This window comes from Gorilla gorilla, chromosome 22 (genome assembly GCF_029281585.2).
Source record: "Gorilla gorilla gorilla isolate KB3781 chromosome 22, NHGRI_mGorGor1-v2.1_pri, whole genome shotgun sequence".
NCBI lineage: Eukaryota > Metazoa > Chordata > Mammalia > Primates > Hominidae > Gorilla > Gorilla gorilla.
The window spans coordinates 20,155,889-20,444,246 of NC_073246.2; the positions used below are offsets into that span (position 1 = coordinate 20,155,889).

At 35.2% G+C, this 288,358-nt stretch overlaps 2 protein-coding genes across 4 annotated transcripts; one reads left to right on the forward strand and one right to left on the reverse strand.

Moving 5' to 3' along the window:
- The first annotated feature begins 38,811 nt into the window (after positions 1 to 38,811).
- On the forward strand, positions 38,812 to 97,320 carry CHODL (chondrolectin). Of its 3 annotated transcripts, none has more exons than XM_055374034.2 (6): positions 38,812 to 39,017; positions 86,662 to 86,971; positions 87,123 to 87,280; positions 90,349 to 90,435; positions 92,868 to 92,970; positions 95,895 to 97,320. In XM_055374034.2, the coding sequence occupies exons 1-6, from the start codon at positions 38,843 to 38,845 to the stop codon at positions 95,977 to 95,979; spliced, it is 918 nt and encodes a 305-aa protein (XP_055230009.1). In that variant the 5' UTR covers positions 38,812 to 38,842; the 3' UTR covers positions 95,980 to 97,320. The 3 variants fall into 3 exon arrangements, with proteins under 3 accessions (XP_055230009.1, XP_004062659.3, XP_055230010.1); XM_004062611.5 differs by lacking the exon at positions 38,812 to 39,017 and adding an exon at positions 74,335 to 74,950; XM_055374035.2 differs by lacking the exons at positions 38,812 to 39,017; positions 92,868 to 92,970 and adding an exon at positions 74,360 to 74,950.
- Positions 97,321 to 99,032: 1,712 nt separating this feature from the next.
- TMPRSS15 (transmembrane serine protease 15) lies at positions 99,033 to 235,364 on the reverse strand. The gene is made up of 26 exons (XM_055373826.2): positions 235,224 to 235,364; positions 232,636 to 232,811; positions 227,346 to 227,476; positions 227,026 to 227,093; positions 212,758 to 212,909; positions 208,551 to 208,586; positions 201,787 to 201,918; positions 194,819 to 194,927; positions 189,414 to 189,520; positions 183,379 to 183,519; positions 182,557 to 182,706; positions 173,559 to 173,664; positions 173,109 to 173,259; positions 171,012 to 171,147; positions 161,675 to 161,764; positions 158,762 to 158,887; positions 156,023 to 156,163; positions 145,116 to 145,226; positions 142,914 to 143,046; positions 127,675 to 127,770; positions 124,540 to 124,589; positions 124,210 to 124,384; positions 111,001 to 111,182; positions 108,942 to 109,037; positions 105,155 to 105,294; positions 99,033 to 100,038 (listed from the first exon to the last, which is right to left on the reverse strand). Exons 2-26 carry the CDS (start codon positions 232,778 to 232,780, stop codon positions 99,883 to 99,885), a joined length of 3,060 nt encoding a protein of 1,019 aa, XP_055229801.1. The 5' UTR covers positions 232,781 to 232,811; positions 235,224 to 235,364; the 3' UTR covers positions 99,033 to 99,882.
- Between the last annotated feature and the right edge of the window lie 52,994 nt (positions 235,365 to 288,358).

Below are 288,358 nucleotides of genomic sequence, written 5' to 3' on the forward strand. Positions count from 1 at the left end.
CGTGAGCCACCGTGCCCGGCCTTTATTAAGATTTTTGAAGGATCAGCTCTTTGATTTATTTCTACCATTTTAAAATTCACCACTTTATCTTTGTATCTGTTTATTTTTTTCTTTTATTTTTGTTATTTAACATTAAAACAAGCCTATGATGTAAGTAGGCTATTTGTACCCTTTTGCAAATGAGAAACCTGAGACCTGGTGTGATGGTTGATATTGAGTGTCAACTTGATCGGATTGAAAAATGCAAAGTATTGTTCCTGGGTTTGTCTGTGTGGGTGTTTCCAAAAGAGATTAATATTTGAGTCAGTGGACTGGGAGAGGCAGACTCACCCTCAATCTGGACAGGCACCATCTAATCAGCTGCCAGTGTGGCTAGGATAAAAGCAGGCAGAGGAACATGAAAAGACTAGACTGGCTGAGTCTTCTGGCCTCCATCTTTCTCCTGTGCTGAATTCTTCCTGCCCTCAAATATCGGACTCCAAGTTCTTCAACTTTCGGACTCCTGGACCTATACCAGTGGTTTGCCAGGGTCTCTCAGACCTTCCCACCGCAAACTGAAGGCTGCGCTGTTGGCTTCCCTACTTTTGAGGTTTTGGGACTCAGATTGGCTTCCTTGCTCCTCAGCTTGCAGATGGTGGGACTTCACCTTGTGATCGTGTGAGTCAATATGCCTTAATAAAGTCTCTTTTATGTGTACAACTATCCTATTAGGTCTGTCCCTCTAGAAAACCCTGACTAATACATCTGGGGAGGCTGACTAACGTGTCTATGGTCATAGTCAGTGGGTGGCAGAGCTTAAATTTAAATCCAAGCGTTTTTGCTCCAGAACTTGAGTTGTCAACACTAATGTCTATCTTTATTATTTTAGCCATTCTAGTGCCTGTGAAGTGGAATCTCATTGTGGTTTTGATATGCATTTCCCTAATGATTAATGATATTAGACATCTTATCTTGTGCCTATTGGCCATTTGTATGTCTTCTATGGAGAAATATCTATATTCAAATAATTTGCGTATTTTAAAATGTGGTTGTCTTTTTATTGTTGAATTGTAAGAGTTCTTTATATATTCTGGATACCAGTTCCTTATCAAATGTATGCTTTGCAAATATTTTTTTCCATTACATGGGTTGTCTTTTGACTTTCTTGATGTCTTTTGAATCTATGCTTTAATATTGATGAAGTAAATGTTTTGCTTTTTTCTTTTGTTATTTGCACTTTTATGTAATGTCTAAGAAACATTGACTAATATAAGACCACAAGTATTTATGTATGTATATTTTTCTAAGAATTCTATAGGTTTAGCTCTTACATGTAAATCTATGGTTTATTTTGAACCACTTCTTTTATATGATGTAAGATTGGGGTTCAACTTCTTTCTTTTACTTGTGGATATCTAGTTGTTCTAGTCTTTGGTGTTGGAATTCTGGTAATACAGGCCTTAGAGAGTAAGTTGGGAAGTGTTTCCTCTTCATCTTTTTTTGCAAGAGTTTGTGAAGAATTGGTCTTACTTCTTTAAATGTTTGACAGAATTCACCAGTAGAACCATCAAAGGCTGTGCTTTTCTTTGTAAAAAATTTTTTGATTACTAATTTAATCCTTACTTGTTGGAGGTTGATTAAGATGTTTTATTTTTTCTTGAGTCAGTTTTGGTACATTTTTGTGTCTTTCTAGAATATTGTCCATTTCATTTAATTCATTAATATATAATTGTGAATTATATTCTTTAATTCTCCTTATTTTTGTAAGGTAACTAGTAATGTTCCGTCTTTCATTACTGGTTTAGTAATTTGAGTCTTCTCTTTCTTGATTAATCTAGCTAAAGTTTTGCCATTTTCTTGATCTTTTTTTTTATCTTGATCTATTTATCTATCTTTATGCCAAGACCACAGTATCTTGAGCACTGTAACTTTGCAGTAAGTTTTGAAGTCAGGAAATGTCAGTCTTTGGAACCACATGATTCAAAATACAACTTCTTCTTTTTTAAAATTGTTTCTATTGTTTTTCTATTCTTCATTTATTTCTGCTGTAATCTTTACTTTCTTTTGCTTATTTTTGTTTATTTCCACTGATTTATCTATTTTTTTAAAGGGATAAGTTTAGTTTTTTGATTTTAGGTTTTCTTTTAAAATAGGATTAAAATATGATCATTTTTCAGATATCAGTTTCTCTCTAAGCACCACATTAGCTGTATTCCATAAATTTTGCTAGATTAGTTTTTATTTTCACCCATCTCAAAGTTTTTCTGAATTTTCTTGTGATTGATTCTTTGGCTGGTTTGTTATTTGGGAGTGTGTTAATTTTCGCATAAATGTAAATTTTCCAAATTTCCTTCTGTTATTGATCTCTAGCTATTAAATCCAGTTATTTTATAGTGTTGTTCGATTCTCGCATTTCAGTTTTGAATTTTGTACTAGTTGTGCCCATTATTGAAAATGAGGCATTGGATTTTGCATTTTCTTTAATTGTCTATGTCTCTCTTCAATCCTATCAGTTTTAATTTCTTGCATTTTGGGGCTGTTTTGGTGCATGTATATTTTCATTTTTTTATGTCTTTCTGATGGAATGACTCCTTTACTGTCATAAAATATCTTTTTTTCTAGAAATAAGTTTTTGTTTTAAAGCCTATTTCGATATAAGTATACCCACTGCTGTTCTCCTTTGGTTGCTCTTTGTATAGTGTATATTTTTTCATCTTTTATTTTCAATTAGTTTGTGTCTTTCAAACTAGACTTGTGGACAGAATATAGTTAGATGTCACTTTTTTCCTTCTGCTAGTCTGTGTGTTGATTGGCATATTTCAAGCATTTACATTTAATATAATTGCTGATTAAACAGAATCTACATCTGCCACTTTAATTTTTATTTTCTATAAGTTTTATGTCTCTTTTGTACTTCTCTATTACTGGCTTATTTGGGGTTAAACAGGTATTTTCTGTGTACTGTCTTAATTCCTTGTAATTTCCTTATTATTTTATCTTTTTATTGGTTGTCCTGGGGATTACAATTAACGTCTTAATTTATAACACTCTATTTCAGTTAATACCAACTTAATTTCAATTGTATATCAAAATTTCACTCTTACATAACCTCATTTTCTCTCTATCCTCTGAACTATTGTCATTCATGTGAGACTTTATACATTATAAATCCACCAAAATAGTTATCTATGATGTTTTATGCAGTTGTCTTTTAAATTAGTTAGAAGAAAATAATTACAAACAACAAATACATTTATATTGTCTTTAACTGAGACAGTTAACTTTACTCGTACACTTTATTTTCTTCATTTGGATTTGAGTTATTGTTTAGCATCCTTTTATTTTAGCTTGACACTCTTTCTTTAGTATTTGTCGTAGGGCAGTTGTGCTAGTGTTAATTCTGTTAATTTATGTTTACCTGGAGATATATAAATTTCTCCTTTGTTTTTGAAGGATAATTTTGCTGAGTGTGGTATTTTTCTTTGGCAGTCTTATTTTAGGATTATTATTTCAATTATTTTGGTAATTTATAACTCCAGAATTTCTGTTTTTTTTTAATTGATAGTCTGTTTTATGAGACATTGTTCTCATACTTTTTTTTTGTTCTTCAGACATGGTTTTCTTTAGTTCTTTCAACATGTTTATAGGAGCCAATTTAAAATCTTTGTTTAGCAACTTCAATGTTTGGATATCATTAGGGACAGTTTCTACTGATTCATTCTTTTTCCTGGTATTGGGCCATTCATCCTATTTCTTTGCATGTCTTACAATTCTTTGGTGGAAAATTGGACATATTAGATAATAATGGTATCTCCGAAAATTAGATACTTCTCCCCCATAATCTCTTCAGTTTTTGTTTTCTTTTTTTTGCTCTTGTAGTTGCTGCTACTGTTGCTGGTCTGTATTCTTTGTTATATGTGTCCACTAGGTCTCTTCTCAGTTAGCTTACTGGCCAGCTAATGATTGAATTGGACAGAGTTTTCCTTAAAAGCTTTGAAAATATGTCTCCTTCCTTATTCCAAGGGACTCTTTAAGAGTGTTGGTGCATACCTTCAGTGCTCCAGCAATTTACAACTGTGCCTTAATCTTCACTTTCTACCTGTACAGATCCTCAAGATTAGCCACATGTGAGAAGATAGGGACTTTCCATGTCTTTCCTAAGCAGGGGCACAGCCTTACATATTTTCATGACCATTTAAATTCCTAAGAATATGTCAGAGTTTTTCAAATTCCCCTATGAGCATCTCATCCCACAGCTTTTCCTTTTATTTTTTTTTCTTTTGAGCCTCTTGTTTGCTCCAGTTATTATCCCTGCTTTAAGCAGGTGTTGTGTTAGACAATTGCCACTGTTTTACTTTTCTGACAAACCTTAGGAAAATGTTATTCACACTGAGTGAGCTCTGAACCAGGTTAAATAAAGACAAGTCCTGTGAGTGGAGGTTTCCGGAGAGCAGCCAGACAGGTCCAATAATGATATTTCTCTGGGAATAGGACTTTTGGGTTTAAAACAGTTCTAAACCTCTTTTGCCCCAATCAGTGGCTGCTAGGCTAGAGTTCTTATATCTAACTTTATTGTACACCTATTTATTTTTTCACGGTCACTTCAGAGGTAGAGAGATAGTTATGGGATTAATTCACATTAAAATACAACAAAGACAGCTTTCCTTACCCAGATTCAGCCATTTTTTTTTAATGGAATAAACATTCTTCAAATTGGTACTATTTTGGTTACTTACAGAGTTTTGAAAAAGTTGATTCTGACAATTTTTACTAGTGTTCTTATCATTTTTACAGAAGAGTGGATCTTCAGAAGTCCTTGTTCCCTCATTGCAGAAGTCCCATCTTCTATTTGGTTTTCTATGCTGTGTAACAACCAAAAATTTTGACTTCAAACAACACCCATTTATTGCCTCTCAGTTAATAAAGGTCAGAAATGTGAGTACTGCTCAGGAGGGTTCTTTGCTCAGAGTTTCTGAAAAGCTGAAATCAGGGTGTCATCTTGGGGTAGGTTCTCATCTGGAGCTGTGGTCCTCTCCCAAGCCCATTCAGTTTACTGGCAGAATTCAGTTTACTGGTGGAATTCAGTTCCTTGCAGTTTTAGATCTAAGGCTGTCAGCTCCTAGAGGCCGCTCCACGCTATAGGCAGTTAAGAACATGGCTGCTTGCTTCTTTAAAACCAGAAATATAATATCCCTCTCACTTCTTACATCTCTGACCTCTGTACCCTTTGTTAAAAAGCTTATCTGCTTATGCAGCTTCATCCAGGATAATATCTCCATTAGTTAACCTAAATTCAATTGATTAGAGACTTTAATTACACCTTCTGAATCTCTTCATCTTTGTCACATAACACGATATGATCACAGGAGGAATGTTTCATCACCTTTGTCATATTCATTTTTCAGGAGCAAGTTATAGGTCCCGTACATACTCATGAAGAAGGCATTATTCAAGGTCATGGGTCATTGAGATTGTCATAGCATCCTGTCTACCTCCTACAGTAAATTATAAGAAGTTTTTATTTTGTTAATCAGTTCAGTCATTTTAATTTATATTTTTGTATCTTCATAATGTAATAATCACATCAAGCATTACTATAGAGTAATAGCATACTGACTATATTCCAAATGACAAATGTAGTCACAATCTAATGCTCAGTGTGACAAGAGCAAGTTCTTGTAAAGTGTGGTCTTTTCAGGGCTTGCTTAGGTTGGGGATTTACTATTGATTACACAAATATATTTTGCTGCTTTAATTCTGCTCTCAAGGCCTTAGTCAATAATCAAAAGTCTATGCTATCTACATTGGTCTTCTTCCAATGTAAATATATTTTCTTGCTACGGGATGAGAAAATATTTATATTGTTAATACCAAGTTTCCCATGAATGGGTTATTTTCTCAGAGTGTTTTATATGAGGAGCAATGTTGAGCTTCACAGGATAAAGGTATCCCTTTTAGATGTAAGTAAAGGCTAAATTAAAAAAAAATTATGCAACCAAATGAAAATTATAATGTACATGTTTGACCCAATCTTGACTTGTCTGTAAGGTACTTATAACACTACTATTTATCCCTGATAAAAATTTTAAAAACTAGTTTCTAAAATGAAATGCCAAAATACCTTCATACAGAAAAAAATCTAAATAACCATCCATACTGTTCATAAATAGTTTTTTGGCAGGGAGGTAGAAGGGGAAACAAATACAGGAGATATATATATATATATATATATATATATGTATATATCTTGATATATATGTATATATCTTGGTATATGTATCTTGATATATATGTATATATCTTGATATATGTATCTTGATATATATGTATATATCTTGATATATGTATCTTGATATATATATCTTGATATATATGTATATATCTTGATATATATATCTTGGTATATATCTTGATATATATATCTTGATATATATATCTTGATATATATATCTTGATATATATATCTTGATATATATATCTTGATATATATATCTTGATATATATGTGTATATCTCGATATATATATCTCTTGATTATATATATCTTGATATATATATATAATCAAGTCTCTCAGAGTAGTGGTGTTTCAGTTATTTTCATTTACATTATCAAAGGAAATCCTGTGTTCAAAAACAAAGAATAAAAAATAATGCAACACTAGATATGGAGATTGTATTTGAAAATCATATATACACAGCACACAAAATAATTTTTTCTTGCAATTTTTTTATACTAGGTAAAGTGCTATTCCAAGAATTGGATTCAATATCTACTAGTTTTCTTTGAAATTTAATGCTAAAGTTTGAATTAAATGAAATTTTTATGACATCAATAATTCTAAAATTCTTTAAGGACTACATTGGTTTATAAAACACAGTCACTCTTAGCCATTAACTTTCATACTTAAGGCCAAGTTTATAAGCTTTTCTTAATTTGTCATTTTTTTGAAGATACAATTATTGCTGACAGGGCTTTTGGAGATAACTAATGGATGAATGTATGAGTGTGCAAAAAATATGTTAAAATGATTAAATTGATTTTTTTTAATCAGAAAGAACTGGACCAGAAAGTTCCACTTGAATCAATGAGGGAAACATACACTCACTTTCTAACCTGGCAGAGCTTGTTTGTCAGGCCTGGACAAGGATAAAATTGTACCTTATTTTGTGCCACAGATGTAGTTCTCAGGGTTTACTTGTGCTTTGTGGTTTTGCAGATCAAACCAAATTTAAAATAGTAAGATAGATGCCTAGATATAAAGGCATTTTAGCAAATTCTTAGAGTAAATCATTGTGGTTTAGCATGCAGACTCTGAAAAAGTATCTGTGCTCAAATCCTTGATTTTCCACTTTCAGCTATGTTTCTTTTAGCAAGACAAACTTCCCCCTTGTTTCTTTATTTGTGAAATGCATATAATATTAGTTGATATCCCATACATTTGTAGACAGGATTGAGTTAATTCTGTGAAGCACTTAGACTAATGTGAATATTGTATGAACTGGTTATTATCTTCTGTTAAAACATTTACTTTATAGTGTGATTTTTCGGCTTTTATGTATTGAGGCTCTCTAAATTGCAGTACAGATGCATTAATGATAGCCAGTAAAGGAATCCTCATTTACCATGGTATCTTACATACCCATCCAGTGTCTTTTTGTCTTTTTCTTCTATTCATTCATTTGGCAAATATTTTCAGAGATGCCACTGTGTACCAGGTAGTGGTGGCTCATGCCTGTAATCTCAGCACTTTGGGAGACCAAGGTGGATGGATAACGAGGTCAGGAGTTTGAGACCAGCCTGGACAACATAGTGAAATCCCATATCTACTAAAAATACAAAAAATTAGCTGGGCGTGGTGGTGTGTGCCTATAATCTCAGCTACTCAGGAGGCTGAGGCAGGAGAATTGCGTGAACCTGGGAGGCGGAGGTTGCAGTCCCAGATGGCGCCATTGCACTCCAGCCCGGGCAACAGTGCGAGACTGTCTGGAGAAAAAAAAAAAAAAAAAGAAAGATATTGTTCCTTCCCTCCTGGAATTTATAATCAGATAAAGGAGACAGATGAAAAAGTAACCAATAAATGGAATACAGCTTGTAACAAATTATATGGAACAAGCAAACAGTACTGAGATAGAGAGTATCGAAAGAGAGGCTGTTACTGGATAATCTGGAAAGTCCTCTTTGAGGAGATGACATTCAAACTAACCTTGAATTTTAAGAGCCAGAGAGTGGCTGACAAAGGATTCTAGACATGTGAAAGAAAGGCATGAAAGACCCTGGCTTGTGAAAAGAACTAAAGACAACATCATTGTGGCAATGGAGAAAACAAACCTTTTCTTTTGGTGAAGGGATTAGAAGTTCAGTTTTACAAATACTAATTTTGTTAAGTGTTTTAGACATCCAAAGAGATGTATAGTAGTAATTAAATATATAGATCTAAAACTCAAAAGAGTCTGAGGATGGAGAAATAATTGGAAAATAAAGACATGTCGGTTATATTTAAATCCATATGACTGAATAAGATCACCTAAGGAACAAGTTTATAAAAAGAAGATCAAGGACTGAAAAAACAGGAACAAAAGCATTTAGAGATAGGTTAGAAGAATTAGCAAAGAAATATGTGAAAAAGAAGCTTAGTGAGATTAAGAAAATCTGGAGAGTGTGAGGTCAGCTACTCTAGGTCCATTATTAGGGATACAGTTAAGACCGTCATGTAGTCTGTTAGTTATATCTGTTTCATAAAATCAAAGGCTAGAGCCTCTTAAAACAGTATGGTAAGATTTCATGTTCATTGTGCATATCTATATACTATAGCTAAAGACATCAGTAGTTACTATAAACAACAGATAAAAACGAACACATATAAATGAACTTCATGATTTACCGTTGTTCTAAGATATGCATAACAAAATGTACCATTGCCTTCCTTGTGTTGGCAAATACAGTTAATTCCTTCAGAGTAGCTAAGTTTTGTTTGAGTTTTTTGAAGCTTGTTTATCTAATGCTATCTATTGTCCTTGAGTTCAAGCAAAATTAGTATTTTTTCCAAAGATTAAAAACTATTGCAGAAAAGTATGCTTGAACTAAATGTATTTTCAGCCCAAGGATAAGTAGATTCAACTTTAGTGGCAATTTGAAACCAAAAAGGGTTTATTGAAATGGAGGAATGTTATGATCAAAGATGTAATTTAGGAAAATTATTTTATAGATAGGATGAAGGAGGGATAGGAGAAGAGAAATTGGAGGCAAGAGTACAAGGATGATCAAGAGGGGATGAAGATGTGGCCCATGAGACAGGCAACATAAGGAAGACAAAAAGATGAAAATAAACACAACATTCGTTGCAGAAAGAAGATAAAACTTAATTATAGGTTGTTGGGGTAAGGGATTAGAAGGAATCCATTATTTGCAGAGAGTCTTGAGCTATGAGGTTAATAACAAAATGTTATTGAAATTATATTAAGAGATAAATAATTTAAATCAAGAATACACCACAATTTCTGATTTCTTCATCAAAAGAGTCCAAAGTGTGATAATAATTATACAAATAATAACACTAACAAGGGCAGAAATTCCTATAGCATTCAGTATATACTAAGTACCACATTAAGGGAATTAAATATATTATGGTAAATCCTGCAAATGCAAGGCAGGCATTAGTAAACCTATTTTGTGGTTTAGTAAACAGGTTGAAAAAGGTTATGTAAATTGTTTAACATTCTTAAACAGCAAATAAACTGAAGAACTGAGATTTAAATAATCCAGTTTCTTCTTACTCTAGAGTCTAGCTCTTTCCTTTATATAGATATTTATTGTTTGCTTCTTTTATATTTTTCTGTGTATGTAGCTTCAGCATAATTCATGGCACACAAAATTTACAAAATTATATTTTGACTTTATCTCAATGGAATCCATGATGATCTGCCACATTGGGCAATTTAGTATTAATCTACTTGGTAAATTATCTTTTGACCCAAAATTGAAATGCACAGATACTTCATAGACAGAGGGATAACGCCAGAAAACATGCCAACATTTGTGAACAAAATGGTGCCAGTGTAGTCAATGAGTTAGGTTTTTTTAGGTTAAACTAATTATCAAAATTTTGTTTACTTTAAGATTTACTTAATGTTATATTAATTATCTACTTGACAACATTAATGAATTATTTAAGATACACTTTGAAGAAAAATTAACTGAGTTTATTCCATTGGTTTAGAGTGGCACATCACTGGTAAATCATTTATAATACATTTTCAGGAATAAACTTGAGTTTATTCAACTGTTTTAGAATAAACAAATTTGTTAATCTTTGAGAAAGCTATTTACTTGGTCCAAATAAAAATATCTATTTTCATTGAGAGCACTGCAGTGATGTTTCTCAGTAGTTTCATTTCCTCTCCAATTTCCAGAATAGATCTAACCTTGAGAAATTCACTTGGGATAAGTATTAGGCACCAGTCTCGTGGTTGCTAATAATTAGCCTGGAGGTCTCCTAGTTGATTAAGTGTAAAGCCAACATTTTTACAATACAATTTTCTAATATAGTTCAAATTATACTTTGTGATATAAATTTCCTAACTATATACTAGACACAAGTTAATTATTTTCACGAGGGTGTTTGAAAAGTCTGTATTCTACGGTATTTTCTTAGATTATATGAGTTTTAGTGACATGAGGTGATAATGGTAACTACAGGTACTGTTTTCTGCTTTGCAGTAGTTTGCTTTATCTGTTTCCTTTCCATGTCCAAAAGTAAGTTTTTATTTCAGATTATCACAATTCAAATCACACTCACAACTACAGTTGACCACTGAACAATGTGGTATTCATTGCTGGCCCCCCTTCCAGTTAAAAATGTATGTATAACTTTTGACTACCCAAAAACTTAACTAATGAAAGTCTACTGTTGACTGGAAACCTTACTGATAACATAAACTATTGATTAACACATATTTTATCTGTTACATGTATTATATACTGTATTCTTGCAATAAACTACACTAGAGAAAAGAAAATGTTAAGAAAATCATAAGGAAGAGGAAATATATTTACTATTCATTAAGTGGAAATGAGTCATCATACAGGTCTTCATGCCCATCCTCTTCACGCTGAGTAGGCTGAGGAGGAAGAAGAGGAGAAGGGGTTGGTCTTGCTCTCTCAGGGGTGGCAGAGGTGGAAGAAAATCTGTATATAAATGGCCTGTGCAGTTCAAATCTGTGTTGTTTAAACATCAACCATAGAGTTTAGTAATGTATGTTAGAAAGTGTTGTGGTTATCAATTATTTTTGTTACTGTTGAGTTTCAGCTTTGATACACATACCCTATTTGTTTACTATGGGATCGTATCAGAGTATGGAGCCAATAGAGTAATGTCTTCTGAAAGTTTATCTTGTGTCTTGCCAGTTTCCCAAAACCCTGTCTTCTGTTGATAGGAATTAAATATTATTAAAAAGAAAGCTAACCACCCCCAAGCACATAAACTTATCCTTGATATTGCTTTCAAACCTTTGAAACCTCAAGAAACTTGAGGCCTCAAGTTGAAAACCGCCATTTGTGGAGTTTTGAGGTGGTGCAGGACTTACCCATTTGCTTTGGAAAAAATCTCGGTCAGGTTTCTCCTTTGGTCTCTATTTGTTCCACTTGCCCTTTGACCCACTTGACCCATTTCTGTCTTTAGTCCAAACACTTGGGAGTCAGCCTCTGTTCGTAGATTCCTGTCTTAATTACTTTGTTTTTCAGAATACCACCTTGAAATCATTTCTGTCATTCTACTCACCATTTCGAATTGATTCTATGTGGTTTCTGGTTTCAGATTTGCGAGCACCAACCTAAGCCAGTTACGGCTCTTGCTTTAGTATTTCTCATCAGCCTACTCTTGATTGGTAGAAACTTTTGCAAGTCCTCTTATTTCTACCACTTTAGAGTTGTGGCAGTTTTACTCTTTAGTCAAAGAACAGCTTTTGGGGATAAGTAAATCAAGAGGCCTTCACTTTATCTTGATTCTCCTGTTCTTGTAGGGACCAATTATGTCTGATAATGACCTTTCTTTTTCCTCCACTCTCCTTTTCCTCGTACTTCACAGAGGACTCATGAGACTTCTAAATGTAAACTCTTTACACAAGCAACATCAGGAATGTTTAGATATATATTTATGAATAAATTAAAATGTCTAAAATATTTCCATTTTTTGTCAACATACCTGTCTTAACACTGTAGTTTTTAATTTTTGTTGACAACATATGACCTTCTTATTTATGTATTTTAATTGTGACATTGTTTAATAATTTTTATTAACTGAAACAAATTTGAAGCATTTGGAGTGACTATAGGGTAGATATTAAGGGTACGGGCTCTAGTGATACCATAGCTCTGCTACTTTATTCTGCTTCATATTTCACATCTATAAGAAGATAATAATAGTACCTAGTTTATAGTATTGTTGTAGGGATTAAATGAGCTGACTCATGTAAAGCACCAATGCCTAGGTTATAGTTAGCATTTTGATGAATGTTAACTTCTATTATTAGTATTGGTAACATCCTTTTTGTTTGTTTGTTTTTGAGATGGGCTCTTGCTGTGTCACCAAGGCCGGAGTACAGTGGCATAATTACGGATCACTGCAGCCTTGACCTCCCAAGCTCAAGTGACCCTCTCACCTCAGCCTCCCAAGTAGCTGGGACCACAGGCACGCACCACAACATCCAACTAATTTTTATGTAGAGATGGGGTCCATCCACTATGTTGCCCAGGATGGACTCAAACACCTGGGCTCAAGCAATCCTCCTGCTGGGCCTCCCAAAGTGCTGGGATTATAGGCATGAGTCACTGCTTCTGGTCAATTATTGGTAACATCTTAAGACAAAGCTGTACTTTGAGAAACTGCATCTTTCCTGTTACAGAAATTTTTTAAAATCCACAGCTCAAAGTAGAAGTAACCTTGTATCTTCTTACGGTACATTAATACGTAATTATTAATTTGCCTGCACAATATTGTCTCAGAAGGACTCCTGCCAATGTGGATGAGGCATTATGTGTTGCTCAAGATCCCAGTGTTCACCCAGTTGGTGCAAATAAATACTGGAGCAAATTCTAAACGTGTGATCAAACAGGGTGTTTTAAAACTAGTTACACATATTTATCAGGCTACTGCAGGGGAGGCCAAATATTGTTTAGGAGTTTCGCATGTGGAATCAGCTAGAATTAGCTTCATCTTTTCTGCTCTTTACTAGGCTTATAAATTGGGGCAATTAATCAAAACTTTTTGAACTTCAATTTCTCCATGTGTAAACGATTAATAACACTTATTTGTCAGAGGATTGTTAGGAGTATTAAATTAATTTGAATACAAAATGCTAAGCCTAGAACATAGTAAATGCTAAATAAATTATAATCAATAGCAACAGATTTTTATTAGTAGTGTTATTACTAGTCAATGTTACTAATATTATTTAGGCATTTAAATAGTACTTAGAGTACTTGTTATTATTTCTTTTATTCCTATTTCTATTTATTCTCAGGTAGGATGAAGTGTTATGAATAGGACTGTGAAGGGAAGGGTGATATGTAATTTAACCTGGCACAAATGAATTGTGAACTGTTATGTATATGTTCATACATTATCACATTGTGAAAGCGTTGCACTGGAATATAACTCACATATAAAAATCACCCATTTGAAGTATATAATTTAATGGTTTTTAGTAGAGTTGTGCAACCATCACCACAATGTAATTTTAGAGCATTACAGTGCATACAAAAGAAGCCCTGTAACTATTAATCCCTTTTTTTGTTTGTTTGTTTTTGTTTTTGTTTGAGACGGAGTCTCGCTCTGTCGCCCAGGCTGGAGTGCACTGGTGCAATCTCGGCTCACTGCAAGCTCCGCCTCCTGGGTTCCCGCCATTCTCCTGCCTCAGCCTCCCGAGTAGCTGGAACTACAGGCGCCCGCCACCCCGCCCGGCTAATTTTTTGTAGTTTTAGTAGAGACGGGGTTTCACCGTGGTCTCGATATCCTGACCTCGCGATCCGACCGCCTCGGCTTCCCAAAGTGCTAGGATTACAGGCGTGAGCCACCGCGCCCAGCCAAGAATCACTTCTTATTCTCCCTCCTCCTAGGCAACCACTAATCTTCATTCTGCCTCTACACATTGACTATTCTGGACATTTTATATGAATGGAATCATATAGTAGATGGTCTTTTGTGACTGACTTCTTTCACTTAGGCTAATTCATTCCAAGGCTCCTCCATGTTGTAACATATATCAATACTTTATTTCAACACTTCATTTGTTTTTATTGCTGAATAATATTCCATTAATATTCCATCATGCATATGTCACATTTTGTTTATCCATTCTTCAGCTGATGGGAATATGAGTTATTTTCACTTTTTGAATATTATTAGTAATGCTGCTATGAATATTTGTGTATACATTTTTGTGTGGAAATATGTTTTCAATCCTTTTGAGCCTATACCCTAGGAACAGAATTGCTGGGTAATATGTTCATGCTGTTTATTTAACCTTTTGAGGAAGTGCTGATGGGAGAGTACTACTTTACCTTCCCATCAGCAACATACGGTATCAATTTGAATTGATATCAGCATTACTTTGAAGACTACTCTTGAAATTTAATACGAATAAAAAATTTGAGGTTCAGACAATTTAAGATGATCATCCATGGCTGTATCAAAAGAATAAAGTGAAGGCAGAACTCAGGGTTTGAGCCTGGGTCTAGCTGGGTCTAAGGCATGTGCTCTTTCTCCACTGACATAAAAAGTCTTCAAGAAACATTAGCCGGTAACTATGTCAGGTGATGAATGTGTTAACTGACTTGATTGTGGTAATCATTTCAGAATGCATGAGTGTGTAAAATCATCACACTATACATCTTAAATATGTACAATTTGGTCAGTTCTATCTCAATAAAGCTGGAAAAAAAGGATCTGTTGGTCCTTAATTTTCTGTTTAAAACACACTTTGCTTTTTATGATTTTATGTACCATAGTTTAATAAAGCCTAATAAAAATACACTTATGGAAAGATGTAAAAATTCTATTTTAATAAATCCCGTATCTCAGTGGGAAAAAAATTTATGCCCAATCAATTTTATGTAAACTGACTCCAAAGTAAAAGTAAGTGCATTAGTCCTTCCTAGAACTACTTTATTCTTATTTTTTAAAAAAATACAAGGTGAAAAAAAAATCCCTGTTTATTCTGTCATTCTGTGGAACTTAGTCACAATGAAGTATTCTGGGTGCTGCTGCCTGCCACCCACTCTCTCCACATTTGTGCTACAAGAGTTAGTACAACCCAAAGTATATGGAGGTAGGCCAAGAGGGTAGCTTCCTGCCACTGTAATTCTGAGGTCATAAAGCCTATATCATACAAGGCTTATCATGCAGAAAAGAAGGAAATTCTCCCTTATTGATTAAATACAAAAGCCACTTTGAAAAGAGGACAACCACTAAAAACCTCATTCCTTTTAAAATACACTTTAAAAATGTATTTAGAATAGGTGCATTTGGGGATCCCTTTCTCCAAGAACACACTTCACTCTCCCCCACATCTGTCATCAGGTTTTTTGGGGGGTGACCCCTAAAATACGTGTTTATATTATATGCCTATGTTTATATGATGCTATTATCTTCTAATAGGAGATTGAACCAGGGCTTGGCTCAACCTATGCCAAACCGTCCTGCTTTCCGGAAATTTAAAATCAGGTTTAAGGGATTCTAGCTGCCATTTGGGATAAATTGTGCAAATTAGGAATTGTGGCAAACTGTCTTCTACCATGTCATCTAAGTGCCTCTGCACCTTGTACATGAAGATGTACAAAGTAGAGGATTTGAAGAGATTCCAGTCCTCCTTGAGAAGCCGAATCTCAAAGCTGCCTTTGATGTTTGTGAGATGTCCTTGATTTTTCTTAATAATTTTCTCTTTTTTTCCCTGGGATACCTTGAATTTCTGTTACTTATAAGCAAAAAACATTGATTCAAGTTGCCTAGATCCAGAAAAAGAAGGAAGCAAGGCTTTTCCCCATTTTTTTTGTGGATTTGCAGATAGATTTGTGCCACAAAATGTCATAATTTTATACACACTAATGTAACAAAGAGAAATCTTGACGAGATCGAGTGTTTTTCATGGTTCACTTAAGTAACTGGGGGAAGTGGCCACAGAGTAAGGTTGGAACTCTGTGTTCAATATTAGGAATCTGAAGAAAAAGAAACGATCAGTTGAATGTTGTCGTGATCTGTATCATTTGAATGTGAACTTTCTTTTGCAACAGCAAAGTTCTAGCTTTTTGAAAGTCTGATTGTTTTTTAGCCTGAAAACACATTCCCCATGACTTTTTTCTTTTTTTAAAAAAACCTCATTAAAAGTGTAGTATTAAAGGTTTACTTTTCAAATGGTTATTTTTACTTTGGACTCAAAATGAGATTTAATTACATGAATTATGATTTGAAATTAGTTTACTCTTTCTAATAACAGACTCTTACAGTTTCACGTACTTTTCTAATTTTGTATTGCTAAAAATAGCATACAAAGCATCCTAAGAAAATCAGTAATTTGATTATTTGGGGAAGAAAAGCAATTTTGAGTAAAGTAGGTAACTGGAAATGATATTTCTGCAGAGGTGACTAATTTCAGTGTTTGAAAGTTTCTTTTATATAAATACATATCTGTAATTTTGAAAATGTTTGAAAAATATTGACCTTATGTTTTTGAAACACAGAATGTATGTAAATTCTTTCAGTATAATACTAAGTGAAATTTAGACTGATGAGGAATTTGAGAAAAATCAAGTTAAAATGCTTATATTATTATCATATTTTTGAAGAATTAAATGATGATAGGAATAAGCACATTTGGTTTCAGTTTTACAGAGTCTGAAATAGGCATTGGTTTAAAAATATGTGTTTGATATAAAATTTCTACATAATCCCCAAGTATATAAAACAATAAAACAATGTGGTATTCTAAGTTGAAAGAAGTCTGACTCCTCAGTTCTAAGTCATCAGGGCTGGACAATGCCCAGTATTGAACACCATGGAGGGAGAAACTTCTGTAAAGTTTGCAAGTCCCCAGATTTGAAGGAATTTTTGGTTTTTAGTACATCAGGGGCAGAGGTGGGCCAACCTTCTTCTATGTCAACTGGAGACAGGGATTTTCACCAAGATTTCTAAAGCCCAGTAACTGGTATACAGATTCCCTAGGCACAGCTTGAAAACCATTCCTATCTGGAGAGCTGCAAACAAATGGGACCTAGTTCTTTGTTATTTATAGAAACTTTCAAACCTTTTTTTATCAACCCAAGTTGCAAATACTACTCACAGCCTCTTTTCTTGGTTGAGTCACTTTTCCATTGTTCAGGGAACTGCCAGCAACAGCTTCTCTCTCTCTTTTTTTGTTTTATTTTTATTTTTATTTTCTTTTTATACTTTAAGTTCTGGGATACATGTGCAGAACGTGCAGGTTTGTTACATAGGTATACACGTGCCATGGTGGTTTGCTGCACCCATCAACCCGTCGTCTACATTAGGTATTTCTCCTAATGCTATCCCTCCTCTAGCCCCCTACCCCTGGCAGGCACCAGTGTGTGATGTTCCCCTCCCTGTGTCTATGTGTTCTCATTGTTCAACTCCCACTTATGAGTGACAACATGCAGTGTTTGCTTTTCTGTTCCTGTGTTAGTTTGCTGAGAATGATGGTTTCCAGCTTCGTTCATGTCCCTGAAAAGGACATGAACTCATTCTTTTTTATGGCTGCATAGTATCCCTTGGTGTATATGTGCCACATTTTCTTTATCCAGTCTATCATTGATGAGCATCTGGGGTGGGTCCAAGTCTCTGCTACCTGTGAACACTGCTGCAATAAACATACGGGTGCTTGTGTCTTTATAGTAGAATGACTTACAATCCTTTGGGATCCCTCTTTTGTCAGTAGATCTCCACCTTCCAAATAATCCTGGTGGTGGCTTGTGTGAGTCAGGCTCCTTCAGTTGCACAGTACAAGATCAAAACTCGAATTCATTTAGGCACATAAAGGGAGTTTAGGTGTTTCGTCTGTTTGGGATCCTGTAATAAAATATCACAGACTGGATACCTTGTAAATAGCAATTTATTTCTCACAGTTTTGAAGGCTGGAAAGTCCAAGATCAAGGCACCAACAGATTTGGTGTCTGGTGAGGGCTTGCTTCTTGGTTTGTAGATGGCTGTCTTTTCACTAACCTTACATGGTAGAAAAAGACTAGCTAGCTGTCTAGGGTCTCTCATAAAATTACTAATCCCATTCATGAGTGTGTAACCCTAATGACTTAATCATCTCCCAAAGGCCCCACCTTCTAATACCAACACCTTAGTGATTAGGTTTTAACATATGAATTTTGAGGGTGAGGAGGACAAACACATTCAGACCATAGCAATTGCCTTAATAAAATAGGAGCTCCCTAAGTACCCCTGGCTTTAGGCATGTTTGTAACTAAAGGTTGACACAACATCCATTTCTTTCTGCTCTTTGACCTCATTTTCTCTATGTGGGCTTTTTTCTCAAGCAGAATGACCCTACCGACTGCAGAGGTGGCTCTAGCAGCACTTAGCTCACTTTACTTTTAGTTTTTGCAAAAGTCTCAGAAAATGTTCTGATTGGTCTAGAATATAAGCTCATTCCTGAAGTGACCGCTGAGACCAGGGAGAAAAACGTTTGTATTGGCCAGGCCAGGAGACACGGCATAGGACAAATTCCATCAGAATGATCTGAATAAGGAAAGAAGTTGCTCCTTAGGGAAGAAAAGTTAAAAAAAATAAAAAAAAAAAAGTCATGTTCACTGCTGCAGGGCTTTCTTTAGCAGGGTCCCAGAAATATAAATCATCTGCTTATGTCCCTTTGCTTAGACCAAGGCCTTAAATTTAGAGCACAAGTGTTTTTGGCTATTTGCGTAGGATATGGAGGGGCAAAATACCATTGATTCTTTGTCTCTTTTAGTAGTAAAATCAAAACACATATCTACATTTCACTTGGTTACCTTGTTGTTTTAAAGTGAAGTGCATACTTTAGGAGTCTCAATAATACCAAACATTGAAAGCATTCGATTTGTTATCATTTTGCTTACAGTCATATTAAATCCACACAATAATATTACTAGGTTAGGTTAGAATCTTAATCTCCCCAAGACTTATGAAATCACCTTCTACCTGGTGGATATTTTTCTAGTAACTCATTTTTCAAATTGTGTTTGAATGGTTGCTGCTATTTTAGATAAGTCCTAATAATGTCCAGCTTTAATTGTGAATAAAATAAAATTTATCTTGCATTTATTATATTTCAAAAACATTCAATGCTCTAGGGCTATTGGTAGATGGCACAATGCTTTTGAAAAGTTTTCAATCTGTTGAAAACAATAGATTTATGATCATTTAACTAACAGTAAAAGTTACTGTACTATAATACAGCAAAAGTTAGCAAGTACTGTAATCAAGGTAAAAATGCAAAGTTTGGGCAAAATACAGTGGGGGATTATCTGAGGGTTCTCATTTTCAATTAAATAGTATTCAGAATTTTTAAATGACATTTCTGGGCTTCATTCAAATCTTCATTTTGAGTTTGCCACTCCTTTGTATATACCCAGTGTTCTAGCCAGATAAGATAGCTGGCATTGAACTACCATCCTAAGCTGTACTCCTCGTTGTTCATTCTTCTCTTCATTCTGTTCCTTCATCCTGGACTGTATGTCCCACATCAAGCCCACTCTGATACCTTCCTTTAATATTCAGCTCAAGCACTTTCTCCTCCTTTAAGGTTTCCATTTTACATTTTGGATTTGATTTCTCTCTCTGATGATACTGTGGCATTTTCTGCTATTTCCCACGGCATTTTTCCTGTCATTTTTGTGTTATAATTGTTGTGATATTATAGTTTACTGTTTCCTTCTTCTTCCATCCACTTAGACCTCTTACATGGTTCCTTCTTTAATAATAGCTCTCAAGGTTGCCTCTTTTCATTGAGAAAATAGAAGTTGATGGATGTTTTCTTATATTCCCAGAAGAAAAATGGCCATCTATACTCCACCTTTCTTTCTATTACCTGAGATGAAATTATCTCTGTTCTACTGCAAATCTCATTCCTCTATGACTTAAGTGCTCTGATTATAAAATCATCTCTGCTGCCCTTTTACCATTGGTTGCTTCCTCTGTATTGTTTTATTTCCATTAGCATATCAACATTTTTGTTATTCTTATCTTGAATAAAAGATGCCTCCTTGACTTGAAGTCTCATTAAAACTATTATCTTTTTTCTTTGTTTACCTTCAGGCAAAACTTCTTGAAAGAGTTCACCATAATCTTTTTCTGTACTTCCTCATTACCAAACTCAGATTAGTGAGTTTGGAATGACCCCAGCACTACACCGAGATTATGCTTGTCTTGGTTGCCTATGGTTCTAAATCCAACATACTTTTCCCTTTCCTTTTCTTGATATTTTAGCAGCCTTTATTAAAATTGATCATTTTTTTTCCTTTTGGAAGCATACTTTTCTCTTGGATTTCATCACAATACCCTAAACTGTCTTTCTTATTGGCCATCCCATGTAAGTCTACTTTGATTGTTTCTTGCCCTCATTTCATCCCAAAAAATATTGCAATCCCTTGAGCTTAATTCTTAAACATTTTTTTACCCTGTTTTATTTAATTCATTTTTATACTCATCTATATTCATCTCTGACTTACACTAGAACTCCCGGCTTGCAAATGCATATACCTATTTGATATTTCTACATGGATGTTCAATAGGCATTTCAAACTTAACAAGACCAAAATAAAACATTTAATTTCCCCCAGAATTACCACAAGTGACCAAATTATATTTGAGAGGAAAATAGATGTTTTATAATCTATATGATTAAAATAAAATAGAAATCTTTATTGATGATTAACGAAAGATAAAAGAAGGAAGTAGTGTTACATGCCACATTGCTATCTGGGATGTTTCCCACCATCAGAAGCAACTTCCTGAATAGTGTTTTCAAGTTGGGATATTTTGACGTTTTGGTCTTGGATCCCCAAAGAACACAATCTGAATGATTTACAAGTCACTGGGAAAAGCCATTGTGTTATGGACACCCAACTTTCATATTTGTTATTGTGTGTCAACCTAAATAATAGACAGAGAGAGGCTCTCTAAGAAAATGACATTTGTTTAGGAATGGGGCATTGCAAGGAATGGGGAATAGGCATGCCGTAGTAAACAATGTGCGTGTTCAGAGAGATAAAGAAAAGTAAGGAGGATTACATAATTGTTTTGAGATAATTATGCTTGGCTACCAAGACCAATAATGAGGGTGATGCCAGTTCAAGATTGGACAGACATTGCTGCGCAGATGTCCTTGCAGTACTATTTTTTTGTGTAAGGTTGCAATGGCCCTTGTGCACAATAATGGTTTTTGCAAAGTCATATTTTATAGTTTGTTGTCAGGCATACAAGTGTGAGGACTTTCTCTTTATGGCTTTTCCTGGCTCTATTTGTCAGAATTCTCTCTCTCTTTTTTGTTTAATTTAACACAAGTGACTCCATTTTGAGTTACACAATTTTCACACATGACTAACTTTCATTTCTCAGTGTAGCGGAATCCCTTAAATCCAGAAATTTTACATTTATAAAGTTTTTTTCAAAATGATAATCAATTTATATTTTAGCTTCTTAGCCAGGGTCTCCAAGAAACTTAGAATTATACAAGCAAGTGAGATTTAAAAAATCATTTTTTGAATTGTGTATGCCATGTGTTGTTTGTGCTCAAATTGCTGGACATGACAATTTCACTGGTGGCCTTTCAGTCCCATATCACAGCATGAAGACCTTTTTCATTTAACTTAGTCTAGTCTCAACCTTTGATATAAGATTGGGGAGGACATTGATAATTGTTAAGAGCTGAATGGCATGGGAGGGAGTTTTATGAGATAATGTCAGCCTGTCACTCATTAATTACTTTGCACAACCTACCCTATGCACTTCAGATCAACTAATAGAAGTGGGCAATTTTTTTTTTTTTTTTTTTGAGATGGAGTCTCGCTGTGTCACCTCGGCTGGAGTGCAGTGGTAAGATCTCAGCTCACTGCAACCTCCGCCTCCCTGGTTCAAGCGATTCTCCTGTCTCAGCCTCCTGAATAGCTGGGATTACAGGTGCATGCCACCATGTCTGGCTAATTTTTGTATTTTTAGTAGAGACGGGGTTTCACTATGTTGGCCAGGCTGGTCTTGAACTTGTGACCTCAGAAGATCTGCCCACCTTGGCCTCCCAAAGTGCTGGGATTACAGGCATGAGCCACCACTCCTGGCTGAAGTGGACAAATTTTAAAGTGCAATAGAAAATAAGAAGGATATTTTCATTCCAATAAGAATTTTTTCTTCCTGACTGAGCTGCTCCCATACCACTGTTGTCAAAAACATTGCAAAATATGAATAAGTTAGAAATTATTTATGTCATGAAATTTTCATATAATTGGCATTTTTCTCATTTGTGTATTTATTATGCCCTTCTATCTTACATTTTGTTAACTTCTGTATTTTATGTGTCTGGTGGTCCAAGGCAATGATTTTTAAAAATATGTGAGACGAGAGAGGAAGATTCTAGGCCTAGGTGTACACACAATCTTAGGAATAATTTTGCTGCACCAGTGCAACAAGGGAAACAACACAAATCCTTTTGAATGAAAGCTACTTATAAGTAGATTTTTTATTGTCTAGAAATCCAATTCCATTGAACTCCATTCCTATTCCATCATGCTCTGTTTGTGGGAAAAAAATTGATGAGCGTAGCAGTGGCTTCTGCACAGTTAAAAAAGACACTTCACGGCAAATCCTAATTATCTGAAAGTAAAAGTGCTGATTATTTCAAGTCATTGGATTCTCAAGAGAGAGTAAAGATTTAGCTGAAAATGTCTTACTCAGTAAAAAGGCTCAGGAAGCACATTATTTAGTAGCAGAAGCAGAATTTATTTCTTAGAAAACTTTATGTTGGTGAGAACCCACTAATGGTAGTGTGTACAATTATGGGGAGTGAAATTCTAGGGAAAGTTGAGACATTTCCTCTCTGCAGTGGTTTGATATCTCAAGTCATCATATCACGTAAGGCTGAAGAGATTTTGTATAGCAATCTGATAAAAACAATAAGAAGTTTTCTATTTAGGTTGTTGTGTCAACAGATTTCACCAATAATTGTCATATTGTAGTATTTGTAAGATTTGTAATATGATGGTGAAATACAAGAAAAATATTTTGCTGAAAAGAGTTACTTGATACTAGTGAAGTCCAAGATAGATTTAATTTTCTTTCGTGTCTGGAAATAAAAGGCCTGTTTTGGAGGTTCCTTGCTTACATCAGTACAAATAGGTAGGTCATCAATACTGGCTCCATGAGATATTTTTGTCAACCCAGTAATAACCCCCTGATTTCTTCAGAGAGGAGTTTGTATAAAAACTCTTAGAGATAAAAGTTTTTAAAAATTTTAGATGAATATACAAAATTATCAACTTCATCAACCATCAAATGGTTGGCTTTATTAATTTGTATTAATTAATTTTATTATCATTCAAGGGTGATTTAAAAACTCTAGAAACCTGAACTCAGAGCACATAAATGTCCTCCTGGTGCTGTAGCAATTTGTTATCTTAGCAGAGGCAGAGGTCTGAAAAGTAAGTGTAGGAGTGCTTTCAAGAAAAGCGTAGGCCAAATTTTGCTGAGTCAGTTGAAGATAAAAAAAATGGTTATAGAACATAACCTACTCAGCTAACACACTTTTCCTCATATGAAACAGTTGCCAGGGCTCTGCAAGGTCCTGGGGAAAATGTTTTGACCTCAAGTAGCAAGAATCTTGCACTTAAAGCTGATAATAGCCATCCTCATAGATGTGAGGTAATATGTCATTGTGATTTTAACTTGTCTTTCTCTGATGATTAATGTTGCTGGGTATCTTTTTGTAGAACCTATTGGTCATTTGTATGTCATTTTTTGAAAAATGTTTACTACAGTGTTTAGCCCAGGTTTTCATCACGTTGTTAGATTTTCGTGATTGAGGTGTAGAAGTACTTAAGTCAAAGAAGTCAGAGTCACAGAAGTATGAATGCTGCATGATTTCACTTATATATGAGGTATCTAAAATAGTCACACTCACAAAATCAGAGAGTAGCATTGTGATTTCCAGGAGGTTGGGGGTAGGGAGAAATAGGGAGTTGTTTTTCAAAAGGTATGAAGTTTCATTTGTGCTACGTTAGTAAGTTCTAGAGATCTGCTGTGTAACACTCTCCCTATAGTTAACAATATTGTATTGTACACTTAAAATTTTGTTGAATGTTTAAAAAAGGAAACTTGTGAAAATCATGTTGCAAATGAAAGTCTTTAGATGTTTCCTTGGCTGCTTGGGTTTGAGAAAGAGGAAGGCAAGTATTGGGAGAAGGCATGTGTCGTGTGTAAGGTGTCATTGAAACCCTCTGGAAGAACTACATAACATTGAATACCCCTGTCCCTCCTTCTCAACACAAGCTTATGGCAAGGGAGGATCCTTTCTCTGCTTCTCCCACTCAGTCTTGGAACTTGACTTTAAGAGAAGGACGGCAATCTGATCATACAGTCAGTATGAGATATACTGATCTGACTCTAGACAAGTTCTGGATTTTTATGAAGGGTATCCAGACATTCACAGGACAGTAATGAACTTTTTTTTTTGCTGCAGTTTCCAACTTCTTAGTTGCATGAGCAAGAGTTTTCTTCTTTTTTTTTTTTTTTTGAGACGGAGTCTCGCTCTGTCGCCCAGGCTGGAGTGCAGTGGTGCGATCTCCACTCACTGCAAGCTCTGCCTCCCAGGTTCACGCCATTCTCCTGCCTCAGCCTCCCGAGTAGCTGGGACTACAGGTGCCCGCCACCACACCTGGCTAATTTTTTGTATTTTTAGTAGAGATAGGGTTTCACCGTGTTAGCCAGGATGGTCTCGATCTCCTGACCTCGTGATCTGCCTGCCTCAGCCTCCCAAAGTGCTGGGATTACAGGCGTGAGCCACCGCACCCAGCCCAATGCATTATTATTAACTATAGTCACCATGCTATATAGTAGATCTCCTGAACTTATTTCTCCTTTCTAATTGAAACTTTGTACCCTTTGAACAACATCTCCTCATTTCCTCACCATCACCCCCAGTCCTCAGCAACCGCCATTCTACTCCCTGCTTCTGTGAGTTCAGCTTTTTCTGATTTCACATGTAATTGGGATCATGTGGTATTTGTCTTTCTGTGCCTGGCTTATTCCACTTAGCATAATGTCCTCCACGTTTATCCATGTTTCATATGACAGAATTTCTGTATTATATCTGTTTCAATTATCTGCAGGGCACTTGGCATTTTTGCAGGTTTCTGATTTATGTATAATTTATTTACTTGTTTTGGGTTTCTTCCCAATTGAAAGCAAACTTAATGAAAGCAGGGAGGTTATATATTATCTGTATTGTTCACCACTGTATCCCCAGCCAATAATACTACCTGGCACAGAAAAGTATTTAAATAATAAATAAATCAGTCTTTTTTTATGGCCACACTAATGAAAATACAGATTGTTAGTGACTGGCATATTATCTCCCTTCCAAGTGGGTTATGAGGAGAAGGTCAGAGGCATGTGACAACCCTTCTGACCATGGTGAACATCATATGACATACACAAGTTATATGGATATCCTCATCACCTTAGTTTCCTCGTGTGTAATATAAGAGTGCTGGATCAGAATTATGTCCAAGGTGCTTTCCAGCTCTACATATGTACATTTCATAAATAAACGTGAACTGTACCTTAAGATTCCAGTAGCTGTAATTACTAAGTATCTGTATCAATCTCTACTTTGAACTGTAACAGCAAGAATATCATGCATATTAACACAGAGATCCTTCATGTGCCTGAGATATTCTAATCAGCTCTTATAACATGGTATGTTATACACTATATCTCAAACAACTCTTGCTATTGCTATAAAATTTTCAACATGGAACTTTGATTAAGATAAAGTGAAGAGATAATAATGTTTCTAAATCTTAGGAAATTTTTTCCTGTTACTGAGGTGGGGGACTTTTCAAAAATGTATTTCTGTCTTTTGCTGGAAATATTTATTTCAGTTTCCTACAGCATTGCTATAGCATTGCTGTAGGAAATTAACAGTAATTGGTGACTGGCAGTTCAACTGACAGAAACACATTATTTTGCGGGGAGGCGGAGGAAAAGCATTCGCAAAATCAATATGAATCCATTTGGGAAAGTAGAGTTGTTTAGAGAAATACAAATATCTTCACTCAGTTTTTGCCCACTTACTGAAAACACAGTGTGAAACTAAAACTGAAAAAGCAATGTTCTTCTGAACATCTTTCCATTAAATATTGCATCATATAAAAATAGGATTTTATAGTTATTATTACACATATTTTCTTCCCTTTCATATGCAGAATCTAAAAAAGTCAAAGTTATAGAAGCAGAGACTAGAATGGTGGTTGCTGGGGGTGGGAGCAATGGGGTGATGTTAGTGAAAGGTTACAAAGTTTCAGTTATGCCAATGAATTGTTCTGGAGACCTAATGTACAGCGTAGTGATTGCAGTTAATAATAATGTATACTTGACATTTGCTAAGAAAATAGATCCTATATGTTCTCACGACACACACACACGTGCGTGCACACAAGCACACACACAAATAGTAACAATGTGAGGTAATTAATATGTTAAGTAGCTTGATCATAGTAATAATTTCACAATGTATATGTACATCAAAATATTACATTTGACCCATGAATTATGTATAGTTTTATTTGTCAATTGCACTTCAATAAAGCTGAAAATATAAATGTGTGTGCTTTTATAAATATAACTAATATACTGAAGTAAATATAAATTTAAGTATATACTTTAATAAAATTTGAGAATGATGTGTTAAATAGCTGTAATATGAAGGATAATGTATGAAACCATTATTCTCAATTTAACATAGTGCCAATTAGCTTAAAAAATTTATCATGGCTGAGCGCAGTGGCTCATGCCTGTAATCCCAGCACTTTGGGAGGCCAAGGTGGACAAATCACTTGAGGTCAGGAGTTCGAGACCAACCTAGCCAACACGGTGAAACCCTGTCTCTACCAAAAAATACAAAAGATTAGCCAGTCATGGTGGCGGTGCATGCCTGTAATCCCAACTAATCTGGAGGCTGCAGTGGGAGAATTGCTTGAACCCGGGAGGCGGAGGTTGCGGTGAGCCAGGATTGCACCACTGCACTCAACCTGCGCGATAGAGCTAGACTCCATCTCAAAAAACAAAACAAAACAAAAATTTATTGTAACCCTTTAAGAAACTGTGAAGAGATGAAACAGACAGATGAGGTTTGAAGAGTAAACCCGAGGGAGAAAATAGCCAATTTGATAGCACACTGGGTGCCATTTTGAATTCCAAAATTGGGGTCCCAAGAAAGCCCGGGAAATGATATAGAGGCAAAAGTCACCTGGTCAAAGGACCATCAAATGGGAGGAAGAAGAAGAAACTGTAAAAGCCAAGCGGAAAGCTTTGTCAACCTTACGATTACTCACATGAGCGTATAATTTGCAAATGCAACCAAATAAATATTTCACGATAGTTTAAACTTACCTAAGCATTTCAAGTCATCATTAAAGAGAGAGACATACAGTTGAGTTGGCCATCACAAAGCATTTAGTTAATGAAAAGCCATTGTTATTAGTAGCTTTATTATTTATTTGAAAATAGCAAGCTGAAAGTTATCTACAGGTCAGCAAATAGCATAGACAATTGAAAGCACATAGATTCCTTTAGCATCTACAGTTTTACCTAATTAGATTTTTCAATTAGATGCTATACAGTGCATTATACAAAGAACTTCCATATTCCCTAGGTAGATATAACAGTTTATGGATGCCTTACATTCTGTTAATCTTGATAAAATGGGAAATCAACAGCAAGATTATACTCTTCATTCCCAAAGATCATGTAAATATTTTCAACCATATTAAAACAGACTGTATTTCCATCAACTATTTGTACTTTTTCCTCCTTTGTGTCTCAAATGGTAACATATAATTTATAAAGTTTTATTGTAATACAATGATTTTTTTAACTAAAAATAGAAGGCAGCATTATAGTTATTCAAAACAAAGAATAATATAACATCCTATGATACCATAATAAATTTAACCCATATGATTTGACATTGTTATTTGGGATAATTTGTCTCTATACAAAACAAAATATAATCTCCAAACTCCCAAAGAGCAGAATTTCTCAATGTTTTGCAACTTTTAGATTTCTGGTGGTGTTTTGTGGTAGAATAGTAGAAGGGTAAAAGACATTCCTGAGATAAAATTAATTTTTCTCTGTGACTCCAGGATGTGCCCATTATATTAATATGTCATATTTTTACTACATAAACATGGAAAACTTTGAATAAAGGAAGTAATTACATCATTAAAAGGAAAAGTTACATTCTGTGACTCTGGACAGCCATGTTGTATGACCACCCAAAGTGAGAGAGTGGAAATCAAAAATTAAGCATATATTAGAATTTTGATATTGTCATTTAACACAAACAATTGTTCTTAAATATGCAATATTATAAAATTACTAGGAAACAGCATTTTGGTTTAAAAGTAAACTTTTCAGTCCCTGCCTACTACCATTTTAAATATATTGAAAGAGATCCTACAGGCCAAGGAATTAAAATAAGTTGATTAAGTAATTTCCTGCTGGATAGAAAACTTAAAATGCTAATAAGTTTACATTCAGAGATTTAGTTCTCAAATAACAGATCTGATTTATTTGTCAGCTTTTAGATATCATAGTAACAGAACTCCAGAAAATATGCAAAAGAGGAAAATAAAGTGACTGCTCATAAACCAGGCAGCATGGTCTCAGGAGGATAATCCACAGTAACTTTTAAGGGTGGTATTGTTTCAATCAAACTTGATTTAGGATAAAAGAAACAAAACTTATTACTTTTTAATAGACTTATATTTTAGAACAGTTTTAGATTTATGGAAAATTGAGCAGATAGCACAGAGAGAGTTTCCTTCCCATATACTCCCTCTGCCCAGTTTCCTCTATTGTTAACATCTTGATTAGTGTGATAATTTTTTACAATTGACATATCAATTCTGATACATTACTATGAACTAAAATCCATAGCTGATGTTAGGATTCACTCTGTATTTTGTAGTTTGTAGTTTTTGATGAATGTATAGTGTCATATATATCATATTTCCACCATTACCTAAAAAATCCCCTTTGTTCCACCTGTTTATCCATCCTCTCCTATCCTAAATCTCTGCCAATCACTGAACTTTTTCCTATATCTATGGTTTTGTCTATTACATAATGTCATATAGTTGGAATCCTACAATATGTAGTCTTTTCAGGCTGGCTTCTTTATCCATTTAAGTTTCTCCTACATCTTTTCATGGCTTAAGAGCTTGTTTCTTTTTATTACTGAATAATATTCCATCCTATGGATATACCAGTTTGTTTGTCCATTCACTGTTTGAAAGACATCTTGGTTGTTTCCAGATTGGGGCAGTCATGAACAAAGCCGCTGTAATCAATCATTCATACACAGATTTCTATGCAGATGTAAACCTTCAACTCATTTAGGTAAGTATACAGGAAGGAGATCTCTTGATCTTCTGGAAAGACTATGTTTAGCTTTGTAAGAAACTTTCAAACTCTTGAAAAGTGGCTGTACCATTTTTCATCCCCATCAGCAATGAATGATAGTTCTATTTGTTCTGCATTCTTGCAGCATTTGATATTGTAATTTTTTTTTATTTCAGCCATTAGAGATTTGGGCTTAGTGTTGATTTGGGTATTTTTAAAAATCTGTTTTAATTTGCATAGTTATAATATCATGAAGGCAGTGAAATCTATTGACTCAAATACAAAAAGTAAAAATTGTAGACATAGTTATATCTAAAGAATTATACTGACAAAATGTATAAAATGTGCAATATAAATTCAATAATCTATTAAATTGAGCTTTCAAGTAAGTTGTTTACCTCAAGATAGTAACCTTAAAGCTGAATATTTCCAGCAGTTTTTTTGTTTCTTTCACAAGGAAAGTACTTTTATCTGTGGAAGTCTTTCTCTTTTTATCCCGTTAGAAATATAATTTATTTCAGAGAAAGTAATGTGAACATGAGAAGTAATTATAAACAAAGATAACTGGTTTTCCGCTTAATATCTCCTATCTCATTTCTCACAGATTGCATACATTTGATACATTTCACAAAACCTTAACAATTCTTAGAATGGAAAAAAAGGTTGAAGCAGCTCAATTTTTTATTCCAATTACTTAATTGGAACCGGTAGTGAGTTGAATTGTGCATTCAAGTCCTAACCCCTGGAAACTATGAATGTGATCTTCATTGGAAATAGTGTCTTTGAAATTTAATTAGTTAAGCATCTTGAGATGGCCTTAAATCCAATGACTTGTGTACTTATAAGAGGAGGACAGGACAATCAAAAAGAGAGAGAGAAGGTCATGTGAAGACAGAGGGAGAGATTGGAGTGATGCAGATACAAGTTAGGGAACTGGAAGGATTGCTGGGAGTCACCAAAAGCTAGGAAGAAACAGGGAGGAATTATTCCCCAGAGCCCTCAGAAGGAACAGAGCCCTGCCAACTCCTTGATTGCAGACTTCTGGCCTTCAGAATTGTGAATAAATAAATTTCTATTGTCTTAAGCCACCCAGTTTGTGGCAATATGTTACGCAGTCGTACTAAAAAAAATAGGGAATATTTAATATCTGAATAATATCTGGTTAACATCTTATTCTCAGGAACACAAAGATATGAACCAGGCTATCGAATTAATGAAGCTGAGTTTATTCCTTAACTATAAATGTTACTTATTTTTTGTTATTGGTAATTATTTTTTATTTCACTACTGTAAGCATGTTATTGCCTAAAAATTTTAGGGCTTAGATTTTATAAATGGGGAATTGTTAAAATGTTCATATAAATTTTTATTTTAATAAACTCTTATATGGTACAAAATCACTTACTTGCTTCAGAATAGGTAATCAAAATGTAGCCTTATTATATTTAAACTCAGTTCCCATAGGGTACTTTGCTTATTAACTTGGTGTTAATTTAATAACAAAAAAAAGACTTCTAGTTTGAAGGCCAGAAGATAAGTGAATTTCCTTGGCTAGGGAAAAGTACAACCAAACATTTCATAGAGACTTATTTTGAAGGTTTTTTTCTTTCCTTGGTATATTAAACTAGGACAGGAAACATTTCTAATAAAACAGTGAACAACTGACATAATGAATTGTTTGACTTAATCTGTAATCTAAAAGTAGACTTCTTTAAAAGCAGAAAATATTTTGGATTTTAGAATTTGTGTCCTGAAAGAATTTGAGTTATGTGTTGTGACTTACAGACCAGCAAAAGACAAAAGCACATTTGAATAAAGTTCATATTTTTAAAAACTTTTTTTTTTTTTTTTTTTTTTTTGAGAGGGAGTCTCACTCTGTCGCCCAGGCTGGAGTGCAGTGGCGCGATCTCGGCTCACTGGAAGCTCCGCCTCTCGGGTTCCCGCCATTCTCCTGCCTCACACTCCCGAGTAGCTGGGACTACAGGCGCCCGCCACCACGCTCTACTAATTTTTTGTATTTTTTAGTAGAGACGGGGCTTCACCATGTTAGCCAGGATGATCTCGATCTCCTGACCTCGTGATCTGCCTGCCTCGGTCTCCCATAGTGTGGGGATTACAGGCGTCAGCCACTGCGCCCGGCCTACAGACATTTTTTATTAAAGTCCACAAGGTTACCATGAAAGCTTCTTTCAATTGGTATAAAAAGAAAATTGTATTCAAATAATTTCTGAGAAAATGAAATGGATAGTTTCTGAAATTAATCATTTAATACATTTTAAGTTAGAATGTTTTATTGATAATGTGGATGAAAAAAGGAGAGCATATATTATGGACTGAATGCATGTGTTCCCCAAAATTGACTTCTAGTGTGCTGTATTTGGAGTAAGGAAATCACTAACATTAAATAAGTTAACAGGGTAGAACCCTAACTCAATAGAATTAGTCTCCTTATGAAAAGAGACACCAGGAAGCTCTCACCCCTTCTCCACCCTTGGCACATGCATCAAGGAAAGGTCATGCCTTTCTTCATACATACGTCTTCAGGCATAGAAAGAAGGTGGCTGTTTACAAGCAAGGAAGAGAGCCCTCACCAAAAATCAAATTAGTCTGCCCTTTTGTCATGGGCTCCTAGCCTCTAGAACTGTGAGAAAATAAATTTCTGTTGTTTAAGCCATCCAGTCTGTGGTGTCTTGTTACAGCAGCCCAAACAGACTAAAACAGCATGTAACCACAAAATTAGTCCTTAACTGATCATGTTTCTTAGTGATTTTATATAAACTTCACTTTTAACCAAATGAACTGAAGACAATGGAAAAACCATTTGGTTTTTAATACAGTGACATCAAATTTTCATATTGGTGCATCTTTGACCTTAAAAGTGTAATATTCTGCACAGTTTAACATAGACAGTAAATATGCTGGCTACGTCTACATCTACCAAAGCCAGCTTATCGTTCAATGTCAGTTCTTAGCGTGAATAATTTAAAAGGAAGATCCATCTCGAAAAATCTTTGTTAGAGAATGCTGTCTGATATAAATAAAAAATAGTAGTTTAGATGGTAAAGAATGATCCAATTATTAAATGAAACTTTGTTTAAAATTCAGTGTTTTTTTGTATTTGCAAACCAAACTAATTTTAAAATTGTCAAAATTATTCACTTACATTATTTAGTGTTTCTGGGTTTACAAGAACTTTGTTTTGCTTAAATCTGAGAGGATTCTGGCTCAGATAAAGTTTTCATGATAAGGGAAATAGCTAAGAGACAAGCAAAGATCTATAGGAACCATTTGAGTATTTACTAGCTTTTGACATATAAGGAAGATGTCAGCTTAGAGGGCTAATATATAACTTTTAAAATCAACTTTTGAAAGAATTTCTGCAGTATTCATAAGTGATTAATAAAAAGCTTACATGTAAAAATGTGTGCATAAATAGGCATGCAGTTCGTTCTAAAACTTCAAACACTGTTTCTTCTAAGTTGCATTTAAATCTCCATCAAAACATTATTAATTTATAATTTTAAGTTTTGTTTCTAGCTACACATTCCATTTTCTTATTATAATTGAAAGTATAAAGAAGCTTTCAGTTATATTAATTTGGGTCTGTAATTATACTTACAACACTGTCATTCCCAAGTTTTTCACCACAAGAGTATTTTTTTACTACTTTCTCTCATTTACCTCACACTTGGTAAGATTTTGTTCACCGAATATATAGTATTTAGAAAATAAAGCCTAACTAATTTGACATTAATCAAAGGAACATATTAATGTGCTTCTGATCAACATAAGATATTCAGTCTGGCCACTGGGCTGATATAATTTCAGTTAAAAGAAAAGCAGTCTGGTATTTTAGATAACCTGGGAAGTTTGAACCAAAGCAAAGGTAAGCAAATACATGGCTGTGATTGATCATTATGAAATATTAATCTGTGGACTCCATTCTTATCTTAAGTGATTCCCTCAAGGAAAAATGCCGCCTTGAAAACAACTGATACAAATCTTCAAATTCTATTTCTGTTCTTTATGTGCTAAAATAACCTAACATAGTGTCCTTTGTTACCTAACATCTCATTTTTACTCAAAAGCTGTTATAACATTTGGTATCTTGGAAATGAAGTAAAACACATTTCTATTAAAAGTAACAAATTAATTAAAGTCTATTGTTATACATTTTTAATACTGCTTAACGTGATAGCTAAGAGAACATATTTTGAAATGAAAGAACTCATAGCAATACTTTGAGCAAGGCATAATTATTTAGCGAGTCTGTGACTAAAAAAATCTTAAATACATCAGCTTATTGAAAATATCTTTTAAAAAACCTGCATCTTCTTTTTTGTGTTTTATCGACAATTAATTTTTAAAACTTTAGGATAATATCTCGAAGCATCTCTGCAGCTTACCAATTAATATGCTGTATATTTTAAGAAACTAGTATAACTATTGAAATGGAACAGAAACCCTTACTGGCAACTATTTAAGATGCCATGATGGATGCTTATCTCTAGGTCATACCATAGGTCATACCATAGACCTATAACCTTGTTTTCAAATGAGTACTGCAGTTATCCGGGAAATAGGTAAATAAATGTCAGTAATGATACTAATACTTCCACAAATGGATTGCAACTACATTAAATGTCAGATTCTGTCATTCTATGATACTTAGCATATTTTTGATATGAAACATAGCTCATGTTACCCACTGTAGTTTCTTACTTCCGTCTGAGTTTCTGTATCTGGAAAATCACTTAATACCCCTGAGTATAACCCTGGAGTGAATTTCAAATGATGAAACACTAGAGTTTGGCCTACTTAATGTAATAACATAGATATTCAATTTTTCAAAATATATACCATATTAAATATTTTTCTTATTCGTTTATGGGTACAAACAAAGGAACCCCTGAAAACTATTTTTCTGGGATCATAATGAGCCTGTAATTTTTAGAAAGAAAACTCTATTGTCACATATATTTTATACCTTCACAAAAGAATCCTGGCTAGAAGTCCATTGAGAAAACCACATTGCTTAATTCTAGTGAGACTGAAACTTTGTAGAAAGGGTGTAGTTTACCTAACAGGTGCCACTAGGATGCCCTTTCTTTCTCTTGTGTGATTGCTCTAGCTAGGACTTCCAGTACTATGTTGAATAATAGCAATGAAAGTGGGCCTCCTTGTGGTGTTCCAGATATTGGAAAAATACCTGGATATTTTTCCAGATATGGGAAAAAGCTGAAAGCCTTTTCCCCATTCAGTATGATACTAGCTGTGGATCTGTTGTACATGGTTTGTATTATGATGAGGTATGTTCTTTCTATACCCAGTTTTTCAGTTTTTATCATGAAGGGATGTTGAATTTTATCAAATGCTTTTTCAGCATGAATTGAAATGGTCATATGGTTTTTTGACCTTCATTCTGTTGATATGATGTATGACATTGATTTGTATATGTTGAACCATCCTTGTATCCCTGGGATAATTCTCACTAGATCGTGATAATGATTTATTTATTTCTGCTCTGATCTTTATTATTTCTTTTCTTCTACTAATTTTGCATTTGGCTTGCTCTTCTTTTTCTAATTCTTTAAGATGCATTGTTAGGTTGTTTATTTGAAGTTTTTCTACTCTTTTGATGTAGATGCTTATAGCTAAAAACTTTCCTCTAAGTACTGATTTTACTATATCCCATCATTTTTGGTCCATTGTTTCCTTCATCATTTGTTTTAAGAATTTTTAAAATTTCTCTCTTAATTTCTTCATTGACCTACTAATCATTAAGGAGTATACTTTTTTTTTTTTTGAGATAGAGTCTCACTCTGTTGCCCAGGCTGGAGTGCAGTGGTGCGATCTCAGCTCACTGCAACCTCAGCCTCCTGCGTTCAAGTGATTCTTCTGCCTCAACCTGCCATGTAGCTTGTATTACAGGAATGTGCCACCACGCCTGGCTAATTTAGGAGCATACTTTTAATTTCCATGTGTTTGTATAGTTTTCAAAATTCCTCTTGTTACTGATTTTTAGTTTTATTCCACTCTGGTCAGATAAGATACTTGATATAATTTCAATTTTAAAAAGTTAAACACTTGTTTTGTGGCCTAACATGTAGTCTATCCTTGATAATAATACATGCGCTGAAGAGAAAAATGTGTAACCTGGAATCACTGGATAAAATGTTCCGTAAATATCTGCTTGGTCTATTTTGGTCTGTAGTGTAGATTAAGTCCAATGTTTCTTTGTTGACTTTCTGTCTGGATGACTTGTTCAATGCTAAAAGTAGGGTGTTGAAATCTCCAACTATTATGGTATTGAAGTTGATCTCTCTCCTTAGCTTTAATAATATTTGCTTTGTATATCAGAATACTGCAGTAGTAGGTACATATATATTTACAATTCTTGTGTCCTCTTGCTGAATTGACCCCTTTATCATTTTATAGTAACCTTTCTTGTCTCTTTTTATAGTTTTTATCTTGAAATCTATTTTGTCTGATTTAAGTATATCTACTTCTGCTCTTTTTTGGTTTCCACTTGTGTGAAATACCTTTTTCCATTTCTTTATTTTTAGTCTCTGTGTGTCTTCATAGGTGTTGTGTGTTTCTTTTAGGGAACAGATTGTTGGCTCTTGTGTTTTTTTCTTTGTATTTTTTTTAATTCAGTCACTCTCTGTGCTTTGCTTGAGGAATCTAGTCCATTTACATTCAATGTTATTATTGATAAGTAAGAACTTACTCCTGCCATTTTGTTGTTTGTTTTCTGGTTGTTTTGTGGTCTCCTCTTCCTTCTTTACTTCTTTATAGTAAAGGTGTTTTTCTCTGGTGGTGTTCTACTTTCTTACTTTTAATTTTTTGTCTATACATTATATGTTTTTTGATTTGAGGTTGTCATGAGGCTTGCAAATAATATCTTATAACCCATTATTATTATTATTATTATTATTATTATGTTATTATACTTTGAGTTCTAGGGTACATGTGCACAAGGTGCAGGTTTGTTACATAGGTATACATGTGCCATGTTGGTTTGCTGCACCCATCAACTCGTCATTTACATTAGGTATTTCTCCTAACGCTATCCCTCCTCCAGCCCCCCACCCGTGACAGGCCCTGGTGTGTGATGTTCCCCGCCCTGTGTCCAAGTGCTCTCATTGTTCAATTCCCACCTATGCGTGAGAACATGCCGTGTTTGGTTTTCTGTCCTTGTGATACTTTGCTGAGAATGATGGTTTCCAGCTTCATCTATGTCCCTGCAAAGGACATGAACTCATCCTTTTTTGTGGCTGCATAGTATTTCACGGTGTATATGTGCCACATTTTCTTAATCCAGTCTATCATATAACCCATTATTTTAAATTGATGACAACACTGATTGCATAAACAAAGATAAAACGAATAAAAACTCGACATTTTAATTTTATCTACCCACTTTTTAACCTTTTGCTGTTTGTGTCTTATTATACTGTCTATGTTTCAAAAAGTGGTCATACTTCTTATTTTTGATTGGTTCAACTTTTAGTGTTTCTACTCAAGATATGATTAGTTTACATATAACAATTACAGTGCTATAATATTCTGTGTTTTCCTGTGTACTTACTGGTGAGTTTGATGCCTTCAGATAATTTTTTATTGCTCATTAATGTCATTTTCTCTTGGACTGAAGATCTCCCTTCAGTATTGTAGGACAGGTCTGGTGGTGGTGATGAAATCTCTCAGCTTTTTTTTTTTTTTTTTTTTTTTTTGCGGGGAAAGTCTTTATTTATCTTTCATGTTTAAAGGATATTACCATGGGATATAGTATTATAGAATAAAATTTTTTTCCTCTAATACTTTAAATACCTCATGCCACTCTCTCCTGGCCTGTAAGGAAAAGTCTACTGCCAGATGTATTGCAGATATATTTTATTTTATTTGTTTCTTTTATCTTGCTGCTTTTAGGATTCTTTCTTGATCTTTAACTTTTAGAAGTTTGACTATTAAAACTTTGTTTATTGAGGTAGTCTTCTTCGGGTTATATCTGCTTAGTGTTCTATAACCTTCTTGTACTTGAACATTATCTTTCTCTAGGTTTGGGAAGTTCTGTTTATTATCCTTTTGAATAAACTTTCTATCCCTATCTGTTTCTCTATCTCCTCTTTAAGGTGTATAACTTAAATTAGATTAAGATTTCCTGTTTTGAGTTTATTTCTAGATTTTGCAGGTGTGTTTCATTCTTTTCAATTCTTCTTCTTCTTCTTTTTTTTTTGGTCTGCTTTGACTGTGCAATTTCAAATAGCCTGTCTTCAAGCTTACCAATTCTTTCTTCTGCTTGATCAATTCTATTAAGAATTGATCTGAAACATTCTTCAGTATGTCAATTGTATTTTTCGACTCCAGAACTTAGGCTTGAATCTTTTTGATTATTTTAATCTCTTTGTTAAAGTAATGTGATAGGATTCTGAATTCCTTCTCTGTGTTATCTTTAATTTCATTGAGTTTCCTTAAAAACAGCTACTTTGAATTCTGTATCTGAAAGATCACATATCTCTGTCTTTTCAGGATTGGTCCCTTATGTCTTATTTAGTTTGTTTGGTGAGGTCATGTTTTCATGGATGATCTTGATGCTTGTGAATGTTTGTCGGTGTCTTTCTGGGCATTGAATAGCTAAGGATTTATTGCAGTCTTCATACTCTGGGCTTGTGTGTATCCATTCATCTTGTGAAGGCTTTCCAGGCATTCAAAGGGACTTGGGTATTATAATCTATCTTTTTGGTCACTGCAGCCATATCTGCATTAGGAGACACCCCAAGCCCAGTAATGACATGGCTCTTGCAGACTCAGAGGTACAAATTTGGTTGTCTTTGGTAAGATACAGAAGAATTCTCTGAGACTCTTGTTCTCTTCCCTTACTTTCTCCCAAACAGAGTCATTCTCTCTCTCTCTCTCTCTCCCCCCCCCCACCCCTGCCCCTCTGTGCTGAGCTGCCTGGAGCTGTGAAGGGGTTACACTAGCAGCTCTGTGGCCTCCACCACCGGGACTGTGCTGGATCATACCTGAAGCCAGTACAGTACTGGCTGTCATGTGAGGCCCATGGTAACAATTGCCTGTCTATTGCCTATGTTTGCTCAAGGCCCTAGGGCTCTACAATCAGCAGGTGTGAAAGTCAGCCAGGCTTGTGTTCTTTTCTTCAGGGTGGCAAGATCCCCCTGGCCCTGGGCAGATCCAGAGATGCTGTCCAGGAGCCAGGGCCAAGAGTTGGAAACCTTAGAAATCTGTGTGGTGCTCTATTCTACTGTGGCTCAGCTGGCACTCAAGCCACAAGACAAAGTTCTTCCTGCTCATCCCTCCCTTTTCTACAAGCAGAGGAGTCTCTTCTCGTGGCTGCCACTGATCCAGGCCCACAGTGAGTACTTCCTGGCTACAGCTGATGTTCACTCAAGGTTCAAGGGCTCTTCAGCCAGCTTATGGTAAATTTTACCAGGCCTCTGACTCTCTCTTTGGGACAGTGGGCTGCCCTCTGGCCCAGGAGAGGTCCAGAAATGCTATCCCAGAGCCAAGGCCTAGAATTGGCAACCTCAAGAGGCTGCTTTGTGCTTTACCCCACGTGGCTGAGCTTGTACCTAAGTTGTAAGACAAAGTTTCCTTTACTCTTTCCACTCCTTTTCTCAAGCTGAAGGACACTCTCCCCATAGCCATGACAGCTGGGACTGTGCTGGGACACATCTGAAGCCAGCACAGCTCTGAGTCTCACTCAAGGCTGACAAGTACAACCTGGGTATTGCTGCTCATTATTCAGGGACCAAGGGCTCTTTAGACAGCAGATGAGGAATCTTTCCAGGACTGGGTTCTTCCCTTCAAGGCAGTAGGTTCCCTTCTGGCCCAGTGTGTGTCTAGAAATGTTGTCCAGGAGCTAGGACCTGGAATGGGAGGACTTAGGACTCTGCCTGGTGCCCTATTCTACTGTGGCTGAGATAGTATCCAAGTTCCAAGTCCTCTTTATTCTTCTTTCTCCTTTTCTCAAGTGGAAGATAGAATTTTCTCCTGGAGCTGCAAGCTGCAAGCTGAACTGCCTTGGGTTGGGGTATAAGTGGTGCAAGGACTCCTAAGTCCACTGGCTCTGAGCCCCACACAACACCAGGACTTGCCAGGAATTACAGTCCTTGTGAACTATACTGCCTTTCAAGTTTATTTAGCATCCCAGAGTACTTTATCCCAGGATGGTGAAGCTTGCCAGAACTCGGGTTCTGACTGCTGGAATGGGTCATTCTCCTCTGGCTAGGGCTGGGCTAAACACTCCCTTTGTGGTCTCTAGCTGAGTTATGCTCCATGTTGCTTTCTGCTGTGACAGAGCGGCACTGAGTTCCAATGCAATGTCCCACAATCATGGCACTTCCCCTCCCTGATGTGCACAGATTCTCTCTCTGTGCCACATGGCCACTGCCTGGGGGATGGGATGCAGGTGGTGTTGGCAATTTAAGACTCTTTCCTACTCTCTTCAGTGACTCCTTCAGTGATATGAGGTCAAAACCAGGTATGTGATTGCTCACCTAGCTTGGTTCTTATGAAGGTGCTTTTTTGTGTGGATAGTTGTTCAATGTGATGTTCTTGTGGGGAGGACAACTGGTGAAGTCTTGTATTCAATTATCTTGCTCTGCCTGCTCAGGTTAAAGACCTTGACTCCTCTTTTCACATCTCCAGTAGACCCATCCAGTCTGTCCAATCCATTTGTTGTACCTAAAAACACCTAGAAATTTTTTCCTCCTTATCACTTCCACAGCTACTACCTTGGTTAGGCTGCTGTCATTTCTTACGTGGTCTACTGCAAAGTCTCCTAATCATGAACTACTAAACAGAAGCAAAAGCAACTTTTGCTCTTGACCCCTCACAGTCTTATTTCAACACAGTAGCAAGAATGTCAGAGTAACTCTATCAAAACTCACATTACTCCTCCAAAGTTGTTCCATCACATTCAGAATAAAAGTTAAAGTCCTTAAAATGGCCTTCAAAGTTTACACTGTTTGGCACTTGTTACCTCTCTGAACCACCTCCTACTATCATCCCTGATTGAATTTTGTTCCAGCTACACATTACTTTTGACTTGCCTCAAAATAACCAGGCATGCCTCTGCCTCAAAGACTCCCACCCAAGCCTCACCACTCCTGTTCATACACCTGCCTCTTTTCCTTTAAATATTTATATATTTTATTCCCTTGCATCCTACACATGGACACACACACACACACTCACACTCACACCCTGGCCACATTCCTGCTGTATTTTGTTCCATAGCACTTGTCATTCAGTAGCATAAAATGTGTTTTAATTACATAGTCTCTTCATTTACTGTATATTCCCCCTCTCTGGTTTTGAGCTCTAGAAGGCACGGATTTTCTGTTTTGTTCAGATCTGTACCTGTATTTAGGACACTGAACAGCATATAGGTGATACTCAATAACTATTGAATGAATGAGTTACTTAAGCTAGAGGAAAGCATGTCAAATTAAAAACAATCAATGGCCCAGCAATGAGTCCAAAAGGAAAAAGTTAGCATCAGAATCTCAACAGGTCAGGAAGAGGTTTGGTGGTCTTGGGACATTGTGAGTTAGACTAGGACATTCTGGAAATTCTATGCCTGAGACCCACAGGTTTCAAGATGGATTGATAAGTCACTGCTTTTCAGTTGCCAACCATATTGGCCATTACTATCTTTCACATTTACTTTACTTTTTTCCCCCCACTTCTGGGGCTTACTAATTAATCATGATGGCAAAAGTCATCAATTTTGAAGAATTCATGTATCAAGTGTGCAATAGTCACATATGGTTAGTGGTTCCTGTATTAGACAGAACCGACCTGGAACTTTTCAATCATTGCACAAAGTTTTATTGATCGTGCCTCTCTAGGCTTGTTTCTGCTAGTTGCATTTTTTTATTTATTTGTCCACCATAAATTTATTCATTTGAAAACAGTTATTGCATGATGAATATATGAGCGTCTATCTATTGAGAGTGGTAGTGAAATTTGAAGAACTTAGAATCCATGCAGAAAAATAAATCATAATTGTTACACAATAAATGTTCCATTAGAAGCATATGCAGAGTACTAAATGGACAAAAATAAAGCAGTAATTAATTTTGCTTTGGGAATGGGAATGGTCATTTAATACATGCTTTGAATCTTTCTTTTTGCTATGGTTATAACTGTCAGAAAGAAATAGCTGAACACTGATGTCTAATATGTTTATATTTATTGTTGAAAAAAATCCAATCGATATCAGTCTGAATGTTAACGAATAGCATGACTTTGCCACTGCCCAAACAATATCATAGTTAATAGCAATTTTGATGTCTGAAGCCACCATAATTGCTCTCAGAAATCAATAGATCAATAAGAGACTCTTTTTGGTTTTAGATACAAGTATTGAACCACACATCATAGTTTGAAAAGGTTACTTTTGATCATGACAACCCGGACAAATTTAGAATTAGTTTGAAAAACAAATAGAAACAAGTGAATTCTTATTTTTAAAGCCTATACCTTTAGACTTAAAGCAGTACAAACATGCATTTACAATTTTGTTATATATTATTTAAATTTCATGAGGCTTTGGGTGTTTTCATTGGATGTACAAATTTATTAAACTACAATAATTAATAAATAAAGGCACAGCTAAACAATTTTCTAAACACACTCAGACTTTATCTACATTATAGTTTGAAAAGTAAATTATAAAAAATTAACTGGGACAATATGTAATACCTGAAATTTAATCAGGAAAAGTTTTATAGAAAGCTTTCTGTAAATATTCACTTGAATTGAGAATTTCTAAATTCATCTCTTTCTTTGATTCTTTCTTCATCTATATAAAAATTGTGTGTTGATATTCTTCTATGACAATGTCATATTTGAAACATTTCTCTCCAAGGGAAATAATCCCGCAATGAGATGTGTAAATACCATGCTTATCTTAGCTGGAACTACAAACAAAGATGAAAGCAAAAAGCCTATGTCCATCATGTTATTTGGAGGAAGTGATGGCATTATCATTTAAAGAGCAATTGCTTGTATTGATTGCATTCAGCATTTAGGAAACACTAATAGAGATGGAGATGTGATGGTTTGTTTGTTTTCGAAGTAGTTAGGTAATGTCAAACAAATGATCTGGGTCCAAATCTGACATATGAACAATTCTTCTTTCAGCATATGTTACTGGAATTGCAAGTAATGATCTGATCGAAGATACATCTTTTGAGACACTCTTATAATTTAGTCAGCTTTACTGGTTTAGATTGTTATTTGGACATTTTCAACCTTTAATAACCATAAGGCTTGTACCAGTACAGATTACTTATTGCTTATGAAATGATTATTATCAATGTTAAAATGCCCACATTTTCTAAGGAGGTAGAAAGAAATCTTTCCTGACCTAGAATCCAAACAAAATGTCCCAAAGGTACTGCGCATTTTCTCTTATTTAGTATACACCAACTAAACAACCGAATGCTATTATTGCCCAGTTCTGTTTTGCCTGTGTTGGGACACAAAAAACACTTTTCAGTTATTGCAACTAACAGGGTTTGAGTACAGTAGCATGCTTCTAGTCATTCACTGGGAATGAAATTAGGGGTGGATGAAATTAATGGAAAGATAGAAGAAAAGAAAATACTCTGAGGTAGACTTGGGTGTAAAGGATGCCCAGCTGAGATTGGAGTATAAACTTGAACAAGGATGGAGAAAATAAGACTAGATACTAAGAACTTGGGGTCATCTGATTGAATTATGGCTGGGTATCTTCAAAGCCACCTAGCATAGTCAATAGAGATTTCAATTAGGACTGTATACCAGTATAGGGGTTTTTATCTATAAAATTGAGGCAGCAGGAAAAAGAGCTGAGACCAGCAAATAGGAAATGAGTCAAGTCAAAATGAGTTTATTTATCAAATGTTAGAGTTCAGGCAGTCACTATCCCCACCAGTTTTTTCCAGTGATCTGGATTGACAAGTGGGAAGGAGGGAAAGACCCTTAATAACTTTTTCATCTTAATAACTATTTCTTCTATACTGGGAAGGTGCAAGCCAGAAATTCTAAAATATGTGGGGAACAATGCCAAGTCTTTTCTCAAGAAGTTCAATGAGTCTAAAGTCACTTTTTTTCTATCCGTAGACTCTAATAAATTTGCAATGCCAACTTTGTCATCCACCTATTTCTTCCCTGTATCCAATTTCCTTATTACTGGTTTAAATTTTGACTTGTATTATTACATTAGCCTGATATTCTCCCCTCTTGACCTTCAAAAGTCTTATTTATCCATTAAGAAATGTTGAAAGTCACCTTAGTTCTAAAGCTTTATCATGTCTGTTCATTATATTGGATCACACCTTCCTCTGACCTTTCTCGTTACTTTAAGTAGTAATTGTTTTATAATATGGTTCAGTTTGTTCCATATTTTTCCTACTAGATTGCATGTTTAGAATGGATAAGACTAGTGTTTTAATTATCTTTCAATCTCTCTAGCACCTAGCGAAATTCTTCCCCACGCCAATAAATGTCTATTCAATCAGATTATAACCTATCTACACATATTATAAGCCTGATTCAATCACTTATTGTCTTCAGAGAGATTTTTTGCCTATCTTGCCATTAGCTCTTCATTTGCAAATTGAGGAAGCAATCTACTTTCACTGAATATGTAAAATAATTTTAGACTTAAGGAATGCATATATGGAAGAACCAGGAACAGCAGTTATAGACTCATCACGTACGTCTCGAACATCTAAAATTTGCCAAGTACTCTTCTAGGTATTGTTAATTACTAGAAGAGTCTTATCAGGGCCAACTTAGTACAGAGAACATTTGAACTGAGCCAGAATCACTTAGGCGATAGTCACCTTATGTCCCTAACTTACAGCGTAGACCAATCTCACACACAGCTGCATTGTTTGAAAGATTCTTTAAAAAATAGTATAGAAATAATAAGAGTGTAAAATTAACAACATACATACATACAGTTAGAGGAAAACATAGTATCCAAAAGGATAAAAATGGTAAACCAAAATGATATTTAACAAGAAAATATAAGCAAAGACATTCATGATAAAACAACTGTAATAAATCTAAGAAAAATTAAATAAATAATTTTCACAAAGAAGTTACTTTGTTCTGTGACTGTCCATGATTGGCAGCCGTCTTGCCTCATAATTGTCTCCCAGTTTGAACTCACTTTAGGTAATCCATAAAAGGAAGAGAGAACTCAGGCTTATTTCCTTTCTCAAACATGAAAAAAAAAAAAAAGGTTTTATCAGAATCTCCTGCTTTGGGAACTCCTCTTCTTTCATTCTATGATAATCTTGTGCAGTCCAGGTAGGGCTAGTCCTCCTACCTACAAACTTCCACCTCAGGAGATAGGCAATTGATCTTCTCCAGCATGAAAGCAGGAGCAATCAGGTTTGCAGGAATTTATTTTATGTGGAAGGAATACGTCTAATAATAAGATGAAACATAGCAGAGAGATATATAAAGAGGCATGGTCTTGACGATATCTTTTAAATCCCTTCATTCAGCCTTCTTCAAATTTAGTTCAATTCCTTGACTCCCAGGTATTTTGGGCTACTGTATTGTCTTTGGCGTTAAGTTAGTTTGAGTTGAAATATATACTTACATCTGAACAGCAATCCAGATTAATGCTTTTTCTTTCAGTCTTATATTTAGCATATTTAGCTTGTCCTTAAGTCATCGATGATTCAGGGACCAAGTTAATTCTTGAATTTGCCATTTGATTTGGGTTTCCTCCTAATGGTTATTCTGAAGGATTTGGTTGGTTCTGGAATTTGGAGCCCTAACTATTATCAAACACTGGTTAATCCTGAAGAGGCATACATCTGGAGAACTCGCTACTTCTATCTATGAGTTTACTCTCAAACTTCTTGGGAAATCTTAACTAAATTGGTCTCTCTGCATGGGGAGGATACAGTGACATTTTTATCTGGGTGAAATTATCATTAAACTCCATTTAAGCAATTAACAAAGAGGTTTTTAATATTGTTTAGCTTTGGAGCCAAATAATTTTTTTCCTTTGGTATTATTTATCTTTTTCCTTTTTTTGCAATGCTAAGATATGCAAAATATACATTTACATTATTTCTTCTCTTATATGTTAATTTCTTACTTTATGTTCCCTTTTCTTATTTCCTTCCTTTCTTTCTTGTTTTTTTATGGTTTGTTGGATTGATTGATACATAACAATTGTACATATTTATGGGGTACGTGTAATATTTTGATATATGCATATGAAGTATAATGATTAAATCAGGGTGATGGAATATCCATTACTTCAAATATTTATCATTTCTTTGTGATGAGAACATACCAAATCTTTTCTTCTAGCTATTTTAAAATAGACAATAAATTTTTGATAACTATAGTCCTCCCATTATGCTATAAACCACTACAACACATTTCTTCTATCTAACTGTTTTTGTACCCATTAACAAGCCTCTCTTCATTTATTCCTCCCCATTACACTTCCCACTCATAGGTAACAACAATTCTACTCTCTACTTCTAGGAGATTCATTTTTTTAGCTTCCAAATGTGAGTGAGAACATGCTGTATTTGTGTTTTTGTGCCTGGCTTGTTTCATTCACATAATGTCCTCCAAGCTCATTCATGTTGTTGCAAATGACAAGCGTATTAGTCAGTTTTCGCACTGCTATAAAAAAATACCTGAGACTGGGTAATTTATAAAGGAAAGAGGTTTAACTGACTCACAGTTCCACATGGCTGGGGAGGAATCAGGAAACTTACAATTATGGTGGAAGGCAAAAAGGAAGCAAGCACCTTCTTCATGAGGTGGCAGGTGAGAGAAAAAGAGAAGCGGGGAAGTCCCAGACACTTATCACACAACCAGATCTCGTGAGAACTCCCTTACTATCATAAGAACAGCATGGGGGAAACCACCCCCATGATCCCATCACCTCCCAACAGGTTCCTCCCATGACACGTGGAGATTACAATTCAAGATGAGATTTGAGTGGGGACACAGATCCAAACCATATCAACAGGATTTCATTCTTTTTTTATTGCTGAATAATATTACAATATATACCACATTTTTTTTATTCATTAGTCTGTTTATAGACAAGTAGTTTAGTTCCATATCTTGGCTATTGTTAACAGTGCTGGCATAAATGTGGAAGTGCATATATCTTTTTGATATACCGATTTTCTTTCTTTTGCATATATACTCAGCAGTGGGGGTGCTGGATCACATGGTAGTATTATTTTTAGTTTTCTAAGGAATCTTTGTGTTAGTCCATTCTCATGCTGCTATAAAGAACTGGCTGAGACTGAGTAATTCATATGGGAAAGAGGTTTAATTGGCTTACAGTTTTGCAGGGCTGGGGAGGCCTCAGGAAACTTACAATCATGTCAGAAGTGGAACCAAACAGATCCTTATCCACATGATGGCAGGAAGGAGAAGTGCCAAGCAAAAGGGGGAAAAGCCCCTTACAAAACCATCAGATCTCATGAGAACTCACTTATTATGAGAACAGCAGCATGAGGGTAACTGCCCCCCCCCCCCGACTCAATAACCTCCCATTGGGTCCTTCCCAACAGAGGTGGGGATTATAGGAACTACGATTCAAGATGAGATTTGGGTGGGGACACAGCCAAACCATATCATGTCACCCTGGCCCCTCTCAAATATCATATCCTTACATTTCAAAACCAATTATGCCTTCCCAACAGTCCCCCAAAGTCTTAACTTATTCCAGGATTAACCCAAAAGTCCAAGTCCAAAGTCTCATCTGAGACAAGTCAAGTCCCTTTCACCTATGAGCCTGCAAGTTAGTTACTTCCTAGATACAATGGGGTACAGGCATTGGGTAAATACACCCATTTAAAATGGGGAAATATTGGCCAAAACAAAGGGGCTACAGGCCCCATATAAGTACAAAATTCAGTGGGGCAGTCACATCATAAAGCTCCAAAATTATCTCCTTTGACTCCATGTCCCACATCCAAGTCACACTGATGCAAGAGGTGGGCTCCCAGGGCCTTGGGCAGCTTCACACATGTAGCTTTACCATGTACAGTCCCACTCTGGGCTGCTTACACGGGCTGGCATTGAGTGTGGCTTTTCCAGGTACACTGTGCAAGCTGTCAGTGGATCTACCATTTGAGGTCTGGAGGATGGTGGCCCTCTTCTCACAGCTCCACCAGGCAGCGCCCCAGTGGGGACTCTGTATGGGGGCTGTGATTCTACATTTCCCTTCCACACTGCCCTAGCAGAGGTTCCCCATGAGGGTTCTACCCTGCAGCAGACTTCTGTCTGGACATCCTCTGAAATCTAGGCAGAAGTTCCCAAACCTCAGTTCTTGACTTCTGTGTACCTTACCTGCAGGCTCAACAGCATGTGGAAGCTGCTAAGGCTTGGGGCTTGCACCCTCTGAAGCCATGGCCTGAACTGTACCTTGTCCACTTTCAGCCACAGCTTGAGTGGCTGGGATGTAGGACACCAAGTCCCTAGGCTGCACACAGTAGGGGGGATTTGGGCCTGGCCCACAAAACCATTTTTTCATCCTGGACCTCTAGGTTCATGATGAGAGAGGCTGCCACAAAGGTCCCTGACATACCCTGGAGACATCCCCATTGTCTTGGTGATTAACATTGGGCTCCTCATTACTTACACAAATTTCTGCAGTCAGCTTGAATTTCTCCCCAGAGAATGGGATTTTCTTTCCTATTTCGTTGCCAGGCTGCAAAAATTCCAAACTTTTGTGCTCTGTTTCCTCTTGAACACTTCACTGCTTAGAAATTTCTTCCACTGGTCAAGTTCAAAATTCCACAGATCTCTGGGGCAGGGACAAAATGCCACCAGTCTCTTTGCATAGCAAGAGTAACCTTTACTTCAGTTCCCGGCAAGTTTCTCATCTCCATCTGAGACCACCTCAGCCTGGACTTCATTGTCCATATTAGTATCAGCATTTTGGTCAAAGCTATATAACAAGTCTCTAGGAAGTTTCAAACTTTCTCACATCTTCCTGTCTTCCTAGCCCTCAAAGTCTCTTAGAAGTTCCAAACTTTCCCACATTTTTGTCTTCTGAGCCCTCTAAACTGTTCCAACCTCTGCCTGTTACCCAGTTCCAAAGTTGCTTCCACATTTTTGGGTATCTTTATAGCAACACCCCACTCTGCAGTATCAATTTACCGTATTAGTCCAATCTCATGCTACTGTAAAGAACTGCCTGAGACTTGGTAATTTATAAGGGAAAGAGGTTTTATTGACTTACAGTTCCACAGGGCTGGGGAGTCCTCAGGAAACTTAGAGTCATGGCAGAACTGAAAGTAAACATGTCTTTCACATGATGGCAGGAAGGAGAAGTGCCAAACAAAAGGGAAAGTGCCCCTTGTAAAACCATCAGATCTCAAGAGAGCTCACTCACTATCAGGAGAACAGCAACATGGGGGTAATTGCCCCCATGATTTAATTACCTCCCACAGGGTCCCTCCCAAGACACATGGATATTGTGGGAACTACAATTCAAGGTGAGATTTGGGTGGGGACACAGCCAAACCATATCAACCTTCATACTGTTTTATATAGTGGCTATACAAATTTACATTCTCACCAACAGAGTATGAGAGTTCCCCTTTCTCCACATCCTCCCAAACTCTGTTATTTTTTGTCTTTTTGATAATAGACATTTTAATTGGGATAAGTTTATGTCTTATTGTGGTGTTGATTTGTATTTCCATGATTATTAGGGATATCCAGCATTTTTTATATACCTGTTGGCCATTTGTATGTCTTCTTTTGAGATATTTCTATTCAGTTCATTTGCCCATTTTTAATTGGTTAGTTGTATTTTTTTTTGCTGATGCATTATTTGAGTTCCTTATATATTAAAATTATTAGTCCCCTGTCAAATAGATAGTTTGCAAATATTTTCTCCCATTCTGTAAGTTGTCTCTTCACTCTGTTGATTGTTGCTTTACTGTGCTGAAGCATTTTAGCTTGATGTAATCCCATTTGTCTATTTTTACTTTTGTATCCTGTGTTTTTGACATCTTAGCCCCCAAAATATTTGTCCAGACTAATGTCCTGAAGTGCTGTCCCAATATTTTCATTTAGTAGTTACAGAGCTTCAGGTCTTACATTTAAGTTATTAATAATTTAAATTTGATTTTTGTATATGATAGTCCATTTCCTCTTATGTAAGCATAACTACTCTTGCTTGCTTTTGGTTTCCACTTGCATGGAATATCTTTTTTTCATCCCTTCACTTGCAGTCTATGTGTGTCTTTACAAGTGAAGTGAGATTTTCGTAGGTAGCATATAGTTCAGTCACTTTTAAGTCCATTCAGCCAGTGTATATCTTCTAATTGAGGAATTTAAACTATTTACATTCAGACTTATTATTGATAGGTAAGGACTTACTCTTGTCATTTAAAAATTGTTTTCTTCTTGTTTTATATATTTTTGTTTGTTTCTTTCTTTCTCTCTTATTTCTTATCTTAGTGATTTGGTGGCTTTCTGTACTAACAATGTTTGATTTCTTTTTCATTTATTTATCTGATCTTCCAGTGATTTTTATACTTACATGTATTTTACAATGGTAGATATTGTTCTTTCATTTCCAGATATAGGACTCCCTTAAGCATTTCTTGTAGGCCTGATCTAGTCATGAATTCTCATAATTTTTGTTTGTTCATGGAAAACTTTATTTCTCTTTCATTTTTGAATAATAGCTTTGATGGATATAGTATTCTTGGCTCGCAGTTTTTTTCTTTCAGCGCTTTGACTATATCATCCCATTATCTTTCTGCTGAGATATCTGTGATTAGTCTGATGATAATCCTTTTGTATGTGATTTGATGCTTTTCTTTTGCTGTTTTTAGAATTATCTTTGTCTTTGGTTTTTGACAGTTTGACTATAATGTGCCTTGGAGAGGATCTTTTTGGGTTCAATTCATTTGTGGTTCTTTGAGCTTCCTGTATCTGGATGTCAATATCTCTTGCAAGACTTATGAAGTTTTCAGCCATTATTTTGTTAAATAGGTTTTCTTTGCTTTTTTCCATCATTTCTCCTTCTGGAACTACCAAAATTGAAAATATTTGTTCACTTGAGGGTGTCCCATGTGTCACATAGGTTTTCTTCATGCTTTTTAATTCTTTTTTTTTTTAGTCGAATTGGATTATTCCAAAATGCTTGTCTTCAAGTTTAGAAATTCTTTCTTCTGCTTAATCTAGTCTTTTGTTGAAGCTCTCAATTGTATTTTTAAATTTTGTTTGTTGAATTCTACAGTTCTGCGATTTATGTTTGGTCCCTTTTTATATCTCTTTATTGAATTTCTCATTGAGATCATTGTTTTCCTGATTTTTAAATATTATTTATCTGCATTCTCTTATATGTTGCTGCATTTCTTTAACATCATGATTTTGAATTCCTTCTCAGGCATTTTATGGATTTTCTTTTCTTTAGGATTTCTTACTGAAAAACTATTGTACTCTCTTGGAGATATCATGTTTCCTTAATTTTTGATGTTTCTTACTTCCTTATGTTGATATGGGCACATCTTGTGTAATTGTCACTTCTTTTAGTTTTATGGAGTGGGTTCTGTAGAGACTTCTCTCTTTCAGTCTTCTCAATTAGATAGAGTGCTTTCATTTTCTTCCTGGTTAGGTACCATAGTATAGTCTTAGTATGATTTATTTGGCTATAAGCAACACAGGTTATGTCTGTGAATTCTTTAGTGTCTTAGGCTGTGGTTGTTTGGATACTCTGGTAAGGCTTTGCTGTCAATGGGTGTGCCAAATGAGCTGGTCCTCAGGACCCTAGATGGCACTTACAGGTATCAGCATTAGTGGTGGCAGGCCCCTGTTGGTCTCATATTTGAGGCTCTGAGCAGGGTGCACAGACACCATTAGGGGCAGCAGGACAGTTGTGCCAGTCCTCAGGATCCAGAGTGATGTGCATGGGCACTGGTAGTGTCAATGGTGGGTCTATCCTTGGGCTTATGAGTGGTACCCATAAGCACTGGTAGTATTGGCAGTGGGGAAGTGGGGTTGCTCCATCAGCCTCTGTGTAGGGTGCATCAGCACCAATGGGATGGGTGGCAAGGTGGACAGACTGCTCCTCAAGACCCCAAGTGGGATGCATAAGCCTGCAGTGACTCCAGTGCTGGAGGGAGGTAGGTTTGCTTTTGGTGGTAGTGGCCTCAGGTAGGTGGCTTTCAGGCTTTGAGGAGCTCAGTTTAGTTATCTATGTTCTCAGGAGAGCCTCCCTGATGTGCTTGGACTGTCTCTATCCTGGGTTATAGGGTACTGCATGGGCTCAGGTCCTGGTGGTGTGGTTGCAATCCTGAAGCTCTCTGCACTAATGTGGGGGGATCTTGGTGGGTCCCTGAGGATTTGGAAATGCAAGAGCTATTTGGCTTCAGGGCAGGATGTAGTCTAGTATGGGCTTTACTCAGAAAATAGTGGTGTGCTACAGCAACTTGGATACTGAAAGGTGGGAACCTGCACTAATTCCTTCTCTGAAACAATGCAGTTGTGTGATGTCCTGGCAGCTCCTTATACTATCCTCAGGGCCTGTGAGAGCTGAGGGGCTTTTTTTGTGGCTTGGGCTGCAGCTGTCTGTGGTGGGAATGTAGACTGCTGAAGACCTCTTACTTACCTAATTCCTGCAAGGGGGAGTCTCTCCTGGCTTTGAGTTGATCTGGCCAGCTGCCTTGCTTCCCTCACTGTGCTGCAATCTTAAGCTTCTGAACTTCAGAGGGTCTCTGTTGCTACCCTGCTGGATTCTAGAATTTTCCCATAGAGGCTCTGTTTGACATTTAGTTATGTACTTGATGTTTAGGTCTTTTTTTGTGGAGGAGGCAAGTCTGCTGTGTGTCTCAAGTCAGTCATCTTGATGATATCTCTCCCCAAATAATGAATTTTGAATGCAATAAGGCAAGATAAAATTTCTAAAACTACTATAAACACAAGGATGCAAGGAGATTCTCTGCCAGTACAGTCCCATATTAGAGATATGAAACTATTATAAATTTCACTTGAGGAATTAAGTAGAAAAAATATTAAAAAGTAAAAAGAGCCAATGACTGAAAGGTATATAATCACCTAAGTGGGAAAAACTGATCAGAAAATATTAAAAAGTAAAATGATCCAGTGACTAGGAGGTATGTAATAACATAAGTGGGAAAAACTGATCAGAAATTATGGAGTGGTAATCAGTAAAAGTCATGGAAATTTAGAACCAAAGCATTTTGTTGGAAGAATTCAATCAGTGTATTTTCCAGGCTACTGTATCTCCAACAGCTATAATATTTTATCACTGGCATCAGAAGAAAATGATAGAAAAGATGTTCCCCGCTCTCCAAATTATAAAATTAAATTAATTTAAATTACATTAAAGTGTAGCTTTTTTTGCAGAAGGTCATGTCCATAGCATTCCCTACAAGAAATACAACTTGTATAAGAGCTCAGAGGCCTCCTAGGAGAAATGGTCCATGAAATTTGAGACTTACGATTTACCAACCAGAATGCTAAGATCAATACTCCAGAATAAGTAAGGGTAACAGGAATTTCCTTATCTTTTGAAGGGTCAGACTGCATGTGGTAGGCAGATACGATTTACTGAATATATGCCTCTATATTTCTCAGCTTAAACTGCAGTTAGGACTTAGAGCACAAGGTGATTTGCAGTAGGCGTGTTTCTCCCTTCGTTCTCTCATTCTTTCATGGTGACCTCAAACCCACCAGCACCAAATGGCATAATGAAAAAAAGGAGAAAGGCTACTTTACCCACATCTGATTCTATGATAATAAAATAAACTTCTGTTGTCTAAAGCCATTGAAATATAAGGGTTTGTTACTCGAACCAACGTTGACTAATACAAGAAGGCAGGGAATGATCTCCTTCAATAGGAAAGGGTATATTCATTAGTCAATTTAGAATAATACTTCAGTAGCAAGAATTATGAAAATAAATGGAGCCGATTATTACCAAGAGCCCAGTGTTAGCGATAGAGTAAGAGAATACTAGTTGCTGGAGGGAAATAGCTTCAATCAGGGAGACTCTCTGTAGCTAAAACTACTTTAGAGGGAAATCACAATGGAATAAATGAGGAAGAGCCCAATACGGCCCTTGCTGAATCTTCTTGGGACTCTGAATACTGATTTGCACTCCAGTTCCCTGAACCCTTCAGTCTGGAGCTCTGTCATAAGCTGCTACCAAATTGACTGAGGTCTCTCATATATTCCACCACTTTTTGTAAGGCTGATTCTTGGAATTTTTAGACCCCCTTGACAGACACTTTCTGAGCCACTGATCTGCTAGAATAAGACTGATTGGTTTTGAATCCTGGCTTTTCCAAGCTGGATGACCCACTTTTAATTGTTTTATATAACTAGCTCCTCTCTGCTTTACTTTCTTGTCTTTAAAATTTGAATAATAATTATTCTTACCTCAAAGAGTTGACACAAAGATTAAATAAGATTATCATGTAAAGTGCTTAAAACAGTTTGCATAAAACTACAATGTTCAGTGTGGTTAACTTCCCTCATTATTATTGTTATTTTTGCACAGGTGTCCAAAAGATGCTGAGGGATGGTACCCACCAGAAGCCTTGACACTATTCCTGGATCTCTATTTAGGGTATAATCTCTGGGATTTAAATTCTGAGCACAAATTAGTATAGAGCTTATTCCTCTTGGGAATGGGAATATGGATTTATGTGTTCTTCCCATATATATTCCATTGTTGAAAATTGCAATTTCGTTGGTTTTAAACATAAATTGTTTTTATAACATTTAGTATGAAAGCTGAGAAGGTAGTAGGGTATAGCCAGAGAATGAAGTATTAGAGTTAATATTTCAGGATTATAGTAGTTTTTTTTCCTTCAACTTCTTATAAGAAATATTTGTTCTGTTTTCAGTGAGTATAATACCACTGCTTGTTCTTTTCATCAGGGCGGCTTTAGGGAGGCTGGTATTATTCATTAATTTCTTTATTAGAATGCTGGTTATACAGGTGTGTTCACTTTGTGATGGTAAATTTATAGACTAGACATTTATAGAGAAGGTGATTTTTCAATAGGTGTGTTTCCTGTGTGTACAGTATATTATAATTCATAAGAAAGCTTGAATGGAAGTGCAGGCTGGTGTTCCTTACATTGTAGTGCTGACTTTTCTTCTAGATTGGAAACTTTAAGCACATCTACACATTATTTTACAACTTGTGTTATTACATAAAATAGCTGTTATCATGAATGTAGTAACCATAAGGATGCAATTGTTAAGAGGTGATGTGTTTAACTTGAATAAAACTTAGATTATCTTAGCTGAAAATGTAACCATTCTCAAAAAATAGCCATTATCTTTTGTTTACTTCTGAGTGTGTAACAAAAGTGTTTGGTGTTGCATTTAAGGACAATTGCTTTTCACTTATAGTTGTCACCTTATAGACTCAAATTTGCTCACCATTAGAAAAAAATCTGATAAAACTGTGTAACTTAATTATGTATTATTATTCTATTTGACATTTAAACTAATTTGGAGACATATCCACCTTTTATATTGTTAACATAAATAAAGTAAATATGTAGCAATTTAAAAGAAAAATCTATTATGTAGTTCATTGTAAAATATCCAAAGCATGTTGTGAACTTTTAAGAAAGACAACATAAAAAACTTTATATATGGTACTCTATTATTTTAGTAAAAAATAATGGGTAAGGAGAGAGAATACATATTTATTTTTTCTTACATATGCTTATAATATATCTAAAAGGAAAGAGAGTAATAAAAATGAGCTTTTTTTGGTGGGATGGATGGGAACAGGAGAAATTGGGAACAAGGTAGAAACCAGACACATAACAGTAAATATCTTTATGATTCCCAGTTATTGAAAAATATAAATAGACTGCCTACTCCAAATTAGATAAAAAACATACAAGTCTATAATAAACCTCTTAAAATATGAATTCTCTAGGTCTGGGGGGCCTTTATGCTCAAGACCCATATCAAATCATAGACATACAGAGATAATATACACCTCCTGGAGGAATGACCCTGCAAGCAAAGGAATCTAGCCCGTTGGGGAGAAAAATTGAGGGGAGGAAGGAGGAATCTAAAAAAGATGTCAGACAGGAGCCAAAAGAGAATCTTGTTGCCTTGTAAGGTAGCTCTTGTTACAATAGCTGTGATGGCTACCAACTTTGAGAAAAAACTGAAGTGTATAATTTTCACAGACTTTTCCTTCACACTTGGGAGGATATATTACATATTTCTCCCGGAGTTCCAAGGAATAGATTTATGATTTTAGGTTATAGATAAAATGAGTCATGATTGAGAAGGAAATGTTTTATTATTATTTTTTCTTTTGAGACAGAGTCTCGCTTGCTCTCTCAGGCTGGAGTGTAGTGGCATGATCTCAGCTCACTGCAACCTTTACCTCCCAGGTTCAAGGTATTCTCCTGCCTCAACCTCCCAAGTAGCTGGCATTATAGGTGCATGCCACCATGTCCAGCTAATTTTTCTGTTTAGTAGAGACAGCGTTTCTTCATGTTGGCCAGGCTGGTCTTGAACTTGTGACCTCAATTGGTCTGCCCACCTCGGCTTCCCAAAGTACTGGGATTACAGCTATGAGCCACCACGTTTGGCCATGCTTTACATTTTATATACTAAGTAGAAAATACTCTTCCTATCTCTTAGCTATACTCATTGAAGTATTATTATATTATCTTTTATTTTTATATAAATTGATCTTTTATAATCACAGCCCTCTAGAACATCATGTTTTCTGTCATTTTGAATAAAGTAAATATATGGATTAATATATTTAAACCAGTTGATTAAAGTAGTAGTAATTTTTTTCTCTGGAAGAGAGAGAGATAAATGATGGTTACGCAGAAAAAGCTTACATTTTCTGAAACATTGCTAAGCTATTCTGTTTTATTTATCTGCATCTTTCTGCCAAACAAATTTTAAGTGAAATAGCTGTCTTAGTCCATTCCGGCTGCGATAACAAAATATCATAAACTGAGTAGAAATAGAAATTTCTCACAGTTTTGGAGGCTAGAAAGTCCATGACCAAGGCTCCTGCAGATTTGGTGTCTGGTTAGGGCCCATATTCTCACAGATGGCACCTTTTTACTGTGTCCTCACATAGTGGAAGGGGCAAGGCAACTTTTTGGGGCTTGTTTTATAAGGACATTGATTCTATTCATGAGGGCTTTGGCCTCATGACCTAATCACCTCCAAAAAGGCCTCACCTCCTAATACCAAGATCTTGGGGGTTAGGATTTCAACATATGAATTTTGGGGAGACACAGACATTCAGACTGTAGCAATAATTGTCTTAAATACTATAGAATTTTCTAATTGCAATAAGTTTTAACATAAATAGCTCTGCTATGAAACCAAGATTCTAAACATAAAAACTGTCAAGATTTCTTTTGTCTGATATTTACATTTTAAAACATTGTTTAAACACCTCGTTTAAAACTTTACAACATATATGTTGTGTGTAGTGGGTATTTAATTTTGCCTTGTCTATGTAATACTCATATGAAGAAGACAAACATGATCATTAAACTAGTAAATAAAATCTTCTCTTCACATAGTGGAAAGTCAATTTGATTAGCCTCTTCCAGTTACCATCTATGCAATGACATGGGAGGACAGGGAAATTGATATGTCCAGGTCTTGGGTGCCTCATGGTTAAATGCAGATGATATTATCTAATACACACAGGGTAGTTAATGGAATTAAATAATAAAATTGTATAAAACATTTAATAAATTGTAATAATTTATAAAACATTCACTTGCTTATGGTATAGATAAAATAAATCTCTGCAATACTTTGTTGGGAATATTTTTCTGCAGCAAAAAATTATAGCCACAATATCTAAATGAAAATATTGCTTTGCAATAAATACAAATAAAATTCTAACTTTCTAGAAGAACAAGACTTTTGAAGTCACTATTATGAGTATCACTATTATATAACTGACAACTAACAATAATAAGTTGGCTATGGTTGGACCACACTAATTTTTCAGTTTTGTATCTTTTGACTGGATGGGAACCAACCTAGCCATTTGTGTGATACTGCCATTTGTCCACTGTTTTTAAAAACTATTGACATTAATCTAAGATTGACGTTTCTGAAGTCCTCTTATGTACTGCATCAATATTTCACATTAAAAATTAATTAATTTGATAGCTTACTCATTGCTGCCAATGGTTTAATTTTTTAAGCTACTGGGGTCACACACACAAGAGTGTGGATGTTGCAACATGAGACAGCAGAGTGACAGAGAGTTTCAAATTTCTGGACAAGTAGTCATCAGGCCATGTCTACGTACTAATAAACTTCTCGTGTAAATCGCTTTCTCTGTCATATTTTTTTCTTAATGTACATCTATAAGTGACAAAATGGTGAATAAATAAACCCACAGATGGTTTTATCTTAATGGCTGCATCATGGGATGCATCGTTAGTTTCATGTCTGTGCTACGCAAGGAACACTGGCTTTACTGCAGGCATCTGGCTGTCAGTTCCTCGGGGGTTTGTCACACACATAATCCAAGCATCCCAGCTGTGTTTTCAGTTCTCTGCTGTATAATTTGGCATGGAAAGATGCTCTTGGGCCAGCCTGATCCTTTAGGCAATTCTGTGAGCAGCTAGAAGAGAACTTGTACATCCCAAAACTCTATTATCTGCCCTGACTCCCTTCTTTCATTTAGATTGATTGATTTATCAACAATTTTCTCTTTTTAGTTTTGATTAGTGATATTTAGAATTATTGTAAAACAGAAGATGCTTCATCTTAACTAAAAGTGTTGACATAATGAGATAAAATATATAGTGGAATAATAATTAAATAACGAGAGCCCTACTAAATTCAATTACAAGTATTGTTGTTTTGTATTTTAGCTCACCAACTTAAAATAGCAGCTAGTGTGCAGTTTTTACCAATGCCTTCCTAATTTACCATACAAAGACAAATCCTCTCAGATTAAATGTCTATAAAGTATGTCTGGGAGAATTTCTAGGTTGAACTCATGAGGTCAATAATTTATTTATGAATCTTCTGTAGCTTCTTGGATGTTGTAGGGACATATAGTAAAAACAACAGACAATAGCAAAAGTATGCCTTTGCAATATATGATGGAGCATATAAAATATATAAAAATGGAAGAAAGTATAAAGAGGGCAGTATCAGATGAAATCAGGTGAAATATGACTTTTGCCTTCTTATATGTGCAGATTGCTGATTTGATGCTCATGAACTTGTGTATTCGTAAGATTTTCTGTGATAATTTTGAATAGCAAACAACCCACAATACTTCAATGGCTTACATCACAAAGTTTTTATTGCTTATTCACAGGTCTGTGGGATGGCAGAGGCATCTCTTCTCCAGGCCCTGAGTGCATTAGGTGTGTTCGATATATCTGGCATTCTGAGATCCAGGCTGAAGAAACACTGGTTAACAGGGTCATATTTTTCTCATGGTAGAAGGGAATAAATAAGAGGCCAAACCAAAATGTGTAAGCATGTTTAAAGCTGCTGTGTGAAAAAAAGTGTATGCCATGTCCTATCTCATTTCCTTGGTCAAAACAAATCACATAATCAAGCCAGTATCAATGGGATGGACGCTCATAATTCTTCAGTGTTAGGGTGGGGGAGAATGGATATTTGTGGAATAATAATACAAACTACCCACAATTTGTTTTCTGGGCAACAAATATTAACTTCTTTTTCTTCTGCCCACAGAATGTATTCACCCCTACTCCAAACAACACGTCTATCCCCTCAAAGTTGTACACTTTTACAGCATCAGACTTAAGTCTTAAATCTTGTGATAATCGCTACATCATGTTTTCTCTTCAGTCCCAGAATTCAATCATGGAACACAAAAGGATAATCTTCGCAAAGAAGAAGTTTCCTGGTCACCTACATTTGGCCCCAAAGCCAATACCATGAATTTTAGATTTTCTTTCAAGCAGTGACTTGACTGTCAAATCAATTAATTGGGGAATTATACTCCTCCCAAAGAAGGTGTGAGGAAAAAGTAAATTTTTTTGCGCAGTCATACAATGTACCTCAAATGATTAAGTAGGTTGTAGTTGTGGAACTCAGGGGAAAAAAGTTTCTGTACTTACCCTGAGAAAACTGTTACCATTAAAATGGTCTCGTTTCCTTTGATAATTTTCTCAATGCCATTCAGGGTCCTCTTAGTCCTGGCTCCACATGAAGTTTGCTTTGCTAAAAAATTCCTTGCTGAAAAGAGCTGGGAAGACCTGGAACCACATGATATAAATCATTCAAATTTTAGGCCACAGATAGTTATTCTTTTATTACATAGAAGACATAGAAGAGATGATTTTCAATGAAGCAATCATGCAAGATTCAGGATTACATTCAGAATCACAAAATTAGCATTATTAGTTACTTGTTGTGAAATTGTGATTTTTAAATTAAATATTCTTACATTTCTGTGATTATTAAGAAGGGGAAAGAGGAATAAAAACTAAAAAGAATGTCAGCTATTGAGAGTTGTGATTACTTGGATTTTGTTATTTGAGATGCTTGTTGATACCATATAATATGGTTTCATAATTTTTTATGGAATATTAGAAACAAAGTGAAGGAAATACGAATGCAAAGGAGAACTTAACAGAAAATTTATGTCTAGTGGCATTTCATAAATATAAAGCTTGTTTAAAGAGGATTGTCTGGAGTCAAAAGGTGGGCTAATATGTCTCTTAATAGCAGCATTATGTGTTAAAATACCAATCAAAAGGTAAAATGTATGACTAAGAATCACTAAGCAATCATAGTTATAATGCTTTTGGCGTAATTTTTGTCATTATAGACTAAAATTATTTTTATGCTAATGACTTTCTCAAAAGATGATTATAAAAGAAGTAAATATAAACTGCTAGAAATACAAATGCTTTTCTATTTTATGATTTTTTTCTTTCATTCGTACTTAGATGATTTTCATTTATCCCTGCACAGGTGTTTCAACCTTTATAATGAATTTGATTCAATTCAACCAATGTTTATGTAGCCCCGACCATGGGCGGAACACCTTAAGGACAAAAGTGGCCTTTTAATTTAGTGATACTATAGTCCATTGGGGAGAATATGGGCATTGTAGCTTGCTTTTGAAGAAACCATCTTACTCAGCTTTTAAGTTGAAGAAAGAACTAGTCAATGTTATAATAAAGTAGCAGTATCCCAATAAACATTTTGACAAGGTAAATTTCAGCTCCTTTCCCTGCCAGCCCACTAAAATGCTCAGGGTTTTGGATCCAACGTCATGAAATGACACTGCTCAGAGAGTGTCCTGCAGTCGCCTATTTATTTTATAACCTATTCAGCAGAAATTGTTTCCATGATTGCCAGCCGCTGTGCGTGTGCTATCTCTGTGACTTGGCACAGCAGTGCTTCCATCTGACTTAATTTAAACATGCCTCTTTTCCAACTATAACTTCCATTAAAGCCTGAAGCCTTTCCAAAAATGGGGCTAGACAGAGCATCGAACTGGCCATTCAAATATCCAGGTTGTAGTTCAGGGTTCATGACTATGTGGCTTGCCTTGCATTGTTTTTTAACCTATTGAAAAGCGTATCTGTTACATACCTTTTCAAGGTTCTTTCACCCTTTTTTCATCCACTCTGTATCACTTCCCTTCTTCAGTATCTACTGTAAAGTGCAAAAGTCATCCAGCTTCAGAGTCTTTTCATCTGTCCTTTCTTTTCCGTCTGTTTGCTCCTTAGGCCTTAACCAAAGGGCCTGGTTAGGTGTTCTGAGGATGGCAGAGACTAGTCCTACTGTGCTTTGTATGGGGTTATGGATAATGGCTTCCCAAGCCACGGCACAGTAATGGGGATAACTGTCTTGGTGGTCCTGGGTAGTTACCATTGGAGAAACTTGTATATAGTTTTATATAATAAAATGATGGGGAGGGCCAGCCATACTATAACACAGATCTAGTGATCCTGCCCCAGTTTCGCTGGAACACTCCAGGCCTGGTCTGTGCAGAAATTTAGCTCAGAGAGAAGAGCACTGTTGAACTTGATGTTTGGCAAACTTCCATCAGACACATGCTGTCTTCCAGATTTCTACCATTAATTCTTAACTTAGCATTTGTTCAATTTGTTTACCATTAGTTCTATTATTTACTTAATAGTTTTTCTTTAAAATGATATAAATTATTCACTGTTTTATTGTCTTATTCAAGCAGTAATATTTATAAAATCATTGTTTTCGATGTGCTAATTATACTGATTTCTTAATACATATAAAATAAATATGTAACTATTTGTCTTATTCCATTTGGCTGTTATAACAAAAATATCATAACCTGGGTCACTGAACGACAGAAATTTATTTCTCACAGTTCTGGAGGCAGGGAAGTCCAAGATCAAGAGGCTGAAAGATTTAGTGTCTAGTGAGGGCCTCTTCCTCATACATGGCACCTTCTGACTGTGTCTCCACATGGTGGAAGGAATGAACAAATGCCTCTTTAACAAGGGCACTAATCCTATTCATGAGAGGGGAGCCCCCTGACCTAATCATCTTCCAAAGTCCCCACCTCTTAATATCTACAATATTGTGGATTCGGTTTCAACATGTAAGTTTTGTGGGGAGCAAACATTCAGACGATAGCAGTATTAAATTTTAAAAAATCTATATCTAACCTTAAACCATCTCAGTCACCTTTGGGAAACATCGATTTAGTCTTGGTGATATTTGGCTGTGTGATGGCTGAAGAATTAGGTGTCTGAAGGAGGAAATAAATAATGGTTAGTGGAGTCTCCAGTCTTACTAGTTCTGTAGCACAGCAGGATATATTATGTTTTTATGCTTTACATTATTTTTAAAATGTTTTTGACAAATTATATAGTCAAAATAATTATGGGGTCCATATAATTATAATGGTCCATATAATTATGGGGTCCACATGATGTTATGAGATATATATATATGACCTATCTATCCATATATATATATACACACACACAGTATGGAATGATTGAATCAAGCTAATTAACATATCGATAACCATAAATACTTATAATTTATTCCTCCTGTCTAAGTGCAACTTTGTACCCTTTGACCAACATCTTCCCATTGCTCCCACTCTCCAGCCTCTGATAACCACTGTTCTACTTTCTGCTTCTATGAGATGGATTGCTTTAGATTCCACATAGAAGTGAGAACATATGGTTTTTGTCTTTCCGTGCCTGGCTTATTTCATTCATCATAAAGAAAGACACATTCTTAAGAGGTGGTTTGACATTGTCTTTAAGAACACAGATGCTAGAGCCAGACTGCCTGGGTTGAAATACCAGCTGTCCACCCTTTTGCTGTGTGTATGACCTTGGGCAAGGTACTTAACATCCTTTTGCTGCAATTTCCTTATCTTTAAAACTGGGGACAGCTATAGTATCATAAGACATTCATGAGGATGAAACGAGTTAATATATTAAATCTTTCAAAACAGTGCCAGATACATGGTAACTATTAATTGTTGTTATTATTGTTATAGTTACTCTCCTAAGAGCAGGAAGGCCAAATTAAGTCCCAGAGTTTTCGATAACATTATCCAGTGTGAAGATCTAAGTTTAGCTTTAACAGTTCAGCTTTCATTTTGCTAAAACACCGGAGCCAATATTTGGGGCCTTTTTAAAAAAAAAATTAGATAATTTGGCCTTATTTCATAATGGTTAGGCTGCTGCCGGTAAGACTTTATGCATTCCCTTTTCTTCTCCTCTAAAGAGCCAATTAAAAGATTTCATATTTGAAATTTTCTCATTTATTACTTTACAGTGTGACTTACAACAATAAATATAATCAAGGTTTAAAAGTTTAAGCCAATAAAATACTGTCTATATTCCAACCGTAACTTCTTAAAACATATAATGCCGAATGCATAATATTTTAATTTTTTGATGACATACTGAAGAATGATATTCCAGATTATATTGATTATTAATCAATAGAGCATTAACTTCTTAAAATGCTGGAATAAAGAAAGAAATTTACCATGTCCAAGGCTTTTTGGTTAATTGTGCACATTAATATAAGTGCAATAAAACAAATCATACCTTATTATTTTAACCTTAAAGACAATAAATACTACTCGGCGTGAAAACAAATATGTTCTCTCGTTCGAATGCGCTACTTTTACTCTATGAGCGCCATCAGAGTCCCCTCTGTGAGCGGAAGTGATGTTTGCCGGATGACTGTAGCCTATTCCCTACAGAGCGTTACTTGCTGAGGTCGGCACTCTTTTGGAAGGTTATCAGGTGACTTCCTTAGGTGTGCAGGAAATGGAAGCAGAGTGTGGACTATTTTCTTGCCCTCTACTGGTCGTGAAGCCTCAAAATGGCACAGCTGGCGTTTAAGCCAGAAAGAAACACCTGTTTCTCTCTGGTACATGTTTTATTCCTACCTTTTCAGTCCTCTTCAAAGCTTTCATTATGCATATTTTGAGTGTATGCTAAGGTCTCTTATGGGTAACTCGTGAAAGAAATGGTTCTTTGTAACATTTACGCAATATCTGGGGTAAAAGAGGATAATGCAACTAAAAGGGGAGGCAGGGAACAATCCACCCCTTTACCTTTGATTACCAGAAGTGGTCCCACGTGGCTGCTGATGTATGGGCACAAAGTGGGTTGTCTACACATGTCACTGGAACATAAGAAGGGGATAGAACAAAACTTCTGCACTGAAGGCTCTGCGAAGAAACTTTATTAAATAAAATAGACATCTTTGGCGTTGAGTCGGAAAATGATGTACCAGACATGGTTCTGGTTCTGGGTTAACTTACCTTCTTGTTGAGAAGGTAAAATAAGTACCTGTAAGCAGCTAAGTAATTTGAAAAATTAAATAGTATGAAAAGTTCCAGAAGGTAGATTTTCTTCAAGTACTAAATGAGTAAGTTTTATCCATCTGGAAAAGGAAAGAAATAAAGTGGCCTGATGTGGCTTATTTGAGAAAAGAAGAGACAATTTTAGGAGAATAATAACATAAGAGCCAGGCATTGCAAAGGTAGAGAAAATTATGGAGGTGCCCAGTGTGGTAAGATAACATAAGACAGTCACTTGGTTGTGCTGGCTGGTTTGTGAAAGCAGAATGTGGACATGAAGTACAAAAGATAAAGAGGGTCAGAATTTGAAGGGCCACAAATGAGGGACAAAGAAGCCCAAAATTTGTTCTGTAGTCCAGAGTGTAATTAAAAGCTTTAGAGCAGATGAATATGTAAAAGCCTGTGCATGTTTTTTTAATAGGACCTTCTGATGGTAGCGTTATGCATTTTTTTCTAATTTTGTACTAGATTTTCTGCAAGTATATTCATATTCACATTGGAAGAAAATTTAAAAAATTAAAATACTGAATATATGATTAATCTATATTTTAGACACAACAATGTGTTGATTATTAAGATTGTCTGTACTGGGCTGGAGGAGACTAAACCTAAACCCCAGTTAACTCTTTGGATTGGCTACCGGCATATCTGCAGTGAAGTAATTCCTGTTATTGTCTATAAAATTTAAGGGTTATTTTTGTTATAAAAGAGTTAAGAAGTAGTAGTCACCAAGGATAATATGATCAAATAATTTCTTATAAAATAGAAGAATCTGTCACACATGCAGCCAACTGAATGCATTCCACTTATAATAAATTACGTGTTCCAAACGGATTTTCTACTAAAACTTATTGAAAATAGCATTTGGTTGCTATGACAACCTGGAACAGCAATTGGAAACCAGAACATTAAAGGTGAGACAGAAAAGACAGACAAATAGTTCATATTTAGCTAAATTGTATTCCTTTTTAATTCTTATAAATCCAGGGAGGAATGGAAATTCTTATGTTCAGAAATGAATAGTTTTCTACCTTAGCATCATATAGATTTAGAAGGTCCAGTGTATTTACATCATCTGTTGGTTATTAAGTAAGATGAATCAATTGTCCTCCTTTTTTTTCTGAATCTCAGAAGTCTTTTCATCTATGAGCTTTGTATTAGTAGATTATCACGCTGCTGTAAAGAACTGCCCAGGACTGGGTAATTTACAAGCGAAAGAGGTTTAATTGATTCACAGTTCCACGTGGCTGGGAAGGCCTCAGGAAACTTACAATCATGGCAAAAGGAGAAGCAAACACATCCTTTTTCACAGGGCGACAGAAAGAGAAGAATGAAAGCCAAGTGAAGTGGGAAGCCCCTTATAAAACCATTAGAGCTTGTGAGAACTTACTTACACCATGAGACTAGCATAAGGGAAAACCGCCTCCATGATTCAATTACGTCCTATAGGGTCCTTTCCACAGCACATGGGGATTATGGGAACTACAATTCAAGATGAGACTTCGGTGGGGACACAGCCAAACCATATTAAGCTTTGATTACTTTTTGTAGCTTTTGAGCATTTAGACCCTTATCTCAGGATATTATAGCTATTTATTGATTGAAATTCTGACTTTCAAAGTGTGTTTTATGAATCCTAAGAGTTTCACAAATTATCTCTAAGGTTTCTTTGGAAGGAAGTATGGTCATATGGTCACTTGACTCCAGTATTTTCCGTGTCTTTTAGGTTTTACCTCAACACCACACTAGAAATTATAATGATGCAGCTCAGAAAGTGAGCAGGCAGTTTCATAATTCAAAAAATTTTGCAAAATTTGATTAAAAATCTGTAAAATATTTTAAATCTCAATAATTTTGACATGAATTTCAGATAACCACTTGAACAATACATGACAAGTTTTCTACTTATATTTATAAGATATCCTCAATGAAAATGTGCTTATATTAACAGATAGATAAAATTTTATTTTGTGTTGTAATTTGTAGTCTTTTTAAAAATCTTAAAAATCAAAAAGTTACTTATTGACTTCCTAGTGTGCAAGACACTGTTAGGCATGGAGGATACAGAATATGTTATAGTATAGTATTTTTCCTATAGGAGACTGGTGTGTCCACATAAAAAGGCATAATTTATACAGCTAACTATTGGAGAAGTAATATGCTGTGATTTTAAAAAATCAAAGCAAGAAAATTATTTTTGTGGAAATTAAAAAGTAAGCTTCATGTAGGATGTGAAAATCAACCACATGTTAAATATCAGGGTATGAACTGCACTGTTCTGGGCAAATTAGTACTTTGTCAGGCAACACAAGATGTGTGGTTACCATATTCTTGGAAGATGTTACTGGTGGGAGCATATAGCAGTGTGGAAGTAGAAAAGCAAAATTTAGACTATCTATCTAGGAATATACATCTGAATTTTGCATTTATCTCCACTCTCTCTCAGAAAAAATTACATATAGCTAAAGTAAGGGCTACTCAGTGACTTCTGCAGAATAGGAAGCAAACATTAACCTAAGATTCTAGAATGCAGGTTACATGGATTACTCTTGAAAACCTCCCCCTTTGCAAGCCTGACATCCTTGAGTGTTAGCAAAGGAAAGGAAGGTACTGGGGGGCTTTTCAGAATTGCCAAAGCCTTCTTTCATCTCCTTTACAGGAGTAAGGAAGTGTGGAAGAAAGGAGAATATCCTTCCTGTGTTGTTTGCAGTTCTTATTATACATCCCTCTTCTCTCCCACCCTTGTCACTCTAGAGAGTAGACAGGGGAAAAATCTTTAAAACCTGGATGCAGGTGAAGATTAAAAAACATTAATTCAGAGATTCAGTTTTGGATAAATATTTACCAAATACATAGCAAGTATTCTCCACCTACTGTTTGTTAATTAAAGTTAACCCAAATTTCCCTCCTACTGTTTATTTATTGAATAAACATAAAAATTTCCCATCTACTGTTTATTTACAGTAGGTGAAGAATAAAACCACCTACTGGTGGAGAATAAACTAGCTCCGAGCTTACAACCTAGTAGAGATGGACAAACATTAAATAAATACGCCCACAATTTTAACAGAATAAGCGCAATATGTGCTCAATAAATGTTTGTTAAATTATAGATGCAGTGATAGAAAAAACTGGGGGAGGATAAGCAGAGGTGGACTTAGATCATTAGTCAGGGAAAGGCTTTCTGTAGATGGAGGCAAGGACAGAAAGACAGTATCTTTACTTCCTTTATGATTGTCCTAAAGCTTCTCAGCACTCTGAACTATTAACTTGGGTTAGAGAAAACCAATATAGAGTCTGGGAAGAGACACCAGAGTTCTAGTGGTCCTTAACATGTTAGAATAAGCCATGTAAACTGATTCGCATATTAGTCCATTTTCATGCTGCTGATAAAGACATACCCGAGACTGGGAAGAAAAAGAGGTTTCATTGGACTTACAGTTTCACAAGGCTGGGGATGCCTCAGAATCATGGTGGGAGGCAAAAGGCACTTCTTACATGGTGGTGGCAAGAGAAAATGAGAAAGATGCAAAACAGGAAACCCCAGATAAAACCATCAGATCCTGTGAGACTCATTCACTACCTTGAGGACAATATGGGGAAAGTGCTCCCATGATTCAAGTTATCTCCCAGTGGGTCCCTCCCACAACATGCGGGAATTATGGGAGTACAATTCAAGATGAGATTTGGATGGGGACACAGAGCCAAACCATACCAATGTGGTTATGTGAAAGTTCAGGGAGGGGTTGCTGTGGATGGGTGGTGGAATTGATTAGAGTGTTAAGATTGTGAGGTCTAGCTTTATGCTCCATTTTATTCCCAGTAAGTAATATTTTTTCCAGAAGTCTTTACAGTCACAAGTAAATGAGTCTCAGCACAGATGGGCCTGAGTCTACTATGATTATCCTAGTCTTGTATGAAGAACTTTATATACATATGTTTGTAATTGTTGTATTATTCAACATCATAAATATTTAAACATCAAAAACATTATTTCTGATTTTTTAGTGCCAGATTAAATGACTCTTACCTATTAGAGAAGACAGGAAGTACATGACTAAGACATTCATGATAATTTTGTAGCTCTCTGATGTTCTTTAACACTCCAGAAAATTAAGGCTACCTTATGAATTTTTGTGTCCATTCTTTGGAGAGAAATATTATAGCACAAATTTCTTACTGTAACATGCTCCGTTAAATTTTTCTGGTGTAAAGGATCAAGCAATAGAAATACACTTACTTTTGTTGTTTTTCCCTTTCTGTTCAGGTTTATTTTATAGGAGTTTCTTTGGAATGTAGAATATGTATACCTTATTGCAGATAAATAATAACTTTTCCTTTTTAAAAGGTAACCTAGAGGATAAAGAAACGTTTACGGGTGCTGATATCTGTGGCTTATCTGGCAGAGTATTCCTTATTATTTCCAAAATTTCTATATTGCTGTCCTGCATTATACACATGCATTTGGCATGTGAGCTACTTACGCTTAGAAACAATGTATGAAAGAGCAGCAGAGTGACAGATGTACCTCCAGAAGGATATTTAAATTGATATTTTTCTTAATACCTTTGGTTTTTTTCCCTTAAATTCCCTCTAACTTTATATGTCGGCTCACATAATACAGTTTATTGCTATTATGGCTGGCTTTGGCACCATTGTTTCTTAGTCATTTGATATATTTGGAGAAACATTTAATATTTATGAATGCCACAAAGGAATATTTTACATTTTTTTAGGTCTTTAGCTATTCCTTTTCTTTACACCCTTTCCCTTTTAGTAAAATACAACACTTTTATAGAAAATATCTTGCTTTATCAAAAATTCATTTACAGTTTTATGGCCTCTTAGTTGGATTATCTTTTACTCAACTTGGCCCTCAATTTTATTTTGCTTTATTTGGATTTTTCATTTTTTGTGGCATCTGTGATATGTTGATTTATTAGTCAAAGGACCATAGAAAATTTTCAGAACTCCCATGTTCTGAATAATTTTGAAATTAAATGAGGATATAGCCATTTATTATAGATCAAACCATTGTCATTTTTATAGGAAAAAATAGAAGAGAAAGAAAGAGAGAGGGAGGGAGGAAGGGAAGAAAATAAAAAGAGACGGAAGATGTTAAGCTTTTTTTTCTTTAGTGAAATAAATTGTAAAGCTGAAAAGGACTCTAGAAATGCCTAGCATAGCGATTTCCAACTTCTTTGAATATGAAGCCCTATTTTTAACATACGTATTGTTTTTCAGACCTCGCATAATAGCAATTGTTATTTTGGTAAATATTGATCAGAATATATGGGAAAAGATTTATAAATTAAGTGACATTTTACAATTAAATTTACATTTCATTAGAACCATAGCATCTATATATATTTGGAAAATTAGTGCATATATGCAAATAACATGACATTCTGGCTGGGGAGAATAAAGATGAACATTAGGAAAGTTTATGAAATAACAGTATTTCTGCAGTAGAATCTCATTCAGTCAGGAAACACAGAACTTCTCCAATTCATTCTTTTTATATTTATAAAGTGAAAACCAAACAGATGAGGAAAGTTGACCAAGATCAGATTAATGATTTAGATTAATGTTTCTGCTAGCCAAATAATCTTACCATAGTACAATATCACCCCCAATAAGGAGTTAGTCAATTATGTATCTAATAACTCAGATCAGACCCTTGAGGCAAAGATGACTTTAGATTACACATTTTTTGTTTGATTATCTCAATTTTCTTTGGTTGTATTAATGTATATTAAGACAAGATTTAGTAATTAAGCTGTGATTAGAATAAAAAGTATTGGTTTATACCAGATTACCAGCAATAGAAACAGATTTCATTACTTTAAATTAATAAAGAAGCATTAAAAAGAAATTTTAATTGAGTTGATAGTTAAACATGCACATATATTTATATGATTCTTTAGATCTGATAGGATATATTACTAGTAATGGAGTTCTATAAATATTTTTAACTGATCACCTGAATGATCAGAGCATGCAACAGACTGAACAGTTATGAAATTTTAACTTCAAGTTATAGAAAATCATGTGTATTAATGTGCATAATTCTTCATTATATTTCTGATATCGTTATGAACAATGAAGTTCCCCTAGATAGCCCTGCAAAAACTGACTTATGGGATTATGAGGGAGGTGGAACTGGCTCCTGAATGAGGTAGGTCATGTATTCTACAGCATAGACATGTTTTGAAAAGAGCAAGTAAATCTCAGGTGAATCTGGCCAACTGCTTATCCTTACATTTAAGCCAGTTGCACACCCACACAGATGCCAAGGTGTCATCTCTAAAATATTGGGAGGGAAAACCTTGGATTCAATGCTGTCTTACTGGAAGTGATAACCAAGCATTACTCAGAAAAAAAAAAAAAAAACTTTTTTGCCTATTGCTGAAGTGGTTATATAGTAATGATTTTACTTTTAAACTTTCAAATATTTATTTTTCTGTATCCTGGCAATACTATTGATAGTGCTCAGGAGAATCGTTAGCTGTTATTACATAAAGTATAATAGAATAAATAATATTGGTTAGTTAATGTTGGATTCTGAAAACATCTCAAATGTATTAATGTAAAGTTGTAATAATTTTAAACATTGTAACAAATCTCCTTTGAAGATCCTATTTGTCACTGTTCGATCTGGAGTGCAAATGAATGAAGCCTGCTGTGACTTAGGCTGAAGCCACTGTATGGAGTTGCCCATGTGAAGAGCCACTGAGTGCAGATCAGTGGCTGGAATTTAGGCTGTCTTTCCTTGAGACGTATTGATGGGCGCATGAAGCAGATGCTCACTGGGAATTGCAGACATTTGAAAGTGAATGGTGAGAGTGAAGGAGTTCGTGATATATTTGGGATATTATATAGATTCCATAGTATACCCTTAAGAGTCCTGATATCACTTTTGAAAACGTTGGATTCCAAATAGTGTTTCTGTATTGATGTTTCAGAGCCTCTGGAGATTCAGCGATCGACTTATTCCTGAGATTCCTTTGTGGCCACTTCTACTGAGATCATCCTTCTATTTGGGGGCTTGAAGAAAGTGATGCATTTTAGGTGTTGAATAGATGCTGAGCTCCTTAGCCTAATCAGTTTGAAGTTCTCATTTGAGTCTTTTTTTTTTTAATGGACAAAGACCCTTAACTTGTGGGGGACCTCTCTCCTGACTGCCAGTCATATGGTCTTGTTTGGTATGAGCTGACCTGGAGCCCAGCTCCAGACATACACAATTCCTCACATAACCCTAAAGTCTCTTCTCTTGCTTGCCCTAGAAAGAGCCCTTAATTTCTAGATTAATTTGCAAACAATTCTTAAACTTCTAATTTTGTTTAGTTAATTTGGAACTAAAATGTGTCATCAGAAAACCATGTGTCTTCTATGACACCTTATGCATATCCACAAGAGGGAAAAATTAAAATCCTTTGTTAATAAAATTATTGAATATTTGTTGCTTTCCCCCAACTCCCAATAACCTTGTAACATTTTTCCAAAATACAATTTTGTTGAAAAATTTTAATTTATAGCCCCTACTTTTTTCCATATTGTATGGAAAAAAAAAGGAAGCCAAGAGAAGCTTCCATCAGGGCTCTCCAAAGAGCATGCCTAGTAACACTCAGATTTTATATTTAAGACAACTCAAACTGTGATCTCTGAACTCAGTGATGACCCATCCAGATGTTTTGAAGTGACAGAGACACAAACAAAAAAAGCTGTTCTTGTCAGCCAGTCACCTTAAAAAACATCATATCTAAAAAGAACCTGTAATAATTTATTTTCCTGATAAATCAAACAACATCCAGAATAACTGCTGAACAGCCTTAGTTAATGAATGTGGCCAACTTAAACTGATATAATTCTAGCCTAAAGATAAGAAACTGTATGTTAGGAAGTCTGTGCAAACATATTGAGGGTACAGTTATTATTATAGTTTGGACTTCCTGAATTACTAATACCATGAAGATCCTTCCTGACAAAAAAAATGCCTTCATTCTTGCTAGCTTTGTAGGCATGAGAGACATTTGGGCCTACTGATATATAGGAATATCTATCTAGTGCTTATGTTGTAATTTACTGGTATTCTTTCCCAAAGAAGGACCTGTTTACAGTAGCTCTGGACTGCATGAGTAACTGAGAGTAGGGTGGCATGAAAGGGGAAAGGAGATCCCCTTCAGAACCCTAGTTCTACAGGTATTTGGAGAAGCCATGGGGATCACCACCATCAACCTTGACTGCTGCTAAAGAATTCCTGCAAATATGCCTCCAAATGAATTTCTCATCTATGCTAGCCATGACACTTGATTCATCCTTCCATTACAGCATTTATACACAGAGTTATTATTTTATTTCTTTCTCTACACTGGACTCTGAGCCCCTGGAGGACAGCTCTCCTACCATGGCTATGCCCAGTGATACTCTTTGACATGGTTTCTGGGGCTGAGCTATAGCTCTGTTGCCTGGAGGCGTATCAGTTTTCCATTTTTCATTCAGAATCCCAGCAGTGTCTGTTTCTCGTGAATAATTAGCTAGTGTGAAAGTCACAGAATCCATAGCCTCTACAAGGTGCACATTTATTAACTGCCCATGGTTCTGCAATGAATTAGCGTTTTTAAAGTGAATATAAGAAAAAGGAAGTGATAGAATAGACATTATTGTAGTTATTTTAGAATTCTATTTTTTTTTTTTGAGACAGGATTTTGCATGTCCCCAAAACTGGAATGCAGTGGCTGGATTGTAGCTCACTGCAGCATCAAACTCCTACCTCAGCCTCTGGAATAGCTGGGACTCCAGACGGAGCTAGAATTCTACTGTCACGAGTAGGGTGCATTTAATAATCTTTAAGGTCTTTCCAAGTGCTAAAATTTCTGATTCTGGAAGATTTGTCCTTATTGTATCAGTATTTACTTCCTTTTTCCAATAAAACAGTCCAACAGATGCTTACAGTGTACCCGTGGCTTATGAAACCAAAGACAGGAGGAAGTTAGAGGAAAGTGTACTTCCTATAAGACAAGTAATGTTATTTAACAAATTCTCATGCATTTAAAGCAACATAATGAGAAAATACCAATTCTACTGAAGCTCATTATAAGAACATTTTCAGAGTTCATACTATGGACTTGATATACATTAAATTCTTAAGAACTTCTCTCCAGTACTCCTGGAAACTAGGTATCACAGTCCTTGGGTAGACTGTTTTAATAAAGAGAGCAGGTCAGGTTATGAAAAATGCAGGTTTTCCAATGAGCTTTACTTCTAATGTATATCGTAGATCACTGATAGATGATTGCAAAGAAACACATACATTTCCTTTTACCTCCAGGAAATTCCCAATAATTCAGAATGTCTACTTTGTGTTGATGGTTTTCTCTGGAGTTGCAAACACTGAGAGTGAAATCAGTTTCGAAAACCATGCTTCAAACATTCCTTTCAATTTGCTCTCGTGGCAGTTTTCGTCAAACAACCTGCTTGGAGATAATCTATTTGCAGAACCTAGGTGGGGACAAACCTGCCACATTATATAATTCACTGAGCAGGTTTTGGCTCTCACTTCACCAATCCATCTTAAATAGTGGCTAGTGCCCTGCATCTGGCAATACATATGATTAAGCAATTTAGCACAGAAAGAGAAAGGCCACGCAACTTGGCAACCCCGTAGACATTTATCTTTGAGAAAACCAAACGGATCCAACTTTTTCCCAGAGTTTAATAGCAAAGCTGTCACATTTTACACAAATGAGTATCCAGTCCGCTAGCGAATGGAAAGAGGGGACAGGGAGGAGGGGACCAGAGGAGGCGGGCTGCTGACTGGACTGTTTTCAAAGTGGCTCCCGTGTTTAGGGGAGGTGCTGGGATGCTCCACATGGCTGGAGAGACGAAGTAGTTAAAAATTATTACTAGCGAGGGGGCCGGAACCTCGGGACGTGGGTATATAAGACGGTGCCTGAGCGCAGAGCGGCTGCTGCTGCTGTGATCCAGGACCAGGGCGCACCGGCTCAGCCTCCCACTTGTCAGAGGCCGGGGAAGAGAAGCAAAGCGCAACGGTGTGGTCCAAGCCGGGGCTTCTGCTTCGCCTCTAGGACATACGCGGGACCCCCTAACTTCAGTCCCCCAAACGCGCACCCTCGAAGTCTTGAACTACAGCCCGGCACATCCACGCGCGGCACAGGCGCGGCAGGCGGCAGGTCCCGGCCGAAGGCGATGCGCGCAGGGGGTCGGGCAGCTGGGCTCGGGCGGCGGGAGTAGGGCCCAGCAGGGAGGCAGGGAGGCTGCAGAGTCAGAGTCGCGGGCTGCGCCCTGGGCAGAGGCCGCCCTCGCTCCACGCAACACCTGCTGCTGCCACCGCGCCGCGATGAGCCGCGTGGTCTCGCTGCTGCTGGGCGCCGCGCTGCTCTGCGGCCACGGAGCCTTCTGCCGCCGCGTGGTCAGCGGTGAGTCAGGGGCCGTCCCTCCGAAGAACGAGCGGGGAGAGGGGACCACGGGGCGCGGCGGGCAGCCTGTTCTCGGGCGGAGGCTCTCCGGGCGTTGGAAACCTGCATGGTGTAAGGGCCCGGGAGGAGGCGGGGAGAAATTGATTGTGCTGTTCTCCTCCCTCTCTTCTCTAACACACACGCGGAAAAGTTTAAATTTTTGTGAAGCGCTTGCTTAAGTAGCTGCGGAGCAAGCCTCTGCTTCATTACGAGCGGCATAGCCTTTTTCAGGAGTGATTTCCACTTTCTTTGTGAGAGAGTTGACAACAGGGCCGGGCTCAGCACCTGCCAAAGGGGTGGGGTAGGGCGGAGGCAGAGGGAACCCAGAGACAGAAGAGCCACCGCCGAAATGCCACCCTCTGTCGCTCTGACTGGACTTTGGTCCCAGCACCATGTTCACTCAGATGCTTTCTGTGACCAGATCAGTTCGCTGTGGGTCGCCTCCGGATGCCTGGGCATTCGGTCTTTGTTCTCAGCAGGACTACTGGCAAGGAACTGAAGTGTGGTCATTGCGTGTAGATGCCTTTCCTTTGCACACTGCATTCCAAGTTGGGGACTTCCCAGAAAATGAAGTCAGCTGGAGTTGGGCCGAGGTATACTTGGTAATGACTGCAGGTTCGGCACACAGTAGGTGCACAATTAAGTCGGTCGAGTCAGTGCATGGGAAATGGATCAAAATTGGCAAGCTTCGTAGGTTTTTTTTGATTTTTCTTTTTTTGACTCTCACTGTCCTGTAGTTGAACAATTTATATTGCAATTACTCTCCCTTACTTTTTGGGACGGTCTCTTCAAAAGGATACAGATTCTCGACGACCTAGGGTGAATGTGCTTAGGGCCTTACATAAAGGCTGATCATAGCTACACTTTATTGAAATCTCTTACTATGCTCATTGAAACATTGCAGTATTTGTTGGATATATGTGTTTTGAGGGTGAAAAGTTTTTTCAAAACATAAAAAGCACAAATAGCCCTTTTCACTTTTGTACACCTATACAACAGGTGTCACTAGATGTAGAAATAGATGACAGATGACAGCATAATTCAGCTGTGAAGCCAGACCTTTAGACATTGGCATATTAAGCTTAATTGTCACTGATCTTCCCCTTAGCAATTCGTGATGTTCTACAGCTTCAGAATATAGTTCTTACATGTGTAGTTACCGATCACTCTACACTTTTTTCAGAATTTTCAGAATCTGTGACATTAGATCCTTTTCCTCCCTAAGTTAGCTGCAAAGAAAAAGTTCATTATATAGACTCATCTGATTTGTGAATTACTTATCTGTCTTTGTATTTATCAGAATTATTCATGCAACTGAATGAAAAGCAGAGACCATGCTTTGAACATAAGATGTTTTTTACTCATTGACCTAAATAATATCCTTTAGATATGCTCTTGTTCCTAGGCCTCAACATTTTAAAGGGAGGAAAAATAATATCTAAAGTAAAAACAGAGCTTAAAAAATTGTTGAAGAGGTGTATTTTGCGTTCTATGAGTACGTAATTTTTTCCAAACCTTTTGTTAGGTTTTCTTATTAAGCATTTATAGGCATCTTGTAGGTGACATCTGGAAAATTTCTAATTAACTGAACATGATCTATTTGATTTAGCATAAATGATGATGTTTATTTGATATTAAAATAGTTATGTTTTTCTTATGAATAATTCAATTGTCTTTGGTCATAAAATTCACATTGAAATTTAACCATCTATAAATTGATTTGTGACTTTTATGCTTTGAAGGCTAATTTCTTAAAAAGATGTATTTTGACCACAATGGCCAGAGAACAGAGCAGCCTAAAGCCTGACATTTTTGTAGCAATAGTTTCTAATGGATCTATTGTCTACCTGGTCAATGTAAGTTTTGAATTGGTGCATCAATTTTTCATGCCACTTGGGACCATTCACCAAATCTTTATTGAAGAGTAAGAGCCTCTTTGGGGCTGTTATTAGGAACATACTTGCAACATATGGAATATATTTCTATTTGTTAAATTTCAGTACAACAAATTATAATTTCTATGTAGGATACTCAAATAATCACTGACCGCAGAAAAATAGACACTCACAAAATAATTCTCCACAGAAATTATCTTTAATACTTTAAAATATTCAATAAGATACTTTCCAATACTTTTAAATACATCACCTTTTCTAAAGTTTAGAGCATTACTTAAAAATAAAGTGGATATATTTTAGCAAGAAATGACGTTTCGAACAACTTCATCATCGTAATCTGACCCATGAGATTTAGTGGCATCTAGTAGTAATAAGAAAGTATTTTTTCTAGGTCAGTGGTCATGCTTATTTTGATGTACGAATATGCAAAACAATATGTGACATGATGATAGTAATCAAAGCCTATTTATTGAATTTATGATGCTAATTTGGAAACTACTTTTAGGAGCTTAGACCTGTACTGATTTCTTACTACACACAGATGTGTAGAGAATATCTATGGGAGCTGCAATCATTTAATTTTGTGAAGTGACTGGTGAGTAGTGATGTCTTCTTTAGGACAAAGGTAAAAGGATTTTACTTGTAGGCATAAGGATAAATATGAAGGATTCCAAATTCAGGTCTCTAAGTTGGGAGGATATGTTTGAAGAGCAAGTGATACTTTTAAACATTTGAAGTGTTTTGAAGTAATGTGTTTCCTTTTTTTTTTCCTTTTTCTTTCTAGTGTGCATAGCAGTGATCCCCAACCTATTTTTGCTGCAAAATGACATTAGGAATATTTCATGGTGCTTCCAGATTTCTCCAGGGCACTTTAATATATATCAGTTTAACTTTATTAAAACTGGCACACGTTTTATTTAGGAGACTGGGTGATTTAGAGGCCTCTCTTCTTATCCTGTCGATACCATAGAATATTGCAAATTCATGGGTGGTGAACAGTAGCACATACATTAATACAATATAATATAATATATAGCAAGGGAGATACAAGAAAAACTGCTGAGCCTTTCTCAGCCTATGGAACTATTCTATGACATCATCAAAAGCATAAAATGATGACAGTGCAGTTTTCAGAGATGCAATTACTTTAAGTATCTCTCTGGCATGAAAGGAACAAATTAATTTTATTACCAGTCATTTAATGAACTAACCATTTATCATAACCATTATTCTTCAACTGCTGCTTGTCATCATTTTATGGTTTTGTTTTATAACTCTTTCCCAAAGATGGCAGTATCTGTTACATTACCTTTAGAAAAGGTAATGTATTTTTTTATATATATAAAATATATGTATAATACATATATAATATATATAATACATATATGTATAATACATATATAATATATATAATACATATATATGTATAATACATATATAATATATATAATACATATATAATATATATGTATAATACATATATAATATATATGTATAATACATGTATAATACATATATACGTATATATGTGTATATATAATATATGTGTATATGTGTGTATATATGTATATGTGTGTATATATGTATGTATATTATATATATGTATGTATATTGTATATGTATGTATATATACATTGTATATGTGTATATATATGTGTTGTACCTATAATATAATACATATATATTACATATATATGTATTATACATATATGTATTTTATATATATTATATATAATATTATATATATTATATATATAATATTATATATATTATATATAATATTAATATATATAATATTATATATATTATATATATAAAGGAGTCCAAGGTTAAAATTCAGAAGATGCACTCACAAACAATTTTTCTATTTACAACAACTTTCTGTGTCAGGAATTCATATACAAGTAGATGGATGTGTGCGACTCTAGGATGAGAGTGTTTCTTTTACTATTTTAACATATTCCTCATGATATAACACAGGATGACAACTTTGCTAAAGTTATACTCTTTGTAATGTGGAATGCATTCAATTTGGATCTAGTTTGTTTTATTTGGAAAATAAAAAGACTAGATAAAAATTTATTAAAGGCATATATGGTTTGAAAATCTCAGACAGAAGCAACATTAATTCTTATTTAAATATTTGTAACAGAAAATCTAATTCTGTTTAGAAACAAGCTCTCAATGCACAAGCCTTGCTTATATTAGCCACCCAATAATCAATAACAGATTAATGCTTATGATTCTGACATAGATAACATGCACAGTGTTTGTATTCATCAATCCCTTTTGTTCATGAAATATTTCACCTTTATATTAGGTTTGAGACATATGGAGACAGCATAGAAACCTGGTAAAAGCATGGAGTGTAGAGCCAGATGGCCTGGTTTCACAACCCAGCTTCAGCACTTGTGAGCTGTGTGAACTGCCCTCTTTGCTTCATTTTGAAAACAGATAAGAGCACCTATGTCATAGGATTGCTAGGAATATTAAAAAGGTTCAAACACAGTTTTGCAGATTGTGCACTGTGTCGAGGTACAAGCCAAAAAGACAGGAGAAGGAGCTCAGCTTGGCAAGCCCAGTGCCTGTAGCTCAAGCCACCTAGAGGCAAAATCAACTTTTTCTAGTTGAACAGTCTATAAGAGGGACCTTTCTGCCATCTCTCACCAGGAGAGGTCGTCTTTTCCTAATTTATCCCAAAGCATGGATTGTGGTAGAAATGAGGTGCTGCATTCTAAATTATTGCTAAATTTCAGGCTTTTATTATTAGAATCATTACTTCTATAAAACTCATAACTGGTCTCATTATTTAAGTAAGAAGACTGAGGCCAGGGGCGATTAAATAATCTCAGGTACCCAAAGTTCAAGTGTAGAGTCTGGTTTCAAAGCTAATTCATTTTGATTGGCTACATGAACTCTTAAGTCACAATGATACTTGGTTTACTCCTTATTATTCTAATCTCCATTGTAAATATTCTGATTTTTTAAAAAAATAGTCTCATCCTCCTCTCAGAAAGCTTACGCATTTTCCAACTGGAAAAGTAGGGCTTTCTGCTGCTGCCACCATGCAGAAAATGACCACAACCTACATTTATAAACTTAATTTAAAATTATAAATAAAATTATAAATAAATTTGTTTATTAATGTAAGAAAATAGACTCCAGCTATAGTGCACTATGCAATTAAGTACATTATAAAATCTCTGTTGTAAAAATAAAAGTTTATTATAATAAAACTCTTTATAAGAAAAAATTTTAAGAAGTTGGTGTGACATTGAATGCTGAACGCAGAACACTTGAACACCAGTCATTTTCTTTTTAGTTCAAAAGTGTTGGCACTGGTATCACAGTCCTTGCTGCACTGTGTATGGTAGTATCAACATATTTATCAGTGTGAGTGAGGGGGGTAAGAAGAAATTATGAAAAAGAAAAAAATATCTTGTGTGATTCTAATAAAACATTCTAAGTTAATTCAGTCTGGTTTGGGGAATATTTACCATGTGGATGCTCTTTTTTACTTTTTTTTGCAACTAATGGTAGATCATAATTGAACAGTAGGAATTTGTAATATGTCTTTTATATTTTTATTGAAAAAGTGATATAAATTCAATATTCATCTAATAATAATATATAATTATAGCGTGAGACATTAGAAAATATTTATTATTTTCATAACTAACTGAGCACTCAACTATCAGAAAATAAACAAATATAAGCAAAAAGAAAACCAAATTATAGATCCTTTCTGCTCAGAAAGAAAAAGCAAACTACCCTGACTTCATGAGTTTGGCCCCACTTTATATCATTGCCAAGAGCATTTAAACCTCTGCCAATAGTTAGCTCTACAGAAATTTTAATGGCTAAGAAAAAAGACAAAAATCATCTACTTATTCATGGAAAGAGTGATGAAATCTTTGTTGTGACAGTGATAGGAATGTTAATAATAATAACTTTCTCTAAATAAAAGGGCCTGTTTATTTATGTAGCTGTGTGTGAACCTAATAAGGATGAATATTTCTTTTATATAAAATAAATATGTATTTTATTTATTTTAATATATAAAATAGATATGTATTTTATTTATTTTAATATATAAAAGAAATATGTATTTTATTTATTTTAATATATAAAAGAAATATGTATTTTATTTATTTTAATATATAAAAGAAATATGTATTTTATTTATTTTAATATATAAAAGAAATATGTATTTTATTTAATATATAAAAGAAATATGTATTTTATTTAATATATAAAAGAAATATGTATTTTATTTAATATATAAAAGAAATATGTATTTTATTTAATATATAAAAGAAATATGTATTTTATTTAATATATAAAAGAAATATGTATTTTATTTAATATATAAAAGAAATATGTATTTTATTTATTTTAATATATAAAATACATATGTATTTTATTTATTTTAATATATAAAAATACATATTTATTTTATTTATTTTAATTATTTATTTTAATATATAAAATAAATATTTTATTTATTTATTTTAATATATAAAATATTTTATTTATTTATTTATTTTAATATATAAATAAATATTTATTTATTTATTTTAATATATAAATAAATATTTATTTATTTATTTTAATATATAAATAAATATTTATTTATTTTAATATATAAATAAATATTTATTTTATTTATTTATTTTAATATATAAAATAAATATTTATTTTATTTATTTATTTTAATATGTAAAATAAATATTTATTTTAATATGTAAAATAAATATTTATTTTAATATGTAAAATAAATATTTATTTTAATATGTAAAATAAATATTTATTTTATTTATTTTAATGTATAAAATAAATATTTATTTTATTTATTTTAATGTATAAAATAAATATTTATTTTATTTATTTTAATGTATAAAATAAATATTTATTTTATTTATTTTAATGTATAAAATAAATATTTATTTTATTTATTTTAATGTATAAAATAAATATTTATTTTATTTATTTTAATGTATAAAATAAATATTTATTTTATTTATTTATTTTAATATATAAAATAAATGTTTATGTATTTTATATAAAGAAGCCTCTTTTATATTAAAGAAATATTCTATAAAATATTTCTGTAAAAATTCAGTGCAATCTATATGACAAACCTCCATGACACACATTTACCTATGTAATAAACCTGCACATCCTACATATGTACCCGTGAACTTAAAATAAATGCTTAAAAATCCAGTGCAGAAAAACTTACATATTTAAATACTTTTTAGATTTAAAAATTAATTAGCTCCTAGTGCACATCTAGCAAATAAATTATCCTGGATTTTATTTTCCCAATATGTTTGTAGAGAAATTATCTTGAATTTTATTTTCTCAATATGTTTGTAGAATCCTGGGCAGATCTTTTCTGTCTCTTGTAGACAAGGCCACAATAAAAGGATGTCTTCAATTGCAGATGCTAGTTGACATTTAGTAATTTATAGTTCGACGGCATAAATGTAACCTTAGTGTAATAGAACCCGTTATATGGTTCTCTGAATCCTTATCTATCCCATAAAATGTTGATGGAAGATTTTATCTGAACATAACATTTGAAAATAAGAGACAGAGAAATTCTCCACATTATCTCACAGAATGAGACGAGAGGTAATTGTAATTGTTCTCTAGGAAAATTGGCTTTTACAGAAGTGGGAAAGTTGCTTCCAGAAGATCTGCATTAACAAAACTTTTCTGGGAATTAGGGCAACATTTGTTTCCCAGCTGTTGGAGTTTCACTGCATTAGTAGCCAAATGTGATCGGCTGAAATAGCGGTGAGACGTTCAATAGCTGCTGCTTCTGATGATTTTGCTGCAGCTTGGACCAAATTTGCACGATAAGGTGGAAATCAGTAATAAAATAGAATTGAATGTAAAGAAATTCAGTGTCAGCTTTAACTGATTGTATATATAAACCCATAAAAATTGTGCAATATATTTATAATTTCCTGAAAACTGCCTTGCTAGATCTGAACTGTTAGTGACTTTTCAGTTCAAACTCTGTAGACACAGCTGATGATCAAACTTTAGAGTTAATATATCTGTTCTAGTTGACGATGGGCTGCTGTCTTGATGTCCTGAGAGTCTCCCGGCCGTGCAGCCATCACAAGCTCCACTCCCTCAAGCAGGACCGGAGGACTGCTCTATTATCCACAACCAGAGACACGGCCTGGCACAGAGAGTGTCAAGCTGTCTATTGTCCAGGGCCTGCACAGCACTGATTGTTAATTATTTTAAATATAATCTCTCTCCCTAGGTTTTTTTCTTTTATTATTATCTGTATAAACTAACATAATGGTGTTAGAAATTTCCACATGAAACCTAAAGCTCTCATGCATTTAATAAGAAGTACTATCTTAATTTTATGAGTTAATTTACATCACCATTTTTGTATGCTCATCATGAGTAAATCTGTGCTGCATTTATTTTTTAATATATCAGAGATAATGAACAGTGACTTTTAGCATATGCATCATACCCAGGAATTCCCTGATTGTTTGGGGCTTTGTTACATATAACAAACTTTTTACTCACTGAAAGGTCTGGCTATTCTGGTTTTTTTTTTTAATATGACATTTTTTGACATCTTGCAAAACAATCTTCTTAGGGAAATTTAATATTTCAAAAGTGCTGGGATAAAATCCAAGGCAGAAAGTTCTTGGAGTGAAAAATTGAACAAGTTAAAAACTCAAGGGAATGTAATTAAGATATATTTGGACACTTAGAACTATGTAAAGGATGTAGTAGATGAAAATGGAAACCGCATGCTTCTAAATACAGTCATGAAAATACAGGCTTAATGGCATTGTTAGGCTCTGACTGAGAACAACCATTTTAAATGATGAAATCATCACAAAACTTAGTAATATATTAGGAGAAATTTTAAAGTAATACATTAATTTTCAGAGTCAACCATTGGGACTTTCATGATCATCTCTCAAAGAATATTTATTTTCAGGCTGATTTGTCCTCCTGAAGTCTCTCTAACTTATTTCCCACGGTCATTCATACTAATATGTTCTTTTTCATTAACAATTTGGGCAGCCTGTTAATTTGTTCAGATTTTTTAGTGCGTTGCTGCTGGGTCCAGATCATGGTCATGAAACAGAGGGAACAACTCTTGGCTTGCTTGCATTGCCAGAACTACTATTTTATGATTGGTTGTTCTCAGTTTGTGTCAAGATATTGAATGCCTATCACTCAAACACTGTTGAGAAGTTAATGACCTTCCACTGATTTCTGTGCCTTTCTCCCTCTGAGTGTCATCGTAGGTCATTAACTGCTGACTCCAGAAAGGAATGGATATGCTACACTGGCTCAGTGTGATGTACTGTAATTAAAGTACAAAGTTTGAATGCTTTTTTTTTTTTGCCAGTATTTAAATACAAGAATCTCTCCCACCCCCACAAATCCCTGACTACTGACAACTTTTATTGATAGGCTACACAATTAAATACATAGTAGAAAAGGCCACAAATACCAACAGGAATAATGTTAATGGAGATGAATTGTAAGAAAGTAGAGAAACTATTTCCTAATTTCTTAGCATGAAGTAATTTGTCTAAATTTTACATAAAGTAATTGACAGTCTATTTTCCAGGTCCAAATCTAAGCTAAAATAGGGCAAGACTAAGAAAGTAGAAGAGGCTATGGACTGTGGAAAGCAGTTTGGGCGTAAGAAATAGTAACAGAGAGGGATCCTTGGCGGTTTTAAAAGTTGACAGCAGAGAGCAGAGGTGAACAAAAGCAGAAGCAGTGAAAATCAAAACAAGACAGAATGACCATTCTGGAGATTGTTTATAATCTTGCCATACATTCTTAGTGGTAAACAAGGGTGAGTGTAGACAATAGAACAATAGAAAATCCATTGCTTATGGAGCTAGCTAAATCCTATACACCGTAATATCCTTGACATCAATCTATTTATATCTGTTTATCTATCATCTGTTTATCTATCTATCTATCTAATCTGGCGTATATATGTAAATATAAATATATACGACTTTATTATGACCTGATATCATGCATATTTGCAGTTATTTCACTTGATAATTAGGAAAATTAGCACTGCTTAACATGCAGAGGTATGCGAAATTTAATTTTGAGATTTTTTTTCAAACTCTTTTTGCCTATGTGTTTAAGACTTCACAGATGTTATTAGAGCAGAATTTCATTATGACGTCTCAAAAATTCTTTTAAGCTTGTTTGTGATTCTGGCCAATATCTTGAAATAAATTGATTTTCAGTATACTACAAATAATGACTTTATTGGGTATAGTATAGACTGTACATAATCAATAGATGTCAGGATAGGCGGTTAGGTGGTTAAACGGAATGCTGTAACATGAAAACCTTTAAGATACAGGTTTAAGATAAAAAATAGATTTTAAACTTCTCTTCCAAATTCAGAGTATTCTATGTATGTATTTATAGATTTTGGATATTTGCTTGGTCCTAATCTTTATTCCTGAAGAAATATGCAATAAAACCACCAGTAGTAAGATTAACTACAGAAAAAGGTGAATTTAAATGAATTTGTATTTAAGTTTAACGAAATTCTGAGTTAGGGAAGGTTTAAAAAATGTAATACTATTACTTTCAAACTCATAAATGAATGAATGGAACATTTTTAAGGTTAAATTAGAGGAAGACATTGTTATTTCATATGTGTTTAATATATAAGTAGAGCCTCTAAAGCTGAGAGAAATAATTTGTTTTCAAGTCTGCTAAATGTTTATTACCTTAATTGTTTTGAGCTAATAATTTAACTGTCTTTGAAAGACCAGTTTGGCCAAATTTCAGCCTACTCAGGTCTCCATCCAAATTGTAAGAAATTGACAACAACCATTGATAAGATTTTACTAGCTCTTTTATTTCATGATATATTCATTCCACTGTTCTCTAAGCCATCATTTTTTTCACATTTAAAGTATATTCCTTTTTTTTAAAAAAAGTACTTAATTCTTTAAGTTCATAGTTGGGAGATTTTAATTTGCAATTTATCACTTATCAGAGATGTCTCTGTAAAATGAGAGAAGACATTGGCCTAGGAATTGGAGTTTACACACAATATCTCCCCAAAGACCCCAGAAAATACTCAAAAAATTGGTAATGAGATTTTTTCAGAGATAGTGAGTACTTTAGAACTCTATCCTGTCACTTCCAATGTAATATTATATTAATTAATCATTTATTACTACCAATTACCTTCATTCTGTCCCCTTTTAACTTTCAATTTTAATAGATTTGTTTCGGGTATAAAAAATGAAAGCAAATATTTATACCTTAAATCTGCCACTTTGTATCTTCTTCAGAACACCTTATATAAAATTGTTTCATTATATATTACTTGTTTTTGATAATTAATTTGCTTTATGAATTGTTATTCTTCTTTCATTAAGTTTTAGCTCACTTTACTATACACTCCTGAAATTCCTTTAGCTATTTTCATTTGCTTTGTTAATTGGTTTATAAAATCTAAGCCAGAAGAGTTATAACTTCCATTAACAAACATTGCTCGAAGTACTGGGTTTAAAAGTTTATGTTGCAAGTTTACGAGGGAATAAATTTGCTTTTACAAATTGCAAGCAATAGGCTAGAAAATAAACTTTACGAAATAATTCAGTGGGAGAAGCATTTCTGGTAATGTATTTTCTGCTTTGACTGGTTCTTACATTTTGATTCTTAGTGTTGTTACAAATAGAGTTCAGATTATCAATATATGGGCATCTTTTTTTTTTTTTTCAGGCCAAAAGGTGTGTTTTGCTGACTTCAGGCATCCCTGCTACAAAATGGCCTACTTCCATGAACTGTCCAGCCGAGTGAGCTTTCAGGAGGCACGCCTGGCTTGTGAGAGTGAGGGAGGAGTCCTCCTCAGCCTTGAGAATGAAGCAGAACAGAAGTTAATAGAGAGCATGTTGCAAAACCTGACAAAACCCGGAACAGGGATTTCTGATGGTGATTTCTGGATAGGGCTTTGGAGGAATGGAGATGGGCAAACATCTGGTGCCTGCCCAGATCTCTACCAGTGGTCTGATGGAAGCAATTCCCAGTACCGGTGAGTATGGATCTTGAGCAGTTGACAGGTGCTCTGGGGAATTCCAAAGATAGAGGGAGGACTCTGTTACCTGTAGAGGATGTCAGAGTAGGACAGGCAGAATCATTTAGTAGGCATGTATCTGAGTGTTCCTATTACTCTCTGTTTGCAGAAACTGGTACACAGATGAACCTTCCTGCGGAAGTGAAAAGTGTGTTGTGATGTATCACCAACCAACTGCCAATCCTGGCCTTGGGGGTCCCTACCTTTACCAGTGGAATGATGACAGGTGTAACATGAAGCACAATTATATTTGCAAGTATGAACCAGGTAAGCAGTAGCAAAAGAAGGTATAGAAGATTTTGTGCATGTTTAATAGTATTAAGTTTTGTCTTTAATTTTGACTACCTGTGGCTCTTTTTGTTTTTCTGCTGTGAAATAGAAAATTACCTTGCAGCTTCTCATATCACTCGTGTAATGAAGCATATCATATGCTGTAGAGCAAACTGTCCAATGAGCTCAAAGAAGAGAGTAAATAAAAACATCTGGAGAGATGTCTTTAAGAAAAAATAATCATTTCTTACAATAAAACCAAATATTTTTGTAAATAGATTTTATAAACAATAAATATTTTAAAATATTTTTTACTATAATATGTGGGAAGTAGATGTAAGTTACCAAAGCACCTATAGACTTACACATGTGAGCAGCACTTCTTTATCTGACTTTAAGAGAACAAAGCACTTTCTCCTGGATCATTTGCTTATCATTTTATGGTATAATACTTGACATGTGGTACTCAGTAAAAAGAAGACTATCATAGCTCATTGCCCCATAGTGGAAAAAAGTAGGAAGATGCGACTCGTTCTCCCTATGATTCCTATGCTTGAAATATGTCTCCTCAGTTAGCTTTATTTTGAAATCTCCCACTACTTGTCATATGCAGCAAATGGGAATCTTACATTGACTTGAGCTATACTGGCATGGGTTCTGGATTTAAAAAATAGTCCACTTGAATTACTTTAACTAGGACGGATCATCTGAATTCATATTTGACTGAAAGAGGGACTAATACAAACTCTGTGGACTCATTTTTTAAAATCATCTAGAAAGTCAAGTTAGATCCTTAGGCTTTGAGATTTTTTTGCTGTTTTTCTCCTCCTCAGCGTTTGGAAGTGTCATTTTAACTCTTCTGAAGAGGTGTCTGCTTGAACTCATAATACGTGTTCACAGAAGGCAATTATAGCTGAGTACTGCTGCTTCCATTATTCTCCTGAAATTACATGATTCTTTTTCTCATAATACCAGAAAACACAAAGGATTATTTGGATTAGACTTACCCTTCTCTTACATTTATCCTGCTCTTGAGTGTATTAGCCACCTTTTTTTTTTTTTTTTATCCCTGGTGAGTTTATTCTTTAACCATCCTGGTTGCTAAACCCGTCACTACCCTCCTGGAAGTCTTTGCAAAGCTGAGTCTGTTATGCGCTTATGTCCTCTATTTTTCTCCTGGAGAAATATAAAGTTGAAATCCTCTGATATTTTAAATTTATGACATTCTATGTACTTAAGACTACTGGATAATACAAGTACAATATTATGCATTATTCTTAATATTACATTATCGCCTTCTCCTTTCGAGTTCAAAGGTCAATTATTTGACCCTTCATTGTATTATATTTATTTTATTTTTGCATCAAAATTTATGCCATTATTTAGGACACTGTAAATCTTACAATCTTCTTTACTTGTTTATGTATTAGGTAATCTAGGTTTACATTACTCATGCAAGAGCATTTATGATATAAAATTATTCTTTCTTTATCTTCTCCATTCTACCCAAATCTTCAAATAATCTATATTTATTAAAATATTATTTTATGTAGTTTTTGTTTTGAAGCACATTCACAGGTTTACTGTTGGCCTTATTAATGTGCTCAAGATTTTTATTTTTTATTTCATGATTTAATCTTTTTTGTCTTTTTATTTATATTTAGTTAACCCTCCTTGAGCTTAGCGTCTGCTTAGTAAAGGATGTTGGTTTGATTAAATTCCTTGGTTATGTAATCAGTGCTTGATTTTTAGTGATATTTTGCATAATATTTATATTATTTGTTTAAAAATACCAGTTGACTAGGCATAGAGTGACTAAGTTCTCTAGAAGAGTAGGTATAGTCTAGGACTGAATCTGAAACCCAGAGGAGGCTATTAAAATGTCAGAGTTAAATTTGTGTACAAGAGTAACAAATATTTCTACAGAATGGATTATGATTAAACTTCCAACAAAGGGGGACTCTATGACATTTTAAGGTAATGTAAGAATGATAAACATTAAATTAAAATTCTTCTCTATCCTGAAGACTATATAAGAACATGGGTTCTTATTTCAATCGATAAAAGTAGAGAGTTACACTTTTGGAACAAATGGAAAGAAATTTACAGGTTTTTTTTAATAATTCAATTTATTTTCATTGAATTATTGATTTAACAAATAGTTCCTTAAGGAAAAGAAAAATAGAAAATAGAGCAATACCAAATCATGACAATAAACTTCAACAATTTTAAAGTGTGTAGCAAGAGAAAAAAAAGCCAGGAATAATAGTTAATGGATAGCTGGGCTTCATACTTAGGTGATGGAATGATCTGTGCAGCACAGCACCATGGCACACATTTACCCACGTAACAAACCTGCACATTCTGCACACGTACCCCTGAACTTAAAAGTTAGAAGAACAATAAAAAATAAAGTGTGTGGAAATTGAAGAGACATCTATAAAACTAGGGAAAGAAACAACTTGCAAGCTTTTATTTAGTGTTATTATTATTATTTTTAAAAGTAGACACTATTGGAAAGCAAATCTAAGGATGGCATTGTATGTGCAGAACAGAAATGTGGCTTAGAACGTTGTTACTTGAATCATCAATTCCAAATGCAATCCACATACAGTCATCTGCTGATTATTATTGCAACGGGAAACCCAAATAATACACTGATATTAGTAAAGAAATTATCTTGCTTGTCTCTGAACTGCATTTAATATATCACACTCTTAAGTTTGCCAATTCTTGGTTATCCTTGCTTAACTTTGTGACTGGTCTGCCATTATTGCCTGCAGCAGGCTATCATCAGCACAGACCCACTGTTGATTGCTAATTGCAATTTGGAGTTTTAAGGGAGAACGTATCAACTCCATCTTTTATTCAAAGAGAATTAAATGTTGACTTTATAGTTAGATAATTTCATGTAAATTTAAATTCAGAATATATTTTATTAGCTGTAAGCTGTTCAGAAATCAAAATTGTGATGTTTTTATTTTATAATATAATTTCATATTTATATATGTTTTCAATTCTCTTGTTTAATCATTATATATGATGGTGGTTCTTATTATTTACAGAGATTAATCCAACAGCCCCTGTAGAAAAGCCTTATCTTACAAATCAACCAGGAGACACCCATCAAAATGTGGTTGTTACTGAAGCAGGTAATTACTTCATGTGTCTTTAACTTCATCAGGAACTGAACTGTACTTTCAAACGCTGCTTCATGTTGACCCCAGTGAAACTTGTCTTGCCTGGGGAAGTGGTTCACTAAGTATGGTCCTATGGACATTTACTTTTGAACTAGGTTAGAAAAAATTATGCTAAGCTAGTATTTGAATAGAAAAACCTGTTTTGTTTTCTTCGGAGTGGTACTAAACTAAGTGATCCACATTAAAATTTGGATCTGGCCAGGCACAGGGGCTCACACCTGTAATCCCAGCAATTTGGGAGGCTGAGGCAGGTGGATCACTTGAGCCCAGGAGTTTGAGACCATCCTGAGCAACCTGGTGAGACCCCATCTCTGCAAAAAATACAAAAAACTAGCCTGCCGTGGAGGTACACACCTGTAGTCCCAGCTACTGGGAAGCTAAGGTGGGAGAATCACCTGAGTCTGGGAAGTCGAGGCTGCAGTGAGCATTGATCATGCACTACAGTCCAGTTTGGTCAACAAAGTGAGACCCTGTCTCAAAAAAGCAAACAACAACAACAACAACAACAACAACAAAACACCACCACCAACAACAAAAGAACTTTGGATCTACAAGAAATTTCTCTAACAACACGTAGGCGTCATGATGCAAATTGGCACATTCAGTGGAGAGCAAACAGGGGTGTGCTGGTAAATGTTTAGGGATTGGTTGGATCCTTAAATTGCTTGAAGTCAAACAGGAGTGGGAGGAAACAGCAAATTATCGCTCAGATACCCTATTGCTCATGAGTTTGTGTTCTGTTAACAAATGAAGTGATGCGCAGTTAAGTGGAAAGCTTTATCTACATCTGGTCCACTTTGACCAGAATCATTCAGATTAGTCATGATGATGACTTTTAATTTACAAGCTAAATGCATAGTTCTTCAATTTGCTTTTTTTGCATAGACATGATATTAAGGCTTAGTGCTTTTCACTTTTCAGGTGCCTGGTTTTAAAACCATTCAGAACATCTAAACCTAATTTAAAAGATCAGTAGGCTGGGCGCGGTGGCTCACACCTGTAATCCCAGCACTTTGGGAGGCTGAGGCAGGTGGGTCACCTGAGGTCAGGAGTTCGAGACCAGCTTGGCCAACATGGCAAAACCCTGTCTCTACTAAAAAATACAAAAATTAGCTGGGCATGATGGCAGGCGCCTGTAATTCCAGCTATTTGGGAGGCTGAGGCAGGAGAATCACTGGAAACTGGGAGGCAGAGGTTACAGTGAGCCAAGATTGCGCCATGCACTCTGGCCTGGAGGCAGAGCAAGACTCTGTCCCTCCACAGACACAAAAAAATTCAGTAATCACATTAGAAATTTTTTTCTCTTTTGAAATTGAGCAGATGTTTATTAATTTTAAGTTGTATGGAATTACAGTGTCACGGTTTTTTAATTTTAGTAAGAATACCTAGCATTATCAAATGTGATGGAACAGGATTAAAAAATGATTCATTTTAGAATTTAATTAAGATCAAGTCTTTGTGCCGCTGGAGTCTTGTGTCTCTGAGTCGTGACTGTATCATCAGTTAATATTTATATATTTCATTTTAATCCCAGTGACTTGTATGGAATCATGACACTAAGCTTATTGGCTAGGTAATTACTTACCCAATATATTTACAATAATCTTAATAATTATTATTTTTAATAATAAGTACTTATTTTTGTAAGTAATGATTGAGAAGGAGTAATGAAATGAGTTAGCTAAGGTTATTAATGAAGGCTACTCCATGTCTGAATTGTAGATTTAATAATAGTTTTGGAAGTATGGATATCAAATTGGAACAGTTTGATATCACTACAAATCAGTACAATTCAATTTTCTCTTCAGTAAACTTTTGTTTTTAATTTTTACCAAAACATGAATACAGTCATGTGCCACTTAACAATGGGGATATGTTCTGAGAAATGCACCATTAGGCGATTTTGTCATTGTGCGAACATCATACAGTGTACTTGAACCTAGGTCATATAGCTTACTACACATCTAGGCTGTTTGATATGGCCTAGTAATAACTTCTAGGCTACAAACCGCTGCACCATGTTACTATACTGAATGCTGTAGACAACTGTAACACAATGGAATTTGTATATCAAAACTTATCTAAACATAGAAATGTATAAAATAGGATATCAAATATAAAAGATGGTATACCTATGTAGGGCAGCTCCATTATAATCTTATGGGACCACTGTCATATATGTGATGCATCGTTGACTGAAATGTCACTATGTGGTGCATGACTGTATATTCTTTCATTAGATTTTTCAATATTTTGAGAAGAACTTTGGGGTCAATTTATTGAAAATTCTATTTCACCTGAATTTTTTGAAACATTCTTACATATTTTTGCTTTAGAATTCTTCCTCAACTATCTTTTCACATGAAGACTGTTTTATTTTGTAGGTATAATTCCCAATCTAATTTATGTTGTTATACCAACAATACCCCTGCTCTTACTGATACTGGTTGCTTTTGGAACCTGTTGTTTCCAGATGCTGCATAAAAGGTAAATAACTCATATATGTAGAGACAATTTGAAAAACTTTAAATAGGTTTTCAGAAATGTTTTAAAACTATTAGCATAAAGTTAATTATATTTTAATTTTCCTTAAGAAATCCTATACATACAATCTAATAAGATATACATTGAGGATAGAATTAATGTAATATATCATTTAATCCTTACAGGACTTATGAAGCAGTTACGCTTCTGTTTGTATTTCTCAGTTGAGAAGATGGTGTCTTAGATGGGTTACCTAGTCTGCCTTGGGTACCATAGTTAGTGTCCACGGTGAATCTGAAATTTGGATGTTTGTAAACTTCCAACATATGCACTATATTATACTGTTTTTTGTTTATGAAGTATAAGAATTAATGCTAAACTTTTCAATCTAGACATCAAGCTATATGTAAGACTTGATATTTGTAGGTTCATTTTGTATTACTTTTCAAAATTCAAGTCACAGGTTTCTGTTTTATTTCAAAAAGATCTTTTAAGAATAGGAAATAAAATACAGCCGTTCAAACAGGCCACTTTTTGGCAGGTATCTTGAAATAAAATCCTATATTTTACCAGCAAGATTTCTGGGGGAATATTATGACTTTTTATCTGCTTTCCTATACCCTTGGGTTACAGAAGTTTTTCCATGTGTGCCAATTTTTTAATAGAAATGAAACAAAATTCAATATAATGAAAATGTATTTCATTGTCAAGTAAAAAATGAAATATAAATATGTATCAAAAGGGAAAAAGGAAAAGATATTCTGTTTATATAAGAGCATGTTTGCTAGAATAAACTAGACATCTTTGTCTGCGTGGTTTAAATAAGAACTGATCAAGGGAATGCCTCCATCAGGAAGGACCTGCAAACAAATTCATTTTCCTCTTTTGACCTGATTTCATCTTCTTCTTTTTCTGAAATAAACCCTACCATTAAGTAACAAAAGACCCAGAAAAAAAATGAAGTAATTCTTAAATGAAATACTAATTCCGCACAAAAGCCACATTAATAACCTTTTTTTTTTTTTTACCATTTAGACCATTTTTGTGCTTTTTATAAACTTTCTTGGCTTATTTTCCATACATGTTAGATGTCTGTAGAATAAAGTTGTGTTGATCTTACTTATTTGGATGAAAATCTACAAACCATACAATTTGGACGTAATATTTTATTAGTAACCAAAACAGCTAAATCTAAGTGAATTAAGTAATATTTTAAAAGGGTAATGGTCAGGTGTGTTTAGAAATAGTTCTTTTTTCTCTTTGAGGGAATTCTGCCATGTCTGGTAGATGGAGGAGGGGATGGGGAGACGCCTGTGAGGACTGAGGCAGATGCTGGGAACTGGGGCTGGGATGGTCAGGGAGCAAGTAAGTGCACAACACAGTGAACCGGGACAAACACTTTTGGTCCAGGCAGGAGATTATCTTGAGGAAACCAGCCCAAAGAAATCTACTTTTGACAGGGCATCCAGTAGAGAATGACTTGGGTGGATCATCTGAGGTCGGGAGTTTGATACCACCCTGACTAACATGGCAAAACCCCATCTCTACTAAAAATACAAAAAATAGCCAGGCGTGGTGGCGGGCGCCAATAATCCCAGCTACTTGGGAGGCTGAGGCAGGAGAATTGCTTGAACCGGGGAGGCGGAGGTTGCAGTGAGCCGAGATCAGGCCACTGTACTCCAGCCTGGGCAACAGAGTGAGGGTCTGTCTCAAAAAAAAAAAAAAAAAAAAAAGAGAGAGAGAATGACTTAGATAAACTCAGGAACAGGGAACTTCTGCAGGTGCCTGAAAAGTTATCGTGTTATGGAAAGACAGAAGATAGCAGAACCCTAGGCACAGCCTGGAAATGTGGGCCAGAATTCCAAATGTGACAAGGGTGAAGTTGTATCTCAAATCTGGAGGAACTCAGAAACTGTTATGTTACCAAAGCATGAAGCTGCTATTGAACCACATTGGTTTCAGAGACTGAGGCACCAGTAAGCTTCCAGAAATCAAGTGACTTAGGTGCAGAGCCGGAGAACCGATGGGAGGAGGGGAATAGGCACATCCGTACACATAGTATAATGGCATTGTTTTGATGATTTGACAAATTCAGCATCCATTAGTGACAGGCGACTCAAGGAGCAAAATGATTTCCAAAATAATTGATCAAAGAAAATAAAGGTATGTATTGGTGAATAAAACGGAAATGTTTAATATTGTGTCAGGCACATGTTTGTAGGTGTGGAACCAGCCCAAATGCCCATCAATCAATGCATGGATAAAGAATCTGTGGTGTATATATATATATATATATGATGGAATACTACTCATCCATACAGAGGAATGAATTAACGGCATTCACAGCGACCTGGGTAATACTGGAGATTGTTATTCTAAGTGAAGTAATACAGGAATGAAAAACTAAACATCGTACATTCTCACTCACAAGTGGGAGCTAAGCTATGATGATGCAAAGGCATCAGAATGACACAGTGGACTTTGGGGACTCAGGGGGAAGGAGTAGGAAGGGGGTGAGGGATAAAAGAATACAAATTGGGTACAGTGTATACTACTCAAGTGATGGGTGCACCAAAATCTCACAAATCACCACTAAAGAACTTACTCATGTAACCAAACACCACCTGTTCCCCCAGAACCTATGGAAATAAAAAGTTAAAATAACAACAGCAACAACAAAAATGAACTCTAAATTAGGAAATGTCAAACAGGAAAAGATATGTTTTGTTTTCTCTATCATTCACAAGAACTGTTTGCCATCCTCACATATTTGAATAATCTAGAAGTTTTTGGAAGAATGGGAAAATATACTGCTGAGAGGGGGAGTCTTTCCTAAATAACTGTCTGAGATATCTCCCTTTGGACCTAGACATGCTTAGTTTAATAAGAAGTTTTAGGCACTAAACATTTTTTCTTATGTTTTTCAGTAAAGGAAGAACAAAAACTAGTCCAAACCAGTCTACACTGTGGATTTCAAAGAGTACCAGAAAAGAAAGTGGCATGGAAGTATAATAACTCTTTGACTTGGTTCCAGAATTTTGTAATTCTGGATCTGTATAAGGAATGGCATCAGAACAATAGCTTGGAATGGCTTGAAATCACAAAGGATCTGCAAGATGAACTGTAAGCTCCCCCTTGAGGCAAATATTAAAGTAATTTTTATATGTCTATTATTTCATTTAAAGAATATGCTGTGCTAATAATGGAGTGAGACATGCTTATTCTGCTAAAGGATGCACCCAAACTTCAAACTTCAAGCAAATGAAATGGACAATGCAGATAAAGTTGTTTATCAACACGTCGGGAGTATGTGTGTTAGAAGCAATTCTTTTTATTTCTTTCACCTTTCATAAGTTGTTATCTAGTCAATGTAATGTATATTGTGTTGAAATTTACAGTGTGCAAAAGTATTTTACCTTTGCATAAGTGTTTGATAAAAATGAACTGTTCTAATATTTATTTTTATGGCATCTCATTTTTCAATACATGCTCTTTTGATTAAAGAAACTTATTACTGTTGTCAACTGAATTCACACACACACAAATATAGTACCATAGAAAAAGTTTTTTTCTCGAAATAATTCATCTTTCAGCTTCTCTGCTTTTGGTCAATGTCTAGGAAATCTCTTCAGAAATAAGAAGCTATTTCATTAAGTGTGATATAAACCTCCTCAAATATTTTACTTAGAGGCAAGGATTGTCTAATTTCAATTGTGCAAGACATGTGCCTTATAATTATTTTTAGTTTAAAATTAAAAACAGATTTTGTAATAATGTAACTTTGTTAATAGGTGCATAAACACTAATGCAGTCAATTTGAACAAAAGAAGTGGCATACACAATATAAATCATATGTCTTCACACGTTGCCTATATAATGAGAAGCAGCTCTCTGAGGGTTCTGAAATCAATGTGGTCCCTCTCTTGCCCACTAAACAAAGATGGTTGTTTGGGGTTTGGGATTGACACTGGAGGCAGATAGTTGCAAAGTTAGTCTAAGTTTTCCCTAGCTGTATTTAGCCTCTGACTATATTAGTATACAAAGAGGTTATGTGGTTGATACCAGGTGAATAGTCACTATCAGTGTGGAGACAAGCACAGCACACAGACATTTCAGGAAGGAAAGGAACTACGAAATCGTGTGAAAATGGGTTGGAACCCATCAGTGATCGCATATTCATTGATGAGGGTTGGCTTGAGATAGATAGAAAATGGTGGCTCCTTTCTGTCTTATCTCCTAGTTTCTTCAATGCTTACGCCTTGTTCTTCTCAACAGAAAGTTGTAACAATTGTCTGGTCTTCATATGTCCCTGTGCTCCTTTTAACCAAATAAAGAGTTCTTGTTTCTGAAGAATGATGACTAGTCCTGTCTAAATCTCTTATGTGAAACAAGTACAGATATGTTTGCATCGATATATAAAGTTGAAAACAAATTACTCTTTAAGTGTGGTAATAATGGAAGGCGTGATTATGTCTAATATTTTTCCTGTCAATTCTTTTCAGTTAAATAAGTATTTTCCTCAACACAGTTCACAACTAGCATTGGTTGGCAAAGCTAGGAGGCAAAAGAGAAATCAATGGGCATTGCCCATTTTCAGCTGCTCAGAGACTGAGAGAATGAGCAGCTGCATTTGAAGCTGAGATCTGCCAACATGCAGCACTCCTCTTTCTTTTCTTGGCTACCTATCTATCTTTCTGGGTAGAACTGGAGACCAGTTGCTGGGACGTAACCTTTTTCCTCCAAACTACTATCATCATGTATTTCTCCCTCTAGTGTGGACATACTGGAGGAAAACTGGGTGTTCCCCCTTGTCTTTGCCACCATGGACTATAACAACTGCAAGGCAAAAGCAGCAAATCAATGGAGAAATGCCTGGCTTTTGCCTTTGGTCTTTATCTAGGTCTGGGTAACTCTTCTGGTATCACCAACTAAACCTATAAGCTACTGGATGTGGAAAATGAACTTCTCTTTTATTAGAAAATGGTAGTAATCCTATCTTAACAGTTTCCTAAAATTTTAGCTAACCTTTGGGAAATGAAAAATACGTGGTGTATCTGTTGCGTTAGCATTTTTAGAATATATTTTTGCTATATGTTTTGAAATACAGATGAAATGTGGAGCAATCTTCAGTTACTAAAACAAATAATACCCTGCTGGTCAGTCTATCTTTCCCAACTGTTAGAATCAGACCATTGGAAAAGTGTTAAAAGGAATCGTGTGTTCAGTGGTGATACGATTTGGCTGTTTCCCCACCCACATCTCCCCTTGAATTGTAATAATCCCCATGTGTCAAGGGTGGGGCCAGGTGGAGATAATTGAATCATGGGGCTGGTTTCCCCCATACTGTTCTGATGGTAGTGGATAAGGAAAGTGGAAAGGAAATGGAAGTTCTCCTGCATATGCTCTCTTGCTTGTCTCCATGTAAGACATGCCTTTGCTCCTCCTTTGCCTTCCACCATGATCGTGAGGCCTCTCCAGCTATGTGGAACTGTGAGTTCATTAAATGTCTTTCCTTTGTAAATTACCCAGTCTTGGGTATGTCTTTATTATTAGCAGCAAGAAAATGGACTAAAACACGTGGCTCCTAATTTTTGTCCAAAGAATGAATTCTACAGTTTCTTAACAGGAATTTGCATTCGTCCATCATCTGGCCACACCTTCTTCATATAACATTTTTTCCCCTTTATCTGACTGTTTCCCAGAGAGAGAGTCTTTTGGTATGACAACACATTATTCTCTATTGAACTGACTCCCACCTGCACAGTGGATCCTCAATATCCTCTTCAATGCCTCTGTAATAATTATTCTTTCCAGGTGTAGTTCAAATCTCCTTTCTTCCATAAGGCCAAGCCATACAATTGGTCCCTTCCTTCAACTCCTTTTAACCTTACTCTCTCTTCTATTAAATTGTCCCATGCAAGCATGTGTGTGAAGGTGCGTATGTGTGTGTGTTTTTTATTAACTATGAATTTTTTTCTCCCCAAATAATACATCAAAAGATTCTGTGCGGTGAGCTAAATTGAAGTCAGCACTTATTCTGGAAATGATCCAAGGGATTAAACAAGTGAAGCAAATTCATTTATTACACATATTTGACCTTCTTATGGGTGATTCAGCTGTGTCTAAATAAGTTTTCACATATTAGAAATGTCCACTGTAACACACATAAACCAAGACCAGGATTTGCAATAGGTGCATTTCTTTGGTATGTCTGATTATTTTTTTGAGACTTAAAAATACTAGCTTGAAATAAATAGGTAAAATTTATCTAATATACAATGACCATATCAGTTAATTTATCTTTTATTTAATTAACTTATTTAAGAGCAACATAAAATCAATTTAGTCCAGGCCCGTGACATAAGCTTACAATAAATAGTTTCTATTAGTGGGGAAAATACTAAGGTTATGCATATGTTGAAAATTTTGATAGAAAAGACAGAGAAACAATTGAGTTTCTGCTAATAGCAGCAAACTAAACTGGAACTAGAAAATTTATGGCAGTTTATTTCCAACAGTGACATACTTTGGGAAAAACAATTTCTTTCTTTTTTAAATTCTGCTCAAATTTCTTAAGTGTATGGTATATGCTTTAAAATAACATCCCTTTAAACAACAGTAAGTAATAAAAATAATCATTAAGAATTTTAAAAATGAGATCTGTGAAGAAATATACCTGTTCACAATGAAATACAAATGCATTTAATGGTATTTTAAAGTTATTCTGTATCGCTATGGTGAATTTTATTATTTTTAAAATTTTGTTTCCCTGGCCCCCTAGCATTTCATTGGCATAGGTAAGAATAAAAACCTTTGGTAACTTTTTAAAATTTTTGTACGAAACACTTAATTTCCATGCTTTCTAGAGTAGAATGGGAAAATAATGCGACTTTCCTGTTTAGTTTAAGAAATGCTCTAATGTAGAAAACTTTGTATCCATTCGGTAAACCTTGAGACCCTGGCATACACTCCAGGGCGATTAGGCAGGGCACACTTGTATCCAAATGAGGTCACACCAGCAAGGAACCACCTGTTGTTTTCTTGGCACATTAACGGTCCTCCTGAATCCCCCTAAAGAGTGAATTGCAAAACAAAATTGTAGATATGTGGTCAATTGATCAAAACATATAAAATTATTTGTATCAAATAAATTAAAAAATAAAAATTAAAAAATATGATTTAATTGCAAGTCATCTGTATATATTCTCACTTTCACTCTAAGTCAGGAATGAGAACCTCAGTAAGGAGACAGAGAAACTATAACAACTAAGACATAATTTATAATTTTTACAGTGCACCTTTTTAGTAAAAGTTTCGCCACTTTAGGCATTTTGGTGGCTACTAAGAAGTTCTTTAAAGCACAACTATGAAAATCATCCCAAACAAAATATTTATTAAAAGCCAATCATTTTATTTAAGGAGATCTGCTGTAAGTGTCACAAAGGACACTGTGGAAAAGACAAATTATTTCACAATATACTTTTTGGAAAAATTAGGAACTCACATAAAGTAGATTTTAGTTCTCTTGGGTAGTATTATCTTTTTGGGGCTCAACAAACACCATCCGATTTGAAAAACATTTCAACTGAAATAAGGAAGTCTGTGATATAATTTTTAGTGATAATTGCTCATGTTTTCATCTGAGATTTCAAACTAAGAAATATTTTTAATTTTTATGAATATTAATCACAGCAGATCCTAGTAAATTTCATAGATTTTATTTGCATATGATTCCTGTGTAATGCAATGATAATACAAACATATAATTTCATAGATTTTATTTGCATATGATTCCTGTGTAATGCAATGATAATACAAACATATAATATCATTATTTAATGACATAAAATTGACAAGTATTTTTCCTGTATTAATTGGGCAAATCTTTTTAATTAATTTGTTTTTTATATTTATGAAGACATTTAAAGTTTTATGTGTTTTGAAATCACTGGTATAATAGAATATTTCAATCCCAGCTCGATGCTAGAAATTATCCTGAGAGACTTTTTGTCTGATCCTTTATCATCTTTGGGCTCTATATTTAAAGAAAAAAATGTAATCTATCAATGCACCCTTTTATACCCTCCATACACAGGAACATAAATTGCATTGGCGACCATAGGTTACCAACATTCTAGGGTAACAAATGTGTGCAAGCTGTTTGAAAGCAGGGACTGTGATTTCTATTTCTGCATCCCAAACCCTTAATCTGTAATATAGGTTCTGAAATATTTATGGAACAGTTTATATTCAAGGATCAAAATACATTTTATATGACTTGGAAATTATTAAAAATAAACTGCAGCTGTTTGGATATTTTTAAAAGGAGTAATTTGTTTTTTTTTAACGTATCTTCTAAAACAATTTAATTTTTTAAAAGACAAGAGGATCCAGACAGAATAAGGATTTTTACCCAGAACATACTGGGTCAGTTGCAGTTACTCAAGGATGCTGCGGCAGACTTGTTGCCTATCGGCTGGGTGGTCTATCTGATTGGGAGACCTCAGTCTGTTTCCATTACTTCTTGTCATCTAACTATAACACATCAGTTTAGTTATGTAACTTCTCCTTACCTTAATTTTCTTTTCTTTTCTTTTTTTTCACATTTTACTTTAAGGTCTGGGATACACATCCAGAATGTGCAGGTTTGTTACATAGGTATACGTGTGCCATGGTGCTTTGCTGAACCTACTGACCTGCCCTCTAAGTTCCTTCCCCTCACCTCCTAGTCCCCAACAGGCCCTGGTGTGTGTTGTTCCCTGTCCTGTGTCCATGTGTTCTCATTGTTCAACTCCCACTCATGAGTGAGAACATGCAGTGTTTGGTTTTCTGTTCCTGTGTTAGTTTGCTAAGGATGATGGCTTCCAGCTTCATCCATGTCCCTGCAAATGACGTGATCTCATTCCCTTTTATGGCTGCATAGTATCCCATGGTGTATATGTGCCACATTTTCTTTATTCAGTCTATCATTGATGGGCATTTGGGTTGGTTCCAAGTCTTTGCTATTGTAAATAGTGCTGCAATAAATACACGTGTGCATATGTCTTTACAGTACAAGGATTTAATCCCAGTAATGGGACTGCTGGGTCAAATGGTATTTCTGGTTCTATATCCTTGAGGAATTGCCACACTGTCTTCCACAATGGTTGAACTAATTTACATTCCCACCAACACTGTAAAAGTGTTCCTAGTTCTTCACAACCTTGCCAGCATCTATTGTTTCTTGACTTTTTAATAATCGCCATTCTGACTGGCATGAGATGGTATCTCATTGTGGTTTTGATTTGCATTTCTCTAATGATCAGTGATGTTGAGTTTTTTTTTCACGTTTGTTGCCTTTCCTTAATTTTCTGATTTGTTCAGTGAAGGTATTAATATTTCATTCTTCCACTGTCTTGGAGATATATGAGTACTTCAAAAATATGCATGGGACCCGGTGCGGTGGCTCACACCTGTGATCACAGCACTTTGGGAGGCCGAGACGGGTGGATCACCTGAGGTCAGGAGTTCGAGATCAGCCTGGCCAACATGGTGAAACCCGGTCTCTACTAAAAATAGAAAAAATTAGCCAGGTGTGGTGATAGGTGCCTGTAATCCCAGCTACTCGGGAGGCTGAGGCAGGAGAATCACTTGAATCTGGCAGGTGGAGGTTGCAGTGAGTGGAGATCATGCCACTGCACTCCAGCCTGGGCAATAAGAGCAAAACTCTGACTCAAAAATAAATAAATAAATAATAAATAAATACATACGTAAAGAAATATTTTAAAAAATATGCATGAATTTACAGAACATAAAGTATTAACCTTAAATTTATGTTTCTAGTGAGATGCTATATTTATAAGTAAAATTAAAAATCAGTACCTTCTTTGAGTGTCTGAGTGCAAGGGTTGGTGACCATTTTTGTTGAGAACATTACTTCTCATACTTTAGTGTGCATCAGAATCTCCTGGAAGATGTGACAAACACACATAGCTGGCCCCACCCTCATAGTTTCTGATTCAGCAGATATGTGATGAGCCCTGATAATTTGCATTTCTAGCAGGTTCTCAGGTGGTGCTGCTGGACTGGAGGCCACGCATTGAAAGCCATTGGAATAGAATATGGCTTGGAATGGTAGGTAGAGTGTCAGTCACTAAATTTTAGGTAAAGAAGATATTCTTCAGCCATTGGTGTTGCCTTTAAATCCAAACTACTACCACTAAAAGGCAAGCCTTTGGTAAGTCATAAGTTGTGGATGACTAATAAGGCACATTCTTTGCCACTGTAAGGCTAAAAAATGATGCTTCAAAGAACTTACTCAAATAATGTATCAGTAATAACGTGTTCACAATGTTAAAGAATGCATTCTTATTTAATCAGTTAATCGTGTTATAAAACATAGTATTAAAGTTGAACAAAGAAAATCATGTGACAATCTAGTGTATTAATTACTCAATTATGATAACATTTTATTATACAAGGTATTACCTTATGTGGGAGACTTCTTACTTACCAAGGAATAACATGCTTAGACCGTGTAGAATCAGAGCTAACTATAAGATTTCAGAGACCTGGCATGAGTTAATGACTTAATGTAACCCTAAAATCAATAGCATCAGCCGTCATATTTTCCGCCTAGTGCGTGAGGTGTCTGCCACACAATCCCCATTAGCTGTAATTGAAGTTGTCCAGCTGATTTCCCTTCTGCACAAGAATTGTATAGATCTCCTTCTAAGTGGCAATATATCTTACCTTCAGCACACTTTTCATTTTAAAAAAGAAGTATAAGACCCGAAGATAAATTTTAAACAACAAAAAAGCCATCCTATTTGTCTTGAATTTGCAAGCATTTATCAAAGCAGAATAAATGTAAAACTAAGCTGGAAGTTTAACACAACTGAAGACATTGATTTAACTAGAGGACTTACATACAGATGATCTGAATAAGCGTCAATTTAGATGGCTTGTCATGTATTGATAGTATGACATATATGTGTTAATATATAAAATAAGTTGCTACACTTTAACACAGTGAAACCATTTTCCTATGACATAAACTGCTATTTCTTCATTTAGTAATTATTCATTTGGTCAGTAATGCTAGCAGGTTTAATCCAGCAGACATTAAAGCATTGATATGTTATTAATTTTCAAATATAGAAAATATGCCAGAAAATTTATTTACTAAGTTTCATAATAAAAACTGTTAACATTTTTGAGTAATTGCTCGATGCCTTACATGGGTTATCTCATTTAAACCTCTCCATAAACCCTAAGTCACTTGCCCAAAGTCTCACCGATAAGTGTTAAAGCCAGGATCAAACAAGAGTAGTCTGAACGTAGAATCCATGCTCTTCATGACTACCCCATGCTGTACCTAAAAATTAATTACAATTCTAAAATCTAGCAGAACTTCCCTTTTTATTTATTGTGTGTGCTTGGATTTCATGGAGCTAATAGGAACATTATTCTTAGGTGGCAAGATATTTCAGTGAAGTTACTATGTGGGTAAGAGTTTTTTCCTAATGTCACACAGGTCAAGAGCTATTGACACTTCAAATTTATTGCAATATTGACATTAGCACTACAGCAAGTTCAAGTTACTACATTTCTAATATACAGTGTAAACGATAATATAAAAACCAGAGCCAGGGTTATGCCAGTCTATTAAGTTATTTACTTCCCTTTGGTTAGCTGTAAATTGACTCTAACGAGGCTATGCAGGTTTTCATCAAGAAATTACTTCAGGTTACTGCACGACTGGATGATATTCTAAATTCAGGGTTGAAATTTAGAGGCCCACAGGCTAAACTGGCCCTCAGGCCCTGTTTTTGTTTGTTTGTTTTAAGTTTGCATGGGGTTTAAAATAATTGGAAATTTGAAAAGAAATTGCTTTTAGATAAGGTGCACACTTTCTGGCTCAGCCCAGGTCCACTGCTCATTTTAGCTGGCTGCCTCACACATTCAAGTATTATGTCTAGTCTCCAAAAACATCGATTTGTAACCTATTTTCTTAAAAAATAATTTTTGTTTCCAGTGCTCAGGTCTACCCAAGAGGATTACGCAAATAGGCAAAAAGTAACAGTTTTGTAAAAGAAGAGAAATGAAAGAAGCTTATTTCTTTACTCCCAAATTATTGTTAAGCAATGAAATAACTATAACACCAGTGCTTTCTGAAAATGTACAGTGAGCAGTTTTACATCTTTACCTGACAAGAATCTATTCCTCCTTCTTCATAGCCTGCACATATCATATTTTCAGTAATGTTATATTCTGGCATCTGCTGTTGGCATTTCTCATTTGATAGAAGAGGAACATCAGCTTCTTGCAATATGTTTGCAGTAGTACCTGCTCAAAATGGAGAATGCAGCCAGCCAGTCAGAAGTGATCAACATGCATCCTTGAATGAACTACCATCAGTCTTATTTATTCCAACATTTCACTCTCATTATCAAGTACTGTGTATATATAATGGAACTAAATACTAAACCTTGCACACTTAAGCACATAATAAAGCCCATCTGTGGATTGTGCCAAATGGATAACAGGAAAGCTCTTCTTTTTTACCGAAGGGCTAGTAGGAGCGATGGATTAGACTAGATGGTCTTTGGGCATCTTCTGTGATTTTAAACAGTTACAGGATTGCTCATGGGGGAAAACGCTCACCAACACAAAGTGTTTCATTCATGGAAATTAGCAACGGCTCAGAAATCCAGAAGTGCTTTTCATTTGGCACCTGAGGAGGTGCTCGCTTCCGTATAATAGCATTCAGCTTCTTTGTGGTGCTGTGTGAGTGAGCAGGTGCACATCGAGCAGAGGACAAAGCTCAGATGAACTATGCCCTGGTCTAGGGGCAATCAGCTTGTCATCCATACCCAGGTGAAGAGAAAGGAGGCATTTAAAAAAATAAAGCAGAGTGTACTTACCTGCTTTTTACAAAATGATTCATCCACTAGAAGTACCAATCTCTGCTGAAATACTAATCCCAAGAGAGATGTGAAACAAGCAGGTGTCTAGTGCCCCAGAAAAGGTACATGATAAGCACTTTCTAATAATTAGCATTTCTATTTTGTTCCTCAAGAGAGGCAGAACGTCGAAGAGAAGTTAGTACATTTGACAGCCATTGATGCTGAAAAAATTTATGTGACCTCATTTCTAGCTAAATTTAATTCATGCACTAAAAAGATGAAGGAAGCAAAAAAAGCGTGTTCGTGCACACGTGCACGTGTGTGTGTAATTAAATGCAAAACAGATATATATGACTCAGTAGTGCATTGGTAAATGTATATCAATTTTCTCTCCAGAAAAATGAAAGCCCCGTGGGACTTCTTCTCATTTTACTGATGTAAACACTTCCACAATGATCAATTTCAAGGTACCAGCATGGCAGTGAAGATGGAGTAAACATTACTAGATAACTTTTCAAGTTTGACAATGGACTATAAGTTAAGAAAATGAATTGCAGAGATTAAAATGGAGGAGAAAATTTGGCATCTCACTGTTATCCATTCTATGAGGATCAAGGATGGCTTGGCAGACTTTAATTTCATAATAAAAACCAAGGCCACTTCTGCTGCTTGTCAATGAATTAAAATTTGTTTGGTAGATGATAAAACTGTTTGGTAAAGGAACATTTGAGCAGTGTCTGTTTACTGATTGCCTCGATGTAACCAACTAGTATCACCTCATTTCTTCCTAGTGAACAATATGTTCATGGTTTTCCTAGCTAATCAATTAGTATAATATACTCAAAAGATTGAAAACTGGGATTTTTTTTTTTTTTTTTTGAGACGAAGCCTAGCTCTTGTCCTCCAGGCTGGAGTGCAATGGCGCAATCTCGGCTCACTGCAACCTCCGCCTCCCGGGTTCAAGTGATTCTCCTGCCTCAGCCTCCCGAGTAGCTGGGATTACAGGTGTGTACCACCACGCCTGGCTAATTTTTTTTTGTATTTTAAGTAGAGACGGGGTTTCACCATGTTGGCCAGGCTGGTCTCGAACTCCTGACCTCAGGTGATCTGCCCGGCTCAGCCTCCCAAAGTGTTGGGGTTACAGGCATGAGCCACTGCACCTGGCCAGAAAACTGGGATTTTATGAAATTAAGTAGATGGAAGTCATAAAGCAAAGTTCATAAACTACGTGAAACTTACCATCACTGAAGAAATATTTAAACATGATCTAGCTGTTTATTCCTAAATGAAATTGATCTCAGATACAGTTTATTTCCTGGCTCCATACCACTCTTAGAGACTGTTAAGTCAATCAGACATATATCTTTAGTAACAATAAGTAAATGTAAGCCACATTTACTCAGCTTTTAAAAAAAAATCTAAAAACAAAAAAAACTTCCTATGAAATAAAGAGTTTCATATTTTGTTATTGGTTAATTTGTTTTTGAAGAGCCTACATTGTGGTCATAAAATGTCTTTTAGCTTGAAGTCTGAAAAGAGAACATATCTATCTAGGAATCATTTTTACTGTTTAAATTTGAAGTTTAATAAATCATAATATTTTTCAAGAGGGAGAAATATATGAATATACAGTCTTTGACTTCAATATACTTGATGGACAGCAGACATGAGGCATTTTCAGCAATACAGTGTCATTGCTATGAAGAACTTTTGTAGGAGTTATCAGAAAAGCATTTGACTTAGAACTTTGTGCTTTCTCTTATAATAGGTAAGGACATTTTAAGTGTGAGTACTTTGATTCTGAGACCCTCTACCTTTCCACAAGATTTTCTGCATTTTCATCTTAAATACATTTAGGACTTTTAAACTTCATGGCTATAATTTATTGTGACTGCAGGGATCAGGTTCTCTTATCAGACTACAGAGCCTTTTCTGGTGCTTTATTATTTATGAGTTATTTATTTATGAGTTATATTTATTATTTATGGTTAAAACTCTGTCCCAGATAGTGCACTCCTATTAGAAATTCCACAGCCAATGAGCCTTGTGGTTACATTTAGAGGGTATGAAGTACGAGAATACTTTTCAAAAAAAAGTATGATTATTTTTAATATGTATGATTTCTGTGTTTGGAAAACATGCAGTTGATGCTGGGGGTGAATGGTATATCAACTGATGGATACAATGTAAGATTCATGTCAAATCTGAGCCCTCTTGTCAGTAAGCAGAATTAGCATGTTCAAGTTACAAGAGATTCCATTCTCATTTTAAGAAAATGTTGAGTGTGAGGCCTTCACATTATAAATAAAGATAGTTTTATTAGTTTGGAAAATGTGACAGGTAATAATTTGGCTTTTGATGAGACTTTATCATGTGCTTTACAAAAATAAATTTTTGTAACCCTAGTTTATATTCATTTTAATGAGGTTTTTAAGTTTATCAGAGTGTTTATAATACTAAAACTAGATATTGAGGTTGGGGGACACTTGAATTCCCCCTCAAAAGAATATAGTTTTATAATATCTTCCACGCAATCTGAAGAAATTTTTTAAAACTCTACAAATATATAGGCTGGGCGCGGTGGCTCACGACTATAATCCCAGCACTTTGGGAGGCTAAGGCAGGCGGATCACGAGGTCAGGAGATCGAGACCATCCTGACCAACATGGTGAAACCCCGTCTCTACTAAAAATACAAAAAAAATTAGCCAGGCATGGTGGCGAGCGCCTGTGGTCCCAGCTACTTGGGAGGCTGAGACAGGGGAATGGCGTGAACCCGGGAGGTGGAGTTTGCAGTGTCCCAAGATGGCGCCACTGCACTCCAGCCTGGGCCACATTGCGAGACTCCGTCTCAAAAACAAACAAACAAAATTCTACAAATAAACAAACTCTGCAAGTATATCTTTGAAAGTTCTACAGATACACAACTCTAAATATATATGTACATGCTTGACGGTACTTTTAGGAGATATTGAAAAAACTGTTATATAAGAATTGCAAAGATGTTGAAAGCATTCACAGGATATTATGATAGTCTGTTTTTCACCAGTAAGGTTTTTTTTTTTTTTTTTTGAGTCTGATAATTTACCTTGATATACAACCGTCCCCCAACCAGCAATAGAACAATTTCTTCCTGGAGGAAAAACTTGATTTTCTTCCGGTAAACAAATAGGTTGTATGTAATCTGGAAAAACAAGCAAACAGCAAAACGAACAAACGAAGAAAAAGAAAGAACAGATTTACAAGCCTTTCTAACAAGTTTTAAAAATCAATAACAGTTAATCTAAAAAACATGTATTTTTTTTTTTTATCCTACCTGTAAAAATTTTAGACATCGGTCTTAGGGGAAATAGGCATTTCAGAGCAGCACTTTTTGACAATAGATCGGCTACCACTGGTGGCCCTTTAGGGTCTTTTACTGGTCTCCTCGTTACTCTTTTTTTTTTTTTTTTTGAGATGGAGTCTCACTCGGTCCCCCAGGCTGGAGTGCAGTGGTGCGATCTCAGCTCACTGCAAGCTCCACCTCCCGGGTTCACACCATTCTCCTGCCTCAGCTTCCCGAGTAGCTGAGACTACAGGCGCCCGCCACCACGCCTGGCTAATTTTTTTGTATTTTCTTTTTTTTAGTAGAGACGGCATTTCACTGTGTTAGCCAGGATGGTCTCAATTTCCTGACCTCGTGATCTGCCCACCTTGGCCTCCCAAAGTGCTGGGATTACAGGCGTGAGCCACCACACCCGGCCCTCATTTCTCTTTTATAGTGTAAAAAATGTCTTAGTTCTGGAGGTAATCATTTATATTTTATTTTTAAATAAAATTATGGTGCTCAATAGAAAGTGGTGCCAGTTCTCTGAAAATTACGGTAAGGATGATTTTCAGCATCAATTAATAGAAATTTGGGCAAATGTTCTGAGGCTTTTTTATTTTCCCCAATTATCACCATGTTAAAAAAGCTTTTAGGAGATTGTTTTACAGGGCAATTATGGAAGCATTGACATTGGTCACTGACTTTTAAAGCCCTTCTTGCATCAATTTACAAGCCAACTGGCACTCTTAAGCACCCACTGCATGTAAGACCTAGGGCAGACACAAAAATGAATAAGACACAGTGCTTATCCTTAAGGACAGGGATATACAACTAACCGTAGCAATAGTCTGCTTTTGATAAGCGCTGTAATGCATGTATAAATCAAACCCCATGAAAACACAGAGATGGCAGCACTTTTTCCTAACCGGGCACTGAAAAAGACTTAGGAATAAAAGTCAGAATTGAGCAGAGCCCTTCATGATAAAGTTCACTTTATCAGGGGATTTCTTGCACATTTTCCAGGCATTTGGAGGAAGTCCTTCATTTGCCACTCAGATAATATTATCGAATCTCCATTAAAAACTTCATCCTATGAAGGCCGGGTGCGGTGGCTCACACCTGTAATCCCAGCACTTTGGGAGGCCAAGGCGGGTGGATCACGAGGTCAAGATATACGAGATCATCCTGGCCAACATGGTGAAACCCCGTCTCTACTAAAAATACAAGAAAAAAAATTAGCTTGGCATTGTGGCATGCACCCGTAGTCTACCTGGGAGGCTGAGACAGGAGAATTGCTTGAACCTGGGAGGTGGAGCTTGCAGTGAGCTGAGATCGCACCACTGCACTCCAGCCTGGGCAACAGAGCGAGACTCCGTCTCAAAAACAACAACAACAACAAAACAAAACAAAAAACCAAACTTCCTTCTATGAATAACTTAATTCTTGCTCACTTTCCCCACAGAACATGTGTTCTTCTCTCAGTTTATGTCTTACTCTGCTTTTTGGTAGATGAATCTACCTTTCTTTTACATGAAAAATAGAGAGGGCATGCATAATAACATCATCTATTTGTCTGAGCTTCTCCTTCGAGTTTACTGTTATACAGGGCTCAGAGAGTTTTATTCTACTGGTTCTTTCTGGAAAGTTGAATTTAAACATCTTGATGAAAGAAATTTAATATATTTCTCTCTACTCTCTAATCCCATTTAAGTTCCAATGATTTATGTAACAAATTATCTAGCTTTTATGAATTAATGCATTGACATTGATAATATTTGAAATCTAATTTTGAATTAATTTTGGCAGATAAGATGACTAAGAGTGATTTTTTTTTTTTTACCTGTGTAATTCACTTTAAATTCCAGATGCATCATGGCAATGTCGTTGTCCTTTCTTCGCCTATTGTAATGAGGGTTTATGACAATTTCATCTATTAATCGAGGGACTGTTTGAGGAGAGGTCAGATTTGATTTCATATGCAGGCCTAGGATTGCTGTCCACTTGGATGGCTCTAAGTTTCTCCTGAAAATTGTAATGAAGAAATATGAGACACTCTCCATCCAAAGCAGTTCCTTTCTAGAAGATCTTCATCATGGACATTTCAGAATATGTTTCTATCCTGAAATGTTCTTGAATTTCTCTGAAGAATCATCCTTTAAAAATATTCCTCAAATCTTTATTTTTCTGATCACAACATAAAGAAAGCCCTAATTAGTGCTAATCTCTCTGTTTCACTCCTCTTAAGTCATATGCTGAGCTCTAGTTCTAGATTGTGGTTCTCAACTGTGGTTGTACATTGCAATCTCGTGGGGTGCTTTTAAATAATGCTGACACCTACTTCCCCTCCTCCCCCGATTCTAATGTACTGGGTCTGGAATAGTCCACCAGACAATTTAAAAAATACTTTTAAAATTAAATCTCCAAATTTGTGCTAATATATATAATATATGGCTAGGTTGGAGAACCTCTGCCTTAGATCACATTTCACTGTGGAAATTGTGTCCCTGTTAAGGGCTTTTTCAGACAACTGTAGCAACTGTAGTATAATGGAAGGAAGTTCAGATGCATTTCCCATTTAGAGAGTCATTGAATTCACATATAGTTAAAGTAAACAAGCCGGGCGCGGTGGCTCACGCCTGTAATCCCAGCACTTTGGGAGGCAGAGGCGAGCGGATCACAAGGTCAGGGGATCGAGACCATCTTGGTTAACACGGTGAAACCCCGTCTCTACTAAAAATACAAAAAATCAGCCGGGCGTGGTGGTGGGCGCCTGTAGTCCCAGCTACTTCGGGGGGCTGAGGCAGGAGAATGGCGTGAACCCGGGGGGCGGAGCTTGCAGTGATCCGAGATTGCGCCACTGCACTCCAGCCTGGGAGACAAAGCAAGACTCCGCCTCAAAAAAAAAAAAAAAAAAAAGGAAACAGTATGCCTTATTATAATTTTTATAATCTAACATATAAACTTGAATAATCTCCATATACAATGTTGGCCATCTATAATAATTGGTAAAGGATAACACTTGTGTTGTAGAACAGATTAAATTGGGTACTATATTATAATTTGAAAGTGTACAAGGACTTTTAAATGTGCTATTGGCCTGCTATTTCTTCACACAAAGGAATTATCAGCTGGAATTAAGCCAGTTGAGCCATATTCACAATGAAGGTAAAATTCAATGGTTGCAATCCTAGGCAGAGCTATTGATTCAATTCTTAACAGTCACAAATGCCTCGTTTAATGTGGTATTTAAATATTAAAGTCCAAGTCACTTACAGATGTATAAAGGGCATGAAGTTACTTACATCTATCACTTTGTTTTATTTACCAAATTACTATATTTGGTCAGGTAGCAGTCATCAGTAAAGCCAGTGAGCGTCCAAGCATTCAGTAAAGCATCCACTGACAACCACATTGCATTAAAACTTGAAGAAATACACCTAAGTGATCTGTAGCAACAAAATACTACTTGGTGCCAAGTGCAATGCCAAGAACTTTTGTATCTCTTCATTTAATCCTCATCATAATTTTACAATGGGAACAAACTAGGCGCTGATTATCTAAATGGTAGGAGGTGACTTTAACTGGAGCTGTCTGACTTTAGAGCCTGCACTTAACACCAGTGACTGGGGTGCCTCATACAGCTCTGAGTGGGGTGCCGTGGGAGGGATCGAGAACTAGAAGGAAGGACTGGAGATGTGGGGGGCAAGAGGGAGAGATAAGCTCTGCTGTTTCTTTCCCTGGTCCCACATAGGGGAAGTTATCTCTGCTCCTAGTGGTTGGTGGCAGCTCCTTAAGAGGCTTAGAGACTGGGCCAGGAGGTCATTATGGTGCTGTACAGGCTTGACAAGAGGTCTTCTTGCTTTCTCTTCTCCAGGTCAGAGGAATCTGTACTTCAGCCATGCTTGGCATCTTGATAATTTCAGACAGCACCCCACTTCCACTGTACCCTGGGATTCCCGTGTCTACTTTAGCCTATGTAGGGAGAGTGAACAGAGCCAAATGTCTTCCCTGGTGTTCTATTTCTGAACTTCTTTCTCTATCACATGTTAAGTATATTTCCTAAAGCTCAACTGGTCAGTTTTCACTTGAATAGCCTGCCTGTTAAGACTGACAGGTAACAAGTAGTTACTTTATTTTAAAAATTGTATGATTTTTTTTACTTAACATTTACCTCACACATTCACTCAATATTTACAAAAAAATTAATCTTACAATTACTATACCGTATGTTTTGTGTTTGGCATTTTATTAAATTTATTTATACATTATATTTTCTGTTATATTCATATAACCAATGTATTGTAATAGTATTTATAATTTATAGTATATGTATATAAATTATCTAAATAAATAATATTACCTATATTAATGAACTATTAATATTTGCTCACAGTGTATGAGATCATTATATATAAGTTGGAGTTAACAGAGGACATGTCATTATTAAAAATTATAGGATTGTCTCCTCAGATGTTTTCTACATATTTTATCTTCAGAATTTTTCACATAGAAGTTCAGAGAGGTGTATGCAGTTTATTTGATATAGATTTAAATAAATGTTAAATTAAGGTATTTCAGAGAAAGAGCATCTAAACTCCCAAATTATTCTCTTTTGTAAATGCTATACTTTATCTGAGAACTAACCAACATAATTACTGATATGAGAGAGCTTGTAGGTAACATAGTTTAGTAATCAACACTTCCTTTCATTATTTTAAGGACTTGAGTAGAAAACCAATATATGAACCAGGAACGTGCAGATTAAATATACGTGCTTCAAGCTACTCATCTAATTTAATACAATTTACAACAATATTAATCTGACACATTCTTGATAATTTCCAAAATTGCTTATTGTGCCACATAGAAAATAGCCTCTCTTCCATGTTTTTATTACTTCAGTATCTATGAGCAGCACCATGGATAGGAAAAATTCCGCCGCCATGTATCATTTACATCTTTCCTTCAAAGACAAAGGTTGCTTCACAAACCTTTCTGTCATGCACTTAACTTCCCCACCACAAAAGCAACACTAGCACAAGCACCATCAGTACTACTCCATCTGGCAGTAATTTTAGAGCTTTTCCTCGGTGGAAAATGACTGGAGAACACAGAGCTTACAGCCAATAGTTCTTAAGTTCTAGAGTCACTTGAGGAAGTTTCTAAAACTTTAGATTTCTAGTTTCCATTTCCAGAAATTCTAATTTGGAAAGTTGGAGTGGCACTCAACAATCTGTACTTTGTAATCACTGTTGGGATATTGAGCAATGCAGAAAACTTCCTAGCTTTTTCATATACCCAAATCTGAGGGGCAGGTGAAGACAGCCTTCAGAAAAATCATTTTAGATGAAGAGATGGGACTTTTTATGTTTTTAAAATCTGGTCTCAAAGCATCTCTTTTCTAGTAAAGGAGGGAAGAGCTATAGCACAGAAGATAGATGGGCATAGGAGAAGGTGAGAACCACCTTGAATAGGAAATCCCCAATCCAGTGGAGGATAAAGATCATAAAGATAGGGCATCTTCAGATAGAAGTTGGCTGAATTTACTTTCGGAGGCCGAGGCAGGTGGATCACCTGAGGTCAGGAGTTTGAGACTGTCCTGGCCAACATGGTGAAACCCCGTCTCTACTAAAAATACAAAAATTAGCCAGGCGTGGTGGTGCACGCCTGTAATCCCAGCTACTCAGGAGGCTGGGGCAGGAGAATTGCTTGAACCTGGGAGGCAGAGGTTCCAGGGAGCTGAATTTGTGCCATTGCACTCCAGCCTGGGTGACAAGAGCAAAACTCTGCCCAAAAAAAAAGAGAAAAAAAAGAAGTTGGCTGAATTTTTGCTGCATTTCACCACCTGTCCTGCACAAGCAAGACATTTATCATAGTAGCAAGAGAAAGAGAGGCACAGCAGGTTGGAGAGGGCAGAAAAACATACACTCCTGGTCTCTGTAACCCCAAAGATGCTTCTTTGAAAAAAAGATGCTTTTTTCCCATTTCCTGAGATGCAGAAGCAGCACCAGATAAGATGAACTAGTGGTACCTCAGATACATGTGGCAATGTGCTGATGTGAAAATAACTTCACCACTCTAGGCATCAGGATGTCCATTTGTAAGTGGGACTTTCAATGCAGTAGAAAGCAAATATGGTAAGACAGCTATGATAGAGCATCACAACAGGCTGAAAGGAAAAGAAAATCAATGGGAATCCAAAACTGTAAATTAAAACCTTTTTCCTGTTTTACTATTACTAAAGGTGGCACAACAGCAACCTCAACAACTTTGCACCATGCCAACACTGATGTTTACACCCAGCACAGCATTTTTGGTCTCTATTTTTATTCTCCTCTGAATGTAATGAGGATTCCTAGATGGCTAGCCAATTCGAATATTTAAGGCAACTGAAAGTTAGAATGTTTCTGAAACATAGTGTTGTTGCCAGAGAGTACGAAAGTTTTCAAGAATATCGGGCAATTCTGAAAGTACAAAGAAGCCAGATTAAATGAAATAACACTGGCGAAGTTTTAGCAAGGTGACTCTCATATAATGATCATTATAATTACCCTAGTTAAAAGAAAAGAGTTGTTTATGAAAGGCCATGTGTCCGCAATGAAACTCAAAAGAGAAAAGTTAACAGGTGCAAAAGGTAGTTTTATTATAAAAGGAGGGTAGGCAACAAGAATATGTTTAATTTTTCTTCCTTTTCATAAGGACAAGAGTTTCATATATGTGAATATTTTTATTTAATTTTAAGTAGAAATCTGTTTTTAAAATATGGGTATATGCTTATTTGTGTAAGTGTAAGAAACAGAAGTAAGTACAGCAAACCAGAAATAGGCCAAACACTCCTGAGCATAATTTTACTTGGTAGATTATTCCTGAAACTTAAGGAATCATCTTTGAACTCTTTCCTTTACTTGACTTCCAGGATTCACCATGCACTTGTGATTTTCCTTTCATTTCACTCTCCGTTCTTCCTCAGTCTTTTTTTCTCCCCCAGGTCTTTTTTGTTCATCTTAAACTCTAAATTTTAGAATATCCCAGGGGTCTGCCTTCGGCCTTCTCTTTTATATCTACACTGGCCTCATACATAATCTTAACCAAGTCATTATTTTAAATACCTACAATATACTGAAAACTTTTAAATTTGTATTTTAATTCTTGACTTCTTCCATACAGTCTAGATTTGTATGTCCATAGGCTGACATCATTGGCTGATACCAACTTGGATGTCTAATAGGCAGTCCCAAGCTTAATATATAAAAATCAGAACTCTCACTCTCTTTCCAATCCAATTTCTTCCTGTTTTCCTCATCTCAGTAAATGATATCAACACTCACTCCATTCTCTTTTCCTTACTCCATATCTGTGATCATTAATAAATGCAGATGACTCTAACCATCAGAACTTACTAAAGAGATCCAGCCACTTCCTCAGCTTCTTCAGCTATGGTCCTAACTGGTCTCCCTGATTTCACGTTTGCTCCTCCCAGCAGTCCCATCTTCACACATTAGCCTGATTGGATAAGGTCACTCTTTGGTCCTCCACATGGTCCCTCATCCTTTACCTATTTAGCCTCCTGAGACCTCTCCAGGGCTCGATCCATAGTTCCAGTCTCGTCACTGCCACTCTGCCAATCCCCTTCTGGGCAACAGCAGCAGGGCTTTTTGAGGTGTCTGGAGTAAGTCTACCTCACTTCTACCCCAGAGCATCAGTTTGCTGTTACCTTCAAAAAATCTGTGTAACATTCTCCTTCATTTCTTTAGATTTTCCTTCCATTTTCAATTGGTCTGTGACGCTTTCTCCAACCACTGTATCGAAAACAACCTTCTTGCTCTTATCATATTTTCTGTTCATACTACTTTTCTTTACTGCATGTATCACTGCTAAAGTATTTATTTAAATGTTTTTCAGCCTTAACATGTCATACGAACCTTATCAGAGGAAAGATTTTGTTGGTCTGTACAGCACTATCGTCTCCAAACTTAGAAAACTACTTAGCACACGATAAGTGCTCAGCAAATGTCATCTGATTGAATGGATATATAAAAAACAGTAAGCAATCCAAGAGCAGGAAGGAATGAATATTACCAGTGGTTCCTCATAACAGCCAGGTAAAGGGCAGAGTTGCGTATCAATCCACATCATTTCCCTCTCTGTTCTTCCTCAGTCTTCTCCCACCCCACCCAGCTCTTTTTTCTTTTTAATGTTTAGAGTCTCAAACCCTAAATATTAAAATATTCCTTCTTTGTGTAACAAGTGGTTATGCAAAATAACTAAGAAAAAATGTGGCTCAACAATGTGATCCAAGATGATGAATTAATTATCAAAGTAGAGGTAACTTCAGAGATACAATAGAAACTTTTAGGAAATAAAGTTTCTGAGCGCACTAATAATTATAATGAGATACATGCCAAAGAGACATATGTTATTAAATAGTGGTAATAGAATGGTGTCAAGGAAATGGATTGCACGATATGGGTCAAGAGAGACTTACAGGAAACACAATTTTACAGGGAAACACAAGATTGGAAGTTGATATAACCTCTAATAAAGACATAAATCTAAAAAGTCTTAGTGATACAATAAGATAGTATTAACTTTTAGGAAGATGACTAGCACTCAAACTTGAAATATTTTGGAAAAGGATCCAAGACCTAAGCTCTAACCAAAGTCAATATTACTAACCTACCCTTGAAATCTCTACTGTCTATGACTATTTATCAGAGAACTAAGAATAGAGCTACCATTTGATCTAGTAATCCCACTGCTAGGAATCAATCCAAAGGAAAAGAAATCAGTGTATCAAAAAGATACCTGCATTTGTGTGTTTATAACAGCACTATTCACAATAGAAAAGATACTGAATCAACATAAGTGTTCATCAACAGACGACTGGATAAAGAAATGTGGTATATATATGCAATGAAATACTATTCAGCCAGGAGAAAGAATAAAATCATGTCTTTTGCAGCAACATGGATGGAACTGAAGGCCATTATCTTAAGTGAAACAACTCACATGAAGAAAGACAAATTTCAAATATTCCCACTTATAAGTGGGAGCCAAATAATGTATAGTGGACATAAAGTGTGGAATGATAGATCAGAGAGAGTTAGAAGGATGGTGCTGTGGGAGGCGGGTGGATATTAAGAAATTAATGGGTAGAGTGTACATTATTCAGGTGATGGATACCCTAAAAGCCTTGACTTCATCACTATGCAATCCACCCATGTAACAAAATTACACTTGTACCCCATACATTTACACAAATAGCATTTAAAAGAGAAGTCTCTATTGTCCTAAGAAAATGCTCTTCCTTTTTTTTTTTTTTTTTTTTTTTTGTAGAGACGGAGTGTTGTGTTGCTCTGTCTCCCAGGCTGGAGTGCAGTGGTGCGATCTCGGCTCACCACAACCTTCGCCTCCCGGGTTCAAGCAATTCTCTTGCCTCAGCCTCCTGAGTAGCTGCAACTACAGGCACACGCTGTCACACCTGGCTAATTTCTTTTGTATTTTAGTAGAGACGGGGTTTCACTGTGTTGTCCAGGCTGGTCTCAAACTCCCGAGCTCAGGCCCACCTCGGCCTCCCAAAGTGCTAGGATTACAGGCATGAGCCACCACACCCAGCCGCTCTTCCTCTTTTTTATCTGCAAATATTACCATAATCTTAAAATGATATTATAGTATTTCTTCAATCTGAAGAACATTATATATTACAAGCCTAACTCCCTAGAACAATAAGACTAGGTAGATAAACAGAAAAATAAAATTAAACTAATTATATGTATATTTTAGGATAGGTTTAAGAAGAAATTAAGTATTTAAAAATTATTGAATTGATACATTTCCTGTGTTCTGCTTAAAGCATGAGGCATTCAAAAAAATCCAAATTTTAAGTGGTAATTATGGTATCAATTAAGTAATGTTATTTTATTATAAATGCTTAACTGTTTAAAAAGTTGATTTTCAAAGTTGTATTAGTTATATCAGTTTACTAAATGGAGTACTAAATAAATTATAAATAGGCCGGGCACAGTGACTTACACCTGTAATCCCAGCACTTTGAGAGGCTGAGGTGGGCGGATCACCTGAGGTTGAGCTTTCAAGACCAGCCTGACCAACATGGAGAAACCCCGTCTCTACTAATAATGCAAAATTAGCTGGGTGTGGTGGTGCATGCCTGTAATCCCAGCTACTAGGGAGGCTGAGGCAGGAAAATCGCTTGAACCCAGGAGGCGGAGGTTGCGGTGAGCCAAGATCGTGCCATTGCACTCCAGCCTGGGCAACAAGAGTGAAACTCTGTCTCAATAAATAAATAAATGAAGTATAAATAGTAGTCTGTATTTCTCACCATGCCCCAAATACCTCATATATGAAATTATTTATTTCAGGAGTGTTAACACATATTTTAAGGAATTGTTTCAATAAGAAATCAGGTAATCCCTGTGATGTCTCTGGTCTGCTCTGAAAAGCTAAATTAAAGAATGAGATCTTGGCAAGAGGCTCCCTGTCACTAATTTCATCTTTAATAGATGTCTGTTCAATGACTGTGATCCAGACTGTAAATCTATATATGATTGCCCACCCACGTGACTCCATATTTGCTTCTGGAAGCTGAGATGTGAGTGACTAGAAAGAGGTAATGAAGAAACTTTTTGGGTGATTGGAATGTTTTATATCTTCAGAGGAATGTCAGTTTAACAGGTGCATGCATTTAAAAAATGCATCAATTTGTATACTTAAGTTTATGCATTTTCCTATATGTCAGCAGGAAAAAAGAATGGAAAACAAATATGAAACCTTGGTGGATGCGTGTGCTTTATGCAGTAGTATGAGTCAGCAATTCTCAAACTCCTTTTTGTGTTCCAGGCTTTCCAGACTTCAGCAAATACATCAATAGCTTGTGGATAATAGGAACAATGTTTTTTGTTATTGGAATCAAGATGTAAAAATACAGAAGACAAGGTTAGGATTTATCCTGTAGTATTCTATTTGAGTTGGAGTCATTGTTTTGAGTATATATTTGTAGGTATATAATAGAGCTTTGTTCACTGTATAGTTTTAGGGACAGGACACAACATCAGTAGCCTTAAGCACACAAGATCATGTTTACCAAAATACAGAAATAACTGAAATTAGTTAAATAGAAATAAGGTTTCTTACAGAAAAGTTGACTTCAGGACTAGGATAGAAAACACACAAGATTAACCTGGAACATCTTATTTTGACAGAAAATAAAAGAAGTTCTCAAAGAGTAGGACTATATTAAGGCTGATAAAGGAGCAAGCTTGAGGGGTTTTTTCTTTTTTCAAATAGAAGAATTTTCCTACCTAATAACTGACCTGTATTCAAAAATATTAAAAACAAGAAATACAGAAAGGGGCTACTCTACACTAAAGGAGATGAAAAAGGTGTAGCATCCAGATGCAATACACTATCCTGAATTGGTTCTAACATGGGAAACATGCAAACAAAATAAAGAGCATATCTGTGAAATTAATTAGGATTGTATTTCATTAGTGTTAAATTTCCATGATTTGCTGTGATTCTGTAGGAAGTGTCCTGTTTTTAGTAAAAATACTCCGAGTACTTAAGAGTATAAAAATACATCTAACCTACTACGAAATTGTTCAGAAAAAAGTCTCCTGACTTAGAAAGAGATGATAATAAAATATACAGAGGAAAATATAAGCAATTGGTGAGTCTGAGTAAAGGTATAAAGAGCTCTGTACTATTTTTGCAATTTTTATGCATGTTTGAAATTATATCAATATAAAAATTTCAGAAAATAAATACGCTGAATATCTGTTGTGCAAGACTTGGCGTCTTCTTTCATAGAGCTTTCCTATGCAGGAACTGCAACACAATCAACATTTTATTGAACATTCTTGCATGAATCGCGGTAGGCAAAAGCATTGCAGAATCTTATTGTCCTGACAAGCAAGATAGATATCCTTATAAACTTCCTACAGATGAGGAAAGTGAAACTTAGAGATACTAAGTTGCTTGTCCATAATCACACATGTGATCTGTCGTTCATATAGGATTAAAATCCTCTCCTTTGGTTCAAAGTCAAACTTGCCCTTTAAACCACGGGAAGGTTGGCCCACACTTTTCCAAATCCTTCTTTTAAGGTTGTAGAAGGACAACACTACGATAGAGAAACCGAACAGGCACAGGGTTATTTAGAATCACTCAGGAGAACTTAGCCTGAGGAATGCAAATGAAGTGTTGATGATAAGATTAAACAGAAGAGCTGTTCAATTAAACCATTTAACCACCTGCAGGTTAAAACACCTGGAACAGGTTTACACTGAGGGCAAGCCACTTGTGTAGCATGAGTTTAATAACTTGCTTGATCTGAGTTATTCTTTTTATTAGGAAATTAAGCTTTCCATAGCACAATTAGGCTTTTAAAGAGACAGATAAGAGCCAGTATTAACATACTGATAAAACAGTTTTTGATTAAACTATCTAAAACAAGATCAGAAACTTTCTTTGTTAGAGACATGAAGTAGAAAGCAAGAAAACTCTTAGGCATTAGAGAAAAAAAATTCCATTGAATGCCTAAGGAGAGTAAAATGCATGGTTGGTAAGGATAATTTTGAATTTATCAGAATTCTAGTACAACTTACCTCTGCTTGTGCTTAAGTTGAAACTGAAAAGACATTTTATTGTCCTATGTGATTGTGTGAGAGAAGCAGGAGCCTAGGAGAGCCAAAGTAACACCATTTTAAGTTCAGCCCCATCTTGAGACTAACAAGACACATCCTTGCTGGTCATGACCCATAGTCATAAAATGTTTATTGTTGAGGAAGCAGCCTAAAGATACCTACGAGGACATATTCCTACAATGGAAAGTCCAAATGTATCAACACCCATAACAATATATGCTTTCAAGATAATTATGCTTTGATGTACTTACACACTGCAATGTCAAGGATTGTTTTCTCCAAATCAACGGAATAATAAATTTTGTCAAGGTTACTCTCATGTAGACACAGCCTAGTTTAGCGTTTACATAGACAAGACCCCCATAGAAGAAAAACTTAAAGACAGGGCGTTCCTTCTCTTGCTTTCTAAGGATGCCCTACTTTGTGACTCAGGAGCTTTCAATAAACGATCTTTTTGCACTGCACTCTGCGACTGGCCTTGAATTCCTTCCTGTGTGAGATCCAAGAATCCTCTCTTGGCACCTGGATCTGGATTCCTTTTCTCTGGTAACAATTGGACATGTGTTTATACTAGGTAAAACTGCCTTTCTATTTTCTACACATATTTGTTGTTTGGAAAGCTATGAGATTGGTATCATTGACCTATTAGAAATGCATCTGTAAAATAGATAATTGAAAGACATCACTAATATTACTGCGAGCCTGATTGACGTTTAGACAGCATATGTTCGGCAAGAACATTAAACAGGAATTTGCCAAATTCAAGGTTGATATAACAAGGTTGCTAACTTATTAAGATGTACCTATGTGCAACAGAAAACACTGACTTTTTAGCTAAAACTAGCTTTAATTTGCATCACAGTTAGGATACAGATGTTACGCTATCCGTGATATGTCCAATGCAAACAACATATGTAAAGATTAAAGCCATGTTTAGAAGGGGATGGAAAAATTGCCTCTACGGACGCTTGTTATAGTATGAAAATAAATTACAATATGATTATTAGGAGGCAGCAAAGTCAAGAGGGTGCACTGTAGTTAAGGGAGAGGCTGCAATTTAGTCTCCAGGATGTAACACTCAATGGATAGAATCAGAGAGAGCTTTAGATGTAGATGGGATGGTGCTGTCGGTAGCTCCTTTGGAGACCAGCTATTTGGCAAACCTGAGAGCTAGTTGAGGGTCCTTTTTCTCCAAAGTCCTGGGATTATGCATTTGAGTCTACTTTCACTCTGATATAATGGGTATTTAGGCATAAGTGCAATCTTTTAATGTTCATTCTACCTGGCTTTCCCCATCTCCTTTAAAATTTTCACAATCTCTGTGTCTGACAGTTGGTCTTTATTTACCCAAGGACCTTAAATATCTATGTGGGTAAGGAAAGTTGAGTCTTGTAACCTGATTAACTACGGCTGCCTCGTCCACGCCTGGTTCTTTCCTCGTCAATGCCTGGTTCTTTCTAACATAGTTCTTTCCTCTGAGGTTCTGGATGCTGGCTACAGAGAGGCTTACTCTAATCCTCATGGGTAAGGCCATTCACCGGACACCTCACTGACATAGGGACAGGAGATGAGTCCTAGATCAAGCTCATGCGCATTCTATGAGGAAGCTCCCTTTTTTCCTGACCGAATTCAGAACCATGTGACTATCTAGAGAGGTGGCATCTTTGATGTGGAAGAGGAGCATGAACATGTTCTTGGGTCCAGGATCATTTAGCTTTTCCTCCTTTACTCCCACCCCCTTCCATCCACTCTGTTCTCTCCTCTAGGACTGCAAAATAAATGTCAAAATTCAACATTATCTTGTCCTATTATAGTATAAAACAGAGTCAGATATGGTTGATATTAGTTCTAAATTTCAGTTAATAGGTAGCAATCAAAATAGATCTGACTTAAGAACTAAATACTTTTATCTTAATTCACAACAAAGTGCTTATCCATGAACTTCCAGAGCACAGTATAATTGTAATTTGAGGCCTACCTAAGAATACTTTCTGATATTGACAATTTGCTAGCAATAAATATTGGACAAATTTAATGGTAACCAGTACAATTTATACAATAAATACTAATTTCATGCTCTTAAAAATGCTTACCTTTTGAATTGGCAAAAGTTTCCATTTTTATATATGTAAAAGTGTAAAAAGATCTAATGATGTAATATCTAATGTAGAAGAATTAATATTCATATCTAATGCAGGATAATTTTTTAAAATGTATCTCTATTTTCATACATGACATTAATGGGAAAATAATTGGAATGTTTATAATGTCATAAACAGCAGGATTTCCCTGGTGGGATGGTTTTGTGATGCTGCATGAAATGGGACGCTCGGCAGTGTCTGCTGTGGTGACCTAGTTTGGGAAGGGACACTTGACATCACACTCACCCATACACACAGTGTGCGGCGGACACCAGCCAGTCACTGCTGACGAGAGATGCGCCGCAGAGCAGTCGACCGCCATAATACAGACCCACAACCCAGGGCCAGGCCCCTTCTTTGGCATTACTTCCTCCAACAATCTTTGGGGTGATGTCTTGAGCCGCCAGTTTTTTTCCACAAGCTATTAAAATAATTGGAGAAAGAGCATCTATTTCATTTTTGCCATTTCTTCTGATGGTGAAAATTGAGTCACAAAATAACTTCAGGTGACATAAAACTCTATTCAGAATTTTAAACAGAATGCTTGAAGTGGGATATGACAACATATTTACTTACATTTAAGGTTACACTGTAACCGAATCAAGGAATCCTGTAAACACTGTTGACTGTAATAGAAGAACAATCATATTTTTAAAATTATGCATTTAATATTTTAAAGTCAAACATCATATAGGTTATCCTACTTTTGCTTTAGTAAAATGGACATCTTAATGTCTCATATATGAAATGTAGGGAGACTGAATTGTAAGCCGAAGAAGCCCCAGTTTAATGTCAAATAGAGGTGAGTTTGCATCCTTATTCTACCATTTCTATGTGACTTCAGGGAAGTTGCTCAATATCCCTGAGACCCAGTTTCTTCTTCCATAAAATGGGGGTAATAATACTTTATTGGAGTGTCGCGAGAATAAAAAGCAATATTTGCAATAAAACTATTACAGGGCCTTATACACAATGAAATTCTATAAATGATAGATATTGTTATGTTACTTGAACCGACATTGGTTTTCATCATTCTATAACACAGAGTATGCCTCAGTATTGCCAATCTGACAACTATTCCGTGCCCAACACCGTGTATGAGGCTGTGTGCTTCATTCAGGGAATTGAATGATGAATGCGTCACAGGTGCTGCTTTCAAGGAAGGCAGACACGTAAGAAGCACATATAAAAGAAAGCATAGGCAAAAATTACTGAAAACTCATCACCTGCTTAGAAATTTAAATACCAACTTTTTTCAGTGTCAAGAATTCCATTTTAAACAAAAACTAAGCAGATTTGTTTTACAGTGCATTATACTTATCAGCCACTAGAGATCAGTATAACACAAGAAATTAGAGTACTTGCTCCCACTTTTCCAAATGCAACCACTGCAGATATCGGCTACATTAAAACACACACATTATACATGCAGATACACAAATAATTGTAATGACTTACTTACATTTATATACTTAGCTACAGCTAATTGTGCATGCTGTTTAGATCTTTAAAAATGCAACGTAAATAAGACCTAAGATCCACACGTCTAATCAAAGCAATTCAGTGTTTCAGGAAAATATATGATAAAGTTTATTTGAAATCATATGTATACGTATTGAATGACTGGCATATTCTTTACAACACAGAATGATTTTAGTTGAAATATAAGGAAGTCTATCTTTTTAGTAACTAGTGTGCATGCATGTATATCCTAGATATATCGACATGTATTTATAACACCCCAAGGAAGTCTCAATTAACTCCCCTATTTTTCACCCTGTGGTGGGAGATGGTGGTCTGAGTCTGCATATATCTCACAATAGGTTACAGAATCAGAATAGGACGGGCGCAGTGGCTCACGCCTGTAATTCCAGCACTTTGGGAGGCCGAGGCGGGCGGATCACGAGGTCAGGAGATCGAGACCATCCTGGCTAACACGGTGAAACCCCTTCTCTACTAAAAATACACAAAAATTAGCCAGGCGTGGTGGCGGGCGCCTGTAGCCCCAGCTACTTGGGAGGCTGAGGCAGGAGAATGGTGGGAACTTGGGAGGCGGAGCTTGCAGTGAGCCGAGATCACGCCACTGCACTCCAGCCTGGGCAACAAAGCGAGACTCCGTCTCAAAAAAAAAAGAAAAAAAATAAAGAATCAGAATATAGGTCAGTAGATTTTTATAGTTGGCTGAATCATTTTCCCTGACATCCTCTTCTTTTACCTATTTTTTATTACAACCACTAGCGCAAGGGCATTTTCAAAAACACCAGTTTTCATAGGGATACAAACATAATCATCTATGCAATAAATAATAAATGCATAAATAAATTAACCAAATAAATAAATAAATGAACATATGTCTGATTTTCTGCCAACCCAATATAATGTGGCTAATTAAGGAAGGGATTAAGGACATTTAATTAACTGGCTTGTTGATGTGATGAAAGGTTAAAATATGTCTATAAATGATGTCTCTTTCAAATAGCACACACATACATTATAATAGTGACATCAATGGAAAATGATACTGGCATTTCGTTGATAAGCATAGAATAAGCTAGTTTTGATCTCAAGCATGCATATAATTAACATAAATGATTTTAAATAATTTTTTTCTTACAAATTTTTAAATGCCTCTAAGACGTGAAAAGAAGAAATTCTCAATGTTCAAACTGCTTCAGGATCTATATGGTAATATAAATTTAGACACGCCTTACAGGAAAGGAAATCTAGAAGCCTGCTTTCTCATTTGCAGTTGCTTTGCTTCATATCCGATGAGACTCATAATATCAGTCAAGGCCCAGCAAACATTGATATAAAACATTCAACTGCAAAGTTCTTTTTTTGGTACTCAAAACACTCCTTTACCATTTTTATTTTTTTACTGGTTAAGCTCACAGAAATGGTAACTTTTCATGAAAAACTGAATAATTATCTAATTTCATTTTTTACCATTAAACAAAATATACCAGCAAAGCATCTTAAATCCTTGTTTGTAGTTATGGCTTCTTGCAGTTACATTCTTCCCACCCACAGCTGTTCTTTAATGGAACTGTAAAATTCAGAAGCCAATTTCAACAAAAATTACTATTAACACCCAAATAGGAGAAATGACTTAATTTAGCTAAAACAGATCTTTGAATACAGGAAAGATGCTGCTTTTTAATACCTTAGTAAAGGCTATAAAAGTAAACCTAATATTAAAAAGTAAAAGAGAATATGTAGACACGATGAAAGGTCTAGACTTCATTTAATATTCATGATCTATTTGCCAAGGAAGAGAAAAGAATATCAAGATATTCCCCTCTTTCTTCTCTTTTAGTGGTAGCTAATTTGTTCTGCCTCCATTAGTCTGATCAACACTGGACCTGTTTTATCCCAGTTCTCACAATTTCTTTCCATGTGATTTAGTTATTTATTAATCTGAGGCTAAGGATAAAAAAGGGTATAAAATTAAAACATGTCAAATCCCTATGAATGTGCCAGAAATTTACATACAGAATATTTCTTTTGACCATCTTATATGTATTAGGATTAGAAAATGTTATCAGATATTAAATAGATACTGTTTGAGATTACTTAAATAATAATATAAGTCAAGTAACTTTCAAAATTGTATGACCAGTATGTAATAGCATTCAAATCTGACTGGCTTCAACAATCTATCTTCTTCCATGTCTATGTACAACTAGTCTAAGAACAGATTTAGGGACCCACCTGGGTGTTAGTATTAAGTGGCCATCAGGTGCTGTGTTTAATTTGACAAATGGTCCACCATCGGTAGAGAAGATTGGCATTGATGAGTTTCCACTCCTAGAGAAAAAAGAAAAAAGCATACAGACAAAACAAAAGCATAAAGAAAAGACCATAAGCTAGACTTTCAGTTCCTTAATGCTGTGGACATTAAAACAAATTATGGGATACCAGCCAAAAAAATTAACGTTTTAATATAAAACTTCATGTGTTTTCCTACCTAAAGGATGATGCAAATTAGTAGAATTACCCATAATCACATGAAATGTAATTTTAACTTTAATGTAATATCTTTAGTCTTTGTTTGCATTCTTATGTATTATTTTACAAAGTTAAATCATTACATATATCACTTAGTTACCTGGTTTTATAGATGTGATTTTTTCTATGTTGTCAAATAGTTTCCATAAAAACCGCTTTGAATGACAATTTCCCAGCATTGCTGCACTGTAATTTATTAAGCTTTTCTCCTGTTGTATAGCTCATCTTTTTTTTTAGCTCATCTTTTTAAAAGTGCATGTAGAGAACAACATAGACAGAGACTATCTTCAGTGTTTACTTTTGCTTCGTTCTTGATATTTCATTCAGTTCAAAGGCTAACAAGCCCTAATTTAAAGGAAGTCATGTGATTGCACTAAAAGAGAGACTATGCAGCTTTGGCCTGCAAGTGTCAATTGGCGAGGCACCACAGGGTGGAGACAGACACCTCTGTGTCATCAAAGACATTGAGGCCCCGGGCTTTCTTTTCCCTGAAAACCTATAATTCCCATGCTCTCAACTGTGAGCTCTAATTGAAGATTTCTCTTAATTATCCTGACACTCTTTTTTAGACTTAGCTGGAGACTTTTAGCTTTTAATTCTTAATCTTGTTTCTTGCCTTTTATTTCAGATTTTAATCATCATATAAAAATATGCCTTTAGGCTGGAAACATCCTGATTTCTGCTCTCTTCTACCGGTGAGCAGGGAGATGATGTGGTTCTACCTTTTGGAGTACCGTGAGGGACCCACCCATTGCCTCTTTAAAAGAAGCCCCAATGTCTTCCCCAGGCTATTGCCAACACTGACCCTTTTCTGTCTGTTTCCAGGGAACTCCCAAGTAACATTCAAAGCTTTTCTGATCAATTAGAAGATAAGAACTATTTAGAAAGTTGTTCTTCTCTCTTTTAATGCTTTTATCAATCTGAAAGAATGTTTAGTAACTTTCATCTACTGAACGTAGAGCTGGGACAATAGATGTCTATTTAATGTTCCAGAATTTAAATCTTACACTTTTATTTTGTAAACAGATAAAAGTAACTGAAACACACAGAGCCATTACCATACTTTAATAAAGCCTGAAATGGATTTACCAAGGGAAAGATGAGCCTTGGAATTCCTATTGTTAGAGATTATGCTATTCCACCAAGTGGCCAGAAGGAAAATCTCACTTAAATATTTATATAAAATGTATTTGTTATGGCTTAGAAAACAAAACAGGTGTGAAGATGTCAAAGGGTAGCTGAGAATGTAGAAAGTCTGGAATGCTCCAGATCATGAAGAACTTCACAGATGCAGAACAGTTGTATTTAAGGACTCACACATTTAGAGCAGACCGAATCTAGATAAACACAGATGTTAGAGGACCTTGAATTTCACCATTCTTGCAGGTTTTGGTAGAAATCCTCACAGTAATCTCAGCTTTCAAAAATATCAAGGGATGCCATTTCAAATTAAAGAGGTTTTAGTTGTGCTTTGCTGTCTGCAGGCTCCAGAAACATCATTGGAATTGGTTGATTCGTGAATATCACTGCTGCCAGAGTAAAGTTGGTTGGTTGGGAGAGTCATTCTCCAGCCTGTCTTCTAGACATCTCTCTTCTTTTCTTGGGTTTGATCATTTCTAGTTTCATCTCTAGTTTCCTCATTCGGCTGAATGCCTGCCCTGTGTTGAATATTCTTCTAGGTAGTTTTCCACGTTCCTGACTCCCCATGACACATTCTCAAAGTGATGCTCTTTCCAGACAAGCAGCACGAGCCCCAGGAGAGAACATAGGTCCAAAGGCAAATTCTCCACCCTCACTAGAGGCCGACTTAGCCAGTAGTCTTAGGCCTGCTCTAGGGTAGGGTCCGGCTATCTGTATTTCACCAAGCCCTCCAGGTGATCCTGGTGCCTGCTACAGTCAGGAAATCATGTTATAGCCAAATATAGCATCTTTTTCTGCTACTGGCACGAGGCTCTGCTTTTTGACATACAAAGTGACTTCTAGTTACCCAATAATCTGTTTTACGGCACTCATGTCTAAATGAGGAAACCTTTTGAAAGGTGTATCATTAAAAATAGATGTTAGAGAGGTGGATTTTAGACTCTTCACTTATCTATAGCTATCCTTTCCCCCGTCCCTTGGATATCTCTTTTAAGACAGAGCCCGAAGGGATACATTCCTTTTTTTTCTTTCTCTTTCTTTCTTTCTTTTTCTTTCTTTCTTTCTTTTTTCTTTCTTTGTTTTTCTTCTTTCTCTCTTTCTTTCTCTCTTCTTTCTCTCTCTCTTTCTTTCTTTCTCTCTCTTTCTTTCTCCTTCCTTCCTTCTTGCCTTCCTGCCTTCTTTCCTTCTTTCTTTCTCTTTTTTTTTTTTGGATACTCTGTTGCCTAGGCTGGAGTGCAGTGGCTCAATCTCGACTCACTGCAACCTCTGCCTCCCAGGTTTAAGTGATTCTCCTGACTCAGCCTCCCGAGTAGCTGGGACTATAGGCGTGTGCCACCACACCTGGCTAATTTTTTTTGTATTTTTGGTAGAGAGGGTGTTTCACTATGTTGGCCAGGCTAGTCGTGAACTCCTGACCTCAAGTAATCCACCTGCCTTGGCCTCCCAAAGTGCTGGGATTACAGGTGTGAGCCACCACACCTGGCCAGATACATTAATTTCTCTGGAAATTCACACCAAAATTTGGAGAAAAACTAAATTGAACAAGTATTTAAAAATTATTTGTAAATATTTTTTAAGCAAGCCTATTTATTACACATCTACTTCTGGCATGCATTTGGATAGGATTGACAGTGATTTTTTTTTAAACATATGCCTATTCTAGAAGGAAAGATGACTACAGCCAAATTTTTAAGAATAATGGGTATTCAGTAAATGCCACTTGTTCCACCCTGAGATTTTCAAATGCTGCTCCAGGGTGGCACTTTCACTATCCAGCAGAGAAAATTGGAGATACATATACACATGGATAAAAGATGTGTAATCTTATTTTCTGAGATGATCTTTTCAACATTTTTAGTCTCAAATTTAACATGAGAAAACAAATATAAATATGTCATCTTGGGTTATTTAGAGTAGTTGAACAAAATACTCCGTCAAAAATAGTTACAAAATTATCACAAAATTACATTTTTGTACTAAATATTGTTACCAGTAACATAAGAGTAGGGTATAGGGCCCTCAGTTCATACCAATGTTTCTCCAGATGTCAGTTCTACATGTTAAATTTGGGATTTGTGATGGACTACCTGCATTTCAAATCCTGTCAAGTCAAACTCATTCTTTTTCTGACTAAACACAATTTATTTCTTTGTAAGCACAGTAAACAGATTAAAAAGCAGCAGAAGTTTACAACAAACTATTCCTTATTTTAAGAAATCATGAGGCAATAAATAACATTAAAAATCTTCTTCACAGAATAAAAGATTACCCTATGTGAAGTCACCATTTACTTTTGAAAGACAAAAATCTCAGAACTACTAAAAAATTGAATTCAGAGGAAATGTATTATATTAAGTTCTGTAATTTAAGCATGCACCTGAGGCTCTTACTGCCTCAGTTTTCTTTTCTTGCAAGGAAATTAGTTGTTGATTTTTAGAGAGGCACTCTGCGAAGATTAAAACTAGACTGTACATTTTCTAAACCTTTAAAATGTTCCATATTTGCAGATTTAGATAACTTCATTACACATTCACACAGCTGTTTGAAATCAGAAGTTTAGTATCACATAGAAACTCCATATAGCATTACCTTGTTGACATACTAATGCCTCCCGGAAGCCTATTTCTAAGCTTTTATTGCCATTTTTATAGGTTATATAACCTCAAAGAGCTCTCCTTACTTTAGGAAAACTTTATTCCATGTGAGAAAAGAAGCATATAGATGCAACGATTATTATTTTTGAGGTCATAGATGGAGTATAAAAATATACTCATAGATGAATTCTAGGGAGTAAAAAAGGATATCTCAAGGATACTTGCGTGGTATTAAATCTTCTGCCTCTGTTCTTAGTCCCTGACTAGGTTTCTTCTCTTTTGTCTCACTTCTCAGGCTGAATTTGCTGTGATAAGAATTCTCCCCTGGAGCAGGAGCTTAGGCGGGGATGTTTTAAGGCCTTTGGACACACTAAAGCTAAAAAGAATAATAATGCATGCTGCAAATACTGCAGCTAGGCACTGTAGCTCATTTCATACCCCAAAAGGTTTAAGTAATGAATAGAGCCAGGTGGGATTAGCCTGAAAAGGCTTTTGGAGAAGGACGGTTGTTTCTTTTCAGATTGGAGGGAAAGAAGGGGATTGATTTAGCAGGACAGAAGGCAGGGGGACCATTTTACAGGCAGAGGCTTGGTGGATAGAAGAGATTCGTTGGCAAATCATCCCACTAGGAGAGTAAAGGCATGTGGGCAGGTAGGTAGAAATGCCATTTCTGAGCTGGACACATTTCAACTACAATTATTTAACCATGTATTGCATTTATAACAATACACCTAGCACACACCTAGCCCAGTGATAGCTCTTAGCAAACAGGTAAGTTTAATTAATTTTAGATTTTCTGACTTCCACCCTTAGGAGTTGATGGCATTTACTCAGAAGTAAAGAAATGTCAATAAAAACAATTATCTTAACCTAATCAATTTCTACTTTTGTGCAAGCTACTGTATTAAGAGCAAGAGGTAAATTGATGGGTTAGTCTGGTAGCTATTCTCTGTTATCTTACAGATGCAATGGTATTACAAAGGAAAGAAACTGCTGGTACCTCCTTCCTGCCAAAAATACGTCTGAGAGAAGTGATACTTCTAGGAGATTGTCAAAGAGGCAGAATCTCTTCATGGGCAACATCTTGGAAACCTTGGGCAACGTGAACCACTTTAACATTATTTCCTTAGCTGCTGCTGCTGTTGGAGTTCCTTTTGTTTGTTTGTTTGTTTGTTTGTTTGGAGTAGAAGGCATATGACACACACCTCTACATTTCTTAAGTTTTCTCAGTGCATTATCACTTTCTAAGTACACATGAGTGAAATTTCCTTTAGAATTTAGTGTCCTTTAGAACTTGTCATCCCTTTGGAACTGTTAGCATTTATCTTATTTCGTCAGGAAAATTACATGGTTTTTTAATGTTTTCCTTTTTGCGTGGGTCTCCAGGAATCTCAGACATAAGTGTTAGTAATTACACCGACCTTTCATGTTTTGTAGATTTGCCTCTTTATTTCTTTGGATCTTATTTTTCTGCAGTATTCTATTAACCTTACTGCATATGTTCTTTGTTATATAGACCTCAATTCCTTTTTGGAAAAGAGATAATGGAAGAAAATCATGGGGGAAAAAAGAAAGAATAGAAGCACACGAGGAAAGAAGAAAGAAAATGAGGAAAGGAGAAAGAGGAAGGAAAAATTAAAGGGAGGGAGGAAAAAGGGGATATTATGTCATTGGATTTTATCGATTTTATTCAAAAATTGTCCTTCATCTCATTGAATATATAGCGTTAATTACAAGTTGAGCAGTTGGAAGCACTTTTTAGAATAAAAGCAGAATGAATAAGGAAGGTTTTGTTATAAGCTTCATAGGGCTAAGGTTTTCTGTCCTTACCTATTTCTGTTTTAGAATATAGAAACCTCCTCTTTTCCAATAACAGGATCTAAGGAAATGATAAAGGACATTGTCTTGGGTGAAAACATACTCTCTTGTTTTTACATAACAAAATAAATACCTATACATTACAGATAATTTTTGGCAGATGATTTGTAATTGTGCCAAAACATAAAAGATGTTCTCCCTCTTTTGTGTGTGTGATTATATTCTTAGTAATTTCCTGACAACAAGGAATCTCTTTTGGTGACAAAATACATATTAAAAAGTGTAAGCCAAAATAGGAGTGAAAGACAAAGAAGATTCTCCCTGAATGGTGGTGGTGCAAAGAAATGACATTTCACAAAAGTCTTGATTTCCAATAAAATATTTTCAAGTACTTAGTAGGAGAAAGGAGGAATAATGTTTTTCCAAGTAAGAAGTAATACCAGGCTGTGGGTGGTGAAAACCTTGCTATGGATATTTTTCACTCTGTTGATGACATCCTTCTCAGATTTCTGATGCAGGTTTTAAAAAATTCTCCACTTGATTTCATCTATGCCAGGGTTCGTGGGGGTCTGGGGTGGTTCTAACAAAGTCAAAGTACGCTAGGACAAACTAAGAAATGTCCTGGATTAAGTCAGATGATTCTCAATAGGGTGTTTAAACCTGGTACAGTAGAAAAAAGTTGTTTGATATGTGTGTGTGTGTGTGTGTATCTTTATTTTGCTTTTATTACCAGGTGAAATCAAACTGTCAAAGTTTGGGGATGCTTTGTATAACTTCTATGTTGTTTTCTACTGAAAAGAGTATATGAAGGATCGTGCGTGTCTTGACTACTCTGTCAGAATGACCTCGGCCTTTTAAAGAACTAAGACCTCTGGGTCTCACTCCAGCCAGGGTCCTTCACCTCTTTGGAATCCATGGAAGTTCATGATAACATGTAGGAGGTTTGTAGTTGGCAAAGAAATAATTACATCTTTATTTTTACTAACTTTAATCTCTTCTTCTGATACAAATGTAGGTGATTAACCACAAAATTCTTAGCAACATCTATAATATGGTCACCAAAATGAACTGCAGATATATTCATATCATATTGCAGTTGCTAGATACATATAAAATATCATTTATGTTCACCTTTGATATTACAGTGGTCATTAGAGCCACCAGTGTATCTTATTAAATATGTTAATAAAGAAATATATATTTCCATGGATTTAAAAATTTTTGATAATTATTTTTAATGTAATAAATTTCCTTTGTAGTTCTGTGTGTTTTATTTTATATACTTAAAAATACTCTTTTTTGTGTGTAATTATATTCTTATTAATTTCCTGGCAACAAAGTCTCACTTGGGTGACAAAATACATATTAAAAAGTGTAAGCCGAAGTAGGAGCGACAGACAAAGAAGATTCTCCAAATTAAGTTTCCCCAGACTAACAAAAGTACCTATGACACATAAACAAAGGTTGAGAGCACTTACCCTAGGTGGTGGTTCTCAACTCTAGAATGCATCTGAATTACCTGAAGGACTTATTAAATCACAGATTGCTGGGCCTTACTCTAGACTTTTGGGTTCAATAGGCCAGAGGTAGGATTCCAGGATTTGAATTTCCATACTTTTTTTTTTTTTTTTTTTTTTTTTGAGACGGAGTCTCCCTCTGTCGCCCAAGCTGGAGTGCAGTGGCGCGATCTCGGCTCACTGCAAGCTCTGCCTCCTGGGTTCACGCCATTCTCCTGCCTCAGCCTCCCGAGTAGCTGGGACTACAGGCGCCCGCCACCACGCCCGGCTAATTTTTTGTATTTTTAGTAGAAACGGGGTTTCACCGGGTTAGCCAGGATGGTCTCCATCTCCTGACCTCGTGATCCACCCGCCTCGGCCTCCCAAAGTGCTGGGATTACAGGCGTGAGCCACCACACCCGGCCCCTTGAATTTCTATAAATTTATCCCAGGTGATTCCATGCTGGGATGGAATTTGGTCCTAAAACCACACATTGAGATCTACTGACCTAAACCATTCTGAATCTAAGAGTCTGAGGCTGAGACTAGGTGATTCTTATGTATAACCATGCTGTACCTTCAAGAGCTGGTGTAGCTGTTGTATTACAAGTCAGTGGTACACCTATTGTCACTCCCTTGCCCAGAGCAGACATAATTATCTTATCACTGTGCTTTCCCCCACCCTGCTAGATATTAAACCTATTAAGTATTAATGTTAAAAAGTATCAAATTATGGTAGTTTGCTATTAATGATTTGCTCTTTAATTATTTTTAATTAATGCATTTCTAATTTTAAAATGGAGAAAACATCAGAGTTATAATTTGTGCTTCAAGTAAATGATGGACTTTGTAGTTAAGTCAATTAAACCAAATTAAAATAAGATTTTTTCCACCTCCTTGCCCAAAGCTTTTCTCACCCACCCCACCACAGTAACATGGCTAAGAATAAAAGTACCTTCTGTGCTGAAGTTGCAAATCAAAAAATTTTAAAAATGCAAAATATTATTTATTTCTGTGTAAAGTTAGCAAATTAAGTAAAAATCATCTAAAGCCAAAGGTTACATTTTTTTTTTTTTACTGTTCCCATATCTGTGTTGTTGTTTTGTGTCCTGAGTTGTAATAAGTCAAGGTTTTCCCCGCATACTTGAAAATTTTGGGACATTGGCATAAAATATGAACAAGGGCAGAAGCACTATATGTCTACCACCTCCTTAAACTAGGATGAAACATAGGTTCTATTTCCAGTGTTCTGGAACTCAGTGCTAAGTTGTATAAACAAATTCATTGTGGTGGTTACATCAGAATTTAAATGATTATGCTCTATGTTTTTGAAAGGCTTATTGAAAAACATTTTAATCTCTTCCCCCAGTATTTTCAAAACACCGCTGCAGTGGAAGAACCTTGGGGTAATTCCATTTCTTATTAGCATTTGAGAATATAAGGCTCAATTTGATGTTGCTGATATTTAGAAGTATCTTGGACAGGACTAATATGGGATTTAAAAATTAACACCAATTCCTCATAGGCCACCTTATTAGAACACAAATAACTAACTCCACTTTTGAGATATTAGTTATTTCCCAAATTCTCTAAAGTTTTACAGAAATGCTGTTTTTTTCTAGATTTTAATGATTTAGCAGGGTAAATCAGCTATATCATTTATATATTGGGTTAGTAACAGGGAAATGCTATTTGCTAGGAAATACCATTAAAAAAACACTACCCTAAGTTTTTTTAACCTTTATTGTTGCATCAGTATAAAATGTTTTCTTTCATACTTTGATCAAAGACATGAAAATGTTATTCAAGGTACTTTTTACTTATGCATGTAATGAATTATAGGAAATGAAAATGTTTAATACAAAAAAAGGAAAGGCTAATGAAATAGGCCTCATAGGATTTACTAGAATCTGAGGGGAATTGCATTTTGTACCCTATCTGCATAAATAATCTTGAGAGACTACAGTGGCTTTTTAATAAATTCACTATCAAATTACTTTCTACTGCAGCAAACACACATCATTTTAAACTCACTAAGTTTTCTTTCAGTTACCATGCACCAGTCTAGACAAATTCTCATTAAGGATATAACTTTCTTTCAATGACTAGAGCACTATGGAGACTATTTAATAAGCACAGGCTCAAAGATTAAAGTCTTTGCAGAGATTACCTAACTCATTTCTGAAGAAAGCAAGCACCTGACCTTCATCAAAAATATTGTATCTAAGGCAGTGGGATGTACTACTTGTGTTACATACACTAAAAAATCTGGTTATTTGTCTCTGTATCTGGTTAGAAGGACTACGATTCATGGGAAATGGGATCAGTGAACTAGAGAGTAAAATCTGGCTGGGGAAACCACGTAAGTAAATAGAACAGAGCTGTGTGTCATCCACTCAGCTCAGGCCATTTTCTAGAAAGCCTTCCTTGACATGCCTTTATTGACTTAAGTTCTGCTACAGCACATTGCATTTATCACATTATATTGTAATGATCTATTTATGTGTCTATCATCACCACATAAGCATGTAAAGCCATGTCTTATTTATTCATGGAACAGTTACAATATCATCACCTGTGCTTAGATTTCTGACCCAGGAATAATAATAATATATTTACATGACATACTGTTAAAATGTAATAAAGATGTATGTTTCGAAGGAACGTAAATGTAGGGATCCACATTTTGCTATCACCCAACTAACAGGTTTCATTCAAATTAATTGAAAAAAACTTCTGTCAAAGTAAAGTGTTGATCATTTTGACCTTTGTGAATAACTCATCTTAACCCAATACATCCTCCAGGAAACAATGTAGTTAAAATTCACAAACCACAATGGAAAGAACTCCTCTTTTTATAATCACATGGTGATCTGCGAAAGGTGATGAATTGAGACACAACTCTGGGCAGGGAAAGCCCAGTCATCTGGGGCACTTGGGTGCATCAATTGTGGAAGCAAGGTCAAGTCCCCAATCTCCTTAGCTTAATCTTTAGAAACTAAGTTCCTCAGTCTATACAGCAGCTCCTGAGCAATTGAAGCTAATGGCTTCCTAGGACCTCACCTCTTTGAATTCACTATTGAACTAAAATTAGTGTTTAAAGTAGGAACTTGGAATGAATGCCACTTACCCAGTTCTTTACTTGAAATGAAAATAAACAACTGTCACTTTCTGGGTTTTGTTGACTCTTTATCAACAAAAATTGTTTCTCCTACAACTTGCCCTCTTCCAAGACTTTATGTCTGAAAGCTCCCCATGTTTAAAGAGTTTTTGTTGAAGTTTATAATGTAGAATAAAAAGAATTACACACAGACACACACACACACACTCACACACACACACACACACACATTTAAAGTACAGGAAGACTCTGACTAATATGCATAAACCAAATCGATTTTTTAACATATACTATTTATAGAAAATATGCTCAATAAAAGTAGGAATAGAAAGAAATTACAAAAGAATGTGGTTTCACCCCATTTTATAAAAAGTTTAAAAGTACATATATGAACAAAGATCTAGAAAACTATACACTGAGACTTTTTTTTTTAAAGTTCTGGGACACATGTGCAGAACATGCAGTTTTGTTACATAGGTATACATGTGCTATGGTAGTTTGCTGCACCCATCAACCCATCATCTACATTAGATATTTCTCCTAATGCTATCCCTCCCCTAGCCCCCCACCCACTGACAGGCCCTGGTGTGTGATGTTCCCCTCCCTGTGTCCATGTGTTCTCATTGTTCAACTCCCACTTATGAGTGAGAATATGCAGTGTTTGGTTTTCTGTTCCTGTGTTAGTTTGCTGAGAATGATGGTTTTCCAGCTTCATCCATGTGCCTGCAAAGGACATGAACTTATCCTTTTTTATTGCTGCGTAGTATTCCATGGTGTATATGTGCTACATTTTCTTTATCCAGTCTATCACTGATGGACATTTGGGTTGGTTTCAAGTCTTTGCTGTTGTGAACAGTGCTGCAATAAACATATGTGTGCATGTGTCTTTATAGTAGAATGATTTATAATCCTTTGGGTATATACCCAGTAATGGGATTGCTGGGTCAAATGGTATTTCTGGTCTAGATCCTTGAGGAATTGCCACACTGTCTTCCACAATGTTGGGAAAACTGGCTAGCCATATGCAGAAAACTGAAACTGGACCCCTTTCTTACACCTTATACAAAAATTAACTCAAGATGGATTAAAGACTTAAACGTAAGACCTAAAACCACAAAAACACTAGGAGAAAACCTAGGCGATATCATTCAGGACATAGGCATGGGCAAAGACTTCATGACTAAAACACTAAAAGCAATGGCAACAAAAGCCAAAATTGACAAATGGGATGTAATTAAACTAAAGATCTTCTGCACAGCAAAAGAAACTATCATTAGAATGAACAGGCAACCTACAGAATGGGAGAAAATTTTTGCAATCTACCATCTGACAAAGGGCTAATATCCGGTATCTACAAAGAAGTTGTAACAAATTTACAAGAAAAAAACAAACAAATTTACAAGAAAAAAACAAACAACCCCATCAAAAAGTGGGTGAAGGATGCGAACAGACAATTCTCAAAAGAAGACATTTATGCAGCCAACAAATATATGAAAAAAAGTTCATCATCACTGGTCATTGGAGAAATGCAAATCAAAATCACAATGAGATACCATCTCACGCCAGTTAGAATGGTGATCATCAAAAAGTCAGGAAACAACAGATGCTGGAGAGGATGTGGAGAAATAGGAACGCTTTTACACTGTTGGTGGGAGCATAAACTAGTTCAACTAAACTGATTATTTATATAATGAATAATGAAATTCATTTCCTCTCTTTGGTCTTGATAGGAATTTCGTTCCTGATGAGGCTGACATCACTTGGATGAGGCTTGGAGCTGGGAAGTTTCCATTCTAAATGCACAGCTTTTGAGAATATAACAGGAACTGGAAGCTCTCAGTCCAACTGTAAGAAGCTAAGTTAGGTATAGAAGGAACATACCTCAACACAATAAAGATTATATATGACAAAGCCATAGTTAACAATATATTAACAGGAAAAAGTTGAAATCTTTTCTTCTAAGAACTAGAACAAGACAAAGATACCTACTCTCACCACTCTTATTCAGTATAACACTGAAAGTCCTAGACAAAGCAATTAGAATAAAGAGAGAAATAAAGGGCATCCAAATTGGAAAGAAGGAAGTCAAATTGTCTCTGTTCATAGATGACATGATCTTATCTACAGAAAAACCTAAATACTCCACCAATAAAGGGAATTGATCATTGAATTTAGTAAAGTTTCAGGATACAAAATAAACAAAACAAAATCATTACAGTTTCTGTACATCAACAACCAACTAGCTGAAAAAGAAATCAAGAAAGTAATCCCATCTACAACAATCACAAAAAAAACAAACACCTAGAAATAAATTTAACCAAGGAGGTGAAAGACCTCTTCAAGGAAAACTGTAAAACACTGATGAAAGAAACTGAAAAGGACACAAACAAATGAAAAGCATCCTATACTCACGGATTGGAAGACTTAATATTGTTAAAATAACAATACTACCCAATCCCTATTTAATGATAGGGATTTAATGCAATCCCTATCAAAACACCAAAGACATTCTTCACAGGAATAGAAAAAAAATCCTAAAATTTGTATGGAACCACAAAACACGCCAAATAGCCAAAGCAATCCTGAGCAAAAAGAACAAAACTGGAGGCTTCACACTACCAGATTTCAAAATATTCTACAAAATTATAGTAACCAAGATAACTGGCATAAAAATGGACAATAGACCAATGGAACAGAATAGAGAACAAGATAGAGAACCCTGAAATAAATCTATGTTTACAGCCCACTGATTCTTTTTTTTTTTTTTTTTTTTTTTTTTTTTTAACAAAGGCACCAAGAACATTCACTGGGGGGAAAGAACAATCTCTTCAGTAAATGATGCTGGGAAAACTGGATAACTATATGAAGTATGAAACTAGACCCTTATCTCTCACCATATAGAAAAATCATATCAAAATGGATTAAAGAGTTAAATCTAATACCTAAAATGTTGAAACCACTAGAATAAAACATTGGGGGAAACACTCCAGGACATCGGTCTGGACAAAGATGGCTTCAGTAAGCCCATAAAAGCACAGGCAACCAAAGCCAAAATGGACAAATGGGATCACATCACGCTAAAAAGCTTCTACACAGCAAAGGGAATAACCAACGAAGTGAAGACCAAATCCACAGGATGGGAGAAAATATCTACAAACTATCCATTTGACAAGCACATATTAAGCAGAATATATAAAGAGCTCAAACAAATTGACAAGAAATAAAAACATATATTCCGACTTTAAAAATAGGCAAATTATCTGAATAGACATTTCTCAAAAAAAGACATACAAATAGCCAACAGAATATGAAAAAATGCTCAACATCACTAATTACTAGAGAAATGCAAATCAAAACCACAATGAGATATCTCTCACCCCTGTTATAATAGCTTTTATCAAAAGAGAGGCAGTAAGGGATACTGGTGAAGACATGGAAGAAGAAGAACACCCATAGACGGTTGGGGAAAATATAAATTAGTACAGCCACTATTCAGAACATTATGGAAGTTTCTTAAAAAACTAAAAATAGAACTACCATATAATCCAGCACTTCCACTGCTGGGCATATATTCAAAAGAAAGGAAATCAGTATATCAAAGAGGATATCTGCCCTCCCATGTTTATTGCAGCACTATTCACAATAGCCAACATTTGGAATCAACCTAAGAGAAAAGCATATGTTTTACAATTAGAAAACTTTGGGCATATGTTTTTATAGATAGGTATATGTATATTTACATATACATAGAGTGTATATATAATGTATTGCTTAAGTATTTGACACTGCTTTTTAAAGACAAGGATTAGTCTAGAGTTTAGCATTACAATAATACAAAATAGACATGGTTCTTCCCTTTATAGACCTCATAGTTTAATATGACAAACAAACTTTAAATGATATAGTGTTATAAATTATAAAGATAACCACATGTGAGCCAACATGGTTAGTAATCACTAAATCTTCAAAATCATTAAGGATCAGAATGGTGGGTTAGAGTTGCCAGGTTGTAAAATGCAAAATAAGTATGTTATTACTGCTCATTACTTTCCTTTTCTACCTAATTACTTAATTACTTTTAAGACTTGATGGGAAGGTAAAAAACAAATATGGTGAAATTACATATTTGATGCAAGCTATTAATGCATTAGACTGGGAGGTATAATACATTTTTGATGAGTTATTAATTGGAATTTTTACCTGCATCATCCTTGCTGAGAATATCTTTATCCTTCTATAATACAAAATTTATAGAAATACTGTAGCGGGAGAGGTTATGCAAAATTTTTAATTTTAAAGATATTTTACAAATTTTGCATAACCTCTCCCACTACAATAGTACTTCTATAAATTTTCCAAAAAAACTATTGTAAATGTGTTGCAAAGATATAGCAAAAGCATATTCTCTGTAGTACCCTTGTGATTATTTATGTATATTATGATATAGGATAAAACGAAATATTTCATTAAAAATCATCAAAAAATATAAAATCATGAGAAATGCTCACACATAAGTATTTTGTATAACAGAGTATATTGTATTTTATATAATATTTACATGTACTTATATTTATACAGTATTCATACAAAGGTTATCAACAGTGGTTATTATTTGAAAATGGGGTTAATCAAGATTTTTATTTTCTCCCTTTTGCTGATGTGTATTTTCTAAATTCATAACTTTATAAATTTTAAAGCTCTTATTAAACCTAATTTGATAGTAATAAAAAGGTTTGCGAATCTCTTAAAAAGGAACTCAGTAGAATTACTTACCCTAGTCCCAGCAGTTGACAAACATCATTTGAAATCTGGGTGGTCCAGTTCTCAGCACAAGCTGTATGCCATATGCTCTGGATTCTGAACTGCACTAAACCATTGTTGTTCGTTGTGCCATTGAAAAAACGCACTAAAGACATGGAGAGTATAATGGTAGTTACCAGAGACTGAAGGGTGCGGAGTATGGGAAGACATTGTTCAAAGAGTACAGAGTTTCATTTAGACAGGAGGAATAAGTTCGTGAGATCTCTTGCACAGCACTGTGACTATAGTTAATAATAATGTATTGTATATTTCAAAATTTTGCAAAATTTCAAATTTTCTCATCATGAAATACGGTAAGTATTTAAGCTGATGGATAGGTTGATTAGCATAATTCAATCATTCCTCAATCTCTCTCTCTCTCTCTATATATATATATATACACACTTTTTAAATATATATATACACATCCTCTATATATACATTCTCTCTCCATACTTTCTATTAATATATATTATATATAATAACATCACATTGTAACCCATAAATATATAGAATTAAATTTTTCAAATATACAGCAAATTTTTTGGAAAAATTAACAAAAAAAGAGACATTAAAGAGATTAGATTACACATGTGGTCATTTTGACCTAAATTGATAGGAGTAAATTATGGCCTCTAAACTAAATGTGCAATGTTCTTAATATTTCAAGTTTAGAGATTGATTGTAGTTTTTCTTCAGAGCATGATGGAAGGTCTAATTTGAAAAATATAAATTTAGTAGACAATTTTGCTCTTTATGTAACCATAAAAATGGAAAATGCAGAGATATGCAAGTTTATTACAAATCTATACAGCAAATAAACAGAAAATAAAGTTATCTGTGAAGAGTATATGTAAGAGTATATATAAACTTAGTTTCTGAAAGAAGGAAACTCAAGTTTAGGGATTACTTTAGGAATTCCCTCCCCACCAAAAAAAAAACCACTTTCTTTGTACTTGCTTTTATACCATTTGATTTCTATCATCTTACTTATCATTTTACAACCATTTTGAACAGAATTTTAAGGCCATTAGTGGCCAGGTAGGGACTAAACCAAGCTAAGTGCGTTCATCAAGGGAGGAAAACATCAGTAATTGTAGTCTTACCTACAAACACTACGTTGTAATTCTATAAAATAATGCTACATTGTTTACCTTTTTTTCATATTATGACAAGAGCTAAGAGCAGTGACTACAGAATTATACAAACTTAGGTTCAAAACCAGCTATGGCCCTTACTGGGTGTGCAATCTTTGGCAGCCACTTATCATTTCCAAGCCATAGTTTCCTCATGGGTAAACTATAGCCAATTTTTTTTTCTTTTTTGAGATGGAGTTTTGCTCTTGTAACAAAGGCTGGAGTGCAATGGCACGATCTGGGCTCACTGCAACCTCCGCCTCCCACGTTCAAGCGATTCTCCTGCCTCAGCCTCTGGAGTAGCTGGGATTACAGGCACCCACCACCACGCCTGGCAAATTTCGTATTTTTAGTAGAGACAGGGTTTCACCATGTTGGTCAGGCTGGTCATGAACTCCTGACCTCAGATGTTCTGCCCACCTCGGCCTCCCAAAGTGCTGGGATTACAGGCGTGAGCCACTGCGCCTGACCAGCTATACCTAATTCTTGTTGTGGATTTTTTTTTTAACTTAGTTACAGTGCATGGTACATAGTATGTAAGTGTTAAATATTTGCTTAGAAATAAAAAGACATAATAAAAGTATCCATTACTCATAATGTTATTGAGGTGTGGAAGGGGAGCTGGAATGAAAACTCAGCAGGGCAGGGGGAGAAAGTGAACTATAAGTAAGCACACAGGTGCCTCTGAATGTGGGCAACAAAGAGAAAACAGTAGCCAATATGAGTGGTGCTAGCCTGCTTGGTTTGGAATATTGTCTCTGTGGTATTCTCGGCTTCCTATATGGATATTTGTTGCTCTAGAACTACAGTTAATAAGTGTGACCAAATTGAAACAAACAATAAACTGAGGCCTGCGTATTAACTTTTCTTCTATCCAGATGGGGACAGAGGTGCTAAAATCATCTCAGAGATGAGATGTTCTCGTTCCAAAGCATCAAAACAGGTCCTAATAAACACACTTATAATCTTTCTTTGACACTGTAGAATCCAAATGCAGAGGCTAAAGTCATAAAAGTATTTTCCTAAAAATAAGACATACCACAATCTGCTTCATCTGAGCCATCCTCACAGTGCAGATGACCGTCACAGAGATTCACCAGTGGAACACACTCTCCATTTTTACATTGAAAATGGTCTTCCTTGCATGGCTCTATGGGGAAAGAATGTTTATTGTATAGGATAAAGAAAACACAAATGGATGATTCTGGAGTACAAATCCCATTTGCTCCCCTTTAAACATGAGTCCTTTGCCACAGCTCAAGGTGGAACCAGCTTTGATACTGAGTAAATGAGAGTTAATGGGTGCAGCACACCAACATGGCACATGTATACACATACAACAAACCCGCACGTTGTGCACGTGTACTCTAGAACTTAAAGTATAATAAAATATATATATATATATATATATATAATAATAAACATGAGTCCTTTGCCACAGCTCAAGGTGGAGCCGGCTTTGATACTGAGTAAATGACGAGTTAGTGGGTGCAGCACACCAACATGGTACATGTACATATGTAACAAACCTGCATGTTGTGCACGTGTACCCTAGAACTTAAAGTATAATAAAATATATATATATATAAAATAATAAACATGAGTCCTTTGCCACAGCTCAAGGTGGAGCCAGTTTTGATACTGAGTAACACCATCTACTTGTTTGCTCAGAATGCCCCAGAAATAGTTTCCAAGCTGAAGTGTACATAGCTTTAGAAGAGTGTGGATGAAACCTCAGACATCTCTTTTGCAGCAAAACTCAGGGAATTTCTAAGACGTGGCTGAGAGGTTGTCAACTCATCTCTTCCTCGTAATTTTGTTAGTATCTCTTCAATAAACAAACTCCTCCACCCCAAACGAACATACAAGCAACAACCATTGAACTGTTACTCAAGCACAGAGAGGTCCCCTGGCCTCACCATCCAAATGATACTTCCAAACCTTAGTAAGAAAGAAATGTGGAAGTTGTCTGTTGGTGAGATCAAAGTTGGATTGGGTCGGAAACAGAAGGCTCAATTAAAGCTTGGTCAGGCAGGAAAGGGTAGTTACAAAGAAATGGAAACTTTGCCGTATCGGTAATGTGAAAAGAAGTTGAGGATAGAGCCCCAAACAAGTACAGCAGTGTTGGAGGCATGGGCATGTGCTTGGCACATGGAGACACAAAAGGAAAATGAAAAACCTGGGCAAAGAAGAAACTGGGTAGATCTGGAGGCCGTTGGTGGTTGTTTCCAGAGTTTGGGTTGTGCAAAAAGAGGCCTAGTGGAAACATTCCTTATTTAGAAGTAGCTGCTGCTGTTTCCTGAGATTGTTTTGTCTTTAAAAGTTTTGTTCTGGGAGAGCCCTCATATCACTGGGAGAGAGGGGTTTGCTTCCCTCTTCCAGTTCTTTCTGATTATGGCTTAGGAGGTACAGTTATGTGCTGGAAGGAGAGTAGGAACTCCATGAGGGCCACATGGAATTTGGTTCCCTAACAATGGTGATGGCTGTCAGGTATGGAGAGGCTCAATGTCTTATCCCCTACATGGCACGTGAACAATCATATGGGGAAGCAAAAGCACTTGACAAAAATAAGAAACAGGGAAGCTTCTATTTTGAAAACTATTAGTGATTATTAGTCAATATAATAACATTACTATTACATTGCTTTCAAGGAGACTCAGTTCAGGTTAATATGATTTCAGAAACAAATTATAAAAATATCCATGGAGACTTTCTGAATTTATGATGACCAAACATAAAGCCACTTGAAAGAAATTATTCCTGTTGTTTTAGAATCTAAGTTGTAGACTCACATCTGAGAGTACTGAAAAATACCATTACACTTCTAAAGAGAGGGACTCAGTATAGCCATACTACACTTATTGAAAAAAATACCAAAAGTAGTCCAGCAACTATGAATATCCATCAGCTATTTTCAGCTTTTTAATAAAAGGGCATTAGAGTATTTTTCTAAAAAATATATTGAATAGAGTATTTGAGGGGGGGGTGTTTTTATGGGGGTAAGGGGAGGGTGGTGCTATCCAGCAAACCAAGTGTGGGATGCCCTAAGAGAATCAATTCCTAATTGAGTTGTCTGAAAGAAGCAAGGTCAGCATCTCACTCCCTGGCCAAAAGTTGACTACACTGCATAACCACAAGGACCAGGCTTTCATGGGACTAGTGTAAGGGCTTTCAGATTTTTTAAAACTCTGACGTTAGTATGAAACAGATTTTAAGTAATAACTCTAGGGTACACATCAATGTGTGTGTTTGTGTGTGTGTGTGTGTGTAACTAAATTAAAATTTGCTTTTACTCTGTTCTATTATTTCCTATCCCATCCCATCCCATCCCATCCCATCCCATCCCATCCCATCCCATCCCATCCCATCCTATTCCATCCCATCCCATCCCATCCCATCCCATCCCATCCCATCCCATCCCATCCCATTCTATTCCATAACAAGGCATAAAATTTGTTGGATAGTGAAACCAAATAAATTCATTTCACTACCCTGGTTTTTGATAAATACCAGGATAAACTGAAGTATACTGAAAATATTAATGAGACAGTGACATTATTTTCCTGAAGTTTGTGGGCAGATAGCTGTGTAAATAAAGATTGGTATCAATTCCTATGAAATGAAATCAGAAGTTAGGAAGTTGGCAACGTGGACACTAGAAAGATGATCAGATGACAACTGCCTGGCAGGGAAGCCCAGCTCTAGCACAAAAAGTGGAGGAATGGAACCTGGGGATTAGGGATTCGGAGCTGAACCAGTTTATAAGAGATTATTATACTATAAGAGGTGTATTGTCTATAGTGCAATATTCCAGGGCTGGTGGAACAATGCTCTGAAGAGCTCACAAGTCTATTTCACAACAGAGCTGGCATTTGGCCAGAAGCTGGTGTTTGCCAAATGAAAACTACAATGGTAAAAATAAATAAATAAATAAAAATAAAAACTTCCTATCTTCCAACATTGGAACGATGGGAAGATGGGGAAAAAAGGGAAGTGGAAACTAAAACAAAGACAATATTTCCACCCTCCTCTGCCTTAAGTTATTAGGCCAAGGTCTGTGCCTGAGTTGAGGGATAAAAGAAGCTTTGAATTAGATGATATAAATGTGTTGATATTATACCTGACTGTTCATTTTAACACTTACAAGTGAGTGTAAGTTACCCAGATAAAATGATTTAACACCGGAAGTAACTGAAAAAGTGTAGAGATCTGCCTGAAATATTCAGAGCCGAAAAAGGAGATTTGAATTAAAATAGAGACAAATGAACCTTTTGTTTTGCTTATATGGTCATTGAGGTCAGTCATTCTGTAAACTGCATATACAATATGCCAGCTGTAATACCCATAAAGCCATGTTTTCTCATCTTTGTATGTCCAGGTCTTGGTGAAATGTCTTGCACAAAGCAGGGAATAAGTAGATATTTTTAAAACATAAAGTAAATTAATGTATGTTAAAAGATTGATATGCCTCAAAATAAGTATGAAGCTTAGTAATAGAGCCAACATAATATAAAGCAATTTTTAAAACTATGATTTCAAATAAAGTTTAAAATTTAAGATAATTGACTGACGGTAATTCTAGTGATTTGAAAAAAAGAAACAATTTTATGAATTATGAAGATATAATTTACTTACTTAAATTTCAATAGTGGTTAAGACATAGGACCTAAAGTAATATGACCTTGGTTGAAGGTGCAATTTAGCCATTTCTTTTAATATTTCTTTGAACTTGGGCAAAGAAATTAGCCTGAGGCTCAGTTTCTTTGTCAATAGGAGTAAATACTACTTTTGTCTTAGGTGTGTCAGAAGAACAAATTTTAAAAGATAATGAAGTGTATTTATCATATCAATACATATACAGAGAATATGCAGTAGATAATATTTTTAACAGTAAAAACAGTAACAGTAAAAAAACTCTTCTTCACCGATTTTTTTTTTTTTTTTTTTTTTTTTTTTTTTTTTTTGAGACAGAGTTTTGCTCTTGTTGCCCAGGCTGGAGTACAATGGCGCCATCTCAGCTCACTGAAACCTCCGCCTCCCGGGTTCAAGTGATTCTCCTGCCTCAGCCTCCCAAGTAGCTGGGATTACAGGCATGTGCCACCACGCTGGGCTAATTTTGTATTTTTAGGTGAGACGGTGTTTCTCCATGTTGGTCAGGCTGGTCTCGAACTCCCGACCTCAGGTGATCCAGCCACCTCGGCCTCCCAAAATGCTGGGATTACAGGCATGAGCCACCGCGCCCGGCCTTTCACTGATATTTTTTAAGTTAACATTTTTACTCCATGTGCTAGTTGTGCTGTTTCTCCCTACGAATAATGAAATAAACAAGAAAACATACCTAATCCTTTCCTCTTAGTATCTTACAACAATAATTGGAGCTATTTGTATACGCTACTTTAAGCTTTGAAGAATTCTGTATTTTTTCATCTGAAATCTAAGTTACCTTATTAAGAAAATATTTTTAGAAAGCCACGGCTGGTTGTTTCTACAAACCTTTATACCATGAGAAAATTTGGTTACATATCTCAAAATATAATGCTATTACGGAGGTTCTTGAAAATGTAATTATCAATTTGTTTCACAAACATATTTTTAAACCAGATTAGTGAGATGACAAATGGGCAGAGATAATTACAGATTCTAAAGACAGCATTAATACTTTGACTATATATTTTATCTTTCTGGTATTAATTTTCCTTTAGAAAATTGGAAGTCTTAAATGTAGGTAGAAGTGTTTGTATTCATATATTCTGTCTTAAATATATATTTTAACATACTTTATTTAAAAAGTTGACAGCATGAATTACATGTCCATGATCAATTATATTGATATACTTACAGAATGTTAGTCACCACCCTTTATTTTTAAATTATCTTATTACTTTTTTCATAGCTTACTGAAATCACTATGTAAAAAATGAGTTCTCAATGACAATAATGTAATCATATATACATTTACTGATAATTTTACCCTTTTACTAATGTAGATAGGCAACATTTAATTTGAAAATCACATACGAGTTGAATGGAAACAGACAAATATCTGAATTAAAATTTAAATGATAACATAAAAATGTTTTAAAAATGTAATTCATTTTTGTGCTCTAGCTGAAGCTGTTAGGGTTATATTCTATGAATCCAGAAAAATAATAAGTTGTTTCTATAAGCTGAATGAACTGGATGAAAAAATGCTGAATGGGGAAAACTGATCTATTGTTACTGAACTGAACAGAAATTTTAAAATCTGAGAAGTATAAATAAGCTCTTTCAAAATTTTCCTTACATGCATAAACTGGATTCTGATTTTTTGCAACATACAATAGTTCAGCTTCATTAAGCAGTCTTTAATCCAACAGTTTAACTCTCTCTGGACTCTTGAAATCTTATTTCTGATAGTTTTATGCCCGTGGTGAGAGAGAGAAAAAGAAATATTGCTAAGAATTGAATTTCCCCATCTCCTTTTTATGAAGTCTCCAGTAGCGTTGCCTCATTTAGTCAACATATGCTTGGTTTAAAATGGAACGAAATTGATCTCTAAGCACATGCCACACAATCTGGGGAGGGCTCAAACCCCCTAAATGTAATCAGCTGCCACTTCCACAGTTACCTGATAAACACTGTTGAATTCCATCGTTAAGACTCTGAGTATCAGAAAAGAGGAATAAGGGGACATTTATAGGAGACAGATCTTAATAAATCTATATTACATGTACTTTATTACAGTAGAAATGGAAATGTTAGGAACATAGTACAAACAAAATAAGATACAAAAATACACTATACAATTGTGTTAAATTTCAACTAAATGCTTGGAAGGTATCCCTAAAATAGCTCCAGAAGACAAGTGAAGCAAAAACGATTTTTTTCCTTCTTTTTTTTTGAGACGGAGTCTCACTCTGTCGCCCAGGCTGGAGTGCTGTGGCGCGATCTCGGCTCACTGCAAGCTCCACCTCCCGGGTTCACGCCATTCTCCTGCCTCAGCCTCCCGAGCAGCTGGGACTACAGGCGCCCGCCACCACGCCCGGCTAATATTTTGTATTATTAGTAGAGAGGGGGTTTCACCGTGTTAGCCAGGATGGTCTCAATCTCCTGACCTCGTGATCCGCCCGCCTCAGCCTCCCAAAGTGCTGGGATTACGGGCGTGAGCCACGTGCCTGGCCGCAAAAACGATTTTTGTTGCCCATTTATACTTTTTTCTAAAAGAACCACCAAAGTGCCAGGATGTGTGTCCAGTCTCGCTTTCCCTTACCAGCTTGATTAGCCTCCACAGCCAAGTCCCTGTTTCTGTAATTGCTTTTCAGTCTTTGGGTGTAAAAAATCTCGACGGAAGCAGACGGTGCTGATGACAACTCAATCATTCCATTACTCACTTCCCAGCAGCATCTGTCCTATGTCTAGGAGGAATGTGAAACCACACTCCCCATGTATTTATCATGCAGTGATGGGCATTGAAGACTCCGTTCTAGCTTCAATCAGGGGAATTTTCCCTTAAAAATAACTTCATACATTACATACTAATTTAACAGTATAAATGAAATCTAGCTATAGGCAAAAGAAATCTAAAGAATCTATACACCACAAAATTGGTGTCTTTTGCATTGCGAGAAATACATTGTACTCTGTTTTTGAGTTTGATCTTGAATCAAAGTTGCTTATAATGTTTTTCAAAATCTTTGACATTGTGTTAGTTTCATTATAAGAATCTGAGACAGGAAATAAATGCTGATGAGGATGCAGAGAAAGGGGAACATTTATACACCTTTGGTAGAAATGTAAAATAGTACAGCCATTATGAAAACCAATATGAGGCTCCTCAAAGAACTAAGAAATATAAAAACTAAAAATATAACTACCATATAATTCAGGAGCCCCTCTGCTGGATATTTATCCAAAAGAAAGAAAAGCAGTATATCAAAGAGATATCTGCTCATCTATGTTTACTGCAGCACTATTCTTAATAGCCAAGTTATGCAGTCAACGTAAGAGTCCATCAACAGATGAAAAGGGAGAGAGAAAATGGTATCTTTGCATAATGGAATATTATGCAATCATAATAAATAATGAAATCCTGTCATTTGCAACAACATGGAGGAAACTGGAGGACATTATGTTAAGTGAAATTGCCAGGCACAGAAAGACAAATGTTGCATGTTCTCATTCATATGTGAGAGCTAAATTAATTGATTTCATGAAGATAGTAAATAGAATGGTGGTCACCAGAGGCTGAGAAGGGTAGTGGGGAGGGAGGATAAAGAAGGGTTTCAATGGGTACCAAAATAGAGTTACATAGAAGGAATAAGATCTAGTGTTTGGTAACACAATAAAATGACTATAGTTAACAATAATTTATGGTACATTTCAAAATAACTAGAGAAGACAATTTGGAATGTTCCTAACACTTAGAAACAATAAATGTTTGAAGTGAAGAATATTTCGGTTTCCCAGATTCGATGATTGTAAATCATATGCTTGTATTAAAATATTACATATACTCCATAAACATGTGTAATTATTATGAGTCCATAAAACACAATTTAAACAAACAAACTGTAACTATAACTTTTGATGGAAGAGATTTGCCTCTGTCTTCCTTTTGACAATCCATTTTCCTCTTTTCAAGTCTTTTCTCCCTTCTCATTTTCAATTTAAAATAGGGGTTTAAAGACCTACTTTTTCTTAAAAATTTTGTTTCAAGAGGCTTTAACTTTTGCAGATGGTGGAATGCCATGTGCTGTTAGTTTGTTCTCATGCTGCTAATAAAGACATACCTGAGACTAGGTAATTTATATGAAAAAGGAGAATTAATGGACTTGCTGTTCCACAGGGCTGGGAGAGCTTCACAATCATGGCAGGCAAAAGAGGAGAAAGGCACATCTTACATGGCAGCAGGCAAGAGAGAGCATGTGCAGGGAAACTCCTTTTTATAAAACCATCAGATCTCATGAGACTTACTCATTATCATGAGAACAGCACAGGAAAAACCCACCCCCATGACTCAATTACCTCCCACCAGGTCCCTCCCACAACACATGGGGATCATTACAATTCAAGGTGAGATCTGGGTGGGGACACAGCCAAACCAAATCACCTATAATTATTTCAATTGTTTGGATACCTCAATAAATCTAATCCCTTATCTGTTAGAGCACAGTATTTTTTTAAAAAATCTCAATTACTTCAGGTTTTACTATTTATCTCAGTTTCTTTAAAAGTATAATACTTCTTTCAAAAATCCTTTCCTTGACAGAATTCTTGAAAAAATTTAAGATGGCCTCCAGTAGAATAGTATTAGGCGTTAGGTATTTACTTGCTCTATTTTATGATATTTTGCAGAAGAGAGTACATAATTTTACTGCATTTAACCAAGCAGTTATTGAACCTTGTATATTTTTTAGTTGTGGGATTTTCTCCTTAAAACATGAGAAATATTACTTCATTGTTTTAATGTTCATAATTGAGTGAAATATAAAGCTGATCTTATTTTCAACACTTACAAAAATAATTTTACTTTTTCTGCTAAGAATTTTCAGAAAAATTTCCGTCTTGAAATTTAAAACTTCACACAGAAAATGTCATAACACTGATTCTTGCTTATTAATTTTTTTTTTATTGAACACACTAAGACTTCACGATTTTTCAGGTAATTTTATTCAGATCCAGAAAGCGTATAATTTTTCTTTCATTTTATCTTTCACTATTAGTTTTGATCTGCTTTTATGTTTTCAATTTCAGGAATGTTTATTGTTTTCAAATTTGGTTTGGTGTTTTTTCCTGCATGCCCATTACAGACTCTCATATGTTTCCGTCTCTCTTTACTTATCATTTTTTCATTCTTCATCATGCTTCCCTGCAGCAATTTTTGTGGAAATGTGTGTGATCTGCACAAGAGGTTTTGAATAGTTGTGCGGTAGACCAGAAAACTAGGTGGTTCACACTGCTAACAAAGGCCTCTAGTAAAATCAGAAAGATTTGATTATGGCAGAGTTTCACAGAAAATTGCTCTGGCCAAAGATGGCCATCTTCTTCCAAATTTCTTGAGAGGAGACTTTATTGTAACGTCACTTGTGGGAGCCGGTACTGTGCAAAGACTATTCTATCAGGAGCCAAATATTATATAATAATTTAAAAAATTAGGGTCATAATTTTACATATAAAAGTATTGGTGGTAACGTTTTGTGTTTTTCTGTCATCTAAAGTTTGCTATTAACTAATTTACTTTCTATATAACAGTAAGAAAGATTTAGCTTTTCTCCAACATTACATAACCAAAGTCTGTTGTATTTTAAATGTGCCCAATATTAACTACCAAAATGTCCTCATCTATGTCCATCACCCTTCTATACTTTAAAAGTGTAACTCAAATGTTGAATTAAATTAAAATAATAGGTACACCACAAAGAGAAGGAAACTGAAATAGCAGATAAAATAATTGGCAAACAAACATGGTTACAGTATAATCAGCAGCAACAAAATAATCAAGAAACAAAATCAGTGATTCAATTCAAGATGACATTTTCAAAATTATCTTGATTAACATTTTCCAAAGCAATGATCAAATTTTCTTCTAAGTTAAATTCTCGCCACACTAACACACACATGCTTATGTAAATACATATCTATTGATATTTGCATCTCAATGTATTTTCTTCTTTACCTAACAAAATCATGTCATTTTCTATGTTTCTTCTTTTTAGTGTACTCTAAGATAAATTATAATTTTGTGTAGATCTCAAAGTATTTACTCATTAATTATTTTTTATTGATCCATGTCACTGTTGCTTGTAAGTAAACAGATTGGCTTCTAAAATCAGTCACAAATTCCAGATTAATCGATTGAGCTACCACTTACTTCTACCTAAGTAGCATGCATAATATCAGTTGTGCTTCATTTTCAGGGCCAGATGGTAGACCTCTTTATTTGCCATAAAGATTAAAGCAGGCAGCTTTCTGGGATGGTGTCAAAAGCCCTGGTCAGTTGTGAGTGGAGGAACAAAGATAAACATAACCTAATAGTAACTGGATTTTGTATTAGATAATAGGCCAGATGAAGATGAACTATCCAACCCTACCTCTTTTCTAAATATTCAAGTGAAATACATCAATTCCATAAATATTTCTCTTCCTATGGAAGAGAAAGAGAGATGTAGGAAGTAGCATATATTCTGTTTTTCTGACATATTTGCACCTGGAAAGAACCACTGAGTTGCCGGGCAGTTCTATGAGACAATTCATAGTCCAAGTGAAGTATCAAGTTACAAAAAAATTCTCTGCAGATTGTTGAATGCAAATATATGCAAATACTAGATATATGAATATATATATATCCATATTCACATATATCCATATATATATACACACACACATATACATATATCCATGATGAACATGCCGCTATTTTGTTTGCTCCTGTTGATTATTTTATGGATATACTAAAACACCTAGTGTCGGAGGGTTGGGCACGCCAGCAAATAGCATTAAATTCCTACACTGTGGTGCTTTACTCTGGTTGTCTCCAATAAGTTAATGATGTTAATTATTTAATTGAATGTTGTTGGCATGCCAACAGCTCTCTTGCCTGTTTCCTTCTTTGCTCTCTGAAAATGTTCTTGACATGGGAAACATGACAGTCTTCCTTCCTTAGAGGGTCAGGTATCCTACTTTTAACATTTAACATGGCCCTCTTCAATGAACAAAATTCAACACTCCTTACACATCAGAGAAATCCAAGTAGGTCTGCTTAAAAACTTTTGTGGCTGCCTACTTTGAACGAACTCAGGTAATGGTACTACAGATGTAAAGGAGGGAAAATCATCTTCATTAAGATGAGGAAGAATAAGTGTCACAGAAGGAAAGCATTAAAATCATGATTTTGGCCTTGAAATTCTGTATACCTTTGCTGTTTTGCTCCAAAAATTATGATGCAATGTGTGATTTATGGGCTCTTACCTGGAATCCCCAAGTGATAGCCAGTAGTAAAATTTGCTTTAAACCCTCCTCTTGCCAACACATCGTTAGTGATGAGAAGCACAGTCATTCTGTTGGTGGTAGAGAACACATCCTTTACTGGGCCAGGCCCTGTGTACACAGCTGTTCCAAGGAAAACGAGATAATCAGTGAGATGATCCTTTGGATCTAGAAGGAAATGTACCCCACATCTCAGTTCCATCTGCCAGACGTAGGGCTACATGCCACATGGCTCGCTCATAGAGCAGCCACAAGTAAATGAACACACACATTCTTTTACATTTTGAACACTTTTCAACAAAGCAAACTTCTCTTTAAATTTTGATATTTCTTGAGGTTTGTGCAACTCTATAATGTAATGATGAATTACTTATAATATATCTGACTTAGTACCACTGCTATTCAAAGCTCATGTTATCCCAGACAAATGACTGACTACTTATAAAGACCTTTATAAAACAATGGAGTTTATAGTCACCTTTACTAAATTTTTGACCAAACATACTCAGTATTTTTTTGTGTGTGGAATCATAAACCTAATCTGAAGGATGGATTATTTAGAGATTGAGAATATTAACTACATGGTGGCTTTTAAACCTTTTGCCCTTAATCCCTCAGCTTTGGGGATTTCATAAACAATAAAACGTTCTTTACTATATTTCAGCTAATTAAAAAATACATTTATTAAAAAAAGTTTTATATATTGGAAGCCCTGAAAGTGATTTAGTTTCAAAAGACCTTCCTGCCTACAAATTTTAAAACAATAAATCAAAGATCTTTCTGGAATTCTTATTTACTTTTCAATGATTTGTTTAACTATTAACAGATGAAATGATACGTTTTAATTTTTTAGATGTTGAGAACTCTGAAGTTTTTATTTGAAGAATAATTTGATCTAAAATAGAAAAACTATTTAAAACTTTTTTACATGAGTATAAAAGAACCAAATTTCAGATTCCTCAGTTCTTGCCACCCTTCTAGTCCCAACAAAATTTTCTTTATTTGTTCTATGTGTGGCTCCCAAAAGCCTCTCCCAGGAAGCTCACACTCTAGAACTTTGTGAGATTTTGTTGTAGAATTCTACATAAGGGTTGACTGATGAAAAGGTTGGGGAACCCTCCCCACCACACTGTCCCTTGATGTGCTCTAGAAAATTTTCTCTGGAGTATTCATTGATTAGGTGCAGCATTCATGTGATTGTATCCTGACTGCATATCTATTAGATCAGATTTTACAATACTTGATGAATACAAGTCCAAAGCACAGTTAGATAAAACGCTTTTTTGTGTGTGGGAGGGCGATAAAACACTTTTTAGTTGTATCATTTCATTCATCAAAATTGATCATTTGAGCATCTTTATTTAATGTGTGACTTATCAAGAGACAGCTTTTTCTTAAAAATGACCAGCCTGGCCAACATGGTGAAACCCCGTCTCTACTAAAAATACAAAAAATTAGCCGGGCGAGGTGGTGGGCGCCTGTAATCCAATCTACTCTGGAGGCTGAGGCAGGAGGATCACTTAAACCAAGGAGACAGAGGTTTCAGTGAGCTGAGATTGCACCACTGCACTCCAGCCTGGGTGACAGAGCGAGGCTCCATCTCAACAACAACAGCAACAACAAAAAATAGTGGTAGTTAGATAACATATTAGCTATTATGTTTGACTGATAGCTTTTTAGTGTGTCAGCACGTATTCTATGATCTATAGAATACACAAAATTTCCTCTATAATAGTACACTCTATAATAGCACAAAAATTTCCTCTACAAGAGTACACTCTCCCTAGCCTTATTTTAAAATAATCAATAAATAAAAAAGAAAAATAAACTGGTCAATTTTTGAAGCATTCTCAGGTACCTACACAGAAGCAGCTAGTACTAGAGACACAGCCAAAGTAATAATAAAATGTAAAGTAAAACTCATTAAAAATTTTGTATAACACAATTTGAACAGTTTGAAGTAAAATAAAAACTGATTTAAGAGCTATCTTTGGACATCCGATGTACACATAAAGAGAACTACATAATGGGTGTCCTTAGCTTCTAGTCTCCAATGGGTAGTGCTTGTGGTAGTCAATTAATACCAGCTGGTAGGAACTGATGACTCAAAAATATTGTCCAAAATAGTTAAACTCATGGAGATAGAGAGTAGAATGATGGTTACAAGTGGCTGGAAAGGGTACTGGGAGGGGTGGGGGAGTGAGGATGATCAATGGATACAAAAATATAGTTAGAATGAATAAGATCTAGTATTTGATAGCACAATAGGGTGACCACAGCCAATAATAAGTTACTGCATATTTAAAAATAACTAAAAGAATATAATTGGGTTGTAACACAAAGACAGGAAAAATGCTTGAAGTGATGGATACAGTATTCACACTGATGTGATGATTATTATGCATTGTAGGCCTGTATCAAAATATCTCATGTATCCCATAAATACATACACCTACTATGTACCCATGAAAATTAAAAATGAATTTAAAAAGTAAAAATAATTAGTCCTGCTTTGTGAAGAATGTTCAAGAAAAACATTATGTTGTCACTATTTTAAATATACCCTATATTGTAAGTTCCACATAAACTCATGTCACTTTACTATTGTATTTTCATTTTGCAAGTTGTAAAAGAGTGATTACATTAATTAAGAAACACTCTTTCCATCAGCACAACATCTTGAGCTTTACAACCTTTACAATATTCAGATTGCAGACTTACCTAAGAGCAAGGAATCAGCTTCTTCACCATCTCTTATTTCAACTACATCGTTAATATTTTCTAAGTCAAATTCTTGAAAATGAAGTTGTATATTCTTTCCTTTTTGTGCATTTAAAATCCAAACACCTTAAAAATAAGAAGTAACATTTAATTTGGAACACACTTGGTGATTTCTCTTAAAAGCTTCACTCTCTTGAGAATTTCAAATAAATTTAAAAAAATCAATTTTTTTTCCACTTCATGAAAATCAGTATTTCAAGGTGTTTCTTTTTTCTTTTCATTATTTTTTTTTGGTGATAAAATATATTGGTTTAGTCAATAATATTTATAGTAACATTTCAATTAAATTTGAAATTAGTATAATTGATATTTTTATGAAATGGAATACTTTAATCAAAGTTTACAAATATTATTTTACCTCTACAATATAACATTTATGAATATCAAAGGATACTAAAATTATAGTTTCATTTATTTAATTTTCTATGATCAAATTTAGAAGAAAATTAGGTAATTAAAATGCAGTTTATAGGACAAGTAAGCTTTAATATTTATTTTAAAAGTTTTTGCATTTATTTACATTTAGTTCATTAAAAAACAAACAAAATAAAACAAGACTACCAGCATCAATAAACACTTCTTGTTTTTATTGATTTCGTAAATAATTCAACCTTCAGATTTTTTTCTAGGCCATTCTTCTCTCATTCTGTATTAGCTTTCTCATTCACTCTTAAGAAATATAATTATATTTATATAGTAAAATTTCTGTCTTTATTTTCTGCTCTTTTCTCAGATGCAGGCAAATTTATCGACTTATTTACTGCATATGGCTGTACATATTTCAAATCCAACATGTTCTAAAGAAAAAGCAGAATTATCTCTTTTGCAAACTCATTTATCTTATTCTTCCTATCTCAGTGGCACTACTAATCATCCACTCATAGTTCTCTATGCTTGAAACCTCAGCACCTTCCTTGACCTCCTTTCTCCTACCACATCCAATCAATCACCTAAGCCTGCTATTACTACCTCCAACATCCTTTGAACCCCATTTACTTCTCAACGTCCCTTGCCACCACAACAAGAGTTCAAATCACTATAGTTTCTCATCTCCTAATTGGTGATGCTGATGATTCTCATCCCTTACCATCAATCTCTGATCTAAAATGCAAGCTCGTTTTTATCGCCATTTTCCTGTAAACCATTCAAAGACTCCCCAGTGCTCTCAGAATGAAATTCAAACTTCATAACATGGTGTAAAATTCCTTCACACTTCTAATTTTACCCATTACCATTATTTAATTTTTCTTGGAGATTCAAGAAACAGTTGTCTCCTACTTTGATATGTCAAGGACTCTCCACAGAGTCCTGCCTTTACCCTTATTATAACAGTATTTTGGACATTTTGTGCCTGACAACATATCTGAGTCACCATCTATACTGTGCTACATTTGTGTCTTCTTTACTTACTTCAGATTAAGGAAATAAAGTATTGAATACACATTTGTCAAATAAACAACATTTTTAAATTTAATAAATTTCTCCAAATTGTTTAAATGTTCCACTGCTTGTTGAATTTTTCAGATTATCACTTTGTTCAAATGATGTTTAAAAGATGTCTTCAGGCCGGGCACGGTGGCTTAAGCCTGTAATCTCAGCACTTTGGGAGGCCGAGAAGGGCAGATCATGAAGTCAGCAGATCGAGACCATCCTGGCTAACACGGTGAAACCCCGTCTCTACTGAAAAGACAAAAAAATTAGCGGGGCGTTGTGGCGGGTGCCTGTAGTTCCAGCTACTCAGGAGGCTGAGGCAGAAGAATGGTGTGAACCCAGGAGGCGGAGCTTGCAGTGAGCCGAGATCGCACCACTGCACTCCAGCCTGGGCGACAGAGCGAGACTCCGTCTCAAAAAAAAAAAAAAAGATGTCTTCAGTGTGAAGCAGAGATAACTCTGTTTCCCCAAACAAGTCAAATTAGATTAGTTGCTGTTTATTTTTTGGGGATGAGGTATTTGTCTACAATATTGACCCCATATGCACCTATGGAAGTGATGCTCTCTTATCTCTTGATCATCTGAAGGAACAAGGTTGGCTTTTTCTGACGACACATTTTTCTCACCATTGGGGCATTTCTTTCATTGACAGAATTCTCCATTTAGCTTAGTGCTCTTAACAAGGCATGGCCATGGAAAGATGTTTCTTTCCCAGTCCAGACTCCTGAAGTGGAACCTTTGTAGGATGGGCTAGGGAATCTGCATCTCCAACACAATCTTTATGTATCTTTATATGAGTTTATCTATTTAGGAACATTGACCTAGAGGTAGTCTTTATGCAGTTTTAGCAAACTATTTTCTCTAGACAAATTTTTTAGTGATCTTTCTTATAATTTTATTTTTTATACTGGAAATAATTACATTACTGTAGCTATCTGCATTATTGGCTCTAGTGTATATTTGCAAAAAGTGTGAATGCTACAACTGGTTCTTTACTTTTTAATACTTTCCATTGTCTTTGTCCTGTGAAATTGCAAACTTGTTAAACACACTGTAGACATTATATGCACAAACAAGGAGAGTGATTTAGAAAGCGGTGTCTGGAGTAACACTGGTTCTCTCACTGTTGTTATTCAACTTCTAAATTTGAAATTATAATAATGACACCTGCTTCAAGAAGTTCTTGTGGGAAATGAATGAAATAATGTATATTGGGCATTAACACAGTGCCTGGCATGAAACAAATGCTATATATATTTAGCAATTATTGTTATTTTTGTTGTCATATTAAGCAATCTTACAGGTAGATATGATAGGTGTACCCATGTTTGACAAATTTATAATCTACTTTGCTGCGTCAAGGGGTGATCTACATTTCATATGGACATTTGTTTCTGATGACCTGGGAAAGAAATGACTCACAGAAAGCCAGATTAGGGTAGCTGTTTGGAAAGTTCATAGAACTGAATGTTGTATTTGGCTCCCACAGTTCAAAAGGTCCTCCACAGTCCGCTGAAAAGGAAAGCAATGGGAAATCATTAGTAACACAATGTTTATTTCAGGGAGATAATACTATATGCCAGCAAATTTTCAACTACATTTCTTAGAATACAAATTTTGACAAGTAAATTTTAGTCATGTAAGGGTTAATGTTGCAGTTTAAGTAAACGAAAAATACAGTTAAATAGATAAGAGCTCTAATGATCAGTGATGTTGAGCTTTTTTTCATGTGATTGTTGGTCGCATGTATGCTACCTTTTGAAAAGTGTCTGTTCATGTCCTTTGCCCACTTTTTTGTGGGGTTGTTTATTTTTTCTCTTATAAGTTCTTTATAGAAGCTGGATATTGGACCTTTGTCAGATGCATAATTTGCAAAAGGTACCATCTGACACCAGTCAGAATGGCTATTAGTAAAAAGTCAAAAAATAACAGATATTGGACAGTCTGTGGGAAAAAATGAACACTTATAATAGACAGTTGGTGGGAATGTAAATTAGTTAAACTATGTGGAAGACAGTGTGGTAATTTCTCAAAGACCTAAAGACAGAAATACCATTTGACCCAGCAATTCCGCTACTCGGTATATACCCAAAGGAATATAAATCATTCTATTATAAAGACACATGCACACGTTTTTTCATTGCAGCGCTATTCAAAATAGGAAAGACATTGAATCAACCTAAATGCCCATCAGTGATAGACTGGATAAAGAAAAGGTGGTACATATATACCATGGAATACTATGCAGTAATAAAGAATAATAAGATCATGACATTTGCAGGGACACGGATGGAGCTGGAGACCATTATCCTTAGCAAACTAACACAAGAACAGAAAATCAAATTCTGCATGTTCTCACTTATAAGCGAAAGATAAATGATGAGAGCACATGGACACACAGAGGAAAACAACACACACTGGGGCCTTTCGGAGGGTGGAGAGTGGTAGGAGGGAGGGGAATCAGGAAAAATCACTTGTGAGTACTAGGCTTAATACCTGGGTGATGAAATAATCTGTACAACCAACCTCCATGACACGAGTTTACCTGTGTAACAAACATGCACTTGTTCCCCTGAACTTAAAAGTAAAAGAGAAAATTGGAAAAAAAAATAGATAAGAACTTCTCAAAATTTCTTCAGCATTCTTATGGCCTTTGTGAATCTTCAAGAAAGCACGATAGTGCACAGCACTTCCCTAAAATTATTTGGACAAAGGAAATTTTTTTTTGTCAAATATCTTTTACAAATAGGTTTCATAAACTAAGATATAAAATCCCTACTGTAGAAAATGTTTACCTAAAATAAAACAAATTCAATATTTACCACTCTCTAACAAGAAAGGCTAGTAAATCATTTAATTCTGCAATTCTTGATTTTCCTTTTTTTTTCATTTTATTTATTTATTTTTTGGTAGTCTTAAGGGAAAGCTTCACTATTCTGCACATTGATAGTAAGGAAAGGGAGACAAAGGGAAACTTCATTTGCTTAATAAATGCTTAATCAATGCCCCGATCTGGTAGCCAACATTGCTCAGAAGCCAGGTTGAGACGGGTAACTTATTAAGGCAAATTTATTAAAACAACAGAGCACAGATCTTCCAGCTCAGAGTCTGACACTTTAAGTAGGTAGATTAACTTTATAAAATTCTTAACATACTTTGTTGTTTCATTTATTAGAAACAAATTCTAAAGTAATGTAAAAAATCCTCAACTATTTTAAACATTCTAATTGTATCTAATTCTTGTTACCATTATTATGTTTTAAAACAAGACCAAAAGAAGAAAAGTAATCTCTTTTGAAGAATGCAGAAAACTGGAATAAATATATTCTTTTCTATTATGAAAGGCATATAATACTGAGATTATTTCCCCCCAATAAACAAGAAATCAGATTTTGGGAGGGATAATTAAGTGTCTCTACATCTATGACAGTGTTGATAGCCATACCCTCTTCCTTAATCTCTCTTTCATATATCTTCTGCCTTATTTATGTAAGTCACTTGAAATTCATGTGCATCTTCAAAGTTTATATGTAACACACTGCTTAGATTTGGGTTTCATGATGCATATGATGGGACAGGAAGGCAATTACTCCGACTCAGTGTTGGGATCTTTGCCAACCTGTCCTGTTCTGTAAAGAGATAGGGCATGGTCTTGTTCTTCATGCCTTTCAGGGCCAGGCTTGTCTAGACCCAGATGAACTTATCAAAATAATAAAATGTTTTACCAAATCTTGCAAAGTGCTTCCATGCATGTTATCTCATATGGGGAGAGAACGCAGTGTATAAGAGGAGGATTTGTTGGCGCTGGATGAAAATTGTGGCTCTGAGTTAGTTGTCTTGGAGACAACTAGATATATATTAAGGATTTTTTGGATTGTTGTAAAATTAGACATAATTTAAGAAATGTTCCTTTGCATTACCTGCTATACTTAGTACTGGTTTTCAAGGCAATCTTGTGGATTGGGTAATTACTATTATTATTTCAGTTTTAAATGGAAAATCTGAGAATTACAGATATTCACTTGCTTGTTAATGCCATACACAGCCACCTAGTGTCAAAGTCAAGACCTCATCATGGTTAATCTCAAGCTCATCCCACAGTAATTTACTGTCTCCTATTGGGTTGATTAAACTTTGGGTAATTTCCACCATCTGGTTCACACTGCCATAGGCAGGGTTTAAATTGAGTCTCTATAATTGGCACTTGATACGTACATAACAAAAAAAGGAGGGCAGTGGATGAAAGCACTGACAAGTAAGGTCAAGGATGGGTAAACCTAGAAGGAAGAAGAGAGTGTACATGGGGTGCTGAGGAAGGCATGTGAACCAAAGAAGGAACAACAATGGAGAATAAGGGCAAGTTCTCAACGGGAAATCATGACTAATTTACAAAGATTTCAGAAGAAGGGTCTACCACAATCCTATAACCTCTACATACACATCGCACATTTAATTTCAATAATTCTACATTGCTATGAAATACTTCTTTTAATCCTTAATGAGACCAGTGAAGGAGGGAATGTCTAACTAACTTCAGGGACAAATATTACACTCAGATATAAGACTGGGAAAAATTAACTTCCTATTTCACAAATTTAGCAGTGGCCAATACTGGGTTTTTAAAAAAATCTTTTTGTATTTTTGTTTTTTACCATTATTCTTATTGTATCCTCAAGTAACAGGAAAAATGTAAAACCTTATATTCCTGATAGAGTAAATAGCTGAGATTTGGAAAATGCATTGGATTTTGACATAATTGAACACTTAGTGTGCTATACTTAAAGATGAGTAGGTAGGATGTTAATGAGCACATAACAAGAACTCAAACGTTGTCAAGTGTAATAGTTAAGCCTGTCAAGGCAGGCAGTTTACTTAGGATTTTGCCCCTAAACGCAAGTCTTGGAAAATGCATCCCTTTAAAATACTTAAGTACTTTTTGAAATGCATTTAAATCATAATTATCAAATAACTGACCAATAAGACATCTCTGATCCCTGGCCTGATAAAATATAGATCAGCTACTCTCTGCATATAAATGACTGTAAAGAATTGGTAAAAACACTTTAAGTCATTCTAAATATGACACAATTTATTTTAATGGTGATGTTGTTCTAGCAGAGATGTGGCATGTGCCTCTAACTAGAGAAACAAAAGATTGAAATGTAATTCCAAATATCACAGTCATGCTGTGCCATTAGGTAAAACATCCTCAGCCAGGGAATGAAAGTAAAATAGCCTGTCTGGTATAGGGAATTATATTCATTTATAGTGTTAAATTCCTTCATTTTTTTTTTCTGGGAGCTGTTCTCTTAAACACTTGTGTTCTGATTAATTTCTTACTATGCCAATAGGGATTTTCACTGCATATACTATGTAAATAACATGCAGTATTTGGCAAAGTGGTTGCCAAGGATAGATATTTTCCTTGATGCATGTCATTTTTTACTCCATGCTTAAACTTCTGATGTCCATGAAATGTGTGTTAATGCAGAGGTGTTTACTGAGGGGTGGAAAATAGAAGAGCCTAGCTTTCATCTACAATAAGAGGGTTTTAATTAAAGATATTTATGGCAAAACAAGAAATGAGAATATGGGAAAAATAGATTTTTGATTGATACTTTATGTGATAGAATTAATAGATGTAGCTTGAGAAATAATACCTCCTATTGATTGATGTTTGAATATATAACAAAGTGGCTAATTTTCAAAATTGGCTATTGTTTTTCATCATTATTGTAATAGATACACAAATCTTTTGGTATCACATATAGCATTTTAAAAGTTTAGGTTGTAATTTAAAGTAAACTGTTCCATAAAATTTTGTGTTCATTTGATCAAAATTTATGTTTTCATTAACAAGTTATAGTGATCATTCCTGATATAAATATTTTTATTAAATGTGTAACAATAAAGTTCAGATTTTTATTCTCTGTACTCTAAATTTGGTTATCAATAAAAATCCAGACAATGAGAGCTCAAAAACGTAGGCTATTAGTTTGCTTTGTTTTGTCTTGTTTTGAGATTGAGTCTTACTCTGTTGCCCAGACTGGAGTGCTGTGGCTATTCACAAGCATGATCGTAGTGCACCCGAGCCTTGAACTCCTGGCTTCAAAGCATCATCCTGCCTCAGGCTTCCGAGTAGCTTGGACAACAGGTAAGTGCCACTGTGCCTGGCTCAGGCTATTAGTTTTAGAGGTAAAATAATTAAAACAAAATAGAACAACCCAAAACACACTGATACAACTAAGCAAGCAGTTCTGCTGAATATGGCCATCAATTTCAAGAGAGGTAGAGAGGTAGACAGGTACTGATTGATTCATATCTACATGAAGAACTAAAGTTAGATTATTTAGCTCTAAGTATTAGGTCACATCTACAAAACTTTCCAAATTAACTTTTTTTTTTCTTTTCCCCAGAGAGACAGGGTTTCGCCATGTTGGCGAGGCTGGTCTTGAATTATTGGCCTCAAGTGACCTGCCCCCCTCAGCCTCCCAAAGTGCTGGGATTACAGGTGTGAGGTACTGCACCCGGCCATGCCAAATTACCTTTAATTTACATTTGGAAGTAGAAAATGGCTTTAAAAATGGTGAAATAAAGAAAAACTGTGGAAATAAAGAGTGAATATTGAAATATCTAATACTATAGCTAGGTGTTTTGTTTTTGTTTTTCTTTTTAATTAGTTTTAAAAGCCCCAGAAATAAGCCAGGGGCCTGAAACGTGGATTTTGTTTTGTATACACCTATTTCTATTCAGTAGGTATCTTGTCATGAATCATCAAAATTGTTTTAAATTGGCATGATCATCACGTAATGGAATGTTTACTCTCTTAAAGTGTACTCAGTGCAATCCCCACATTTAAATTCATTTGTTCCAACGTCACAGAGCAACAACTGTAGAACTGATGCAGCAGAAAGTTATTAAAGTCATGAAATGGAATAATCTCTGTGGTTATGAAAGCTGAACTTACATTTCCTCAGACTAGGCACAATGTGGGTTCCCAGGAAAGAGGGAGGAAACTGAGCGTTATTACTCAGTCACTGATCTGGGACTGTTTTCTTCTTTAAGTGCTCTATACGAAGCCAAAGAAAGGCTATTAGCCAGTCAGCCATGGTTTCCTTTTATTACTGCTTAAACAAGTCATTGATCTGGAGCCAAAAAAGCTCTGCTCAAATAAGAATTTCACTGAACCAATTGCAAATGGCATTAGAATGAAATTGTTCAGAATACATTTGATGGTAATTAATGTTTTCTGCTGTGAAAAATATTGTCTTGAAGTGAACCATTTGGAAACTGGAACAAATAGACTCCGGGCAGATTCTAAAGTTTATATTTTCAAATCAGATGGGTTATTCTTTCATTATAATTTCCCTATTGTTAAAATAGACAGGGACACCAAGCTTGACATAAAGGTGCTATCTTTTTCTCTTTCTGATTAGAATATAAATATGAAGACTATAAGGGTCATATAGATACATTTTTAACTTAAGAAATCATATTTAAAATTTTGTTTCTATGTATGATATGATGTAAAAAAGTTACCTCAAATTTTCTATTTTAGGTAGTGATGAGACGTTGCTATATTTTAAGTATCAGGTCTAAGAAACTATATTACTTCCTCCTAGAAAATTTTTCTTCTTTATTATTTATGAATAAATAGGGGAACAAACTAGCAGAAAGAATTATCAAGAAAATCTATCATGTTAAATGATTGAAATATCAAAATAGCAAAATGTTGCTGATATTTGGTATCTGTAGGAATAATTACTATTTATCAAGCAAGCCATGATTTTAATGACGCTGAATGTTGTTCTTGCAAAAAAACTCTTCCATATGATAAATAGGTAGGGTGTGGGTCACCTACACAAAATGAAGTGAGACAATTATTTTCAAACAATGCCACAAATCCAAAATTACTGCATTTATGTGGGTATTTCTTCCTACACCCATCCCTACCATCATTTCCAAACTTCAGTTTTGGTACCAAAATTTTGTTTAACAAAAGTTTCATGTCACCAAAATAAGAGTATATCCAAAACAGAGAGAGACAGAGACAGAGAGAGAGAGATAAAGAGAGAGAAAGAGAGAGAGAGAAGCTTAGTCCATCTCTAGTAGTATTTACTGATCACCAATTATTGTGATATTAGGAATCAGTCATACACTGGTAAAGCAAAGGTAAATTTGACCTAGAGTTTGCTGTGAAGGAACTCACTTCTTGTCACAATTTTATGACCAATATTATTCCATGAGAATGTATGGTACTTTTCCTGCTTTTGCATCCATTTTATGAGTATCATTCCGTATTTTATCTGCACGCTTCCTTAAAGCTTTCTTCTGCTTACATTTTTTTTTTTCTCCAAAGTCCTCTATCACTTACTTCTCTCATGTATTACTTTTAGGGGCACATAAGTATACATTGCTTCAAATATTTATTTATATATTTTTTCATGTATTAATGGTTATTGCTACATCTTACATTTCATCTGCAGTGTTTAGCAGATGGCAGATATTTATAAAATTTGAATGAATGATTAAATATTGAGTAACATATATATCTCATATAAGCATCTAAACATGTTAATACACAAGATAGTAAAAGCAAACCGATCTTTTGGTGGAATGTAAGTGCTCATTCAATATGGTGGCATGGGATCGATATGACAGTATAACTAATGTCTTCAACCTAATGGTAGCTCTTTTGTTACATGTTCTCAAATACCCATAATTAACCTTTAGAGCCTTTTCATTGTTAAAGCCACTCATCTGAAAAGTCTGCTTTTTTTCCTTGAAGATTGGAAGCAGAAAAATATATAGTTTTGGAAGTAAACCAAATTTGGATAGGCTCTCCAAACTGATTTGCTGATATAATTTGGTAAAAGTATTAAGTGTGCTTCGAAGAAAATGAGAAATGGAAAAAGTACTGCGTTTGTGGGATCAGATCCATGCAGAACAAAACACACATGAGGTTTAACCCAAGCAAAGCCGTAGAGCTAAGTCAGCTTCCAACCACCACAATCCAAAGAAAAAAGCATTGTTTTTTTTGCATAAAAACAAGTGTAGTGAAAAAATCCCTATAGAAAGTCAGTGGATGTTTGTAATTATTTATTATCATAGGCATTTTTCTTTTTCTTTGTTTTTCTGTCAAACCCCTAATCTGAAAGTAGTATGAAGTGATTGTCTTCTTTGACATGGATAATTTGAATGGTAATGGGTTTTGTTCTGAAATGTCATGCTTCCAATTTGACTTAAGAGCACAAGTAGACACAGGCTCCATTTGGTTCTTTTGAGTTAAAAGATCTTATAGGACATTGTGAATCTTGGTCACTTCTCAGCAGTGACACATGAGTGGCCCCATGAAAGGAACATATTCCAAAGCCTTACAAAGGTACTGTGATAGTTAATATTGAAGGCCAGCTTGATTGGATTGAAGGATGCGAAGTACTGTTCCTGGGTGTGTCTATGAGGGTGTTGCCAAAGAAGATTAATGTTTGAGTCAGGGGACTGGGAAAGGCCGACCCACTCTCAGTCTGGGTGGGCACAATATAATCAGCTGCCAGCACAGCTAGAATAAAAGCAGGCAGAAGAACGTGGAAGGATTAGACTGGCTGAATTTTCTGGCCTTCAACTTTCCCCCATGCTGGATGCTTCCTGCCCTCAAACATCAGACTCCAAGTTCTTCAGCTTTCAGACTCTTGGACCTACACCTGGTTGCCAGAGGCTCTCAGGCCTTTGGCCACAGACTGAAGGCTGCACAATCAGCTTTCCTACTTTTGAGGTTTGGGGACTTGGACTGGCTTTTTTGCTCTAAGCTTGCAGATGGCCTATTATGAAATTTCACCTTGTGATCATGTGAGTCAATACTCCTTAAAAACTCCATTTCATATATACATCTATCCTATGAGTTCTGTCCCTCTAGAGAATGCTGACTAATACAGGCACTATTTAGGACAAAAATATTTAGGTGATCTAGGTCTGTATGTTCAAAGTCCAGGCTTGATTAGTCATTGTTATTAAATTATTTTAAAAATAGACACAGTAGGTTTCAGACTTAACTAAACTCTTAAAATTACTCCTTAAGAAGGCCACAAAAACCTCAAGGCACCCTCCCCAAAGACTACAGACCATGCCACGTGGCCAGTACAACATTTGTTTGTATTCCAGTGAAAACAAAATGGAAACCAGCTCCTTTATTACTTTTGAATATAAGAAAGATACTAAAATGATCATTAATATGCTCAATAATGAAGAGTGGTTTTCATTGTGGATTTATGTGTAACATGTAATATTTTACTAGCCTCCATTTGGTTTATATTTTGAAGTCTTTGATTTTCAGGAAAAATAAATAACAGTAGGTTGAGATAATGAGAATAAGCCAAAGGAAGATCTACCTGAAAATAATTATTGTTTTTTGTTTTGTTTTGATTTTCTAGAGACAGAGTCTTACTCTGTTGCCCAGGCTGGAGTGCAGTGACATGATTACAGCTCACAACAGCCTCAATCTCTCAGGCTCAAGAGGCCCTCCCGCTTCAGCCTCTCCGGTAGCTGGGACTACAGGTATGCACCACTGTGCCCAGCTAAGTTGTGTTTGTTTGTTTTGTTTTGTAGAGACAGAGTCTCGCTGTAATCCTCAGGCTTGTCTCAAACTCCTGGCTTCAAGCAATCCTCCTGCTTCAGCCTCCTGAAGTGCTGGAATTATAGCTGTGAGCCTCCACACCTGACGTTAATGATTTAATAAGACAAAATACACATGAAGGTTACTTACTAGGAAGTTCTGGTGGAGGAGTTGGCACCAAAGTTGGTTCTGGATAAAGACTCCCATTGCAAATCCCATATGTTAGGCTAATGTCATCCAATGCAATATCACTCAGGATCTTGTTTTTAAAAGCATTAAAAGCAACCTGCAATTCAGAGAGGCATATGAAACGATTTGATTCCATTCTAATCTTCTCTGACTTGATTCTTCTTGTGAGCCCAAGAGATTCAATATTGTCTAGAGATTCAATATTGTCACCTTGAACGATATGGTGACCGTTACTACATAGTGAAATCTTGACAGATCATGCTTTTTAAATTCTTCTGCTGAACCCAACCCCCTTATTATGTGTTCACACTGGCTAAATTTCCAATGATGTCTTCCTTCTGAATTAGTCAATATTGTTACAGTTTCTATCTCTCTGTCTGTGTCTCTCTTATGATATTGTCATATTCCATTGTACTCTGTCATGCATATATATCATCTGGCAGGAGAAAGCAATTTTCTCCCAAATTTCTTCTTTCAGCAATATTAAACATTCAGGTAGTTTTCTTCCTTCTTAGAGCATACAAAGCCTGAAGAGAAAACACCCTGGGGGTGAAGGGGACGAGAGAGAGTATGAGTGTAAAACGATCATTCAGGGCCAGCTGTTACTGGTCACAGTTCACCCAGGGTGTTGATGTGGGATACTGTGCAAGGGTGGTGCCCGGAGGACACAGAACCAGATTTGGAAGAAAGGTCCAGTGGCCAGAGGTAACATATTAGGTTCTCAGGAACAGTGGGTATATTAGCTGTACTTTCCTGGATCCTGTGCTATGTAGAAGAGGAAAGACATAAATAGAATGTCTGCTATATGCTATTTGCTATGCTAGGCACATGGTATACATTGATCTTATTTAATTTTCAACACTCATTCATTCACTCATTTGTTTATTCATTCCACCTACTTCATGCCAGACATTATTCCAGTAAGTATTATTTTCTTCCTTACACATATGACCTAATTAAATTTCAAGGAGACTATGGTGACTTGCTCATGATTTCACAACAAAATGGCAAAGCCGAAGTGCACGTATCTGTAGAACTTGACACTCTCGCACCACCTCATGAGCTGTGAGAAACTGGATCCAATTATATTACTTGAGAAAAGATGCTCAGTAAGTATAGCCACGTCTGGCCACTGCAATACTGACTTCCCCTTCTGCTGTCTCTTTTCTCCCTGGCCTTTCCATTTTCCCTTACCCTTCTTTGAATTATCAGAAAACAAAATTGGAGAGGAAACCTCCCATAAAAGGATCAAAGAAGAAGAAAGAAGGAGAAAGGAAGAGAAGGAAAGAAAGAATGATGGGAGGAAAATGGTTGAGAGTCATTAATTATTGCCTACCTTACACCAAGTCATGGGGAAAATCTGAAGCCTTTGATGATGGCAGTGTCTGTCCAAATATACATCTTCTGAAAGTGGTACTGTTGTGTTTGAAATTACCCATTTAAAACATTATTAATTTGGTCAAACTAATAGCCTCTATTATGCCATATTTTAATTGCAAAGACCCTCAGGAAGAGAACACATTAAAGTGTTATTTGAAAAATTAATTCACCTTAATGTGAAATAAATGATCAGAGACTTCCCAATGCTACAGCTCATATAATTTGTTTCTAAAGGAAATACGTGGAGATTAAATCAGAGTGGGGCAGGGTGGGTGGATGCCTATGGGCATAGGCATAGAAAAGGGCAGGGTTGACCTAGGTGGTATTTGTGAAAAGCTGAAAATTGTAGGTAGGCAGAGGGCTTAGAGATAAATGGTTGGCCTATACTAGAAAGTTGCTGAAGGAAGCTGAAATATTCTAAAAGACTTCGATGTATTTTATGGACCATTATAAGCTGTATTTTCATTAGTACATTGTTCCTCAATGATGGTTTTTAATAGGCTATTGAATAAATAAAAATAAAATACTCCAAGGTAAAATGTGAGGTAGATTGGGCAAGTAGAGAAAGTGACTTGATTATCTTCAGATAATAAATTAATTTTTTTACTGTTTCATTATAAATATAATTGTTCCACCACAAAAAGAATACAAATATAAATAATAAAGTATTTTGCAAACCTTAAATTTGACTGTTTCATTTAGGGTTACTTGTCCATAATTCCAATTGTCTCCATAATTTCCTTCCTTTTGGAAAACTGTCTTCTCCATATTTTGGTCATTGCTGATATTAATGCTTAATTTACGGACATTTTCACCATACATATGATACCTAGTTTGGAAAGAAGCAAAAATGTTTGGATTCCTACAACATTAGAATAAGTCCTTTTCAGAGCTTTTCTAAATTTTTTACTTTCTTTGAAATAATCTTTTTTTTCCTTCTGGGTTTTGGAGTTGCTGGGGATGGGGAGAGGTGTCTATCAATGTTTTATTGCTTATCAGTTGGGAAAAGTAATAGTATATGCAGTAAAACTTTAGCCAACATCTTAGTGAAATATGAGCCTGGTGGCCTGAGCAAGGCAATGTTACCCATTAAAAAAGACAGCGTTTAAACAGGTGTCTACAACATACCAGAAACTAAGGCAAGCTGGCTCCAAAGTGGGATCCAAAGGGAGGCTTAAAAGCCCCACTCGTTCTTGTCTCCCCCCTGGTCCAGTTGGGGTAGAAATGTAAAATCCTGTAAAAATATCAAAAAAAATTTATTTCACTTAAATATTGCATTTTCATTGTGTGACAAGTAGACTTTGTAAGCAGGAAAGAAAAACTTTAAGAAGAAAGGTTAAGGAAATGTATTTTAATATAGTGGACAGGACACTAGACTCGAGCTCAGAAAGCAGTATTTTTGCCATAACAGATTGTTATTGACAAAAATAGCTTAACACTGGGTCTCCCACTTTATTAAACAAGAGTCTTGAAGTGGAGTACCACCAAGGATATATAAAATTCTGACCTATTATGAGTCACTAAATTATGCAGTCCAATTCCTGACTTAATTCTAGTTTACTAGATATTTTGATTAATTCACATGAGGATATTTAGAGATGCTGGTAGACTAACTCAGAATATACACATATATTTAAATACAAATTTGAAGGCAAATTTAAGAGTTTCTAAGATTTTCAGTTTTATATTTCACTGAACACTTCATATCTCTAAATAAGAACTTGCCTTATTTTAAAACAGTCTTATCTTTCTTTATTCCTATGAACGATAAGTAATCAGATCACTGAGAAGCAGGAAGCATGCTAATCTGTATAAAAGCTTTCAAAATAGCACAAGCCACTGCATAAAGTGATTTTTGGTCTGAAATTCATTATTCCAACCAATGATTTCAGTCATTTGAAGTTTGCGAAGGGTTGTTCGGATAACATTTTGAACATTTTCTTAGGGGAATTTATTTTATTCTTAGTTTCCTGCTCACATATTATGACAGTGAGAATCATGTAACTAAATATTATATAAAGCAAATGTGATGTTGGATTAATCTAATTTCATTGGAATGCAATTTTTTATGAGATGATGAAATTTAGTGTTTACTTGAAATCAAGCATCTTCTCTCTTGTGCTTTGCAACAGAAAAATATAGGCAATGTTGCATATAAACTTTAAACTCATTCATTTACGAGATGCAAAGTAAGAACAAGGCATAAAGAAAAGAAGCTAGTAGAACTGCCTGTAGGTATATCAATGCATATTTAGACCAGTGAGGCAAAAATTATTCAGAATAAATGAGTGTTTTATCAAGGTGAAATTATGGTCAAGTGGCTTAATAAATGTAATATGCACACATTAATTTGCTTTATATGACAAACTGTTAATAATGTGTTTAACATTTTATATTAACACATTACTCCTAGTTTATATAATGCTGTAATATTTCATGAGTACATATCTTAGCCATTTTGTTAGTGTTCTAATTATATGACTGCATGGAGAAGAGTGGCCTAGATACAGAAGAGAGGTCCCAGAATCCACTCTTTAAATGCACAACTCCAAATCGCTTTTGAATTTACCTTACTTTTGATTACTTAGAACATAACTGGGGAAGAAATAATTAAAATACCACTGAATGGCTGGGAGCAGTGGCTCACTCCTGTAATCCCAGCACTTTGGGAGGCCGAGGCGGGCGGATCACGAGGTCAGGAGATCCAGACCATCCTGGCTAACACGGTGAAACCCCGTCTCTACTAAAAATACAAAAAATTAGCTGGGCGTGGTGGCGGGCGCCTGTAGTCCCAGCTACTCGGGAGGCTGAGGCAGGAGAATGACGTGAACCCGGGAGGTGGAGCTTGCAGTGAGCCGAGGTGGTGCCACTGCACTCCAGCCTAGGAGACAGAGTGAGACTCTGTCTCAAAAAAAAAAAAAAAAAAAAAAAATCCACTGAATATCATGAATAAATACTCAAATGGTTAACCTATTCAGAAAAATTTCTAATTAGCTACAATTATATAAACACACATCATGCTCCTATTTATGTTTGGCCATGTTCACAGTCAATAGTTATAATTAATTTGAAATATTTTGAATCTGTTTTTCACTTAGTAAGCAGTAATATATTTGGAGTTTTCAGTATGATCAAAATATGATGCTATGACTTCTTTTGTCAGTGATCAGGTAAAACATAATTAATTATGTAGACTATAGTACCTTATAAATCTTGCCTAGAGTAAATATCATATAGAATTGCATATTATTGAATATAGTAAAATAATATATAACATTAAATTGCTATTTTTGTGATATCAGCTACATTCTTTAGTTAACAAATTAGAAGATGAATAAAAGCCTTTATAAAATGCTAAAATTTAAGAGTAGAGATTTGTAGTTTACATAAAAGTGTACTTAGTCTAACCACTAATTGTCCTTAAATTTCATCTATAACATTTTTCCCTAAGGGATCACTTGATCTCTGGTTAACAGATGCCAGATGCAGAAGAAATTATTGTATTCCAAGGCATCCCATTCCGTTTCAACATGATTAGAAAATTATTTTCTTTTTTAAAAAAATAAGCTTATACGCACCTATTATAACTAATTTTGCCTTGTGGGACTATTTACAATATAACATTTGTTAGCTCCACAAAAGTTTAAAGGCCACTATTACATCTCTCCTAAGTCTTCTCAAGATTATCCATCACTTTTTTTTCCTTAAATAATTTTATTAAGGCACAGTTTCAGTTTGCTTCTTTAATTTGAGAAGCTATTAATTAGCTGTACATTCAGTTGCTTACACTTAAAGTATGGAAACTCACATTCACACAACATGTCTGTTGGGCTATCTCACCAGGGAGCAGAGTAGAAACATCCCAATGCATGGAACTATTACTGAAGACAGACCATCATTGTCACTATTTCCAAGTGCATCTCACTTCTAGCTCTCTGACTCTTCTTGGGAATCATCTCTTACACCATTGCTCAATAATACTTTCTTATGCACAATCAAATTAGACCCTTATTCAAGATCTTTTATTATCTCTTTATTTCTTATTAAACCAAATACAAAAATACAGTCTGATATTTGAGGCCCCTGTGTTATGACCTCAATGTCATTTTCCGGCTATTGCACCTATACTTCATCTATTTCCATAGAGCACTTCTGCAAAATTAGATAATTTTAATATTTCCAAACACCTAGAAATTTTTTGACACTTTGTGTCTTCTTTTTTTCTCTTTTACGTCCTTCCACTTCCCCTTCCAATTGTACCTTGTTAAAATAGTATCAATTTTTTGAGGTCATTTAAATCAAACTGTCATCTCCTTCAGAAAGCCTCCCAATTAAAAGTAACCACTTTTTCTTTTGAATTCTTAGTGGCACTTTGTACTTCTCTGATGTCATTCGGCATATTCTGTAGTGTATATATTTTTTTTCTGGAGATGAAGTTTCACTCCATCATTCAGGCTGGAGTGCGGTAGCCAATCTTGGTTCATTGCAACCTCTGCCTCCAGTGGTTCAAGTGAATCTCCTGCCTCAGCCTCCAGAGTAGCTGGGACTACAGGCTCACGCCATCATGGCCGGCTAATTTTTGTATTTTTAGTAGAGATGGAGTTTCGCCATGTTGGCCAGGCTGCTTTCAAACTTCTGATCTCAGGTGATCCGCCTGCCTTGGATGTGTTGGGATTACAGGCATCAGCCACTGCACCCAGCCTGTTGTATATTTTATTTATGTTTATATGTGACTTTTTAAACTTGCTAGAACTTTTGGAAACAAGAAAGACACTTTGTTCATTTTTTTTCTGTCATGATATGAATTAGCTGTCTGTTGTTTAACATATTTTTGTTACAGATTTGCTTTGCTTTTAAATTTATTAAATTTCTACATAAAAGGAACAATTAAAGAGATTTTTTCATAACCACATGGGAATTTATATGGTCAAAAATAATTTCTTTTAAAACCCTTTGACTTCCTTGAAATGTCTTCTAGAGCTCTTAGAATCAGTCTCAGTCAACTTAAAACCCAGGATATTGGCCAGCCATGGTGGCTCACATCTGTAATCCCAGCAATTTGGGAGTCCAAGGCAGGAAGATCATTTAATTTAAAAAAAGAGGCCACCTTATACTAATAATAATGATAGCTGTGGCTGTTTTTACAAAAAAGAGAAGGGGGAGTTTGACAACATAATGAGGCCCCATCTCTATAAAAAATTTAAAAAAATTGCTGAGTGTGGTAGAATTCACCTGTGATCCCAGCTACTCAGGAGGCTGAGGTGGGAGTATCTCTTGAGCCCAGGAGTTTGAGGCTGCAGTGAGTTATGATTATGCCACTGTACTCCAGTCTGGGAGACAGAGTGATCCTGTCTCTAAACAAATGAATAAGCCCCAGAAAATTGAATACATTTTGTTTACTTAAGCTTGTAATGATCTCTTTTTTGAACTATTAGGTTTTTCTTAAAACTTCTTTCCATCACTTTTTTCCTGCTTATCTCTTCATGAATTGAACCTAGCCTCTCTCCACCCAACATCCTAATTAAAAAGCAAAACTTCGGAGCATGTGCTGATCTGATATACAGATAGCAGAAACTGGAGAGATAGTAGAACTTCCTGAGATCCTAGAAATCCCTCTCAAGAAGGAAATAGGCTGATGCAAATTGTTTCATGATTTGTAAGTACATATGTAAAATTAGCTGAACCTAGTAGATAAATATTATTAAAAGCTTAAACTGATGCATGGCCTAAATTCAGTCAGATTTTATCAATTTTAGAAAGTAATAATATTTTCTAAAATTCAACATCACAGGAAAGATAAGAAAATAAAAATATTACTTTTAAAACATTAAAGTTACACTTATTTTAGAAAAAGTTTATATGCTAAGTTAAATGAAGATATCTAAAAGAACTAATATGATTTTGAAAATTGAGCAGAGTGACTATTTTCCTCCCCAACATATGACTTAGAACAGTACCACAGCCAATGTATGTTTCTTGAATACTTTTGCAGTATGAAAAGAAAGTAGTTATAATACCTAACATTTATATAGCACTTCCTATGTGTCAGGCATTTTTCAGAGTTTTTTCCTAAACATAGCAATCAATTTAATGTTTATTACATGCCTTTAATGGCAGGTCCTATTGTCCTCAACCTCACTTTCCAGATAAGGGAATTGGGGCAGAAATAGAAGATCGGAAACTTGCCTAAATGGCAGGGCTAAGATTTAAACCTGGCTAAGACTCCAGGGTCTATATTTCAATGGTTTTTACAAGTAAACTATACTACCTCCCACAGTATTACAAACAATTGCAATTTCATTGGTAAAGGAAACGAAAGAAACATTTTATTTGAGCTATGTAGTCCTCTGCGATCCCTATATTTCTGAAGTTTCCACATATTATGAATCTCATTTTTCCTGAGCCTTCTAAATGAATGGGCCACTTGTGAGCACCTCAAGATGCTGTTCTACCTCAACACCACCTTCTTGACCAATTCCTTTTGCTTCTAAGAGGTACAGAGAAACCCTGACTGCTGACAATACAGAGATTTAGAAGCCATTGCTTCACCAGAAGAGAGTTCTTCAGAAGGACTAGACAAATTAAGAGCCTTAGGTGTTCTTACCTAAAGCAGTATTAATTCAAAGTTTATCTGTTTCATTTAGTCTTTTCTGTCACTTAAGGTAAAGGCAAAGAACAAAACAACAATACAAACAACAAACCTGCCTGGATAAGAGGAACATCGAGAAATATTTAATTCTCTTTCATTTCAGAGATAGGATGTTCTGACACATAAAAAAGCAGGCTAGAAGAAAAACGCCCTTTGGAGAGGAATGACTGGTTGATTATGAAATCACAGGTATGGGAGTTGGAGAGGACCTATTAAACCCTATCATCTGTCCTCATTATATGACTTGTCTAATTTTAAAAATCTCCTGCTACTACGCTTTCTCCTGAGACTTCATTTCAGACCCGACTATTTAAAACCTCCACTTGACATTCAACCCGTTTCACTTTGGTCAGTTTCATCTTATTTCCTTAGTTATTTAATCTGTTGGCAAGCTGAAACCATTTTCCCCTTTAATGTACTTATGCTCTTCAAATATCAGTGGAGTTATTTTATCTCTTATTAGGATGACATAAAAGCAGAAAAATGATAATTTGAACATCAGAGATTTCAACCACATAAAAGGTATCTGTCATAGTCAGTAGATATAAATGCTTTTTGCACTTTCCTCTAACTACTCTTGTCCAAGTGTGGTAGAAACTTTTTTTTTATTACAGTAAAGAGAAAAAAAAAATCAGATTATTTGACTGTTTTAGGCCAGACCCCTTCAGAGAGTTGGGGTGATTATCATGTAGGGGTTAGTTTTCAGCTGTACAATTAGTGATTTTTCCATGGAGAATCAGGCTCTGGGAAATAACTTATTCAAAGAAGATTAATTATGTATGAGAGTATTCATGTCATCATTTTCAACACTAAACGTTTTTTGTCTTATGGGGTTGGCCATTTACATAAAGAACATTTTTTATGTGAAGGCCCACACTGGTGACTCATTTAGCTGGATCCTGTTGGCTTCAGTTAAAAACTATATTCAGAATCTGACCTTTTCTCACCACATCTGCTCCCACTGATCTGAGTCTCATGACCTCTTCTCTAGTTAGGCAATGGCCTTCCACCAGTCTCTTTTCAACACTCTTGCCCTCGCACAAACTATCTTTCAACAGATCAGTCATGTTCCCTCTGCCTGGAATAATCTGTGTGGCTAATTCTTTCAATTCCTTACAGTTTTGATTCAAATGTCACTTTTTCAATGAGACTTACTGATCATCTCCTTCTAATTTGTAACAACATCTTAGCCCCGTCCTCCCCATCCTCTTACAAAGCTTCACGTTTTCCCAAAGTACTTATTCACATTTAACACACCAAGAAACAATTAATTATTTTATATATATATATATATATATATTTCCTATTTTCTGTTTTGTCTTGCTAGAATTTGTGTTTCATGAGAACAGAAAATTTGGTTTATTTTGTTCACAGATATATTCTGAATGACTTGAATAAGGCCTGGAGCTCAATAAATGCTTCTTAAATAAAAGAACAAAATAATACATTTGAAGGGGCTTTTACTGATGACTCTGAAATATATTAAAGTAGTCACTTTTCACTAAAATCTATTTTCATTAAGTTGAAATAGTGTGATGAACCATATTTTGATATTCTAGGGATATCATTAAAGAAGTAGGATTAGTCAGATATATTTCTATCTTGAAAAAAAATTAACTCTTTAAAGTCCTTTAACTAAATGTCACTCACAATTTATGTTAAATCAACCACTTAATTTTCAGGTCTTAAAATCAGGAATATTAATCTTTGTAATTGGTCATTAATACCAAATTGCAATGCCAATTTGCTTAGAATGTTTGTTAACTTTAGAAACTATTTTATTCAGTCAATAACTTATTCAGAAATTACTTGAGTCAAAGTTGTAGATATTTATTTACATATTCAAAAATAATTTTGCATGTTAATTACATTCATGCACTGAGAATACCTGATATGGTTTGGCTCTGTGTCCCCACCCGAATCTCATCTCCAATTGTAATCTACATAGTCCCCATGTGTTGAGGGCGGGACCTGGTGGGAGTGATGGGATCACGGGGGCTATTTTTCCAATGCTGTTCTCATAATGGTGAGTTCCCACAAGATCTGGTGGTTTTATATGTGTTTGACATTTCTTCCTAAACACACTCACTGTCTCTTGCCTGCAGCCACATAAGACGTGTCTGCTTTCCCTTCTGCCATGATTGTTAAGTGTCCTGAGACCTCCCCAGCCATGCAGAACTATGAGTCAATGAAACCTCTTTCCTTTATAAATTACCCAGTCTCGGGTATTTCTTTATGGCAGTGTGAAAATAGACTAATACATGCCCTATTAATTCAAAGTTAAAAGAGACTAGGTTTTTGTCCCTGAAAAGAATACTGTGGTAAAAAGAAACAAATAAGTGAGTAAATATAATGCTATACAATAGGAAAAACGGAAGAGGTGCTTACAATATTTAAGGGAAAAAAAATTTCAACTTGGAGGTTTTGGACAGACTTTGTGGAAGTTACTGTATATGACCTGTATCCTTAATGCCTAGAACCATAGCTGGTTAGAGATGGCTTTTAACGTTTGTTTGAATGAGACAGTATTCTCATCAGTAACTTATCAGCAAGTCATACTATAAGATGAATTTTGACTAAGAAAATTATAGAAATTCACAACTTTTCACTGTTTTTTTTTGTAATTTTCCTTATACATTCCTTCTAAGATTTGTAACTCTCACTTCAGTGATTATATTTGGTATTATGAATATATGTTCCTAGACTTTCATGATTGATCTTCCCACTACAAGTTCTTTAGCTTCTAATATTTCACCATGATTTCTGGTTTCTCAGCAAAATATTATTGTCTCTAATATTTCCACCTGGCATCAATTCTAATATCTCATTCAGATGAAAAATGTACTTAGAAATCACAACCTTGCCCTATTAGCGTGCTTTAGAATCAGACTTCCATAGAGCTTCTCAGAAGAAGCAAATCTATCTTTGTTTCAAGATAGATTCAATCTTGTATGTTGAATGTATGTATATTTGTTTCAATCTTGTATGTTGAAAATGCTAAGGAATTCTTTAAAGGAACATTGGAGATAACAAACAAATTCAGCAGGACTGCTGTTGGGTCTAAGATCAATATGCAAAAATCCATTTTATTTCTGTGCACTAGCAATGTACAATCAGAAAACGAAATTAAGACAACATAGACCAAACTTCAGAAAAGCTAACTGCCTCACTCAAGTCTACTTAGTTAATAATAAGTGGCAAGTCTAGGATGACAACCTAGTCTTGTCTCTAATGGCCTCTGTGTACTTTTCAACATTTTGCAAATATATAGGGTAAACCAATATATTTCTCGAAACACACTCACTTTTACTTGCCTGTTTGATTACCATTTTTCATTTAATTAATTGAATTTTTAAAAAACCCAAAAAGACTTTTGCATTTAATACAGCTCACTTTACACTGCAGTACAACACATACCTCTTTCCTTTTGATTTATGAATTAAAATCCTTTTGACTTCTGAATTAAATGAATTATACCTGAAGCATTGCCAAAAGTGTGGTCAAAATTGGGTCCAGTAAAAGGAGAAAAGGTGCTTCCCTGAATCCTTTCCCATTCATTATCATCATTTAGATCCTGGACCCAGAAACAAAAGCCATCCTCAAAGTTACAATTAATTTTCTCATAATCTGTGAATGAAAAAAAAGAAGGAGTCAAAAAAAATTTAGTCCATAATGTGAGTAGTTATATTAGATTGTATTGAAAATAATCTAACCTTATACAGCTTATACTTCAGTGGTATGTACAAAATCATTATTTTTTTATTGCTCTTAACTCTGTTGAATTCTATTTATTTTTTTTAAAACAGCTTTTTGTTGCCAACTGTGTTAAATTAATACATTTCCTATACTCTGTCAGGGTATTAGCAAATATAAGTTTCTAGTTTTTTAAGTTTTACATCTTGTTTTCATTGGTTCACCCACATAAACTTTGTTCCATATTTTTCTCTCTCCTGTTACTAAATTTAATACCTTGATCCAAATTAAGTTTATGTAGAATTTTCTCTGAATTAGTTTTATGCTAGTATTTTGTAACTTGCAATGCTTGCAGCAAATAAAATTTTAATTTGATTTTATAGTGATTTATAAGTTTTCTCAAATTGGTTATTTGATTCCTTTGAAAAAGGTAAACCATTGTCCAATTTCTCATTTCTTTTTAAGTTCTAAGAAGAGAAAGATGCACATACAAGATACTCATTATAAAATTACATCATGAAAATTTTAGATTCTGCTACCTTTAAAATTCCATTATAACATTAAAGCATCTAAAAATTAAAAAGCCAAAAAATAAATAATACTTACTATTAAGCTCACTGCTGTTAAATGCAGTATATGTTGCATTAAAGCCAACATAATCACTTTCATCAGATTCTATAAGAAAGGTGGCAGTAACTTGGTTGGAAAAAATTCTTATTGTGCCAGGATTAGTTTCCCAAATAGAAGCTACAAAATAAAATAAACAACTGTTATATGTATATATCTATCTGTTCATCTATCTATCCATCCATCAATCCATCTACCGAACTATCAGTTTGTCAGTTGATCCATACAAATATCTATCTGATACCACTTAGTTAACTAAAAGCATTAGTCTTACATTTGTTTTAATTAAAATATCTCTTCTCTCAAACACTAGAAAGCCTCAAATTATTATACATATTTATGGTTTGATAAAAAAGGTATTTTTAATTTTTAATTGTTAGCTTTATGCACTATATATACATAGAAAAGATGCATTCATTTACTGGCAAAGTTCATCTAAGAAACATTAGTTAAGCAGTTTTGAAAATTAAAGTCAACTTAGCTTTATCAGGTATTTACTGTGTCCCACTCACAGGGGCTTAATCTGGGTAAAATAACAGAAACAAAAGAGTATTCTTTGGCTCTTTACGCTTGTAACTATACGACCTCAAAATAATACCAGGTGACTTAAGATTGTTTCTACAGCATTTTATTTTGATGTAACATTTGTCTGTCTTGAGTATAAACTGCTTAGAGGATTTTTTTTTTCATTTTTGATTGTCAAGAGTTAGTATAATACTAGGATTATAAAAAGCTTTCATATGATGCTTTACAAAATCATTGTTACATAAAATTTGCTTTTATGAAAATGTACAGCACATACATTTTCAAAGGGGTGATCTTGCCTTTAGCGGAGTGAAAATTGGTTTTGAGGGAGAAAAACAGTTTTAATTTTTAAATGTGTAAAGCTCAGATATACCCACAGTCCATGAACAGATACACAGAATATAGTGCATATGAAATATTAGACTTTCACGAGGAGCTGTTAGAAAAAAACAAGGCCTGAAATGGTCTCTTAGTGGAGGTGATAATCAAAAAAAGTGTTAACAAACAATGCATTAGCATTTTAGTTTGACAATCTGAACATGGCATCAGATTCAGGCCTATAAAAAATACCATACTTGCAGATAGGAGACAATGAACCACTTTTAAATAACAGTGAGTTATTTAACACTGAGTTCTGAAAAGAGATACTTTTATGAACTATTAGATATCTTGTGATTATGTAGTAATTAGGAAACAATGTGATACATACAATGGAATTTCAATATAATCTAATAGAAAGGACATCATGAACAAGCATTGATTCACATCTTAATGTTTTTCCCCAAAATGTGTGTCATGCATTCAGTGTTTTTTATGAAGAACTATTATTTAGACTGTTGCTATGGCAGCATGCACACCTGTGTAATTTTAATACTTCTCATATTGAAAACCTTTGGAGTTCATAAGTGTTAGTCACTTAAGGGATGTGAACATTCTAGAAACTTTAAACCTATCTGCCTCTTTTTTGCTTTTTATTCCATGGCAATGGAATTCTCTTGGACAATGGCCTCTGGCTGGCATTGAATGTGGTTGGTGGTTCAACCACACCCTTAGTGTGTTGGATTTCATAGTGTGTTGGATTCTCATGATATATAATAGAATTGTGCTAGTCTAAAAAGTCCAGGAGCTTACCTTGAATTCCATTAACCTGCTTCAGAGATACATGAAAATCTCCTGAAATGGTGTAGAATATGTGTCTGTAGAGATTTTACAAAACTTTCATCAGATAGTCTTAAAGTCTCCTTGCCTAATAAGAGTCCCAGGACTACAGATCTAGTGAAAGCCATGTATTTTACAAATCCAGGGAGTAGTGGAGGGTAGTGGTTAAGAGCAGGGGCTCCAGCATCAGTATTTGATTGAGTCTTGGTTCCATGTCTTACTAGACTACTCTGTGCCTTTCTTCTGTAGTGTTACAACTTTTTCCCATAAAGATTTGTGATAAGGAGTAAAAGTAATTCTCATGTAAGACAGTGACTGGTATATACTAAATGCTTAGTGAATTCTATCTTTTGCTTCTCTATCTCATCAACTAGGTTGTAAACCTTGAAAAGGATGAGATCATGACTGAATGCTTTCTGTGCCTCTGTCATTTTACCAAAGCATAGGGGATTTTTAATCAATATTTGAGGGCATATATCATGATGTGAGTAAACAGAGTAATAGAATTTGCCTACATAAACGAGACAGGGTTTGTGTTGAAAGAAAAAGAAAACAATTACCTAATATCTTTTAAAGGATGACTTTTTTCCTATATCACAACTGATAAATTTTTAGACATTCCTTAAGAAAATCCAATGTCTTCTACTAAAAATCCAAAACTTTTATGGATGTTAATTTGCATAGACTGATCAAGCAGTCACTCTTAAATGTGAATTAACTCATCATTTGTCTACTAGCAGCAAAGGCTCTGGCGAATAGGTTTTGTGAAAGAAGAAAGAAGTATGATACAGATGTGGGGAATTTGGAAAGAGGGCAATGGACGGGGAAGACCAACTTTCTACAGAATAGGATTCAACAGATCTAGTTCAAACTACTTATATTATCCAATTTATAAGAGTGAAAATGCAGCAACTAGAGTACCATCTTTATTATAAAATAATTTCTAATATATTCAACAAGTCTTAGTGAGTGCCCACTATGAATTTAGTCTGGGGTCAAGTGCTGATGACATAGAGAAGAAGTAACCAGTTTCCTCTATTAGAAGAATTTATATTGGTAAGTTATTAAAAATAACCATAAAATTAATATATAAGGGAAAAATGCTATGGGGGTACTAAAGAAGGAATCTTTAATTTTGCCAGGCACTATGATTGGGGAATCTTTGAGAATTTCTGGAAGGGATGACTTAAGCAAACTTAGTGCTTGCTAAAATAAACTTTTCCACATAACATACCCCTATCAACAGAAGTGAATTAATGGGTACTTCTGAGTATACATAAAAGTGTCCTAATAAAAGCACAAAATGTATTGAAAATGCTTTTCTTTGAATAATATTTGCCTATATTGTTTAATTCCATAATGCAGTGTGATTATTTTTGTTGTAGGATAAGTTGACAATTCAGGAATATACACTATGTTTATTGCATAGCTTTGGCTATAGCTATGCACACTTCTGTGTGCCTCAGGATAAGCATGGCCTTACACAATGTTAAGCTACAGTATTAGAAATATATTGTCAGCAGTCCTGTGGGAATGGAATACCAGCTAAGCACTTGAGATATAAAGAATGGCATAACAACTATGCACTCAGAGACACAATTCCTGGGCTAAGCATTTTGAAACCGTTTTCAGTGTGCTAACCTAGGCATTTTTGTTGTCTTTCTTTGAAGATGCATAAAAACATTTATAGATTTTTCTGAACACTAAATTAAGTAAGCTCACTCACCGTCTTCTACCCCTTTCATATGAAGTATTAATAATTATTACAACCATTGAATTCAATATTATACCTTCATCATTGCAACTTAAAGAAAACACTTTTGAAATAACTTTCTGAGCACTCTATTTTGATTTACTTCAATTTTCATAATTATTTGAAGAATGCACTATCACTTTACACAATGTCTGTATTTCTCTGACGCTTTTTAGCAGTTAGAGAACTTTTGCATCACAATTGTAGATTAAAATGATGGAAAAAATGCCTTTAGGATTTGTTTATGCTGATTTCCCCCTAATCAGGTATATAACAACTATTTTATGATGATAATTCCTTACATTGTCTCTATATAATCCCACTTACCCTAAGTAAAAAATTTATATATTTCCCATGTTGTACAAATAATAACAGTATTTGAGATTGTATATTTTGAATTGGAATTTAATGAAAGCAAACCTTGTAAGCACCTTTCACATAAAGAAATTGCTAAAACATTTAGGGAAAGATGAGCTTGTGACTTGAGAATGAAAGTATCTGCATTATTACCATACAAATTAACTTTACACTTATGGGAAATACTGCTTGTTTCCATTGATTATACACTATAATACCATATGATAGAAATATATCCCAGTTGGTGTAAATTCAAATAAACAAACCTTGAGTTTTTACAATACACCAGACTTTGTGCTAGATGCCAGTTGTAAGATATTATTAGTTTTCTTAGAAAAAGTTAGAATTTTTAATTGTAAAATTTAACACCCAATACACTTTCTCACATTTTGAGATTATAATTAAAATATTTAATTTTCAAAACTTTAAAATAAATGATTATTCTGAATATCTTAAAATTAAGCAACTACCTGTTATAATATAACTACATATTCATTGATGTTTTCTGCTTGGATATTCAGTTTCTTATTATATTTTTATGGCAATTAATTGCGTATTAGTCACATCACTATGGCTAAACATTTTAAAATTTATTCACAAATTGCTGATACCCTAACCATGTGAAAATAATATTTAGACAGACCATGGTATTTGAAGAGTTAAGAAACATGAGAATATCTTATGCCTACCACTTATTCAGCCCCCAACCTCTACCAATTTAGATTTTATCTTCTGTATAATAGGGATGATAATATCACCTACATAATTGGTTTGGAAGAGCATTTAGTCAGTCAACTCAAAGTGCTGACAACACTCCTTTACACAGTGTAAGTGAAAATATATGGTAAAGTTTATTAATGTCACATTAGTCTTTGGAAATATTTATATGAAGTAACCTATTTGTTCACCTATGTAAATATTTATGTTCATCATAATTTTAAAAAACTGCATTTATCAGCTATAGAAATAGATTATGAAATGGTTGGCCCATTTTTTTTTAAGAGCAAATGTGACTTACCATGAGTTCACATGTTTTATATATACTCATTATGATATTTGTACTTGGGCTTTTAAGGCACAAAGAATAATTGTATTATGTTTCAAGTCAGAGAGTTTGGGCTTTGATTTCTGCCCCCAACACTGTGAACTTATGGTAATTTAATATATTATACCTCATTTTACTCTTCTGTAAAACATATTTTGCAGGTTTGTTGAAAATATTAAATAAGAAAATGCACATTGATTATTCAGTAGAATATCACACAACAACACCTAATAAAAATGAGATATTATTAGCATATGCTTAAATATTTCTCAAATCATTAAATCTGTAAAAAATTATTCAATAGGATTCACTTTTCATTACCTATAAATACAATTTGAGAGGCAAGGTTCTTAAAATGAAGTTATTATATAAAATTTAATCACAGGTGTCACCAACCTTATCTTAGCTCCACACTTAACTATTTCTCCAACATGAGAGGAAAACTAATTATTCCTTCAGCTTCGTTTCCACATTCTCTACCTCAACCTCACTTTATTTCCCCCTGGAATTTTGCCCCTAATTTCACTGGTTACTGTAAATAGATCTGTGCATTTTGGGGCCGGGTGGAACAAAGGGGCATGAACAGAAACATATTACTAGGGCATTCCCTGCCCTCTTTTCAGCTTCCAGCCCCGTCCGTGTGTAACGATAAATGGTTATATAGTAACAATACCATCCATCCACATCTATCATTTACTTAGCCTACCTCCTTGGCTAGACAATGTTTTAGCCACTTTATTAGTATTAGCCTGCAGGAGACCCAGGAGCAGGATGAACATAAAAAATGACAGAACCGCTGTGAGTTTATAACCTATGCAATGCAGAGAAAACAGAATAGTAATTTTCAGGGATTGTGTGAATTTGGTTAATAGGGACTAACATTTAAACAATGTATGGTAACCAAATATATAATTATAATCCTTTGACAAATTTCACATAATTTTTAAGATATTAATTAGGAGAGGACAATGTTAAAACGTAACTGCTTTATTATGAAGACCACATAGAGCACTAATTTTCTAATTTTTATAAAGAGAAGCAATTGTTTTTTTTTTTTTTAGTTTTATAAGTTTCAAGTCCATATTCACTTCAAAATCAAAGGGAAAACATACCACTCCAAAAATTTACCCACATATTTTCATTTTCATAAGTAATTGTATATTTGTTTCAACTTACCTCTTAAAATCTTGCTTGATCCTACACCTTCATAAATATCTAATATATCTGTATAATATGTATTAAAATCATCGAAGCTCAGTTTAATGGAAAGTCCTTGGTTTACACTAAATTAAAAGCAAAAAATAGATTACCAAATTTTTAACAGTTGTCATATTTCTTAATGCATTCTAGAATTTGTATGTGTTTTCTTGTGGTGAACACCACATAATATGATATATACTCTCTTAAATTTTTAAGTGTACAGTGCAGTATTGCCGGTTATGAACACAATGATGTACAGCAGATCTCTAGAACTCTTTCAGGACTGAAACTCTGTATCAGTGAATGACAACTCCCCATTGCTTAGTCCTCCCAGCCCCTGGCAATCACCATTCTCCTTTCATTTCCATGAGTTTAACTACTTTCTATGCTTCATGTAAATGAATTCATGCAGTATTTATCTCTCTGTGACTGGCTTATTTCACTTAGCATAATGTTCTTCTCAAGGTTCTTCTATGTTGTATGATATACAAGATTTCCTTCTTTATGACTGAGTAATATTCATATATATATATCACATTTCCTTTGTTCAATCATTGGATGATGGACATTCAGGTTCTTTTTACCTTTTGGTTATTATAACTAATGCTGAAATGAACATGGGAGTACAGATATTTCATTGAGATAAATATTCAGAATTGGGAATGCTGGATCATATGGGAATCCTATTTTCAATTTTTTGAGGAACCTGCACACTGTTCTCCATAGCCGCTGCACCATTTCAAGTCTTCTCAATATCATTTGTGGAAAAAGACTATCCTTTCCCCTTTGTGTTGTCTTAGCACCCTCGTGGAAGATCATTTGATCATATATGTGAGGCTTTATTGTGGGCTTTCTGTTCTGCCTATGTGTTTGTCTTTTTGGCAGTACATTACAGTTTTGATTACTATAGCTCTGTTATACATTTTGAAATCAGGAAGTGTGAGACCCCAGGTTTGTTATTTTTTCAAGTTTGTTTGGGCTATTCAGGTTTTGTTGTGATTCCATATACATTTTTGGATTTTGTTTCTATTTCTGTAAAAACCTCCATTGGTATTTTATAGGGCTTGCATTCGATCTGTACATCACTTTGGGTAGTATGAACATTTTAATTATGTTAAATTTTCTAATTCATGTATATTGTTCATACCATCAAGATGACAGCTATTATATTCTATAATTGTTATTTACATACTTAAATGTCTTTCCAAACAGAATTTATATGACTCAAGGACAGGGATTAATTCATTCATTCCTGTATTATCTAATACTTTGTAGAAACTAGTGCATGCTGTTGATATAAAAATAACGTATCTAGCTGCCGGTATAAGAACATAGAAGGAAAAGTGTGACAGGTTCATCAGAAAATTTAAATTTGATATTTAAACTATTTTCATTTTCAGATAATAGTTTCAGAGAGGGGAGACTTAGTGAAACCTCTATTTACAACTCCACTGTCTCATTAAATTGTTATAATCAGAAATGTAAATAACTCCTCCAAGTGCTTTGTAAGTACCAAGTTTCTCTGAACTCCTTGGAAGGGAGATGGCTGAAAGAAATAAAAGTGTGTATGGGAGAAAACATCTAAGCCTCCTTGGGCATGAGTTTGGCTAGATCATCTGCAAATGGACCCAGGAGAGGATTTAAAAGGCTAGTAATACTTAAGAGATTTAGTTTCCAAGGCCAAGCAGGAGCCCTGAGAAGTGGTCTGGCCTCTGACTCTGGCCATGGAGGATGCTGAGTGAACAAGGCCTACAGGCAGGGACATGGCAAGACTGGCTTTTAGGTTCACCACCAGCAGTAATGTGGCCAATAAGGCAATCAAGGACATTCTTCACAGAGTTAGTTAATTTTTGAAAGTCTAAAAGTCATTGTTGAGAACTGTCCATTTGTGGCAAGATCTCAGGTTGATCAAACACCATACTATAATTATGGCCAGTGGGGTGGAGTTCAGGGCTGAAGTTTAGTCTTCAAGTAGTGGGGCTGGTGTTAGTGCAATGGCAGCTACTAGCAGGGCAGCATTAAAAGACAACTAAGCAGAAACTCAGATTTTTGGACCTACTGGTGTTTGCTGTAAGGGAGATAAAGTTAGAATGGTGGTGGGTTATTTAAAAAAAAAAAACCCAAACCATAAACCTATAGACTTCAGCCCTGAGTATCAGATTCAGCAGTTCCAGAGTGTATTCTGGAATGTATATTTTGAAAAGCTCCAAGGGCGATTATGATGAGTGCTTAGGTTTGAGGGCCCTTGAAGTATGATAGGTAAATGCAGGAGATGCTACACTCATGGCTACCCTAAGACATGTCTGGTAACCACCGGCAGAGGTGAGGGGGTCAAGGTGAGGGAGCAGAAGATCACCCCAGCTTAGACAGAGAAAGAAAGTAAAGCTAAGTTTGAAGCTGTTTAAATTCTGCCTCTGTTATGTCATTTCAAGGACTGGGGGAGTGAGCCTGCTGGTGAGACCTTTAGGGAATCCAGAGTCAAGCTGGAAAAGACAGAGATGGAAGAAATAGGCAGACTTCAGAGATGATTTCTGCCCTTTTAACTAAAGTTCTGGTGTGCCTGGGCAAGAATATGGTGAGTGTTTTTTGATCTGATGTTTTCAAGCTGTCAATCCAAGGAACGCATGCATGAGGAGCTCCATAGGACTCTTTGCTTTCAGAGGACCTCTGCTTTTCCAAAATAGATATTTGGAGGTAGAAGAGACAAAAAAGTGCAGATGATTTTCCACTTTCTTCTGATTCAGAAAATTCAACTCACTTCCAATAAAACCACAGGGATTTATAAAAGTAAGATTAATTGGAGAACATAATCAGATTTTGTTATAATATCAGATATTTCAGTTACCTTCTGATTTTTTGAAGGGATTAAATTAAATTTCTTTAAATTTAATTTATACACTTTGTATTATTGTGTCAGTAGTTAATATTTTTATAGACCACTTTTATTGAGCGTTTAATATGTGGCTAAGCACTTTACATTCATTATCATATTTAATAATGACTTCTTTGAACATAGTATTTAGAGATGTGGAATTCTACAGACACAGAAATTTTGAGTCAAAGAGGTTTACTCATTTGCCTGAGATCACACATCTTGATCTGATGATGTGTGAAGGTCTTGATCTGAAGATCTTAATCTGAAGAAGTTAGATATGAACCCACACAAACTGTCTCCAATAACTATATTCTTAACTATTGGCTGTATGCTAACTGTGGTCTTAATGTAATTCAAAGGATGAGCTGGTCCTGCCCAAAATATAGTTTAATTGCATCTTAAACATTTCACCTATATTTAATTGATCTTAAACCTTATAGAAAAATTATTGTCTTTAGTCTCATCTGATCACTGTTGGGAAAGAAAACAACTATTTGGTACAATGCATTACTAATATAATAATCAGCTTTGAGAAAAATAGATTATTTGTGTGATTAATTAAATCATCATTTTAGCATAAAGTACACTGTTTTGGGGTAACATCTTAGGTTCTTCAGGTTTTTAAAATAATCCATTTATCAATCATAGATTTCTTAAAATAGTTTCAAAAATTAAGTAATGGAAAGAAACTAAAAACAATAAGGCCATAACATTTTTAATTAATATAGGATAATTTTTGCATAAAGGACATTATCATTACAGCAAAAGTTTATTGTGTGTTCTGCTTATAAACCGTCTAAATGTGACCTGTCTTTATTAAGAAGTGAATTTAGCAATTAAATTATCTTTATTTGGTATTAATAAAATTTCAAAGATTGCATAAAAAATAGTTGCGTACCCAATTATGCAGATTAGTTACATTTATATATTCTTTCCATTTTAAGTGAAAGATATTTAAGATTTTCTACAGCTTTCTATTGACATTTTAAATAAGTGCTAGAGTTAATATTTTATTTTCCTAGTGACCAATGCTAATAGACATTTATAAATGCTTATTTTAAGTTTGAAGTGATTATGTGTGTGTGTGTGTTTCTGTATCAGAAAAATACTTTATATAGATATATAAACACATACAAATGTAGGTTGAAAACAATATTCTCCAACTTGGTTAATTTTTCAATTGGCAAGAATTACTTAGAACTGCCATTTTTAATTCATAGTCTTATTTTTGACACACCAATAGCATGTTATCTAAAGCAGGAAACAAAGGAAATTGGGTTTTTAGTTATATTACATATCTCTCAAGGGGCTGCACTCCAAATCGAAATAAAAAATAAAGGGATATTCTTCTTTCCTTGAACAATGCCAAGTAAGTGTGTATAGAACTATCTTTTTCTCACATCTCCTCTCTGGGATATGTCTACCTGGGTGATTAGTTATGGGGCCATTTCATACTGTTTGGCAAGAACCTGAGGCTCTGACTTTTAACTTTCTTTAATCAGCTATTATGTATCAATATAATATAACATCAATATAATCATCATCAATATCAATCATCATCAATATAATATAATCATCACAATGATTAAAATTATACTATAGGTCAGACAGGTAAACCATAATCCCATTTAGCTATTAATAGAAATGAACTAATTAGAATATAATTTTTCATAGTGAATTCTATGGAGCACTTATTCTGCATGCTCTGTTGGGGAAATATTCAGTATTTTAACAAGAAAGTTTTCACTGGAGACTTACATTGCATGTTAACATATTTAAGGCTATAAGAAGTCCTACTTTTAAGAGTTTTAATAAGTTTATTTCAGGATCTCTTATATTTATGTGAGTACAAATTATTTTTATCCTTGGAATATCCGGAAGGAACTTAAGGTGTTCCTTGTCTATGAAAATGCTTAGGTAAACATTAAGGTAGATCAGCTATCAGCAGCCTAATTATTTTGATTATCATCATGATTGGATTGGTTAATTGAATTAAGAATGTGGAGGTGAAATATATATTGACTGATCCAAATGTCTTTCAAGATATAGTAAGAAAGACATGTATAGAGGCTGTTCCCTGCTCTTAATCTGCTGTAACTGAATCACACCTTTAGAGATTTCCACATGGTAAGCAGCAAAATGAGAAAGAAAATATTTTATAGACAATTGCAGAAGATGCGAAATTCTACTTCTCACAATACACAGACATACATGCGTGTTGTTTGCCTGGCCGCACATGAGTAGTGTCCACCACAGAAAAATAAACTTGCTTCAGAACCCAATGAGATGACCCCACTTATTAGACAGTATTGTTCATAGCACAGAATAGCTTTTTAAAAGGTTAAAAATGATAGTATAGTTTTTTGTACAGTTTTTCAGTTGGGAGGTTTTTGCTTCATAGTTAATGAAAACAATGATTCTTTAAAAAACTACTGAAAGCAATAAGACGTTGCATCAGAAAAACGCTTTATGACTTAAGAACAGAAAATATAAGATCTTGTATTACCGTATGATCCACTGGCAGACAACACTTGTTTCAGAAGGTTTTGGATAATGAGTAGCCTGGAAAGACCCAGATGATCCAGTTAACAAAAATCTTCCATCACAAACTGTGGCTGCAAAACGACGCCAATTAATGTTAGACAAAAACAATCTTGGGATTCAAATTGGCTGCAAAACATTTCACAGAATATTCATGGCAAAACCTGTACAAGGCTATTTTATAAAACTGAAATGATAGTAAGATTTCATGTTTGAAACCTATTAGCCATGTTCAAATACTCATACACATCCTATCGTGAAATATTTTAGAAAAATTCTTTCTTTCTCTCTTTCTCTCTCTTTCTTTCTCCTTCCTTTTCCCTTGCTTCCTTCCTTCCTTCCCTCCCTCCCTTCCTTCCTTCCTTCTTTCCTTCCTTTTCTCTCTTTCTTTCTCTCTCTCTTTTTCCTTCCTTCCTTCCTTCCTTCCTTCCTTCCTTCCTTCCTTCCTTCCTTCCTTCCTTCCTTCCTTCTCTCTCTCTCTTTCTCTTCTTTCTCTTTTTTCCTTTTTTTTTTTTTTTTGAGACAGAGTTTCGCTCTTGTTGCGTGTGCTGGAATGCAATGGCGCGATCTCGGCTCACTGCCTCCTGTGTTCAAGTGATTCTCCTGCCTCAGCCTCCGGAGTAGCTGGGATTACAGGCGGCGGTCACCACGCCCGGATAATTTTTGTATTTTTAGTAGAGAAGGGGTTTCACCATGTTGGCCAGGCTGGTCTCGATCTCCTGACCATAGGTGATCTGCACTTCTAGGACTCCCAAAATGCTGGGATTACAGGTGTGAGCCACTGCGCCATGCCCAAAAGCATTGTCTTTCTAAACACCCTTCCCTAAGCTGCACTTTAAGTGTATTCTTCCATATTTGCAAGGAAATAAATATATCTGAAATGAAAACTGCCAGTTCAGACAAATAACCAGTCATTTTTTGTCTTATTTTTATAATTAAATCGGAGCTAGGTGAATTTCAAATATATGTACAAAGTGCTATGTTTTCTTGAAAAAGATTAGAATAAGGTCAGGAAAATGATAGTACTAGTGGCCTATACAGAATTCCATCCAACAAATCTGTTAGTCCATCTTTTAAAGTTCATTACTCTTGCTCCTTTGGGAGATAACTAGTTCAATGTTTTCTATATTTTCATTCAATACTCCTGATTAAGCCTTTTGCTTTCCATAATTACTCATTTTCCTCTTTTGGTTTTCATAGTAGATTTATTTCATGAACCTCTCCTTAATGTCATTCATTATTAGTTGCCTTTAATTTATATCTGAATAGATTCCAACTAGATTAAAATCTTCTTGAAGGCATGAACCAGGAGCCATAACTTAGAGATTTTTGTTTTTTTCATACACTTGCTATGTACAGTATATGCAAAAATCCACCTTGATTTTCACAACTTTTAGTCTTTCTTACATTATTTTCCTTCTAGTTAGTTACTTGGTTATGTTGACACAATATTCTAAAATTATGACCCTTACAATGTGTCTTTTTCTCTGCATAGATTAAAAATTCTTCATACGGAGAAACATTAATGGAGGTTAGAAAAATCAAAGTAACATGTCAAAATTAATTTGCCGTTTTTGGAATCTGAGTGTTTAGAATAAGCTAATTCTAAACTGAGCTATGAAAAAGCTCATCATAAAATTATAAAGTGATTCTATCAAATTACATAATACAAGCTATTTTATGACAAAATATTTTATGTATATAAAATAAATACATTAAAAATTAGATAGCAAATAGAAATCTTGATAAAAATATCATGTGTTTATTGGGTTTTTGCTATTTTTTGGTATATATATATTTTCAGGTGCATAAAAATTTACTTTGGTAACTTAAGTTTATTATTCAAAGTCTGCTTAAAAACAATGGCCTAGGAATTAATTCATTAGCTTATGATTTGGTAACCTGATTTCCAGAAGAAAAAAAGAACGAAAATAAGAAAAGAAAAGATAATAAGTCAAGAAGCAAGGATTAAATTCTGAACAATCCAGCACAGATCACAGGAAAGAAAGAAAAATAGTGGTTTGTTGAGTTAACTGAATTGCCTTATGCATAATGATTACTGCAACAAACAAAGAAAATTAAGGCTAATTTGTCATGATTTGAAGATAGTAAAATATGTGACTTTTTAATGACTTGCTAAATAATTTTCCAGTTGTAAAAGCAAATCTCTTTTCTCACCTTCAACGCTCTTTTCCACTGTAAACCATGCCAAACAAGCAGGGCAATTAATGCCTTAGATTCAAAGACCATAAAAACAAAAATGGCATTTGCTTGCATTTTATGTGGTATATAAAGCTTTTAAATCACAGTTTGTCAAGAAATAACATGGACTCAAAGATTGTAGACAGTGTAGTAAAGTCTACTGGTATTGTAAAGTTTATATTTGAGTTACAATGCTTAGGAAGCAATGAGGTAGGGTGCTCAATCTTATCAGTGCTAAAATATAACTGCCAACATTTATAGAGTGTTTACTATGTGCCGGTCATTTTCTAAAGTTATTATATATGTATTAATGTAATTTGCATAACAACTCTATGATGTTATGGGGGAAACTGAGGCACATATGGGTTAAATAACCATAAGGCCTCCTAGCTTACAAGCAACAATTTAAAGCAAGGCAGCCTTATTCTAGAGCATACTGTGGTATATTGCCTAATATCACAATGTATATATACATCTATCACTATCGCAATGACATCACCCACTCTTTGAACTGAAAAGCAGGGGGGAAAGCATAAATAAAAGAAGAAACAGAAAATTTTTTAAAGATTTGCATCTTTTTCAATGTTCTTAAAGTTAGAATACAGATCACATTTGCAATAATATTCCAGAACAAATAGGAGGATGCAAAAGAGACACACAGAGAGAGAGAAAGGGAACAAAACAAGATCCCTTTAAGCATCTGTAAAAACCTGTTTGTAAAGCTGATAAAATTTTAGTCATTTTTCCCACCTGTTCACTACGTATTTTTTTTGGGAAAGGTATCAACAGCTTTGCGCTGCACAATGTGATTCATAATTTCCAGAAAGCCATGTTACGTCTCTAGTTTCAAAGATGATTCTATGTTTGACAAACCCTCTTTCAGTTCTTTCCTGAGCACATGACTAAACTACACTTCCCCAAATCCCTTGGAGTCAGATAAGGTCATGTGACTGAGTTGGCCAATGAACGATTGTAAAAGTCACTGTGTCTATTTCCAAATATGGTTTCTGAACATATCTGTAACATTCTTCCTTTGTCAGTCAGCTGGTTGTGAAGGATCCAGTAGAGGACTCTGGGGGCAGAGAGAGTGGCAAGTAAGGAGCAGGCATCCTGAATGCCTAGAGCACAACCCTTTGCCATCTTTCTTGCACCGTGATATAGGTGATAAATAAACTGTTATTGTTAAGATTGTTTTTCATAGTATTTAGCCTGTCCTAAAGAATATGATCAATTTTGCTGTCCAGTATTCTATCATGTTACTAAGTTTTAGTGGGAATGGATACTCCACAGGTCAAATTCTGCTCTAACGAGGCTCTAGTCAATTCCTGCATTCAAGCAAATATAGAGAATATTCCTAAATGTATTTAAAATAAAATTACAGTAGTATTGAAGTATTTCTAATAGCAACGCTCAGAATGCCAAAATATTATCTTTTCAAGACAGAGGCTTGTGTAAGGCACTTTCTTATACATTTTTTTCATTTAATTTCAGGATGTTTCTGGAGAACCTGATAGTGCAAATGACCATGAATGAAGCAGGATAGGTTTTCAGGAAAAAATATATGACCCAGTTGTGGATGAGTAGGATGGCTGGGTGTTTAGGATTGTGACTTATTAGACTGTGCAGTGCTTTCTAGTGCAGCATCAGAAAAAAAAATCTAAGTAGAAGATAAATGAGCCTGTCAAATTATAGCAGCCATTCGATTGCACTATCAGAAATGTTGCCTGTAATAGGATGGAACACATAAGGGTAAGCACTTAGGACCCAGGAAGAACTCCCTCTGCTGGCTGAATATTCACTAATTGTGTCTTTGCTCATGGCATTCAAATCTCCAGGATATATAAATCAAACACGATCTATGCTCACCCACCAAGCTGTATTATGCATATACACGTGAGGCATACAAACTATGAGAACACTTGCCAACTTCCAAAGAGTTAAGCATTGGCTTAAAGGCTGTGAATCAGCATCTTTCCTTTTCATAGGTCAGCTAAAAAGTGAACTTTCCTGCTGATGTAATTCTAATCAGAAGATGAAAACAATTTAAAGAAATCTTGTTTCAGCTATAGTCAGCTGTAAGTGTGCAAACCTAAATAACTAAAGAGTAAAAGAGGAAGCTGCATGAGGAAGACAATGTTAGTATGACTATCAATAACACAAACCAGAATTAGAGCTCACAGCTGGAGCAAAAAAATAAATAAATCAATAAGACAGAGAGAGAGTAAAGGTAAACTTCATATTGGAAAAATTCTCTTAAATTAGTTTTATAAATTTTTCCATGAATATAGATTGATGGGCAGTGGCTTTCAGGTGGAAATAATGCTGCTGGAAGTTTGAGCTGCTGAAAGTCATTAGGCTTGTGGGCTCACCATAATCAATGAATGAAGCAACTTAAAATGAATAAAGCAACTTGTACTCTTAAATTCTCTCTGGATAAAAATAGATTCATTGATTGATTTAAACAATATTATCCCACAAATAATTCGAATTTATTTACCAAAATAGATACAATACTTACTTAAACAAACAAACAAAAAAAGAAAATCAAGAAAATGGAAAGTGACGGTGTGTAAGCTTGAGAGAGTTAGTGACATGAAAGGCTGGTCGCTACTAAGGTTCAGTTAACAAAAAATCTTCATGTTACTAAAAAGTAACAATGCAGTTTGACTATATTTTTAAAGCAAATTAAGATAATTACTTCCATTCTAATACTGAGGCTCATCTCCTGAGTTTAGAGTGGCTCATAAAAATGATTCATAGCATTAAAACTTATTTTAGGACAAATTATCACACTTACATGATATTCCTATGGTTCATTTTTATATGCACTGATATTAGTTCATCATGAAAATTATGAACTCCATGAGCATAATAACAAAATAATAGGTGCAGTACATTTTTCAATTATTTGATTCATATATTTTGGTAGTTATGCCTTTTCCTCTATTTAAGGATATTGATCATCATTATATTGGCTTAAAGCCATGTGTCTAAGTTGACATACACTATTATTTTTGAAACAGAAATCAGCATCACCTTTGTTATCTCATGATGGCACACTTGCATCATATTCTCCCTGAAAAGATTTTGGAAAATGCCTGAAAGCCATAGCAAAGCAAGAACATTGCTTTCTTCTTCTTTGAGTAACTTAGTTATATAAAAGATTAAAAATATTCTGCAGCCTGCACTTTCTTCCAATATGTTCTGAGTGTACTTCAAAGTATGTAGTTAAACTTTAAAGGTCTGAGTTTTATCCAAGAACATTTGCATCGGGATTGCTTAGTGGAAATCTCTGCAGTAGAGTTGCCTTTCGTTGCGTTGGTACCGGGAAACAGACCAAATGCCTGGCTTTTAAAATGTGTACTAAGTGGATAGGTAGCTTTTAAAACTTTGGTCGTTATTAGAATATTCATCTTTAATTACTATCAAGCACGATGAGAAAAGTGTAACAAATAATAGAAAAGTGTAGCAAATAGTAACTACGGTCTTTAACACACTTTGGGCACTAACTGTATTTATAGTCAGTTTTAAAACTGATTATAAGCCATACCAAAAAATGTGCAGTTAATACTTTCTGTTAAATAAAACAAAATATCAGTTAGACTTATCCAAAGTCAGCAGTCTCCCCTTATCCACAGGGGATATTTTCTAAGACCTCCAGTGGATGCCTGAACCATGGATAGTACTGAACCCTATATCCACTATGTTTTTTCCTATGCATACACACCTACCATAGGAGATTAACAGCAATAATCACTAATAGAATAGAACAATTATAACAATACTCAGAATGATGTGCAATTTTATACTTATACATTGTTTATTTCTGGAATTTTCCATTTACTGTTGTGCCCTGTGGTTGACAGCAGGTAGTTGAAACTGTGGAAACCACTAATAAGGGAGAACTACTGTAGTTCTATGTGGAAATCTTCTTAAATGTGTTACATACAAAAACAAATTACCTATTTAGATGCTGCTTTCTAGTAAACTTTTCTAAGCGGAATCCAGCTATGAAATGAAGAAATAAGTAAAAGAGTAAATATGTTTAAATCAACTAGAGCCATGCTTGGTATATGGTAACTGCTACTTAAGTGTCAAATAGTAATAATAATGGTAAAATAATGTTATTGTCATTAACACTCAAAAAATGCCAAAATATACAAATGAAACACAGAAGTTTTACTTATGAGGCATTAAGTTCTTATTCATATCTTATTTCTACTATTTATAGAACTACAAGAGGCAAATAAAAGGAACAGTCAAAATTTTAATATGGTGCTCATTGAGTTAGGTACTGTTAAAATGTTGAAAGAAAAAGACTGATATGATAGTGAAAAAACATGAAAACCATTAGTAAGAAATGAGAATGTCTATCAAAGAAGTCAAATTAATAATAGTTTGGATTAGTTTGATATAGAGAAGAGATGAAAATTTAGCAACACCCATCCCCACATTTATGACAGACATTGTTAATCACATCTTCCTTTCTGTAGTGATCAAATGGAATTCTGTTTAATTAATTAATATCTTTAATATTATTTATAAATTTAGGAAAATATTAATACAATTATTTTAAGATTTTGTATTATATGATAAAAATAGCTATTTAAATAGCTCATTCTTCAGTAGTTTCAGGTATTTGAGATTAGAATGTGTGTGTGTGTGTGTGTGTGTGTGTCTACAGTGAGGGAGGATAAAACAGAAGGGGAGAGAGTAGGGGGGAGAACTTACCACACATTTTATTGTCTTCGTCAGAACCATCTGGACAGTTTACTTCTCCATCACAAAATAAATCAGCTTTTATACACGTTAGAGCATCAGTACAAGGACTTGAACCAGGCAGGCACTCTACTGAGACATTTCCTTTAAAAAATAACTGAAATTAATTTCCAGTTGATGAGATATGTACAATGTTTAAATATTTAATAGTCCTTTTTGCCACTGGGGTTCTTACTTATAAGTATGTTCTTCAACTGCCATAGGAATATTTATTTCATTTGCAAATCAATCATTTGTAAAATTAGAGCATTTTAAATTTCGAAATTTCACGTGGGGCAATTTTGGAAAGCTTATCACATCGTCTGCAACATCTAGCAGCCACTTCATTTACTCATAAGCTTATTATTTGAAAATATAGTGGCTTAAGTCAAGGTTTCCATTCTGTAGAGTACATTTACCAACCAAAGTCATTTTAAAGTAAGATAAGCACTTAAAATTCCCAGTGCACTGTGGCATTGAACAATGAAGAAACCTAATGGCTATTTCTGTTCAGTATCTCTTTGTTCCTTGGGTCAGAGATTCTTAGGGGGTACACTGTAAACACACCCCTGCAGGGTTTCATGCCATCTTCTGGAGGGTATCCGAAAAACTTGCACCTCTCAGCCTGACTTGTCCTTCACTTGCCCCACTTTCATAAACTTAAGTCTAGAGATGCACCAAGAAACACATTTTACTTCTAGAAATTAACTTGGGAAGTTTAAGAGCAATTCTGAAAATAAGCCATATTCTTATATGCCTACAAGATAAAGACTTTTAAAAAAATTTTTTAGGCCAGTGTGGAAATTTGAATACTTCTGCCTCTGAATATAATAACAATGATGGTGAAAAGTTTTGGAAATCTTTAACTCATCAGCATTTTTTTTTTCTTTTTGGTTGTTGTTCTTAATCTTAAAGCCAGAACTGTACTGCCATCTGCTGGGTTTTCAAAATATGAAAATCTGAAATTTCTCCTTCTGCTCTATAAAATTAATTGGAAAATAAAAATGCCCATGTCAGTGAATCTACTAAGTTACTTCTTAATTAAAAACATTTATAGATTTTTGCTGAGTCTACATACAACTAAATTAGACATTTGTAACTGGCTGTAATTAAAATGAATATAAACCAATGGGAAATTCATGGAACACCCAACATCTAAAATTATAGGACAGAGTAAAGATCAAAGCCATTCTCAAATGATAGAGTACTCCCATGTAGGAGAATAATAAATAATAATAAAAATATTGTTTAATAAACTCAAATGCATATATTTGTTGATATTTAAGAGCTATTCATCAAAAGTCCTTAACCATTGAGTTATTAATCCAGAAAACGCATAATATTTCATAGAATCTCATACATGCTTTATAAATAAATAAACCAAATCAAGCACTATACTTAAAACTGTGTCTTATTTTACAAGTAGCTAATAGAATTCCAAGTATTCAGCATTTCAAAGATGAATTTGGGATACAGCTAGGAACATATATCACTTTGGCTGTCCTAATGCTTCTCATGGGAGCTCCACTTCCTGATGTATCACATCTCTGTTCAGTAGCTGTTGAACTCTTGATTAGACCCCAAAACCACACCAGCAAGTCATACCACTTGGACTCGACTGATCTCATGAATAATCATTTATTGACCCCACAAGTATTTATTTTGTACACATTTTTGTCATGGAATTTTAAGAGACAGAGATAAAAGAATGAGTAAGGCAGAGTCTCTCTCTTTTTATGAAGCTTCAAGTTAAGTGGGGGGAAATTGTTTATGTACAAATTATATTTTAAAGAGAGATTTAAAAAGTGCTATGGGAGCATCAAAGTTTAAGCAATTAGTTTCCTTCTAAGGCAAGAATTAAAGACATTTTTACAGAAATGGTCATATTTCAATTAGTTTTTGATGTACACCTAGAAATGCACCAGGAGGAGAGAGATATGGAATGTATTTAGTGATGTGTGAAGAGTACATCAATATATGAGAAACAGATGAGTCTCACTAACATAGATGGTGGGATGTTTATGGAAGGCATAGTAGGAAGGCAGTTTGGTACCAGATTCTAGGAAACCTTTTTATCTTTGTTAAGTGTTAGAAATACTTTTCAATAGGTGATGGCATTGGAAGATTTTACATATATCTGCAATATGACCAGTCCATGTTTCATAAAGGCAATTGTTGGACCATGTGAAACACCACTTGAATAAGACCACTCGAGAAGCAGTTTCAATGGTCCACATGAAAGATGAGGGCTAGAACTCTCACAATGGCAGAGGAGATGGGACATGGACTCAATTACTACTTTACAGGTAAAATTGATGAGCTTCAGTGACTACATTTGCTTCTGAACAAGATTAGTGGAGGTGAAGAATGGGATGCTAAGGAATTGGCAGTTGAATTACTGAAGAGGCCATTTGGGTTACTAATGGCCATTAGTCGCAATAGTGATTATGAGATGAACAAATTGTGGGGCTAGAAACTTGAGTCTAGTTGGAAGTATTTTGAATTTAAGTTGGAATATTAGGTATTGTTTTAAGTTGCACTCTGTCTCTCTCCAAACTATTTCATAAACATTCTTCAACTGACTTGGTCCATGAGGAAACAGAAGTTTTCTGTATTAAAACTAGTATGAAAAATATGAATGTAATTCTTATGCAATGGTAGTGAGTTTTAAAATTTTTGTCAAATTGTATTTTTACTGAGTCTTCTCTCACTCTTTCATTTCCTACATGAATATATATTATTACAATTTCTAAGAAAAATCATCAATTAAAACATTAGCTGTTATACCCAGCCAGATGCCAGTTTAATTTAAATGGTTTTGCACTCTCAAACTAGAATTATTGACTTCAGTATTACTTGGTTTGTATTTCATTACTTAATTTTTGTTCTAATATTTCTTTTTTTCTAAGAAGTCTGTACCAAATTGTGTTCCCAACAGATAATTTTTAGGAAAGGAGTTTATCAATTCTGGTTAAAGAGAAGTAAACAAAGAGAATAATAATTGGTTTCATTTATTAAAAGCTAATCAAATTTCCTTCATATTAGGCATTATTAACTCAGTGGGAAAAAGTGCACTTGTTTTCTGTAATCTATGTGGTATTTTACCTTCAGGACACTAACTTTTGACATACTATGAAAACACACCAGTAGATCAGTATTACTTGGAATTCTGCAAATAGAAGGCTTTAATTATTTGTCTTGTAACATGAAGAATTCAGTATACACTCAAAGATGATTATTTCAGAGTGATCCAATGTCCAAACAATTTCCAGTTATTTGACATTAGGAACCTCCTGTGCCTACGGAGAGCAGGGTCTGTGCTAGGCATTGTGGAGAGTAAAAAGACTAAAATCCATTATTTTTTGCCTTCCAAATAATTTGTAAGAGATGTTATATACAACACGATAAATTGAAACCATGGTTTGGAAATCATAGATTTTTATTGTCCCTACAATTTGAAAAGGGATAATAGTACTTGGTGGCCAAAACTGGTTAAGACAAATTAAGCTCAAGATCCTGATAGCTTACTCAATAGGAAAAGCAGAATCTTCATCCATGAATGTTTGCCTTTAGAGGCCAGTTTTATTTCGCTATGTTATATTGGAAAATAGATATCACCTTACAGAAATTCTCATTTACTGTGTAGAACAAATCTACTTTTTTAAAAAATTTTATTGTAAGCAAGACTATGGCTTTTCAATCCAAATGAAATTATTGGTAGAAAGATTCTTTAGTAGTCTTGATACCATGTGAGTAGGAACTTCTTAAATTACAGGAGAGTGCTTAGCAATATATAAATGTTCTTTTCTCAAATGCAGAAAAAGAACGATTCCTAAAGTCGCAATACCTTTGGTATCAGATAAAATCTCTGCATCTCAGTCTTGAAGTAATTAAATCGAGGAACATAATTCTACCTTGGGTTGTTTTGGCCCAATTTCATGTTTTTCACTAAATCAACCAGTTATTCTTTTTCTCCAATCCTCAAACTCTTTCACATAGTGGAATGGTAGCAAGATTACATTTTTTATGAGATTGAGAAAGCCCATGATAGTGAAACTTTTGTTTTCTGCGGCTATTGCTGTAAGTAACAGTAAGTAACAAAGGACTAGAACAAGCTGTAGTGTAGAAATCCCTCAAACATGGGAGCAATTGCCAAAACACCCCCTCTAGGCACTCTGTAGCACTCCAGAAATTAATCTGTGTAATGTCACCTCAGTTCCAGTCCTTCTCCTCTAGTGTTCTAAGTGGGTTAGTAAAGCTTAAAAGTAATTGGCAACAAAAGCAGCTGAATGATAGAGAATAATCCTCATGGACTTTGTACCGTTATCACAAAAAATTCTCTTTGGCAGAATTTATAACAGCACTAATATCAGGTATATGATGCATGCATCTGTTGATTTTTCTCAAACTCTGTCTTCCAGGCATATAAAAATGAGAATAAACTTAACATCCCTGAAAGGCATATTCATAGTAAATTACTGCTTGGAAAATGCAGTTTTCATGTTTAATTGCCTCGTTCCCTTCTATAAATACATAGTATCTTGCCGTATGAGAGGAATAAACGGCAAGGATGACTGGGCATTTATGTAGTACATGGATTCACTAATAAGAAAAAGAATATGATATTTCACTACCTACTTACCTTATAATAATAGTTTGAGAATTGATTAAGGTAATCCAATACAGTCTCTGATAACGGAAAATGTTTAGAAACAAAGTTTTTTTGGAGAAATAAAAGTTCAGATCAAAATGAGCATTACCCAGTATAATAATCGTGTTTTAAATTTAGGGTTTTTTATGACTCTTTTCAATAAAGTATCCAGATAGTTGTTTTGTTCAATTCTGTTTCATCAAACTCAGAAGGGGGAAGGAGTAGGGATCTAATATTGGCATTGTTCCTCCTGCTCCTTCTCAGTGGGAGTCACCATGTTGACGACGGTACAGTGGTATCTGTATTATCTCTCTTTCAATGCTCATGATCATCCTCTAAGAAATATATTTTAATCTCCTTTTCAGATAATAAATATAAAGTTCAAATAGGCTAGATAGCTTGCCAAATACATATAGATTGATTGTTGAAATTAGGTAATGCGTGAATTCACCCACGTCTTTTTAGTGATTGAGAATGTATGTTACTTGTTGATCTTTATTTTGACTATCAATTATACAAAATGTGAAAGACAGGGCTAAGTGTACACTGCCCCCCATTTCTGTAGTTTACATGTAGAAGAGAAGATTTCTGCTCCACTCATCAGGAGAGAAAAATATGGGTGGCATACTTCCCCATGCTCTCTGACCCCTCATTCATCATTTCCTTCTTTGTCCAGAGAAAATTGGGCAGATGTTTCAGCCAATTCTTTATACTTTTAACAGGTATGTCTTCAGAATAGTAAAGGAGAAAACCTTTTAAGTCCAGTGCTTTCTGGCTTTATTTGAAACACTGTTTCTACCTAATTCATTCTACATATTACTATTAGGACGTTTTATACAACTAAGAGGGCCTTAATGACTTTGAATTAGATTAATCATTTGATGAACCAATAAACAAATAGAAAAATGGCATTAATTTGGATACTTGTTACTGGCTTTCAACATTTTAGGAGCACATTTTTCAAAATATATTTAGCTTACTTATTCAGTTTATTTTTAAACCAAAAGAATTAGCCATTATCAATCCCCAAAGCATTTGTTCAAAAGTGTGTTGGAAGGAGATTTGAGAGGCTGTAAATAATTTTCCACATTAGAGACAGGAATGTGGGCTCAGTGGCAGGCTTTCTTTTGTTTTTTGTCAATATGTTGTGGTGCTGTTTGGATATAACCTAAATACAACTGCAGAAAGGCTTATTCTATCATAACAGATCTTTATGGGTTTTAGAATTGTGATGGCTTGTTTCCTAAAGCATTTTGATTGATTCATGCATTGCTTTGCTTTTCAAATATTACATCAACAATTTTTATGCAAGAATCCTTTATCCTTGCCAAGAATGGCTTTTATAATTTTACAACTGTTTTCCCTCTATGTATATAATATTTGATGTAAATTTTAATAATATAACATGGTAGTGATATTGTTGGGAGCTGACTGAAGATCTACAATATTGCCTTTATTGAATTTACTTAAAGGGATTAGTGACACACCCAGGACATTTTATATGAAGATTAAGTTATGACCAGAGAAGGTATTTTAGTTGATTGACAGAAGCACAGCAGACAATTCCTAGAAATACAGTGAAATTGGCACACCAAAGATACATACTGGGAGTTGGCACAAAGTAGATACTTAAAAAAAATTCCTGAATGAATGAATGAATCCAAGGCTACTTTGGTTCTGCTTTGGCCACAAGTGCTGTGTTAACAGGAGAAAGCAAGCATGTCTAACTTGTATGCAGAGATAATAATCAAAGGAAAAAAATCCCTAATATCTGATAAAATCTGCTTCCTTAGTTGAAACCTTTTGATACTACTGGTGACATTCTTATCAATAGGTAATCACAGTTCTGTTAATAATAGACAGAGGATAAAAGTGAAATCTGAGAACTCAGGCATTAGCCCTAAATATGTTGTTTACTTTGGTGAAATCCAGGGCTAAAACTGCAGACTTTTATGCTCTTGATTTCTTGTCTATAAAATAGGCACAATATTTATTGCTAAGGCATCAGAGACTTCTCAGGGGCCTAAAATAAAATGTACGAGAAAACTTTCTTTCAAAAAATAATAATAATATTATTAAAACTGACCTGGAGTTGCCAGATGACTGGTGGTTGTTAGCTTGTCTGAAAAATAAATTACATTAAAATAATTATTACCTATTTTAAACTAATTACCAGGAATTTATTGTATATTCATTCTGCATAATAATTAACCTAAGAATTTTAAAAGTTATTACGAATTATTAGTGTCCATTTAGAAGTATGTCATTTGTATTTGGATTTAAAAATAAATCTTTTATGTTTTCGATGATTTTTAGAGTTGTAGCACAGAGGTTTTTAGATTTTAACTCCTCTTTTATTTTCTAACTAAAGAAGACAAGGTTATTTAATGATCAATAACTAAATGCGAGGATTCATTAATCTCATAATGACCATAGGCGTAAATGTTCCAGGTTAATTTGATGTTATATGAAAGAGAAGCGTCAGATATGCTTAGACCATGGGCATTGGAATCAGGAGGAATTGCTTTTGATTTCTGAGTTTGACACTTAGTACCTGTGTGACCCTGGGCGTGTTACTTATTATTTAATTTATTCTTTCAAATAGAAAAATATTACGACCTCTCTACAAAATCATTCTGATAATTGAAATAGGTAATGTTTGTAAAATATAGTACCTGGCTAAAGAGGATGCCTTAAAAAATAAGACTTCAAGTCTTATAAAAATTGTCATGATTACTATACCAAAAGTAATATCTTCATAGTTTTATAACTATGAAGTTTGAAATTGTAGCTCGAAAGATGGGATGAAGAAAATGCTGGAATAGAGTAGTTAACATAAAGTCTGAATTCTCCTTTCCAAAGTGAAATATATTCTGAAAGTGATCTTTCTTTATCTCACCCTTAGTGACCTCCCAAGTGCCATAGCTTCATCACCAAAGCACCATGATTGGAGCCGTTTATGGAGATGTCACACACACACACACACACACACACACACACTCATATATCTCTCCTATATAACACACACACACTCATATATCTCTTCTATATAACACACACACACTCATATATCTCTCATATATATTTGTATATAAAGTTTAAAATATGAAAGGAACATTGAAATTGGAAATGTATATCCTTGGCATAAGTGATGAGGCATTAGGAACATTGTAATATTATGAATTATGTTATTCCTAACCAATATAAGCTTCTTACAACTTGATATGAAGACTAAATGCCTCAGAAATAGCTTCAAGAAAAAAATGTATATTTTCCTAGGTGATAGAGTTTGATGATCACTAAGTTGTATTTTTAAAAGTGCCATAAACACTGACCTGAAGTTGTTGCAGGGCTTACTACAGAAAAATTGTCCAAAGATGCTGGAATAAAGTTGATTTAACACATGGGTTTATGATATAAATACATTACAAAACATTGAGTACAACTTGAATATTCATTCAAAGGGCATCTGATCCTTTAGAGTTCCTATTTTATCCTCTGCCATGCTAAATCTTCCTATTTATTATTTGGTTGTAATGCATTTGATAAATTTCCAGAGTCTGCGTATTGTCTCTATGCAATTTACTTATGCAAAAAGTTTGCTTTATTTTGTATCTATATAAGAAACATATCTGTTTATTAATCATAGTTCTATAGAATAATTTACATTTTAGACAACTAATATAACACGATACGCCACATCTTGGCATACCTAGAACCACTTGTTTTACACTAAAATATATGAAGGTAACAATTGCAAAACAATCTTTCACATAATGAATATTTCCTTGGAACTAAGTGGTATGTAAGTAAAAAGTGCTTTGCACATAAAAGACAAAAGCTGACAATTTTCTTTGAACTTTAACATGTTTAATAGTTTTAAAAGGATAGACTCACCTATGCAAGATATAAAGGAAATCAAAGCATATCTCATCAAAACCCATGTGGTGAATTTGTTTTTATTCAAAACTGTATTGATGATAAGTGGGCTAAGAAGTATATTCATTTCTACTAACTAGGTGGTTTATTTCAGTATTTCATCATTTTTGAATTGTGTTGGTTCTATAAAACCTATAAACGAAGTTTAGGTTTGAAGTTTTATAAACGATACATGGTAGAGCGTTGACGCTGAAGATAAAATAAAATTTATGTGACTTTTCATAAATAATGTGGTTTAATTTTTTTATGTTTGACAGCATATTGTACAAAACTTTAAGATATCTATGTATAATTTAACTTAACAGTTATAGTATTTAACTGTATATTATAGTATACTATACTGTATAGTATTAAATTATAGATTTAATAGTAAATCTTAACTAAATTTAAAACTTTATAAATTTGAAAATTCACATGATACAAATGGATATTAAACTGAAATACCTACAATTAACTTGGTACCCTGTTTATACATGTGTTTTAATACAATTCAACAAATTAAATGTAACTTCAACTTGTTGAGAATATTCTTGGGCTGATGTTGTAAAACAGTTTATTACACTTGTGATACTAATTCTAAATTAACTCAAAAGATACGGTTTCATTGAATAAACATATAATTTTAAAAATCACAAACTCTATTCCCCCAGATGATCCAAATATAGGAAATCATGAAAAAAAGTTTCAGCATATCTGTCAATTTGCTTGCCAGAACAGACCATCAGAAACAAATACACATTCAAATAGAGATAGTAAGATGACAACTTTGGGGCCTATTGGAGGACGGGCGGTGGGAGGAGGCAGAGAATGAGGAGAAATAACTAACGAGTGCTAGGCTTAATAACTGGGTGATAAAATAATCTATACAACAAACTCCCATGACACAAGTTTACCTACATAACAAACCTGTACATGTACCCTGAAAAGTTAAAAAATAAAAAATGAAAATATTCATTTTTCCATGCCAAAAAAGAAAAATGACTATGAAAAAAATCAACTAAAATTGTTCAAAGATAAAAACATTACAAACAAACTAGTATAAAGGTTATGAGGACAGACATTAGGATCAGACCACAGGGGTCAGAATGCCTAAGTCTAAATGACTGTGTGAAAAAGGCCATTTACCAAAAGTATCTGTATTTTGGTCTTCTCCCTGATTGGGGGATAGTAATGACATCACATAAGAGGATTAATGTAGAGAGTAAAAATGTTGATAGATAAACCACCTGTTCTAGCTAATAATAGCCAGTAGTAGTTTTCAGCTCATCTGAATCAAAGATTCAAAATAGACAGTATCTGCTCAAACAGCTGTGACATGGATCCAAATCATCAGTAGAGGAAGGACTAAGAATTTATCTTCTTGCTGAACAGGAGCTGCAAGATGTTGCAGGAGACTCAGTCAAAGAGGAAACTATGCTTGATGAAACAATGCTCTGAAGAGAAGCAACTAGAGATCCACAATCTCATATCTACTATTAGAAAATAAACAACAAAACTCCTGGATGTTTTTATGTATTTGATTTAGAGGCAAACATACCGATTGATCTCATTTTGTAGCAAAACTAGTTGAACTAATTAAATAGGCTATTTAGAGTTTCTCTTTATTCCCCTCGGTGTAGATATTTATGTATTGGCTAACTTTCTAACGTCCAAAAATTTCTGAATTCCAAAATGTATTTGGTCCCAAGGTTTACGGGTAAGGGATTGAATCTGGATGACCTTGGCAAATTACTACTGTTCTCAACAATACTCAATAAGGACACTGTGTTTGTTGAATTGAATTGAATGAAGAATAATTAGAATGGAAAATTTGGAACAATCTAAGCATTTACAAACATATTTTTTGTTATTTTTGATGTTCCATATTTCTTCTTTTTTGGTTTATTCTTATGTTAAAATTACTTATCATTTTAAAAATTAATATTTAATTTTTATAAATATGTAACTGGAAGGGATCAAACTCATTGACTCTACTTTTTTCTTCTTTTTTTAGCTCCTCAATTAGAAATTGGACCTTGCCACCGGATTTTATAATCTAACAATGTCTAGAGAGAGTTCCTGAAGTTAGGGTGTGCTTGAACAGTGCAAAGAATGCATAAGACCCACAAACTTCTATGCATGCCAACACTTTCAGAATCTCCTTGATATTTGGTATTTTATAAACTTTTTCTCATTGATAAGTTTCTTCAAATACGGTTTCTTCAGATTTTACTTTTCTCATGTAAATGTGTCACCTCAGGCAATAAGACATGTTCCTAAGGTCAAGCATGATTCCACTTCCTCCCCGGTATATTGCTAGAATTTTAATTTCATAGCTTAATGATTCAAAGAAATCAAATAATGTTCACAGATACCTAGGATATCAACGCTGTTCAAATCAATATGGAAAGTGACCAGTTGGCTGGATTTATTTGCTTCAAGGCCTTGAATCAGTTCTTCTTTTACATTTTCATCTGACACCCACTGGGCAAAGAAAAGGTCAAATATGACTATAATGCTGCCATTTCTGCAAAGCAAAAGAGGATATAAGAGGAAAAAGTCAGCCATCTTCAACTGATTTGTGTTCAATTCATGTTAAATGTCTTTGAAATTCTCTATAGTTATCATCTTGCTAATTCTCATTATACCTGTGTAAGATAGTCACTTCAAATATTATCTTTATTTCATGAGGGAAAGAAAAAGCGAACTGAAAGACTAAATGCTTTTTTGAGAAGAGAAACTCCAAAGTAGATGCAAAATTGAAATCTGAGTTTTCTGAGTTCCACGTTCAAGTACTCATCCCCAGGCCAGCATGTTCCTGAGACCCTTGTGTTAAAATCACGTGGTCTCTTTGCACTTACTCTGATTTTACTGTTTGGAGAAAAGAAGGGTATGGATTTGTAGTTTTTCATGGATAATTTCTAAGTTGGGGGAAATCTAAGGTAGTTTCACTGGTTTCAAAGAAAATTTTTCTACATGGTTTTAAAAGGCCTGATAGCAAGCTTATGGCAACTAATCTATATCTCCCTCTTCTTCTCTGTTTTGCTTAATATAAAATATCAAAATATGCCCTGATTTCAAGGGATAGAAAGAAAACAAGGGTATCTGGGTCTATCAGGGATTCACAAGAAATTCAATCTCAGGTCCATGAGTTGGGACTGTCTTGCCTGCATGATCTCCAAACATAGCATTAGAGTTCAGTCATATAGCCCTAATCATCTTCCCCCTTGATTTTATCCCCTGCTCTGTACGATGCATTTTAAAAGGTAACTTTTTTTCAGTGTAAAGAAAGAGAAAAATGAATAAATTTTTGGTGAATAGGGATACTTAGGAGATTTTTGCACTCCTGCTTACATTTCTATTTGCCATATGCTATCATTTTAGGGTATGACCACTTGGGAGACAAACTATAGCTCTGATATTTATTCTATACCCCTCAATAAACTCTAGGCGCTCACGGTATACTTGGCTGCTTAAGACACAGACCAGGGCAAACTAAATTTTGCATGATATGTTTGCTGGTTTTGAATTATGGGAGTTATATATTCTTGTGATATATGTAAGTTTATGAGCTTGTTGAAGGATTTTCTCAAGTCCAGTAGAATTCTTTATTTATCTCTCCATCTATCTATCTTGATAGAACCTACAGTAAATGTTATTTTTTCTTCCATGACTGAATATAGAACTAGAATATTCCTGAAAGATCACAGTAGATCAGCATCTCCACTAGGGGGAGTATATTCCTTCTTCGTGTCCATGGCACTATTCAGTTTCACAGTAATTCACTTCCAGGAAGCTGGTCTTTCATTTTCAAAATGAACAAGATATAATATTTTTGATATAATATTTTTATAATTCACATGTATTAAATAAATTATATAAAATGATAGAAGGTTTAACTTTCTAATCATTTGCTTAAATTATAGCAGCCAAATCTTGTAAATGAGAAGGTTCCCTAGTAACTGTTTAGTTCAGGGTTTCCCAAACTTACCCATACATGAAATCACTGTTGTCCTTGGTAATGATACATTTCGTCACAGACACTACCTTTCATCTACTTTTCCACACTTGTGTTGGCTGGCTAACCCCTAATTTTACTGGAGAATAAGCCTCCATTTTTTTAGGAAAGGTGGCATCTTCTTTAACCATTCTTTATACCAAACATGGTTTTATTCATGGGTGTATTACCTGGCCTTGGTCAACAGAATCTGAAGGGAAGACTAATGGAAACTTCTGGAAAACTTTTTTATATCTAATAAAAGAACAGCTCAAAGTAGATTACCACCCTTCGTTGTTGAACATTATTAGGTCTACATAATCTGCCGAAACTGCCACATCTACCTTGAGACCATGAGTGAGGCCATGGTTGATAAGCCAAAGATAGCGTAGCAGAAGAAGGAAAGTACCCAAAGCCCTGACTATGTCATTGTCATTGTACTACTGAATTAACTTCCTTTAAAACCTCTAGATTTCTTGTGATGTCAGATAATAAACACTTTTTTTGAGACGGAGTCTCTCTCTGTGGCCAGGCTGGAATGCAGCGGCATGATCTCCGCTCACTGCAACCTTCGCCTCCCGGGTTCAAGCAATTCTCCTGCCTTAGCCTCCTGAGTAACTGGGACTACAGGTGCCCTACACCACGCCCAGCTAATTTTTTGTATTTTTAATAGAGATGGGGTTTCACCATGTTGGCCAGGATGGTCTCGATCTCCTGACCTCGTGATCCTCCTGCCTCGGCCTCCCAAAGTGCTGGAATTACAGGCATGAGCCACCATGCCTGGCCAATAAACGCTTATTTTTAAGGCACTTTTAGTCATGCATTATGTTAATGGGAATTTTGAAAATTCTAACAAGCATACAACTGTCAGCCCCTATCCCATATTTATATGAACAGAAGGTAATTACTCTAATTTTGAAGCTGAATATTGGCCAATATTTTCATTTTAGCAATGAGGACACTGAGGCTTAGAGTAATGTAGGTAACTTTGCCTAGGGTTATACAGCTTATTAGTGTCAGAGATAGAAAAGAAACCTAGGGAATCTGTTTCCCTAATGTGTTTTTATATAATTCCCATCCCCCCACATTCAACAACACTTTTATCAATTCTATTCTGAACTATTTGTCAGCAGGAAAGAGGCTACAGCACATTTACCCTAAAGGCATGTCCAGGTATTTTATTCTGTTGCATACTTAGCAGAACTTTATATACAAATAGATGAAAAAAACAGCTGGTTGGATATTTTTGGGGAGAAGGGAAAGATATTTATTTCTGCAATACTTCCAAAAGACAGAGCACTGCCTTTTTCTCTCCTCCTCTTCTTCCTTCTTCTTTTCCTCCTACTCCTTTTTCTTTTTTACATTATGTCTTCCTAATCAACCTCACTTTCCAAGATAGTTAAATGGACAAGATTGATTGTGGTTAAAATGAAGTGAGAGTGAACAATATTAATTATTTTCTCTCTCTCCAATCCCCCATCTTTATTTTATCTTTGGTTGCAGACCAGAAAACTTAAATTCTGATTAAATCTGTTTTATTTCTATGTAATTTCACAGGTTCAATTTGACTGAACACTTGCTTTCATTTTATTTGAGTTATGGAGTAAAAGAGGTAAGGTATTTTGGGCAAAGAAAATACAAATGTGGAATTTTGCTTCACTGAGTTGAAAGTAACTGGATTAGTTCATCCTCAGGCATAAAACATTTTTCTTTGAAAGGTGTGTTCTCTTAGTTGTGAATTATGCATTACATTTAATAATTTATACTTTGCAAGGATAGGAGTTGCATATCCTATATCCACATAAAGTTGTAGCCTTTAAAATTTATTTTCTTATTTAGTGGAAATGTTGAGATGAGAGAGATAAAGCAGAAATAAAAAAAGTCGTAATAATCATTTGTGATTCACCTCATAAGAAAGCTGAAGCTGTTTAGTTGTTTAGTAATGAAATGAGAATTCTTCCTTTAGGTTAAAAAAAAATGACCATTTTCATTTCAAAGTACTAGTCCTTGTAAAATAACAGTCTTTCTCTAAGGCAGATAAATCCTACTATGGTACAGAAAGCTTGAGTATAATAGAGCAAAATATTACTTATCTCATATATTCCTTAATGATATTGGTAACCTTTAGGGTTGCTGAGTAAACAAGTCTTTTCTTTCCTAACTTTGTGGCTTATCTGTGCCCAAAGGGCAAAAGAAACTGCATGTTGCCACAAAGGGTAAATAGTTCTTTATTAAAATAATCAAATGCTAAATGTTCTGGTGAAAGCACTTTCCACAAAGCAGAATGAATGAAAGTAGTCCCCAAATAGACCAAACCATTTGCTTACCCTGAAGAGTAGCTACACACACATACATATACACACACACACGCACACACACACGCACACACACCCCAAAATCATACAAGTTAGTAAGTGGCAGAGATTGGCATTAAATATTGTGAAAGTAAGAGAAAATAGTTCAATGACTAAATCTAGTATTGGAGTGCTAGAATTTGATCATATACACATACATGGTGTGAGTTTAATTAAAATCTATATCAAAAATGTAAATAGGTATTTTAAAGGATTTATAGATAACAGTTGATGTAGGTATTGTTAGGTGAGAACTCAGTTATTTCTGTTTTCTGATTTTATCAATTGGATTTTTAAATTAAAATAATTTATAAAGTTAATAATGAGTCTGCCACTGTTTCCTATGAGTGGAATACGTCTATTTGTAGGTGATTATTCAAGGTAAAGTAATCCTAAGTGTTTCATTGTTACTCTCTCTCCTGCTCCTGATTTCCTTTTTCTATCCTCCTCTTCTAGGTCTCCCAAAATAGCAACAATGTGATTTATCTAACAGACGTTTTCATGAAATTCCTTTGCATTGCACTTTTCAAAAACTCACTTCTGATTTAATGGCAGCTCAGCTACCACCAGAGGGAAGTATCTCTACATTGATGAAGTACATTATTTGACAGTCATTATAAAATATTTGTCAAGGTCTGGGCACGGTACTGGCCTCCTAGGTAGCTATAAAGGAGGGGAAACAAACAATCCCTAAGCTCAAATAATTTACAGTTTCAAATGTGGTGATTTTGTCATCTAGAGAAATAAAAGATTACTTACTAAATATCAAAGAAAAATTTGGGATTTTGGTAGCCCACCAGGCCTATATATAAAAGTCTATATTCATCAAATTTTCCCAACCTAATGTAAGTGAAGTTATCCAGCATGTTGTAGACATGTAAACATAAAGGGTTCCATTAGCAAAACTATTCTGATAAACTCTGCAATGGACACTGTGCTTTCTGTATGGATTTCACTAGGCAAAGCCCAATTCAAGAGAGGCAGGCACCTATCTCTCCTTAAAGGAGGTTAAAGCCTTTTGGAAATAAATCTGAATTGATGTTTTACTGCAGCTCTCCAGACTCAATCCTCTACAAAACTAGAAAAGAGAAATTCATTTCATTCACCACAAAGTAGACAAATAGCTTAAAGTGAACCAACAAAAAATAAAACTTTCCCGTGTAATGTTACACTCACAAAATAAAGACTAAGTACACATTTTTATTAGCATTTTGAAAAAGTTAAAATAATTAACCTTTCCTGCATGTCTGTGTTTCTCCTTTTAGTTCTGATATTGGACCAATGAAAGAGGCTAAGAGATTATACACTCTGGAAACAGAGGGAAGGGACTACGTACTGTAGGTAGGAATGAAGACAGCAGATGGGTGTAGGGGCAGCTCCTGGGATTAAGATGTCAGAAATATGCAATAGAGTAAAGAATGATACGATAGATAAGGAAATAAAGAAAAGAAAGAAAGACAAGAGAAAGAAAGAAAGAAGAAAAAAGAGAAAGAGAAAGAAAGAAGGAAGGAAAGAAAGACAGAAAGAAAGAAGAAAGAAAAGAAAAAAAGAAAGAAAGGAAAGAAGGAAGGAAGGAAAGAAAGAAAGAAAGAAGAAAGAAAAGAAAAAAGAAAGGAAAGAAGGAAGGAAGGAAAGAAAGAAGAAAAAAAGGAGGGAGGGAGGCAGGGAGGAAAGGAGGAAGTAAATTAAGGAAGGAAGGAAGGAAGGGAGGAAGATTAAACCTTTTTGAATAAAAAGATAAAGCTTTCATTGTGTCTGTATTTGATAAGATTAAAAATTCACCTCTGATTTAATAGTAGCACAGCTACCACCAGGGGAAACCATCTCTACACTGATGAAGTATATTATTTGAGAATCATTATAAAATATTTATCAAGGTTTGAGCACTGTACTGGCCTCCTTGGTAGCTATAAAGAGGGGAAAGAAATAATTCCTAAACTCAAATAATTTACAATTTTAAATATAGTGATTTTGCAACTTAGAGAAATAAAAGATTATTTACTAAATATCAAAGAAAAATTCTGCGATTTTCATAGCCTACCAGGCCTATATATAAAAGTCTATATTCATCAAGTTTTGTTCCAACAGGAGATGGGAAGGCACTGAGGTTTCTTTTGACCATTAAATAAGCTTCATTTGACCTTCTGCCATTGTTTTTCTAAGCATAATCTCTTTTACCTTTGATTTGACTTTCCTACCTCTTTTTGGTCACTAAAACTAAGGATTCTGTTACTGATGTCAGAAATTTTGTGATGGTCATATACCAATTATTTTGTCCTTAGGATCTTTGATTCAATTGTTCCTTATCTAAGATGTGAGACTAACCTTTCTATAAAGTCAGGCTCACTGTGTTTCTCCAATGTCCTACCAGTCCCCTATGACTTTAATTTGGCACGAGTTCATTGTCACACTCTTAGGTTTATATTTAGCAAATTCATGATGTCTCAACATCTTCTTAGTAGCCCTCAATGCCAGCTCTATTATATCCTCAACACACTACATTATTTTTTATCTTTATCCGAAATGGCTTTCCTTGTCTTCTCCACTCAAGTAGTCCCTATCTATGCTTTTCAGACACTGTCCCACATTTTTCATAAAACTTTCCATGACCCGCCCTTTCAAGTCAAGGGATTCCTTCACACAGTAACATGCCTGTGCTTTTGGAGAACTATTTAAGAATTCTCAAGTTAGTTTATTTCTTGTAACAAAAAGTTAAAGCCATGGTAACTGTATAATTATTTTTATAGCCATAGGATGAAGATTAAATGAAAAGATGTTAATCTCTAACATAATATTAATAGGATGAAGATTAAATGAAAAAATGATAACCTCTAACATAATATTCATTATGTTAATAACAGCTGCTAAATAATTTTTCATTCATTTGCTAGGACTTTATAGAATACATATGCTGTGGTAGGCATTAGTTAGGTTCTGAAAATACAGGTATCAAAGATACATTCTCTGCCCTAAGAGAGCTCCTAGCCTAGTAAGGAGATAGACAAATCAACAATTATGCTATAGTGTGAGAATTGTACTTTAAATGTAGATACATGGTGCTAAATGCACAGGGGGAAGAAGTACCTAAACCAGACTAGAGTGTCAGTTAAGTGTCCCTGGGAAGGCGACATGGACTGGTTCTTAATGGGTTGTGAGGATGGAATATAAGAATGGATGCAATAATAAGGAGAGAAAATGAGAGTGCCAGTATATTAATCCATTTTTACACTACTATAAAGAAATACCTGAGACTGGCTAATTTATAAAATAAAGAAGTTTAATTGGCTTACAGTTCCACATGGCTGGGGAGGCCTCAGAAACTTACAATCAGGGTGGAAGCCTAAGGGGAATCAAGGACCTTCTTCACATGGTGGCAGAAGAGAGAAGAGTGTGAAGGGGGAAGAAACCCTTATGAAACCATCAGATCTCATAAGAACTCACTCACTGTCATGAGAACAGCATGTGGGAAACTGCCTTTATGACCTAATCACCTCACACCAGGTACCTCTCTCAACCTGTGGGGATTACAATTGGAGATGAGATTTGTGTGGGGACACAGAGCCAAACCATATCATTCTGCTTCAGGCCCCTCCCAAATCTCATGCCCTCACATTTCAGAACACAATCATGCCTTCCCAACAGTCCCTCAAAGTCTTAACTCATTTCAGCATTAATTCAAAAGTCCAAAGTCCAAAGTCTCATCTGAGACTAGACAAGGCTCTTCTGCCTGTGAGTATGTAAAATCTAAAACAAGTTCATTACTTCCAACATACAAAGGGGTTACAAGCACTGGATGAATGCTACCATTCCAAATGGAAAAAAAATTGGACAAAACAAAGGGGCTACAGGCCCCATGCAACTCCAAAATCCAGCAGGGCAGTCATTAAATCTTAAAGCTCCAAAATAATCTCCTTTGACTCCATGTCTCACATCCAGGGCATGCTAATGCAAGGGGTGGGCTCTGACGGTCTTGGGCAGCTCCACCCTAGTGGCTTTGAAGCATACAGCTCCCCTATCCCCACTGGCTGCTTTCACATCTGGCATTGAGTGTCTGCAGTTTTTCCAGGCACACGGTGTGAGATGTCAGTGGATCTACCATTCTGTGGTCTGGAGGACGGTGGCTGTCTTCTCCAGAGTCAGCCCAGGGGAGACTCTGTGTGGGGGCTCTAGCCACACATTTTCCTTCTGCACTGCTCTAGCAGAAGTTCTCCATGAGGGTTCTGTCCCCGCAGCAGACTTCTGCCTAGATATCCAGATGTTTCCATACATCCTCTGAAATCTAGGCAGAGGTTCCCAAACTTTAGTTCTTGACTTCTGTGTACCTGCGGGCCCACGTGGAAGTTGCCAAAGTGTGGAGCTTGCACCCTCTTAAGCAATGGCCTGACCTGTACACTGGGCCCTTTTAGCCATGGCTGGAGCTGGAGTGGCTGGGACGCAGGGCACCAAGCCCCAAGGCTGTACACAGCAGTGGGGTCCTGGGCCCCATCCACAAACCATTTTTTCCTCCTAGGCCTCCAGGCCTGTGATGGGAGGTCCTGCTATGAAGAACTCTGGCATGCCATGGAGACATGTTCACCATTGTCTTGGCGAATAACATTTGACTCCTCATTACTTATGCAAATTTCTGTAGCTGGCTTCAATTTGTCCCCAGGAAATGGGTTTTCTTTCTGCCACATAGTTAGCCTGCAAATTTTCCAAACTTTTATATTCTATCACCTGTTGAAAGTTTTGCTGTTTAGAAATTTCTCCTGCCAGATACCTTAAATCATCACTCTCAAGTTCAAAATTCCACAGATCTCTAGGGCAGGGGCAAAATGCTGCCAATCTCTTTGTTAAAGGATAGTAAGAATAACCTTTGGTCCCTTTTCCAATAAGTTCCTGATCTCCATCTGAGATCACCTCAACCTGGACTTCATCGTCCTTATCACTCTTAGCATTTTGGTCAAATCCATTCAACAAGTCTCTGAGGAGACTCCTTCCCGTCTTCTTCTGAGTTCTCCAAACTATTCCAACCTCTGCCTGTTACCCAGTTCCAATGTCACTTCCACATTTTCGGTTATCTTTATCGCAGTACCCCATTCCTGGTGCCAATTAGTCTTTTTTCACACTGCTATAAAGATACTACTCAAAACTGGGTAATTTATAAAGGAAGGAAGTTTAATTGACTCACAGTTCTGCATGACTGGGGAGGCCTCAGGAAACTTAAAATCATGGCAGAAGGTGAAGAAGCAGCAAGTACTTTCTTCACAACGTGGCAGGAAAGAGAGAGAGTGGGAGAAACTGCCACTTAAAAAACCATCAGATCTCATGAGAACTCATCCACTATCATGAGAACAGCATGGGAGAAACTGCCCCCATTCCAATCACCTCCCACCAGGTCCCTCCCTCAACATGTGGGGATTACAACTTGAGATGAGATTTGAGTGGGGACACAGAGCCATATCACCCAGTAATGAAAACATAGATAAAAGAGAGAAAGCAGGATGGTTTTGAGGGTGTACAGATGATGTGGCAGGACTGAGGCAGAAGGCTGTGTCGAGTTGGGGAGGAGAAACAGAAGGCCAGAGTGTGTTTTGGTGACAGAGCCATGCAGTACACCTGCATTTAGTATGATAGCACTAGAAAAAGTCTTTAGGTATTTAAGGAGTGAGATATGAAGATGGAGAGACATTTATTCTCTAAAAAACTAGTAACTACAAACAGGATCAGTGGATGAAAATCAAAGAAAGAAATAATTTGGTGATAATAATAAAGCATGTTCTAGTACCTAAAGTTATAAATAATAAACAAAATATACTAATAATCATGATTATTTAATAGGCTGTTTGTAGAATGTCCACAGCAATATTGAAAAAAGATTCCTAATTTTTGTTAGTCACATTATATGAGAAAATTAAATTTAAGCAGTATGAATCTCTTTCTTTTGTTGGACTAGAATGAATTTTCTTTAGTCTGTGAGCATTCCAGCTCAAAGCAGTCAAGCAAAGGCTAGACTACACAAGAAAAGAAAAAACTTTTTCTTGCACTATCACACAAACTGTATATACAACCTGACATGTAATGCCTAGTAACGTTAGTAAAAATTTCTTGACTCTGTCATATCTCCCCAACAATATTTTAAATTCCTCACAGCAGAGATTTTATACCTTAATCATCACATAAATTACTCATGCCTAATTTATTATTAATGTCTGTTATATATTAGTCACTTAACCCAGAGGTGCCCTTTGTAAGTAGGCAATTAAAAACCAAATAGCCTATCAAAACACAGAGAGAGAAAACCAGTTCTAAATATACCAATACAAATTAAAATGTCTTAATGATAGTGGTTGAATGAGCTCTTTAATAAAAGACTTTCTCTTAATATCTGTATTCTCAGAACCTAGTTAAATGTCTGTTTCTAAGTAAGCCCTATATGTATGTTAAATACATAAGCGAGCAAATGAATGGATGACTACCTGAACATTTATTTAACTCTATGTTGACAGGATAAAAATATTTGCTTCAGTTTTCCAGTATCTCTTTAATATATGTTTTGCCTATTTTTTGAAGTACTCTTTTTAGTGATTCTACTCTCCCCTTGTGCAAAGCACAGAACAATATTTTATATTTTCGTCTTTATCTTTATTCCACTATAGGGGGATTTTAAGTTATGCTGTATTTCAAAGCATGCTGTATCTCTCATAGAATTTTAGGGATATTAACCCTGAATAAACTGAAGATTATTTTGGGAAGATAAGGAAAATTCTTCTTTCTAAAGATTACAGAAACCACACGGTGACTTTGTTTCTATCATATCACACTTGAAGAACTGATTTTAAAAGCCTCAGATGAAACAAACAAAAATAATGTGTCATTTTTCAGGAGGAGGTAAAGAAAAAGTAAATAATGATAATTTTCATTCTAACCTAACAGATGTTTAAATCTTCATGCATGGCATTCTCTCTCTCTCTCTCTCTGTCTCTCTCTGTCTCTCTCTCTCTCTCTGTCTCTCTCTCTTTCTCTCACATACACAGAAACACACACTTACTTTTGATACTTTTGATGTATCTATGAACCATATAAACTGTACAGAGATACTGTAGACTCTACCTCATTTTCAGCTTGCCTCCAGTTTTTACTAAAACAACGAGGTCATTATGAAAAAAAAAAGCCACATTCCTACTAAATTATAACAGTATTACAATCTAAATGATAAAAAAGCCCCTTATAGACTTCTGGATAGATCAGTACACCTTTAAATCCAGTGACGGATTCTTATTCGTTTAACTCATTCCACTCTGACTTTCTGAGTATTTTTCTATATGCTAACTCCAGCAACTAGCATTGTCAATTCATAGAAGAGTAACACATGCATAACCATTAAAAAGGAAAAAAATAAGAGAATAAAAAGATTGTAAACTTAGGTACTGTTTACCCTAGTCTGAGTATAGATTATCCCATCAGTTTTCCCATAAAGTTAACGAACACTTTAACCTACACAAGTTTAAAAATCAGAGTGGAGAACAAGGAAAACTAAAGGTGCAAGCACAGGGCTTGCATGGAAAAAGGTCTATGGCCATTTAGCAAATGAACAAAATAAGGAACCCAGAGGGAGAGTAGCCACTAAGAAACATACAGCAAACACTGCCTGGACAATTCCTGAATATGTGACTCTTTAGCCTTAACTTTCATTGCTTCACTCTGTCTTGAGTACTTTTTTAATATAAAAATTAGTAGTAGAGGACAGCATGAATGTTTTAGACAGACAGACTAATGGCAGCTTGACATTGGAAAAGTAGCCTAGCCTCTCTGAACCACACATTAATAATTCACGACAGGCTGATAATCTAAAACTTCACAAACCCCTAGTGAGGAAAGCATTAGGTGACATACACAAGTACATGGTAGTAATGGTACACAGAAGAACAAATTGACAAGCTTGTGGTGATCTTCTGATTAGTACTGAGTATTTAGTTTGCTAAATGAATTGGTATACCAGGAACACCATCAGTCCATATATACTTGCCATTTTTCTTTTTAAAAATAGGGCTAAAGTATCTTAACCTTTTCAAAAATAATGTAATTTTTAGGGAGCAAAATGTAAAACATCTGAATTTTTTTAGTGTTATTATGATGCCTTATTATTTATCTAATTGAAGACATAAACCTTAAATATCAATGGACAATGTAGACAAGAAAACTGTAATAATTTCTATCAGACTCTCACCTGCACAAAAGCACAAAAAATATGTAATTTTAAGGCCCTGGAATATAATAAATAATACATGAATAAAAGTAAAATTAATATTCAGGTTTTATAGGTCGCAGTGTCTTGAAAACCCATAGGGAGGCTGTTGTCCTCTGCTATTGAGCTTGTACATTGTGCTTTCATTTCAAATTGTGGGCTTGGAGCTTTCAGCTACCTTCAACTGCAGTGCAGCAGCTGCTTAAAAACTAAGACTTATTTACTCTCACGGTAAAGGAGTATGGAAGATGGCCAGCTGTAACTAAAGAATATTGCCATCAGTCTAGCTTACTTAGATGTTTTTCTCCATGCTCATCTTGGCTTTCATTGTTCTCCTTCCTGTTCCAGGTTTACTGTCATCCTTCTTATTTCTGTAGAAAAAGAGAAGTTTCCTTTTCCATTGCATCTTGAGTCCACCCATCTATGGTGAAAAGCAAACCCACCCTCCCTAGAAGTGGTTATATTCTGTGGGCTCTGCTACTCTAACATTCTCATATGAAAGGAGAGCATATGCTGAATCAGAACAACAAAACTCCATTCAAACACATTCCCCAACACCTACTAGCTGTGTGATTTGAGGCAAGTTATTTTTCCAAGCCTCTGTGTCGTAGTTATTTAAGGCGGAATAATTGCATCTCCCTCACAGTCATTTGGTGAGGAGTGAATAAGAAAATACATCTTACAGCTGGGCGCTGTGGCTCATGCCTGTAATCCCAGCACTTTGGGAGGCCGAGGTGGGCGGATCACGAGGTCAGGAGATAGAGACGATTTTGGCTAACATGGTGAAACAGCATCTCTACTAAAAATACAAATAATTAGCCGGGTGTGGTGGCGGGCACCTGTAGTCTCAGCTACTCGGGAGGCTGAGGCAGGAGAATGGCGTGAACCTGGGAGGTGGAGCTTGCAGTGAGCTGAGATCACGCCAGTGCACTCCAGCCTGGGCGACAGAATGAGACTCGGTCTCAAAAAAAAAAAAAAAATCTATCTGTCTGTCTGTCTGTCTGTCTATCTATCTATCTATCTATCTATCTATCTATCTATCTATCTATCTTAAGTCACAAAAGGCTTGGTCTGAAATAGAGATTCAGCCAGTGAGTTTCCTTTTTGCCAGCTTGTCATAGGATCTCTGTTTTACCTAACCTTCTGGAATATTGTCTTTCTGTGCTGTTTAAATGTGAATTATTGTGAAGGCTTTGCTCTCTTCCCTTTTTCAGCTACCCCAGGTCTTGATCAGTCTTTAACTTTTTTTTCTTGGAATCCTTTCCGTCTTTTTCATTTTTAACTTAATTTTATAAATTTACATTTTTCTTTCTTTTATATTATATGTATTTTTAACTTTCCAGTTGACTTGTATCTCTATTCCAAAAGCCCTTTGGTAGTTTGAGTTTAGAAAACTTTAGGTTCAGAGAGATGTCAGCAAGATTGTCAAACTCTCCTTCATGATACAACAGCAACAACAACACACAGGTCAATTTTTTTTTTTGTGACAAATACAAAAGCTAATTGTTTAGAAAATAGATCTTACAATAGAAATAAGAAAATAGTTCTTACAATAATTTCCATATGTTACAGATTCAAACATTCATAGTGTGGAATTACATCATTACATTATTAATCTAAGATTTGTTAGTTTATTGAGCATCTACTTTACTTTAAGCAATCTTATGCCCTCTGGGTACAACAGTGGACAAGTACCTTCTCTCTAGGTATTTATAGTATAAATGAAGCAGGGTGATACAATATTATTTTATTAAATGATAAGCAAGCTTTTTCCAAATGTTCGTAGCAAGTCAAGTACTATATCTGCATCTGCACCCTCTCCATGTGTCTCTGCAAGATTTTATTGTCAGTAGAGAGAAACATATTAACATAAGATCAATTATCAAAAGTTATTATTATTTGCTACTAAAATGAAAGTTTATGCTGTGCCACTTTGCTTAATCCTCAAAAAATGTTGAAAAATTTAAATATTCCTCTTTTCCTATATATAGTGATGCTATTTTACAAATACTAGCAAAAAAATCACTAATTTTCCGTCAGTAGAAAATTTTTGAGCTATACTCACTCAAATTGTAAAACTCTTGAGTTCTTATATTCATTCTTCAGATTGCTTGATAGAAAGATCTCGTCTATCTAGACAAATATAAAAGATTGAATGAGTATACTAAATTTAGGATTTTAACTTTTGTTGAAAAATTTATACAAAGCAATCTTTATGTTCTGCTTAGAGTTGGGGCAATTTTCTCCACAGTAATGGGGCTCATACATTTGAGTATCTTGGGCATATTACATTTATTCTCTAGTTGTTTCACAGTGAGAAAATGGTGTTTTCGGCAAGTAGTTAAACTATGTTATAAAATTTTAAACCAGCTGTCAGTCTCCTACCATTTGCTGAAGGTCAAAAGCAAGAACTTTGAAATCCACTGAGAGTTTGTCTTGCAAATTAGGATTATATGTAACTCCGGATGTTATTTTAAATGTCCCTCTGGCTTCATGACTTTGTCCAAGTGCTGCACCTAGATAAATTAATAAGGAAAAAACACTAAGATTTTGGATTATGAGTAGGAGAAAATATGCACATTCTGTTAAGACATAGAAGTAAAGCTCTCGCTTGATGTGTTAGCTCTGTAGTTCTTGCTTTTTCTTTGTAGTCTCATGTTTCAAAATCAGCTGCTTTCTTTCCCCAGCTGTCTGATTGTTTTAAAAGATTGGAAACTAAACTTTTTTTCCATTCTTTCAATATTTTTTTCTTTTCTTTGAAGTCTAACCCACACTCCAAGCTTCCAAGTTTTCATTATTATTGTTATTGAGATTCCTGTTGGAAGATACACAGACTGATGAACTCCCACCAATCACGGGAAGTGACTCAGGGAAACATGGTAAGAAGTGAACCATTAAAAGTTTTGTAGTTGCTTTCAGATACTTCTTGAACACCTAGCATCCAGGGACACCACTGGGTTTTGACATATGAATTGCTGTGAAGATTTCAGTGTTTTAGTTACTTTGAAACATGACTTTGAGGTTACTTCTTTCATTCTAATAATTATAAAAATGGCATGCATGACCTTGTGCCATTAGCTGGTGACTGTCTTTGTTGAAGACGTTATTTAGAATGCTGTAGAAAATAGATAACCTCACTAGGAAAAAAATGTAAAAAAAGAAGGTTAACGAATTAAATATAAACATGGATAATAAAATGTGTCATTAAGTCCTACATAATCCCTTTATCAGCATATTTTCATTGACACTGATTTATGTTTAAAATGAATTGCTTCAACTGAAACTCACAATAATGAACTCATTAGTGAATATAATAATAATGACATATAATTCTCACAATAATCTGGTGTGAGAAGACGTAGTTTCTTCTTTTCTGAGATAGGGTAATTGGAGTTTAGAATGATTAAGAAAATTTGTCAAGGTAGTAAAGGTCTTAAGCAACAGATCTGGAATTTGGTCATTGAAATGACTGACTCTACAACCCAGGATCTCTATATAATACATTGACACCAAACTATCCCATTAAGACGATAATTAGAAATAATAATTCAAGCAGTGTGTGTGCATATAGTCTAAATAGCTTTAATTGCATAATTGATGTAACATATTATTTATACTATTTCATTTGTATTTTAAATACTCAAAATTACATTGAAGTTTGCATGTTTAAATGTAGAATACAAAGAAGGACTGAGGAACTACAACAGATTAAAGGAGACTAAGGAAGCGTAATAACTAAATCTTATATAGGAATCTGCATTGGATCTTAAGCTGGTAAAGGGCATTAGTGGAAAAACTGGTGAAATTTGAATAAATTATGTGGTTCAGTTAACGATACTGTAGAAATGTTAATTTTTTGATTGTGACAATTGTACTGTGGATAAACGAAATATTAACATCCAAGGAAGCTGGGTTATATGAGAACTCTGTACAATTTTTGCAACTTTTAATAAGTCTAAAGTGAAGTCAAAAAAAGTATAAAAAATGTTAAAAGTAGTATGTGCTTTGAAAGCCCTAAAGACTCTGCAAAAAGGCTCCTGAAACTGATAAATGACTTCAGCAAAGTTTCAGGATACAAAATAAATGTACAATGTCAGTTGCATTTCTATATGCTAAATACATTCAAGCTGAGAGCCAAATCAAGAATTTAATCCCATTGTCAATAGCCATACAAAAGATAAAATACTTAGGAATATGTCTCACCAAGGATATAAAAGAGACCTACAAGGATAACTACAAAACAGTGCTATAAAAATCAGATAACACAAATAAATGAAAATAATTCCATGCTAATGGATTGGAAGAATCAATGTTGTTAAAATGGCCATACTGCCCAAAGCAACATACAGATTCAATGCTATTCCTATTAAACTATCAAACTCATTTTTCATAAAATCATAAAAAATGATTCAAAAATTCATATGGAACTAGGAAAGAGCCAGAATAGTCAAAGAAATCGTAAGCTAAAAGAACAAAGTCAGAGGCATCACATTACACAACTTCATGCTATACTATAAAGCTATAGTAACTAAAACAGCATGGTAGTAGTACAAATACAGACACATAGTCCAATGGAACAGAATAGAGAACCCACAGTAAAGTAAAGCTACACATCTACAGCCATCTAATCTTTAACAAAGTTGACAAAAATAAACAATGAGGAAAGGACTTGCTAGTTAATAAACAGTGCTGGTATATCTGGCTAGCCATATGCAGAAGAATGAAACTGGATCCCTACCTTTCGCCATATACAAAAATTAACGCAAGATAAATTAAAGATTTAAATTAAGACCTCAAACTATAACAATCCTAGAGGAAAAAAGGAAAACATCATTCTGGAAATTATGCTTGGCAGAGAATTTAGGACTAAATCCTCAAAAGCAGTTGCAACAAAACCAAAAATTGGCAAGTGGGGCCTAATTAAACTAAAGATCTTCTGCACTGCAAAATAAACTATCAAGAAAGTAAACATACAACCTATGGAATGGGAGGAAATTCTTGCAAATGATGCATCTGACAAGGTCTAATATCCCGAATCTATAAGGATCTTAAATAATTGCACAAACAAAAAACAAATAAACCCATTAAAAAGTGGGCAAAAAGCATGAACAAGCACTTGTCAAAAAAAGACATACAAGTGGCTAACAAATATTTTAAAAAATACTCATCACCACTAATCACCAGAGAAATGTAAATCAAAACCACAATGAGATACCATCTCATGCTGGTCGGAATGGCTATTACCAAAGAATCGAAAAACAACAGATGTTGACAAGGCTGCAGAGAAACAGGAATACTTATACACCGTTGATAGAAATGTAAATTAGTTCAGCCACTGTGCAAAGCAGTTTGGCTATTTCTCAAAGAACCTAAAACAGAAATACCATTTGACCCAGCAATCCCATTACTGGGTATACATCAAAAAGAAAATAAGTCATTCTACCAAACACACATGCACTCACATGTTCATCACAGCACAGTTTACAATAGCAAAGTTATGGACTCAACCTAGGTGCCCATCAACGGTGTACTGGATAAAGAAAATGTGGCACACATACATTGTGGAATAAGATGCAGCCATAAAAAAGAATGAACTCATGTCCTTTGCAGCAACATGGATGCAGCTAGAGGCCATTATCCTAAGCAAATTAATGCAGGAACAGAAAAAACAAATACCACATGTTCTCAAGCATAAGTGGGAGCTAAACAGCAGGCACTCGTGGACGTAAAGATGGCAACACTAGACATTGGGGACTACCAGAAGGGGAAAGTGGGAGAGGGGCAAGGGTTGACAAACTAACTTCTGGGTACTATGCTCAGTACCTGGGTGATGGGATCATTCATACCCGAAACCTCAATATATGCGATATACCCTGGTAACAAGCCTGCACATGTGCCCCCTGAATCTAAAATAATAGTTTCAAAAGAAAAAAATAGCAGTATGCGTTATGATCTCTGATGTATTGGTAAAGCATTAACTCGAATCCCTTTTTATATTTAGCTGTTCACTGTTAAACAGTATTATCACTTATAAATATTTATTTTCTCTTTCACTTGTAAAATAACTAACCTTTGTATGTTTATTGAACAACAGGGATTCCAATGGACTTTCAAATGCTTATAGATCCTTCAAGTTATTCACGGCAATTAAATAAGACCAAAACAGCGATTCTTCTAAAAGTTTTATTCAATCTGTATTATCTTTTAGTACTTTGTATAATTTTATAAAATATCCACACTTTTTTTCCCTTTAAAATATAGCCCGTGTGTATGTCTATAGTTTTTAAATAGACCAGGAATTATACTAAAATTATTTAATAAAACTATGGCATGTGCATTACATTATAATTTAAACTTACTTATTTACTAGAATAAAATAGCTAACCCAACAATTGTGAATTTAATAGGTAAAACTAAAATCACTCACGATGGAAAGATACGGTGGCTCATGCCTGTAATCCCAGCATTTGGGGAGGCCGAGGTGGGCAGATCCGAGGTCAAGAGACTGAGACCATCCTGGCCAACATGGTGAAACCCCACCGCTACTAAAAATACAAAAATTAGCTGGGCGTGATGGCGCGCACGTGTAGTCCCAGCTACTAGCAAGGCTGAGGCAGGAGAATCACTTGAACCCAGGAGGTGGAGGTTGCAGTGAGCCGAGATCGCGCCACTGCACTCCAGCCTGGCGACAGAGCGAGACTCTATCTCAAAAAAAAAAAAAAAAAAAAAAAAAAAAAAAAAAAAAGAGAATTTATATGCACATATATATATATATAAAGTTCATCATTTTAAAAACGTAAAAAATTGTTTAAGAAAAAATAAACTGTTAATACGTAGGTTATTGCTATGCTTTCAATTTTTAAAATTTACCCTATAAATGAATAAGTGGTAAGATGAACTATAAGTTCTAGAGCTGGATTGTCTAGTTTGGAATCTTACTTCTGCTACCCACTAATAATGTGAACTTAAGGAAGTTACTTCTAGTCTCTGTCTCAGATCCCTCATCTGTAAAACGAGCATACCAATAAGCTTTCATACGTTGTAGCTACACAATACATTTGAAGGTATTTTAAAAGCTGTTGGTACAAAGTTAGCTCTAAATAAGAGTTATCATTTCTTATGCTTTTTCTGTTTATCAAAGTTGCTACTCAGTTTGTGACCTTTTTAAGTCTACATTTATATCCAAGTTATTTTATATTAGTAGAATTAAAATGGTTAGACTGATAAGAGAATGAAGATAGAAATAAACAATATTTTCTGTTAACTTTGCATGTTTATCTACTTACATATTCAACAACATATTAACATGTTTGTGATTTAAATTATATCAAAACAAAATCAGGGGCCATGAAATCTACTTGATTATATGTTGAAACCAAGATACTTATTTAACATTATTTATTTTAAAAACTACTCAGTCTCATGCTTAAATTCTGCATTAAGTTTCAAATTACATACCAATTAATTTTCCTAATATTCTCTGAAGGGAACCACAGAGAAGTACATGAAGGCAACATAAATATTTTGTCATGAAGATTAATTTGAAATATTAGATTGAAAGCCCAAAATAATGCATTTAGTTAGCAATGAATAAAACAGACGTACAGAATAACTGACACTAAAGTGTGTACATTCAGCTGAGAGCACCTTCACGAGCCAACTCCATGTGACTTACCTCGTTGGGATTCCTTGATTGTCAGGCAGGATACTGCAATTAATCCAGCACAGAGCACTACCAATATGGCAAAGAGAGCTGCAAACATGATTTCATAGGAGCTGAGAGAATGATGCCTAGAAGATACGCTTCTTTTCGACCCCATTTTTGGTTTTGAAGGCTTGCTAATTTAAGAACTGAAAGAGAATATAAATAATTCTACCAACTGAAGAGAAAAATCTCTCAAATTTTTAAAGATGTGTAAAGCAACAACCACCTGTCTACATGCATACCAGTCAGTGTAAGTGAGTTGTGTATGTCTCTTTGGCAAAATTATGTCTCTATACATTAAGTATCATTAAAAGGGTAGTTAATCTTTAAGAAGATATAAATGAGTAAAGATGCCTAGAGTTGTAAACGTTAACCACCTGAACAGGCCATTTGCCAAGGTGAATCAAATTAAATTCATGTTGTAAACAAAAGACATTTTATCATTTTGAGAACTATTAAGAAAAATGTGAAATTCATGACAGACAAATTAGTCACTAGGCACATGCATCTGATATTAATAGAGAGAGTTCCTAACAGATCAACCTTCTACCCTCTGACTCAGATGATTCTTAAGACACTTCTCTTATATGTTGACATAGACCTTCTAAAAATAACTTTTAGGTGCAGATGTATATAAAGCCTAACATATATATCCTCTCTCTGTGTACATATACATATACATATATTCCTTATGGAAACAATCAAAAGTGTTGCAAACTTTGTTGTCACCCATGTGAAGTTATGCAATGTAAGGCAGTATTACATAAGGGAAAGTACACTTAAACAAGGCATTCTATGGCTACTCTTTATGGCCTTGTGCAGTTATTAATGAATGGGAGTACCTGTCATAAGAGGAATAAAATATGTGTTTCTATTCTAAGAAAATAGTCTGGGTGGGGAAGACATTGCTCACTTGCCCTGGACTTTATCTCTTTAAATATGCCAATTAGAACAAGAGAACAGGTTAAGATAATCATAGTTATAGTTGTAGATATATGCTTTATGGAAAAATCAAAGTCATTTTCTGATAATTAAATTACAGTTTAGCACTGGGATTATTCACACCATGAATAATGATGAGTTCAGGAACTTTAAAACACAAAAATTAAAACTAAATAAAACCGAATCTATTCTGAAGTAAACCAATGTGACTTTTATTCTGGTAAATAAAACTGGCAGGAGGTAAGAAAGTTTTACATTGGAAACCCCTAACACACTGAAATTGTGGCATATTATAATGGGCTAAGATGAACAGTAGCTGCTTTTCTTCTTCTTTACCCATGAAAGAAGAGAATTACATGTTGCCCCCAAACTCAAGAATTTTTGCTGATAAAAATAGAATTATGAGTAAACAAATGTATGTCATTGAAAATATTTATATTTTTAGCTAATTGACTTAAATATATATATGAAATATATATATGAAATCAGAGACACCACTTATGGACTTGGGAGAAGTTTATTTTATTTATATTCTAGGGGACAATTATAATAGGCCAGACCCTCTGATGAAATTGGAACCTACAAAAAGTGCCTCTTGAATTTGGAAAGCCAAAGTGAAAGCACAATGACTGTTTTCTTTGTATGGCTAGTGCAGAAGCAAACCCTTTTTAGAATATCATATAGAGCTTTAAGTTACATTTCTTTTGACTTTATAGAAGGAAAGCAGAAGACAGTGAGTTCACATGTCTGCTTCAAGCATAGCATGGATTAATGGATAAAATATTAGATTGAAAGCCCAAAATAATGCATTTAGTTTCAGAAACAAAACTTTCACTTTCGATCACAAATTCTCCTCAAATAATGTTTTAAATAATTATATTTAGTATCAAGCAAATGAGTGAAAGAATAGTTTTTTTAAAGAAGGCAATAATTTATGGAGGACAGACTGAAATTAAACAAACAGATGAATGTGAAAAATCAAATCATATATCTTGAAATTTTTTGAAAAGTTATTAAAATAAAACAGGACTTGCCCTATCAGGTAACAAAACTCGTTACAAAGCTGTAATATAAAGAGAGTGTTGTATCAGTCCCAGCAAAGAAAACTGTCTCAGTGGAATGAAGTGCCCATAAGTGTGATTTGCATATGGAAACTTCAAATATGAAAAACGTAGGGCATTAATAATAGGTTAGAAAAGAGTGGCTCTTCAATACATAGCGCTGCATTGATTTGTTCTCCATCTTCACATGAAGAACTTTAGATCTTCATCTCACACCGCGAAGAGACATAAATTCCAGGTGGATTAAGCATATATAAAAAGCACGGAAAAATTTTCGAAGAAAATATATAAAAGAATGTCTTTCTAATGATAAGGTATTGAAGGAATTTTTAGAAAAGGATTCAAAAATAAAAGGAAAAATCATGAAGAACACTGATAAATTTAGCCAATAGTAACATTGACTTTTCTTTTTTTAAAACAAAGTGTATCTAAAAAATAAAACCCTAAGCCACACACTTGTGTTTTTTTCTTTACAATTTTTTTCAAACTGCATATGTTTTCATTCAGCTATGACAGAATTGAACTGAGGCAAAAATTTTGGTATGAGGTACTTACATTTATTTTAAAGGCAGTCCAGGAAACCTCCATGAGAAGGGCTGGCAAGTGAAGAGATGGAGGGTGATAAAGCCAGTGAAGACTGGGTGTGATCAAGCCAGTTACCATCGTAGGCATCTGGAACATAAGTCTGCTTGGGACCTGTGTGAGACAGTGGGAACATGTGTCAGAGCTATCCCACTTAGGGGGAAATAGAGTGGAATATTCATTTGCCAAAAAGCCATGCTCATTGGTTGAGGTTAGCTTCTGGGACGTCAAGTCTGGCACTTCGAGTTACTCTGTGTGAGTAGAGCATCCAGGGAAGCTGACTTCAGTGTGCAGAGATGAATGAGAGGGCCTGTGAGTATAGAATCCTTACAATAGCTACTATGGCTTACAAATAAAAAACACTCTTCAGAAATTAAAGAGATTTTCTATTGACTAACAGATAAAAGACAAGTAGCAGGCAATTGACAAAAAGGGCAAAACCAAGCAAAAAAGAAAGAAAACAGGAGCATACAAATGTCTATAGGTGGTCAATGTTAGTAGTAGTTATGGAATTCTAATTAAAATAAAAAACTGACCTTAGACATATAAGCAAAAATTAAAAGCCTTAGCAATACTTAGTAGTGTCATTCATTGCTTGTCTGAGTGAAGATTTAAATAATCAAGTTAAATAGCAATTTGGTTAATCTCTAGAAAAACTAAATGCACACATACAATCTGACCTCCAAATTCTCCTTCCAGTTAAATCTGGGACAAGTAGACAATGAGATAATATTCATTATAATACAATTATAATAAAATTTTAAGCCCTACAAAATACAGGGAAAACTTAAGTGTTCATCAATAGGAAAATGAAAAACTGAAGTGTATTATGTTTATAGAATAAAATGTTATACACAAGTTTAAAGTACATGAACTAAAGTTGTATGTACTAAACTAGAAATAATAAAACAAAATTATATGCAAAGAAACAAGTTTAGAGGGTTATATGTGATGTTGCACAGCCTAAAGTAGAAAAGAAAATCATTTGTTTAGTGATGCAATTCTGTGGATAATAGTGTACCCGGAAACGATAAGTAGAAAATCCGTATGATGGTTACTTCTGAGCAGAAAAGGGGTTGGTTAATATAGAAATAGAACAACAAGGTGTATTTGTATTGCATTACTTCTGTTAAAATATTTGAAATACATTAATGAACCACATAAACTTTGACACAGTTAGAGGATTAGGACATGTGAGTTAATATTCTGCATTTAAAAAAAAATAGATCAAAAGTTAAAGGGGAAACATAAGATTGAAGTCTCTGTGGTATTATTAATAATTTTCATCTTACCAAATAATTATTAAAATTGAAAGAAACTTTATGCACTAAACTTTTTCTTTTCTTTCTTTTTTTTTTGTTTTTTGAGACAGTCTCATTCTGTCACCCAGGGTGGAGTGCAGTGACATGATCTTGGTTTACTACCAACTCTGCTTCCTGGGCTCAAGCAATCCTCCCACCTGAGCCTCCCGAGTATATGGGGCTAAAGTTGTGTGCCACCACGCCCAGATAATTTTCTCCTACCCCGCTTTTTTCTTTTTTTTTTTTTTGTAGAGCTGAGGTCTCACTTCGTTGTCCAGGCTGGTCTTGAAGGAGCTTTTCTATTGTGAAAAGTGTAGAAGTTACAAAAATGTCCCCATTAGCCAAGTCACTGAATGCCCATAGGAGAATACGATAATTATTTTAAACATATACTTGAGACATTTAACGATATAAGATAAAACGCTTTATGTGAAGTGGAAACAAATGAATACATATTTGGGATGGCAAATAAAGAGAATACACAGCTCTAGATAGGGAAGATCACTAACTTAAAGAAAATTTCAGTGAGTAAATTGTTGTGTACCATTTTGGTAATGGGAATGACATATTCCGGTTAGGTGAATAATGAAGTAGAAAGAGACTTGAGGATAGTTGGGTATGGAGTGGGTGTAGCCAATGCTTTAGTTTTTGAGACTCCTAAAGGTGGATTATAATTATTTTTGCCTAGGGCAAATAAAAGGGTAAGAATAGAACAGATAAGAAAATTAAGAGTCTGATATGCTCTTGATAATGTTATAGAAGCAAACAGACCATGTGCACAACATATAGTGTTCATTTGTTCACAAATATGTGGTTTTATACTCTGACTGTATGAAGTAGCAGTAGAAATTGCAGAGTTCCTAAAGATTAAAGCCATGAACACTTCTGTGAAATTTCATTCACTGTTCAACACAAGATGAGAAAACCCAAACAGCTTTCACCTTTAAATAATTTTGTGTGGCTGGGTTGTAATCAGATATATATCTCTAATACAGCTACATTTTTAAAAACTAATATAAAATAAGAAAATACGTATTCTTCATCAAAAATACTTCTGGACATTTCAGAGACTTCTTTTTTCTCCAAAAATACCAGTGCAATAGTCAATGAACACTCCTAAGATTGATGGTTCCAAGTTGATATGAGCTTAAGAAATACACATTTGCTTTTCTCCAAGACTGGTAATTATTTCCTTGACTTTCTATATAATTTTAACATGTTATTCTGAGATCTAATTGGCAAATTCTTTGTATTTTAGGTTTTTAAAGGGGTGGTCATCTTTATTCACACACAGTCTGAGGACTATTTAATAAACATCTTAACTAGGCACAAAGGAGAAGGTGGACCTTTAAATATTATTAAACGTCTTTATCGTTGAGGATTCTTAAGTACTGTAATCTAAGAGATTTGCTTACTGGATATTTTTGTTTATTTTTTTGACCCTTGAAAAATTTGGCTGGATATAAAAATTTGGTGCTATTCTGTGGTACTGAATATTGAACTAGTCCTCCTTTATTGTTATAAAATAAAAGAGTTATAGTTGTAAAAATCAATTCAATTTTAATTGAAGATGTATCATCATCAGTCAGGTTTTTTTCAAAAAAAAGTGTGTTTAGAAGAGCTGCTGGATTCCATATTCCATGAGTTCATTCATATGTGAGAAATCTTCCTCTTTCTTTTATACTTGACTGATAATATATTGATGCATGGGTAAGTGACAAGTTTTTTTTCTTGGAATTCTGAAGATTTTTTTAATAGTGTGTTTTTTTTTCTGCCACTGAACATAATTGTGCCAATATATGATGCTAACCCTTTTTCTTACTTTTGTATGTGACATGTTTTATATCTGCCTGAATGCTTACAGAATTATGTTTTCATACTTGAAGTTCAAAAGAGAGTAAATTGGCATTGATTATTCTGAATTAATCTTTCTTAGAATGTGATGTACCTTTTTCAGTTTCCGTTTCATCTCAGAAAAAAAAATCCTTTATTAAAGCTTCAAATCTTTTTTTGTGTTTTCGTTGTTCAATTTACTAGAATTCATAATGGGGTTAGGGTCCAATTTTCCTTAGGATGAATTATCTTAGTCATTTATCTATATCTCTACTTTTCTTGTAATTATTTCATTATATCTGTATCTCTCTCAAACATTTCAATTATGCAACGTTCAACTGTGTATTTCTATTCTCTGCCATCTCTAATTTACAGATTTGTGTAATGCTGTTGCTTTGTTGTAATTGATTTTCATAATTATAATCTTTCTATTTTATTCAAATTCTGGATTTTGTTACTGGGTTCTTATTGTCTTCAACTCATTTATTAAGTTTTAGAAGTAATAAATAGTACTGTTGAAAATTTTTCTTTGATTGAGTTTGCTTTCAAAATCAGTTTTTGGAAATATTTTCTATACAATCTCCCCCCTTCCCCCCCTCCCCCTCCCTCCTTCCCCCCTTCCTCCCTTCCTTCCCTCCCTCCTTTCCCTCCCTCTCTCCCTCCCTTCCTTCCTTCTTCCCTCCCTCCTTTCCCTCCCTCTCTCCCTCCCTTCCTTCCTTCTTCCCTCCCTCCCTTCCTTCCTTCCTTTCTTCCTTCCTTCTGTCTTTCCTTCTTAGGTATATTCACATGTCTTCCACACTATTTCTTTCCATCTGGTTCATGCTTGTCGTAGTCCTACCTGTGTTATTTTTCATTGTTTTCCCATAGAGTAGGTTAATGTCCTTACATTTTTATGAGCTACAGTTTTGAAGAAATTAACCTGGATATGCATTTTTTTTTTTTGCAATTTAAGTGGTTAGAGAAAGGTTTTGAGGCAGGAGTATAAATTCACATGAGGCTGTATACAGCCTTCTTTTGATGGCCCATATTTCCTTATCTTTTCTGCAATTTTGTTGAAAATCCTGTACAAAGGTTCCTTTGTACTAATGTGAGGTTTATTCTATCTGTGAATGTGTGTGGGATGCCACTGGGATGCCACTGTGCTACATACTATTCTCTACAATTTAATGAGTAGCATTAAGAATTGACAAACTCCTAATGGCTCCTCCCATCTCCACTGGGATCCTGTAGCAGTCACTGATCCCTAGGGTTTGCTAGTCCTCAGATATTTTCCCTATCTTTATTTCAGGTTGCCTGCTTACCAGTCACCTGTTTTTCTACAGACTGCAAAATATTAATGAAAATTAGAACTTTTTTGAGTTTCTTTTCAGCAAAATGATGGGGAGGGGAGAGTTTGTAGATGAATAATAGAAAAAAAAAAAGAGCCATGTTGAATTCCCTACTATTTTTGTTATTGGATGGAGTGTATGCCTCAACTTTATTTTTCTATTTGTGTTTTGTTTTCCTGTCGATGAGTTTTTGTGATTTTTTGACTGGTTTGAAACCAGTTTATAAAATCGAATTATATTCTGGAGAAGGAGGTTTTAAGCTTCAGCTCCACTCAAATTTTATTCAAAAGTCCATGTAACTTCTGACCTAAAGAACTAAAGACTATGCCAATTTTATTCAACTTAAGGATATATCAACTTTATTCAGCCAGAATAATACCTAAATATCAATATAGATGTTATAAAACCTCACTGGCTCTAAGATTATATGCATGGACAATATCATTAGTTATTTTATCTACACTATTAAAAATACTACCAAATCTAGTATTTAGCTGATTCCTACTTTACAGAAGGATACAAGAAAACTGAAAATTCACAAACTAAAAATGCTTTAAATTAATAATAATCTCTTGCGTTGTTTACAATCCCATTAAACAGAAGTTACATTCCTCTGCTACTTCTAGGTTAATGGTAAAGGAAGTCCTTAAGTATGATACATGCTAGAATATTCTTTTGGAAATATTTTAATTGCTAAAAAGTGTATTTGCCATTCAAAAGGATGGTGTGTTGTGAAAAATATCACTAGACATGTTGACAGAAGACCCAGCTGTATATATAAGGATTGACACTTACTAGGTATTCTTAGGCATTTTGTTAAAACTTTTTTTTTTTGAGCTTCAGTTTTCTACTTTAGAGAACAAAGTTATTGATCTTAAAATCACTTTCCTTTCTAAAATTTTATGACTTCATGATTTTTATGGTTCCTTCCAAAGGAAAGTATATGATTTATGTCTCTTTACATTAAAAAGTCTTTTTTTCCCTGAGATTTGTTTCAGATATTCACCTAAAAATCACCTATGTGAGACTATCTTTTAAAACATTTTCTTAAGATCTTTTCCTTCATATCTCCCACTGACCTTTCATTCTCTTTGCAATTCCTTTTTATCCTCCTCTTGTCTGACTACAGTGAAACCATATTTACTTTCCCTTTGCTAATGCAAATTCTTGCTTCCTCTCCCTTCATCCTTTGTTCCCACTCCACATGTGGTTTTTTACCTTGCCATATGAAAGTCACTCTCACCAAGCATATTTCCCTAATCTACTTTTGTCTGTAAAGTGGATTATGAAACTTTTGAATAAAAGGCATTATACCAGAACATGCTGAACCACATAGCACTTAACTCTTCCGAAGGAAAGAACTCTATTCATGGCAGTATTCAAAAATAGAACTGTATTTCGGGGAAGAAACACGAACCAGGCTGGGAAAGATTGCTTTTTCCTCGTAGGGGTTACCACACTTTTTACAGCATCCTACTTGGTTAGTAGGAAGCTTTGAAAAAAATATCAGCATGTTCTTCCCAATCAGCTGCTAGTTTAGATCATTTTCAAAGAAATCCCCTGTGTATCCAGAATCCTAACCAATTCACAATTCTATGATTTCAGATTGTTGTGCCAGCCACATCTGTAGCTCACGCAAGATTTATCTTCTCACCATGTTACTTTTTAACTTTAATAATCCTAGTGCCCAGAGGTCAAAAGATTATTTGATATTGAAAGAGAGTGAGCCTACTTGTCAGATTTTCTCAGTGCTCTTTTATCTAATTTCCCTGCTATCATCACCAAAGTGTTATACCAACCTTTACTTTGTCCACAGAATCAGTTTTCCACATCCGCTTGCTAAGTTCTGTCTTAACACAATTCCAGGAAGCTTGTTCTGTTTTCTTTTCTAAGCCAAAGAATAAAAATAAAATCCAATTAAGAGATCACCGAATTAAAGAACTAAAAGATCCTGACATGGTTTGGACCTCTAAATTCCCAAGTAAAAATTTGCATTTCATGTTTCTGACTATGTCTTTTTAGCCACCATCCAAATAAATTCATTGGGTAATATTTTGTACTGGGTAAATACATAGCTTCTTTGCTGCTGTTTTATTTTTAACGATGTCAGTTTCGAGAACAAAGTGGCCATGTATGTAGTGTGATTTTGCTTAAATAATTTGTACTGTACCTAGAATTATGTGTTTGATTAATGTGTCTAGTAACCCTGCTGCTGCTGCTGCTGAGTTGGGTCCATTAACATTAAAAATAAAATAACTCACAATAACCAGTAAGGTTGCATTATTAAGTCATTTTTTTACGACAGGGAAGTCAATGTCAGAAGCATGAGTCTGGTAAAGTTGGTTAGGTGTAGGGAATTAAACGGCATAATAACATGTTCAGTTAAATTCCTTACATTAGATCCTTGGAAACGTTGTGTAAAAATAAGATAAATTTTAAATAAATATAATTGTGGTGGTGATCATTCTCTATCTGTATTCATTCTTCCCTTTCTCCTTTTAGAGATGAAACTAACTGAATTTTACCTGTGCACCACAAGCTACCTGCCCTAGTTTTCAATCTTTCTTCAGTTTAGATGTGGTCATGTGTAGGTTGCTTTTTCAATAAAATTGTAACTATGAGTTTGAATTAGAAATTTAAGTGTAATTCATAATGCATTTTCCCCTTCCTGCCTTCCTGCCTTCCCTCCCTCCCTCTTCCTTCCTTCCTTTCTCTCTCTCTCTTTCTCTTTTTCTTTCTTTCTTTCTTTCTTTCTTTCTTTCTTTCTTTCTTTCTTTCTTTCTTTCTTTCTTTCTTTTTCTTTCTTTCTTTTTCTTTCTTTCTTTTCTTTCTTTCTTTCTTTCTTTCTTTCTTTCTTTCTTTCTTTCTTTTTCTTTCTTTCTCTCTTTTTCTTTCTTTCCTTCCTTCCTTCTTCTTTCTTTCTTTCTTTCTTCCTTCCTTCCTTTCTATCTTTCTTCTTTCTTTCTTTCAGATGCATTATGTGTCTAATTTTTTTTGAGACAGAGTCTCACTCTGTCACCCAGGCTGGAGTGCAGTGGCTTGGTCTCGGGTCACTGCTACCTCCACCTTCCAGGTTCAAGCAATTCTCTGCCTCAGCCTCCTGAGTAGCTGGGATTACAGGCTCCCACCACCACACCTGGCTAACTTTTTTTTTTTTTTTTTTTTTTTGTATTTTTAATAGAGACGGAGTTTCACCATCCTGGCCAGGCTGGTCTTGAACTCCTGACCTCGTGATCCAGCTGCTTCAGCCTCCCAAAGTGCTGAGATTACAGGCGTGAGCCACCGCGTCCTGAACTCTTTATTTCTTGCTTTAGGACAGGGTCTTGCTCTGTCGCCCAGACTGGAGTGCAGTGGTATGATCATAGCTCACTGCAGCCTCAAATTACTGGGCCCAAGCGATCCTCCCACCTCAGCCTCCTGAGTAGTTGGGACCACAGGCACATGCCACCAGTCCTGGCCACCTTTTTTTATTTTTTGTAGAGACAGGCTCATAATGCACTTAAAAAAATATTTAAAAGTGATTTGTTTACAAAGTGCTTACTTGTTTATGTGATAGTAGTAATTATTTAGCTATAATATTTTAATGACATGCTTTTTCTTCCAGTAACTATTTCAGCATAGAAATATTATAGACTTAAGGAATGCATAGAAACTTAATAGACTGTCATTAGAATGTTAAGATATTATTTCTGCTTTTTATTTCCTTTAATTTTTTAAAATTCTTACAATTTAAGGTGTTTATACTCCATTTTTAACAGTTTTTTAAAGATACACACCACTGCACATATTTAATGTATACAATTTGATGAGTTCAGACAAATGCCAACAATGTAAAATCATCACCATAATCAAGGAATAGACATGTCCTAACACCTCCCATTTTCTTTGTGTCCCTTTACTTCTTGTGTGTGTGAGTGTGTGATTTTTGAACATAACATGAGCTTTCAACGCTTTCTTACCAAATTTTGAAATGCACAATATCATATTGTTAACTCTAGGCACTATGTTATACAGCAAATCTCTATAACCAGTTTATCTTGCATAATTACCATTTTATACATATTGAATTCTTCATTTGCCCAACTCTGAGGCCCTTGGCAGTCATTATTGTATTGTCTGCTTCTATGAGTTTGACTATTGTAGATACCTCATATAATTAGACTCATGAATTATTTTTTCCTGTGTGAGTAGCTTATTTCACTTAGCATAATGCCTTCCAGGTTCATCCATGTTGTTGCAAAAAGCAGAATTTCCTTCCCTTTTAAGGCTGAATAATAATCCATTTTATGCATATATCACATGCTTCTTTATCCATTTATCTGTCAAAGGACACTTAAGTTGTTTCCATATCTTGGCTACCGTGAATAATGTTGCAATAAACGTGGGACAGAGATGCAGATATCTCTTTGTGATCCTGATTTCAATTTCTTGGGATATATACCCAGAAGTGGGATTTCTAGATCATATGGTAGCTCTATTTAAAAATTTTTAAGGACCTCCATACTGTTTTCCATAGCTGTTGCATCATGTTACATTCCTACAAACACTGTATAAGCGTTTCAATTTTTCTACCTTCTTGCTAGCCCTGATCTTTTTTTTTTTTTTGACAGTAGACACCCTAAAGCTGTGAGGTAATATCATTCATTGTAGTTTCGATTTGTATTTCCCTGATGATTAGACATTTTGAGCACTTTTTTACACACCTGCTGGCCATTTCTGTGTCTTCTTTGGAGAAATGTCTATCAGGGTGCATGCCCATTTTTAAATTCAGGTTACTTGTCTTTTTGCTATTGATTTGGGAGTTCCTTATAGAGTTTTGAAATGTATCCCTTATCAGATGTTCGTTTTGCAAATGTTTTCTCCTATTCTATAGGTTGCCTTTCAATCTGTTGTTTCCTTTCCTGCACAGGAGCTTTTTAGTTTGACATAGTCCCACTTCTCTAGTTTTGCTTTTATGTTCTATGATTTTAGTGTCATAGTCAAGAAATCTTTGCCAAGACCACTGCCAAGAAGGTATTCCCCTATGTTTTCTTCTAGAAGTTTGACAGTTCAGATCTTATGTTTAAGTCTTTAGTCCATTTTTGTTTGATTTTTGTGAGTGGTGTAAGGCGGAGATCTATTTTTGTTTTCTTGAGGGTAGTGTCTAGTTTTCCCAGTTCTACTTTTTGAAGAAATTATACTTCCTTACCCATTGTGTATCCTTAGCACTGTTGCTAAAGATGAGTTGACCATATATGTATGAGTTTACAGCTGGTCTCTTTATTTTGTTCCATTTAATATATCTGTCTTTATGCTAGTACCATACTGTTTTAATTACTATGGTTTCTACCACTTCTGTTCTGTAAAGTCCTGGAAGTCTTAGCCGGAACCATTAGGTAAGAGAAAGAAATAGAAGGAATCAAAATTGTAAAGGAACAGAATAAAATGTTCTCTGTTTGCAGATGACATCATCTTGTGTGTAGAGAACCCTAAAACTCCACCTACACAAAATGTTAGAACTAATAAACAAATTGAGTAAATATGCAGGATACAAAATCAACGTACAAAAAATCAGTTGTATTTCAAAACATTAACAAGGAACCATTCTAAAAATAAGCTAAAAAAAATTCCATTTACAATAGCATAAAAATCATACAATATTTAGAAATAAGCATGGGGGTGAAATACTTATACAATGAAAACTGCAAAACATTGATGACGGAAATTAAAGGAGACACAGATAAATGAAAAAAAACATGGCTTTCTATGGATTGGACGACTAATATTGTTGAAATATAAATATTAGCCAAATTGATCTACAGTTGAAATGCTATATTCATCAAAATCCTAATGGTGTTTTTTACAGAAATAGAGAAAAGAATCCTAAATTTCATTTGGAACCACAAAAGACCCAGAGTAGCCAAAGCGATCTTGAGAAAGAAGAGCAAAGCTGGAGACATCACACTTCTTGACTTTATACTCCATTTTAACCTTTACTTTTTCAGAATATCCTAGAGCAAAATTCATATTATCCTTATATATCTTTTGAAGAGTAGAAATTTGTAGACTTACTATTATCATAAGGCATTTGTTTTTACAGCCCAGTGTTCGATCTCCTTGGTTAGTAATATTCTCTTGAAGACATTGGCCCCTTGTGCCTTATCCATATCATTACAGAGTGGGGATGATACTGGTTAATTTTTGAAATTCTAATACTTAGCCAAAATGTGAAACTCTTTGACAAATTCACAAACTATTTGCAGCATATTGTAAAGAACTTTAAATTTAGTTATCTTGTTTATGAGTTTAAATTATCCAGATGACTTTTGACTTTCTTTATCTTTTGCTATTGGACATGATAAACTCATTCATTCAAGAGTACATACATTTCATGCCCTACTAACACCTTAGATGTACTTATCTATTGATGACACATTTTCTATGCTCTTTAATTTGTATTAACGAGATTACAAATCATTGATTCTCAAGTAAAGTTGATACATACCAGATTTTGAGATACACCATGGCAGTCAACGTCAACTCTCTTCATAAAGATAGTGGTAAATTAAGCATGTCAACTTACATTTTGACTAATAATACAATTAATTTTTATGTATAAGATAGTAATTTTAACTGTGCTTGAATATCAAACCAACTATAATAAGAAAAAAATCATGTCAATTGTAACATTTCAGCCAATTTTTACATAAAAGGCCTTAGAAAGGTAATTTCAAGATTTTGGAGTATGTGTAACCTAATCATTATTTATTTGGCACTTCTATTTTAAATTGTCTATTACCTTTTCTCACATAAAAAGAGCCATGTTTTTACAAGTTGAATCAGAAGTCTCTACTTTGTGAGGGTAAGAAAGCAACAATTAACCATTCCAGAACTTTACATAATCCTATGATTGTCTCCCTCTCTTATATAAAACATTCTGCCACAGCAAACAAGCAGGTGCAATTACAGCCAGACTGAGATTTCTGGAGATAAAGAATAAACAAAGATGTCATGAACAGGTCCTAAAACACAGTAATCTAATTAAAATATGCAATTAAAATAGTTAATGCAATTTTCTATGTCAAGATACTACAGAAAAAAGAAGATATGTTTTGAAACATTTTAAGACTCCTACTACATAAGTTAGTATCTATGCTGAACAAGATTTGGTGTGCTCACAATTTAATTAACTTCAGGCTCTCAATAACCGTGTGATAAAAATAGAGCCTAAACCCCTCAGAAGTCTGTATCTGCTAGATGTTTCTGATCTAGAAAATAAAATTCACTCTTCGGTGAAATGATCCAAATAGATTGCCAAGAGCTAATCTTGCTCAATGTGAATTGATCCATATTAAGAAAATAATTAGGAGAATGCTGTTATCAGAGGCAGCAATATGTGTCAGTCAAAAGGGTAGCCTACACACATATAAACACATATACACACAATCACACACATACACACATACACATTCAAGCACAAACACACATATATTCACATACACACACATACTTGGAATATAATTGCCAGAAATGCTATATACGTTTCACAAGGAATTTGTTCAAAAAAATGTAAAAAGCTATGCTATTGGGAGAAGTTGAGCTTGGCTAGCAATTTAAGAAAAGCAATCACTTGGATCCTGGTCTCTTTCCTCAGCTAAAAGGTAATGAAATGTATTGCTCATTTGTTCTTTCTGTCATGTCCAATTAAAACAAAAGAAATGAAAATTCTCTGTCTCTTCCAAACAGGCTCTCTCCTATGGTTTCATTTCACCCATTAGATACTTTAATGCTTGCTACTAGCTGGAAGACGATACCCAAAATACAGTGTCTAAGGGATACCTTACTTCTGTGGATTAGAGTTAAGAACCTTATTTTAAAAAGTGTTCTGTGGTCTTTCTGCATCTCTTATCATTTTTATCTGTTGTAGCGATGGCTAAGTGGAAAGAGAATGTCATTCTGCAGCCAGTACTGTGGAATACTAACAATTTTACAGCCACATACGTAGAAGCAACAGTGGCCATATCTGTGTGGGAATGGTGTTATCTGCCTCTCTACATCAGCTGGATGGGCTACAACCTTAAACTTGGGTCAACCTTTCTGCCCTTAGGGATTGATCTATACGTGGCCTCTTGCTGAAATAGGGAAAATGTTACCCCCCCAATCATCTTTTACCCTGTAGCCCTGCCCATTCATCTCTTTGATTTGGTCTACGTATTCTTTTGCTCTGTAATCTATTAACTATTAAATGTTATAGCTGCTACTTATAGCTGTGTTTTTAGTTCACAGAAGACAATATTGTGATTTAAATATTTAAAAATAATATTGACCAATCTCTGCTAGAAAACATTGTTAAAATTGGAATCTCCAGAGAAAAGAAATGGGCACCTCTTTGTGACAATGGCTGTTGATTCAGTGTATGCTATGCATGGTAGATCAATGCAAAAACAACGGAGTTCATACTATTTGCAATTATGGGATTGCCTCATTAAAACATGCTATCATACTGCTCTGAAAGCTGACCATACAAGTTAGATCATTCTTGTCATACCCAACTAAATCAGTGTTGAGCCAGGGGGAAAAATCACTCAGTGAATGTGCAATTGTTCCAAGAATGTAATTCTCTGCAAGCCTGGCAGAAACAGCCAACTTTAACCTGAAACCAGTTTTAACTAATAGCTGCTGAAGCAACTCCAAAAATAGTCTTACTCATTGCTGTCACTTACCGATTAAAACTTGCCAGCTCCCCAAAACTTTCCTAGTGCCAGTGAACTTTCTTGATAAGCAATATGTGACATTTCCTCTTTTTTTTTTTCTTTTTTTGAGACGGAGTCTCGCTCTGTTGCCCAGGCTGGAGTGCAGTGGTGCTATCTCTGCTCACTGCAAGCTCGGCCTTCCGGGTTCATGCCATTCTCCTGCCTCAGCCTCCTGAGTAGCTGGGACTGCAGGCACCCGCCACCACACCCAGATAATTTTTTGTATTTTTAGTAGAGATGGGGTTTCACCGTGTTAGCCCGGATGGTCTCGATCTCCTGACATCGTGATCCACCTGCCTCAGCCTCCCAAAGTGCTGGGATTACAGGTGTGAGCCACTGTGCCCGGCCGACATTTCCTCTTTTTCTAAAATCTCTAACCTTCTCTTTCTTCTTTGGACATACCAAAGACCACCTGGTGTGTGTGTATGTCCCAAATTGCAATTCTTGCTTTCCTCCCCGAAATTTTAACTATGGAGATCCACCTCTACATTTTATTTGACTTTGACACCACCGTGGTAGAAAAGTATCCTTCTCTGCTTCACTGACATGAAACTTAGCCATGCATCTGTAGTCCTTCCTGTAGGTGGAAAATACATCCTGCCCTGGTATGTGACTGTTTTTGGATAAAGAAATGGGAATACAAGCAAATCAGAATGTGATTGGTTATGTCTTTTTCCCCCCTTCTACCATGAGAAAAGTAATTTCCCGGATACAATTGTTCTGTCAACATGGGTTGCAAAGTGAAGATATGTGAAGGAGAGTAACAGCTAATCAACAACGGACACACAATGTGGACAAGAAATTGACATTTGTTTTTGTTTGCTACTGGGACCTGAAAGTCATTTTTTTAAATGTAGCATACCGTAGCCTAGCCTGAGTGATATGGTAATTTTAAAAATATGTATAGGAAAAGGAGGGCTGTAATTTTCTCAGCACTAGACTAGACATGAAAAATTTTAAGTTTTCTTCACATTTTTCTAACAGTGTTACCTTAAATGGTTATTGAATTCCTCCAATGCTAGCTTCTGCATCTACGCAATGAATGGTTTGGATGAGACAATGTTAGCCTCCTTTAACATCCTTTGAGTCTGTGATTCGAGTAAACCTCAAAGCATGGCTAAAGCCACCATTATTTAGATTTGCTGAAATCTCCTTCTTTTTATTACTTCCTTATTAGGTAGCTAGGTGGCACTTTGTGGTTGAATAGAACACAAAGTCTATTGAATTTTCTATTTCTATGTGGCTAGGGAAAGATCTTCAATATTTGGAAGGTATAATAAAAATTCTCAAGTTGTAGCGAAGGTTAAATTAACCACTAGCCATACCTTGGATTTAGTAAAACCTGCATATTACCTAAAACAATTAGTAATTTGCCTTTGACTTAGTGATATTTGTCATTGTTAAAGCTGTCACACTAGGTCAATAGATGCAACAGGTAACAAAAGCACTTGATCTTACTGCTGTATAAAATAAGCTTTTTATCTTGGGCTTTCTGTTAAGTTCCTTTAAGAGAGTTTTCCAAATAGCATGGCCAGGCTTTGGCACTGAGGATGATACTGCCTGCGAGATTAACAATGTAGATGTCACTTTGGCTCTAGTCAGATAAGAGGTATCACTGCACTGAGTCACAGCAATATAGAGTCAGATGGTTTTCTGCTATGTAGGCTTTCTCCACTTCAACCCCAAGAAGTATCTAGGAAGGATTTCAAAAGTGTATGGCTTTAACACTTAAAACATCATTCCTAAATATCATCCTGAAGCTTGTTAGAAAAGTTGAATCACTCTAGATTTATTAAATAAGGATGTGCATTTTAAGATCTCCAGGTGACTTATATGTACACTACATTTCTAAAAAGGGTGAGCTTGGAGAAACTAAGATATTCTCTTTTGTAGCTGTTATTTTACATATATGACACAGAGGACTATATCACTAAACACTATACCACTAATATTGGAAAATATCACAGCACTAATATAGGATCAATGTAACTTACAATGATGTAAAATATGCAGCATATTTCAAATGGGTTCTCAATCTTCAAATATTATGTAAGAATCTTGATTTGGTGTTTCAAGATCTTGGTCACAGTTTTCAGTACTCCACTCTGTAAAGGGAAGGCAGTTTGCATAGAGGTTGAAAGTATTGGTTCTGGGTCTAATGAGCTAAAACCTTGGTGTCTTGTTACTGTGTATAAAACTGTGGATAGTTTTTACTTAATTTTCCTGAACTTTATTTTCTCATCAACATTATAGGGATAATAGTTACCTAATAGTTAAGGAAAATCTTTAGAAAAGTTATTTGAGACCAGATGTTTCTATCCCTGGTTAACATTTTTTTCTTTCTTAGGGTTCATTAATGAAGTTGTAACCAGTGTTTTAATTTAGGAATGCCAAAGGTCAGTATATATTTTTGTAAGATAACTATATGGTTTCATTAAAGAAAAATATTTGACATATGCAATTTCTATTCCTTTGTTTGAGGATTGTACTCTGTCTTTTGAATGCTCTTCTCCTTAATCTATTTATGGAATGGTTTGCTCCTTTATGTAAGACATGAATAAGATTTTTCTGATATAAAAGTTTCCCCAGGAAGATAATGGATTAAGCCTTATGGAGACTTTAAGTAGATTTTATTATCTTCTATAACTTCAACATTCACTGCTCTGAGAAAAATGATTATTGATACACCCCTTCGGTTATGTCCACTGAAAATTACAATGACAGCTTTGGGCATGGGACAGCTAAAACTACGAGAGTTTCTGTCTCGAGGCAGAGGGCTGAAAGCAAGTATTACTCTTTTTTTTTTTTTTTTTTTTTTTTTAGACTATGTCTGGCTCTGTCACCCAGGCTGGAGTGCAGTGGCATGACCTAGGCTCACTGCAACCTCTGCCTCCCAGGTTCAAGCGATTCTTCCGCCTCAGCCTCCTGAGTAGCTGGGATTACAGGCGTGCACCATCATGCTTAAGATAATTTTTTGTATTTTTAATAGAGACTGGGTTTCACCATGTTGGTGAGATTGGTCTTGAACTCCTGACCTCAGGAGAGTCACCCTTCTCAGCTTCCCAAAGTGCTGGGATTACAGGTGTGTGCCACCACCCCCAGCCCTGAAGGCAAGTATTACTCTTAATGAAAAATAAACGGAAGGTGAAACCTTTGGTGACTTGATGCTTTACTTTATTATGTTTATTTTTTTTTAAAAAATCACAATGTGGTTTACCTCTGATTGAAGATGCATGTAACTTGAGCAACAGATCCCAAAACATCACTTCATGATGTTATTTTGAAAACAGGATAAAATGATATGAATCATATAATGATAATTACTTGCAGTTAATGATCATTGACTATGTACTATGTGTAATTCTAGGAATTTTACATGCATTTACTTATTCTCACAATAACCCTATGATGTTAAACAGTAGTAGTGTGGCAGGTGCTACAATTATTCCCATTTATCAGATGTGGAAACTGAGGCACAAAGCATTTAAATAAATAGCCTACGGTATCAAAGCCGATGACTGCCATTTTCAGAAAATAAATTCAGATAGTCTGGATCTTAACACTAAATTCAATAGTTTTGCATGTGTCAATTTAGCTGAATTGTGATTTCATTCTTCAAATACCCTTTTCTGTATAGCTCTGGGCCAGGTTGGGCAAATAAGAGAAACTTCTGAGGTTTAGCAGGCGGATGGGAAATAGTAGTCAGGAAACTAGGAAGTTGGTGCCAGGGCTCCCGAATTACTGTAGGTCTCAAATGCTGATGCTGATCTGCTAGCTCATCTCATTTGCATGGGGCTCAGCTAGTGCAGATTTCCTTCAGGTTCTTTAAATCTTAGGTCAGGCTCATACGCAGTGCCTGTGTGGAGGGTCTTAGCTTCCTCTGCAGTTCACCAAAGGCAGGTTACTCAAGGCTAGATGTGGATTTACGAATGATAAGAACAGCAGAGACAGGCAAATATGACTTATAGTTTACTCTTGTGGCGTCTCCTCTGAGGTTTTGCTTTTGATTTCTCTTTCTTTAGGTCCAGATTTTACTCACAATTGCCACCTCCCCCAACTGCCTGCCCACTCCCAAATGCAGAGGCAGCAGCCTGCTATAGATTTCGCTGTCTCTTGTCCTTGATTCCTTGTTAGTGACCTTTCTCTGATCCTCTGACCATACCCTTTTTGTGCTTTGCTTCTGTGTATTCACTCATAATTGTGGAGAGTTCAGTCTGTAAAATAAACTCCTTTTTTTTTTTTTTTTTTTTTTGAGACAGAGTCTCGCTCTGTCGCCCAGGCTGGACTGCAGTGGCACGATCTCGGCTCACTGCAAGCTCCGCCTCCCGGGTTCAGGCCACCCTCCTGCCTCAGCCTCCTGAGTAGCTGGGACTACAGGCGCCCGCCACCACACCTGGCTAATTTTTTGTGTTTTTTTTTTTCTAGTAGAGACGGGGTTTCACCGTGTTGGCCAGATGGTCTCGATCTCCTGACCTCGTGATCCGCCCACCTCAGCCTCCCAAAGTGCTGGGATGACAGGCGTGATCCACCGCGCCCAGCCTAAAATAAATTCCTCATTCGTATTGCTCAATGGTTCCGCTTCCCTAGTGATACACTCAATTCATATGCATCTCTATGAAACTGAGAAAATACTGATTCTCTAAAAAATAAAATATTCCCTGATATTAACAGATTATAGCTCAAAGTGATTAGCATAATGGCAGGGAGATTATAATCATTTAGTAATGTTCAGTATCATCCTTATCTTCATCTTCATTTTTTTTCTTCTTGAAAAATTAACTGAAGTATGATCACAAAGCAAAACATAAAGGAGACATTCAAGTGTGCTTTATTTAAAGAAAGAGAAGTTTCAGCCTGGCATCAATAATTTGCCTAAATATTCTAACTGAAAGAGAATGCTTTCACACGGTCTCAAAAGAAAAGCCATTTTCTTTTCATCTGAAAACAAGTGTTTTAAATGTTTTTTTATCAGTAGATTCATAGTGTTATCTGAGGTCCTACATTTATTCTTTAGGCTTACATTTACCTCAACAATAATTTCCAAAAATCATCACCTCTGCTACCTTGAGAGAAGATTCTATTTTCTAGTTACTGAATGGTCCTTTTTCATGCTATTCAAATCTGAATATCTTGCTTAAACTCCAGTGCCCAGACTGCTCCCAATTGTCTAGTAAAGCTCTCAGCCCAGCCAAACGTTGTGGAGAAACTATACAGCAATTCCTTTTTGCAACACTCTTGTTTTGACATCTCAGTGAGTCTATTTACATGTAGTAATTTCCCAGTGCCAGTTAAAGTCAGAAAAAGTGATTCACTGTGGCATTCTTGCAAAATATGACAGATGGGCTCATTAGTCTTTTGATTCATAAAAGCCATCATGTTGTTTTGCTTAAAATAAGAAGCAAAAAATAAGCAAGTCCTTGATAGGTTTAATTCAGATCAGAGCAAAGTAATGCCAACTCTGCAGATTCGTGTAAAGAACTGACAAAAGGACCCGGGGGAAAAAGGACTGTGCAAATGAATGCATTATTCTTTGTAAAAAAGTTATGAGCCATAAAGTAATGGTTAAAAAAGAGCTAGGCATCTGCAGCTAGGCAAAGAGATTAGAAGAAAGCAACAACAACTAGTAAGTTATATGCTATTTGTTGTGTTTTCTTGATGTAAATACAGCAGTAGAAAGAATGAAGACATTAAATGCGAATTAAGAGAATATATGTATTCATATATATTAATTCATATATAACATTATATATGAATATTATATATTCATACATGTGTGAATTCATATGTATGAATATATATGATATAATAATTTTATGAATATATGAATACATATGAATTAATATACATATATATTAATTCAAGATGCCAGAGACTTTAAGAAAAGAGGAATCCCTATCAATGGATAAATAATATGATACAGAATAGTATTTGTTAGTTAAGAAGTGAAAATTTAAAAGAATATATATTTGGTGTGTCAACACCAAAATGTCTTCCAGAAAACTCTGGTAGAGTAGTTGCATGCCAACAGAAGACTATTCTTATGGAAATTTTCATTTACATTGATTAGCCATTAACGTTTTGTTGCAATCAGCAAACCTGACTACTATAAGGACTCCACAGTCAAATTTGAATTTAACATTATGGATAGTAGGTTGTCAAATCTTATTTGTTGTCTTGCCTTTAAACAATTCTAAAAGAAAGGCTTCATATCTTGCAGAATTTTTAATTGTTAGGTAATATCAATAATTAATAATAACCCAGGAGATTAGTGAAGAGAAGTTTCCTATTGTAACTCTTCATTGAGCAAAAGACTTCTGTCGGTCAATTAAAAACATCTCTATTGCTGGAGAAATAATGGTTCTTTCACTTTCTTATGAGTTGTGTCCATTTCTGTGATTGCCTTACATGATATGTGAATGAATCATAAGTTATTCCTCAAACTCTTAACAAGTATTTATGTAGCTGTGTAGATCAATAATTTAACTACCTGTGTAGAAATAAGAACTTATCAAAGCTTCAAATGTTGTGAATAATAACTAGTGGAAAATTCTTTTGCCTCATCCACATTTGGGAAAAAAATGTTTAAAAAAATCTCCCAAATATATCTCTACACATTTTTCATGGATATTTTGATAATTCAGATGCATCAGTATTCTGGGCTTCAAGCACTCTTGCTGTAAAAAACCGTTAATAACCTAAATGCAATACAAGAAAAATACATTATTTGGTGGCAAAAGATAAATAGAAAAACATTAACATTGATTTTATGCTCTGTGCCAGGCTCTGTGCTATGAGTATTAACAAAATATTAATAAAATATCTTTTTATTCACCTATTTATTTGCTTCCTAAATATTTGTAAGAACTCTTTTATAGCCTGCATACCTTTCTCTGTAATGATGTCTTCCTTTTCTTTTCCAGCTTCAAGGGCCCACAATTACTTTATTTTACAAACCCTTATTTAGCAACTATACACAACACACACTCACAGTGACAAACAACATAAGTAGTTGTACTGTGCAGATAATAACTCACTTAATCCTCATGTGTTCTATGAAGTAGGAATTATTATTATCTACTTTTTATGCAAAATACCAAGGAGTAGTATAGTTAATTAACTTATCTATTGTCACTTAGCAAATAAGTGGCAGATTCAGAATTCGAGCTCAGGCACATGATCTGGCTACAAAATGAAGCTCTCACGTAAAACACTGTGATATGTAAGAGAAGAAATTTTATAAGGGGCTTAACTCAATTATCTCCACTTTCTGATTTGAAAACTATTTGATTTTATTAAAACTTCATGATATGTCAACAAAATATAAACAAAAGTCAATATGCTAAAGATGAAGAAAGAAAATCCTTACCTGTTTTCATCTTTAGACAGCTCTTCTGAAGCATGCAAACCCTCTTTTTGGTCTACGCTACGTGATAAAAAGCTATTTGTTTTAGCCACAGTTAATAGAGGACTTTAGTAATGTCAACAAAATTGGTTCCATTTTGAAAGTCTGTTGAACTTCACCTATGATATTTCATGCATTGTCAAAGATTTGTTTTATTTCAAAATTATGCATTTTCATTGATAACATTTGAAAAATAAGAATGTGGAAAAAATGTGTTGCCAAATGGTTTGTCAATTAATAGTTTAGTGATCACATATTTCATTTCTTCCTAGATGACGCACATGCCATAATCTAACTGACTTCTTTTTGCCACAGGCATTAAAAAGAACAAAAAATGTCTCAATTGGATTTTATGAAACAAACACATAAAGGAAGTGTTCGCCTCTGCATTTCTCCCCTCCGCCATGCCTGGTTTAGAGTGATTAATCCCTTTTGGTGTTTGTTAAAAAACATGTTATTGATGTTATTAGAAGCCCATTTCATTGTAATTAATATCACTGGTTATTAGCTGTTCTTACAAAGGAAATGATTGGCTCTAGGCATCAACTTATGTAAGTTGTACAAGGCAGCAGCTCTCTGAGAACAAATTCAATTCTCTCTCCTTTGCTAGCTCATTTGTGTCTGCCTGAAACATGCAGTGTTAACTGCGTAGCCCAAAATCTACCCGCTCCTTGCTCTTTGCCAACAGAGCCCCAGTTTTTATCAGATTGTGAAAGTGTACAGCTTTTTTAGAATTATAGTCAGTCTAACCCTCTAAGCCACACACACTTATTTTCCATTCTCCTAGCCTTACTTACTATTACATTTAAGGGAATAAAAGTCAACATGCAGAAGATGGATAAATAAAATTCTTAACCGTTTATTTCTTTTAACAACTGTTCTGATGCATGTAAACTCTCCTTTTGGTCTATGCTTTGTGAATGAAAAGCTATTTATTTTAGCCACAGTTAATAGGGGACTTTAGTTGCAGGCAAAAACATTCACTACTACTTCACCATCAGAAATAGACCTGCTCAGGACCGACCTACTTCCACAAATGCTGACCGATCAAAACATGACTGAGGATTTATATTTTATCATTGTTTACCTAAGAAATATACTTATTCAAATCATTCTTCCAACCAGGAAAGTGTTTCTCTACTTTTTAGAGAAAAAAACACCTCAGTGTTTCAAATCTGAATTTGGGAGATTTTTTTTAAACATTTTTTTCCCAAATGTGGATAAGGCAAAAGAATTTTCCACTATGTTATTATTCACAACATTTGAAGCTTTGATAAGTTCTTATTTCTACACAGGTAGTTAAATTATTGATCTACACAGCTACATAAATACTTGTTAAGAATCTGAGGAATAACTTATGATTCATTCACATATCATGTAAGGCAGTCACAGAAATGGACACAACTCATAAGAAAGTGAAAGAACCATTATTTCTCCAGCAATAGAGATGTTTTTAATTGACCGACAGAAGTCTTTTGCTCAATGAAGAGTTATAATAGGAAACTTCTTTTCACTAATCTCCTGGGTTATTATTATTAATATTAGCTAACAATTAAAAATTCTGCAAGATATGAAGCCTTTCTTTTAGAGTTGTTTAAAGGCAAGACAACAAATAAGATTTGACAATCTACTATCCATAATTTTAAATTCAAATTTGACTGTGGAGTCCTTATAGTAGTCAGGTGACTTGGGTGCTTTAAAGGTATTCAGTTTCATAACGGAAGCTGAGCATAAAAGTTTGGAAAATTTGCAGCCTGACAATTTGATAGAAAGGAAAAACCCATCTTCCGAGGAGAAATTCAAGCAGGCTGCAGAAATTTGCAGAAGTAACAAGGAGCCAAATGTTAATCACCAAGACAATGGGAAAATATTTCCAGGGCATGTCAGAGGTCTTCATGACAGCCCCTCCCGCCATAGGTCTGGAGGCCTAGGAGAAAATGATTTTGTGGGCCGGTCCCAGGGCCCCCTTGCTATCTGCAGCTTATGGACTTCGTGCTCTGCATTCCAACTTTGGCTGGAAGGGGCCAATGTAGAGTGCAGGCCATGGCTTCAGAGAGTGGAAGCCCCAAGCCTTTGCAGCTTCCACATGGTGTTGAGCCTGTGAGTGCACAGAAGTCAAGAATTGAGGTTTGGGAACCTCTGCCTAGATTTCAGAATATGTATGGAAATGCCTGGATGTCCAGGCAGAAGTTTGCTGCAGGGTGGGGCGCTCATGGAGAACCTCTGCTAGGGCAGTGCAGAAGGAAAATGTGGGGTTGGAGCACACAGAGGACCTACTGAGGCACCACCTAGTGGAGCTGTGAGAAGACAGCCACCTTCTGCCAGACCCCAGAATGGTATATCCACCAACAGCTTGCACTGTTCACCTGGAAAAGTTGCAAACCCTGAATGCCAACTCATGAAAGCAGCTGGGAGGGAGGCTCTACCCTGCAAAGCCACAGGACAGAGCTGCCCAAGACCATGGGAACCCACCTCTTGCATCAGCATCAGTGTGACCTGGATGTGAGACCTGGAGTCAAAGGAGATCATTTTGGAGCTATAAAATTTGACTGCCCTGCTGGATTTCAGACTAGCATGGGCCCCCTAACCACTTTGTTTTGGCCAATTTCTCCCATTTGGAATGGCTGTGTTAACTCAATACCTGTACCCCCAGTGTGTATCTAGGCTTTTGATTTTACAGGCTTATAGGCAGAAGGGACTTGCCTTGTGTCAGATGAGACTTTGAACTGTGGACTTTTGAGTTAATGCTGTAACGAGCTAAGACTTTGGGGGACTGTTGGGAAGGCATGATTGGTTTTGAAATGTGGGGACATGAGATTTGGAGGGGCCGGGGTGGAATGATATGGTTTGGCTCTGTGTCCCCACCCAAATCTCATCTTGAATTATACTCCCATAATTCCCACGTGCTGTGGGAGGGAACCAGTGGGAGATAATTTGAATCAAGTGGGCAGTTTCTCCCATACTGTTCTTATGGTAGTGAATAAATTTCATGAGATCTGATGGTTTTATCAGGGGTTTCCACTTTTGTGTCTTCATCATTTTCTCTTTCTGCTGCCATGTAGGAAGTGCCTTTCACCTTCTGCCATGATTCTGATGTTTCCTCAGCCATGTAGAACTGTAAGTCCAATTAAAGCTCTTTTTCTTCCCAGTCTTGGGTATGTCTTTAGCAGCATGAAGACAAATTAACATGCCTACTTAGATGTATGAACAAAGTTTCTAGTTCTAGTGTTTGTAATTTTAGATTACTTATACTATACTTGCAGCTTTGCCTAGTTTTCTTCCTAAAATGTTCAACTACATGTTACACTCATTGAGTACCTTAATATATTTCACATCCATTAAGAATTTTAAAGAGAGATATGTATTTTTGCTCAAATAATTTCTTAATTTAAATATAGTTTTAATTCACTAGAGCATGAATCCAAGTAATTAAAAATATGTATGTTGTATGTTCAGCTCATGAATCTTCCCATTATATTTACTATTACTGGTTGATGCATGTTAGCACTTATCACCTTTTCACAATGTTAGCGTCAGTCTTTGTGAAAGCTGTACCTCTTAGTAAATATCTGAAAATATTGCATTAAAATTAAAATTTGGGGTCGCAAAAAAGTCACTGTTAGATGTGTATCAATGCTGGTGAATAATCATATTTCACAATTAGTGACACCTTTTTCTATCTGCTTGAAGAAGGTTATAGAGCATTCTGTTTTTGATAGTTTAAATGGTTTCTCTCAAAAGATGTGTAGTATCTGTCCAAAACATTTGGTCCCATAAAAAAGAAACTATGTTTTGCCTTGGGTAATTTTATGTTGCTTGATCAAAGATCTAGTTACTTATTTTGGCAGCAGAAAATATATTGGTGAAGGTGTTCACCTAGAATGAAGCTTCAATTCTATGGGGATAGATTCATTCTTTATCTTGGTGGTGGTTGCTCAACCAAAACTGGGCATTTTTCAGCTTGTCCAACTAGTGTGGCAATTGTTATTAGGAAACTTCTTTGATGAAATCATCACTTATGCCATACATATCCAATAAAAGAAGAGCAGAATTACTACAATCTGCTGCTCTGTATGCTGGTGCAATAACACCAAATATTAGCTTGTCAAATTCATCTTATGCAAGTTTGTGATCAAGGTTTTCCAATCATTTCCGGATACAAGTAATCATGAGACACAGGGAAAACAAGGAGAGGTCTGGGCCCACCAGTGTACCTCTGATATTCCCTTCTTGCAGCAGTGGAATGCACTCTGGTCCACAATATATCAAATGTGTAATAATGTATGCAGCTAGATTATTTACATAGAAGAGAGTTCTTTTGGTCTTAAAAGACATTCTTTTTATTCTTATAAATTATACAGCTTTTGTGTCATTTTCCAGGCAAATGTGCTCCAAAACTCTACACATGTTAGTTTGCTTAGCATGTACAGTCTTAGAACAGGTATATCTGACTAAAAGCAATCCATAAGAAGGAACTCTCCAGCTAGCAAGACCATTAGTTCATTTGTTATTAGCAAATTAGCAAATTGTCCAGATCACCATTTTTCTTTGCTGTAAAGTCTCCCAGTAAAAAAAAAAACGAATTTTATACTTGCTGTGTTAGTTTATAGAATAAAAATTTGTGCTCCATCAAGGCTACAAATGTCTTAAGAACCAGCCTAGCCCAAGGATGTTATTGCTTTTATCCTGAAATGTTTTATGTTATAATAAATATGCTGTGTACTTACTTTCCAGCCAGGTATTTCCTTTGTAATTGCTGTATTTTATGCAGGTTGACATATTTCTTAATATGGTCTCACATTGACCATATTATGTAAAGTTTTATCATGGCCCTATCCCTTGATTCTGGGTCTCTTGGTCCATTTTTTCTGTTTTCCATTGAAACTTCGGAATTTCTCCCCTGTTTCTTTTCTTTCTTTGCCTTTTCAAAGATGATATTCAAGGAGAGTAGTTAAATATGTTGATTCAAACAATAGCTTGTATGGCAATTTAAATTTCATTTTAAATTATTGTACATATTTTTCCTTCTTTTCTCCAACAAGAACTTTTTTCCAAAGTATAGTTGTGTTCAAACTATGAGTCCACTAAAGCAATTATAATTAAATAACTTGAATAGTTTAATTTAAAATGATTTCTCATATGTATAAAATTTTTCTTACTAAAATTTCCATTGACTTTTACAAGTATTTCCACTTTAGAAAATATAGGATTTATCTATGCAATCAAAAATGCCTACTAGAGCCTCTTAACTTTTCTCTTTCTGAAATGAAAATGAAATGTACCAAATTACCTTTGGTAAATGCACTTTCTAATTCTTCTATGCTACTTCCACATATTGATTTCTATAACAGAAAAAGTATATATGTTTACTAAAGTGTGTCAATGACTTTCTTTTACTTTTAAGAAAATAAGTAAAAATATTGGGTGAATATTCAAGGAATTTTAATAAAGTTTTCTTACATTTATCTTCATCTTCAGATCTTCGCACTGAACTGAAAACTTTAATTCTGAATAATTTGTAGCTTCCTGAATATATTTTGCTTTTTCATGAACTCATCCCTTCATATAAAGTATTCTCTTACACTTGGGTTTCTGGATTATCATTTCCTCCATTCCTCTTTCCTACTTGGAGGCCTCTTATTTATCCTTTAAGCCATATTCCAAGAGTTTTCTCCTCTGATAATACTTCTCTGAACTCTTCTATTATTTGTAGTTTGAGACACTATGTCTTCATCAATTTCCTGAGCTAGTTATGTAATATTTAGTAACGTTAGGAAAATAATAGAATCTTACTTTTGTGTCATGTTAAGGGTTGAATTGTGCCTCCCCAAAATACACATGTTGAAGTCCTAAATCTCAGTACCTCAGATTGCCACCTTGTTAGGAAACAGGGTCATTGCAGATGTAACTAGTGAAATTAAGTGGAGGACATAATGGAGTAGGGTGGGGCTCCTAATCAAATCTGAAAGGTATCCTTATAGGAAAGAAGGTTATGTGAAGACACAGAAATACAGGAAGAATGAACTGTGAAATGGGAGACAGAGACTGGAGTTATGCTTCCATACGCTAAAGAAAGCATCAGGCTACCAGGAGTAGGGAGAGTCAAGGTAGCATCCTCCCCTAGGGGCTTCAGAGAGACCACAGCCCGGCCCACGTAGATTTTGGATTTCCAGCGTCAAGGACAAGGAGATAAGAAATTTCTGTTGTTTAAAGCCATCAGCTTGTGGCACTTTGTTTAGGCAACCCTAGGAAACTGATTGATGTCATGAAATTTTAGATGTCTTGGGAAACAGTAAAATTCTCCTCTAGTTTTTATACTCATCAATCATGATGTGATTTTTTTTCTTCTCCGAAAAAGTTGGGACTAATTATTTGTGAGAGTTAACTATTTTTGTCAAGTAAGTAATGCAAAGATTCCTGTGTACCTTTCTCGAAAGATAACTTTGTATCATGGCAAAAAATTGAACATTTAATAAGTAACATGGTGAAAAATCCCAATTTAGAAAGTGTATGAGTTTACTTTTTCATGTTAATACTAACTAGCAGCCAATATGCTGACACTGAACATACCTTAAATGGGGGAAATGGAGTCATTGTTGCACCTGACCACTGCTAGCAATGTTTGTCCTGGTAAGTATTTAAAACATTTTAGCGTCTCAAAAGATGGAAAAGAATGGCCTAATCCATGCTGACTGATGAGAATAATTCAGGAACAGCAAATTAAAACCAAATTGGTGTTATCCACATCTTGTGCAACTCTTGTGTTGAAAATAAAGGAGCAGGAAAAACTTTTTGATTCAATTTCTGGAACTTCTGCCTCATTTATCTTAAAAATAACAGAGTTTAGGCCTGGCATGGTGGCTCATGCCTGTAATTGTAGCACTTTGGGAGGCAGAGGAGGGCAGATTGCTTGAGCCCAGGAGTTTGAGACCAGCCTGGGTAACATGGAGAAACCCTGTCTCTAGAAAAAATACGAAAGAATTAGCCAGGCATGGTGGCTGAGGTGGGAGAATCACCTGAGCTTGAGAGGTCAAGGCTGCAGTGATCCATGATTGTGCTACTGCACTCCAGCCTGGGTGACAAAGTAAGACCTTGTCTCAAAAAAAAAAAAAAAAAATGAAAATAACTTAGTTGGAGGATGTAAAGAATACTCATTTCAGATTTTGGTAAGGGCCGATTATGTTCAGATGTACCTTCTAGCTGTTATTATTAACTTTATACATTTTCCTAAAATGTTATGATGAGTAATTTGTTTCGGAGTTTTGCAGACAAATTGTAATTAATATTTTTCTTATTTTGAAAAGTTGAAAAATATCTGTCCTTCGGTTTCTGGAATTTGTCCAGTTTGTTTTTTAAAAAATAAATGATCTGACAATTGGATACTCACTACTTACTCTGAAAAGCCATTGTTGCCAATTTGGCAGGTCCAATACAGGGGTAAGGAGCTCTTTCACGTGGATCCATTTGTTATACTACTGCTCTGCGGTGCAAGATTAAATTAATCTCTCCTTTGTTTTTTCTTTCATGTGAAATGGCTTCAAATATTTTATTTTGGCTGGTATCAACCTTCTAAAAAGATAGCATATACGTGTTCGCACATCCAGCTACTTCAATAAAAGGAAGACTCACCATAATCTATACCTGCAGCTGCATCTACATTGCACGTATACTCATATCTATAGCTAATCTCTATCTCTATCTCTACACACAGAGATACATGCACATATATACACACATTTATATATGTACACACATAAGTATAAACATGTATAAATATTTTTATATTATTGTTACTGTTCAATTACATATATATGTATTATATATCTTAGATTCGGAGACCTAAATATTCCATTTTTGTGTCTTTTTCTATCTTCAGTTTTAAGATGCTCTTTTTCTAGGTAATTTAATATCCATTTCCCTTAGAGAAGATAACAGAAGCAGACACATATCCAGAATAGCAATTTTTAAAAATATCTATGTAAATAGTCATAAATCTGGTGTATTTACACAGCTATTTGCAGAACAATTACTGTATTTTGGATTACTACCATACAGGAACATAACTGCTTTGTAAACTTTCTAAAATATTTTTTTCTAATAATCTCTTACTTCTTCTGAATAGGAGGTATATATTAGCTATATCATTGGCTAAACATCTTAATCCATCCAATGTTTTAGAAATATTTGAAATAGAAATTACATATTTGGAAGAAAGATTATTAAAAGGTACTATTAGTTACTTTTAAATAAATACATTTAAAAACTCATCTATTGCTCATAAATTAAACATTATGCATAAGTTATCTAGCCTTATATAATTATAATTTGATTGGACAAATTAAGTCTTTCATGTGTACTTAGAATTTATTTGTAAGTACTTTAAAAATAGATATTATCTTTTCTAAATTTTTGCCATCCTTGATGTTCCTTGAGGAAAGAAGTCCTTGGAGGAAGCAATAACCTCTACCTTGTATTTATATCCATCCTTTTATTTCACTTACTTCAGATAAAAATATAAAAAACACCAATTTTTTTTAAAAAAGATAAACATTACTTGAATATCCTTTATTTCCTTCTCCTGCCTAATTGCCCTGGCCAGAACTTCCAACACTATGTTGAATAGGAGTGGTGAGAGAGGGCATCCCTGTCTTGTGCCAGTTTTCAAAGACAGTGCTTCCAGTTTTTGCCCATTCAGTATGATATTGGCTGTGGGTTTGTCATAGATAGCTCTTATTATTTTGAAATACGTCCCATCAATACCTAATTTATTGAGAGTTTTTAGCATGAAGGGTTGTTGAATTTTATCAAAGGCCTTTTCTGCATCTATTGAGATAATCATGTGGTTTTTGTCTTTGGTTCTGTTTATATGCTGGATTACATTTATTGATTTGCATATATTGAACCAGCCTTGCATCCCAGGGATGAAGCCCACTTGATCATGGTGGATAAGCTTTTTGATGTGCTGCTGGATTCGGTTTGCCAGTATTTTATTGAGGATTTTTGCATCAATGTTCATCAAAGATATTGGTCTAAAATTCTCTTCTATGGTTGTGTCTCTGCCCGGCTTTGGTATCAGGATGATGCTGGCCTCATAAAATGAGTTAGGGAGGATTCCCTCTTTTTCTATTGATTGGAATAGTTTCAGAAGGAATGGTACCAGCTCCTCTTTGTACCTCTGGTAGAATTTGGCTGTGAATACATCTGGTCCTGGACTCTTTTTGGTTGGTAAGCTATTGATTATTGCCACAATTTCAGATCCTGTTATTGGTCTATTCAGAGATTCAACTTCTTCCTGGTTTAGTCTTGGGAGAGTGTATGTGTCGAGGAATGTATCCATTTCTTCTAGATTTTCCAGTTTATTTGCATAGAGGTGTTTGTAGTATTCTCTGATGGTAGTTTGTATTTCTGTGGGTCGGTGGTGATATCCCCTTTATCACTTTTTATTGCATCTATTTGACTCTTCTCTCTTTTTTTCTTTATTAGTCTTGCTAGCGGTCTATCAATTTCGTTGATCCTTCCAAAAAACCAGCTCCTGGATTCATTAATTTTTTGAAGGGTGTTTTTTTGTCTCTATTTCCTTCAGTTCTGCTCTGATTTTAGTTATTTCTTGGCTTCTGCTAGCTTTTGAATGTGTTTGCTCTTGCTTTTCTAGTTCTTTTAATTGTGATGTTAGGGTGTCAATTTTGGATCTTTCCTGCTTTCTCTTGTGGGCATTTAGTGCTATAAATTTCCCTCTACACACTGCTTTGAATGTGTCCCGGAGATTCTGGTATGTTGTGTTTTTGTTCTCATTGGTTTCAAATAACATCTTTATTTCTGCCTTCATTTCGTTATGTACCCAGTAGTCATTCAGGAGCAGGTTGTTCAGTTTCCATGTAGTTGAGCGGTTTTGAGTAAGTTTCTTAATTCTGAGCTCTAGTTTGATTGCACTGTGGTCTAGTCAAATTGTCCCTGTTTGCAGACGACATGATTGTATATCTAGAAAACCCCACTGTCTCAGCCCAAAATCTCCTTAAGCTGATAAGCAACTTCAGCAAAGTCTCAGGATGCAAAATCAATGTACAAAAATCACAAGCATTCTTATACACCAATAACAGACAAACAGAGAGCCAAATCATGAGTGAACTCCCATTCACAATTGCTTCAAAGAGAATAAAATACTTAGGAATCCAACTTACAAGGGATGTGAAGGACCTCTTCAAGGAGAACTACAAACCACTGCTCAATGAAATAAAAGAGGATACAAACAAATGGAAGAACATTCCATGCTCATGGGTAGGAAGAATCAATATCATGAAAATGGCCATACTGCCCAAGGTAATTTATAGATTCAATGCCATCCCCATCAAGCTACCAATGCCTTTCTTCACAGAATTGGAAAAAACTACTTTAAAGTTCATATGGAACCAAAAAAGAGCCCGCATCACCAAGTCAATCCTAAGCCAAAAGAACAAAGCTGGAGGCATCACACTACCTGACTTCAAACTATACTACAAGGCTACAGTAACCAAAACAGCATGGTACTGGTACCAAAACAGAGATATAGATCAATGGAACAGAACAGAGCCCTCAGAAATAATGCCGCATATCTACAACTATCTGACCTTTGACAAACCTGAGAAAAACAAGCAATGGGGAAAGGATTCCCTATTTAATAAATGGTGCTGGGAAAACTGGCTAGCCATATGTAGAAAGCTGAAACTGGATCCCTTCCTTACACCTTATGCAAAAATTAATTCAAGATGGATTAAAGACTTAAACGTTAGACCTAAAACCATAAAAACCCTAGAAGAAAACCTAGGCAATACCATTCAGGACATAGGCATGGGCAAGGACTTCATGTCTAAAACACCAAAAGCAATGGCAACAAAAGCCAAAATTGACAAATGGGATCTAATTAAACTAAAGAGCTTCTGCACAGTAAAAGAAACTACCATCAGAGTGAACAGGCAACCTACAAAATGGGAGAAAATTTTTGCAACCTACTCATCTGACAAAGGGCTAATATCCAGAATCTACAATGAACTCCAACAAATTTACAAGAAAAAAACAAACAACCCCATCAAAAAGTGGGCAAAGGATATGAACAGACACTTCTCAAAAGAAGACATTTATGCAGCCAAAAGACACATGAAAAAATGCTCATCATCACTGGCCATCAGAGAAATGCAAATCAAAACCACAATGAGGTACCATCTCACACCAGTTAGAATGGCGATCATTAAAAAGTCAGGAAACAACAGGTGCTGGAGAGGATGTGGAGAAATAGGAACACTTTTACATTGTTGGTGGGACTGTAAACTAGTTCAACCATTGTGGAAGTCAGTGTGGCGATTCCTCAGGGATCTAGAACTAGAAATACCATTTGACCCAGCCATCCCATTACTGGGTATATACCCAAAGGACTATAAATCATGCTGCTATAAATACACATTCACACATATGTTTATTGCGGCACTATTCCCAATAGCAAAGACTTGGAACCAACCCAAATGTCCAACAATGATAGACTGGATTAAGAAAATGTGGCACATACACACCATGGAATACTATACAGCCATAAAAAATGATGAGTTCATGTCCTTTGTAGGGACATGGATGAAACTGGAAATCATCATTCTTAGTAAACTATCGCACGGACAAAAAACCAAACACTGCATGTTCTCACTCATAGATGAGAATTGAACAATGAGAACACATGGACACAGGAAGGGGAACATCACACTCTGGGGACTATTGTGGGGTGGGGGGAGGGGAGAGGGATAGCATTAGGAGATTTACCTAATGCTAAATGACGTGTTAATGGGTGCAGCACACCAGCATGGCACATGTATACATATGTAACTAACCTGCACGTTGTGCACATGTACCCTAAAACTTAAAAGTATAATAATAAAAAAACAAAAAACATTATTAATTTCTTTCTAGATCATCTCTTATACCAGAAAATGGTAAAATTAAAAGACATCTTTTTTAAAAATGTTAGGGAACAGTAATTAATATTGTTTCACATTTGTATGGTGCTTTATACTCTCTATCACAAATACCGTCTCATCATTTCACAGTAAGAATAACTGCCAGCACCATAAGCTATACCTGGCCCTGAGTCACAGTAGGAAAATCAGCAGCAACAAATACCTGATAACAAACAATAATCTAATTTAATTATATGCAAAGTGTATATGCTTGTATGTACTTATTTGTTGTGAAAATTATGAATCAGAAAACTTTTCTGTTAGACATGACTGTATATCAATTTATGTAGATTTAATTAATGACTTCAAATAATTATAAAATAATGCTTTAATGCTAAACGTTGTAGAACATTCTTTTGTTTTCCATAAAATCATGAAGCCCAGTAGTTTACATGATTTTCTTCGAAATCTTTTAATTAATCAGGGCTCTGAATTCTTTCTTATAAATCTTCTTTCTTATAGTTAAAAATGTTGAAAACAATCAACTCTAAAAGTCAAATCTCTCTTTATAGTCAGTTCCTGATAATGTCTCCCAAATGATCCTCAGAAATTACTGCTGGCCATTTGAGATTTACACATATTCATCTCTGTATTTGCTTTTACAAACTTACCCATGGAAAATGATCTTTTTTGTTATAATGCTTTGCATTGAAGTAGTTCATTATATTTAAAAATTTCAATTAATTTTGCTAATACCTCATGTTAAAGGAGCAAGAATTTCTATGATCATATAATTGTTGGAAAAACTGTAGCACAGAGAGTTTGAAAGATTTACCCAGAGATATTCATCAAGATAACAGTTTAGTTGATGATAACAATGCAGAATAACCTATTTTTAAGCAGTTTTTATTCTTTACTCAAAGCAATCTTTTCTAAGTATATAATGAAGTTTTGAGTGAATTATAAAAGTAATGAATGAGTTTTTTAAACATACAACATTTAAGTATTATGGTCATCAGAATATAAAATATATAGCACAGAACTTTTATACTAACTGCATTATTTTTCCAATTCAAATAGCATTGGTCATCGTGTTTTATATAAATAGGGTTTTGAACGTGGGAGTGTTATCTCTTGACACTAGACAGTAGAATTTACAAAAGCATCGTGATGAAAGTGACAAGAATCAATAATGGGAAGGAGAGGTATAAATTAAATTGGATTTATGGATGAAAAAAAAGAGACTAGTTAGATTTAGAGGCAGAAAATTATAGCACAAAGAGAGACTAGATACCATCTTTAAAGCTCTTATTGAAATGTAAAATATTTTTAGTAGATAGCAGCGTAACCCAGTTCAGAGAGATTTATCCAAAGCTAGAAATCACTTGAGAACAGAAAGCAGAGATCTTAGATAATGACTTCAAAGGCACAAAATGTTTTCATGAGGGAAACTTGTAAAGGTTGTGGGGTTGTTGTGGATAAGTTTTATAATTACACAGTACCATGGGACCATAGATGACTAGGCAAAATTCTCAAGGAAAGTTGTAGACACATTTTACCTATGTGGAACTCACACAAAACAAAACTGTAGTGATGTGTATTTTCATTGGCATCAATATAAAGAGTCTATGTAACCAGAAATAAGAAAGCTTTGAGATCATAAATCTTAGAACCTCCATTTCCCTAACTATTTCATAAATCGATGTGTATCAGAATCTTAGTCATATGTGATGATCAGGATGAATTGTAGGATCATATGGCTTATTTTTCATATTTATTATCCCATGCTATAAGTAGCACCTATTTTCAAGGTTTGAAATTCTTATAAGCTACTCAATTTAAAAAAAATCAGAAAATATTCATTGATTTTGTGTACTTTTGAATAATTGTGTATTTAACAAATGGTTTGCTAAATTCTTGTCATGACCTGTTCATGTAAATAAATTCTTATCATGACCTATTTATATAATTGACATTCATTGTAGTATCTTTTATAACATTCTTTAAAGGTCTGATTTAAAAGAAAATTAGTGTAATATAGTGATTGTTAATAATATAGTTGTTGGACTTTTTCTGCTTAAAGTATAATTACTTCGATGTTACAGAATGATCAACCTACTAACAGCAATTGTTTAGATAAGCTATTTGAACAACTGAACAATCAAGAAATTCTTGTAAAAAAATAGGATTATGAAAGTTGTGCCAGGTGTGGTGGCTCACACCTGTAATCCCAGCCCTTTGGGAGACCAAAGCAGGAGGATCACCTGAGGTCAGGAGTTCGAGACCAGCCTGACCAATATGATGAAATCCTGTTTCTACTAAAAATACAAAAATGAGCCAGGTGTGGTGGCATGCACCTGTAATCCCAGCTACTCAGGAGGCTGAGACAGGAGAATCGCTTGAACCCGGGAGGTGGAGGTTGCAGTAAGCCCTGCACTCCAGCCTAAGCAACAAGAGTGAAACTCCGTCTCAAACAAAACAAAACAAAACAAAACCAAAAAAACAAAGAGACCGGGCGTGGTGGCTCACGCCTGTAATCCCAGCACTTTGGGAGGCCGAGGCAGGCAGATCATGAGGTCAGGAGATCAAGACCTTCCTGGCTAACACGGTGAAACCCCATCTCTATTAAAAATACAGAAAATTCGCTGGATGTGGTGGTGTGCACCTTGTAATCCCAGCTACTCGGGAGGCTGAGGCAGAAGAATCACTTGAACCTAGGAGGCAGATGTTGCAGTGAGCTGAGATCGTGCCACTGCACCCCAGCCTGGGTGACAGAGCAAGACTCCATCTCAAAAAAAAAAAAGAAAGAAAAGAAAAGAAGATTGTCAACTTTAGGACACATTATTATTATTATTATTATTATTATTATTATTTTGAGTCAGAGTCTCACTCTGTTGCCCAGACTGGAGTGCAGTGGCAGGATCTCGGCTCACTGCAACCTCTGGCTCCCAGGTTCAAGTGATTCTCCTGCCTCAGCCTCCTGAGTAGCTGGGACTGCAGGCACGCGCCACCGATCTCAGCTAAGTTTTGTATTGTTAGTAGAGACAGGGTTTCACCATGTCGGCCAGGCTAGTCTTGAACTCCTGACTTCAAGTGATTTGCCTGCCTAGGCCTCCCAAAGTGCTGGGATTACAGGCGTGAGCCACCACACCTGGCCCAGGACACATTATTTTAAAGAATCTCTGATGATCAAAGTTGTTCCTTAGTTTAACATAATCTCCTACTCATTCCTCCTCTTCTTTCATTGCTACTTTACTATAACTGTCCTTTGTGTTGTTAAAATTCTTATCTTTCCAATAATACTGTTTTACTTTAACATCAATGAGTTGTTTTTTCTTAGTTACCGTGAGTCTTATTTTGATTAATTTTATTTAAAAATATCCTGTATTTCATCTGCTCTCTCCATCAGATATGGCTGTTTCCTAAGAACGATGTTTATCCTACTTTGCTCATTATTAGCTTTTGGCATGGATGGGCTTGACGTATTTGCTAGCAGATTATCTACTATAAGTAATAAAACATTCTGGCACCACATTACTATTTGTGTAAACCAGACAAATGTTTTCTGTACTTTTTTCTCCTTACATATATTTTTCATTCACTCTTGCAAACTTTTGCTCCAAATATAAGTTAAGCTATAAAGTAATTATTTATATTTTTAAATAAATTATTCAAAGTAATCAATGCTAGGTTTTCCTTAATGATACACAACTTCCTAGATGTTCTTAGGAGAGAAAACTCCCTTGCATCACACAAAGCCAAAATATTGCTACCTTGAATATCACATTTCTTATCCCGGTAAGTTTGGGACAGCTTATCTGGCTCTCTCAAGGACATCCAGCTAGTTGATCAGAATTCAAATACTACTCTGTTTATTTTGTTATACAGATATTCCATGGTAATTTCTTCCAAGCATAGATAAAATTATTTCCTCAAACTTTTATTATGATGATTTCATTCTAGGGTTAATGCAGTGTTCTGAAAGAATAAAATCAGTTTTGAAATGAAGTATATTTTAACACGATTCTGACGTATCAATTCTATTTGGCCTGAAAAAATCAGTTCGGGGTACCATAGATAGAGTTAAACACCAAAGGTATTATGAAGTGGTAACTGGATAGATTAAGAACAGGTGATGGGATATAGGTTAATTAGAATTAAGTTCAAATATACCTTGAATTAAGTTCAAATACACTGACCCATCTTCCTCCCCAGCCTCCAACTATCCATGGACACTTTGCTTGTGTATATTTACAAATTACAAAGAAATTGGCAAACTAGCCCCGATTAAATAGTGCAGAGAAACAAGAGATGAGGAAAAACGGCAGGGAAGCTACAAAAAGAAAAAATAAAATATATAAAAGATGGCAGAATAGAAGCAGCTCAGGTATGCTGCTCTCGTAGAGAACAGAAGGGCTGGTGAACACTGACTCTGCAGGCCGATAGGCTGAGAAACCATGCTGGGATCAATTAAGGCAGCAGGGGACACGGAGAGCAGGGAAGAGTGAAGCTGGCACCAGCCTGTCTGGGTTCAGCATGGAGCCAGGAGAACCTCTCCAACACAGGAAACTGAATGAGTGACAGCCCCTTGGGACACTCACGCTGTCCACAGGGACCTGTGTAAAACTGAATGAGAGAATCCTCCTGGCATCCCTGGTCTCCCCACTGCACTTCTAGACTGAGGCAGAAAGTCAACCGGACATATTGCCGGGACAACTCTTGATTCCAAGGGGACCTCTACAAGCCATGTGCCCTGGAGCAGACCAGCACTGGTGCCATAGCCCCAGTGGAGGCCACAGTTGTGGTGCCAACAATAAGATTGCTCCACCTCACCTTGCTAGACAAGGCTCAGTGCCAGCTACTGGCCCAATAGTCCCACTTCTGTCTGAACTCAGCCAGTGGCTGCAGCCTCCTCTTGTTCCAGGAAACACCTGAATGGCAGAGCTGGCAACCTCACCCTCTGACACCGGTAGACAAGCAGGCAATGCTTTCTAGAGCTTCCAGCTAGCAGTACCGCTTTTGTGTGAACTCAGCCAGAGAGTGCAGCTTCCTGTTGTGGCGGGAAGCACCTGCACAGCAAAGCAGGCAACTGAACCCACTCCTGCCACTGGTAGCCAGGTGGGCAATTCCTGCTAGAGCTTCTGGCCAAGTGGTCCTGCTTCTGTTTGAACTTGGCTGGCAGGCACAGCCTCCTCTTATTGCTAGAAACATCCGGATGGCAGGGTGGGTGAATCCACTCACAGCACACTCCCCGCCCCTTGTAACCAGGCAAGTCACACCTGCTAGGGCTTCCAGCCTCGTAGTCCTACTTCAGCCTGAATTTGCCAAGGGTTGCAGCAGCCTGTTGCCCCAGAAACACCCAGCAGCACTATTCACAATAGCAAAGATATGGTATCAACCTAAATGCCCATTAACGGAAGATTGGATAAACAAAATGCTGTATATGTACGTCACGGAATACTACATAACCATAAAAAAGGATTATTTCGTGTCCTTTACAGGGACATGGTTGAAGCTGGAAACCATCATTCTCTGCAAACTATCACAAGGACAGAAAACCAAACACCGCATGTTCTCACTCATAAGTGGGAGTTGGACAATTAGAACACATGGACACACGGAGGGGAACATCCCACACTGGGGCCTGTTGGGGGATGGGGGTGCTGGGGGAGGGATAGCATTAAGAGAAATTCCTAATGTAGATGACGGGTTGATGGGTGCAGCAAACCACCATGGCACATGTATACCTATGTAAGAAATCTGCACGTTGTGCACATGTACCCTAGAACTTAAAGTATAAAAATTAAAAAAAAAAAATCAGGATAGTGAGCATTCCCATCACCTCAAACATGTGTCATTTCTTTTTGGTGAGAACATTCAAAACTTTCTCTTTTAGTTATTTTGAAATACTATACAATATATTATTATTAACTATAATCACCCTACTGTGCAATGGAACGCCAGAACATTTTCCTCCTATTTAACTGTAACTTTGTTGACCAACTTCTCCCAGTCTCCCCCTTACCTCCTCTCCTTCCAAACCTCTGATAATCACTATTCTACTCTCTCCCTCCATGAGATAAACTTTCTGAAATTCCACATGAGTGAGACAATAAAATTAGCTTGGTGCAAAGTAGTTGCGGTTTTTGCCATTAAGAGTGGCAAAACTTTTAGTGGCAAAAACGGTAAATAGTTTTGCACCAAGCTAATGTTTCTCTTTCTGTGGTAGGCTTACTTCACTTAACATAATGTCTTCTAGGTTCATCCATGTGTTCAGAAATGATCAAATTTCATTTTATTTGGCTGGCTAGTACTCCATTGTGTGTGTATATATATATATATACCCCATTTAAAAAAATCCATTCTTGCATTGGTATATACCACATTTTTTTTTTTTTTTTTTGAGATGGAGTTGAGCTTTGCTGCCCAGACTGGAGTGCAACTTTTGCCTCCTGGGTTCAAGTGATTACCCTGCCTCAGCCTCCCGAATAGCTGAGATTACAGTCATGCACCACCACTCCTGGCTAATTTTTGTATTTTTAGTAGAGATGGGGTTTCACCATGCTGGCCAGGCTGGTCTCAAACTCCTGACTTCAAGTGATCCACCCACCTCGGCCTCCCAAAGTGCTCGAATTGTAGGCATGAGCTGCCATGCCCAGCCTATACTACATTTTAAAAAATCCATTAACACATTGATGGATGCTTAGATTGATTCCATATCTTCACTATCATGAATATTGCTGCAAAATACTAGCAAACCGAGGGCAATAGCACATCAAAAAGATCATTCACCATGATCTAGTGGGATTCACCTAAGGGATGCCACAATGGTTCAACAGACACAAATAAAAAAATTAGATACATCACATTAACAAAATGTAGAAAATAAATGGGATTATTTTATTAGATGCTAAAAAAGCGTTTGGTAAAATCCAACATTCTTTTATGATGAAACCTGCCAACAAACTGGAGGTAGAAGACTATGCCTCAAAATCATAAAGGGCATATATATCAAACCCATAGCTAGCATAATACTGGACAAGGAACTATTGAAAGCCTTTTCTCTAAAATATGCAACAAGACAAGGATGCCCACTTTCTCCACTTGTATTCAAAATAATACTGGAATTACTGGCCAGAGCCATCAGGCAAGAGAAAGAAATAAAGGGAATCCAAATTGGAAAGGAAAAAGTCAAATTAGCCCTGTTTTCAAACCACATGATCTTATACTTAGCAAAACCTCAAGACTCAACCAAACCACTGTTAGAAGTGATAAGCAAATTCAATAAAGTTGTAGAATACAAAATCAACATACAAAAATCAGTGGCATTTATATATGCCAGCAGCAAACGATCTGAAAAAAATTAAGAAGATAATCCCATTTATAATAGCGACAAGTAATATAAAATACTTAGGAATCAATTTAACCAAAGAAGCAAAAGCAATATACAAGGAAAACTATAAAACACTAATGAAAGAAATTGAAGAGGACACAAATCAAAAGATAGTCCATGTTCATGAATTGGAATAATTAATTCTGTAAAAATAACAATACTACTCAAAGCAATACACAGATTCAATGCAATCCCTATCAAAATACCAAGAAAGTTCTTCACAGAAATAGAAAAAAAATGCTAAATTTATACGGAACCACAAAAGACCTCAAATAGCCAAAGCAATTCCAAGCAAAAAGAACAAAGCTAGAAGCAACATACTACCTGACTTTAAAATATACTACAAAGCTATAGTAACCAAATAAGCATGGTACTTGCATAAAAATAGATACATAGATCAATAGAACAGAATACAGAACCCCAAAATGCATTTACAGCCCACTGATTTTCAACAGGCACGGAAAACACACATTAAGGAAAAAGACAGTCTCTTCAATAAAATTGTTCTGGAAAAGCTGAATATCCACATGTCGAAGAATAAAACTAAACTTCTATCTCTCATCAGTTGCAAAATCAGCTGAAAATGAATTGAAGACCTCAAAGTAAGACCAAAACTGCTAGAGAAAAACGGGGGGAAAGCTCCATGACATTGGTTTAGGCAACGTTTGTTTGTTTGTTTTTTATATAACCCCCAAAACATAGGCAACAAATATAGACAAATGAGATTACTTCAAACTACAAAGCTTCTGGACAGTAAAGGAAATAATCAATAGAGTGAAGACACAACTTACAGAACAGGATAAACTATTTGCAATCTGTGCAACTCTCTAGGGGTTAATATACAGCATATATAAGCAACTCAAATAACATAATAGCAAAATAACAAATAATTAATAATTAAAACATGGGCAGAATATCTGAGTAGACATTTCTCAAAAGAAGACATACAAATGGGCCAGGTGTAGTGGTTCACGCCTGTAATCCCAGCACTTTGGGAGGCTGAGGCAGGTGGATCATGAGGTCAGGAGTTCGAGACCAGCCTGGCCAATATGGTGAAACCCCATCTCTACTAAAAATTAAAAAGCCAGGCGTGGTGGTGGGTGCCTATAACCTCAGCTACTTGGGAGGCTGAGACAGGAGAATTGCTTGAACCCGGGAGGCAGAGGTAGCAGTGAGCCCTGATCATGCCATTGCATTTCAGCCTGGGCGACAGAGTAAGACTTCAACTCAAAAAAAAAAAAAAAAAAAAGACATACAAATGACAAACAAGTATATTAAAAATGGTCAACATCACTAAATGATATGGTTTGGCTGTGTCTCCACCCAAATTTCATCTTGAACTGTAGTTCCGATAATCCCCACATGTTTGGGAGGGACTTGGTGGGAAGTAATTGAATCATGAAGGCAGTTACTTCCATGCTCTTCTGTTGACAGTGAGTGAGTTCTTATGAGATCTCATAGTTTTATAGGGGCTTTTTCCCTCCTTCATTCTGCACTTGTCTCTTGCTTGTTGCCATGTAAGATGTGGCTTTGCTCTTCCTTTGTCTTCTGCAATGATTGTGAGGCCTCCTTAGCCTTGTTAAAGTGTGAGTCCGTTAAGCCTCTTTTTTTCATAAATTAGCTAATGTAGAGTAGGTCTTTAGTAGCAGCATGAGAACAGACTAGTACACTAATCACCAGAGATATGTAAATCAAAACCACAATGAGATATCACTTCACCCTTGTTAGAATGTCTGTTTTCAAAAACAGAAAAAGGAAATTTTGGTGAGGATGTGGAGAATGAGAATTCTTATACACTCTTGGTGAGAATGTAAATTAGTACAGCCATTATAAACAGTAGTATAAAGGTTCTTCAAAAAATTAAATATATAAATACCATATGATCCAGTAATACCAATAAACGTATATCCAAAGGAAATTAAATCAGTATGTTGAAGAGGTATCTACATTTCTATGTTTATTGAAACTGTTTTATTAATAAAGTCACCACAGTGATCTACATACATTTGGTTTTCTGAGAATGTGTTGAGAATACTGGTTAGGCATCAAACAAATGGATTATGACATTGTGTCTAATTGATGTTACAAATCAATACAATTTACTAAAGAAGAGTCACTAAGAATGCAGACTCTGGAGTGAGATTTCTTTAGTTTATAGCTAAATATATTTAATATCCATGAGCTTTGGGAACATGGGCTAAGGAAACTTTCTTCACATTTCTTCTACCTTTAAAGTGGAAATAATTATAAGATATTCCTCATGGGGCTGTTATAATGATCAAATCTGACAATAGATGAAACACACTATAAAGATGCATACTATATTTTGAAAAATCAGTAAATTTTAATTATTTCCTTTTATTTAGCTGGATTTTTTTAAAATAGAAATATTCTAAGCACAGAGTGTATGAAACTTGAATTTATTACTCTATGGCCTATCATGGAAACAGTGTTGTTATATGATACATTTATATAATTTTAAATATCATATCATACTGTGGTCCTACTCTAATATTCACATCTCATAAACTATCATTTTTGTAGTTGTTTCACATTTTTAATTTAGAAACATCAAGGACTATTGCTTTGATGAGCTATTATATATTGCTTTTCTGTTAGGCTTAGTAAGCAAATATACTTCAGTGAAAATAATGATGAACTATTTCTTTCAATGATTTGAAAGTTGCCTGATATTTTGAGATAAAGTCTAGTATATCTTTTTTTGAAACAGACAAACTGGGTCTTAAAATAAATCAGAACAATTATGCTGTTTATATTGGTGAGTTACATGAATCCACTTAGTAAATAATGAACAGATGTTCTACTAATCAAACTATACAGACACAATTTGCTTTTCTGACCTAAAGGCCACACCCAAGAAAAGCTGTTGCTCATTTTGTTCTTTCACTTGGGAAAAGGAAAGGAGAAATTTAATATTTCTCAAATGAATTGTGATCTTATTCCAGGAGCTTTTGAAAATGTAGCATTATATACAATATAGAATTTCTATATAAAATACAGAATATGACAATTCACAAAAACCCACCTTGCACATATTCAATCGTATTTAATGCATATAGTATGCTGTGAGATGGTGATCTTAAATTTATTTCATAGATAGAGAGGAACCCAGAGTTGAAGTTACATGTCAAGGTGGTACATGTGTCTTCTGACTTCAGAACCACTAGTGTGCGTTCTCCCAACAAGCAGGAAAACAGAAAGTGTCTTCCTATTCTCTTTTTTAAATTGTGTAACTTAAGGATTAACATTCCTGAGTTTAATATCCAATGCTATTACTTACTGGTTATGTAACTTTGGTTAGAATATTGAACTTTTATGTTCCTCTGTAAGATGGGATACTAATTGAACCTCCTTCTGTAGGCATTTGTGACTGCCTATGAGCTAAATCATGTACAGTGTTTAGACGAGACCCCAGTACAATTAGCAGTCAGTACCTACCACATCTTATTATTATCATTTCCTTTTTGAAACCAAACTGTCAAAATTATGAGTATCTTGGCAATGGAAAATTTTCAGCTCTTCACGGTCATCCTTGAATCACTCTCAGACCATTTCACTAGGGCCTAATGGGAAATGTTCTTTTTCTGAGGTGAATCAGTAAACTCATGAATCTTTCCCTCAAACACACACACACACACACACACACACACACACACACACACCCCTATATAAAATGGAAGAATAGCCTTTCAATTAGAAAACACATAAAAAAGAAGATACAAAGAAAATATATGTAGCACTTACGAGATTAAGCCCAGTTTTTCATTAAAACATCTGCTCTTCAAGTTTCCATCCCTTGGCTCTCACTGAAGTATTTTATTTTCAACTTATGGAAGCAATTACTTGAATGCAAACTCCAGGGAAGTAAATGGCCGCAGCATACAGCTCATTCAATGTACATTTTTGCATTATCTTATATACAAGGCACATTAGTTTACAGGTTAGTAAAAATAATCTTAACTTCATATTTTTATTGCTTGTGGGAATTATTCCAAATGAAATAGCATGCACATTTCATTGTTTTACATGGTTTTTTTTTCTAGCATATATTTCATCTGGGGTTGCATAATGGAAAGATCTATTTTTTTCTAAAACCTTTTCTCGTAGTTTGAAAGGATCAACGGCTCCTCCCTGTGATTCAGTTTCACATGGCGATTTCCTATGAGCCCTGAAAACGTGGAACCTCAATGCATTTGTTTCTGCTTAAGAATTATAAATCTTCTTACTCTATTCTGTGATTATACCATCCCTTGACAATGGTTTTGCTAAAAGATTTTCAAAAGCCGAGTTCTGGGAGTAGAAGGAGGTTCAACTTTGAATGCTATTTTCTGATCAATTGGAGCTTCTTAATCCTCTTCCTTTACTGGACTGTGCTCTGGTAAATAGCTGTCAGCAAGGGAAGGAGTTCAATACCTGTGGGCCATGACCCACTTAAAGGCTTCTTCTTTTGGGAAAAAAATCCAAGACAGCCTTAAATGTCAGTATTCTCCTGGAATGCCCTTGTGTCAGCTTCAGGGGTTCAATTGCCATGCGTATCTATAAATTCCAGCCTTTTCAAATAAAATACTGGAAGTTATTACATCTGTCAGGTGAAGCAGAGGTAAATGCAAGCCTTGAATATAAAGATTTGATTCATATATACACCATCAACAATAAGAAAGCCAGAGAGGCCTTCTAATATTTGGACATACATGATACATTCTTCAGTTGTGTATGATATTCATTAAAAATTGGCTGATTATTCTTATCCTACCCATTTTAAGATAATCCACAATTAATCACTGGCCAAGCATTACAATGCAATGTTCTATCAAATTTATGCAAAAGATTCTTTTTTTTTAAAATACACTGAATCCTCCCTTTTTATTTCAGATGTGGTGTTTTGTTAAGGATTTTATTGTAATACAGTTCTTCAGTTCCCTGAAAGTTTAGATATATGTAAAAACTCATTTCTTAATAAAAAGCCCATCATAAACATGAAAAGGGTAAAATGACATAATGTGACAAATGTTGCTATTAGCTTATCTATTGTTATGGAATTATTTTTACTGTACACAGTTCACCAAAAAAATAAAAAACTGTCAAAAAGCTACTGAACTAAATGTCTGTTTTTATTTTAGTGAATTGATCATAGATTTGTCTGCCCTTTTTTTTTTTGAGTTGTTAATCAAATATAAAAACCAGTCACGATTTTGTGCAAAACTACAAATACATGCAGTTTTAAAATGTAGAGACACTGAAAATAAAAGCCAATTTACTTCTCAGGAGGGATAAATCTTGGTTTCAGCAACAAGAAGCACTGAGGTGTTTAAGCTGCTTTGGGGACAGCATTATAGAAGGGCAGAAGAGCCCTGTGTGCTTACATGGGCTCTGGTTTGTCTTTCTCTCTACAATTTTCTGCAATTACAAAATATATTTTGAGAAGAGCTTATGCTTTTTTGGACAGCTAACATGTTTCACTTGTTATTAAATTTACTTTTTCTCTCTTCTACTCCGTTTTCTATACTTTCCTGGTGGAAAAGGTTCAGTTTTTGTATGACTGTCCAAGATGAAAACAGAAGATACTACACATTTTTGACTCAGTGAGTTTAGAGCCAAAGATGATTGTCAATCAATGTCAAAGTTCACAGTCATGGCATTCATAAGACATGCATGACATGCATGCATAATTTTATGCATGCATAATTTTATGTATGCAAATGCAAACGTATGCATGCATAATTTTATTTTCTCATTGTGATTCTTGCTTCCAGTTGATGTGGTTCAATTCAAAAAAGATTCATTATGATTTTACTCGAGATCAATAGCTACATCCGAATTTTTTGGAAATCAATGCAGGACTGAGAAACTACCTTCCACATTGTGTTCTTGGGGAGATATTAGCTAGTAGCAGGTGAGCTTATGTTTATGTGATGGCACCTGCGAGTACATAGAGGTTGAATATGTTAGTAACATATTTAAGGCATACTCAAAACTTAGGGATTCCTTGAGTCTACAATTTCATAAGCATGGTTTGTTAAAATTAGCACCACAAAGGTTTAAGGAATAAAAACAACTTTCTCAAGTTATTTTTTACTTATAACTCAATGTATACAGACACATAAGCAAACACACAAAGCAAACATAATGTAATATTAAAATTAGGCTGGGTATGGCAGCTCACGCCTGTAATTCCAGCACTTTGGGAGGCCGAGGTGGGCTGACATATTCAGCCCAAAAGCTCTAGACCAGCCTACGCAACATGGCGAAACCATGTCTCTACAAAAAATAAAAAAATAATATCCGGGCATGGTGGTGGGCACCTGTGGTCCCAGCTACTTGAGAGGCTGAGGTGGGAGAATCACTGGAGCTCTGGATGGGATGTTGAGGCTGAAGTGAGCTGTGACAGCATTAGTACACTCCAGCCTGTCTCAAGAAAAACAAAGAGATTCAATACAGTATTTTGAACTGGAATGTTACAAACTGAATAGGAATATGGATAAAGATGAACTAATCGATGACAATTTCAATATGAGCCAATAGAAATCATTTTATTTATTTAACAGCTTTATTGAGTTACAATTAATATAGAAAAACTGCACATATTTAATGTGTGCAATTTGATGAGTTTGGACGAAGGTAAATATCTGTGGTAACATTATCAAAACCAAGGTAATAGGCATATCCAACATCTCTCAAAATTTCCTTGTGTCCCTTTCATTGTTTTTGTAGTATGAACATGTAACATAAGATCTACCATCTTAACAAAGTTTGAAGTGCACAATACTGCATTTTAACTATAAGGACTGTTATACAGCATATTTCTAGAGCTTACTCATCTAGCACAACTGAAACTTTATATCTTTTGAACAAATGCCACAGTTTATAAACAACCCCACATTTTTAATTTTGCAATGTCACATGTCAATCCCTTTAAAATATTTTTTTGTATTGATGTGTCAGTTTTGTTGTCTTCCCTCTAAGTTGAAAACTACCAGCCTCTAATTTAAATCCAGGCATCTGGATCTCTCAAAAATCGCACAAAATAAATCTGATTATATTTCCATGAAGGCCCTCCAGATATTCATAAACACGTGTCATGCTCTCCACCCCATATCTCTGCTTTTCTAATGTATTAGTCAGTGTTCTCCAGAGAAACAGAACCAATAGAATGTGCACAGGCATGCACATGTGCATATACACACATATATACAGAAACATATTTATTTTAAGGCTTGCCTGATTATGGAAGCTGGCAAATACAAAATCTGCAGGGTACACTGGCAGCCTGGAGAGTCAATGATGCAGTTCACATTTAGATGTGCCATCAAGACTGGAGATTTAGAGATGAGCTTATTTTGCAGTTTATGCAGCTCCCTCAAAAAATTAAAAATAGAACTACTGTATGATTCAGCAATCCCACTTTTAGGTAAATATCCAAAAGAATTGGAATTCAGATCTCTAAGAGATATCTGCACTCCTATATTCATTGCAACATTATTCACAATGGCTAAGATATGGAAACAATCCAAGGGTCCATCACAGTGAATGAATAAAGAAAATCTGGTATATATGTGTACAATATGAGTAAGACTCAAAAGAGAAGGAAATCCTGCCTTTTGAGACTACATGGATTAACTTGAAGGACACAATGCTAAATGAAATTAGCCAATCACAGAAGGACAAATTCTGCAATATTCCACCTGTATGAAGTATCTGTAAGAGTTAAACTCATGGGAGCAGAGCATATGATATCTGCCAGGGGCTAAGGGTAACAAGCAAATTCATAGTTATTTTTACTTTGATTTATTGAGATCTAGTTGTCAAAGGACAATATGTGAATATTGGAAATTAAATACTAGAAAATTTAAACTTTAATTTTACAACAATGGAGACAATATCATATAAGAAACTCAATTTATAAAGCTCCACAGAGGATACTCATGCTTGTAATATAACCTCTAATTTGAAACGTAGACATTTTGAAAATGCTTTTGTAGAAAAATTGCCTAGATGTTGAATGCATCATTTCTTCCTTGCTAATGTGATATTCTTTTGTACACTGATGAGATGTTTCCTTCCATAAGGATTCCAACTAAGTTCTTCAAATAGAAAGAAGTATTTTCTTTTGTCCCGAAGCCATTTTAATATGTGTATTAGTTAGGGTTCTGCAGAGAAGCAGAACCAATAGGATATATAGAGAGATATATAAAAGGAGATTCATTATGAAATTGGTTCAAGCAAATACAAAGGCTGAGAAGTCCCATAATATGCCAGTGAGCAAACTGGAGAACCAGGAAAGCCAGTGGTATAATTCATTCTGAGTACAAAGGCTCAGAACAGGAGGAGCCAATGGTGTAACTCTTAGTCCCAGTACAAAGCCAAGAGTCTGAGAGGGGAGGGGCTGCTGGTATAAGTGCCAGAGTCTAAAGGCTGGAGGATCACAAGCTCCAACGTCCAAGAGCAGAAGATGGAGAAAATGAATTTGCCCTTCCTCTGCCTTTTTGTGCTATCTTGGGCCTCACAGATTGGATAATGCCTGTTCTCATTGGTAAGGGCAGATCTTCTTTACTCAATCTATTGATTCAAAAGCTAATCTATTCCAGAAACATCCTCACAGACACATCCCAAAATAATATTGTATTAGCTATCTGGTGTTCCTTAGCCAAGTCAAGTTGACCCACATATTTAACTATCACAGTATGTGATATAGCTTGGCTGTGTCCCCACCCAAATCTCATCTTGAATTGTGGGTCCCATAATCCCCGTGTGTCATGGGTGGGACCCAGTGGGAAGTAACTGAATCATGGGGGCAGTTACCCTCATGCTATTCTTGTGATAGTGAGTGAGTTCACATGAGATCTGATGGTTTTATAAGGGTTTTTTCCTCCCTTCACTCCTGCCACCATGTGAAGAAGGACCTGTTTGCTTCCCCTTCCACCATGATTGTAAGTTTCATGAGGCTTCCCCAGCCATGTGGGACTATTAGTCAATTAAACCTCTTTCCTTTATAAACTACCCTGTCTTGGGTATGTTTTTATTAGTAGCATGAGAATGGACTAATACAGTGTGAAAATACATAGCTTTTCTTAGGGGCATAGGAGATAGACAAATTTTAATATTCTGATAAAGCTCTGTTATTGTCAATGAAATGACATAATCATAGTCCTTTATGGAAAGCCATTACACAGGTTCTAGGTATTTTTCAATCAACATTAGAGTTACACGAAAAATATATCTGCAGTTAGGAAATATTTAGGCTGATGAAGTTAGGACCTGTACTTGCAAGAAATATCAGGGCTTCAGTTTCTAAATTCCTATTAATAAGCTCTCTAGATGTGGGAATTATATATTTATCAAATTTTACTTTTGAACACTAGCTCTTTGCAGAGGTTTTGAACTTTGCTCTTTGCAAGGAAAATGTCTACTTACCCTTCATTCCTGTTGTCAGGGAGGAGAAGACCTCTTTGAGTTCCTCAGCAAAGAAATCTAGTTTTAGGTTAGCTATCAACAGTGACAATCAGCGAGTTTGGGGGAAATATGTGTAATAATTAACTTCCTAAAACTATTTTAGAAGAGAAGGGATAACAAGTAATTGTAACTAATTTTAACAATTGAGAGGATGAAACCAAATCCAAAAGGAAATAGAAGTGAAAATGTCCCTCTTTGCATAGTATTGTATAGCAATCTAGATAACATTTGATTTGGTTTCCTCAGAATAATTAAATTCTGGAACGTTGTAGGTTACTAAGATGACTAAACCAATGCTCTTGCAAATGATTTAAAGTAAAATAAATTCTGTGAGTAAAATTATATGAATCTAATTAACATGGGAAGTAAATCCTTTAATTAGAAAAGTCAAATAATTATTTTTCTTCAAAGAAATGAAATTACTGCAATTACTTTTTGAACAGATAATACAGAATTATTTAATAGATAATTTTAAGGTGCCCACAAGGCAGGAATTTAAGTAGTGAGTAAAATATTTACAGGGGATTCAGGGATTAACTTTCTCCTTTAGGAGATTCCTTAGAACTTCAGCCTTCATTTACAAATCCTAAAATAGAATGATTGTCTAATGTCAGCGTTTCACTGAACAACTACATAGGCAAATTTATTTTTATCTAAGAAGTGAAATAATTACTCGCATAGGTTCTTAAGTTACTTATTAAAATGATGTTATTTATAATTCATGTTAATTAAACACATACACACAAAGCCCACTTATTTTGCCAGTTACATTTCTCAATATTCAGGACATTTCAATTGAACTACAAGTTTTAGAAGGAATTTGAGACTAGATCTGAAGAGGGCTACCTAGTTTCCCAAATTTCAGTAAGATACTTAAACCACTAAATTAAGATAATCTAAAAATAGCATGAGGAAACAGTACAAATATTAAGCAAGACTCTTACTGTGAAGCTAGTTAGAATTGTTAATTAGAGCTGTATATTATTCATTAATGTAAATCACATATAAATAATTTAATACATAAGTAGTGCTACTACTGATTACAAAAGTAATCAAAGCATACACTTGGAATAAATGTATTATCCTTGATACATATGTTCAAACTCAATAAAGATTTTCAGAAATTTATATCTTCCTTTTACAAAGTTATGAGTAATTCTTTCAAATGACAGGTAACTTCCTTTTTAGGTAAGATACGCTGTTCTAGAAAATAAGATGTAGAAAGAGGCTGAATTCAGCAGTCAATACGCAAATTAAAATTTTCTATAGTGAATTCCATAACATTTAGGCAATAGAATGTTAGGTTTAAAAAAGTGGACTCTGTTATTAGACAGAGAGACATTTGAATTTGTTCTTTGCCCCTTACTATGTGACCTTCAGTAAAGTACTTGACCTATCTAAGCCTCAATTTCCTATTGTGAAATGTGTAGTAATTGTAACAATTTGGTAGATTGTTGAAATAATTGAAATAATTATATGTAACTTGCTCAGCATAGTGCTTACCGAGTATCTTAACATATGCGGTCTGTTATTATCATAGTAATTTTTCATACAGAGTTAGGCACGAAAAATGAAAGACAGTATGTGAATGGTGTCAGTCTTAAAATATTTGAGGCTTTCATATTTAATTAGGCCAGAAAAAATATTGGAGACACGTACGTTTCTCACCTACCCCAACTTCCTTGGGAGAAATGAAGTTGTGCTAAACCTCTTTATAAAGGAAAAGCAACTTCTTACGTTGGAATGGGTGCTGATGGGGACTTGTCATTAAAAACCCTAGATAGTATGCTATGTACAGGAGATCACTTAAGCTTCAATGTGTGATTATCTTTCCAGGAAGTTTAGGAATGCAAAGCGACGTATAATGTTTGATTTGTGAAAGTAACAACCTTATAGTAGTTATTAATAATGCAATAGAGTTTAAAATCCTGCAGCAAAAAATTTTGTTTCTGCAATAAGATAAAGCAGTTGGGCTAATAAGAAATGGGCTCCCACTTCTAATAGGAAGACCTTGATTTCAGCAAGAAGGCAACAACCTAAGCCTTCTACCTCTAGGGGATATTTGTTGGTAAGAAGGAGGTGACGATTTCTAAAAACCACTAAAAATGGCCGAATCCTTATCAATAGATGGACACATAATTGACATAATCTACTTTTGTTGTTTAAATTCTGTGGCCTGAGCACTTAGATAACTTTTGAATAACCAACTGATTTTGAGAGCCCAGAAACTTTTGAGCATAATTCTAGAAAAATGAACATCATCTCCATCCATTGTTATCCCCTTTAGTAAGAGAGATCCTTATTCAGATTGAGCATACACTGCATTGAGACGAAGGCCAGGAGGTTAGTGTAAGTGTGCTTGGTGCTACCATTTCCTTCTTTGTCCACTAATCAGAAATAAAATGACATAATTTTTGATAGCCTTATATTAAGGTATAAGGAGGATTGAGGTTAAGGCGTTCTTCACATGTGTCATTTAGCTAACTCAGACACCATCTGGAAGGAGCTGTTGGAACCTTGTGCATGAATGAAAAAAATAATTGAGGAATTAGGGAGCTCAAGCATTCTTTGGTAAGTCACAAAGTGGTATATTTGGGAAGGCATGACAAAGCTTACTTTTGGCATCTATCTTCAGGGTGGGAAATTTTCGTTCTTTTAGTCTATTATTCAGTCAGTTTAGTCAATTTACTCATATTGAATGCACACTATGCCAGAACTGTGTTAGGTCTTTGAGGTTTCAAGAATCTCAAGTGGTTCTCAAATAGATGAAATTCAGCAATGGTTGCTGGATATCTTTTAATCAAAGGCAGAAGTAGAACTCCAGAGGAGTTATGGTTGTTTTCACAAAGTGGTCGGACAAAGTGTTTCCATTCATGAAATTTCTGACACGGGGTAGCTGCTAGACTTGTGAGAGATGAGCCTGTCACTAACAATAGAAAATATTAGAATTAACATTTTACTGCAAAAACTATGTCTTTCACAGCCACAGAATGGATTAAGCGTTAGTTCTAACAATGTCTCCATAACACCCATAGAAGAGAATCTCAACCCTAACAGACCCATGGTACTTTTCCCAAAATAAAAGTCCTGGTTGGAGAACACATGCAGACTGCTACACAGCTGCCAAAAATACCAGGAGCAACTATTTCTTTTGATCATGTGAGTTTTCTAAAGTGAAAAATATATCTTATGACGATTATATCATTTTAATTTTCATGAAATAAAATTTATCTTTGTCTTGTTTCTTTGATAGTAAAGATACTCTCGTTAGCTTTCTTCTAGGACCTTCATAGTTTAGCATTTACGTTTAAGTCAATGATGTGTCTTTGATTGTGCTTTTGTATATGTATATGGTGTGTATAGGTATATAAAGTGTACAAGGTCAAGTTTAGTTTTATTCCGTGTGGATATTCATTTACTCTAGCATTATGGTTGCAATAAATTTTCCCCCAGTTAATTTCATGCATTTATAAAAATCAACTTATCTTATAAGGGTGCATCCATTTCTGAACTCTTTAATCTGTTCCAGTTATCAACAGGTCTACTCTTTTTTTTTTTTTCTTTTTCTTTTGAGACAGAGTCTTGCTCTGTCGCCCAGTCTGGAGTGCAGTGGCATGATCTTGGCTCATTGCAACCTCTGCCTCCCAAGTTCAAGCGATTCTCATGACTCAGCCTCTCGAGTAGCTGGGACTGCAGAGGTGCACCATCATGCCTGGCTAATTTTTGTATTTTC

What these genes read in the sequence shown, in the direction of transcription:
- CHODL (XM_055374034.2), top strand. Translation starts at nt 38,843, where the DNA reads ATGCTGTCCAGGAGCCAGGGCCAAGAGTTGGAAACCTTAGAAATCTGT. An exon ending in TATTTGCAAGTATGAACCAG is followed by an intron (nt 87,281 to 90,348) that starts GTAAGCAGTAGC and finishes TATTATTTACAG; the next exon opens with AGATTAATCCAACAGCCCCT. An exon ending in TTCCAGATGCTGCATAAAAG is followed by an intron (nt 92,971 to 95,894) that starts GTAAATAACTCA and finishes TATGTTTTTCAG; the next exon opens with TAAAGGAAGAACAAAAACTA.
- TMPRSS15 (XM_055373826.2), bottom strand. Translation starts at nt 232,780, where the DNA reads ATGGGGTCGAAAAGAAGCGTATCTTCTAGGCATCATTCTCTCAGCTCC. An exon ending in CTTTTGACCTTCAGCAAATG is followed by an intron (nt 227,094 to 227,345) that starts GTAGGAGACTGA and finishes ATATTTGTCTAG; the next exon opens with ATAGACGAGATCTTTCTATC. An exon ending in TCAAGAGTTTTACAATTTGA is followed by an intron (nt 212,910 to 227,025) that starts GTGAGTATAGCT and finishes TTTGCTTTGCAG; the next exon opens with AAATGGCAGCATTATAGTCA.